Here is a 288358-nt window from a genome sequence, read left to right as displayed (position 1 = left end):
CCAATTACCAAAGGTTTGCTGAGAGAATTGGTAAGAATGGCAACTAAAGAGATGAGATTAAAACCCTTTACTAAAAACATCAGTCTTGGGTTTAACGGATAACAACAAGTTACTGTAATGTGACTGTTAGCATTGACATTGAGAAATTTCCATCGCAATATAAACAGTGTTGTTTGTTACAATGAGAGGTTGAGTTAAACCCTTAATGAAGTTCTGAAATGTGTCAAGTAACTGAACACATAGTGGAACTTCGCCTATGTGAACATAAAAGTGGTACCGCTTCTCATTAGAGCTTGGATTTTTCTCTCAGGATTGTTCATGAAACCAAGAAAGAAGCACATGGCCATAACAGTGCTGAAAAAAATTTGAAACTCTTGCAGAGATAGTACATTTTTATGTGTATGGATATCTCTAGTCTGTATTGAGAGTAATTGGTTTAAGGTCTTATCACCAATAACTTTGACAAGACTCTAAGATATTTGTACTAATAGAATGTTTAAGTTAATAAACACATTTTGTATGCATAACTATGTCATAGCAATTTAGATCGAGACATACCTATGTAATTGATCAATTAAAGTGGTGGATTGTTAGATTTTAATCTCATTAGAGATTAAATCCAATGGGGTTTGATTGATCAATTACATGAAAAACACACATGCACACATGTCTTGAAAAATAGTTTTTTCTCTTACTAAAACAAGTTTTCAACTTGTCCCACATTGGAAAATTACTAAACTTACTTTGAGTTTTTAAATAGGAGTTTATTTACACTCTTTAAAAATATAAGAGGAGAGTATAGAGGTTTGCTACCGCATAACGTGTGTGCACATGTGTGTGCACGTGTGTGCGACACAATAAGGCACTTTAGAGCAGCTTTGACTTTCAGTGCAAGGTTGACCGTTGATGTTTCAACAATCACAATTTGACCAGGTGTGACCAAATCATGACCATTGAAACATGCTAGAAAGAAGACCAGTTAAGTGCCTTTCACCTCATGATTGTATCCTCTATTTGGCTAGCGGTTAGACTCTTATACATTTACTAGTCTCTTTCTCTTTTGTGTCTTGCATTTGGCAATACTTCTCTTCACTCTTTCGTTGTAGATGGGATCCCCCACAAGATGTGGTCAACTTATTTAGCTCCAACTTGTGGCAATAGAAAAAAGGGCAAAATGCTTATGGATGATAACAAGAATAGTTGTGGTATGGACCATTTGGAAAGAAAGAAATCAGAGGATTTTCAATGAGAAGAGCAAACCTAAGGAGGAAGTAATTGAAACCATAAAAGTCAAATCTAAACACTAGGTAAAATTTATTGATACTTTTAAAGATATTTCAACAAATGAAATAATAAAGAAATGGATGGAAGTGGCACAAATGGAAACACATAAGGAAGATAAGATGGATCAAAAACCTCTAGAGCCAAATAAATTGAAGATGAACCTAATTGGTGGCTCCTTTGGTAACCCTGGGAGGGGTAGGAATTGGGGGGTCTTTAGATATCATCATGGAGAAGTTGTGGCTTCGTTCTTAGGACTAATTGAATATGGAGACTCGGTTCATGCAAAGATAATGGCACTCTTAGAATGCTTGAAATTAGTAGTACAATTAGAAGCTAGAGAGTTGGAAATGGAAGGGACTCACTATTGGTCACCTCTTGGGCTAATCATGTAAACTCTGCACCCTAGAAGTATAGATTTACATTCAAGGAAATTGGCCTTCTTGGTAAGAGTGTTAAATCTGCATTTGGGTGAGTTAAAAGGACAACAAATGGATTGGGACAAACTGTATATTGCTATACTCTAAACTACCGAGTAGCTAAAGTACTTGTAATCTATTGTTTAAATTAATAAACAAAATCTCATTTGTTGATAAAAAAAGCAATAGCTCCATACTCTTCAAAGGAAGGATGTTAGGATACAACAAAAACAACATATATTTGTGCCCCCCTTTTTCTTTATATGTCAATTCATTAGTACTCTCCCATGGCCCTGGTTTACCCTATAATAGAAGATCCTTGGCAACACCTACTCTTGCCAGAGTCTACCATATTATGTCTATGTGCTATTCTAGAGACCCCCCCTAAATGAGGAATTCAATGTAGAAATCCAACCCTTTCTTTCCTCACCAAATACCCTGTACTCCAAGGCACTTTATCCATTAATAGTAGCCACTTTATGACCACTTGGTAGTTTCCTTCATCCTGTAAATTTGTTTTGGCCTTTTGTTGAAGCCAATTTTAGTCATTGTAGTTGAGCTAACGATTATACTTTTATTGAGATACCTACATCAATGGGTCTATAGAAAGTTAGAAACTTATATTTCCTATCATCTCTGACCTCAAATGCCAAAGGGTCAGAAATTGCCTAAACAACACCCATTGAAGTTCAGTTTTCTTTTTCTTGGTCTAGTGCTTCCCATTGAACATGAATTTGTTGTCTTGAATGATTTGTTTTGGTTATGAACTTTTAGGTTGTTGATGATTGTAATGCTTGTCTGTATAGCTACAAAGAAGATAGAGAGAGAGAACCTCAAATCACTCAAAGAGGAGCTTAGAATCATTGTAAGGTTTATAGGGATCACTCACCAGAGGCATAATATGCAAAACCAAAAAGAATCACTTAAATATCGTTAGCCACGTTATTCTAGGGCAATTGACACACACACACACACACACACAAAGTTCAACTCGTTAGGCTCAGTTTGGAAGGAGTACAAATACATATATGTATAGTGCAAATACATACAAAATACAAAGTTTGAAGGACTACGAATACAAATATGTAGAGTGCAAAACATTATATTTTATATGTATTTGTACCGTAAATATTTGTATTTGTACTCTTTCCAAAGTAAGCCTTAGGTTCAATTTGGAAGGGGTACAAATACAAATATGTAGAGTATAAAACCTTGTATTTTATATTATTTTCTATGTATTTGTACTATACATATTTGTATTTGTACTCTTTCCAAACTGAGCCTTAATTACAAATCTACTATCCATACTCCAACAAGAATATTAGTACTCCTAGACTACTTAACCAAATTAAAGGCTATGAAATTTTAAACACAACCAAACTATGGTTAAACAAATCAAACTATTATGCTCAACCAGACAACCGGAAAAAAAAAAGATAAAAATACCCCTACTACTTAATGATATAAAATACATGAGAAATTCAAAAAATTTCATATCTGACCATTTCTCTCCTACATTAAATATTATGGTATTTTAGTCCTTTTCAAAGTGGTGCCTTACTTCCTCTATGTGCACCTCATGCTTTTGGAATTCCTTGTACTTTATTTGTTCTTCTTGCTTTAAATAAAACATGTTGTTTTTTTTCTGTTTTTTTCATCTATTTTGCTATTCTGTTGTTTGAAATTAGGGAGGATGATGAGTTGAGCTTTCCTTTCCACTACAGGTGTAAGCATTGGTCCTGGAATTCTAGGGCTACAGTTGAGCTTTCCTTTCACTCGTCTAGGATGGTTTTAAATGACTACGTAACGTCTAACTGTCCAAGCAAGCTTTAAATATCTACACTGACAAATAAGGATTGCAACTTGGAATCCAACCCAAAAAGAGTTGGATTGATGGTCAGGTTAGGGATGGGGTTGAATTTTGTCAATTTAACTTTACTTTAGGTTGGATTCTTAAGCTTAACCCTAATGAAAAGTTATCATTAGTAGTTTTCTTTCCATATGACTATGATTTGTTATTACTAATTTTATGATTTTAGATTTCTATAGAAGATTTATTATAATTTATAATACTCTAATTATTTAAAGCATTTCTTTATCCACTTTACATTAGGTCTCTTAAAGGATTAAGATAATTTGAGACATTTTATAAGATTAGTAAGTTTGCATGTGTTTTGCACGTGGTAATTCTAGATGATGACAATGATAGTAATAATGTATCTTAAATTTTCTATAAACTTTATGTATTATTTATTTATTTTTTATTATTAATCAGATGTGGATTGAATTCAAATCTGATTACATAAATACCTCATCCAAATATGTGATAATCATATCGAATTGTCAAGTTTCTAGTATCATTGATAGGCCTACTTGATTGGATAGATTTTTTTTTTTGTAATATTTAATCTTTTTGGTGTATCTTTTTTTGTTCATTTATCAAAAAAATGTAAGATTTAAATAAAGGGAATTGAATGGGGTGAAAAGTAGTAGTTTAATTTATAATTTAAACCTCATAATTAAATAGGGACTAAATTCAAAAATGAGTATTTTATTAAAAAAAGTTCCACAATCTTATTCATATTTTTAGTAGTAGTGTAAATATAGAATTATAGATGTGTTCAATTTTTTCTATAATTTTTTTTGTTATTTTGTGTTTAAAAATGAATCTAATATGTAACACTTTTTTGTTTAATATGATAAAACATATGAATTAAAGGTTAATATGTTTGTATTTTATTATTTATTGAACTATTGATCTTTGCCAAATAGTAAAATAATTCCATTTTTTGGTCAGTTCTAAATTATGTATTTCATTTTCATTACCAATATAAATAATTCTTATTTATTATGCTTTTTTTAATTTGATTAATTAAAATATCATACACGTGTCTAATTTTTTACATTTTTTGTAAGTTTCTATATTTAATTCTATTTTAAATATATTATTACTTAACTATGACTTCATAGGTTGATCAATTTGATTCAAATGGTTGAATTGTTTAGCCACCAATTGGATTAAAAATGGATTTGTTTTTAAGTTAGTTTTAAAATATATAGGTTTATATTGTTAAAAATATTGACACAAATCTAATTTAATAAGAGAAAATGGGAGTTAATAATTTAAGTATAAGACTTAATGAGAGGGGATTAAATGAGGTGGGAAGTAATAATTGAAGTTACATTTTCAACCTTACCATTAGAGATAGACTAAATACACAATTATGGGCATTTTAGTAGCCATTAAAGCTGTAATAAAATGATTTTTATACACTTTCTCAAACAAAGAAGTAGAGGGTAATTTTAGTTCGAAAAAAGTTTCACATTGTATTCACACTTTGATATATATATATATAGATAGATAGATAGATAGATAGATAGATAGATAGGAAAAAAGTAAGATACTCGGGTTGAGCCCAACCCTGCCCAACTTGAAGTCAAGTTTGGATTAGATTGGGTGAGTGAGCAAAAGATTCAGAACCTTGGATTGGGATAGGGTTGACCTTAACCCGATGGACTCATTACGATGAGTATTAAAAGTTCAAACTATTAATATTCCCCAACTCTCAATATTTTGAATTCAATGACCTTTGATATACAATAGGCATGATATAATGTGATATGTATCAATGCTTTAAACTTTGTATCTTAGAACAAAGCCAGATAGGAAAAAAATGTCTACAATCTCTAGATTTCATATCTTAGGCTTGGTTTGTTTGTAGTGCAATTTTATTTACACTCAGAAGCATGGAAATGATAATCAGTTGAATGCAACTTTTGATTTATTTTTGTATCAAATTTTACTTTTTTTTAATTTGTTTGTAATGTAGATGAAGTAATGTAAAATTGAACAAAATTTGCACTCTCATACGTTTGCACTAAGGGCTCTATTGTATTTGCACCGAATATATTTGTATTTGAACTCTTCCCGAACGGTATTAGCTTACCTGAATGATCAAGGATATCCACACCATACCCAACTTGTTAGCCTAAACAAAAAGAACCATCCACCTATATCTTAGCAAAATATGTGTGATTTGTCTGATCCCTAGCTTTCGTAGAATGACAAAAGAGAGCCTCACTAGAGAGTGTTAGAGCCACATGCTCTGCACAATGGTAGTTGATATTTCTTGAACCAACCTATTAGTAGACCATAGAACACTAGTCATAATAGAGGGATAAGCACCATGCAATATATCATTAAGTGAATCCAAACTTAAGATAACATATCAAATCCTTATGATAGTCCTGATCCACAGAATTCAAACTTAAGATAACATTAATCCAATCAAACAAAGAGGCATTTGGATTTAGATATGTATGGATCCTAACTTAGACACAAACCAAAGAGACTTTGTAAACTCACAACCAAACAGGAGATGGTTGGCTATCTGCTCTTCAAGATGACAAACATGGCATAAGGCCTGAATAGGAATACCCCATTTGGCCAAGTTACAATTCACTACAATACCATTATGCAAAGATCTCCATCTGAATGCTATAAGAACTACATCAAGCATCCAAGTTTCTTTCCAAACAAACCTTTGATTGGATGATGAAGACCTACAGTTATGAAAAAGGCAAGAACAAGACAATATAGAAAAAAGGAAATTCACTCACACTAATTCATTGTAATTGAAACCAAATATATACAGTGGTCAGTTACAATATCAATTTTAATTTCAAAAAGCATACATGGTAAATTTGGTTGGTGATAAAATAAGTAATTAATAGGAGAATTAGTGAGTGATTGAGTCAGTTATTGTTGAGCTATACATGTGCTAACATGCCCCCGCAAACTGAGCTCACTCTTAGTTATGTTCAATTTGGAAAGAAGATCAACAAAACAAGCCTTAGGAAGGGCTTTGGTGAGGATATCTGCAACCTGATCTTTGGTTGAAATATAGCGCACTTATAAATTGCAAGAGGCCACTTTGTCACGAACAAAATGAAACTTTATCTCCATGTGTTTGGTGCGAGAGTGAAAAATCGAGTTGGTAGTCAAGTATGTTGCACCAACATTATCACACCACAGTGTTGGAGGAGTGGTGAGAGAGAGACCTAATTCACCAATTAAAGATTGTAACCATGTGAGTTTAGATGTTGCAGAGGCAAGAGAGTGATACTCAGCTTCTGTAGAAGACCTTGCTACTGAGTGTTTCTTGCGAGAGGCCCATGAAATAAGGTTGGGCCCAAGGTAGATTGCATAACCACTTGTGGATTTACGATCATCCGGATTGCCAACCCAAAGTGGAGAGTGGCTTTAAGATAACGAAGAAGGCATTTGATGGCAGCCCAGTGTTCAATCGTCGGTTTGTGCATGTACTGAGATACACGATTGACCACAAAGACTATGTTGGGTCGAGTAATAGTTAAATACTGTAACATACCAACAATGCTCCTATATTCTGTTGGATCAGGAAGAGCTAAACCAGATGTGCAAGTTAAAGTAGTAGAAGGAGACATGGGTGTTTGGATAGCCTTAGATTCAGCCACCTTAGTTTGTTGGAAAAGATCCCTAGTGTATTTTTGTTGATTGAGAAATAGACTCGTAGAGTTGTAGATGGCTTCAACACCTAAAATATAATTGAGTTGACCAAGGTCCTGTAAAGCAAAAAGGTAGAACCAAGGGACTATAAGAGAGAGTTGATTGCTAAAGTTTCATTGCCCGTGATAAGATCATCAACGTACACCAAAAAATAAATGAGAGTGCCTCCATTACGGTAAATAAAGAGTGAAGAATCAATTTTAGATCCAACAAATCCATGTGCTTGGAGAAAACTATTGAGACACTGAAACCAAGCTTGTGGGGCTTGTTTTAGTCCATAGAGTGAGAGTTGCAGTAAGTAGACATGGGTAGGGTATCGAGGATCCAAAAAGCCGGGGGGGGGGGAGGTTGGGACATATACACCTTCTCATCGAGATAGCCATGTAAAAAGGCATTGGATACATCTAGTTGTTGCACCATCCAGTTTTGTGAGAGAGCAATGGCAAGAATGAGTCAATTTGTTGTGGGCTTCACAACCGGACTAAATGTTTCTTTGTAATCAACCCCCTATCATTGATGAAAGCCCTTGGCCACAAGTCGGGCTTTATAATGCTCCACAGCACCATCTGGGTTTTGCTTAATTTTGAAAACCCATTTACAACCAACCAAATTCTTATGAGGATTGAGAGGAACCAATACCCAAGTGATGAGAGCATTAAACTCATCGATCATAGCTTGACACCCTTGTGGATCTTTAATTGCATGTGAGTAGCTTGTGGGTTCTATTTGATCACTTGTATTGCAAAGTCCTAAAAAAAAATTTTGGTCGTTAGGTCCCATCTTGATTTCTAGTGACCATAGGATGACAACGAGTGGGTGCTGGAGTTACTAAAGCATTTGATGATGTGTTGTCAATAGAAACTGGAGAGGATGATGTAGTAGCATTAGATGGAGAGATAGTTATAGATGAGTGGTTGCCTATTGTGGGTCTTTGAGTGTTGACAGATGGTGGCTGATTACTAGTAGATGGTGGAGGTTCAGCATGTGGCATAGATGAAGACACTGAATTGTGTTGTAATGGAGAAGAAATAATAAGTGGCAACAAAGTCCTTTCTTTGGATGAGTGATCAGTTGTACTTGTTTCTACAAAGGGAAAAGTATCATCAAAGATTGCATGCTAAGCAATAAAAACTTTCTTTGTTGCCCGGTGATAACACAAATAACCTTTGTGAGTGGGGAAATATCCTACAAAAATGCATTGTTTGGACCTGGGCTCAAGTTTGTTCTTGGTATATGGTCGTAGCCAAGGATAAACTACAAACTCAAAAACTTTTAGAAAGGTGTAATCAAGAGTTTGATGAAAGAATTACTTATACGGTGATAAATTACCAATGGATTTCATGGGCAACCGATTAATAAGATATGTAGCAGTTGTAAATGCATACGACCAAAAGGTAGATGGAAGACCAACATTATGAAGTAGAGCCAAGCCAGATTCGACAATATGGTGGTGCTTGCGCTCTGCTAACCCATTTTGTTCATGGGTATGAGGGCAAGAGACCCGATGTACTATACCTTGAGAGTCAAGGAACTTGGAAAATGATCGATACTCTCCACCCCAATTTGATTGAAGAGATTTGATCTTACAGTCAAAGTAATTTTCAACTACATGTTTGAATCTTATAAACACATGAAACACAGCAGGTTTATGTGAGATGGGAAATATCCAAGTATATTTAGAAGAATCATCCATAAACAATACATAGTAACAGAAACCATCCATTGAGGCAACATGGGCTAGCCCCCAAACATCTGAAAAGATCAACTGTAGTGGTGTAGTACTCTTAGTAGAACTAGATTGAAGAGAAAGATGATGACTTTTGTTGGTTTGACATGAAACACAGAGATCTGTCCAGTTTATTTATGCAAGGTGATCCATACTGGTTGAGAATACACTTCACAATGTTCATGGAGGGATGTCTGAACCGATGATGCCATTGAGTGTAGATGGTATATTCACCAATCATTGCTGACAAATGAGATTTATTGGTGGAGAGAACACAATCTACTATGAGCTGGTAGATCATTTGATCACTTTGTTGCCAAGTAATATATGTAGGATTGACACTCACTGTGTCTTCAGAATCAGTTCTAGAATAGAGTTCCTAACATATTGAGGAGAGCAGGGGTTCGTACCATCAATGTATCCCAATAGCTAGTGAAGTCTGAAAATTAGCATGAACTGAGCCTTCCATAGATTAAAGTTGTTCCCACTGAACTTTATGGGAAGAAGGTCCGCAATGTTGACCATGTTTGATGGACTAAGTACACTCGTTGATCCATATGCTACAGTGGTTATTGTAGAGAAGGTGCTTCCTTGTGCCATGAGAGCCTGGATACGAATGCTTCGATACCAAGTTATGAAAAAGGTAAAAACAAGACAATGTAGAAAATGGATTTTCACTCACACTAATTGATTCTAATTGAAACCGAATGTATGCAGTGGTCAGTTACAATATCAATTTGAATTTCAAAAAGGATACATGGTAAATTTGGTTAGTGATAAAATAAGTAAGTAATTAATAGGAGACTTAGTGAGTGATTGAGTCGGTTATTGTCGAGCTATACATGTTCTAACACCCACTAACTAACAATGGGATGATCATTAAGCTCTCTAACTATGTGATCATAATTAAGCTGATTGAACTGAGAATACCCCAGACTTTTCAATAGCCCAAACAACCTCATCATCATGACTAGAAGTCAACATGTAGAAGATGACATCTTTTTCATCAAAGGAAAACCATTGACTAATACTCTCCAAATTCCAAGTCTAATTGTGATGATTTATGATATTAGAAACCTCAAGGATTGGGCACTCCATAGGCTTTGGTCTATCAAGTTTAAAGCATTGTTTAAATGGAAGCCACAAGCACCTTCTCACACCATGACCTTACTACCATTTCTAGTGCACTAATAAAGGCCTTTTTGAACTATTTTCCTTCCAAATAGGATTTTTTTCCACCCCTAAGAGTCGTTCCCCTTTTTCCTTGCCTCCAAGAAACTATGGCACCTTAATCACCCTCACCCATACAGAATCAAGTTTGAAATCAATCTCTAATTTTGCTTTGGTAATAAAGCAAAGTATGTATGCAAAATTTGTAAACATATATTTACGTATACTAGTATTTGTGTACGTGCTTTGCATGTGACAAATTTTACAATGATGATAGTATATAATATGTTTCTAAAATTTTTATAATTTTTTATATTTTTATGTGTATAAAATTATTCTTATTTGTCACACTTAATATGGTTTATTAATATAGAGATATACCTAGATGTTTTCTATATAATGTATACTTTTTTGTATACTTTTGTGTTTTATCTTTTTAAAATAAAATTTTATTATTTAATTATAACTTCACAAGTTAATACATTTGATCTGAAATGTTGAATTGATCTACCATCAAATAAGAAAACAATTTCACCTATTAGTTAATTTTAAATTTTGAATTTTATTTATATCAATAAAAAGTTAAAAACAATTATTGCTTATTGTGTCTAACTTTTAATATGATTAATATAAAATATTAGATATGTGTCCAAATGTTTTCTATTGAGTTTCTATTTTTTTCAAGGATTAGCCCACTTGACTTAGATGGCTGAATTTCTTACTCACCACCATGATGGAAAAATATTTCCATTTCGGGATAAATTTAAAAAAAACATGTATTTATATCGTTAAAAGCATTGCTTGTAAATCTAATTGACAAAAATTATATATTTTTTTTATTTTATGAAAATAATATCTTAAATATAGGATTCAATAAAGGAATGGGAGTTAATAATACAACTTAATGAGATGGAATTTAATGAGAAGAAATTTAGTTCAAATTACATTTTGTGCCCTCACAATTATAGAGGAATTAAATTAAAAAATAAGGGTATTCTAATACAAAAGCTCCACACCATTATTCACACTTTTAATAATAGTATAAAAGCATTAAATGAAGATGTAAAATAACAATTTTGATTTATATTGTTTTGCAATTTGAACTTTAGAGAGGGGTATCTGTGGCCTAATAAAAATTTCAAAAGTCAAAGACACCTATTCACACTTATCCAAATATATATATATATATATATATATATATATATATATATATATATACACACTATAAAAAAGTAATTAATAAATAATAGATATTTTAAATGAATATTATATGATTATTATTTATGATCTAGGAATAAAATGATTGTAGCTAAAGATGATTAACTTTGTAATTATAGCCACAGAATTTTAGTTATCCGTGGCTATAGTGATAAATAGCTCTTTAGCCACGGATAGAATAACTTTTAACCACAGCTAAAGCTCAACTTCTGCTTTTGTAACTTTAACCACGGATACATTATAACCGTGGCTATAAATACCTTTTAGTCACGGACAGAATAACTTTTAACCATGGACAAATTGTCCGTAGCTAAAGCTCAACTTCTGCTTTGTAACTTATAGCCACGGATACATTATAACCATGGCTATAAATTTCTTTTAGCCACAGACAGAATAACTTTTAACCATGAACAAATTGTCTGTAGCTAAAGCTTAACTTTTGCTTTATGACTTATAGCCACAGATATTTTATAATCGTGGCTATAAATATCTTTTAGCCACGGACCGAATAACGTTTAACCATGGATAACTTGTCCGTAGCTAAAGCTCAACATTTTGCCACGGACATGAATTTATATCCCAGGATTTAGCTACGGTTGTTTTGACCGTAGTTATAGCCCCATTTTCCTATAGTGCTGATACGACCCAATTAAATTAAATGGGTTACTGAACCCGACTTAATCTGTCGCACAAATAGCACACCTATGCTTAGTCAAAATTATATGCATAGGTGTTGCCATAATGTCAACGGGTTGCATTCGGCACGGACTAGTCTCAACCCAAACCCGAATATAAACCTAATTAAGGTTGATCCAACCCTAACCTGGTAGTATTGGGTCAAGAAAGATTAGCTGAGCTTGATAGCCATATCTTTCCACTATCATAGTCGAATCTTTTATTTAGGGATTGACACTTGATGGTTCCGGGAGGGTTTTATAAATTCTAGAATCTATCTGTCTCTCAAGACTTCTCAACCTATAATATTGCATTCTCAGAATCCAAACCCTCTCTATACATAAAATGCAAATCTCCTTGCAATTGAGGGTGGAGTGAATCAGATTGGTGGGTTGGGTTCAAAATCCATATTTAAATAAGAAAATAACTTAAATAAATATCAAAAAATCTAATTATTTGATTAAAACATGTAAAAAACACATAAAGTACCAATTATTTTTCACATAAAATTCAAATATACATAACTTCATATGCCTTCCAAGTACACTACATGTATTTATATATCCAGCCCCAAAATCTGTTTTTTTATGAAAAGCTCAATTAAGAGGGTAGACCGGGTACCCATTGGATAGGGTGAATCATTTTGTTCCATTCACAAGTGAGACTTTGATTGATTCTTGGCCGTATATACCTTATGACAGGTGTATTAATTGCTTTTAGAGGAAACAAAGAGATAAGGTCCAGGAGAGAGAGATATTAATTTTTGTTAGAGGAAACAAAGAGATAAGGTCTAGGAGAGAGAGAGAGATGAATTTCTCAGAAGAGAAAGAGATAGTAATCGTTGGAGGTGGAATCTGCGGCCTTGCCACTGCTCTCGCCTTACACAGGTAATTTATTCCATTTACCTTTTCTGAAAAATCGCCTATTGAAACAACACTGATCTGTTCGCTTGATTCTTGAGAACTAAGAAACTAGTCCGTTCAGTGATTAAGCTTTTCTGCCTACCCTGTGATGATGGATTCAACTTCCAACCAGCCTTCTCCAGTCATTGTAGTGAAACTGCCTAGCTTGTCTCACTAACAACCAATCCATGCACTTTGGTGAACTCATCTTGCCACCTGTGAAGCTTAAGCATGGTTACTCAAAACTCTATCCAACCAGCTGATCTGTACATTATTTGTAAATCTTCTCTTTAACATTGAAGCTTTTCTCCACTGCCCAAGTAAAATCAGAAGGCCGGTTCTGATCATCTACAGATGCTAACTTTTTTTGGTTCCAGATGATCAAGTGAGGAATCATGCATGTGATGGTGACAAGTGGCAAGTTATGGCCCCCAAAGATGCATATATCCGTTCTCTCTCCCTAAAACTCTAGATGTAGTATTAGTCTGACTATGAACTACTTAATTGCACAACTTGGATTAGCATACATATCACATGGATGAAATCAACTAGAGGGCAGAGGGTGCAAGTCAGACTAGGTTAGGGTAGATCGAAATCAACCTTAGCCCAACATAAGGTGTTGGAAGCCCCATCCTGAACCCGGTCCAATTAAGTATGCAATTAGCATACTTAACCCAACCCAATTTAAATTAAGTATGCAATTAGCATACTTAATTGCACAACCAGAGGGCAGAGGGTGCAAGTCAGACTAGGTTAGGGTAGATCGAAATCAACCTTAGCCCAACATAAGGTGTTGGAAGCCCCATCCTGAACCCGGTCCAACCTGACATTTAACCCAATGTAATCATCCTTAACCCAACCCAATTTAAATTACTCAACCCTAATCTAACACCCAATCTGAAGATAACATCAGTTCAGATTGCTGAATGCCTCAGGTTCTACCCAAATCCAACCTGAGTTAAGTGGGATTCATATATTTTCAACCTTGGCCGTAACCCAAATACGGGGCTTTTCACTGTTTTTATGAGTTAAGAACAGAGATGCAACTTGGGCGGACTTAGGTTGGGCTTAGGTCCAAATTTGAATAGGTATGGCCCAAAAACCTGAACCCAAAATAGTGTAAAATGCTTACTCAGGCCAACCCGAGTTATACCCCTAGTTAGGAATCAGCACAAGGGATATCCCCTTGTTAATAGAAAAGGACTAACTGGTGGGATGTAGTCCTCTTTATTGTATGACCCTCCTAATTCATAAAGACTTGTATTCTCTTGATTCAACATACAGATACAACTTGGATGGGTTGCATTGGTTGAAAGTCTTATGACCCAATTTCAATTCCAAACGGAGCATAATCCAACACTGCACGGGTAGAGGTTGGACTTGGTCAAGCTTGGGTGAACTTATTTAGTTGGGCCTAGGGGAGTTGGCTGGGCTGGAATTTTTTTTTCTATGATACATATTTGTTTATGGGTGTAATTTTAGATTAATCATATACATATTATAATGCTTCAAGCTATAGATGATAGCATAAATATAACATGCATGCATGCATACATTTATACATACATATATTATAAAAGTACAAATGTTTAGATAGATATGCATCTTATGAGCCCATATTTTCTATTTGTCATGTTGTATAACGAAGAATTATGTAACAAATCATGAGTGAACATGCCAATATTCCATACATATGGATGTAGGTCACACCGGCAAGTTCACTTGTGATCGGTTTCATAGCTCGTTCCACATAACATGTTGAGCAACACATCCCAAAGTTGTCACGGAGCTAATTGTCAAGGCCTCGTGCAGCTCTCAAATGTGTTGAATAAGCCTATGAAAACAATCAACAAGCAACAAAAAGGCAACAACTACGGGCACACCATGTAAAAAGTCGTGTTGTATTGCATTAATGAGTTAAGTATAGGCATATAGTTGATGTATAAGGGGATTCTTGTGCTTAATCTTTACATCTCAATTCCCTTTTGACTACCTACGTCCCCCTTAGGAGGATGTTAAGCTTTTAGGGTTCTGACAGAAAGATATATCAAAATGGTGAAAAATCATACTTGTAATTACAATACTGCAATTGGAATTCCTAAAGACATGCATATTCCACCCAAGACATACACAATAACACTTAGATGATAAGCTAAGGACACGGTGAAGAAATCAAACGTGATAATCTCCCCTACTCGATTCGATCTACGTCTTTGGAGATTGGCTTCGGCTCATTCCTTGGATCAATTAGTGAGGGTGGAGGATTCTTTAGTTGCTTCATGAAATTTGGCTCCTCCAAGGCCTAGGCATATACCTGGGTGGTCTGTTCCCCAGGTTAAAGAATCCTATGGCTAAGGCTTAGTTTAATTCCTTTCTTAGCTACTTCAAGGTACAACATTGTAGGGAGACTTGAGGCTAGGTTTGGATCAAAAGAATGTTTGGATTATTTTAGGGTATTGGTTCCCATGAATTTTTCTCCAAGGATGACTCCTCGACTATAGTGGTTGGTTTGAGGCAATGCATGAAAGTGGTCCCTACTTGGATGTGACAGTAGGTGTGGCTACTATGGGAGATAGCCTTGGGTCTTCTCTTGTGTCAATGAATTGCAAGCAAGTGTGGCATTGGTGGTGTTGATGGTGTCTACTTATTGACATCATCTTGATCATTTCTGGCTACAATTGCGGTGACAGTAGTTGTTGTGTTTTTGGTAGTTCTTTGATGTTGGACTAGTTGTTGGAGCTGAATGGCTAAGACTTGCTTCTTTTGTGTATCAACTATTGCTATCATGTGACCATGCAAGGTGACTATTCATCCAGGATCAACAAGGTGTCTAGGTGTGGAGTTGGTGTCACCTCCACTTGTGTCATGAAGTACATGCCTAGGATAATATTAAAAATGTTTTCCAGGTTAAAGGTGTTAGAGAAATTGAGAAGGAAAAGAAGAGACTGAGAGAGGAAAGAAGGGAGAAGAGAAGAGAGGAAGAAAAATTCTAGGATCCAAAATCACTAACTAGCAGCACCAATCATTGGTATTTATATTAGGGTTCCCAACTAATAATAAAAAGAAATAAAATTATAAGAATGCCCCTACAACACTAAGGAATAAAAACATAACAATAATAAGAATAAACAAAGAAAACTAACCAAACTAACTAATTTCAACACTCCACCTTAAGTTGGGAAATAGAGGTCAATCATGCCCAAATTTTCACATAAATCATTATGCCATAGATGATGTAATCCCTTGGTAAAGATGTTTGCAAGTGATCTGTTGAACTGACATATGGAGTGCACACTTTCCCATTTATAATTTTTTCCTTGATAAAATGCTTATCGACCTCAATATTAGGGTTGTACATAGGTCGGTTCGGTTCGGTTGCATATAATTTTCTCAACCGAACCGAACTGCTTGGGTTAAAGTTTCAACCAACTAAAACCGACCGAATGAGTATAAAAACCAACATGTTACCTAAACAGTTAGGCTTGTCAGTTTGGTCAGTTTAAATCCAACCGACTTCAAAAACTTGAGGCTGTACCGACCTGTTATTTGATCAACAGACTTCAAAATTTTGAATAGCTTTAAATTTTAGAGTTCAGACTGTACCATTTTATTTCTTAGACAGTTAGACTTTTAAGAGTTTCCTGGTCTTTCCTGTCAGGTTATTAATGCTTAGTCCTTAAAAGGAGTGAAAAATAGCTTTTGAATGAATACTGACTTCTTTTCTTAAAACTAGGAGGGAAATTTTGGAAAATACAACTTGTATATAAATTCTAACCTTTTTTTTTCAAAACAAGAAAGGAGGACAAATTGGAAAATTGAGAATTTTGAACATTGGAAATTGGAAAATTATATTTTGCCTTTTTTAACTTATAGTTGGTTCAGTTTGGGTTGTTTTTTATTTACAAACACATAAACCAAAACTGAACCGACCAATTGGGTTATGCATGTTTATAAACCGAAACTGAACTGATATACTTTTAAAACCAGCCATATCGGTTCGAGTCGGACTGGTTTGGTCGGTTTAGCCCTACTCAATATGTTTAGTTCTATCATGAATAATTGGGTTGGCTGCAATGTTCATAGCAGCCTTGTTATCACAATACAAGGACATTGAGCTATCAACAGGAAACCCTAGCTCATTCAACAAGTTCTTTATCCACATAACTTCAACCACTCTGTGGGACATTGCTCTATACCCAGCTTCAACACTAGACCTCACCACAATATTCTATTTCTTGCTTCTCCATGTGACTAGTTTCCCTCCTACAAAGGTACAATACCCACTAGTGGACTTTCTATCATCAACTGATTCAGCCTAATCAGCATTTGTATACACCTAATCCTTCAAGTGTCCATTCTTTTGGAATAGTAAATCAGCCCCCAAAAAACTTCTTTAGATACCTGAGGATTCTATTGGTTGCCTCTAAGTGTATGGTCTTAGGGGTATGCATGAATTGGCTAAGAACACCCACAACATAAGCAATGTCTGGTCGGGGCATAGGCAAATATAATAGCCTATCCACAAGTCTCAGGAATCCTTTTACATCCTTGATAGTCTCACTTTGGTAATCACCTAGTCTATGGTTTGAATCAATGAGAGAGTCAGTTGGCCTAACTCCAAGTTTTCTTGTATCTTGTAACAAATCTAGGATGTATTTTCTTTGAGAAATGAAGATCCCCTTTTGTGAACAGGCTACTTCAATTCCAATAAAATACCTCAAGGTAGAGGTGAGCATTCGGTTTGTTCGGTTAAAAACCAAACGAACAAACTAAACTTTTAAAAACCGAACAAACTAAACTGAAATTTTTTTCGGTTATGACCGAAATACATTGACTGTGTTGAGTCAAATAAACAAATGTTTACAAATATAATAACATAATTAGGTAAACCTGAGATATACACAGCATAAGTCAAACAAACAAATGTTTACAAATATATTAACATAATCTATAGTAGAAATTTGCATTAAAAAAACATGTAAAAGGCTAAAAGCCATCAATTACAGAAAAATAGGTTTGATTTACTCCCCACCTTCTGATCTCTTTTTTTCTTATGGGCCTGTGGCAACATGTTTTGTAGGAATTAGACAGGTCTACTGGAAATTCTTCTTTCTTGTAAAAGTAGAAGGCAGAAGATGAAGAGGTGGGCTTTAGCCTTCATGCAATTTTTCTAAAGGGTTTAAAGCCTGTTGCAGAACTGCAGAAGTGACATATCCACTTTATATAGTAAGAGAGGATAGATGGATAGGTGGCTCCAGACATGGGAAAAAGAATCAAGGGGGACTAAACTGGTTAATGACGAATAAAAGGGGAAAAATAAAAAAAGAACAAAAAACAAACATTATACCTGAGTTGCAAAGTCGCCATCATCAGAGTATCACTTGCCAACGTTGTCGTTGTTGCTGATGAGTGGTGCGGTGGTGCCAATCTACCAGACCAAAGAAAAGATGAAGAGAAGACGAAGAGTAATCGAGTACTTGAGTAGGACGAAGAGAAGACTATAGAAGAAGAATCAACAAAGAGAGTAAAAGAAGACTCGACTCGAGGGTTTTGGGTTTCTAATGAGGGGCAACATAATTACTTATTTACCCCTAATAGTTCGGTTAGTTCAGTTAATCGAACCTCTAAATAGCATACCCGAAACCAAAAACCAATCCTAATAAAACCGAATTTAAAAATCAAACCAAACCGTTTACCCGAACTAACCGAACCAATTAAGCTGAAATCGAAATTTTGATTCGATTATTCGGTTTCAACCAAACTATGCTTACCCCTACCTCAAGGGACCTAGATCCTTCACTACAAATTGAGTGGTTAAGAACTCCTTTAATCTCTGAATTTACATCTTCCTATCGCCTATGATCACTATGTCATCGGCATACATTATCAAGGCTTCAATTTTTCCTTATCCACTTTTTATGATCAATTAGACACTATTTGTAACCAATATGATGCATAACTAGGTGAAACTTGTTGAATCAAGCTCTTGGTGATTGCTTTAGTCTATACAAGGACTTCTTTAACCTGCACACTTTCTGCTCTTGGTCTTAGGCATACAAACTAGGAAGTTGCACCATGTACACCTCTTCTTCAAGATCACCATTCAGGAAAGCATTTTTAATATCTAACTAGTAGAAATCCCAATCAAGGTTAGCAGCAAGAGAGAAAAGAATTCTGATAGAATTCATCTTAGCAATTGAAGCAAATTTCGAGGTCATTGGCAAATGAAGAATCAATAGTAATAGGGTCAAGAATATCAATAGGAATAATAGTACCTAGTGTGATAGGATCTGTCCCTGGTGAATATGATGATGTTGATGGTATAGTTTCAAGTTGCTCCATAACTTTTGAACCCAGTTGGCCCTTGTGGCAACGAAAAAAAATATGAAATGGCGGAAAGTCAGTTAGGGGAGGTAGCACTTGGACGTGTTTCTCCTCCACCATATTTTCCCCCAGAGGAGAAATAGGAAAGAAAATATCATTCTCAAAGAAAGACACATCCATAGAAACATAGTATTTCTTGGAAAACAGGGTCAAAACAATAGTAACCCTTTTGAGCCCAAGAATACACAATGAATAGCACGAGAATCAGGTTTACCATGGGTAGGAGACAAGTTTTGAACAAAACAATGGCAACCAAATACACAAATAGGAATAGAAAAAAGGGGAGCTTTAGAGAATAGGAGCTGATGAGGGGCCTTGTATCTTAACAAACGAGATGGCATATGGTTGATGAGATAGGTAGCTTTTGTCCTTAAAGGTGTCATCATTCAATACATCGTCAATCTTGTGGAACTGGGAGAATCCATGCTTAACCTCTTCCGCGATGTCCTTGTTGTGCTTCATTGTGTTTCTAGTATCGAGGGTTGATTAGGAGGGTTCAAATGTTTTAAGGAGCTATTGCTCTAATGCCAACTATCATGGGGATAATTGTCAATGCTCTATGTGGCACTCGAATGTATCAAATAATCCTATGAAAACAAGCAACAAAAGGCAACAATAATGGTACATGAATTAGTAAAAAGGCACATTGTATTGCATTGATGAGTTAAGTAAAGGGATACAGTTGACGTGTCAAGTAGGGGTGGGTTTGAGCCAAGCCGAATAACTAGCTATTCGAGCTCAGCCCGTTAAGAAGTATGAGGCTTGAGCTTAGTTTGAGCTAGAGACTTGAGCTCAAGTTCAACTTAAGTCAAAAGCTCGTAAGTTCGAGCTCGATTGTGAGCCAAATGTTTTATAAAAATAAAAAATTATGTAAAAATTATTTTTTATTTGATATTTAAAAAATTAAGGATTATAATAATTAGTTATTATTATTTATAAAAATAAATTATTATATATATAGCATTTTTATTATATATATATATATGTATGTATGTATGTATGTATGTATGTATGTATGTATGTATGTATGTATGTATGTATGTATGTATGTATGTATGTATGTATGTATGTATGTATGTATTATGTATGTATGTATGTATGTATGTATGTATGTATGTATGTATGTATGTATGTATGTATGTATGTATGTATGTATGTATGTATGTATGTATGTATGTATGTATGTATGTGTGTGTATGCATGTATACATTTATATACTTATATGTAGAAGCTCGATTAGGTTCACGAGCCTCACAAAACCAAACTTTATTAGGCTCAAACTTGGCTCAATTGGCAAACAAGCCTGTATATTGAGGTTGAACTTGACTCCAAACTCGGTTTAAACCGAACCAAGCTCAAATAGCTTGTGAAAAGCTCATGGCCAACCCTAGTGTTAGGGATCCCCACGCTTAACCTTTACATCTCAGTTCCCTTCTGAGTGTCTACCTCCCCCTCAAGAAGATGTTATGCTTTTGGAGTTTACATCAAAATGATGAAAAGTCATACTAATAATTACAAGAATGTCATTGACATTCTCTCACATACAAAATACATGCATATCCCATCCAAGACACACAATGAAAAATCAACTGTGACACAAGTGGTGGTGTCTTATATACTGTCATGTGGGGTCAGGTTGGACAAAACCAGGCTTGGGCTACCTAAGGCCTCAATTAAAGCCCAACCCGTGTAAAAGCTTGGTTTTGGCCGGGTTTGGCTTGTGTTTTCCCTGCCAAGTTTCAGCCATAGTTCTACATGATGAACGTCCTCTTTACTCTCTTTTTATATTCTCCTTTTTAATGAGGAAGCAATATTAAGGATGCACTCATGGTCCACCGGCATAGCATGTGGCATTCACAACATGAAGAACTCGTCTTCCCATGGGTTATCAAACTGCCTGTTCACACTTAGTGCCCATTTGAGAGGGCTTTCATGCAATAGATTTCAGGCTTTGCAATATGGGCCCTCATACATGAAAAGTCTAGAAGTTATGTTTGATGAAAAACCCATTAGCCTAAATATACTTTCATTGAGCCAAAAAAGTGACTTTCTGCTCAAGCCATTTTAATAGTTTTTTTCAAAGTGGTTCAGTGAAATTAAAGCAGTATAGTCAAAGCTAAATCCCTACTAAATAGGCCCTCCATCATAAAATTAAGCTTGTTTGAGAAACCTTTTCTTTTCTTTAACTTTATTTTTAATTTTCTCTATTAACTCATTTGTCTTTTTCTTTTGTTTTTTCAGAAAAGGAGTTGATAGTGTAGTTCTAGAACGAGCAGACTCTTTACGTGCTACAGGAGTTGCAATTGGCATATACACAAATGGTTGGCGTGCACTGGACCAGCTAGGAGTGGGATCAAGGTTGAGACAAAAAGCTATCCCCATCCAAATGTAAGCTTTATCATGTCTTTTTTTTTTTTTTTAAATTCATGTGTGGTTAGCATACTGAAGAGCTTTTAACTTGATGGCCTTAGACCAGTTCATTGAGGTGTTTGATTGTTGGGCTGGGCCTGTAAGAACTTGTGTTCAGTTTGAAAATTCTGGACCAGCTCTACCCATTAATTAATCAGGCTAAAAATGAAACCCTGTACAAGAAATAGCTATTGAAGGTTAAATTTTCAACTGCTTATCAGATTAAGGCTGCAAATGGATCGAATTAATAAGGAGATCCAAATTTGATTTGTTTTTACAAATCAGATTTTATTCATCGCATTTATATCAAATTCGGCTTGTAATTGGATATTGAATAGCACAAGTAAATTAAACTAAGAATGATCAAAACATTATATGTTATCCATAAAATGAACTAAAAATTACTTTGATATTGAATTTCATAAAAAAATTGGATTTAAAATTACTTGTATGAAATTTGAATCTATTTCAGTTTAGTAAAAATACAACATTAAAATAATATTTACTTATAGAAACAAATATAAAACTCCATATATACGAGTATGAATATTTAAATAAAATCAAATAGGATAGGGGTGGATCCATATTGGATTCAAATAATAAATGGATCAAACTGGAAGGAGTACAAATACAAATATGTAGAGTGCAAAACCTTGTATTTTGTATTATTTGTATATATTTTTATGATACATATTTGAATTTATACTCTTTCCAAATTGAGCCCTAATGAAAATTAAATTCAAATTTGGACAATCAAATACCGTTTATAGCCTTATATCATTTATATTTGGTCTGAAATATGGGAACATGTGCAAATCCAAACCAAAGCGAAGAAAATTGGTTAACAGGTTTTGGGAGGAGGTGCCTGTTAGATAGTGTATGCCCTTAGCTCCAATCAAATTGTTGTACAAATACATTTATTGTAAATAAATAAAAGTACATTATTATTTCATGTTGATATTGGTATGTTTCTGTGAATTTACCCCTTAAACTAGACACTTATGAGACTCATGTTAATTTAGAATGTTCTCAGTCGTTGGATAGACTTGGGGAGTTTATCCTGCCAAAGCTAACACTGATGTGCTGCCAAAGAAGTTGGGGCAACTTGTCTCAGCTATTAGGGTTAGATCAAAAGCACATGCAATGTGTGTTTGGATTAAATATTGAATCCGGACCATTTTCCAGTTATACCCTAGACCTTAGAGATAGTTGCACATAACCCCTAGTAGGGCCCAACCCATGCAATGTGTGCTCAAGGTTCACTGCATTTAGTAGGGAATTAAGTCAGGCCTTTTTCACAAAGGTAGGGCCCAACCCATGCAATGTGTGCTCAAGGTTCACTGCATTTAGTAGGGAATTAAGTCAGGCCTTTTTCACAAAGGTAGGGCCCAACCCATGTGGACTTATGTGAGGTCATTGTGGGGTCCCATGCCATACAAATCATGTCTAAGTTGGTCATGCAACATCTTGGGTCGTGAGCCTTTGAAAGAAATTGGCCCAATGCCCATAATTAATAAGATTAAGTTGTCATATGCTCTAAGTCGAATCTGGGTTTGAAAATGGGTATGGAGCACCCATACTATTAAGACGATAAAGCTTATCTCTTAATAGATTCCAAATCCAAATTAGATTTGGATAATTTCCTAATTTGATTAGGAGAAGTGCTCCATAAAGAGATTAAAGAAGAAGAGGACGAAATAGACTAGAATAACACTTCTCTTGTTTTCTCTTCTTTCCTTTTGTCTTCCAAGAAACCTTATCACGACCTAGGCTTTCAAGGACTGATAGAGATCAGTTTTCTTCTGATTTTGCAAGAAAATTTCAGAGGAACTTCAGACTCACCTTCCTTAGTTTGATCCAAGCAATTGGGTTATAGTTTTGTTGAAAAGTGTGTTGTTGAATCAACTCCACCTACACACTACGTCATCTTTAGTAGAGGCTGATTTTAGGACTAATTTGAGCGTGAACTTCCACCTTGAGATCTGCATTTGTAGTATCCGTATCAGGTATAAATCTCCCTCTTTGATTGGTTTCAAATCTGGTCCGATTCAGTGCAAAACCGATCATGAAAAATGTAGTTTTTCAAAACATAGGGAATTTGATACCTAAAGGATTAGGAAACTTTTGAAATTCTGTCTAGACATCTAGAATGGTTCGGGCATCCATATGATGGATCCTAACCCTTCCAACAGTGCCAACCCTACAGTGAGTTGAGATTAAAATGGATTCACGAATTGCAAACCCTAGGCTTGGTTGAGGATGGTTGGAGTCAACCAGGGTACATCAAGTTATATGAATCCCTAGTTTAAGTACTTTCCTGCTTCGAAATGTATTCAAGACTAGGATTGCAACTTGAGTAGGCTCAAGTTAGGATTTTGACAAAATTTGAATGGGCCAGGTCAAGAAGGCAGATCCAATGCAATGTAAATTCTTTAAATCAGGAACCCGACTTACACCCCCATTCAATTCTATTTATTAACAATGTTGCAAGACTCAAACTGGACTTAAAAACTAGAATGGTTATTGGTCCATGGTTTTACTGGTCAACTAGATAGTTAGCCAGTTCAAATCAGAAAAATGATATGTAGAGGCAATAAATAAATGCCTTTAAATATTTTATATAATTATAAGGTGGGAGAGGGACTCAAGATTTTTTTTAGGTAAAAAGAAAATTTATGAAGGAAGAAAAGAAGAAAAATACCACAGAGGTGCAAGAAATCACCCCAGGAAATGTAAAAAAAAAAAAAGAAGTCCCAAATCCCAACATCCTTGGGAGGGACTTAAGGATCTTTTAAGCTGTAAACCGATTTTTTACAATATAACATGTTTTTTTTTTGTTTTTTTTTAGGCTCAGTTTGGAAGGAATATAAATACAAATATATACAGTGCAAAACCTTGAATTTTGTATTATGTTAACCATTATCAAAAGAACTATTAAAAAAACAGGGGAGGACTTAACCCACCTTGCCCCAAACCAAAAAAAAATATATCTCTCCATCACAAACTCGGCCCAAACCCACCAAAAAGGAAAATACAACCACTAATCCAAATACAATACAAGAACATTGATATAATCCTCTCGAAACAGAGTATTGAAAGCATGAGGAAGGTGAGTGTAACCATCCAATAAGACCAAGTTGTTTTCATCAATACCTACATATTAGCAAGATGGTCAGAACAATGGTTCTCCTCATTTACAGTATGGATGAAAACAGTATTCATACCAGTAGGCATTGTTTTAATTGTCTTCATTGTATAGAAAATCTACCAAGGAGGAGAAAGGTTTTTAATTCATTATTATTTCAATTAGGTTTGAATTGTCACTTTCCAGTTCCCACCTCAACTGAGAATATATCATTATTGCAGCAAAGCTGAAGACCATGCAAAAAGAGAAAGGAATTATGCTTGAAATGAGGTAGCATAGCCATAAAAGTTTGAAAAATCAAACAAGAACCGCCCATCAGCCTTTCTAATTATAACCCCGCTACCACTTGCTCCTGGGTCAGTGTGGTTAGCCCCGTCTACATTTAATTAAAATTCAAATAAAGTAGGGAATTTCCTAAAAACCAACCTAATTTTTCTTCTTCGTTTTTTAGCTTTGTTAATCAGAACAAGGGACTAGTACCCACCAACTTCAAACAAGATTCTTTTTGTTCATTTTTGCTATGTTTGGTTTGAAGGAAAAAGTAGGGAAAGAAAATGAAAGGTAGGGAAACCTTCACGAATCTTGTATACATTTCTCTACCTTTCCTTTCCTTTCCCTATTTTCTCCTTCAAACCAAACATAACCTTAAGGAGGATGCTCCCTAAAGCATTCTTTAGGATGCTCATTAAATTCTTTTTACTAAAGTATTCTTTTTGGGATGCTCATTAAACTCTCAGCCTCATTCTACACCTCGCCCTAAGGCTCCATTTGTTTGCAATGGGAATTTGAACCTGATATGAGATACAAATTTCGCATTAGGTTCAGTTTTTCATCCCTTTATTTGTAACTATGGCTCTGTTTGGTTGCAATGCAAAAAAAATGAAAAAAAGAAAAAAAAAATTGATGCAAAACCATGGCAGTGCAAATGATTTGAGTGTAAAATTTTGTCTTATTTTTGTTTCAATTTTTAGCTTATTTTGTTTGATTGCAGTACAAATGAAGTAAATTAAGATATGAAGCAGAACAAAGTAAAATCCAAAACAAAATTAAACAAGATTTTGCATTTTTTACATTTGCACTCCCATGCATTTGTACTAGTGAAAATACATTTGCACTGCAACCAAACACAGCCTAATAGGTTGCATTCCTACTTGATGCAAAATTTGCACTTTTGTCTTATTTGTATCAGTTGGCAATGTAAATTTTGTATCTAAAAAACTGATGTAAAATTTGCATCACTTTCCTTCTTTCCCATATAAAATGGGAACTACATCAATTTGTATCCTATTTCGATCCTCTCCAAAAAACCCTTCCACAAGCCTCCATTCTCTTACATATAAAGTGGGGACTGCATCATACTTCCTATTTTACTTACACAAATAAAGTCAAATCTTAAACAAAAATAAACCAGGATTTACAGTCAACCCATTTGCACTCCTATGCATTTACATCTCATTTGCACTGCAAACAAACTTATGAAATCATTGCACCTTGCGTATTTTTCTTGAAGGCCACATGTGTTTTGATGAGCACTCAAGTTATGATGTACCTAGGCTCAATATGGGATGAGTGCAAATACAAGGTTCAGAAATACAGTATACAAGGTTTTGCAGTGAACATATTTAATTGTATTTACACTCTTCCCAAACTGAACCTAAAATGCTGTATTTCTATTTTTTCAGTTTAAAAATATAAATATGTTTGTTAGATATTAAGAAATTATTATTATCCAGGGTGCGGGAGATTTTGGTGGACAACAATCGGCAACGGGAAACGCCAATAGGGTGAGTTTTCGAATGGATGATGTTTATTTGTTCTTATGGTTCAGTTTGGAAGGAGTACAAATACAAATATATATGTAGAGCGCAAATCCATGTATTTTGTATTATTTTGTACATATTTGCATTGTACATATTTGTATTTGTACTCCTTCCAAACTAAGCCTATATTATTTAAAAAGGAGTATTAAGCCTTTTCCCATTAATATAAAAAGAAATATATTCATTTCATTGTATCTTACCATATTTAAAACACACAAATACATATTTATTCAAATATTCATTACATCTTTATGGGATGGGATTTGAAAAAAAAAAGAATATTCTCAAATATTCTTTCTTTCCCATGTTTGGCTTGTAGATGTCATGAGATGGGATGAGAAAAAAAGTGGAATTATAATTCTCAATTCTTGAGATGTGGAATCCCACCATTTTAGTAGGAAATTAATGAGAATAAAGGGAGAAACTTGTTTAATAGAAAAGACATCTTCCTTTTAGTAATTTTAAGATTTAATATTAGACCCATGAAGCATGAACCATGATCCATTAATGAATTATAAATTATCCAATAGAATATTAATAAAATAATTTTAATTAAAAGTAATTAATAAATAATTAGTAATAAATTAGTATATAATAAATAATAATAATTAAGTAAGAATTCTTTACAAATTAACAAAAAGTAGTTAATAATTAAGTCAGTATATATGTATGTGATTAGTGAATAAATTAAATAATTACTTTATTATTAATTTAGTTAAATAATAAACTATAATACTGTTAATTAACTAAAAATAATTAATAATATAAAATAAAGTTATTAATTAATTCATAATAAATATTATTATAAATAAAATATTAACTAAAATTAAAATATTAATTCTTCATTAATACTTAATTAACTTATTAATTATAAAATTAATTAATAATTAAATTAAAAATATTACTAATTACTTAATTAATTAATTATTTATTGTTATTGTCACTGATTTTACCACTATTTCCCTTTTTGCAACCAAACAATGGAACATAAAAAAATTTCCATCCATTTCCCTTTCTCATCCCATCCCATGCAGAATGGGATCTGTTCCTCACAAATGGGCGCCTCGCAGGCACATCCACCATGCATTGGGAACATCTCCCATGAATAATAAGTATGGGAGATGTTTCCAATGCACGATAGGATGTGTGTGTGTGTGTGTGAGGGTCGGTGTGAAGCGCCTTGTGTGAGGAGCAGATCCGGCCTCATCGCATGCTATCCCTTTTCATCCCACCAAAATCTTCCCTCGGACCAATCACAACCTTAATCAAACATTATAACTTGCAACTATACAATAAAAAAAGAAAAACAATAGTTATATAGAGAATAATCTGCATGATATTAAAATTTCAGTGATCTTTGAATGAACTCTCTGCAATGAAAATTTTTCTTTACTATTGCAGGAAGGAAGAGCTTAGATGCGTGAAAAGGAGTGACCTTGTGGAAATCCTAGCTGAAAACTTGCCACCTGAAACCATACGATTTGGATGCCAGATCGTTGCTGTCAAATTGGACCCTCTATCTTCCGATCCGGTTCTACAACTTTACGATGGAACCTTCATCAAGGCCAAGGTAATTTATGTTTTTCTTATGCATTTTCTATGTTTTTTTTTATAATTTTTGTATTTTATTATAGTTTATGTTATATTTTTCTATTATTTGTGTATGTCTTATTAATTAATGATAAAAGACTAATGGGTTGGGCGGGTTGAACTGGATTAAGGGCGGGTTTGAGTTGCACCCAACCTATTTAAATTTATATAAAAGGACCATTAACGGGTTGACAGGTCAGGCAGGTTGGGTTAAAATCCAACCCAAACCTGCCCATTGCCACCAGATTGTATTTGGCATCTATAATTACCTATTATAATAAGTTAGAACCTCATTTTTGATAATGCAACTTATATAAGAATATAAATGATAGTAAATAGCAAACTGTTTACATGTAAATAAAACAAGTGTTTTTAATCAAAACTATCTTATATAATTGTATATGAAATTTACTCTTCAGACTATTATAATTAAACATTATAAGAAAGCGATGAAATTTTATATATTATTAACTACACAATCGATTTAGAATAGCAAGAACCAGTCGCGAACCATCATTAATTGGGATACACGCCATACAACCAGAATTGGCATAATCAGTTTGGTTGGGTACACCCAACAAATTCACAACCTGATCTAATCTGGACCATGTTGATATCTTAAAATATTAGTGGACCAGATCCTTATTGTTGGCTTGATCTGGATATTGAACCAAGTAAACCAAATTATGATAATAACTATATGGATAATTCATATCAGATGTACATGAAATTGTTGTTTCTTTACCCTATGTTTGGTTTGAAGGAAAAAAAGTAGGGAAAGGAAAGGAAATGAAACCTTTACAAATCTTATATAGGTTTTCCTGCATTTCCCTTCCTTTCCCTACTTTTTCCTTCAAACCAAACTTATATAACCTTGGCAACATTTGTGGTCAGACCAGATTGAAAAGCGAAAACCTCTCTAATCACATTGTTTCGTGTAATTCACGGATGAATTACAGGTTGTGATCGGAAGTGATGGAGCAAATTCTGTGGTTGCCGAATTTCTGGGTCTAAAAGCTACGAAACTCTTCTCTTATTGCGCAATAAGAGGTTTCACCAATCATCCCACAGGTCATGGACTTAACAATGAATTCATTCGGACAAATAGAGAGGGCATCCTTCAAGGAAGAATTCCAGTTGATGACAAACTTGTTTGTTGGTTTATTGGCCGACAATGGACTCCTGAAGGTGACACAAGCTACACTCCTACTTCTCATTTATTCTTTGAATCTTGAGTAGCGAATGGTCTGCATCTACATAATTGAAGGTGTATTCTTATTGGAGACCCTAACTTTGCAAGAAAGGTCTTCAGATCTCCTACCCATAAGAACTCTATCCACAAAACACTATAAACAGTGGCACATTAAGAACATCTCTCATATTTACATGTTACCATTTACGGGGAGATGTTCCTGATGTATTAGATCCGGTTGGGTTGGCAAAAAAACCCTTAATTTACACCAAAAATTTTGATTTCCTCCCCAACCTGGTTTGAAACCCACATAACTGAATCAATTATTTTATATTTTATTACACTATCTATTCAATCCTACTATTTGGGCTTTTATTTGTTTATCATTCATTATTTGTATAGTTTATTCAACCGGGAGAATGGTTAAACAAGATTCATGCAACCAACTTCAGGCTTTAAACTGTGATGATTTATAAATTTTATTCCCTTCTCTATGTTAGAGAATAAAATCTATTCAAGGACCTCACTTGACAGCCTAAGCTTTTAGGTTGAATGGTTCTCTGAGATGGTATATCATAGCCACTTTGACCAAGGTCTAGTATTTGATTCTCGTCACCCCCATTATAATTAATTAATTAAGTTTCAGCACAAGGTAGGGGTGGGCCTATGCTGTGCATGCTTCAAACCCAATGGACTTTCATGTAAGGGGGGCATGTTAGAGAATAAAACATATTCAAGGACCTCACTTAACAGCTTAAGCTTTGAAGTTGAATGGTTATTTGAGACTCTAAAATGACATTTTTATGCTAAGATGATGAGGATTGAAGGGCAGAGGCATCAGTTGCACAGCCAAAGATATACACACTATTCAAACGACCATTTAGCAATATTTTTCTTTTGTTTTCTTCCTCTTGTTGAAGGCTGAAGGGAGTTCTTGTATATGATACCATCAGTTGCACAACCAATATAATTACTCTAAACTTTAGTCCAAAATTTGTTGGTAATTATTCTTGAGGCATTGATTAATTATTATAAATTAATTCTCACCATTTCTTATCTCCTTGGATGTACATAAACAACAGATTCAAGGATTTCCAAAGACCCTAAGCTCGTTAAAGAGTCTGCAGTGCAGTCAATCAAAGCTTTTCCATCAGAGATGGTAGAATTGGTAAAGAATAGTGATATCGACTCAGTGAGTCTTGTTCGCCTGAGGTACCGCACTCCATGGGACGTCTTGCTAGGTAGCTTTAGAAAAGGAAGAGTTACAGTGGCTGGAGATGCCATGCACGTAATGGGTCCATTCTTGGGGCAGGGTGGTTCGGCTGGCCTGGAGGATGCAATTGTACTTGCTAGATGCCTGGTAAAAGAAATTTCTTCTGTTGTGGGTGTAGAAGGATGCCAACAACGAAGAAAGCTTATGCCAGAGACCAGTGTACTAGAGGCAGCGCTCGATCGGTATATTAGAGAGAGAAAGATGAGAATTGTGAGGTTGTCTACACAGACTTATCTTACAGGGTTGCTGCTTCGGACATCAGTACCGCTAATCAGGTTTTCACTTCTCATTCTCCTATTTGTTCTCTTCGGCAACTCACTTGGGCATACTCGTTATGATTGTGGTCGCCTTTGATATCACCCTTCATGGAGTTAGTGCGCCAACATTGCTTAATAAGAAGCACAAGAAATGGATCTGTAATGGCTGTAGTTAGTGTGCATGTCCCATGAAGTTTTATATCCCTTCAATCACAATGAATTATATGAAGGATCACCTGCAAAGCAAATCAAGCAGCGGACTGGTTAGCGCACGAGTCTCCCTCATCGGCTTTTGGTTTTTATCAATATATAGATAAATACACTAGTGACCTATGACCCGAAGGAAAAAATGGGTCGGCCTCCGGATTGGTTTTTAAAACATTGTTTATCAAACTTATTATTGTTTAATATTTCAAATATATGGTGTTAAAAATGTTCCCAAATTTTTTAAATTTCTATATTTTTTGCGTTCTATATATTTTGGAATTTTATTATTTAATTGTGACAACATGGATTGACTCATTTGGCCCAAATGATTTAATTTCATACCACCACCAGATGAAAATACTATTTTTTCTAGGAAGATTTTAAAAGTATAAGTTTTTTATGTTATTGAAATTATTAATTTATTATGAATGGATTTAATTATAGAATTTAATGATGAGAAGAAACAAAAAAAACCTTAAATATATGATTCAGTGAAGGTGAATGCAAATTAATACTTTAAATGTTGGATTTAATGTGAGAGAATTGAATGCATTGAATATCTTACAATTACCTCTTTTCAACTATTTAATATCAATAATTAATTACCCTATTTGCCCTCATTTTTTATCAATAAATTTAAACATAGAGGGGTAAATTTTGTCCTCAAAAAATTCTAGAAATATTCTTGGAGGCTTTTTGTAGTTTTTAAAGTAGTATAGATGTATGTATGTATGTATGTATGTATGTATGTATGTCAATTTTTGAGAATGGACATTAGCCATAAAGTATATATGTCCCATAACCACTACCCAACCTCAAGATTCCCTACAAAGAGTGCCTCACAGCATCCCCACCCCACCCATGTTTTGCGAACATCTCTCCATGATCATTACACGAGATGTTCCCAACGCATGGTGAGATGTGCACATGGAGCATCAATTTGGTCTGCTCAATCTCTCACTTGCATTTATTGTTGACATGGAGCAAAATGATTAGTTCCATGGCCCATAAAACTCTTATTAAGTTCAGCCAATCCAACCTCTCAATTTCCAACGTCACCAATAAGTCCAATAGTTAGAGTTACAAGGTGTTATTAACAGGGGTGATGGAGCCATGGCCCCCCTATGCCTTCAAAATTCCCACAAAACCCATTTAAATTTCACTTATATTTTGACCCCTTTACCCATATTTCTTAGCTTTTAGTACCCCCTATCCATGTTTTCTAGGTTTTGGCCCCCCTCTAGCTCCACCCCTCGTTATTAAAAGTTTTAAGTAGTATCTACTGTATGGATACTTTGAACATTTTTCTTGTACCCCAAAATGTATAACCATTATTGATCAGTGCTCATTATAGCATTATCTTGTATATAAATGCTTAAACCTAAACAAATTCAGTATGACTACTTGAAAAGGAGGATACAATGGGATACAATGGGAGGATACAATGCTTAAACCTCCCTCCCATTTGGGAGTATTCAAATCAAAATTTTTTCTTTTTTTTGATAGATAACAGAAAACTTTTATTAATAGAAAGATTGAAAAGGAGGATACAATGGGAGGGAGGCGTAAAATCTCTTAACCCTCCCTAAAAGTGTACTTCATATTACAATAAAAGTGTACTTCATATTACAAAGCTGGACAGAAAAGAAAAGCTCTTCCCACTCCTTGCTTAGCCAAAGAATCTGCCAGGAATTAGCACACCTTTTAGTCCATTGAAACTGAACTTCCATATTTTTAGTCAAATATTTAATTTTCTTTTTCTCATTTAAGTATTTCCACAAACTGAAGTTTTCCTTTTGCAGCCACCTAATAACTAGTATTTTGATATTCAGCTACCGTGCTATTTTAATTCCTTCCAACACTTCCAATATTTCAGCCCTCAGAGAATCCCCCCAACCAATAGGCCCCGAATACATTGCAATAATCTGACCTTCTTCACCCCTGATGGCTCCACCTAAACCTGAAGGACCCGGGTTTCCTTCGCTGCTTCCTTCAAAGTTCAACTTAGTGTAGCCCAAGGGAATATTCAAATCAAAGTTAGGATTTTGAGTTAACCATAATCAAATGATTGAAAGCCCCTAAGCTCAATTACCAATTAGGATCATCGGATGGGGTATGGCTATATATGACAATATACCTACCTATAAATTAACAAATTGTTCATTAAAATTGTATATCAATTTCTCAACTCTAAACCTCAAATCTACTATAAATTCAATACATGAAAAATCACTACAAATTTATAAATTGACATATAAAATTTTCTTTTTCTACAAATTCTTGGGAAAAATTGATATATCTATTTATAAGAGATTAAGAGGAAATGATTGAAACATCCAAATTCCTAAGAGAAAAATCATATGTAGGTATAAAATTTGCAATTTTTTCGTAATAAAATAATTATTTGTATTTATGTTTATTTTTGAATATTACAAAAAAAAAACAAATTTTAATTTATCTATGGACATGGTAGGTCATCTATAGATCCGCATTGTAGCTAGCTATATTCTATTACATAATGTAAAATCATATCAATTTTCCATTTTTATGTTAATTTTTTTCAAAATTTCACAAAATTTATACTAGGGGTAACAGATAAAGTTTCTGAATGACTTATTACTTGAGTAGTAAAGCATCCATTAAGAGGCCACAACTAATGCTCATGACTTCACTACTTGAATGATTCAATGATCATACACGTCAGATTGCTTATGGTATCCCATTTAAGTTTTGGGTCTAACTATATACTAGTAAAAGTGTTAGACAGTGTATACCCTTAGCTCCAATTAGCATGATGTACATTATGACATTTATTGTAAATGAATAAAGTACATATTTGATTCATGTTATTGTGGTATATTTCTGTGTAATAACCTTAAATTAGACACATATGAGACTCATGTTAGTTTAGAATCTTCATAGCCATTGGATAGATATGGGGAGATTTATCCTGCCAAGGCTGATACTGATGTACCACCAAGTTGGTTGAGGTGGTTTGTCTCAACTAACAGGGTGAGACCTGAGATACATGCAGTGTGGGTTTTCTTGAAACCTTAAATCGGACCAAATTCCAGTATTGCCTTGGACCTTGAAGATAGATGGGCAAAACTGGAATGTTACACCTAACCCCTAGATATGTTGTGACAATCTGGGTATGTTGTGACAATCTGAGAATTCACCTGAATGGATAATCATAGTAACAGGATCAGCCCCTTTGTCAGACAAAGTGAATAATTGGGGATGCACTCTCTCTAATGGAAACCTAAACTATCGGTAGTTGATTTCAAAAGTTAAAATTTGTTTTTGCAAAATATATATAGAGAGATATACATATATATTATGATTTCAAAATGTTTGCAAAAGGTTTTAATTCCCAGGATCCATGTGAGTAGAGAGTGAAACACTGTACCTTGCAGTCGATGGAGAGGTCCTCTCTTGTCGGGTAGTCTTTGATCATTATGGACTGAGAGGTTAAGTGTAAGACCATTGAGGGTTATACCTGATGGGATAATCTTGCATCTGCACACAGTCCTTGGGCCTTCATAAGATGGCTAGACCCAATGACCATTTAGTGTAAATGTTGGGCCCATTAAGAGCCCATGCTGATGGACTCAAGGGTTCACTGTATTCAGCAGTGAATTTGGCTAGGCTTTGTAACAAAAGCTAGGTTGAACCCATGTGGCTGATGTGTAGATCGATGATAGGGTCCCATGCCATACAAAGATAGCCAAGCTAGCCAGCATTATAAGGAAGTGAGCCTGAAAGCTTAATGGGCCTAAAACCCATTTTGAATTGGGCTAATTGGATTAATTAAATAGGGGTGAATCTGGGTATGGATCAGAAGATAAGGATAAGAGTTATACTCTTATCCACTTAAAGAGTCTAGGTCCAAATAGAGATTTGGATCAAGGAACTCCTAATTTGATTAGGAATAGTTTATCTTTATCTGTAGATGAGATAAGGGATTATCCTTATCATTTAAAGAGTTCAGATCCAAATAAAGATTTGGATCAAGAGACTCCTAATCAGATTAGGAGGTCATCTCTTTAAGACTATAAATAGAGAGTAGGGCGGACCTGAAAAAGACACACATACAACACAGAAGACAACTCAGTTTGACTGATTTTTGCCTTCAGTTTTTTTTCTCCCTGCTTTTGCCGTCGTACCCTGTTCGATCTCCAATTCTTGGAACTGATCAAGATTTGATCTTGATATTGTTTCTTGCTAGAAGAAATAATTCTAAAGTTGTGCTCACTACCCCATTCGATTCTTGCTGAAAAATCAAAGGTTCTTGGTGAAGAACCACCTGCTGATCTTGCATCATCCTAAGCTGCGTCATCTTTAGTGGAGGGAAGATATGGTACAATCTTTGGGTGTGAACACCTACGCTGGGAGGAGCTTTTTGCGTGGACTCCATATCAGGTATATCCCTTCCTAATCTTGGTTTTAGGTTTGGTCCACTTTGGTTACAAGAACGAACCTTGAAAATGCAGTTTTCTAAATTGGGAATGCGATTCCTAAATGGGAGTAAAGAATTTTTTAAAAATTTCACCCAACCTTCCTGCGAGGTTCGGCCATCCATATGATGGAAGTCCCATCCCTTCAAAAAGTGTACGCATGTTGTACGTGGCAATATCAAATGATGATGATGATAATAGTTAGCAACCAAATGACCTTATTGGTTGAACCATTAACCCATTCAACCAGGAAAATGTTACTAACAATAATTCTTATTTTTCAAACATATTTTTGTTTAGTATGAAGAATATATAATATTAATGCATGTTCAAATTTTTCTATAAAATTTATAAAAAAATTTATATTTATATTTTTTACTATTTAATTTATGAGATCATAAAAATTACTTATTTACCAAGAGGAAATGCATATCCAATATATTGTTTGAATATTGGCTTTTAATATTGCGATCAAATCAATTATATAATATATATATATAACATATATGTTATTTATTATTTATTTATAAATATGTTATTTATATTACATTTTTGTAAACTTCTAATAAGATGAAAATAGTTGAAAAATACTTATATTTTTTGTTTTTCCTTATTTCAACTATTATATTTTCTTATCCTTTTAATAATTTATTATTTTTAAATTAAATCGGATCGTATAAGATTTGGATATCCAACATCTAGTTCAAATTCAGATTCAAATCAATATTTATGAGATCCGATCAGATCTTCAGATCGAATCGAATTCAAATATACCCTGATTCAAATCTGATCCGAATTGTTTGCATCCCTACCAAATCAATTGCCTACAATGACTTAGCTAATTAAATTATTGAACCATTTGACATGGTTAGTGGGGTCATGTGTTAGACATTAATGCTCTTTATTTTTTATCATAATTTTTATCCAATCTTTATCATCAATGAAAATAATTCTCATTAATCACACTTTTTTATATGATGAATATATAATATTATAGAATGTACCCAAAATTATCAAAAAATTTTTACATATTTTATAATTTTATGTATTTTATTATTTAATAATAACATCATGTGTTGATCCATTTGACATGGATAGTTGAACCACTAACCCACCACTTGGATGGAAAAACCATTTTTCTTTTTTGGTTGATTTTAAATCATGTATTACTTTCATTATCAATAAATGTAAATTCTTATTTTTGCACATGGCATTTATGTATGTATGTATGTATGTATGTATGTATGTGATGTAGGCACATTCGGCTAGCCTGTACAAGAATGACGCATGTCGAATGGAGGACGCCCGCATAGGCTTACCATGAGGGCGCTCAGGGTTACATGACGCGGACCAGGCGGACCCAGTCACAAGGCGCCATGCAACTCTGGCGGAACATCTCGTCAGGCCCTCATACGGCTCGCATCTGGACCATCCGAGCCTAATTACCCCCTGGCAACTCCAGCAATAAATGCAAGGCACCCCCCACAAGGTAAGGGATTCGAAAAGAAAAATAACCTTTGTAATCTCTAGTGCTCTCTCCTCTAAGGACTTAGCGCTCCTTGAGACCTCGTTTGGACCCTTTGATTCCAGACTCATCACTCCTTGCGCACATACTAACTTGATTGTCGAAGTCCTCGCCTCGGGTAATCACACGAGGCCTCTGACACCTTCTCTCTTGCAGATTCACCATGGTGCGAATGACCTCTCGTTCTCCCTCAGACACCCTTCTCAGTACTAGCCCTCGGCTTCTACAGCATCCGAAGGAACAATTTGACTCAGCCTCCATTCCTTGGCCTTGGCTCATCTCCTTCGGGCCCTTAAAGCCTTTGGCCCTCTTTCGAATCTTGGAAGTGAAATTACTTTGTTGCCCTCGACCAAACCAAGCATCAACAATTGGCGTCGTCTGTGGAAAAAGTTGCTAAGACAATCCCCTAAAACTCGACACACTCAAAATCTCCTAAGCTTTGATCACCATGGTACATAAAGCCAGAAAAACTCAAAACCTGGTTACCAATGAACAGTTCCAGGTGGTCCTCAACCTTTTGGAATACCTCACATAGCGTGTGGAGCGTTAGACCACCAAGGCTGGCACAAACAAGATGAGTTGCCAGCCCTCGGCTAATAGAGCCCTCAAAGTCTGGCAACAGCTGACCCACCAACCCACCACCGAGAAACATAAGGCCACCTAGCCGAAAGGAGGAAGAACCTGTGTGGTTTGAAGATAGCCACCATCCCTCCGAGCAGCATCACCGCCGTCGAAGAGAAAATCCCCGGGACGAAAGCGGGCACTCAAGGGCCGAGAGCCAATGCAGCGCCTCTCCCCCACACGTCTCAAATCTCCGCGACGTCCTAAATGATTACCACGCCCGAAGGGAGGCACGCGGTCCGACCTCCGAGTACTCCAAAGTCTGAGCTAACTGCCACGCATGCGCTCCAGCCGACCCTTGGATCGCCAAGTTGCAAGCCGAGCTCGGAGCCATTAGGGACGAGCTCTGCCAAGTACAAGAGAGTCGAGTTGACGCCTCGGCCGAGCAAGACAATTTGACGGGAAGGATAGACGCCTTCACCCAGGAGATCATCTCCGAGCCTCTCCCTCAACACTTCAAGGCCCCCGCGCTGGAGATGTACAATGGGAACTCAAACCCCGACGACCACCTAGAAAGTTTAAGAGCGCTCATGATACTTCATAGGTATTCTGATGCCTTGATGTGCCGAACATTCCAAGCCACCTTCAAGGGGACCGCCCGTCGATGGTTCTCCAGCCTCCCACCTCGGTCATTCGGCTTGTGGGAGCAATTCGCCAACATTCTCCTTTCTCGCTTCATCAACAGCAGACGATGCCAGAAGAGCATGGTCTCGCTGATGTCCATCAAGCAGAAGCAGGGCGAGAGTCTACAGCCTTATATCGATCACTTCAAGAAGGAGGAGCTCAAAGTCCGAGATCTTGACCCCTTGGTCTCCATGGACACCGCTATCAGCGGGCTCCTCCCCAGCTCGGCCTTAAAGTGCTCAGTAGCCAAGACCCCACTGAAGTCGAAGTTGGAGTTCCTCAAAAAGGCCAGAAGTACATCACGACCAAGGAGGCTTCGGCCATGGACAATCAGGAAAGAGAGACCGAGCGTCACAATGGGGCCCTTGAGAAGAAGAGGAAGAGCGGAGACCACCGCAATAACAACAACAACAGCAAGGACAACAAAAAGCTACTGGCTTCAGCCCTGGCTTACAACCAATACACGTCATTGAACTTCACCCGAACTTAGATCCTGATGCAGATCAGGGAGGAGAAGTTCATGAAGTGGCCCGAGAAGATGAAGAGGAACCCTAGGGGGGACCCAAAGAAGTACTACAAGTACCACCACGGCACCGGCCACGACACCAATGACTGTTATGATCTCAAGAACAAGATAGAGTCCCTCATCCACCATGGCCACCTCAAGCAGTGCGACGGGGGCGAGGCGGGCACCTTGTCCTCTCAGTAGCAGTAGCACTAGTAGATAATCGGCGTCATCAACATCATCACCAAGGAAACGGCCTCTAGTGGAGACTCGGCCTCAACCCACAAGGTCTACGCTAGGCAGCTAAACATCCAAGGGCCTGCCCCCAAGAAGTCGAAGCAGTAAGAGACACTCTCCTTTACGGACGAGGACTTGAAGGGGGTTACAGTCCCCCATGACAATGCTTTGGTGGTCTTAGCCATCATTGCAAACTTTGTAGTCAAGAGGATCCTCGTCAACAATGGTTCATCAGCCGACATCCTCTTCTACAAAGCTTTTGAGAAGATGAAGATAGCGCCCAAGCACCTTCAGCCAGCTGACGTCCCACTAGTCGGCTCCTCCGGTAATGTTGTGTTAGACAGTTGTATGCCCTTAGCTCCAATCAGATTGATGTACATTATGACATTTATTGTAAATGAATAAAGTACATATTTGATTCATGTTCTTGTGGTGTGTTTCTGTGTAATACCCTTAAATTGGACACTTATGAGACTTGTGTTAGTTTAGAATGTTCACAACTGTTGGATAAGTCTGGGGAGATTTATCCTGCCAAGGCTGACACTGGTGTGCTGCCAAATGTTGGAGTGGCCTGTTTCAGCCACCAGGGTGAGGCCCAAGGCACATGCAGTGTAGGTTTACTTGAAACCCTGAACCAGACCAGATTTACAGTATTGCCCTGGACCTTGGAAATTGATGGACAAAACTGGAAAGTTACACTTGACCCCTAGACTCGATTATGATACTGCACTAGGTGTCGGATTGGGCTGTCTTTGATATGCCAATCAGTAAGATCCTTAGAGGGGGTCAAAACCTGGGTATGTTGGGATAGTCTGAGAATTCATCTGAGTGGGTGATCATAGTGACAGGATCAACCCATTTGTCGGACAAAGGTAATGATCAGGGATGCACTCTCTCTGATGGAAACCAAGACTGCTGGCAGCCGACTTCAATCGTTGAAATTTGTTTTGCAAAATATATATATATATACGGATATATATATATATATTATGGTTTCAAATTGTTTGCAAAAGGTTTTAATTCCCGGGATCCATGTGAGCAGAGAGTGCAGTACTGTTCCTTGCAGCCGAGGGAGATGTCCTCTCTTGTCGGGCAATGTTTGATCATTATGGGCTGAGAGGTTAAGTGTAAGACCATTGAGGGTAATACCTGATGGGCTAATCTTGCATCTGCCCACAGCCCCTGGGTGTTACAAGGTGACTTGGCCCAGGGACCACTTAGTGTAAGTGTTGGGCCCATAGAGTCCATGTGATGGGCTCAAGGGGTTCACTGGGCTTTCTAGTGAATTCGGCTAAGCCTTGTAACAAAGGCTGGGCCAAACCCTTGTGGCTGATGTGTAGATCAATGCTTGGGTCCCACGCCATACAAGGAAGCCCAACTAGGCAACAGTTTGGAAGGCTAAGTGAGCGCATATACATATTGGGCCTAAAGCCCATTTCGAACTAGGCTGATTTGATCAATTAAACTAAGGGGCAGATCCAAGATTAGATTAGTAGATAGGATAGGGTCTTAACCCTATCCACTCAGAGAGTCTAAATCTAAATGAGATTTAGATCTGTAAACCTCCTAATAAGATTAGGAGAGGGCTGATCTAATCTGCAAATAAGATAAGGGTCTATCCTTATCTCTTAAAGGGAATTCATATCCAAATATGATTTGGATCAGTAACTCATAATGGGATTAGGAGCTGATCCCTTTAAGGTTATAAAAGAAGGAAGGGGTGGCAGCTTATTAAAAGATCACATTCTCATTTTTAGAGCAAGAGATACAGAAGAGAGAACATAGCACCATTGCGCTCTTTTCTCCTTGCCGCCTCCTTCCTGCCGCCGCCATAACTGCCAGTTCAATCTCCTCTTTCAAGCAGGAACGATCAAGATTGGATCTTGATATCAGCATTTGGAGAAAGGCTGATCTAAAGTTGTGCTCGTAGCCTCCAGCGAATTCTTGTGAAGAGTTTGGTTCGTTGGACGAACACTATAGATTCTGCTCCATCTTACATTGTGCCATCTTCAGTGGGAGCAGTTTTTGGTTCCTTCCTTGGGCGTGAACACCTCCATTGGGAGATATTGTTTCTCCACATCAGGTATATCCCTCACCTGCTTCTAGTTTCAGATCTGGTTCGGTTTATGGTTCAAGATTGATCATTGAAAATGCAGATTTTCTAAAACAGGGAATGTGATTCCCAGATGAGGGGAGAGAAAATTTTTGAAATTTCGCCCAACCTACCTGTAGGGTTCGGCCATCCATATGATGGATCTCTCATCCCTTCATGTTGTCAGACCAGAGGGCAAAATCACCCTACCCGTCATGGTAGGGACCAAACCTCGGCAAGTGACGATAATGATAGAGTTCCTGGTCGAGAAGATTTGCTCACCCTACTATGAAATCATGGGTAGACCAACCCTTCATGTACTTCGGGCAGCCATGTCCTTGTACCACATCGCCCTCAAATTCCCTACTGAGCAACCGTAATCATTCATGGGACCAGCATGCCACCCGCCAATGCTATGTGGCAACACTTAAGGGCAAGAATAAGGAAGTGTTGCCACTAGAGGGCCTTGACCTTTGGGAGGAACCAACGAGTCGAGGACCTCATTTTGGTTCCCCTAGGCGAGGATGAGCTCAAGAAAACAGTTCGCGTCAGTTCCAACCTTCCCCCGAAGAGCCTATCCGAACTGGTAAGTTTCCTCAAAACTAATGTCGATGTCTTTGCTTGGTCCGCCACTGACATGCCCGGAGTTGACCATTAGTTCATCATTCATAGGCTAAGCGTGGACCCGAGCTCTAGGCCACTTCGACAGAAGAAGAGGAACTTTGCATCGGAACGTTGGAAGGCCATAGGAGAGGAAATTGGCAAGCTACTCAACGTCGGCTTCATCCGAGATGTACACTACCCTAACTGGTTGTCAAATGTGGTTTTGGTAAAGAAAGTTAATGGGAAATGGCGGATTTGTATTAACTTCATAGACCTTAACCGAGCCTGCCCTAAGGATAGTTTTCCTTTGCCGAAGATAGACCACCTCGTCGACGCCACAGCAGGGTACGAACTACTTAGTTTCATGGATGCTTTCTCCGGATACAATCAAATAAAGATGCACCCAAACGATGAGGAGAAGACCTCGTTCATCACCGAGCATGGCACTTACTGCAACAAAGTGATGCCCTTCAGCCTTAAGAATGTAGGGGCCACCTACCAACACCTTGTCAACAAGGTGTTCAAAAATCAGATGGGAAGGAACATCGAAGGCTACGTGAATGATATGGTAGTGAAGAGCCTGAAAGCCAAGGCGCACACCTCGGACATAGCCAAGACCTTCGACACCTTGCGAAGGTTCAACATGAAGCTCAACCCTAGCAAGTGTGCCTTCGGTGTCAGCTCGGGTAAGTTTTTGGGCTTCATCATTACTCAAAAAGGCATTGAGGCCAACCCTGAGAAGATACAGGCCATACTAGACATGGCACCCCCTCGGTCGGTGAAGGAGACTCAGAGGCTCACTGGCTGAATAACAACCTTTAACCGCTTCATGTCGAAGTCGGCCGACCGCTGTCTACCCTTCTTCCGTGCCATCAAAAAGTTAAAAAATTTTCAGCGGATGGAGGAATGTCAGTGTGCCTTTGACGAGCTCAAGACCTACCTCACCTCGCCTCCCCTCCTCATTCAATCAGCTGTAGGAGAAACTTTATATCTATATCTCTCGGCTAGGGACATGACAGTCAGTTCAGTTTTGATAAAGGAAGATGGCACGCAAAAGACGATTTATTACATCAGCAAAGTCCTCTGCGACGCTAAAACCAGGTATCCCGAGATAAAAAAAAAAACTTGCCTTCGCCTTCATGGTCTCAGATAGAAAGCTCAGGTCATATTTTCAAGCTCACACCATAGCGGTCCTGATAAACCAACCCTTTAGGGTTATCCTCGCCAAGCCTGAGACCTCGGGATGCTAGACCAAGTGGGTCATTGAGCTCTCTAAGTTTGACATTCAGTACAATCCAAGACCTGCCATCAAAGCACAAGCCCTAGCAGACTTCATAGCAGAATACACCTTCAGCTGAGCCCCCGAAGATGCTGTAGGGAACTGCCCGACCGAGGAAGCTCACCCTAGATAGGAATTAGAGATAATTTGGAGATAAAAACTCTAGTAAATTAGAGATAAGTTAGGAGATAAATAGGAATTGGAGATTATTTAGGAAAAAGTGGGAGAGGTAGTTTAAGATAAATTTTAGGAGAAGAGATTGTTGGGGAAGGAATGCATCTCATTGGTTCTTTAAAAAATGATATGGAATAAAAAAATAAAAAAAAAGAGAAAATTTCTTGACTGCTTTATTTTAATATATATGTATATATATAGATGAGCCACTTTGAAGTTTGAAGAAGTTACTAAAATAACTAGGTTAGGTGAAAAGGCGAAAAGCTACGAGGGGTGGTCCCACCATTCCTATCTTGCAATTTGCTGATGACTACATCATTTTCTCAAAGACCTGAATTAATGCATGTCTAAAAATAAAAGAAATTTTGGATAAGTTTGCTTTGGCTTTTGGGCAGGCTCCAAATTTTGTTAAATCAACCATACATTTTCCTAAGAATATTCCTCATAGGTGCCAAAAATATTTGTCTAGAATTCTAAAAATTCCTCTTGAGAGTAAAAGTATAAAATATCTTGGGGCCCCTATCTTAAATGGTAGAGTGTCAAAGGATCTTTTTAAACCTCTTTTGAATCGAGAAGAACACTCTTTTTGCCGGGGAAACTCACCCTTGTGAGTTCAGTTTCGAGCATGATTCCCTAGTTTGTAATGAAATCCTTTAGAATCCCAAATAATGTTATTGATTATATTGACAAGGTGTAAAGGGATTTTATCTTGTCAAAATCTAATGGAAGGAAGCCTATCCATCTTTTAAATTGGAATGGAGTTTGTACCCCTAAGGCTTGGGGTGGTTTTGGGGTTAAAAAATCTCAAATGGATGAATAAGGCCTATTTAGCCAAGCTCGGTTGGAAAATTTTAACTGAGAAGGATAACTTATGGGTTAAAGTGATGGTTAGTAAATATCTTAAGAACAAGAATTTGTGGGATTCCAACCCAAGGAAGGGTATTTCTTGGGCTTGGAGAGGCATTCTCTCTACCCATGACCTTATTAAAAGAGGGATGGGTTAGAATATGGGTAACAGTGAAAACATAAATTTGTGGAATGATACTTGGGTTAGTAACTCGCTCGCCTTCTTGATGAGGCCGTCCATGAGAATGTTGTTAATTGGGATCTTTGTGTTTCAAATGTGATTGATAAGGAAAGGAATATTTGGAAAGAATATTTGATCTCAACCTTGATCCCTGTCTCTGCTTGGCATCGTATAAAACCGATTTTAATCCCTTTAAGTAATGAAGATGATAAACTTGTGTGGAGACCTTCTTCAATTGGGAAGTTCTCAGTTACATCTGCATACAATGAAGAAAGTTATGTTATTAGGGGTAGTGGATCTATTAATAGGATTTTGAATAAAGTTTGGAGGCTTAACCTACCCCAAAAACTTAAAGTCTTCCTCTTTCTTGTGCTCAACAATAAACTGCCCTCTAAATGTAAGCTTATTTCTAGGGGAGTCAATATTGACATTACTTGTAACCACTGTGGTGAGAACGAAGATTTAGACCATATTTTCTTCACTATAGCTATGTGAAACAAGTTTGGCAGATTGTTTCTTCTAATATCCCTACTCCAAACAATGGGGATACGACCATTGTAAACTGGTGGTTAAGGCTTGAGAGCTTTTTTTTTATGATTTGGAGAAATTTGGAAAAATAGAAACAATTTTGTTTTTAATAATAAGCCTAATCCCCCCTTGATCCTCTTAAATAAGGCTCTTCACCTTTTCTATGAAGTTGGGGCTAGTTGGTCTAAGGAGGGGATGACGAGTGGGATTACAAGTTCGAAGTCCATTGTGTAGAAAGCTAGCTCCAAGAATGGGAGTGGTTAAAATTAACTTTGATGCATCATGTAATCAGTAGGGTATGTGTTTGGTGGCTTGTATTGCTCGAGATCATAGAGGGTTGGTGCTTGACTTCAAAGCATACTTCATAGGGAGTGCCTCCATTTATGTAGTTGAAGCTTGGGCCGCTTGGGAAGCACTAAACATCACCATCAACTTCAAGGATTTGTCCATTGTGATAGAGGGAGACTTGAAGCTTGTCATCGACTGCCTAAAAAAGTCTATTGATCCACCATTGAGATTAAGGAATATCATTGAAGATTGATGGAACCTGTGCTTGTTTTTGCCTGTTGGGGTCTCGTTTGTCCATTCATATCGGGAGGAAAACTAAGCTATTGATTGGCTTGTGCGAAATGTTTTGATTGGTGAGAATTTTTCTCTAAATTGTATTCCATGGGATCTAAGATTTATTTGTTCATGTGACTTGCGGGGTCGTGCTACCTTGGTCTTGTATAGCACATCTCAGCTTACAAAAAAAAAAAAAGCATAATCTGGGTTTCTAGATTTTTTTGCCAACTTTCTGAATTTTTTACCAAACATAACTCTTAGACTTTCACGTGTGAGGCCTACCTTGCAACAGAAAGCCACTGTGTGAAAGCCTTCCCAATGAGCACCAAGCATTGATCAACCCTATTTAGAATTGGATCTTAAAAGACACCATATTTAGAATTGGGAGTCGAGGGACTAGCATTTAAATTTCAATTGTAATTGTGACCAAGGTTCAAAGTATCGGAAACACCAAGTGTATCAAAAAGACAATTTTAAGAAACATATTGAGATATGCCTTGGATACGCATGTGTATCGGAGAAAAACTAAGATACACATAGATACGCTTGGAAACACTATAAATACTTTAATAAATCATAAAAATATATCAATAACACTAAATATAAGACCTCAATGAGGTGTATATACATTAAATTAGTATATTTTAATGGTTTTATGAAGACATATATTGTAGGTAATTATAATTTCATTAAAAACCCTATGCTTAACTATAATTTGTCAATTATATATCTTAAGTTTTAATGTTTTATGGGATGGGAAAACCCAACTCTCCTATCCAACCATAAAACATGCATTGGCTCAACTTCTAAGTGAAAACATAATCAATAATTATTTATTTTCAAAAATTATAAAAACTAAATAAGCATTATATAGTATATTCAAAAAATAGTTATTAAAAAGAAATTTCAATTGCTTCGTGGATATGATAGATCATCCATAGAATTATAATATATTCAGTCATTGTGATCAAATGATAAAATATAATTAATTAATTATTTATTTTTTAATTCTAAAAATAAAAAATAAAAAGTAATTATTAAATAAGAAATTTCAATTAGCCTGTGTATATGATAGATCATCCATAGGATTATAATATATTCAATTGTTGTGATCAAATGATAAAATATAATTAATTATTTTTATTTTTTAATTCTAAAAATATAAAAAATCAAAAAAATACTAAAGAATAAATTTCAATTTCTCTATGGATATGATAGATAAATACATAGATTCAAAACATATTTAGTCTTTATAGGCAGAGAAAAATTATATTTTCAAATTTTTTATTAATTTATATTTTTCCCAAATATCTTAATGAAATTTCCATAAATTTATTAATAACACAAAAAAAATTATGATTTTGAATGTAAGAAATATAGATCAACATAAATTTAATCATTCAAGAAAAAAAAAATCACAAGATATTATAAAAAATTGAAAAACTTAACCTATTTTTGCCATGTTTTTTCAAAATTTGAAAAATTTTCAAAAAAAATTAACGATTCACATTTGTTTCTTGCAAATTTTAGCAAATCTAGCACTCTAGGAATGAAGTTTGGAGTTTTAGAGTCATTTGGCGGGGGGTAGGGGGTGGGGGTGAAAGGTGGCTTATTTCAGGGAAAAGAAGCTCGTTTTTCCTCTTTATTTTTTTTTCCAGTTTTTTGCCGTATCTTTTTCGTTGATATGCTACCGATACGCCCCGATACAGGTCCGATATTCATGAAAAAAGGACGACATGCCCGATTTCCATGCGTATCCCGTATCTGTTTTCCAAAGATATGATACGATATGCCCTGTATCGAGTGTATCGTATCGAAATTTTAAACCTTGATTGTGACATGTGACTACGTGAGATAGCATGCCAAAGAAAGGGAAAATTCCACTTTAGTACCTTGAACTTTGAGGGTAGTGTCAAGTTTGATGAGGGCGGATTTGGCCCTCCAATGACATTGTGACACATGGCACCTCAGAACAACTAGATGACACCCGGAACCACTCAGGCAACAACTTGCCAAGTTGATGGTGTCCAACCTGGCGGCCTGGTCCAGGCGCTGACCTGGCACATGCGTTGACCTAGCGACCTGCGAGACGTGTCCGCCGACAAATTCGGCATGCATACCCCACGATCCTTGAAGGTTGGCCCTCGTTCCGGAAAATGGTCAACGTGCATGGCAGTTACCTCCGAGGTTCTCGGATAGTTATATATGACCTCCCGGAGATCTCGGGGGCAGTATGTGAGCAAGGCCTATATAAAGGCATGTAGCTCCACTTCAGCTTTGAGTCATCGGCCACTTGGAAGCAGACCAAAAGACGAGGTACTTAGCCAAAAAATCGATACTTAACCAAAAATTGATTCTTCAAAGTTAGTACCCGAACTTTTAAATGTGTCACTGTAGTACCTAAACTTTCAAAAAGTGTTAAGTTGGTCCCTATCATTAACTAACTTCAGTTATTTGTTGAAAATGTCAAAACTATCCTTTACAAGAAGACACTGTTCATTAGTCTAAAATCTCAAACACCTTTAATTGGTTTAGTCTCAGGATAGAGGACAATGAACAGTATATTCTTGTGAAGGATACTTCTGACATTTTCAACATATAACTGACGGCTAGTTAAGGGCAGGGACCAACTTGGCTGTTTTTGAAAGTAAGTATAGATAGTGCAGTGTCATGTTTGAAAGTTCGGATACTAAGTTGACACCACCCCCAACTTCACGGTAATAAAGTGGAATTTTCCAAAAAAAAAATTCCCATCCCTAACTTGACACTGCCCACAGAAGTCTACATCGTCTATTGCAACACAAGAAAAACCCAGTTATAGGGTTCTTCTCTCTTCTCTGAGAGAGGAGATGAAGTTCACAGCAGCCTTTGCAGCAGAGATTGTACTTTGAGGTTCGTTCCGCAGCTCTCTAGGTTGGATTTGCACACGTACTTTCAGTTTCTTCCTTGTGTTTTAATTCTATGTAGAAAATTTGGCGGTTTATTCTTCATCTTCATTTTCTTCTTCTTCTTCTTCTTCTTCTTCTCCTATGTGCTTCATTTCACATGTGGGTCGAATTTGGGTTAGGGTTGAGGTTATCCGATCAATAGGGTTATGGTTTAGGGCTCGAGTGTTGTTGTTTTGGCTTTCATTCTGCAAGTTTGCAAGTCCGCAAGTCTGGAACTTTCTCCACCTCCGCCTCTTCGCTGTTTGCTCCGAATACAGGGAAGCTTCGAGCATTGTGGGGGTATTTGCTCCGTCGTGCATCGAAGATTCAGGTTTCTCTCTACTCTCTTTTTCTTCCAGAGCGGGACTCGATGGCTACTACTGTCTCTGTTCTCTGCAAACAGAGCAGTCATTTCACCTCGAATTTCTAGTTTTGTTTATCGTATTTTGTTTGGGGATTCTTTTTTTTTTTTTTATTTTAATGTTTTTCTTTTCTTTAAAAGAAGAACTTTCCTTTATTATTACAACTGCTTTCCTTTTCTTTTGCTAGACGTAAGGGGGAAAATAAATCTGAAATAAGAAAAGACAAATGAACCAACAATGGTTTCGAATTATCAGCAGAAAATCATTGATTTGTCCCTACCCTTGCTTTTGAATCTGCTAAAGCATTGGTAGATCATCTAACAGTAGTTATCCCTACATTTTATTTTCTTGACCATAATATAAAAATTAAATGCATTCCTTTGTCTATATTTTTCAAGGATGACCTCGATTAATCAATGGAAAGGGCTTTTTGCCAGCAGAACCATTTGATCCTGCCTTCAAGGAAGGAGACATTCAGGTACATCTTTGATGTCTCTAAAGTTCAGTTAGTGTGATGATGAATGTTTATTCTTTAGCTTGTCAGATCTTTTTGGAGATCTTGGTCTACAAAGGAAAAATGTTTATTGTTGAGCATAGGCCAGACAGTGCAACTCTTTGTTTAAGATCTCTATCATTTCCACTCTTAAATATACAAACAATGAATTTTGTAAGAGAAAAGGTAGGATAAACAAGAAGAGGAGTAGAGGACAAAATGCCTCCAAACCAGAGGGATAGAAACTATTGGAACCCCCAAGCTCTTTCCTCATAAAGGCCTCTGTTTCATAGAGTTTGTCACTGAACTAGGTAAACATATGCTTTGGAATTACTCTAATTTAAGTTTTTTGCCATTTCTTTTGTGACTTTGGAACACTGGATTTAGGTATAAATCTCTTAAGAAGTAGAGGCTGATTTAAAGTATTTTGAAGTGGTATTGTGCAACTGATGGTGGTACTCTACTACAAGTATCTCTAGAGTCCTACTTGTTTGTGGGTCAGTTAAAGGTGTTATTGTTGATCATGCGGCCCTGTGAACGTTTTGAAATACTTGGCTGTTTCTGGACAGGGTTGAAAGGTTGGTGAGTTCCTACTATGAGTGTTTAGATGGGATAGGCTCCAGAGAAATGATATTGTTTTAGATGCTTCTTTTAACTGATATTGTTTTAGTTGTTCTTATCTCCAACATTTGTGTTTGGTGCTTTGTTTACTAATACCCTGCTTGACAGTAGTGGATTTAGATACTTTTCCTGCTCAATCTCCTGTTGAATGGAATTATATGTTTAATTGTAAAAAATCTCAGTTTGCATGGTATCACATTGATTTGAGTGGAAAAACTTTAAAGAATGGTATCTCTGTATCAGAGATGTAGTCATTCGAAGGAATGCAAGGAGTAGCTCCAATAGATGATACAATGAAAGAAAGTAGACTAAGTTTGGTCATGTGCATAGAAGACCATCAGCAGAACCTTTTAGAAGAAGTGATCTGCTGCAAATTGATAAGGCTAGAAGAAGAATTCATTTGAGTGGAAAAACTTTAAAGGATAGTATCACTATATCTGTATCAGAGATGAAGTCATTCGAAGGAATGTAAAGTGTAGCTCCAATAGATGATACAATGACAGAAAGTTGACTAAGTTTGGTCATGTGCATAGAAGACCATCAGCAGAACCTGTAAGAAGAAGTGATCTGCTGCAAATTGATATTTGGACCTGGGTTTCCTAGAATGAGAATCTATTGTCTGAAATTTTCTGCTTTTATTTGGATGATATAATTTTTTTAATTTTCTATCACAATTTCTGTGTTTTTTTTTTCTGTAAATTCTGCTTTAATTTATCTGAAATATATATTTTTAATTTTCTATCAATTTATATTTTTGTGCAATTTCTGATTTTATTTGATTAAAATATATATATTTTTAAATATTCTATAAGTTTATATGCTGATAAAAATCTATGAATTTATTTGTTTTCCTGCAATTTCTGCAATTTTTGAAAATTTCTCTTAAATTGGTCAATTTCAGTTACATGGGTTGACCGTACTTGGTTCTGTCATGTGGCAGCAAGAAGGGACAGAGTTCTGTTTTCTCTTAAATTGGATCTTTGGAATATGTAGGAACAACCCAGTTCTGCCACATGGTAGCCAGAAGGAGGGACAGAATTTTGCTCTCTTAAATTGGAATTTTTAAGTATATGGGTCGACATAACCCAATTGTCCCATTCGAAATAGAGAAAAAGAAAAAAATGTTGAGTTTGAGCAAGCAGGTCAAAGTGGGTGTGTTTGGCTGAATTGCAACCCATTAATTTGTATATGGAATGGGCTGTCAATGGATGAGTTGGTATTCAACCTGCCTATAACCCAGCCTAATCCATCATCCATTTTCCACCCCTAAAAATATGTTGGCTAAACCCATGCTTCGATTTTCCTTTTTATTTATTTTTGATAAATAAATGAACTTTTTATTAATTTGGAAATATTAGCACATACAAGCAGCCCTTGGAGAGCCACAGGCTGCGATCTCTCCACTAAAGAAGAAAACAAAAGTAATAAGTTACAGTTGTGCCCAATACAAAACTTCCCTAGCTGCCCCTTGCTTGGCTAGACAGTCTGCCATGGCATTTTCTGAACTCCCCACCCATTGTATTCTTAGGTCCATGTTTCTTGTCAGCACCTTAAACTTTTTAATTTCATTCCTGAAGCACCAAACTACTGACTTTGGGTTCTGCAACCTGCTTATTACAACCTTTGAGTCACCTTCAACTATTAGCTGGTTCACCCCTAATTGAGCTGCAAACTGTACACCTTGCAGGGCAGCAAACATTTCTGCTCTAGTAGAGTCTCCCACTCCTAGAGGAACTGAGAAGATAAGTATCACATTCCCGACTTCATTCCTCAATACCCCACCTAACCCGGAAGGACCTGGGTTTCCTAGATTGCTTCCATCAAAATTCAACTTCAAGAAGCTTGCTGGAGGTGATGACCAGCTTGTTCTCACTTTAGTCTTGGAAGAGGAACAACTTGCCACTGCTTCCCAATTCCTCCAAATGTCATTAAAGGAGAATTGGTGAAACAAGTCCAAAGATTTCAGCCAATGAATCACCCTAACCAAGGCACAGTCCTTTATCTCTCGAAGGTTCCTTTCCTTCTCCAAAAGAGTTCTAGCATTCCTTTCTTCCCTGATTGTCCATATTAATGCAGCTCTTGCACACCTCCACATGATATTACTTCTTTTCTGTTGCCAAACAAAAGTAGAGGGATAAAAAAGCAGTCTTAAATCTGCTGGCAAGTTCCAACTGCTCCCAAACAAAAAGAGAAGCCAATTCCATAACCCTGCAGTAAAGGAACAAGAAATTAACAAATGATAACAGTCCTCACTCTGAGATCTGCACAGGATGCACCAGTTGGGGGAAATACAGAGAAAAGGTCTTCTCTTTTGTAAATTATCAAGGTATTTACTTTCCCATAGTACACTTCCCAACAGAATGCCAAAATCTTAGGGGGAACGGATGCACCAAACTTCCTTAACAGGGAAGGCCTGTTGAGGGTTAGAACAGCAAAGGGATTTGAAAAAAGAAGCACAAGAGAAAGATCCTTTCGATCGAGGTATCCAAATTCTTTTTGTTTGAATAGCAAAGGTGTTCAAACAAACTTTTTTCAAAACATGGTTTCAAATGTCGCTAATGTTGCCCGACATATGTTGATGTCGAGGCTCACCGACATGAAAATGGATGGTAATATAAAAATTACATTATTTCGGTTGACATTTCCTATATTTTGGAAATGTCGACCAAATTGGTCCAAATAACAAAAAAAAAAAAGACAGTTTTTCCTATTATGTCGGTAGGATGTCGATAATGTCGACAAGATGTCGACTAATGTACATTAATAATATAATATATTAGTATATTATATTATTATAATACAGTTTATTAATATAAATTATTCCATTAATAATTTCTATTTAATATTTATTAGTTAGTATTTTTTAAAATATTTATTAAAATCAGAAAATGTTTATTAAATTTTATAATAAATCATATTCTACATTTAATATAAAAATCAGAATAAATTTATTAAATTTTATACTAAATCATAATTTATTATAGGTTTAGTATTAAAAATCATAATAAATTCATTAAGTTTTATAAGAAATCAGAATTTATCATAATCTTAATACTACAAAAAGGAGAATCAGTTTATTAAATTTATGATAAAACATAATGTATCATAACTGTAATATTTAAAAAATCAAAATAAATGTATTCCTATTTACTAGTGTGAAATAAATATATTAGAATTTATAATAAATCAATATTAAATATAAGAAAATAAAATTCAGATAACCTTGTAAAAACATCAAAAAGCATAATAAATCAGTAAATCGTCGTTTACTAATTTGTTATTGATCTTAGTTTCTTAGCTTTATGTAATGGTTGGGAATAAGATAATAGTCTAGAAATATGTATTAATGCTTCTTTTATCATTTTACAAAATATCATTGCATATTTCCACATATTTCATAATATTTCCACAATGTCTCTATTTTTTACAATATTTCCCCTCGACATTTCCGACATATGTCCTATATTTTGGTAAGCGACATTTTAAACCTTGTTTCAAAAAGGTAGAGTAAATTGACTAAGCACTCAATCTCCTCATCCCTTAAGCCTTTACAGAACCCAAAATCCCAAGGGATTTCCAATGAGGAGCAAAATTTGGAAACAACCTCTTTTTTGTATCGAGAAACTGAGAATAGGGAGGGGAAGAGATTTTTGAGGGGAACATCTCCAACCCAAATGCCCTCCCAAAAGAGGATGGAGTTGCCATCACACACATCACTCCTGATATGACTGAGGAACTGCGGAAGAATATTGTGCACTACCTTCCAAGGGGTTGCCGAAGTTGCCTGCCTTGATACACCAGCATCCCATCTATTCCCTGAGCATCCATGTATGCTTCCAATCACCTTATGCCACAACCTGACTCTCTCTAATGGCCACCTCCACAGTCACTTCACTAGTAAGGTTGTATTTTTCTGAATTAAGTTTCCTAGTCCCAAGCCCCCTTCCTCTTTACTCCAACACACCACCTCCCACTTAATTAAATGGTCTTTCCTATTTTCCCTTGGTTCCCAGAGAAAGTCTCTCATTAATTTTTCCAACTTCTTAGCTTCCCTAGTTGGGATCCTAAAGACAGAGAGATGGTAAGTTGGAAGGTTTGCAAATGTAGCTCTTATTAAGGTGATTCTTCTCCCCCTCCCCTCCAAGAGAGATGTAGTTCTTTTTCCATGAAGCCAATCTCTTATCAAACTTCTCTACAATTGGGCACTAGAACCTTCTCTCTTGAGGATTTGCTCCTAAAGGAAGCCCCAAATAGGTCAAAGGCCAAGTAGAAATAGAAGACTCTAAGCGCTCAGCAATAGTCTCCACTTCTCTTGACTCCAAATTAACCCCTGCAATGCAGCTCTTTTCAAAATTGATTTTCAAGTTGGAAATACTTTCAAAGTTTCTAATCAACACCTTTAAACTTCTCACCCTCTCAATCTTAGTCCCCTCACAAAAGATTAATATGTCATCCGCGAACTGGAGATGGGTAACTGGGGTCTCATATCTACCAACTCTCCACCCTCTAACTACACCTTCTCTATCAACCTTAGAGATTGAACGATTAAGCATATCAACAACTAAGGTGAAAGAAAAGGTGAGAGAGGGTCCCCCTACTTGATACCCCTGCTACCTGAGAAGAAATCCTTCACCACTCCATTCATTAGGATTGAATATCGACAGGAACTAACACAACCTAGGGTCCAATTACACCACTTTTCACCAAAACCACAGTTTTTAAGACTTCACTAAGGAACTTCCAGTCCACCATGTCGTAAGCCTTTTCAACATCCAACTTGCACACAAAGTCTTTCCTATCAGATTTCCACAAATCCTCCACACTTTCATTGGCAATCAATATTTGGTCAATTATTTGTCTTCCTTGTACAAAGGCCCCTTGGGTTTGGCTGACTAAGGAGGGGGTAACTTCTTTAAGCCTCAGAGATAGAACCTTAGCTAGGATTTTGTAAATGCTCGTCACCAAGCTAATTGGTTTGAAATCCTTTGGATGAATACCATCGGGTTTCTTAGGGACTAGGGCCAGAAACGTGGCATTGACACCCTTGCTCACTGTGTGATTATCTGCAAATTCCTTAAAAACCTCAACCAAATCATCCTTTAGTACTTTCCAACAGTCTTGGTAAAATGCCATAGTAAATCCATCTGGTCCAGGTGCCTTAGATCTATCCATTAGGAACACTGCGTTCTTGATTTCAGCTTCTTCAAAACTTCTTTCCAACCACCTCACTTTCTCTTCTCCCAAACATGGCCAATCCAACCCTTCCATAGACAATCTTTCATTCAAAGGCCTTTTATAAATGGACTTAAAGTGGGTCACGAAGGTTTTGGCTATTTCGTCCTGATTTGTAATCACCTCCCCTTCTACCTCTAATTTGGCCACAAAGTTTTTCCGCATTCTTCCACTTGCCAGATCATGGGAGAATCTAGTGTTTCCATCACCTTCCTTAATCCACTGGTGTCTTGATTTTTGTCTCCAACAAATTTCCTCTGTAAGTAAAACAACCTTTAAGTCCTTCTTCAATTGACTTCTTATCTCCCTATCATGTGCATTCATTATCCTTTGAGCTTCATTCTCATCCAATTCCTCAACCCGAGATATTAGACTCAATTTCTGTTCCTCAGTTTTACCAAAATGGTCCCTATTCCACTCCTTTAGCTTGGATCTTAACCTTTGTAGCTTCTTATTAAATCTTATCCCCTTCCGCTTTACCCCCCTTAACTCTTCATTCCACCATTCCTTTACTTTTCCCCCAAAATCTGGATGCGCTAACCACATGTTTTCAAATCTAGATGGTCTAGGCCCATTAACAGACGATTCCACACCTATCTTAATGGGGCAATGGTCAGAAGTGACCCTAGGCAGGGTTTTGCACACCAAGGTTCCCCAATGACCTTCCCAGGCTTTGTTGAAAAGGAATCTATCCAATTTTGAGCATAAGGGGTTTTCTTGAAAGTTAGACCAAGTGAACCTAGCTTGCAACAGAGGGATTTCCTTTAGTTTGCACTCTTCTACAAAACCATTGAACTTCCTCATGCTTGTTGTAATTGACTGAGAAGGGTTACTTGTTTCCTTAGAGAATCTTATGACATTAAAATCCCTTCCCAGGCACTAAGGACCATTCCATAAACCTTGTATAGCAGACAACTCCTCTCACAATTCATTTCTTTCTCTATAAATATTGGGGCCATAAACATTAGTTAACACTCAAATGAATCCATCCTTCACATTCTTAAATCTGATCGAGACCGAGAACCTACCTATCAGTTGTTCCACCGGTTCTACTACCTCATCCTTCCACACTCCCTGATGCTTCCCATGACGGAGCTGAAGACCAGCTTACTCCCCATGATCTTCAAAAACTTCTAACCCACCTTCCCTCCATTTCCTACAATTTTGTCTCTTGCTACATCACAATTTCAGGTTTCTCACTCTTCAGTAAGTCCTTTATAGCTCTCATCTTTCTTGCACTCCCCAACCCTCTCACATTCCAACTTATAATTTTCATAGATACACTTAAATCAACAACCCTACTTGACCCCATTTCTTACCTGATGTTCTTCCTCCTCTCTCCCCTCGCGCTAAACTCTAGATCACCCTCAATGTCAGAGATTAATCTTTCCACTTTAGACTCTTTTTTTCTTCCACCTACTTCTGAAATATTTCCTCTTCACCCTCTTCTTTACCTAATCCACCAGTTTGGTTTCTACCTTTATGTTTTGTAAGTAGACCAGTCCCCTCACTATCTCCTTTTTCCAACTCCTCTTCCTGTTTACTACTTAAGTCCTCCCCCTGAGAACTATTTTCCCCACATCATTCCCTTTTCCTAAGCTCCTCAAATTGTTCACAAATCAATCTCCAGAACCTTTCCACCTCCTCTTCCTGCTCCTTGCCTACTGCTGCTCCCTTCTTTTCTTTAAACTTTTCAGATCCCCCCACTTTCCTTTCCCCCATACCACCACTACCCCTTACAAAATGGGATGCTGGAGTATCTGCAACAGGCTTAGCACACATGTCAGTACCAAAAACCAAAGGAAAAATAATACCTGGAGAGGCAGGGGCTGACTGAGGAGTACAAAAGCTTTTTAGATGGGAATTAGAAGAAGAGGACGTAGCTGCTATTCCCCTTGTTGGAGTTTGCTGAGAAGTGTGTATGGACAAGTAGTCTCCCTTGACTAGTGTATTTGCTGAAAACGTCTGTCCCTGTATTGTCCTTTCTGGGCTATCCTTGTAGATTTCCTTTATAGTGTCCTGCTCCCCTTTGCTAACTTCTTGACAAAATTGAGGGGTTGGAACCAAGGTTCAAAGTATCAGATACGCTTAGCGTATCAGGAAGGCAATTTTAAGATATGCTTTGGGTATGCATGCATATCAGAGAAAAATTAAGATACACATAGATACGCAAAGATACACAAAAACATTATAAAAACTTCAATATAACATAAAAATACACCAATAACACTAAATATAAGGCTTTAATAAGATATACACATTAAATTAATATATTTTAATAAAATTGATAAGGAACCGCATCATACTCAACTACTCAATATATGTGAACATCTAAACAATATTTCTTAAAATTATAATCACATCAATATTTAATAACTCAATTGAACACATACAACATAATTCAACACAAAATATTGTCTAAAATTAAAGAAAAAATATTTAGTAATAGAAGTGTAAAACGTACCTTCATAAATGATGATGTCCGTTAATAACCTATATAACATACAATTCAAAAAAATTAATAAATAAATATTAAAATCATAATAAAAGTTAATTACTTGATAAATTATTTACTTATATACCTGAAATCATGTGATGACAACCAATAATTCAGTACCATAGGGAGTTTCTTGTAGGCTCATAATTGCTTATATCTACATTTTGTTGATTTCTAACCAAAGCGCAATATTCGCCTCAACTCATTCTATTAGAGTATGATGTATATATCTGTCTGAAATGCTCAAATTGCTCCATAGTACAACATTGTTGATAACAAGGTTGAGTCTGATAATTTGATCCGTATCCTTCAGCAAGACTACCAAAAAGCCAAGAACTCGTTGTAGTTCTAGGGGTTGTAGCTGTACGACTCGTGTCATATGACTCATATCCATACTGAGAAGAGTTGTATCCATAATTAGAAGTTGAATTCAAACTCATCCTACTAAATCCAGGCATCATCTCATTATTTTCCATGGATCTTTCATAATGTTGGTTCTATTCATCTGATCTTCCATAATCATAAGAACCATAACTGGAACTATCCATTAATTGCATGTCTCTGCGACTTGGACGGTATTGTTCTTGACTAGGTGGCATTGAATCATCTATAGGTGGTATATATTTAACAAAACTACTAGTAGCATCACCTTCATTGTGACCATCATATTCACCACCATCACCATCACCATCACCACCACCATCACCACCACCATCACCATTATCATCAGTAGACTCATTATCATTACCAGTCCCACTATTGTGTAAAGACTACTGGAACAGATCAATAGAAAGCAGTTAATCAGTTTTACAAGAGGAGGCCATGTCAGCACAACTAATTGTCCACTTGCAACAGTTGTAATAGAAAGAAATCAAAGATTGTAAACAGTATAAGTGGTGAAGCACAAAGAGAAATAAGGGGAATTCTTTCGGCATTAATCTCTCTCTCTCTCTCTCTCTCTCCTTCCAACGAATTCAGGAGGTTGGCTTCCTCGAAGAGCCCTAATTGGTATCAGAGCCAGTATGACCAACACAAGAAACATGCCAGTAGACACCCGAGTGGATCAGATGGAGGTAGAGATCCATCGAATGTCTTCAGATCTCAAAGAAATGAAGGAAGGTTTCACTGCTCTCCTCAATCGGCTAGAGCAGGGGGCAATGAACAACGACAGAGGAAGCCAAGAAGAGCGCAACAATGAAGACAACCGTAGAACAGGGCCGATGGCAACGAGAGCAGCCAATATCAATTTCCCCATCTTCTCAGGTGGCGACCCAACTCCCTGGATTCTCAGAGCCGAACGGTATTTTGATTACCATGAGACACCTGGGCAAGACAGGGTAGCTCTGGCTTCTGCGCATCTTGAAGGGGAAGCTATCCTCTGGTTTCAATGGTACCGACGGGGGCACCCTCGTCAAACTTCGGCAGATTTTGCTGATGCCATGACTATCCGTTTTGGATCGTCTGGGTTCGAAGATCATGATGAGAGTTTGGCAAAGCTATGGTAGGTGGGATCAGTTAAAGATTACCAGATGGAGTTCAAAAAACTGGTTGTGAGAGTCCAAGGGTGGACAGAGAAGGCGTTGGTGGGAAGCTTCGTCGGTGGCCTAAAAGAAGAACTGCGACTGGAAGTAAAGGCGATGCTGCCCACTTCGGTCATAAATGCAACAACGCTAGCAAGATTGTATGAGGGTAAGTTCGCTCGAGCAAGAAGGTGCAACAGCCATGGGGTCCAGGAACTAGGACGACAACACCAGACAAGGAGGAAGGAATACTGGGCCCAGGCCCATTGGTTCCTTTCAAACGGTTGACCTGGGCAACGCAGAGACAAAGGACTCTGTTACAACTGCGAAGAGAAATTCGGGCCGGGCCATCGGTGTAAGAAACAACAAGCTTTTCTCCTTCAAACAGATGCCGAAGAGGAAGACGACCTCATCGGTTGCGGGGAATCTAACCAAGGGTGGGAAATACAACCCAATGGCACACCTGAAATATCTCTACAAGCCCTTACGGGACTTGTGTCCCCTCAAACAATGAGAGTTGCAGGGCTAATCCAGGGATGCCAAGCGTCAATCCTCATAGACAGTGGCAGTTCCCTTAACTTCATAACTCAAGTCTTGGTGGATAAAATGGGACTCCCAGTTCAACCAACAACGACTTTTGCGGTTCATGTGGCTAACGGTAATAGCCTATCCTGCAATAGCATTTGCATGGGCTTACCACTAAAGGTTCAGGGTCACCAGTTTGCGGTGGACCTATATCCTCTTCATCTCAGTGGAGCGGACGTGGTGCTAGGCATTCAATGGTTAAGACAACTAGGGCCCATGATCTGTGACTGGGCCTGTCTCACCATGGACTTCACATCAGGGAACTCTACAGTCCATCTACAAGGGCAAACATGCAAGGGTCCAAGGCCCATCAGTCTTGCAACATTAACAAAGCAAATAGGAGATCCAGATCAGCCCATATTCATGCACATGGACTCAAATTGGACCAGCCCATCTTTAGCTAACAACAGCCCAAATGGGCCTAGAGACTTCCAAAGCCGCCTACAACAACTTCTTCAGCAATATGGCAATGTGCCTACAACAACTTCTTCAGCAATATGGCAATGTGTTCGAAGAACCCCAAGAACTTCCACCACGTCGGGAGCATGACCACCGCATCCCCTTCATGCCGGGAGCTGCCCCAACCAATGTAAGACCCTACCGATACCCTTTCAAAAATTTGAAATCGAGAAGCAAGTTCAAGATATGCTTAAGCAAGGGATAATACAACCCAGTCACAACTCATTCTCTTCACTGGTATTATTAGTAAAAATAAAGGATGGGACGTGGCGATTTTGTATTGATTACAAAGCCCTTAAACAATATCACCATTAAAGACCGATTTCCAATACTAGTCATTGATGAGATGCTTGATGAACTCAGTCAAGCCACCATATTTTCAAAATTAGATTTACGAGCTGGGTATCATCAAATAAGGGTACATAGGGAGGATGTTCACAAAACGGCTTTCAGGACACATGATGGCCACTATGAGTTCTTGGTCATGCCATTTGGGCTGACCAATGCTCCAGCCACATTTCAAGCATTAATGAACGACATATTCCGGCCATAATTACGTAAGTTCATCATTGTTTTCTTTGATGACATATTGGTCTATAGCCCCAATTGGGAGGAACATCTGAATCATCTACAGGTCGCCCTTGCAACACTTGAGGCCCACCAGTTGTTTGCTAAAGAGTTCAAGTGCTCCTTTGGACAAAACCAAGTTCACTACTTGGGACATGTTGTAGAGAATGGAACTGTAGCGGCCGACCCAGATAAAATCTCTTGTATAATGGGCTGGCCGCAACCCAAAAGTGTGAAAGAGTTGAGGGCCTTCTTGGGCCTGACTGGGTACTACCGCCGCTTCATAAAAAAACTACGGCCTAATAGCTACCACGTTAACCCAATTGCTGAAACAAGACGCTTTTCACTGGTCAGCCCAGGCCCAACAAGCTTTTGAGCAGTTGAGATAGGCAGTTGCAAGCCCTCCAACATTAGCATTGCCTGATTTCACAAAAGACTTCATCATTGAGTGTGATGCCTCCAGTCAAGGGGTTGGGGCTGTTCTCATGCAAGAGGGGCGACTTCTAGCCTTTTTCAGCAAGGCCTTAACATCACAAAAGTGGGCCAAATCAGTTTATGAACGAGAATTAATAGCAGTGGTCTTAGCAGTCCAACGTTGGCGATCCTACTTGCTCGGTAGACGGTTCATAATTCAGACCGACCATCAAAGTTTGAAGTTCTTATTGGACCAATCCGTCCTATCCCCGGAACAACAATGATGGATATCCAAGCTATTGGGTACGATTACATAATTGAGTACAAAGCAGGGGCTGCTAACCGGGTGGCTGGCACCCTCTCACGGCCCCCACACTCCTTTCAGTTACTAGTATCTTCCCCAACTTCTCTCCTGGATCTACTTCGAAAAGAAGTCCAATCACATAGGGAGTTACAACAGTTGAAGGCCTAAGTATTGGCAAATCCCTCACTGCACCCTAGGTACACCATTAAGAATGATCTACTCTTCTTCAAAGGACGCCTGGAAATTCTGGCAGATTCTGCTCATCTCAGGAAGCTCCTGGATTTATTCCATGCCTCACCCACAGGTGGCCACTCCGGCATCCTACGAACACAAAAATGCATCGCCACACAATTCCATTGGAAAGGCATGCGTACATCTATCCAGAACTTCATAGCCAGGTCTGTAGTATGCCAACAAAACAAGTCGGCCACTACAACACCAGCAGGCCTCTTGCAACCACTCCCAATACCAACCCAAGTCTGGGATGATATATCAATGGATTTCATCACAGGATTGCCCGTTTCTGCCGGCAAAACAGTTATCCTTGTGGTAGTGGATAGATTGACGAAATACAGTCATTTCCTACCTTTATCACACCCATTTACAGCAGTCACAATTGTGGAATTGTTCCTTCGGGAAATTGTGCGCCTACACAGGCTCCCTAGCTCAATTGTATCAGACAGGGACCCTATTTTTATGAGCTGTTTCTGGGCTGAGCTTTTTCGCCTGCACGGGGTTAAACTCTTCAAGTCAACTAGCTACCACCCCCAATCCGATGGGCAGATAGAGGCGGTTAACAAGAGTCTCGAAACATATTTGAGATGCTTCGCGGGAGATCGACCAAGACAATGGGTGAAGTGGATCCACTGGGCTGAATGGTGGTACAACACCACTTTCCATAGTGCCACTGGGATGATACCCTTTAGAGCTCTATATGGTTGGGACCCTCCCCCTCTACTTATGAAAAAGGGACCACCACAGTAGCGGCCATAGAAGAACATCTGACACAACGAGATGAGGTGTTAAAGAAACTGAGACATCATCTCTTACAGGCACAACAATGGATGAAGCCCACCTTTGATAAACATCACAAGAATGTCCAATATGAAGTTGGTGATTGGGTGTTTCTCAAATTACAACCTTTCAGACAGATTTCAGTTGCAAGCCGACAGTGGAACAAACTCAGCCCGTGCTATTTTGGACCATTTAAAATCCTTGTGAGAATAGGGTCAGTGGCCTACAAGCTGGACCTTCCGACAACATCAAAATTGCACCCTGTATTCCATATCTCCTTACTGAAGAAAGGGCCGAAGTCAAGAGTCATTACAAGTGTGACCCTTCCCACATTTTTAGAGGAAGGACAAGTGCAGACTGAGCCAGCCTGCATCATTGATTTCAGATGGGTGTGCCGGGGTGGAAGAGTCATACCAGAAGCGTTAGTTGTTTGGTCTAAACTCCTAGAAGAGGATGCAACCTGGGAATCTTACTTAGATCTGTAATCAAATTTTCCCACTTTAGACCTTGAGGGCAAGGCCCCTCTAAAGGAGGGGGGGATTGTAAAGACTACTGGAACAAACCATCATAAAGCAGTTAATTAGTTTTACAAGAGGAGGCCATGTCAGCACAACTAATTGCCCACTTGCAACAGCTATAATAGAAAGAAATCAAAGATTGTAAATAGTATAAGTAGTGAAGCACAAATAGAAATAAGGGGAATTCTTTCAGCATTAATCTCTCTCTCTCTCTCTCTCCTTCCAACGAATTCAGGAGGTTGGCTCCCTCGAAGAGCCCTGAGTTAGGCAGGTTCCTAACATATTGCCTGTCTGTTCTCTGATCCAATCATCAACATTTATCCCCATTTGATTTGCAATATAAGGATTGAGTCTTAGAGGATTACCTAGTTCATCTAAGACCCTTGCTTCTGTGTCTTTATCTTCTAACCAAGATATCACTAGATCTTCTTCATCATATATATCATGAAGATCAATTGGGTTGAAGTAACCTTTTGGATGCGTTTTATCTTTAATGAGGTGTCTAACTCTTAATCTCATGTTGTAGTGGACATATACCAACTTCTCCAAAGTGTCATAAAATAGACGATTCCTCTGTTTTGTATGAATAAGGCCGAAGGTACTCTAATTTCATGTTGTAGTGGACATATACCAACTTCTCCAAAGTGTCATAAAATAGATGATTCCTCTGCTTTGTATGAATAAGGCCAAAGGTACTCCAATTTCGTTCACAATCACTGGAAGAAGCCGTTTGTGATAATAGCCTTATTGCTATTTTACGGAGATGTGGGGCATCTTGGCCATAAATCAACCACCATTCAGCTAAAAAAACAAAAAATATATATACATTTTAATATAAATATAAAATGTATAATATTAAAAATAAAATTAATTAGTTAACAACTTGATAATGAACATTAAAGAATATAGAAATCAAGAATATATTAAAATTTTAATTTACCCGGATCAGTTCTTGTTGATGCTTTAACGGCCACAGGATCTGCAAAGCCACTTAATGCTTCACGGAATGTTTTTGCCTAAATCGAAAATAACTGATATTAGTATTATATTATCAAAATATATTTATTATATAATTTATCAACTTACACAATTACACTTTACCTCTTGTAAGGCAATGATAGTTTTGGTTTCATATGGCTCCAACCTTGTAATGATTTTTTCAAAGATGACAATAAATCCTCATTCACAGCAAGATCATGATCATATTGAAAAGTTGGGTTTAAATAATATGCTGAAATTTAAGAAAAAAATAATATTGTTAGTTGACATCTTAAAAACTCATTTAGCATTTAGCATAAAAATATAAAATATTAGAAATTAATGATATAATTTAATAGAGTAAAAAATACCTGTTTTATGCAAATGGTGAATGAGCTGTGCATTCCATCTCTTGTTTATAATGTCCAGGATGTGTTTATTTGAATTTAGAAATTTATCTTCAATCATCTTCTTCACTCTATGCATTGCCTCATATACAATTCCCATTGTTGCTCTTTTTTTCACCATCAACAATTCGAAGCATTTTTACAAGGGCTCAGCCATCAAAACATATTGTTGAACTAATTTCCAAAAATTGTTGTCATTGATAATTTTCTCAACTACTTCTCCCCTTTTTGTTCTTGCTTGTGGTAGTGATTTCCATTCATTTGAGTCAATCATGCGTCTCAATGCCGTCTTTTTAGAATTTAAACTTTCAAGAGCAATATAATGAGTAGCAAAGCGATTTGACCTTGGACGTATTAAATCTCTATTATTTGTGAAGCTCCTCATCAAGTTGAGAACAATTGAGTGATTATAAATGAAATTAGTAATTGTTTTTCTCCTTTCAATCACTCTGGACACTATAGAAAGTTTAACAATGTCTTCTAACATTATTTCAAGGCAATGAGCTGCATACGGTGTCCAATACAAGTGTTTTCTTTTTTGTTTTAACATTCTGCCAGCTGCTTTATAAGCACTTCCATTATCAGTCACAACTTGTACAACATTTTTTGCACTAACTTCATCAACCACTACATTCATCAAATTAAACAAATGCTATACATTATGTCGATCAATAGATGCATTAATAGATTTATGAAACATTGTTTGCTCATTACAATACACCATAAAATTGATGATTGACAATCTAATTGGTTCTGTCCAACCATCACACATAACAATGAGCCCATATATTTCATCTTTTTGGAAGAATGTTTTGAAATGGCTTTTCAACTCTCAAACTTCCTCATTTAAGAACCTCCCCATAATTTCATAAGGTGTAGGTCCTTGTACACTTTTTCCTGCTTTTGCAATTTCATCTATCATGATTTTATAATATGGAGAGGTTGTTGCATTTGCAGGGATATGATCGTATAGAAAAAACTTTGAAACAACTCTTCTAGAATCATTTCCAGATCCATGGTCATAACACTCAATTTTTTTTTTGCTTAGCATTTCTGTCTCTATACAAAAATCTGTCCATCTCTTCTATATTAGGAGTCACTTTTTGAGGATTTTTTGGACTTAGAGGGCTTAAATATGTTAAATGCTTCTTTCCAACTCTTTTCTCGAAAGATACTACTCTTGCTTTTAGATAATTGTGGTTGTGAAGAACCCCCCTCTTAGTGTTGTGATTCTCTAAATTGGGGCCTAGTGCTATGAAGTTTTTGTAATTGTTCTTGTTCCCATTGAGAAGCTCGTGATGCATGTCTAGCCATATTGAATGCCCTTTGCTCTGTATCATAATCATCATCAATGTTAACATATTCAGACCTTTCTTCACCATTATCATCATCTTCTTCTTCCTCATCTCCATCATCCCTTCTGGCCTTAATGGTCTTCCTATCATTTTTTTCTCTCTTTGTTTTTTCAACATCTTCCTGTTCTTTGAGATGTTTTCTCATTGCCTTGGAAAATTCCATTGGGCACTTTGGACAATCAAAAACATTTGGATACTCTCTAGCCAAGTGATGTTTAAGACGGGTTACACCACCGCCTTTCATAATCTGTCCACAAAAAATTACATTTGGTATGGAGTCTATTATTATTTACTTTAGTACCATATCTCCATCAAATATTTGGTTTTTCTTCCCTTTTAGGTGCCATATAAAATACTTGGTAGAGAGCACTTCATAATTCACGTAAACCATAAAAATAAATTAGAAAACACTTCATAATCATATTTATATTTATTCAATATAAATGTCATATTTATTCATGATCCACATTTCCAAATTATTATTCAAATTTAAATAAAAAAACCAAATGGTTAAATTAGTCATATATTAAGAATATATTTAGTGTTTATGAAAAAATTATAATAAATGATAAATAATTAATATTCATTTTTAATTTTAAAACTGATAGGTTAGCCATATATTAAGAATATATTCAGTCCTTAGGGCTATATCATAACAAAATATAATTAATTATTGTTTATTTTTAATTCTAAAAATTACAAAAGAAAATTCAAAAAAATCATATTTGAATGATAAATGCCAAATGACCAATGGATATGATAGATCAACCATCTATTAAGAATATTTTCAGTCCTTAAGGCTATATGTATATCATAACAAAACATAATTAAATATTATTTATTTTTAATTCTAAAATTTATAAACAAATTCAAAAACATCATATTTGAATGATAAATGTCAAATAATCTATGGATATGATAGATCAGCCATATATTAAGAATATATTCAGTGTTTATGGAAAATCATGCTAAAAAATAATTAATTAATATTTATTGTTAATTTTGAAAATTACAAAAAAATTCAGAAAAATCATATTTGAATGATAAATGTCAAATAATCTATGGATATGATAGATCAGCCATATATTAAGAATATATTCAGTGTTTATGGACAAATCATATTAAAAAATAATTAATTAATATTTATTTTTAATTCTGAAAATTACAAAAGAAAATTCAGAAAAATCATATTTGAATGATAAATGTCAAATAATCTATGGATATGATAGATCAGCCATATATTAAGAATATATTCAGTGTTTATGGACAAATCATACTATAAATAATTAATTAATATTTATTTTTAATTCTGAAAATTATAAAAAAATTCAAAAAAAAATCATATATTTTAAGAATAACTGCCAAAATGCTAAATGATCTATGGATATGATAGATCAGCCATAGATCTACAATATATTCAGTGTTTATGGACAAATCATAATAAAAAATAATTAATTAATATTTATTTTTTATTTCCAAAAATTTAAAAAAATAAAAAAAGAACAAATTACATAGAAAATTTCAAATCTTACATGGATATGGTAGATCACCCATAGGTTTCTAACATATTAAGTGCTTACATTCAAATAAAAAAACATTTTTTTTTAAAATTTTTTTCTTTATTTTTATTTTTCCATATTTCTTCATAAAAATCCATAGATCTACACATAATAAAAAAATGTGATTTTTGACATGGGAAATGTAGATCAGGTAGGTTTAGAGCATTTCCAAGCATTCAAACAAGAAAGAAACAACAAATCAGAGAGATTAGATGAAAAAAATTGAAAAAACTCACTTGTTTTCACAATATTTTCCAAAACTTCAAAAATCTTCCCAAGTCTTCAAGTTTGATGCGTTTTTGTTTTTTTTTTTTGCAGATCTAATAGTGTAGACAAGTATGAGAGAGGTTTGGAGTGGTTTGGGAGGGAGAGAAGGCTTTTTTTCGAGAGAAAGAAGCCTTCTTTCGTGATTTCGAAAAATTATAGTTCTGTCTGTATCGTTTTAGCACCGTATTGGACGATACGCCCCCTATCGGATGCGTATCGATCGGTACGACACTGAAACGCATGATATGGCCTCGTATCGTGTTGATACAGTACCAATACGAGAGAAAAGATACAACATTTACGAATTCCTGCCGTATCTCGTATCTTATTCTAAAAGATATGATACGATACACCCCATATTGGGCGTATCGTATCGATACTTTGAACCTTGGTTGGAACAACCCCCTCAATGAACGGAGAAATGGAGTGTGCAACGTCAGACCCAGGCAATCGACCCACACTATCTCTATCTCTAGCCCCTTTATCTTCTTCCATAAATAAGGTTTCTGTATTAAAGCTTTCCTCTTCCATGAATTTCACATTTTGATGTAGATCAGCATTACCCACACTGACAGTGTCATCAGAACCTGATACGTCACTTCCTGCGTCCTCAGACCAGTCACCATCTGCTGAGGATTCAAGATCGTTGCGCCTAATAGACCTTAGATTGCGTCTATCAAGCGACAATGTTTTTAGTTTCTGCATTTGAATCCACCATTGAGAGCCAGTTGAAGCTTAACTTGAGCCTGTAGCCTTCGGTTGAGAGGAAGAAGTTGAGGAGGAAGATGATAGATGTTTCTTACCATCTATCAAAGCCACCCCCTGTTAGACATGTGAGTATTAAGTGACTCACGTGCCTCATCCTTTGAGCCCACCTTACCTTCAGTCACGTGAGCTTTTAAGCACTCACCTGTCTTAGGATGGGCTATCTTAAGCGCAACTTGCCTCGGTCCATTGTTACCCGTGGGCCTTTCTAAGATCAGATGCCTATTATGACTAGAGATGTCCAACACATGATCCCTTAAATTGTCAAGCCCAGACCTGAACAAGGATGGATCAACTCCCTCCTTTCTTGGTTCAGGTTGGGTCAGACCTACCATCCCCCCTTCTTTGGATAAATTTTGAATTAAAAAACTGCCACCTTTGACCATCTATGCATAAGACCTGCTACACGCCACCTTGTTACCTTGCATGCCACTCTTTTGATCTTCCATCTGCATCAAACCTTCCAACCCCATCAGCTCCTGTTTACCCGTTTTGGTGAAACTTCTTTTCCCATTTGAACTCACTAATCCCCTTCATCCATGCAATACATCTTCTTCCACTTTTTCATCCTCTTTCCGCGCTTCCTTCCATAGGCCTGTTTCTATGGAGGAAGCCAGCCAAATCGAGTAGAAGCAGCCCTCCACTCTTAAGTTATTTTCCTCGACAGATCTTCTGGCTTTACTCCACTTAATAATATAGCAGCTGAGCGGAGATCCCCTTAGAAGACGCCAGTGAGTCGCCCTCCACACAGTTGGGCTATAGATTCAGCCACTTCTCGCCTCCACAGGTGGAAGGGCAAGCCCAAGATACGTACAATGGTACAATCACATAATCTTCAAAAGAGAACTCTAAGAGTTGGAATCTCTGAGGCAATAGGGAATTCCACCTCTTTTCCTGTTTATCTTCATTGATTTATCTCTGAGGCAATAGGGAATTTTGCCTCTTTTTTCCTCTTACTGTTTTTACCTGCAAAAATTAAAAGAGCCTTCTTGGCTTCTTCTTCTTCTTCTTCTTTACCTAAAAAAATGAAAAAAATATTTTAATAAACATTAAAAAAATCAGCAGTTAGTTGGTTACTACTTGCTGATTAGTACCTTCAAATCCATGCTGTATCCTTAAGTGCAACATTCCCAATCCACACATATTCTCTGAGCAAGCGTCATACTTGACTAAGTTGAGGACCAAAGATAGCTTTCCAAGGAGAAGTCAAAGTTGCCAAATGAGATACCCATCATCCCAGCCATTGTTTGAACTACCATGAATACTCTCTATTACCTTGCACCACAATCTCTTTCTCATTAGGCCACCTCCATAACCAATTACGTGAGCGAGAAAGGTTATTCTTGCCAACAATATCTATTTTTAGCCCCCATTGTTGCTTTCTTTGAACACTATTTTCCTACTTAATAAGTGATCCTTCTTTCCTTCTTCCAGCTCCCACAAGAAATCCCGTATGATCTTTTCTAATTTCATCACTTTCTTATGCAACACCTTAAACACAAAGAGATTATTCTATCCCCCAAAGAAATATAGTTTCTCTTCCACACTCCCAAACTTTTAGCGCACCTTTCTAAGATTAGTTTCCAAAACCTACTCTCCTTGGGATTATCTCCAAAGGGCATGCCCAAATATTTCAAAGGCCAAGAGGAAGTGGAATACCTTAAAGAGATTGCATTTGAATTTAAGGCTTTCTTCCAAATTCATCCCTTCCACACAACTATTCTCCAAATTTATCCTGAAATTTGAAACCTTTTCAAATAACTTCACCAACGATGTGATATTCTCCACTTGTTTGAGATCACCACCTTCATAGAAAATAATTAGGTCATCTGCAAACTAAAGCTGTGTAACTACCATGCGAACTCTCCACCTCTTTCTACCCCTTGAGCACACCAAGTTATCAACAAAAAAAATATCAATCTATTGGAAGTGGTAGCTATCAAGGTGAATAGGAAGGGAGAGAGAGGATCTCCTTGTATTAGACCACTATAGGTTGGGAAAGAGTCCCAAACTAGTCCATTAACTAAGATTGACTAATTCTTTCATGTCTATATCTGCCCAAGGGAAGGAGCAGAGAGTTGAGCAAGGTGGCGATGGTTTTGTTGCTGCAACCACTAGATGGAGATCTGAACTGAAGGTTGAAGCCAAAAGATTCGTACTCAAGAAAGGTAAGAGTAAAGAACACATTGTATTGAAGATTAGAGGGGAGGGGTCTTCAGTTCTTAAAATCCCAAATAAAGGAGTGGAATAGGTTGGAGTTTGGGAGAGTTGAGGAAAGGAAACAGGTGTGTAGAGCAGATAGAAGAGCTGGATATGAAGGAAGGAAGGGGTCTTTTTGGTGAAGAAGTCAGAGAAAGGAGATGGAGTGTAAGGAAGCAATTGGAGGATCTTTTGATTAAGGAGGAAATAAGTTGGAGGTAGAAATCTAGGTGCAAGTGGTTGAAGGAGGGGGATAGAAACACCGGGTTCTTTCACTCTGTGGCAAACGGTAGAAGAAGGAAGAATTTCATTTCAAAGTTGGAAGTTGAAGGAACAATTATTTCCCACCCGATAGAAATAGTAGAAACCTTTGTTGGCCATTTCAAATCTATTTTCATAAGGCCATTTTAAAGTTTAGATTGGCCGACTCTAAGTCCAGAAAATAGAGAGTGGTTAGAAAGGAGATTTGATTTGGAGGAGATAAAGGAAGCAATCTTTTCAATGGATAGAACAAAAGCTCTAGGTCCGAACGGGTTCACAATGGCTTTTTATCAAGATTGTTGGGGTATTGTGGAGGAAGATATTGGGTCAGTGTTTGAGGAGTTCCACAGAAGGGGAATAATCAACCCGAGCTTGAATTCCACTTTCATTGCTCTGGTTCCTAAGAAGAAAGAGGTTTCACAGCTAAGGGACTTCAGACCTATTAGTTTGTACAAAATAATCGCAAAAGTGTTGTCTCTAAGGTTAAAGAAGGTTCATCCTTCTATAATTGCACCTAATCAAGGTGCTTTTGTGATGGGAAGACAAATTACTGATCAAATCTTGATTGCAAATGAGAGTTTTAGGAAATCCAAGAAGAAAGGAATGGTTTATAAACTGGACTTGGAGGAGGCTTTTGACTTGGTTGATTGGTCCTTCTTGTTGGAGGTGTTGAAAAGTTTTGGCTTTGGAGACAGTTGGTGTAATTGGATTTGGGGTTGTATTAGAAGTTGCCACTACTCAATCTTGGTGAATGGAACTGTGGTGGATTTCTTCCCTGCCTCGAGAGGAATAAGACCAGGTGATCCACTATCCCCTTTCCTATTCACTTTGATTGCTGATGTACTTGGGAGATTGATTCAGAGAGCAGATTCAAGGAATTTAATAAAAGGATGGAGAGTAGGAAGGGAGGAGATACCACTTACTCATCTACAGTTTGCAGATGACACTATCCTTTTCTGTGAAGGTGGGGACATTGAGTGGATTCGGAACCTAAAGTTGGCAATACAACTCTTTGAGCGAGTATCCAAGCTCAAGGTGAATTTGGATAAAAGTAGTTTGGCGGGTGTGAATCTGGAGGAGAGGGAGCTTAGAGAGTATGCAGATGTCTTAGGGTGTGCAACCTCGGATTGGCCGATGGCTTACTTAGGTCTCCCCCTGGGGGATAACCCTAAGAAGGTAAGCTTTTGGAACCCGGTGGTGGAGAGATTTGGGAAAAGGCTTGCCTCTTGGAGGAAAAATTATCTTTCCTTAGGGGGAGAAGCGGGACCATAGGGTGAGTTGGGAGGTGGTAACTAGATGTAAAAAGCTAGGAGGTCTTGGGATTGTGTATCTTAGGAAGAGGAACATGGCATTGTTGGGGAAATGGCTATGGAGGTTTCTGTTGGAAAGAGACAAGTTGTGGACAAAGATTGTGGCTAGTATACATGGGTTGGGAGACAATGGTTGGGAGCCTGGAATCTTGGCAAGGACTACAACCGCTTCTCCTTGGTCAGCCATACACAAACTACTTCTAGTATTCTCCCCTTGTATCAGGTATGGTCTTAACTCCGGTAATAAAATAAAATTTTGGGAACAACTTTGGGTCGGGTACTCACCTCTAATGGACCAATTCCCCTCTTTGTATGCTCTTTCTGATTTGAAAAATGAACCCATTTCTTCTTTCTTAACCCCCTCAGACTCTTCTTCAGGGTTTGGGTGGAACCTAGGGCTGAGAAGGGCAATTAGGGACACAAACTTGGACCACATTTTGTCTTTGTTAGCCATCCTTGAAAATGTCTTCTTGGATCCCATTAAGGGGGGCACCAGATTTTGGGTTCCCTCCTCTTCAGGTGTTTTCTCTTGTGCCTCATTTTTTGAGACTTTAACTCAGCCTTTTGATCCCATTGGGTTGTCTTTCCCGGTTAAAGAAATTTGGAGTAGGCCCATTCCTCCTCGGGTTGGTAGTTTTTGTTAGGAAACTTTCCTGGAAAGAATTAACACAAATGACCTACTTCAGAAGAAGAGACCCAACTATTGTTTACTTCCTAATAGATGTACTCTCTGTAAAGCTGATGGGGAAACTGGTTACCACCTTATTGTCACTTGTTCGGTTGCTAAATTAGTTTGGGAGTGGGTCTTTTCCCTTTTTGGGTGTGTTTGGATTCCCCCTGGGAGTGTCCAAAGCTTGTTCTCTCCATCTTTTTTCAGATGGCCGAAGAAGAGAGGGAAGACTATGTGGAGAAGCATTAGGGCTGCAGTGTGTTTGTCTCTATGGGAAGAAAGAAACTCACGAATATTTTCAGATAAAGAAAGAACCATTGGAATTGTTCTCAGATTATTCTGTGTCTGATGTGGTGAGAACTTGGAAGGAGATAGCCTCCTCTGCCCTCTGCAAGAGGACCTGTAGTCCTTCGTGGTTCCCTCCTTTCCTTCTTTTAGGTTCATAAAATTGAATTTTGATGGTAGCTGTATAAGGAACCCAGGGCCTTCTGGGATTGGGGGAGTATTCAGGAATGAGGCGGGGGCTATTATTGCTATGTTCTTAGGCCCAATTGGGGAATGAGACTCTCTTAGGGTTGAGATCCTCGCAGCCTTAGAAGGTATCCAAAGAGCAAGGGAGTTGAACATCAGATGTTTGGTTCTTGAAGGTGACTCGGAGGTGGTGATTAGGTGGCTAAAGGGGGGAGGCAGCAGATTATGGAGTTATAACAATGAGAAGAATAGATTTAACTGGCTGAGTAGGGATATTGTGGTTCATTACAACTGGGTGAAAAGGACTGCTAATTCTTTTGTTGATGGGTTAGCAAAGCAAGGGGTGGATAGGGTTTCGACTTTTTGGGCTAATTTTTGAATTTTCCTTGTATTCTTTGGTGGGGAGTTAAGTCTTTTTACCTCCTCTTTGTACCTAAGCTTCACATATTTCATATCTTTAATAAAGTTTCTTGTTATTGATCAAAAAAAAAAAAGATTAGAGGGGAGGGGAAGGCTACTATCATATTGTCAGGAGAAGTCGTTCAATGGCTGAAAGGGTTTTTGTATGGGGCATCATTTGTTATCAAGGAAGAGGGGTGGAAGTGTGGATTGGAGGTCTCAAAAAGAAGTTTTTTAGTAGGTCTGAGAAGGAAACATAAGGGTTGGTTTATGGTAGTGATAGAGCTCTTTGGGTACAACAAAAAACAAATGGTGTGCATTCTAGAAGTCAAACAAGGTTGAAGTTGGAAATATAATAGAAAAAATCAAATTAAAAATGGGGATTAGAGGAGTTTCCATTCTTCCCTTTGATGATTGGAGAGGAGTGTTGGATATTTACGATAAGGACATTGAGTTCTATTCTGTTGAAACGGAGCTTGGTTTGGTCCTAATCTAAAATTGGTCACCTTCTTGCAATAGTTTAGACATGGACATTGGAGCTTTTGAACTCAGACTCTTCGACCTTCCTTTCAACTTGTAGAAGTTTTCTTGTCTGGAGAAGATAGCTGAAACTTTGGATGCTGTATTTCTTGAAACTAATGTGGGAAACCCTAGAATGGTGAAGATGAAGGTTGCATGCCTAAAACTAGAGCATGTTCCCAGATGATTGTTGTGTCTTTCAATGGAGCTTGGTATAGAGTGTGGATTGCACGGAATGCGAAGCATCATTATGGAGTTACAAGCCTGGGGTTAAAGAAGATGATGAGGTTGCTTATTGGAGCCTTACATGGAACGGAAGCTTTGGCTTATCTTGTGAAAAGAAGGTGGAAGGAGAACAGGTGGGGGAGAAGAAAAGTCTCAAGAGAGATAATGGGGAACAATCCTATGCCAATGTATTGAAAAATGGAGCCTTGTCAAACTCAACAAGGAGATTTAATCAAAGGAAAGAGGGTGTCCATAAGGGATGAGATCATAACAAGGGGTGGGAGGAGTATGAGTAGAAGGAGGATGAAAATGAAGACACAGATTCAAGGCTAATTCAATGGAAGACAATGATGGTCTGGAGTGGATGGATATACTATTTATTGATGAAGAAAGCAGCTCTAAGGAAACCTTCTCCTTGAAAACAATGGTTGAAGGTAGGGGTAATCTAGTGGAGTACAACAGGATTGAGGAGATGGGAAATCCAATCTCAACAAAGAAGGAACTTGAACCAAATTCACATGTAAAATAGGGTGTCCATAAGGGATTAGATGAGAATCGTCAAAGACTTGGCGGGGGAAGCCCAAAAAGGGATAGTCGACAAGGTTCTTGCAGTAAACAAAGAGGTGTTTACTTGATGGAATTTTTTTTTAGCCCATAGCCCAGACAAGGAAGTTGGTGAGCACCAATCCGATGTCCAGGGAAAGATTAACATGTCGTTGGGTGTATCTGTCTTCCATTCCACAGGGGCTAGGTACTTCTGTCAATACAGTTTTAAGTACTAACCAATGCTCTTTTGCCTATTCTTGTTGCTCAAGATCCCAAGGAGAGCCCTAAGCTGCATGAAGAAAAGAGGGATGAAATAAAGTTAAGTGGAAAGACTAAAGAAAGATGCAGAGGAGATAAGGAGTTTAGTGGAAGAAAGGGAAGGGTGAGGGGTAATAAGTAGGGGAAATTTGGAAAAAGGTTAATTGTTTGAGAAGAGAAATGAAGATTGTAAGGTGCAATGTTAGAGGGTTAGAGAGGGCAAGGAAAAGCACCACTATTAAAGAGTTGCTAAGAAAGGAGAAGCCAAATAATATTATTTTAATTCAAGAATCTAAGGTGATGGAATTTTATAGAAAATGAGTTGGGGGTTTTTGTAAAGCCAGGGGTTGGAATTGGGTTGTGTCCTTTGTCTGGGGCTTCAAGTGGTATTGTGACTGTTGAGGATTTTGTGCAGTTTTGTTTAGATTTGTTAGTTGTTTTTGTTTATTATTTGTTTAGATAGGAAGTGGGGACCACACCACTCTTGTTGGGACCCTTTGGAGTGATGTTTTTAAGTTTTTTATGCGGTTTTATGTGTCAGCTGCCCTATAAGGGCATATTAGTCATTGTACTATCTTTTTAATTAAAGTATAAATACTAATGGAGAGGGTGGCCAGATTCGATTTGTTCTCTATTTCTTTCTCAACTTATCCTCTTTCTCTTCTTCCACAAGAAACTCTTCTTTTCTTTGTAGATTTTTGATTCAATAGTTTTCTACTTGGTACTAGAGCAAGACTAGGGTTTTATTGGAGTTCGTCCATACAGTCCTAGATTAGCCGATTACATGAGGAGATAAAGGGCTGATCGATCTACTTTAGACTGCCTAGTTCTTAGATTTTTTGGTGGGTATCAGTCATCAAGAGGGTTATCTGTGTTTTGGCATCAAAATCAGGAAGAACTAGAGTGCGGGAAAGAGTCCTATTTAAGTTGGACCTATTGCAGGAAACTAGGAAGCTAAAGTGTTAAACCGGCTAATACTTTTATTGACTTGAACCTCAAGATTAATGCTTTGGATGGTAAATTGGTTATGAATGCTTGGAGAAATTAGAGGATGGTAGGCCAGCTACTATATTTATGTATGACATGCCCAGACATTTCCTATGCTGTTAGTGTTGTGAGTCAGTATATGCATGCTCCTCAAGTTCAGCACTAGGAAGCCATGGATAGCATACTTGCATACCTAAAGAAGCATCTTGATAGAGGAATTCTGTTCTCAGATATTTATAAAAAAAATCTATTCTTAGATCATGGGAATTTGAAACTAGAGTCCTATACATATGCGGATTGGGCAAGTTATCTAGATGATAGGAGATCCACGTTAAGGCTATGCATGATAGGAGGAAATTTGGTTTCATGGAAGAGTAAAAAGCAGTTAGTGGTGGCTAGGTCATGTGCGAAGGCTGAATATAGATCTATAGTCCATGGTGTTTCAGAATCACTTTGTGTTAGATCCTTGTTGATTGAGATATTGGGATAGATGCAGAGGAGCCCATGGTATTATATTGAAACAACCAAGCTACAATCAATATTGCCCACAATCCAGTTCAACAGGATAGGACAAAGCACATTTAGGTTGATAGACACTTCATAAGAGAAATGATGACAACCGGAGAAGTCTGCTTGCCTTGTGTCTCTAAATTACAGTATCTTCACCAATGTTTTAAAACGCGGAGGCGTGACACGAGGCATTCCACTATCTAGAGGTGTGAGGCGTAGTTCAGAATGCAAGAGGCGTAAGCCTCCCAAACATGAGGAGGCGTACGCCTCCTTAAGAGGAGGGGGGTTTGGAGGAGGAAGGGGGGATCTCATTTTTTCTATATTTTTAATAAAAATCTTTTATATTAAAAAGAATAAAGGTGCATAACATTAGTTGAAAGCGGGGGGTGTTTTGTCGACATTGGGAAGAATTGGAAGACATTAGAGGATTGTGGGATAGACCATGGTGTATAGGAGGGGATTTTAATGTTATAAGATTCTTGGAAGAAACTAACAATCTGAGAAGGAGAACGAGTATGAGGAGTTTTAATCAAGTCACTGATGCTTTTGGGCTGAAGGAACAACCTTTCTCTTATAACAATTTTACTTGGTCCAATTTATAGGTCAACCTAATTTGCTCCAACTTAGACATATTTTTATTCACAGATGACTGGGAGGATCATTGGAGGAGTCTAGTCTCTAGAGCCTTGCCAAGTGTGACTTCAGATCATTGGTCAATTTCTATTTTTGAGGAAAACACAGGTGATAGAGGTTGGTGGGAGGAGAGCAATCCAACAACAAAATGGGAAGGAATGAGGTTCCATTGGAAGTTAAAATAGCTTAAAGGCAAGATCAAGGAATGAGATATACAATAAATTTGGAAGGATTGGTGATCAAATGCAAACTCTGATTACTAAAATTGAGGAGCTAGATGGAAAGGAAGTGTCTAGTACTTTGTATGAAAGTGACAGGTGTCAACTCAGTTCAAACCAGAGAAGATGAGCCAGAAAATGAAAGGGTGTGTTTTGATGATCCACACGTCCAAAAGGATTTTCTTGTATAGAAGAGTAGTGTACACAAATATATAAGGACAGATGTGTCCTCTTACAATAAAGAATAAAATAACACAATTATGGAAAGGACAGCTGTGACTTTATAAGAAAGAATAAAACAAAGAGAGAATAATGTACATAAGATACAACATAAAAGGGTGCTGTGCTCGCAAGCGAGCATCAGTTTGTCAACTAGAAATTGGTGACAAGCACGGGCCATAGCCTTTGTGAATAGGTCAGCGAGCTGTAAGGAAAAAGACATGTGCGACAAAGATGTGTCCAACAGAAAATTGATCTCTGATGAAGTGGCAGTCAACCTTTATATGTTTGGCTTGCTCATGGAAGACTGGGTTGGATGCAATCTTGATTGCACTTACATTGTTAGCATAAATCGGAATTGGAGATGCCAAGGAGATACCAAGGTCAGTGAGGAGTGTTCTTAGCCATATAATCTCACTACAGATAGAGGACATAGCCCTATATTAGAAGATGCCATGTGAAAGTGTTCCACGAATGTATCGGATAATACGAAGAACTGCAGTCATGTGCAGTTGTCAAGGAGAAGAGACAAATTAATTGACCACTTGGACAACATAAGAAATATCTGGATGTGTCATGGTAAGGTAGATAAGGCTACCAACAAGCTGTCGATAAAGAGTAGCGTCTGCTAGGGGGTCCCCACCATCCTTCGAAAGTTTCAGATTCATCTCAAGAGGTGTGTCAACCTGTTTGTCATCACTCAGGTTTGTAGATTTCACAGAATCCACTGCATACTTGTGTTGATTAACAAAATACCCATGGGAAGAATGAGTTGACTTCTATTCCCAAGAAAAAAGTAAGATGACCAAAGTCTTTCATCTTGCCCACCATCCTTCGAAAGTTTCAGATTCATCTCAAGAGGTGTATCAACCTGTTTGTCATCACTCAGGTTTGTAGATTTCAGAGAATCCACTGCATACTTGTGTTGATTAACAAAGTACCCATGGGAAGAATAAGTGACTTCTAGCCCCAAGAAAAAAGTAAGATGACCAAAGTCTTTCATCTTGAAGGACTGACTGAGAAGCTGCTTCAAAGAAGAAATGCCTCGACTGTCATCACCAGTAATGAGAATGTATCCACAATTCCACATATAGAAGTAATAGTGTAATTCCTTGGGGGCCTCTCGATATGAACAGTGAATAATTTGAGAAACTCTGAGTGAATCTTGCATCTGTGATCACTAAATGAAATTTCTCAAACTATGCCCTGGGGGCTTGTTTAAGATCATACAAGGACTTTTTTAAGTTGACACACCAAGGGAGAACCAAACCCCCCCCCCCCCCCCAAAAAAAAAAAAAAAAAAAAAAAGAAAAAAACTCACAGAAAAACCAGCCACCCAGACAAGCAAAACAGAACTCAAACCAAAGGCTTCCCATCCAATGACCCGAGTGGAACAACATCAAATTTCTACTTTTTCCATACAACTGAACCTTTGGCCTACATGGTGCGTTAGATATCTCTGTGAACACCCTTATTAAAAGCATGGAACTGAACATCAGTAGGTTGATCATGGAAGGGGACTCAAAGTTAGTAGTAAGCTGTCTACAAAATGAGGAGATTGGTCGTGGAATTTTGCTAATGAAAAAATGAAAGTTTAAGTGTATTACACAAAATATGGAATTTAAGCTGCAGTGGGTAAAAAGAAGTTTAAATGCTTTTGCTGATGTTTTGGCTAAGCAAGGGGTGGGAAGGGATCAACTTTTTTGGGTTGTGTTGTAACTTGTAAAATCTGTGTCATCTCGGAGTGAGTTAAGAGAGCTTATTTCTCTCCATGGTGCTTCTTTGTACTTGTTTCCATAATTAATGAAATTCTTCTGTTATTGATAAAAAACACCTTTTTTTAAACCCACAAGTTGAGCAGAAGAGCATCTTGGTGAATAGGTGACTCCCCTTGCAATCTGCATCACACGAGCAAGTATGAAGAAGAATCCCAACTAAATTCCTTCTAAATGGAGAGATTTCATATAAATTGCAGTGAGAAATTTCTTTCAAAGCTTTTGGGAAGCAAAATTAGAATAGATAAATGTCATCTCTAGTAAAGCAATATTATTTGGGGTATTTTGAGATGGGGTTTGGGTACTTCAACCAGTGGTGTGGCCCATCTCAAAAATCAAGCAAACAAAGAATGAATTATATATGATGGAATCTTTATTTTGATGCATGGAGTTCTTTATAATTTTATTCTTCCTATTGAAAGGAATGGAAATAGTTGGAACTCTATGCCTTTAACTGTTTGTTTTTACTGTCCTAATTGTTGAGCCAAAAAAAGCCTCCATTTTAGTATAAAAATAAATGTCAACAGAATATATGCCCTATTCATTTGTATTATAAAATTTTCGTGTGTGATCTCTACAGGTTGGAATTTTGATTTTCTGTTATCGAAAGTGCTAAAAGCTCTGGGATTTCCAAAGTTGAAACATCCAAAGCTTATCCTCAAGAATAGTAAGTTATTATCAAACTTGAATGTGTGAATTTCTTTGGTCTTTGTTTGAATAAGAGAAGTTATTTTGGATTGTTAACATAATGTTCAGGAATATATATTGTCAAAGATTTTGGGCCTTTGGTTTGTGGGTTATGATTATTTATTTTATGTTCTAATAGATATTTGTTTATGCTTCCTATTTCCCCCATGTCTTCATTATTTGTGGAAATACCATATTAATTTTTATTTTTTGAGGCTTACTTCAAAACACCTTGAGGCTAGGCCCGCCTCTCCAAGTCCCAACTGACTTGCCTCTACCTTTAGTCTGCATTCGGCATTCCTAATTTTAAGGACTCATCTCCTTTTGGCTATTTCTTGGATTTGTTCTCATTTTTGTCTCCTTGATTGTCAGTGGGCTTTCTATTCGCCCTTATTAAATCCATGTATTTGGTTCTGAACAGAAAATTTATGTTTCTTCTGTTTATATTGTTTCCATCTGTATTTTTCTTTTTCATTCATATAAATTGATCCTTTTGCTTGAGAGGTTCCTATAAAACATGGTTGCTACTTTTAATTTGTTTATATCCCAGAATCAATAGAGAAATCTGAAACTCCTTGTTTAAGATTCACTTCTGCTCCAGCCAGATGTCAGCGAATGTTGAGTTTATGATTAGTTTAAATGGTATTGAAAAATCCATGATTAGTTATAAGCTATCAGTTTACTTTCTATGCCAAAAGCATAAAAGGTAATAATCATTATAAAATAAACATATGTCGCCAATTATGTTTATTAGAAACACCCCCATAATGTATGAAGGGGGAGTTTTTGTTCTGAAAAGCAAAATAACTCGTTATGCTAATAAAATCCTCATTATGTTAACTGAACTTAGTTATCTCTCCCGTGTAAGAACTTGGACGGGTGAATATAACAAAATGGTGAAGAGAGAGCGAGAACGGGACCGGGATAAAGACAGAGACAAAGACAGAAGAAGAGATAGAGAAGACCGTGACCGTTCCAAGGACTCTGACTGGGACCGGGAACGGGATAGAGACAAAGACAAAGACAAAGACAAAGACAAAAGAAGAGACAAAGAAGATCGCGATCGGGACCGGGAACGGGATAGAGACAGAGACAAAGACAAAAGAAGAGACAGAGAAAATCGTGATCATGACCATGACCGTACCAAGGACCGGGAACGGGATAGAGACAGAGAGAAAGACAAAAGAAGAGACAGAGAAGATCGTGACCGTGACCGTGAGCGATCACGACATACCCGTTCTCGGACTCGATCTCCTGTTCATCGATTGAAGTCCAGATCTCGTTCGCCCTCTCGTTCTCGCTCTCGCTCTGTTGGACGATCTCGTCGCCACCAACACTCCCCATCGCCAGACTCACGTCGCAAACACCAACACCGTAGAGATGAAGATGACAAGGACCAGCAACGAGCTGCTGCAGTATCTGAGTTCGTTGATGGCATCGCAAGGGAGCAGCAACTTAAGCAACATGATTCATCAGATTCTCCTCTAGCTACTGCCGGTGATGCAGAAATTGATTCTGATGAGATAGAGCTGATGATGAAATTAGGGATTCCAGTAGGGTTTGATTCTACGAAAGGAAAGCCAGTCCCTGGTGCTGATGTAAGTGGAGTCAGGGCTGTGACAAAACGACAGCCAAGACAATATATGAATAGGAGAGGAGGTTTCAATCGGCCACTGCCACCAGAGCGTAATCGGTAGATTGCGTTTTTAGAGGGAGGGTGGAGCATCTATTGAATCCAATCAGGTGGAAGTTGGGTTGGCCCTCTACTAAGAGGATTACAAACACTAGACCAATTGATGGTCTGGATATCAGACTTTTAAGACAGAATTCCCCCAAGATAACAGACTTGTCGTTTTGTTAAACTGAAATGATTTGTATAATGGATACTGAGAGGTTGTAGTTAACATCTGATTTGTGAAGTTGATTTACGAAGTGTAGCTATGAATTGTATTTTTTCCCGCCACCATGTATCCAACTGAATGGCCCATCTTTCAAAATTTTCAGTCCATCTATGTTGTCAAAGAACCTCATATTCTCCTCCAGTCTACCCCTCCCAAGACCCTACCTTGGCCATGGTTGGGACCTGACATTGCATTGGGTACCCAATATCCTTGTTAGCATAATTTCTCTTCTCGTAAATAAGGGTCCGCTTGGTTTACAGTTGGAATCGGAATTTGAATCAAAATCTATCTGAATCCGAATTGGTTTATTCCTATAATTTGTTTGGTTTAGACATGTATCTGTATGGGAATTGAAATCAAGTTGGAATGGGATTTCATTCTCAAGGGAGGGAGGGTTGGGAACAAGGTTTTAAAAATTGACTCGGAGATGAAACCATTTTGGCCATCAGTTTTTGGGCCGATGGATGACCCACTCCAATTGAAAAATTAAAAAGAAACAGAATGGGTCAGCAGGTCATTGACCAAATCAACGATTTTTGGCCAAGGATCAGGTTGAGGGTGAAATAAAATAATTGCTTGGATGATTCTTGGGCTGAACAGCCTGATCGTTTGGGTTAACAGCAGTTTGAAAACACTGGTCGGGAATGACCGTTTTGTCAAATGGAAAAATGTTAATCCTCTAAGAATGGAAATAGGATTCCGATTCTGCCCAACCACACAATTGATAACATTCCAATTCTCATTCCAGACCCTTATTTACTGTGAACCAAAAGGGCTTTTGACTTTATCTAACCAAAAACAATTGTTTTTATTTTATTTTTTGTATATTCCATTATTATATTTAAAAATCCTTGACAAGGGATGCATTATCAAGGTAACTTGGAATTTTAATCTAGGATTAGGAGGAATGTTTGGACCATCTGCCACTTTAAATTTGAATTTTAAGCTGCATGCATAATCAACTTACTCAAAAGCTCAAAAGTTCGCGGTTTAAACATGAGATTTCAAGCCAGGAGAATGGCTAGATTATCAGAATTAACTTACTATTATCCTCATTATGTCTGCATCTATTATATATGTTCTGCATCGAGGCACCATATTACAGCATACGATCCGATCGAGGGTTAACTATGGTTGTGCCCTTCAGATCTCTTTCAATTTCTTGTAAGTTGAGACATAAGATAAGGTTCAAAATATTGTAAGGGAAAATTCCCAATTAGTATTTTGTACATTGTGCCTAGTACTACTTTGGTTCTTGAATTTTAAAATGCGACAATTCAATACTCTAAATTTCAAAATGTGATAATCCAATACCTGCCATTAATCAATAGTTAATTTGCCGTTAAGTGACATTTGAAAAACACACAAATGTCATGCGAGTGTCATTTAATTTTCTTTATCAACTATCTAAACGTTGACAAAAAAATAACAGTCCCAAATCCTTACTTCTTCCATTCAAGAAAATTGGGTTTACGTTTGAGTGGGCGTTCTGATGACCTCAATCTTTTTGAATAGAAGAGGCAAGGATTTGAGACTATTAATTTTTTTTTTCAATGTTTGGATTGTTGATAAAGAAAACTAGATGATACTCGAAGGCTTTTGCGTCTTTTAAAATGTCACTTAATGGCTGATTAACAGCTAGTTAACGACAAGTACCGCAGTTTGTTCTTTCACATGCCACATGTTAATGATTTTGGACTAAACTGGCTGTTTTTGGAAATTCAGGTACTGCATTGACATTTTAAAATGGAAAATCCCCAATTAGTACCCTGTACTTTGGGCGTAGTGCCACTTTGTTCCCTGAACTTTAAAATGCGACAATGTAGTACCCGAACTTTTAAAACGTGACAACCCAGTACCTGCCATTAACTAACTGTTAGTCAACCATTAAGTGGCATTTGAAAAAGACACAAATGCCCTTTGGGTGTCATCTAATTTTCTTTATCAACCATTCAAACATTGACAAAAAATTAACAGCCCCAAAAACTTGACTCTTCTATTCAAATGTGACCTCAACTTTCTTGAATGGAAGAGGCAAGTATTTGGTACTATTAATTTTTTGTCATCATTTAGATGGTTGATAAAGAAAATTAAATGACACTTGAAGGGCATTTTTGTCTTTTTCAAATATCACTTAACCGTAGGTTAAGACTTGATTAACGGTAGGTACTAGATTGTCACGTTTTGAAAGTTCGAGTATTGAATTATCGCATTTTAAAGTTTGAGGGACCAAAGTGACACTAGGCCCAAAGTACAGGGTACTAATTGAGAATTTTCCCATTTTAAAATTGGGGTAATAAAATAAAATTAGGGGTATTAATTTGAAATTTAACCCTTTCTAAATTAACCAACATTAAACTCTAAATTAACCAACATTAAACTACTGGAAACTGAATTTTTGAAAAAACCAAACTGAAACTGAATGCATCGGTTTGATTTCTGAATTTCTTGCCTTTTAATGGTTAAAATAATTGAATAAATAAAACATTCAAGTGAATTCTAATAAACCCAACTTTGAACTTCAGCCATGGAAGAGGTCACGATCTCTTTAATTTATTCACTAAAATACAAAGCTGATGCGGGCTAGCCAGGCCCAGCCCATTACGGGTTGGGAGGCCCAACCCACTAACGCCTAATAGCATTAGCCACAGTAGGGGGAAGCCCTGCTGCCTTCGTACGGAGCCAACCACGAAGCAATTAGGCGTACTCGCAAGGACCTGTCACCTACCTCGTACGACCCTCATTTGGTGTGTTCATCTCCACCTACCTCTAACTCGCTCAAGTATAAATATAAGGTAACTCTCCTTTGACAAGGGATCTAGTTCCCAGAATTCTGGTACAACTCTCATTTACTTCCAACACCTACCCCACTTCCAGTGCACCCGAGAACCACCATTGAGGCCTCGTCTGCACCTCCTCCTACTTTACACCTCGTACTAACTTGAGTGTTGGAGTTTCTGCCTTGGGTCTCCACTTGAGGCCTCTAACACCTCTTGTTTTGTAGTATCTTGGATCTCCAGGAACTTCGTTACCGAGACAACAACCAACAGTCCTCGACTTTTACTATACTTAGAAGGGAGCATCTCACCTCGGCTTATAGTCCTCGACCTTGGCTTACCCTCTTCAGAGCCCTCAAAGCCTTCGGCCTGCCTTCAGAACTTGGGAGTGAATTTACCCCGTTGCCCTCGGTTAATCCGAGCAACAACAATTGGCGCTGTCTGTGGGAAGCGTTGCTAAGACGACCCCTTAAAGAACAAAAAATATATAATCTCTAAGCCCTCCTAAGTTCAAAAGTCATGGTGCAAAGAACTAGAACTTAGCCACCTATGATCAATTTTAGGCTATCCTTGATCGTTTGGACTACCTCACTCAGCACATGGAAGAAGTCTGCCCCCAAGCTGGAGGTCCCTCTCGAGGCGACCGCCCTGCTGGAGTGTTAAAGGATCAGGGTTGACGCGAGCACGTCGAGCCCCTAGCCCTCGGCTAGGGCAACAACTTGTTGGCCGAGCCATCGGAGTCGGGTAATAGCCGACCCCCCAGTTCACCTCGAAGGAATGCCCGACCTCCCAGTTGAAGGAAAGAAGTGCCCATTCGATCCGAGGACAGTCACCAGCCTTCGGAGCAGCACCACTGCCGCTGAAGGGAGGTTCCCAAGGATGATGGTGTGCACCTCGGCCGCCCCGGAGTTCACTCCCGAGGTGAGAGCCGACACCGCGCCACTCCCCTGCCTGTCTCGGATCTCTGGGACATTCTGAATGGTCGTCGTGCACGACCCAACCTCGGAGTACTTGGGAGTCTGAGCTGACACCCACTGAGCCTGTGAAGACAGAAGTAGGGCCCATGCCCCCGCCGACTCGGGGCTTTTTGAATTGCGAGCCGAGCTTGGGGTCGTCAAAGACGAGCTCCGCCAAGTTAAGGAGAGCCAGGCCGACGCCCCAACTAGTCATGGCAACTCCGCCGGCCACATGGACGCATTCACCCCGGAAATCATTTTGAAGCCTCTCCCCCCACACTTCAAGGCTCTTTTACTTTGGAGATGTACGACAACTCCTCGAACCCTGATGACCACTTGGAGAGTTTCCGAGCACTCATGATACCTTACGGGTATTCTAATGCCATGATATGCCGAACTTTCCAAGCCACCTTCAAGGGGGCAGCGCGCCACTGGTTCTCTAGCCTCCCCTTGAGGTCAATCAGTTCGTGGGAGCAGTTCACCAATATGTTCATCACCCGCTTCATCAACAGTAGGCAGTGCCAGAAGAGCGTCATCTCGCTCATGTCCATTAAACAGAAGCTAGGCGAGAGCTTGCAGTCTTACATCGACCGCTTTTAAAAAGAAGAGCTCGAGGTCAGTGACCTCGACCCCATGGTCTCAATGCATGCCACCATCAATGGATTCCGAGCTGGCTCCGCCCTCAAGTGTTCGGTCGCCAAGACCCCACTGAAGACGAAGCTAGAATTCCTCAAAAAGGCCCAAAAGTACATTGCGGCCTAGGAGGCTTCGGCCGGGGACCACTAGGAGAAGGAGACCGAACACAATGGTGGGCCCTCCGGAAAGAAAAGAATGAACGAAGATCGCTGCGGTGATGGCGGAAAAGATAACAGGAAGCCATCGGCCTCGACCACGGCTTATAGCCAGTATACACCACTCAACTCATCCCGGACCCAGATCCTGATGCAAATAGGCGAGGAGAAGTTTGTGATGTGGCCAGAAAAGATGAAGAGGAACCCCAAGAGGGGGAACCCCAAAAAGTACTTTAATTTTCACCGCGGTGTTGGCCACGACACCGAGGACTGCTATGAGTTGAAGAGCGAAATAGAGTCCCTCATCTGCCATGGACACTTGAAGCAATTCGTCAGAGGTGAAGTCGGCGCTTTGTCCTCCCAGCAGCAACAAAAACAACAGCAATAACAGCAGCAGCACCAGCAGGTCGCTGGAGTCATCAACGTCAACGTTGGGGGCTTGGCCTCAGGTGGAGCCTTGGCTTCGTCCCTCAAGGCCTACGCCAGGCAGTTGAACATCCAAGGGCCAGCCTCCAAGAGGCCAAAGCAGCACGAGGACCTTTCCTTTACGGACGAGGACCTTAATGTGATTTCAGTCCCCTATGATGACGCGCTGGTGATTTCGGCTGTAGTAGCTAAGTTCCTGGTCAAGAGGATTCTCGTCGACAGTGGCTCCTCAACAGACATCCTCTTCTATGAAGCTTTTGAAAAGATGAAGATAGCGCCAGAGCATCTTCATCCTGTCGACGTCCCACTGGTTGGCTTCTCCGGCAATGTTGTTAGGCCGGAAGGAAAGATCACCCTACCAATCACGATAGGAACCGAGCCTCGGCAGGTGACGAGGATGACAGGGTTCCTTGTCATGGGGATTAGCTCCCCCTACAACACGCTGCGAGCCGCCATGTCCTTCTACCACCTCGCCCTCAAATTCCCAACCGAGCATGGTGTCGGAGTCGTTCGGGGGGATCAACATGTCACCCGTCAGTGCTATGTGGCGGCGCTGAAGGGCAAGAACAAAGAAGCATTGCCACTTGAGGGCATTGACCTCAGGGAGGAGCTGGCGAGCCGAGGACCTCGCCTTGGTTCCCCTTGACGAGGACGAGCCTGAGAAGAGAGTCTGTGTTGGGTCCAACCTTCCCCTAGAGAGCCTATCCGAACTGGTAAGTTTTCTCAAAACTAATGCTAATGCCTTCGCTTGGTCCGCCGCTGACATGCCCGAAATTGACCATTCGATCATTACTTATAGGTTGAGTGTGGACTTGAGCTCTAGGCCAATTTGGTAGAAGAAGAGGAACTTTGCACCGGAGTGATGGAAGGCCATAGGAGAGGAAGTTGACAAGCTACTAGACACTGGATTCATCCGAGAGGTATACTATCCTAATTGGTTGCTAAATGTGGTTTTGGTTAAGAAAGCTAATGGGAAATGGTCGAATCTGAATTGACTTTACAGACCTTAACCGAGCCTGCCCTAAAGATGGTTTTCCTTTGCCAAGAATAGACCACCTTGTCGATGCCACTGCAAGATATGAACTACTTAGCTTTATGGATGCCTTTTTCGGATATAATCAGATAAAGATGCACCCCGAAGACGAAGAGAAGACCTCATTCATTACCGAATACGGTACATACTGCTACAAGGTGATGCCCTTTGGGCTTAAAAATGCAGGAGCTACCTACTGGTGTCTTGTTAATAAAGTGTTGAAGGATCAGATGGGGAGGAATGTTGAAGCCTATGTAGATGATATGATGGTGAAGAGCCTAAAAGCCGAGGCCCACACCTCGGACCTAGCCGAGACCTTTGACACTTTGCGGAAGTTTAATATGAAGTTAAACCCCAACAAGTGTGTCTTAGGCATCACTTCGGGCAAGTTTCTAGGCTTCATTGTCACTCAACGAGGTATTGAGGCCAACCTTGAGAAGATATAGGCCATATTGGACATGGCACCTCCTCGGTTGGTGAAGGAAGCCCAGAAGTTCATTGGCCGAGTGGCGGTGCTCAACCGCTTCATGTTAAAGTTAGCTGACCGATGTCTTCCCTTCTTTCGAGCCATCAAGAAACTGAAAAACTTCTAGTGGACAGATGAATGTCAGCGAGCTTTCGACGAACTCAAGGAGTACCTCGCCTCACCTCCCCTCCTGGCCCGCCCGGTGCCAACCCTATACCTGTACCTGTCAGCCGGGGATGAAGTAGTTAGCTTTGTCCTGATCAAAGAAGATGGAGCACAGAAACCGATATACTACGTTAGCAAGGTACTATGCGATGCCGAAACCAGATACCCCGAAATTGAGAAGCTGGCCTTCGTTCTCGTGGTTTCAGCCAGAAAGCTTAGGTTGTACTTCCAAGCTCACACCATCACGGTGTTGACAAATCAGCCCTTCAGAGTAGTCCTCGCCAAGCCCGAGACCTCGGGGCTTTTGATCAAATGGGCCATCGAGCTTTTCGAATTTGACATACGGTACTAGCCGAGGCCCACCATCAAAGCACAAGCCCTCACATATTTTTTTTTGCAGAGTACACCTTCAACCGAGAGAAGGGCGCCCAGTTGGAGATGCTCCCCCTGCTTGGAAGCTTTTTGTAGATGGGTTGTCCAATGACAAAGGAAGCGGTGCTGGCCTTATGCTTCTCACCCTGGACAACTCAACCATCGAATATGCGTTGAGGTTTGACTTCCCAGCATCCAACAACGAAACTGAGTACGAGGCCCTCCTCACCGGGTTGCAACTGGCAAAGGACCTCAGTTCCTCACGTATTGAAGCCTTCAACGACTCTCAGTTGGTGGTCAACCAAGTGAATGACGAGTACGAAGCCAAAGAGCACAACATGTCCAAGTATCTCACCGAAGTCCAAGAGCTAGCCCGCCATTTCCAACGCTTTACCCTGCAGCAAGTCCTACGAGCCGAAAACGCGAGGGCCGATGCCCTATCCAAGCTGGCAAGCACCTCGGGCACAGTCCTCGGCCGCACCATTCACGTGGAAAAGTTACCTCGACCGACCATTGAAGAAGCTCAAGTATTACCAATAGAGGCCGAGGCATCATGGATGGACCCCATAATCAACTTCCTCCATACGGAACAACTGCTCAACAATAGGAACGAGGCTAAACGACTCCAAGGTCAGGTAGCCCACTATACCTTACTCGAAGGAAAATTATATAGAAGATCCTTCACCTTGCCTTACCTCCGATGCCTCTGCCCAAGGAGGCGGAGTACGTGCTCAGAGAAATTCACGAAGGCATCTGTGGAAACCAACTCGGCGGCTGGGCCCTTGCCCAAAAGACGTTGAGGTAGGGATATTTTTGGTCAACAATTCATAGAGGCACAACCGAACTTGTGCAAAGATGTGATCAATGCCAACACGTCATCTGTCACTTCGGCCTCACTCCCATTTTAGTCATTGACAACGGGAAGCAGTTCGATGATGCCAAATTTCAAGAATGGTGTACCTCACTCGGCATCAAACAGCAGTACACCTCAGTGGGCTACCCCCAGATAAATGGCTAAGCCGAGGTCACCAACAAAACTAGACCTGTTCATGGGTTGGGTGGCCCGACAGGCCGGGCCGGCCGGCCCGGCCCCCGGACGGGCTTGAACAGGTATATAGGCCCGCAGGCTTAACCTTGGGCCAAAAAGCCCAGCCCGCAATAAATTCGAGCCGGGCTCGGGATTTGCCAAAATAGCCCAGCCCGAGCCCGGCCCGACCTATAAATAAACCTAAAAACCCTAATTGAATACCCCTCTTTTTTTCACCTCTTTCCCTTCTTTTTCCAACCGAATTCTTCTTCTCCACATCCTCTTTCCCTTCTTTATATATATTTTTAATATAAATAAATTTTGAATTTATATATTTTTTTAATGTAAATAAATTTTGATTTATATTGATTATTGAATAGGGAAAATTTCTAATTTTTTCATCAGGTCGGGCTTCGGGCTTTTTATTAGGGCCGGGCTCGGGCCTAACATATTTCTGTTAATGAAGAGTAAAAGCCCGGCCCGACCCATGAACAGGTCTAAACAGAACCATCCTAGACGGACTGAAAATGAGGCTAGACCGAGCTAAAGGATTATGGACCGACGAACTGAACATCGTACTTTGGGCATACCGAACCACACCTCGAAAGCCCACAGGAGAAACTCCCTTCGGCCTGACCTATGGTACCGAAGCGGTAATCCCAGTAGAGATCGGCCAGCCAATGCTCCAAGTTGAAGCCTACAATGAAGCAAAGAACAACGAAGCCCTCGGAGCCAACCTGGATCTATTGGAAGAAGCCTGGGAGTAGGCACAGATCAGGGTAGCTGCCTACCAGCAACGCTGACCTACTACTACAACTTGAAAGTAAAGGAAAGACACTTCCGAGAAGGGGACCTCGTCCTCAGAAAGGTCATGGTCCCCGAAACCAGAGTAGGAAAGCTGGGCCCCAACTGGGAAGGCCTCTACAGAGTCAAGCGAGTCCTCGGCCCCGAAACATTTCACTTGGAACACGCGGATGGAAGACCCATCCCCTGGACATGGAACTCGGAGAACCTTCGAATGTACTTTCAATGAATGTAGTTGCCTATGGCTAAGTGATGAATGAATGAAGCAAAAAGTTTCTCTTTGTCTCAGATGTTGAATAAATGTATGTCTTAAGTCCTAAAAAACCCGCGGCTTCGCGACTTGCCGACGTGCGAAACCCTCCTCCGAGGGATGAGCCCTTGGTACGGACCGATGCGGAAGACTATGACGACCCTGGGATGAGCGCCTCACCAAAAGCATACACGCCAGGGCGAGCGTGGCCTTTTACGCCTCATCACCTCCTCGGCGGACAGTAGCCCCCTCGGCATGCCAGGGCGAAAGAGGCCCTTACACGCCTTGTCACCTTCGAGTATGGTGACACCCTTGGCTACCTATACTTAGCGCAATAAAAATTGCGACCCTGATAGCTCGGTGGTCTGCTTTGACTCAAGCCCCCGACTTCGTCGGTGGGACGCCTCGACTTCCCCTGAGGAAACACTTGGTGAGAAACAAGCTAGGTGAACTGCACCCCGATAGTGTTTCTCCACCTTGGCTCCTCGTCTTCCCAAGTACCTCAGCGATATACCTCGGGTAACGACCTCGACTACGGTGCTAGGTCACCTCGGCCTTGCCTAAGTTGACACTTAAGGAATTCTGGAACTGGGTGAGCCTCACTTCAGACGTGTGGCCCCGCCTCGGCTCCCAATGGCCTAATCACTTAAAGCGAGCGTGCAAACAAACTACGTGTACTATGAGTGAACCATGCATGTTTTGTGTGTTGTGGTCTCGTTGCTTGGAGGGGCAAGGACCTCTCAAAGAAGAAGAAAAAAGAAGAAAGAAGAGAAAGAAGGAGAAAGACACAACATACAAAAGGCACAACACATGCAAAAAATGGATTCATTCATCATTACTTTTCTGTGTTGCCTTTACAAAAAGTTTTTGAAGGCCTCGTAGGCCAAGTATATGTACATTCACAAATAAAAAAGAAGAAAAGAAGAACAACAAAAGCAACAATTAAACAAAAAGAAAAGGGGGTGCAGATCCACGCCTAAGCCTTGCCACCAGCAGGGGGAGGAACAAAGTCATCAACAGACTGGGCTTCATTGGGAGCATTGGGGATCACTTACAACTCCTCGACGTCAAAATCTGGCACCACCAGTAGGAGTGCATTCTTCGTGTCTTCAATTCCGTCGAGGTAGGAGGACGGCGCATACTCTACGAGCGTGTCCTAGTAATCGGAGGACTTCTTATATGCCTTCACTGCTTCGGCTGCTGCTTCCCTAGACTACTCCGCTGACGCCGTGGCCTCGGCAGCCTTCTTCTCTGCCTTGACAATCCTTCCTTCAGCCTCGGCTGCCCATCTCTTTGCCTCGGAGACAATTCTCTCCAACCGGACTCTTTCCATCTGTTCCTTGGAAAGACCTTGCTGTGCCTCCTTCAACTATATTTCTAGGTGCTCCCAAATAAACTGCTCGTCCAAGAACGCCTTCCTAAACTTTTGATACTTCTCCTCGGCAGCGACAACTATCTTCTGAAACTTTTCTTGTTCCTTATGGAGCTTCTCCTCGGTGGACTTCTTCTCCTTCTCTGCCTTATTGATATGGGACATCGCTAGCCTCGTCCGGTCCCCCAAATCGACAAAGTGCAGGTAGGCCTATAACAGAACCAGTTAGTGAATGAAAGAGTAGGAAGAGAAGGAAATACAAAACAAAAATGTGTGTCTTACCTCGGCCAGGTGGCATAGGCCCTCGTTGTAGATGGCCTTGGGGTCGCTTTGTAGCAAACGGTAGCGGTCCCTCGGCAAGATCGCTCCGCTTACCAGGACCTGGCTGACCCTCTCATCCTAGATGGAGTCCCCTTCTTGGAGCTGCCACTGTGGATGGAAGATCTTCTCGGCCCCCTCGGCTCTCTTGGGGAGTCCCTGTACTGATGGCGGAGCTGAAGAAGGCCCGGATGGGCGCTCCTTGGGCCTGGACTTCCTCGCCAACTCTTCTGCCCGGTGCTCCGTGTTGGCCACCTTCCGCGGAAGCTCCTCCCTTGGCATATCTATGGCGAGCCTCTTCCGACCCGCCTCGGCCCCCTCCATGGGCCTCTTCAGCACCTCTACCCCGTCAGTTGGCTTCTTGGCCCCCTCCGAGGGCCTCTTCACCCCATCGGTAACCTCTTGGGGTGCCACCATTGGTTGTTTCCCCTTAGCGGGGACCTGCTGATTTCCCCCCTTCGGCGGGACAAGGGGCAACCTCTTCGCTGGGCTGCTTCGGCGTCTGCCCTCCGGCCTTCTTCCTGGCTTGCTTTGCCTGGGCCTTCTTGAGAAGTCGTTGCTTGGCATCCTTGAGAACTTTGCGAACAGCGAAAGAAAACGGTCAGTACACCGAGACAAAGACGTGGAAGACGTGCTAAGTAACTACAAAACCTCTCCTACCGAGGGGGGCAAGGCTAATCCCAGCAAAGACTAGGGGGACCTCATCATCCACCAACGGCTTTGCCTGGAATGTTCCCATCACAAGCAAATGAGCTACGACTGCAGCCTCTTCATCTTGGAGCGGAGGGGGACATCTCTCGACGACTATCCAGGCCTCCCCCCAGTCAGACCTGAACCTCCAGCTCTCGGGGCAGGAGACGTAGAAGAACTTATCCTTCCACCCATGGACGGACGAGGGGTTGTGCACCGGCTTCCCCCTCCGAGGGTGGAAGTAATACATGTTGGCCTCGAAAGCGTGCTTCCTTGGAATGAACATGGCACGGAACATCCTCAACGTCAACTCCACACCCCGAAGCCGAGCCCATACTAACATTGCTATGATGGTCCTAAGGGCATTGGGGACGAGTTGACTGATAGTGATACCGTACCACTCCAATAACTCAGAGATTAAGGAAGGGAGGGGAAACCTAAGGCCAGACTCTAAAAAATGTTGGTAGACACAAATTTCCCCCTCCTTGGGGGTCCATGGCCGATCACCTACATCGAGGACCCTAAGATCATAGGACCAGGGTATGTTGAATCTCCTCGCTAGGGATTTGACCTAGCCCACATCCAAGGAGCTGTCAAACTCCGAGCGTGGGACACCAGCGTCAGCCACTCTTCAGGAAGCACTCCCTCCCACCGGTCCGATGGAAACTTCCATGACATCTTCCTCCTCGGAGAGAGGAGACCCTTCGGGCTCCCTCGACGACGCCGTCGTGGCGCTTTCACGGGGAGAGTTATTACCCGGTGGCAGCCCTTGGCACCCCCTGAGGCTACCCTTTCTCTTAGTACGACCACCTCCCGCCGAAGGGGAGCTATGGCTAAAGAACCTAGGGAGGAGAGAGGAGAAGGGGTTTCAAGAGAGCTCCCTCCCGAGGTGTTTGGGAGTTCATGGAATTTAGGACTAGAGTCTGAGAATGACAGTGAATTACCTAAATAGAAGGAGGTGAAGACGAAGTGTCCCCAAGGATGGAGAACCTGGGAAAGTCTTGAAGGATCGAGAGCTTGGGAGTTGAGTTCACTTGATAACAAGGGTGCCTAAGTTCAAATGGTGGGGAAAGTCACCACTAGGGCCCCTATTTAAAGGAAAATGGACGGCCTAGATTTCATTGGATCTGACGGTTGAGGCACCTCCGCTTCCACCATCCAACCATGATGCGCCACCCAACACTCATCCTCGGAAGATGAAACGACGCCCAAGCAACGACTTAGATCACTACAGATCCGACGGTCACGAGGACCTTCCGCTTCTGCGGACCAGCTATACTGCGCCTCTCAGCGCTTGCCCTCGGAAGATGAAACGACGCTAGGCGAACCGCGAGGCTCACCCGTTGTAGCCCACTGGGCAAACCGCAAAGCCTGCCCACTGCGACCCACCAAGCAAACTGCTTAAGCCGACAAACGTGCAACCATTCCCCTCATAGTAGACCCCTGATGTGATCTGACCGTACGTAATACGGGCGGTTTCCGCCAAACCGAGGCATCCACACCACACACATCTCCGAACTGATGAGGAAGGAAGACGCACACGAAGTGAAAGTGATGCCACTACAGGATACTCTTTGACTGACGAATCCGAAGGCATAGCGACCGCTACTCTCGATGACAAAAGCCGAGGCCTTACCCCGACTATCATCTTCATTACTAGTCGAAGCCAAGACCTCGCCTCAGCTTCGGGAGTAGGGGGCAAGTGATGCGGGCTAGCCAACCCAACCCATTACGGGCTGGGAGGCCCAGCCCACTAATGCTTGACAGCGTCAGCCATAGTAGGAGGGAAGCCCTACTGCCTTTGTACAGAGCCAACTGCGGAGCAATTAGGCGTACACTCAAGGACCTGTCGCCTGACCTCGTACAACCCTCATCTGGTGCGTTCATCTCCACCTACTTCCAGCTTGCTCAAGTATAAATATGAGGTAACTCTCCATTGACAAGGGATCCAGCTCCCAGAATTCTGGTACAACTCTCTCATTTACTTTCAGCACCTACCCCATTTCCTTAGCATTTACTCTTGGGGACACAGTGCACCCGAGGACTATCATTGAGGCCTCGTTTGCACCTCCTCCTACCTTACACCTCTTACTAACTTGAGCGTCGGAGCTTCTGCCTCGGGTCTCTACCCGAGGCCTCTAACACCTCTTGTTTTGCAATATCTCGAATCTCTAGGAACTTCGTTACTGAGACGACGACCAACAGTCCTCAACTTTTACCATACTCAAAAGGGAGCATCTCACCTCGGCCTACACGGCCTCGACTTACCCTCTTCAGAGCCCTCAAAGCCTTCAGCCTGCTTTCAAAACTTGGGAATGAATTTACCCCGTTTCCCTCGACTAATTCGAACAGCAACAAAAGCAAATGGATAATTGACTCACTTCATTAAACGCCTAAGTCAACATTGGTGAGGTAGAGGTATCTTTAGATTGGATGGAAGCTTTTCAAAGTCAAATCCAAGATGAATCTGGTTGCAGGTGAATGGTGATTGCATGGGAAGGTCCTGTATATTCGACGAGTATAGAAGTCTCTTGGGTATGTTTCCATCAACGTTACTGAAGTAGTCTTGTCTGCTCCTAAAGCTCATCATGCATGTTGCTTTGTTTATACAATTGTATCCTTGAATTGGGTGATTGTAAATTCGTTTTCGATTGCTTAATTAAAAAGGGAAAATTAATTTCTGATCAGTACTCTTTTTTTTGTTCGAGTGACAATTTTGGTCTCCGAATTTTAAAATGCGACAATCTAGTGTCTAAACTTTCAAAATGTGATAATCCAGTATCCGAACTTTTAAAATATGACAATCCAGTACCTATCATTAATCAGTCGTTAAGTGACATTTGAAAAGTCAAAAATGTTCTTCGAATGCCATCTAATTCTCTTTATCAACCATCCAAACATTAACAAAAAACTGAGCAGTCCCAAATCCTAGCCTCTTCTATTCAAAAAAAATTGGCGATTGTTTAGAAGAATCTAGAATTTGAGACTGTTCATTTTATTGTTGATGTTTGGATGGTTGATAAAGAGAATTAGATGACACTCTTAGGGCATTTTTGACTTTTCAAATGCCACTTAACAGATGATTAACGGGCATTTTTAAGTACTGGATTGTCGCATTTTAAAGTTCGGAACCAAGTTGTCACTCAAGCCAAAATACAAGGTACTGATCAAAAACTTTTCCAATTGAAAAGGTCTAAACTAACCCTCTCTGAACACGAGAGACATTTGTTTTGAAGAATTTGAAGTGTCCAATTCTAGTTCTACATTTGTTTTGGAGAGATTTATCGTGGAGGGCTATTCCGTTAGAACAAAAAAAAGCCGAAAAACCCAAGATGAATCTGAATCTGCCGCCAATAACTCTCTTAACATAACCCCAGTATGTGCCTCCCAACATCACCCCAGAAGAAGGCCCAGAATCGCCATTGGAGTGCTCCTGGAGGCCAAGTTAGTTAGATGGTCGTCTGCCATTGGAATGCTCTAGAAGACCAAAATGGCATTTAACAACTAAGTTGGATGCATGATTGTCACTGTCAGAAAATAATCTGGGAGAGAGAGATGAATTTCTAACAAGAGAAAGAGATGGTAATCGTTGGAGGTGGAATCTGCGGCCTTACCACTGCTCTCGCCTTACACAGGTAATTGATTCCATTTTCCTTTTTCTGAAAAATCGCGTATTGATGAAAATATAATGATCTGTTCGCTTGATTCTTGAGAACTAAGAAACTAGTCCGTTCAATGAAGTGATTAAGCTTTTCTGCCTGCCCTGTGGTGATGGATTCAACATCCAATCAGCCTTCTCCAGTCATTAATTGTAGTGAAACTGCCTTGTCCCACGAACAACCAATCCATGCACTTAGGGTTTTGGTTGGTCAACTCGTAACTTGTAGGGTTTTGGTTGGTCAACTCGTAACTTGCCACCTGTGAAGCTTAAGCATGGTTACTCAAATCTCTACCTAAGCATGTGCTTTCCAACCAACTGATCATCTGAGCATTATTTGTATAATTTTCTTCACTGCCCAAGTAAAATCAAAGGTTCTTAATAATCATCTACACACACGGTGAGCTTTTTAGTTTCAGATAATCACTTTTTTATTTTTTTGGAATCACTCATAAGCGTTCATTCAATCAAGAAATTGATAAAAAAAAAAGGTTAGGTCAATCAGAAAATCCAGGAACAATTTCTCAAGAGAATAAAATAAGACAGTGGATGAAAGAGGATCAAAAGATCTTCTGCAAACGGGAAACAGTGAGGACAAATCACTAACAGAAGAAAATAAACACATCTCCAAACCATATCGAACCACCACAGACTGCGGACAAAGCTGACAGAGGAGGAAACCAAAAGACTGACATCACCAGAAACTCACTATAGGCGGCATCAATCGGAGAACCGCGAACTGATAAAGGAGGAAACCAAAAACTGTCTTCACCTGCGAACAACAAGCTTAGACGAGGACCTCGAACAACATCAAACCACAAACAGAGAAACAAAACCTTGAGAAAACTCGAGAAAAGCCTCAAGAAAACTTGAGAATGAGGCTTTCTCAAAACAGAAAAAAATAGAGGCTTTCTCAAAACAGAGAGAGAGAGGAGGAAGAAAAACCAAAAAAATGAGGAAGATGGAGGAGAGCCCAAATGGGTGGCTCCCTTCAGGAAATCCCTTTGGGAGCGCTTTAGCGAAGAAACCCTCTCCAGATAATCCACTAGCTACTAATCATGTGTCGATGACAAATTGCACCCATAAATTAATTTTTCTTAATGGGTTAGTGACGATGAAAAATTGCAACCAAGCTTGTTTGTTCTTTTTTTTTTTTTTAATTTTTAAACTTTCTTTCTGTTTCTTTATTAACCCATCCCTACATTAAAATACAACACAATTAAAATTAACTTTAACGCATCTTGCACGGATAATTTCAAATGTGTAGTGACGGCCATTTTTAGAAATTGTGGTGGAAAAGTTCTGGATATAAAGACGTATTTTTAGGTAAAGATTTTCCGATAATTATAGAAGGGGACTCTAAGCTTGTCATATCATGTCTGCGTAGAGAAATTCAACCACCTGTGGAACATGCGAAACATCTTGCGTTTCAGTTGAAGATTATGTTATAAACTAGGGACTTCAGGGTAATTAAAGAATATAGACAGCTTTCAGTTCAGACCACAAGAACCTTAATTACCCAGACCTATCCACACATTAGTACAGCCATACGTTAAGAACATTTCAATTATTTACATGTCACCATTTATTGGGGGATGTTCTCATTGTAAACTGTAGTGTCATCCATAGGTGTGGGTAGATCTGGATTGCAAACAAACTGGAAGCCTTCAAAGCCTTATCGCCCAAAAACTTAAATACCATAGTGCCAATAATGTAATCAGGTGTTAAATGGTAAGGAAGGTTTGGGCAATTGCCAAAAACTTCAATACCACAGTCCCAACAATGTGCCTAGTAGACGATCTATGTAGAAGCCAGTTTGGGAAATTACCCTCCACTGAGATTTTAAAATGTTTTATATATATATATATATGAAGGAATTTAGTTTGTTAATTTTACAATTTTCCTCACTCAAATAAAATAGTAGGGAGTTAAATAAAATCTCATTCTTTTTTATTTCAATTTCCATTTTGATTCTTGTTTGAATGAAACAGACTATGGGTATAGACCATTTTAATTCAGATTCCAAAAGATTTTGATTTTGACTCAGATTCCAATTCCAATTGCAAACCAAATGCAAGTAGTCCAGGGGTTGTATTGGGTCAGACCATGGTTCAGAGGGTAGCCTAAAAAATGTACCGGTTTAAACTGACCCCTCTGAACCGGTTTCGAAAAATAAAATAAAACCTAAAAAATGTACCAATATAGGCCCTACCGGCATATTGACCTGTGCCGATACTTTGAACCTTGGATAGAGCATCATGTATGCAAACTACCGACATGTTTTAATAGATAATTCTTTTCTTAAAAAAAAACTAACCTGAGAGAGTCCGGACACCAGGTCTGCTAACAACACATTGTTGGCCATGTTCACTCAGCTGCACATATGAAACATCAGTTGTGGTCATGGATAATTTCAACGTGCAACTGGATGAGTGTGGCCAGTAATGTATTGTGGTGAGCAGAACCAAACTCAACCCAAGGCTGATCCATTTCTAAGTTTAAGAGAAATAAGTAGAAATAAATGCGTTTGTTAAATCTTAATAGATTATTATACTGTCCAAGGTGTGAGATATTTCATTGGACAACAATTGGCAACATGAAACTCCACCAAGGTGAGTTCTCAAAATTTGGGATGATGCTTATTTTCTCTTATGGCTTAGATAAATACAAATATGTACAATACAAATACATACAAAATGACACAAAATGTAAGGTTTTGTACTTTACATATTTGTACTCCTTCCAACTGAGCCAATATTATTATTTAAGAGGATGCTAAGCCTTTCCCATTAATACACAACTTTAATTTATTGAACATTTACATATAGTCATAGGCATATATATCTACTCAGTTAGGAGCCCGACCCTAATACAAAAAATGCATGGTACCTGATTAAGATACTAATAACCAATCAACTAGTATCATACAATTGGTAATCAATTAGCTTGTATTCATCATATTCAGGGGTCCTTCAAAGTTGTGAAATTCTTATTGTATCAAAGTTTAATTTGTTAAAATAAGTCCAAACTTATGATAAACAATTAGGCGATATGACTTATAACTCTCTCTCTATATATATATGTTTGTATGTATGCATGTATATATATATGTATATATGTAAAGAAAGATAGATAGACAACTTCCTCCCTTTCTCTCACCCAAAACAGTCAGGAGGCCATCTTTTTCAAATTCAAATACAGTGCTAGCCTCTTAATAAATAAATATTAATAACGAAATATATGTAGCTAAATGGTTTAATTTCTAATTTAAGTTAGAACGTTGGCTCCTATCTTTTTAATACTAACTCAAATAAAAAAACCCATGATAAAGGCTTTTTAGACGTCAAATTAGTGTGTCAATTTCCCAGATAAAATGGATTTTTTAATTACAAACCAAAATTAATTTAGTGCGATAAAGCAAATAAAAAGCCCAGCTTAATTGCATCGAGATTTATTTCATGTGTCAATCAAAATATTTGTTCACTAGGATGCAACTTGAGTTCAGTTGGGTTAGGAATTTGCTGAATTTTTAATGAACCTATTCCTAATCTAAGCCAGATGTAACTAAAATTCTTTAAACCTGACAACCTGATATGTAATCTTATAATTAACTTTATATTTTTTAAAGTAATATTATTATTTATATAGAAAATAATCTAAGTGATATTAAGGTTGTCCTTGGTAGTATTATTGCTTTTTCTACGGCTCAGTTTGGAAGAAGTACAAATACAAATATGTAATGTATAAATACATACAAAATGATACAAAATACAAGGTTTTACATTCTACATATTTGTATTTGTATTCCTTCCAAACTAAGCATACATGAAACCTTTTGGATTGATGAATACAAATTGGTGAAAGATATCTATTGTCAATCACATATAATAGTCACTTCAGTTAAAATGACTAGACTTCACCCCCATAGAGTGGAGTCTCAAAAAACAGTTGTATGTCAATTTTATAACAATCAACCCTAAGGCTATGTTTGGTTTAAAGGAAAAGGTAAGGAAAGGAAGGAAAACATAGGGAAACCTATACAAAGTTTGTAAAGATTTTTATACATTTCCCTTTCTTTCCCTACTTTTTCCTTCAAACCAAACACAGCGTAAAGGTTTCAGGTAGATATTATAAACAACGGTACCAAACACAATCTAAATCTTCCAAGATCATTGGATGAACTCTCTGACTTGACTAATGAAAACTGTTCTTATTCTTATGGGAAAGAACTTAGATGTGTGAAAAGGAGTGACCTTGTGGAAGCCCTAGCTGAAAACCTGCTGCTTGAAACCATACATTTTGGATGTCAGGTACGGAACCATCACAATTCTTGCCAATTGTGTATGAAATTATTGGAGTTCACATCTGCACCCCACAGAGTGCCCCCCACATGTATATCTCAGCATGCATTGGGAGCATTTCTCGTATTTGTCATTGGGAAATGTTCTCAATACACAATTTGGATGTACTGTGGGGTGCAGATGTGAACTCAAATTATTATTTCTTTAGGGCAATAATGTGTTTAGACCAGATCCAACGAATTAAAACAAATAGCTTTCTAACATCATTGTCTTATCATATATATATATATATTCGTGTAATTCATGAATTAACTACAGATTGTGATCGGATGTGATGGAGCAAACTCTGTGGTTGCTGAATTTCTAGGTCTAAAAGCTACGAAACTCTTCTCTTTGTGTGGAATAAGAGGTTTCACCAATTATCCCAATGGTCATGGACTTAGCCATAGAGAGGGTATCTATCATTCATGGAAGAATTCCAGTTGATGATTAACTGGTCTATTGGCTTGTTGCCCGGCAATGGAAACTACAATTTCCATTCTTAAATCTTGAGTAGCTTATCAGGGCAATATATTAGAGCACTTCAATCAAATATTTGACTACTGAATACCAATATACCATGCACATGGAGCTATTTATTACGTACTTCCAAGTTCCAAATGGCTTATCCGTTATATAGGATCCAAAACTAGTTCAATTGTAGCCTTTTACATGAATAAGAGAGTTCAAGTTTGCTCCAAACAAGCATTTCAAAAAAAAATAAAAAATAAAAAATAAAAAAGAAACACTACAACCGCACATCAGCAACCACCTGTGATGGTGGTTTCAGCCCTGGGCTAAAATTGTGAAATCATGACCTTTTATGTAACATTGTGGCCCCACCTTGAATTATATGAGGTGACATCAAGGTGGGGCAAGAACAATACATTGAAGCAAGGTACCAACCAATGGGTTGGTAAAATCTCTTGTTAGTCGTAGCAGAGACTTGGGGTTAAATAAGAATTTATTTACTCCTTAAAAATATAAGAAGAGAGTATGGAGGCTTGCTATTGTGCAGTCATTGCGACACAATGAAGCAAACTTTGCTCATGAAAAACAACTCTGACTTTTGGTGCGAGGCTGGCCGTTGATGTTTCAATGGTATTGGGTGTGATCAAGATGTACTATTCAAAGTTAACAGTCATTAACTGTTAACTACTTTTTAACAGTCACAATGTTTGAAATCATGACTCTTTGATGAGCCTTTTTTTGAACCACAAAACTTTCTTCTGCTCCATGATTCTTCAGAAATTATTTAAGGAGCGTGAATCAATCAAATGAACACACAAGTTTTTTGAAAATCACTTATTTCTCTCAATTCGATTTGCTACCGTCTTATAGAAGATTTCTTTGGAGACTCTTCAACTTTGTTGGTTACAGATTCTCGCCCAAGGCTCTGTTGTATCCTGGGAGCAGATTTACCTATAACCCAACAACAAACTAAGTAAAACCGAGTGGGGGAAAATACTTTCTAAAGATGGTGTCTTTATGTGACCCCAATTCCCAACATATACTAGCATTATGATTGAACTGTGAAAAGTTGAGTTGAATGAAAATGTCATTTGGCTTTAAAATATCCTACTCTTTGGGCTTTTATTTATTTATTATTTATATTTTTCATTACCTCTTATAAAATGACATTTTTATGCTAGATGATGGGGAATACTAGAGGCATCAGTTGGAAAGCCAAATATACAGATGACCCACCAATACAAGACCATTCACCATTTTTGCTCTTTTGTTTTGTCTTGTAGGGGTAGGGGGTGGGGTGGGGTTTGCATTGGGCCATTTGCAACCAATATAATTGCTCTAAATTGCAGTACAAAACTGTAGGTCATCTTGAGGCACTGATTTCTATACATTTTCACTATCCATCTCTTTGGACATGAACAGATTCAAGGATTCCAAAAGATCCTGAGCTCATTAAGGACTCACAATGCAATCAATCACGGCTTTTCCATCAGAAATGGTAGAAATGATAAAGAATAGTGACCTTGACTCGTCGAGTCTTCTCCGTCTTAAGTACGGCACACCATGGGACATCTTGGTAGGTAGTTTTAGGAAAGGAAGAGTTACAGTGGCTGGAGATGCCATGCACGTAATGGGCCCATTCTTGGAGGATGCAATCGTGCTTGCTAGATGTCTGGTGAAAGAAATGTCTGCTGTGGGTCTAGAAGATAGCCAACAACGAAGAAAGGTTATGCCAGAGGGAGTAGAGGCAGCACTTGATCTATATTTAAGAGAGAAGGATGGGAATTGTGAGGTTATCTACACAGACATCTTACAGGGCTGTTGCATCATACTTCATCACCACTAATTAGGTTTTCAATTCTCATTCTCCTATCTATTCTCTTTGGAAACTCACTTGGGCATACTCAGTATGACTGGCCGCCTCTGATGCCACAAGAAGTGATACATGCCAACATTGTGAAGGCTCTACTGCTAATCCCTGACACACTTTCATCAGTCTCAAAAGTCGATTCAGTTACTCCATGATATGTAAACAGTTCTAGGGGTGCAAGTTGGGTTGGCCTGAATTAACAGTTTACACTGTTTTAGGCTCGGGCTTCGGGTTGAGCCTATTGAAATTTTGACAAAATCACTACCCTAATCCAAAAAAGTTGCACCCCTAAGGCCCTAAACAGTTTGCTTGTTTTGGATACAAGTTACTGATCATGAATGAGAAGCACAAGAAATGGGTTTGTCAAAGGGCAGCCATGGGCCCATGGCTGTTTGTTGGTGTGCATGTCCCTTAAAGTTTCTTTCCAGGTTCAAAGTATCACACTGAATTGGTTTTTATCATACATTCTGTATCAATTTTCAAGGTCACTGATATATGCAATGCTTAAAAGGTTTAATTAGCAATTATAATCTTACTATAACATTCTGCATACTGCTTGAGATAGAAAAAAAAAAGGTTAAAAACACACAATCCATCAGATTACACGGTCAATGCTCAATCTCAATACTCAATACTCAAAAAATCGAGTATCGAGCATATCGATACTTTGAATCTTTTTCACTGTACCCCAGCATAGGAAGCATCATTTCAATATGTAATCTACATGCTAAGGTGAATATCAACACTTTATATTAATTATTAATGGTGAGATTTATATTTGATTTTGTAAACGGTAGCCTACACTTTCACATAAGCCATTAAAATACATGGTATGTATTTATATCTTATTTGTAGTCATTAAAACTTTAGATTTATTGTAATTCATATATTTTTAGGATTTTTTAAGTTTCCTCAGTATATTCATGCAGATCTTAATTTTTCTACACTTCATGCAAAGCATTCGAATCCAAAGCATTTCCTATATTATGAAACTTTCATTGCACAGCTGGTCAATAATTTTGGTCCCTCTTAATTATTAGCCAATAAATAAAGGTTCAAAATATCGATACGCTGGCAGGTGGGCAAATCGATACACATTTTGGTTGTTTTTTTTTTTTTTTTTTTGCAACCAGTTCAAGGGAGCCGGTTTAGGTCTCCTCTACCCCCTGAACCAGTCAGACCTCCCCCACTGTAGAGGCGTATCGGAGGGGTCCCGGAATGATACGTATTGTCTGATACGGGCCGATATGTATCGATACTTTGAACTTTGCAATAAATGCTCAACATACCAAAAAGGCCAGTAAATAATGTTCTCAGAAAGGAGATTTGAGATTCGGTGGATAACCGAAGGAACATACATATTTACAACCTTAGCTCGAGCTAAAGCACCAGAAGGAAAATATTTCAATTTCCAACATATCATATAGACCAAACCATTAACTACCATTTCTCAAGTAATTTTATGTCTTTCCTGAAGATAAATTTCCTTCTCACTATCTACAAGGCATGCCCTTTGCATTTTTCATTTATATGCCTTGCCATTCTTGCTTGGTTCTTGGAGGTTACTCATCTTATGATCTGTTGCAACTTTCTCATGTCTCTAAAGGGATGACAAGAGATACCATCTTTAAGTTCTAGGCAGCAAGCTGATACTGCTCATATTTGCATATTGATAACCATCTGCAAAAAACTTCGTTGTGATGCTCTGTTCCACGTATGGTGTTATTCTTGTAGGTTTTAAGAGCAGAAAATTCTATTAACCTCCCATTGAAAGGTCAAACAAAGAACAATAACCAACAAAGACAAATAAAAGAACATCTCATAATTGGATTTTGAAGTCTGTCGAATCCTGGATACGTGCCTATGGTCAAGTCCAAGAAGCATCTTCAAGGAGTGCAATGATCCTTTAGGACCTGCCTAGCAAGATCTAAAGCACCACTTCTTTTGTAGATTAGATGCAAATTGTAGGCAGCTTCCCTACGAAGGTTACAGTAACCTGGCTTCTGATTATCTGAAAGACATGAATCCTCATTAGGAAGCTTAGGAATAGGGAAGTCCTTCTCATGCATTGTAAGCACCTTCTCATAATATGAAGACGCAAGTGTAACAAGGCCAACATGCTGATATGCACGAGCAACATTATACAGAGATTCCTGCATGGTATCCCACAGTTAGTTAATACCACAGGTTTATCATTTGGATTAATCACATTCTACCTAGTTTCTTCATGATAACCAATAGGAGCATATTTGGAGTATACTATCAAATAGAGAAACCATTCAAATGTTGATAGATCATCACCAAGGAGCATAGTAATGATCTTTTACCAAGTTCATGAAACTCATCATCTAAGCCTTATCCCAATTATACAAGGTTGGCATGAATCCCGCTGTTTCACCATTCTATTTTGTTTAGTGCCATATCCATTATTAAATTATTAGCACTTAAATCACTTCTTACCAAACCAATGTTCTTTTGGTTATCTCTTCAGGCCTCTTCAACTTGCAATGGATTACCTCTTCATAAGAGGTGCTGTAGATGGTTTTCTATACACATGACCAAACCATCTTAGTCTACTCTCATTTTATCACCTATCGGTAGCTACTCATGGGTTCCTTCGGATAATTTTGTTTTTGACCCTATCCTTTCTAATTTTCCCAAAAATCCATCTCAGCATGTGCATTTCTGCCACACTTATTCTTTTGGACATGTAGTTTTCTCCATACAGCATTGCTGGTTAGTTTTTTAGAATTTGCCTTTTAACCTTGGTGGTATTTAACTTTCATATAAATCTTCGGATGCACCCCTCCATTTTTCCCATCCTGGTCTGATTCTTTGAGCAACATCCTCCTCAATCACTCCATTGATAGGAATTTTTTTTTTTCTGATAACAAAATTTACTTTTATTATTGTTATTGTTATCCAAAACTCCCCTTCATTTTCTCCAATTCTCTTAAACAAACCGACTTTTCAAAACCTCCAGACACCCCCCTTGTCAGAGATATGCCATTACTAGATAAACAGTTTTTGCAAAATTACTATGCTACCACTCCAGTTACATTTGCCATTTCAAAGAAAATACCCAAAAATACTCTCTTCATTTGCTTGACCGAACACAAATCCTTTCTCTCCTGAAAAGTAAGAAGCACACACATCATCACCTTTGAAAGACTGCCACTAGAATTCCCTTTGGCCGGAATGATGGCCATTCACGGCTTCCTCTAAAAGGTGAGAGGAAGAAATGTTTCTTCTGTACGCTATTTTACATTATAATCCAATATTTTCTCAGCCCCAACTTACCATGTTTCTCTTTGTCTGTGTTTTGCAGCTCTAAAAATGTAGTAGTGACTGTCAATGTCCATGATCTGTTAAACTCAGACCACTTTTTTTTTGATGAATTTAAGCTCAGACCACTTTTAGGTTTTATCTACATGTAAAGTAGGATCTTAAAAATATTTCCTTTTTTTCTCGGTTTCATTTTGACAATTGATTTGCCTTTTCCTTTGGCAAAGATTGTTTACTTGTTCAATAAGCTTGTTCTGATTATCTCAAGTGTAACTTTTTATTTTTGCTGTTTTCTTTGTTTTTATTTTTTTTAGTTTAAACTTTGAAAAAGCATTGAGAATGCACCGAACGTTGCATACATGTTTATCATACCACCATGTAAATTTGGAAGGCCATAGTTCTATTGGGGCCCACATAGAATAATCAATTGATGTACCTCACTCAAGGCCAGAAGATCACACAGATCATCTGGATTTTGGAAGAGAAGAATTTTTCAGATTTGAACTTGAGCTCTGGCATGCAAATGAGAAGCTTAGATTGATTGGCAAAGGAAATGAGTACAAAGGCTCATCAAGGTTCACAAAAATGAGAGGTATGAAGAGCTGCATGGTAGAATTAACACAATGCGAGAAAGAGCTGATTGTTGCAAATGGAAAGCTTCATTTTTCAATGGAAAAAGAATTGCAAGATTGAAGCTTCAAGTTGGGAGGAATGATTTATCAGAATTAACTCACAATTTACCGGTTGAACTTCAATTAGCAGATACAAATGTTGAAATGCAGGAGACTGGGCACAAATCAGAGAAAAGCCAGCATTGGAGCCGTGAAAGCAGATTAGTGAATTGAAAGCAAACATTTTGGTCACAGATAGAAAGATTGAGGTGTTGATGGATAAACTAAAAATCACAAAGCAAAATCTTCAAGGTAAGGAAGAATTAATAGTTAGTTTGGCATTTGAACTTGAGAAAAGGGGATCCTTGGAAACTAATGGCAGTACTGAAGATGTTGGATCCCCTTCGAAGATTAACAATGTTCAGGCATAAGAGCTGTGAGATAGATTTGGTATCTAATGTTTTAGACCGAGATTGTAACATTGAAGCATCAGGCTACAAAAGGAAAACTCTGTTGGTCAGAAGAAGATACTGCATCTGGAGTGGTCAGGGTTAGTTTGGTCACTAAAAAAATTAATGGTCTAAGTCCACTGCTTTTCTCTGACAGGGGGGGGGGGTCTTTGGAGGTATCAAAAAGTCAGAGTATGTTTAAGAAGAGTTGGAGAAAAGTGAAGAGAATTTTTCGAGAATAACCCTTATTATTATTGTTATTGTTATTAAATCTACAAAGCATATATTCTGTTTTGGTCCTACTTATTTTAAAAGCTCTTATTTGTAAGGAATTTGTCCATAAACTTAATTTTGCATTTAATACTTCAATAATTTCACATTCATAAAAAAAAATCCTTCATTAATTTCATCAATTAATTCAATGCCATCAGCAAATAACAAGCACCATGGGGCTTCCACTTGAATATGTGTAGTCAATTCATCTATCATTAGTTCAAATAAATAACTAGTTGCTGAGCCATGGTGAAGACCCATTGAACTTCATGAAACTCAATATGTAAAGAAAATTAAAAGATACTTAGACTTGAATGAATATAGAATGATTACTTATCAGGTACTATAGGAAACTTTAACAGGAAAATCTAACTTGACAATTTGGGTAACAGAAAGAAAATAATAAATGGAACCATTATAAATCCATAAGCCAATCACTCTTCTCTAGGATGAATAGATTGCAGATCATTTGAAAGCTCAAACGTTAAAAACATACAAGTGTACCCAGGTATATACTTCATAAAGAAAAGTTTTCTACCAATTAGAATGAAGGAAACAAGCATAAAAATTATCAACATCAATCTTGACATGTAAAACTTCTGTATAAACTGCTAGATGGTAGCTAAGTATCAAATCTCTACCTGTCATTAAACTAAGATGGAACCAATGGAAGCATGCATTTTATGTATTGTCTTCAAGAATTCAAATAGAAATCAAACCTGGCTGTTTTCACAAAGTCGCAGATTGTTATGAAGAAATGCAAAACCTTGTACCAGACATTGATGCTTGTTCTGAAGTCGTAACCCAAGGGCTAAGTTGATTAAAGCAGTTCCTGAAATAAAGAAAAAGAAAAGAATAAGATCCATTATTCAAAATAACATGGAATAGAAGCACCAATCCATTCAAAAAAGAAGAATGGACACATCATCTCATACCCACACAGAGGTTGATCAAGGGACTATCTGGCTGCAGTTTGTAAGCTTCTAGGTATTCTCTTGCAGCTGCTTGATGCTGGCTAACCATGGTAAGCTGATGTCCAGAGATGAGCATGGGAGGCACACAATCTTTGTGCTTTGATCGCATTCTACGTAAAAATTTTGCATGCCTTGAAAACCTATTCTCCATCCTGCAAAAACAGTAAGATACTTAGAAGTTAAAATCATTATTTTGCACAATCATAATAGCTCATTGAAATTATTTAATAATTTAAGAAGCATTTTGAGAAAAGTTACAAGATAAAGATGGCAACATGCCACTGCCAAGTATTTCATCATCATCTAAGCCTTGTCCCAATTATATGGTCAGCAACATGAATCCTGTATTACCATTCTGTTCAGTTAAGTGCCAAATCCATTGTTAAATTATGAACCCCCCTTAAATAATTTCTTACTAATTCAACCTACATCCTTTTTGTTTTGCCCCTAACTCCTCTAGCCTCTTCAACCTCTAAAAATTGAAGTTGAAAATTGTCTTCAATTCAACCTACATCTCTCTCTACGCCATCCTGTGAATATGTAGTCCCAGTACCAAGTCCAGAAGAGTACATAGACCTATTGAACCAGACTCTAGGATCACGGTAACAATCTACACCACTTCCAGTTCCAGCCCTATCGTTCACTCCAGTGTCTGACCCACTTGCTCCACCATCCACTTTGCTAGCTCCATTACGTCATTCCTCTCATTTTTTTTTTACACAAGGAGGTTTATTCCACAACAGAGGAACCCACACTACTCCCTATCAGCTCATTAGAGATTCCAGGTCGATTTACATAAACCCAGGTATGCCTCTTGCTCCCTCTGATGGTTCAGTTACTATTGATACTATTACCCCTATCCCTAACACCATTGTAGATGACCTAGACCTTCCTATTGCACTCTAAAAGGGGAAGAGAAAGTGTACAACCCATTGCATCTCACATCACATTTCCTACAATAGGCTATCTCCCTCCTACCGGGCCTTCCTTTCCTCCCTTGACTTTGTTTATACCCAAGAGTGTTAGTGAGGCTCTCTCCAAACTTGAGTGGAAGACAACAATGATGGAGGAAATGAAAGCATTGTTTAAAAATTTGGTGGATTTACCTAGTGGCAAAGGGGCAGTTGGATGTAGATGGGCTTACACAATGAAGTACAGGGTTGGTGGAAGTATAGAAAGGTACAAGGCAAGGCTGGTTGCAAAAGGGTACACTTAGAATTTCGGGATAGACTACTTGGAGACCTTTGCACCGATCGCCAAGATGAGTTCAGTTCGGATCCTCTTATCCCTGGCAGATACCTGCAAGAGTCTTTTATATGCTTTTAGTAGTAGCCGACTTACTAAGGGTATACTTGTCATTGTAGCCTTTTTTTGGATGAGTTTATAAGTTAATGAAAGGGATGGCTAGAATAGTTTTTTGGGTTTCTTTCATTCTTTTCTATTTCTCTCCTTTTCTCTTCTCTATAGAATTCTATTTTCCTTTACTTTTCTTTCACATGTTACAAATCAGATTGGAGTTTTGCAATTTTTACTAAGAACGGACTTGTGACCTCTAAGGTTCCTAGGAATAGAGGTGGCTAGGTCTAGAGAAAGAATTTATATTTGTCAAAGGAAGTATGCCTTGGACCTCTTGAAGGAGAGAGGGAAATTAGGTAGTAGGCCAATTGAGACCCCTATAGAACAAAACCATGGATTATAGGAAAAGGATGAGGACCTTTACCTAGACAAGGAAAGATATCGACGATTTTTGGGTAAACTTCTCTACCTATCTTTGACTAGACTTGATATTGCTTATGTTGTCCATATTGTTAGCCAATTTATGCATGCTCCGTAAGTTATACACATGAAGGTAGTAGAAAGAATACTAAGGTACTTGAAGACATGTCCAAGAAAAGGGTTGTTATTTAAGAAGCATGATAAACGAAATGTAGAAGTTTATACTGATGCTGATTGGGTTGGATCTCCTGGAGACTGGAGGTTTACAACTGGATATTGCACATTTATGGGTGGAAATCATGTAACCCGAAACAAACTGTGGTGGCTCGATCAAGTGTTGAAGCTGAATACCAGGCAATGGCACATGGAGTTGCCGAACTTCTTTGGATCAGGATACTCCTAAAGGAATTGGGAATTGGGGGGAGGGTAAAGTTGTAATCTTGTCTTATTGTTGCCTTAATATAAATATCAGTTTGAACTTTGAAGGGCTGGTTAGAAGCTGCCACCCTATTCTCAATCTCTCTTCTTCTTCTTCATGAATCAGAATACAAACAAATCATCATCCTCCATGTCTTATCCCAACTATATAGGGATTTTACAGTTCTTTTAACATAATATGTGATATTATTTAAGCAGGAGGAACATCATGCCTGTTGCAGTCTACTTTTTTTGCTAGTAATCAGTAACAAATACCATGAAGATGATAAATTACAAAAGTAGATAAAATTATCACATTATAAAGGGAATATCATTTATGCTATGTTCATAACATCAGTTTCAAATACCTTGAAATTACTTTGTAATAGCAGTTCCAGGCACCCAAACTGTAAGGATGCTCTTGTACAATGTATCGTGCACAATCATATCCATGTGTTGGATTCCTGGTGTTGTATGCTACTTCTGCAGAATAGCAGAAATAATACTTATTTAACATATCTGGAGACATCCCATCATGTGTCTCTAATAAACAGAGTACAAATAGAGAATGTTTTCAAATTCCTTTTAGAAGACAATTTTCCAAATGAAACTCAATTCAACTCAGCCTTAATCCCAAGTCCCAACTATTTGGGGTTGACCAGATTTCCTAGATAAAACAAAAATATATTTCAAATTGACACTCAATAAAAAGTAATTTCCATATCCATAAAAATGTAAAAGGCCATTACCCAATGTTGGTCCTGGCTATCTGGGGTCAGAGGAGGGGTAGACTGGAATACAGACCTAACTGACACTGTTTTGCACAAGTGGCCACTCTCAGAATTCAATCCTCAATCTCATGATTATCATCCCAAGCTTCTACCACTATAACAAGTAATAACACCATTCCATATCCTAATAGGTAAATAGAACAAAACTATTTATGTCTAAGTTCAAAACTTACGAGCCCCAAGTGAACGAAGCTCCTCCTTCTTCTCAATGGATAGCATGTTGTATGCTAATTTCAAGGTGTGGTTGATGATCTCTAGTGCCTCCCAATATCTTCGCAAGGTTGCTAATGCCTTACAAAGCTATCAAAAACATACAATGAAGCACAGAAATTAGTCGGACTAATGGAAAAGCTGAAACACTAAGGTAAGACACAAAGTCAGTTGAATAATTACAAGTTCAAACTAGTCAAAGATTATACAAAATAAAAAAATGCCAAATGTTAAAAGATTATACAAAAAATCCAAAACGAGAATAAAAAAACAACAATAATACTGACATCTACAATAAGCCGATAATGCTCCTCATCCCTCAAGAGTTTCGGCAACGGTGGCTCTCTTAATGCTTGCTGCTAAAGAAATCAAGGAAATCACAAAAACATGCATTGCATCAATAAATAACTTTTTAAAAAGTGAAACAGAAATGGTTTTGTGAATTATTGGATTACTGGGAATTCATCATCTGAATCATCACTCTGCCAATCCAGCCCAGCAGCCAGAATTGCAGCTTTCTTTTCCTCTTTCCGAGCTGCCTTTTTTTGGAGTGATTTCTTAGCTCTAGCAGCTTTTAACCTATAGAAACCATCACATATTTCAAAAGAGTAAATAATACATTAAAAAATATCACTGGAGAGCCTTAAAGCATAATATGACTGTAGCTAAACATAATAACAAGTATTCAAAATACATGGAAGGGAATAACAATAAACAGTGAGAAAACTATGAGAAATTTCAGTTATGTAAACATATTGTGCATTTCCATTTACCCAAGGATCAGAACAGAGGTATTTGACTGACAGGAGGTATAAAAATGCAATAAACACAAAATGCACAACAAGCTCTAAGGCATGAGAAAAGGGGTTTATGCCCTAATTTAGCTGTAAATAGTTGATAGATATCAAAGTTATGAACTAAGTGGAATTTCCAACTGGAAGGTTCTATCATTGTACCAGGGCCTTGGGACCAAGAATCTGCAGAATTTCATATCACAATTTGTCTATAATATGGATGAATGAGGAAAGATTCCTTATGGCAACCAGATGGAGGACTCGCAATGTAGAGGCCAAGAACTTTACTTTTGAGGAAATCACAATGACAGGAGTCCCAACTCTGAAGATTAGGGAACTGAAGAAAGCATCTGTGCAGTTAGTGGGAGACACAGTTCCTTGGTTTAAAGGATTTCTAGAGGGAATAATCCATACGAAGAGGAATCTAGAATGGAATAATACTACAATGAAAGGGAAAAGGTACTATGTTGCACAGAGAATTAATGAAAGAGAGTCTTTCACTGGAATTTATTAATACTTCAGTGAAGGGAAGAAGCAATTGGTTTACTTCCTTAAAGGAAGGAGAGCTACAGGGTGTTCTGTTTCAACAGTCTTCCAGGGTTACATACAAAAGGAGATGGACATGCAAGAACAAGAAGTAAGCCAAGAATGAAGAAGCTTCAGAGAGAATGATAAAGAAGAGAAGGGGGTTGACACAGACATGTCCATGACACAGTAAGACTGAAAATAGTGCTAAATGGTGTGAAGGTTAGGTGGAAACAGAGAATTCTCACCAGAGCAAAGAAAGAGGTAAATGAATGGGACAAGGTTGCAAAATTATTAGGAAGTCCACCCAAAAAGGAACTTTGGTGATAACACCCTTTGATCAAAACAATTATCAAAAGAAAAAAAAAACACCCTTTGATCAGAAGAAGCCCATATTGGACATCACAGCAAGGGCTGTGGAGTCAACAGCAGGTCTACTGTTAATAACCAGGTGGTGTCCAGCATGTAAATGGAAGTTATTTCATTCCAGTGAGAGTGTTGAAGTGAAACTTTTTGGTCTTTCATTTCACCTATGGTCAGTGGAAATCTTGGGGAAGATTTCTATGATGTGTGGACGTGAAACTTGAACACATATGCAGACAGTATGCTGTTCAATGTCTAGTTAGCCTTGTCTGCACTAAATATAACAAGATAACAATTGGAAGTTGCACCCTCATTTGGTCCCAGAGAGGTTCAAGAAGGCAGGTGGTAGAAGGGAAGTGCTATGGGTTTTACTACTATAGAACGAGTAGCTACTAGTCCTCTCTGCCTATTTTTCCACATCTAGTGATGAAGTCTTTTGCTGCTGCTAAAGCTGAGATTGATAAGTATAGCAGATCAAGGTTCAAAATTTAGATATGCATTGGGCCGTATCAGCCGATACGTATCATATCAGGGGCTTCCCGGTATGCTCCTACAGGGGGTGTTTCGGAGTAAACAGGCCTTAAACCGACCCTTCTGAACCAGGTTTAAAAAAACTAAAAAAATAGGGGAGCGAGCCCTGATACAGTCTGATATGCCCCTACTGACGTATTGGGCTGTATCGATATTTTGAACCTTGTAGCAGATATATTTCAGAGATTGAGAATGGTATTGCAAGCTTTCGTCCTGCTTTGGCATCCATAGCCACATCATCTACTACATCAACTACTCAGACTTCTGCTTATAGATTTAGGTGCATTTCTTGGATTATAGATTCAGATGCATGAGATCACATACTAGTATTGCCTCCCTATTTTACACTTATTCTTTGCCATCAGATAGGGGTAAAGTTTCCACTCATTCTCTCAACACTATTGATTCCAAGTCTCAACTGAACAGGAGCTTGGAAGTTCCTCTTCTTCTCTACTAGCAGTCACCTCTCTTCTTTTCACTTGGAACACTGTTTCTCTAGTAGGTTATAACGGATTACAGCTGTCAAGCTTGCAATATGTGCTTTGGAGGTCCAGGTCCACCTCTTCCAAACCTCCCCTTAACTCTATCACCTACACCACCTCCATGACCATGGGTATACCCCCATTTCTGCCTCTTCCTCAAAGTCCACAACCAGCAACTCAACTTCCACATCCTCCTCCTCCTACAGCTAATGTAGATCTATCAGAGGTAGTAACCGTCTCCATAGATACTATAGCAAGACTACACAAATGAAAAAAAAAACTCTGGATGAACTCCCCACGATTTTAGTGTGAACAGGTTCATCTAATCTCTATGCAAAAGGAAATCATTCAACATTACGATGTTACCTCTGCTGCTGCTGTACTCTTAACATCATGTGTCAATGATTGGTATATATTAAGCTCATTACGAAGGTTTCTCAAACTAATATCGTACTCCTCAATGCTCCAATTACCCTGCAGTAATGTAAAATACTCCTGGAAGAGTTGAACCCTCTTAATGTTATCTTCACCAGATTACAGCCTTTGAACATGATCACATATCTGCATTCCTGTGTCCAGAAACATGAGATAACACTTATTCTAGGATCCATACCAATCCACAGCCATTATCTTGCTCCCATTCACAATACCTAGTCGAGCCAACTATAGGCTTCTCATTTTTCAAGTTCCAGAATTTATCTTTGGCCATTATAAGTACTCTATGAACTTTTAACAGATCACAGCTGTCAAATTCACAATATGTGCACTTTTGAGGTCCAAGTCCACCTCTTCCACCACTTCCCTTGACTCTTCACCTACAACTCCATGACCAATGGGTAAACCCAATCTGTTTCTGCCTCTTCCTCTAAGGCTATGTTTGGGAGTGCTTAAAAATAAGAGCTTATTTGGGCCAGGACCACACCATTAAGCACTTATTGGTGTTTGGGAAATAAGCCCAAAATAAGTGCTTATTTTAAAAATAAGCACACACTTATTTTTTATGCCCAAATTTCCAGGCTTTTTTAAGTGCTTATACAATGAGCACTTAATTCAATTTTTTTTTCTGTCAGAATTGTCCCAGTGACTTCTCAGACCAGAACGGTGACATGCTGCTTGAGAATCACCAGAATGGTGGCATCCAGCGACCAGAATGGTGGCATCCAGCTTGACGCTCCTTTGCATGTTTTCGTCTTTGATAGCCTCGAGATGGCCAGGACGAAATCCGAATTTCACCCCACCCCACTCCACAAAATATAAAAAAAAGGAAAATAGCTGGATTGAATATACAATCCCAAAACTGGCTGAGAGGCTTTTAGATCAAATGAACCTGACAATAAAACCTCACTTCACCAAATGATCCTAGCCAGATCAGTATTCTTTGAATTCTCTTGTAAACGAACTTTCCATTGAGGCTTCCGTGCTGGCAGAATTAGTGGTCTATGTGAGACTGGTTCAGTTGTGATTTCAACGGGTGCGATTTCAACAAAATCAGTGGTCTTTGGCTTCAGCTTCCAGTGGATTTCCGTTGTCTCTTATTCTGTCACTTTGTCTAACCAAAATAGTTAGAGGCGATCAGATTCGGAAACATCGTTGCTGAATAGACCAGCTGCTCTTCACTTCACAGGTAAAATTCCAGACTGCGAGAAGCAGCCCTTGAGGTTTTCTTCTCTCCTTCATTATTTATATGGTTAATCCCTTTTTGTTTAGGCAATCTTTATTTGTCCCTGCTTCTGGTCTATTTTGGGTTTAATAGATTTTGCATTTCTTTAAGATTTTTTTTAGTAAGCCAAGTATGCGATGTGAAATTTCAGCCATGGGGATTCTCTGCAGCTCTAATTTTCCATTTCATTCGGAATTTTCGCGGGAAAAGATTGGAAGAGCAGGAGACTTCAGGCATGCAGAAACCTTCTCTTTCATTTCTTGCTCCAGTTCTCCACGGCTCCAGCACTCTTATACTGACTCCTGCCAACTACCAATATCCCCAGTTGAAGAAAGGAGAGGGACATAAAAACGAAGACATAAAAGCACTTGAAAAAGTGCTTGCTTAAGTACTTATTGGAGAAAAAGACCACCAAATGCCCAATATTAAATAAGTGCCTGCTTTTTAAAATAAGCACTTGAAAAAGATGGGTCCCAAATGCAAATAAGTGCTTATTCAAATAAGCACTTATTTTTAACATAAGCACTCCCAAACATGAACTAAGTCCATAATGTAACTGCCTCCAATAGATCCCATAGTAACCCTCCACAAATGAGCAAAAACCTTGGGACGAGAGGGGAGATAAACTCCCCAGGATTTGAGCATAAACAGATTCATGTTCTGAACTCTATGCAAAAAGAAATCATTTCACATCAAGATGTTACCTCTGCTGCTGCTGTACTCAAACATCAACTAGAGTTTAACCCTGTGAATCTTATCTTGACCAGATTGCAGCTTTTGAACATGATCACATATCTCCATTGTTGTTTCCAGAAACATGAGATTTAACACTTATTTTAGGCTCCATACCATTCCACATCCATGTCATATTTTGGGCATTCACTATACCTGATTGAGCCAACTACAGGCTTCTTATTTTTCAAGTAATCACGAGAGGCCATTATGTTCAGTCTTTTATCATTACTATCACATCAAAATGCTGCCTGACTTCTTCACTTGACACACTATACAACCAGCACTCTTAAATGAAAAGGAAACAAATGATGAGAAATAAACTAGATCACAACAGAATAACTGCTGTCAACCTTTCTTCTGAAATGTACTATGGACACAATTTCAGCAACATAAATCTGAATCTTGTCCTAACTTCCACATACAGAAGTCAACTTAGTTTTATGCCAGTCTTGCATTACTAATATTACAAGGAGGGTTGGCTGATACTAATGTTCCATCATTTGGTCTGTTATTGTTTTGCCCAAACAATGACATAAAATGAAAAGAAAATAAAAGCCATCATTAAAAAGATTGCCACTGTACATCTCTAGGGAGGTGGAAGGAACAAGTATATCATTGCTTTTTGTGCCAACACATGCATATAGAATCATTAGTACTTATCATCCCAGAACATTTTTGAAGAAAACAGAGGTTTAACTGTAGATTAATGCAATATAATTAGGTGAAAAAAATACTCACAAATCAGACGTAGATGCAATTGGTTTAAATCCACAAAATACATTATCAGGTTGATGATCATTCAATACTTTGGCTCGTTCAAATAGAATACTTCTTGAGAGCCTTTTCCTTATTCTAACCTATTTTACAAGTAACAATAGTTAGAGGAAAACAGCAACCAGAAACTTTGGAAATAAATATTTTGAGAATAAATATAGGAGGACCACACAAAGGTTCTGAAATTCATTCCACCAATTCTGTAAAATTAGAAGCCTAAATTTTAAGTGAAGACAGTAATATAATACATGACGTGATGCCATAATAAATATCAGAGCAGGTCTGCTAGTTGGATTGTTTAGTGGACAGCTGAATGACCATGGAAGCCTCCACTTGGAAAATTAGTTTGTGGCCTAAGATGGCCCCACATAACTCTTATTATCCACTATAAATAGGTAAAAATTGAGCCCAAACCCATTTTCCACATTGTTTGAATAAAGCCTTCTTTTTTTTGAGAAGTTAAATTTTACTACAGTGGAACCTTCAACAGCTAATTTATAAAAAACACAAATAAATGATGGTGTTTAGGGATGGTATGGATTAGTGGATTGAATATATGGCCTATCCAGCTGAAATAAAGGAGTTAGGTGAACTTCTCGATACATTGTAGAAACTAAAGTTACCAGGTCTAAACATGGCATTGTTATATTACAACTTACAAGGAAAATATGTACTTGCTACTTGAAGTGAATAGGCAAATGGGAGTTAAACCAGCAAATGGACCAATTTATGAGAATGTTATGTACCAGAAACACACACGATTCTCAGACTCACAGCAGAATTCACACAACTCGAACATCAACAAAAGAAACTGGTATTCGTTCAGAAGAAAAGAAGAACATTAACAGTTTGTCGGTTCTTCGAGAGACCGCCAGCTCTCCCAATCACTCACAGTATTCTTCACTCAACAAAAAGCATGCCTTCCCCCATCCCCCAAAGCCCCCTCTTATACTCTTCTCACAGCATAACTGATTCCCTCTATAAATGCCCAGCCGGCCAAGTTATAAATGTCCACACTCTTCTTATTCCTAACTGACATAGCTATAAATGCCTCAAGACTCTCCTTATTCCCTCCAGCTATAATTGCCCCCATGTTCAATTATTTCCCCCCTTGGCCGAAAGCTGACCTTTCCTCTTCCTGGCATACGTAAAGTTAATTGGGGGCCTATCATTACCCGCCGCCCAAAGTCTAACCTTGTCCTCAAGGTTAAAATGAGGAAATTGGTCCCGAAGTAAGTCAAAAGGCTTCCACGAGTCTTCAAAATCAGGCAGGTCCTGCCAATGGATAAGCACTTCCGAACCAGTAACTCCAGGCATAGTGGATGGAATCACGGGATAAGAGATATGATTGCCAATCGCCTTCTTGAGTTGCGAGACATGAAAAACTGGGTGAATCCTTGCATCAGGAGGAAGTTGAGGTTTATAAGCGACAACGCCAATTCTTTCCACCATAGCAAATGGTCCATAAAAACGAGGAGCAAGCTTTTCATTGACTCGGTGAGCTAGAGACTGCTGGCGATAAGGTCGCACTCGCACATACACCAAATCCCCAACATCAAAATTCACATCATGTCGGTTCGCATCAGTCGAGTCTTTCACATTTTGTTGTGCACGGTGTAGATGAGCATGCAGCTCCCTAAGTATAGCGTCTCGCTGAAGGAGAACAGTTTCAACATCAGCATTAGCCGTAGAGCCAAGCTCATAGCGGATTAATGGAGGATCACGCCCATAAACCACCTTGAAAGGTGTCATGCCAGCGGCAGTGTGAAAAGAGGTATTATAGCTGTATTCTGCCCATGATAACCAAGAAGACTAGCGGGAGGGGGAATCAGCCACAAAGCATCGCAAATAAGTCTCTAAACAGCGATTAACCACCTCCGACTATCCATCCATCTAAGGATGGTAAGCTGAACTACGACGCAATTCTGAACCTTGCAAGGTAAAAAGCTCGCGCCAAAAGAAACTCATAAAGACTTTATCACGATCAGACACAATTGATCGGGGGATGCCATGTAAACGGACTATGTTGTGTAAGAAGGCTTGAGCAACTGTGAGAGCTGAGAAAGGATGATTGAGAGGAATAAAATGGGCATACTTGGAGAGACGATCGACCACCACCATAATTGTATCAAATCCCTTTGACTTAGAAAGAGCCTCAATAAAGTCCATAGCAATATCCTCCTAGATCTGTTTAGGAACGGGTAAAGGTTGTAAAAGGCCAGCAGGAGACATGGCTTCATGTTTACTACATTGACACACATCACAGGCCTGCACAAACTCCTAGACAGAATGCTTTATCCCCCGCCAGTAAAATTCAGCTGCTATTCGCCAATATGTCCGGCGGATACCTGCGTGACCTCCCACAACGCCATAATGAAACTCTTTAAGTAAGAGGGGGATAAATGGGGAAGAAGCCGGCAGAACTAATTTACCATGATAACGAAGGTGATCTCCGCTTCATAGACATGTTACCCCAATTCATCACTGAGTCCCCGAGGGATGCTAACCAAGGAAAACCAAGAATGACATCTGTAGAGCCCAACTTTAAAGGAAAGAAATCAGCAATGACATCCAATTCGGGTAAGTTGAGGCAAACCTGATGGCAGACTCCAAAAGTTCTCACCTCATCGCCATTCCCCATCTGAACTCCAAACTTGTGTGTAGGAGTGCGGGGTAATTTCAATTCTTCCACTAAAGCTTCGGAGATAAAATTGTGGGATGCACCCGAGTCTACCAATATGACCACCTCACGTGACAAAATGCGTCCACGTACCTTAAGAGATTTAGCCGCACACAAGCCTACAAGAGATGAAACACAAAGCACGGCTGAATCTGGAGCTGGAGAAATTTCAGTGTCCCCGAAAGTGTTGTCCAAATTAGATGCATCAGAAGTAATTTCCTCCACATCATCTTGAACCCATAAAACCTGAAGTGATTTCTGAGCACAACGATGTCCCGGACTGTATTTCTCGTCGCAACGGAAGCATAGACCCTTCGCACGTTTCTGCTGCATCTCTTTATCGGTCATTTTTTTGAAAGCAGGTGGTGGGGCCTTACTAATAGGGACCGATGAAGGAGGAACCGCGGCACGTGCAGGTCGGGTGACATCAGAAGTAGTCACTTGTGAAACCCGTGAATTAAAGTGAGTTCCAGAGGGGGATGTTGTGGGCCCACGAGGAAATAGACCTGATTGATAAGCCCATAAGGCCTGATTCTTCTCAATTTTCTGGGCCACAACCATTTCCTGATCAACCCAACGGGTTCCATCTGTCAGAGTTTGGCTTGGATATCTGGGTACAACCCATTAACAAAGGCTGCTTCAAGGACTGATTCCGGCAGGTCACGTAAAGGGGCGGAGAGCACCTCGAATTGGCAACGATATTCCTTAATAGTAGTGGATTCATGTAACGATAAAAACTGCTCCTGTAAATTTCCCTCCTTAGTTGATCGAAAACGTTCAAGGAGGAGCTCCTTGAATTCTGCCCAACTACGAAAAGGTCGCCAACCATCTTCCTAGTAATACCACGCCAATGCATCACCCTCTAAACAGACCACGGCCGCACACAAACGCTCTGCCGAAAGCAAGCCATTAATCTCAAAATAGCGCTCCGCGCGAAAAAGCCAGCCGTCTGGATTTTCCCCATAAAAAATAGGTAACTCCAACTTCCGAGGAAGTGAATCAGAAGCATGTTCCAACACTGACATCGAAGAAGACGTCGGAAAAGCTGCACTCTTCCCTTTGTCAGCCGCACGACTCGATGCGACTAAAGGAGGAGCAATGTCAATCGTAGACAAAGGAGCTAAATAGGTCTGTTGCTGAAGCAACAGATCAAAACGTCTTACCAGATCTTGAACGCCTCCTTCCAGAGACGAGATCTTTGAAAGTCCAGCTGCTACCTTTTCTGGATCGAGTCGCTAAATCTCATTGCGTAAGCCATCCATCTCCACACGAAATTCAGAATGCAGAGAAGTCAAGCGTTCTTCGAAACCCTCCACCTGCGATGCTACTTCCTTAGTTGTCCCCATGGCCGAGGAAAGACGGGCTCTGATACCACTGTTATGTCCCAGAAACTTTACACACGATTCTCAAACTCACAGCAGAATTCACACAACTCGAACATCAACAAAAGAAACTGGTATTCATTCAAAAGAAAAGAAGAACATTAACAGTTGGTCGGTTCTTCGAGAGACCGCCGGCTCTCCCAATCACTCACAGTATTCTTCACTCAACAAAAAGCATGCCTTCCCCCATCCCCCAAAGCCCCCTCTTATACTCTTCGCACAGCATAACTAATTCCCTCTATAAATGCCCAACCAGCCAAGTTATAAATGCCCACTCTTCTTATTCCTAACTGACATAGCTATAAATGCCTCAAGACTCTCCTTATTTCTTCCAGCTATAATTGCCCCCATGTTCAATTATTTCCCCCCTTGGCCGAAAGCTGACCTTTCCTCTTCTTGGCATATGTAAAGTTAATTGGGGGCCTATCAGAGAACCACAAGTTGACTACTACTGATGGAGAACCTCTAAAGGATAGAAGGATGTATGAAATGTTGGGTGGGATAGGCTTGTTCCAAATATCTTTTACCGGGAAATTCTCCCCCAAAGTATTAGACAGCATAAGGGCATTGCAAGAGGCACAAGTAAAAACACCATTGGGAGTACAAGACTAAACTGTAGTGTCCTCCACTGACTAGTCCAAAAAATCTAAACGAAGTTTATACAAAAGTTGAATGAGGGCTTCACTCTCACTATCCCTCAATCCCCTTCTATAACCAAATTCCCAATTTACCCCAGAAGGAGGAAAGGTAACAAATCTGAAGACAGGTTGTAGTTTATAGTTATACAAGGATTAAATTCTAGGAAAAGCAAACTTAAGGGGAGTTTCGGCCAACCAAAGATCTTCACAAAACAGTACTTGGGTCCCCATCCCACATCAAATCTAGTGAAGCTAATAAAAGTTGGATATACCTCATGTACTAATTTCCAAGCAAAAAATGAGGTCGGAAAAGGGGCCATCTTTGCATCCCATCCATTGTTCAATATCCCATGAATGCTTGCAGTTACCTTGTGCCAAAGCATGTCCCATTCCAGTAGTAACTACCATAACCATTTTCCTAAAAGTGCTGTATTTCTGCAAATTAGGTTCCCTATTCCAAGCCCTCCCTGCTTCTTAGGTTTACTAAATTGCTCCCATTTCACTAAATGATCCCTCTTCTCGTCCTCTAGCTCCCACAGGAAATCCCTCATGATCTTCTGTAATTGACCAGCTACTAGTTGGAATCTGAAAGGTGGAAAGGAAGTGTATAGGTGGGTTAACCAAAGTTGCCCTAATCAAAGTTATTCCCCCACCGACTGAAATATAATTCCTTTCCACAGTGCTACTCCTTTGCGAACCTCTCAACTAGCGGTTTCCAAAATCTTGCCCTGGTACTCCCCAACAAAACGGGGTGACTGAACACAAAAGTAGGCATATTCTGAGTTTTGTGAGGGGACCAACAGTGCTATGTATCTCATAAACCTTCTTCCTTCATCTGTTCTTGGTAACACCACTCATCATCAATCATTGTTTCATCATCCTTCTGACTTCTCTATGCTTCATGTCTTTGATTATATATGCTTTGTGAATCTTCCACCCAATCAACACACAAAAACATTGTATATGCTTTGTATTTGTATTTCATCATCCTTCTGTCATAGTTAAATTGACGGCTCCATCTATATTTGTATTGCATAGTTTCACGCTGTCGGTACATCGTCTATTCCTCTTGGAGATCTACATCCTCTTCTAAGCTACATCAAGACGCGACTAGGCTTTTTTTTGACAAGTAATAGAAAATTTTATTAAGAATCAATCAAAGGATACACAGTGAATGCTTCCCAACAGAAAGGTGCAAGATGCAACCTCCAAAAGTAAAAAAATTACATTGACTACAAAATAGTTTATTACTATGAAGCCCTTTTCTAGCTAGGGCATCTTCCATTGCATTTGTCAATCTCCTTTCCCATTGAAGCTTGACTGATATGTTTGTGGTTAGCTATTCAAACCTTCTCATTTCTCAAAGACCCCCTATAGGACCAAGTCATTGTCTCTTGTTTTTTCAGCCACCCAATATCATCTTCGAATGACCGAAGTTAACAAGTGTTCAATGTTCAATTCTTTAGCAATCTTTGCTCCTGGTAGCATTGCTTAGACTTCCACGTTAACTGAGTCCCCTCTCCAATAGGGCCAGAGAATAAGGCAACAATTTGACTCCCAGAATTTCTGAAAATTCCCCCAATGCTAAATGGCCCTCCATTGCCTAGACTACTACCACCAATGTTTAGCTTGATGACACTTTCTTCAGGATGCCTCCACTGCACCGCGTTAAAAGTTCTAGCATTTCTTTCCTCCCAAATGATTCAAACCAAAGCATCCCTTGTGCACCTCCACAAGACTCTACATCTTTTCTTCGGTCACCTGAAGGTAATAGGGTCAAAAAGACTGCTTATCTATATTGGCACTATCCACCTGCAACCAAAAAGACCAAAAAGCTTCTGCAAAGACCTACAACAAAAGGGAACGAGTTTAGTAAATGGTAGCAGTTTTTTTCATTGACTTTACAGAGGATACACCAGTTAGGGCGAGATACTAAGTCAATGTCTTTTTTTGCAAGTTGCCCAATGTGTTTAGTTTTCCAAGAGACACTTCCCAACAAAGAGCTCCCACCTTAGGAGGAATGGCTTTTGACCAGATATCCTTACTAGGTAAAGGTTTAGTATCAATGACCGAGCACAAATAGAGAAGAAGGAAGCACAAGAAAACAATCCCAACAGGTTCGGGGTCCAAATGCAAGTATCTGGCTTAGACAGGTCCAAGTAAACAGGATCAAGAGTTTTAAGGAGCAAATTACAGCTGAAACCAAAGTCTAAGAAAAAGAAACAAAACTCTAAATAGGTTCACTTTTAAAAAGAGGGATTACAAGGAAGGAAAACAGTCCTTGATGGTAGAGTCACCAATCCAAACATCCTCCCAAAACAGAACCCTATCTCCAGTACATTCATCATACCTGGTCAAGCTTAAGAATTGGGGAAAAACACTATGTATAGCCTTCTACAGAGAGTTCAATGTAGCCTATTGAGATATATAGGCATCTCAATTCTTGTTGAGATTAGTGTTTTAAGAGTGCAAGGGGGAATTTGCACCCGAGGCATGTGCCTTTTGGAGAGGCACAAAAATAGAAAAAAATGTGAGAAAATTCAAAAAATACAAACTTAAAATTTCAAAAAAATGTTTTTAAAAACCTATTATCTAAAATTAAAACACATAAATATAACATGTAAATCACATTAAAATGAAAATTTAAGAATAAAATCAAACATATAAAACATTTTCACGCATGTAAAACCCACAATCTCTTTGTTTCCTCAATTGCATTACTTCAAATAGCTAATGTGATGTAAAACATCTAGCATTCTTGATTCTACAAGCCGCCTTTGAACCAAGCCCCTCGAGGCAAGCCCAAACAAATCAATTATTTTTGTGTAAGGATTAAGAATTTAAGACCCTAACATGGATTCGTTTGGGCTTGCCTCAAGGGGCTTGGTTGGGGGTCTGGAGGTAGAGCCCCCGGCCCAGCACTAGGCACACACCTAAGCACCTAGGACCTAGGCAAGGCATATACCTTAAAATGTGCCTCACCTAAGCACCTAGGTGTGCCTGAGGCACACCTTTTAAATCTGGACAAGATATACCACCATCTCCAAAACCATTTACCTAGGGTCATTCACTGGTCATATTACTTCACTTCTCAGGTACATATCATATTTAAATTAAAAATTTGTAGTGACTAAAATGATTATTCCATTATTAATATTATTATTTTTCTAAAATTAAAAATCATTTTTTGATATAAATGTAGATTAGTAGGTTTGACAAATTCAATTTAATATTATATTCTTGAATATTTTGTAAATATTTTTTTATTTTTGTAAATAGTAAATATGTTGTTATTTAAATTAATAATTTAAAATATATATATATAATTTTTAAGATACATACCATGTGCAAATTTGTAAATTTTAAGTACTAAAATAATTATTTTATTATTAATATTTTATTTGTAAAAATTTCTTGAGGTTCAAATAATCTTTTGATATAAATATGGATTTGATAGATTATTTATTCCATTATTTTATAAAATACTAGTTTTGAATATTATTCTTTTTAACTTTTTGTTGGAGTTGTTTGCTGCCTGAAGAAGTGTCTATATGGTCTCAAACAAGCTCCTAAGGCCAGGTTTAAACGATTATAATTGATGCTGATACCATCAAAGTTCTTCAGATTTCTCTCCTTTTACCTTGTACCATCCACAAGGTGTGACACTACTATAATATGTGGACGATATTATCAATACAAGAGATGATGAAGATGGTATTGTTAATCTGAAACGACATCTGAACCAAACCTTTAGGATGAAAGACCTTAGGTATTTGACATACTTTTGGGGGTTAGAGTGCAACAGAATTCATGTGGCTATTTTGTCAACCAGCACAAATATGTGGCATACCTGGCTAAGTTGGCAAATCTTACACTCTAAGCTTGTTGATACTCTCTTTGAGATTAATCTAAAACTCAGCAAGGATGATGACTCCTTCTTGAGGACATTACTCTTTATCATCAAAAAGTGAAAAGCTTGATTTGCCTTACTATGACTCACCCTGATATCTCCTATGCAGTTCCAGTGGTTGATCAGTTTGTTTCTGCTTCCCATCAACCACATCTTCTAGCTATCTATCATATCATCAAATATGTCTATTGCACCCTATCTCATGGGTTGTCCTCTTTCTCCTCATCGTCTGCCCATCTCTACTTATGCTGATGTCGATTGGGTTAGATTCCCAGATACTAGGAGATCCACTACAGGTCGTTGTGTTTTCCTTGGTGTTTCTGTTATCTATTGGAAATGCAAGAAGCAACCCACTGTCTCTAAATCTTCAATAGAAGCTGAATATAGGGCAATGTCTTGTGTGTAATGAAATTGTTTGGCATGAAACAACTACTTCACCATATTCACATTGATCACTCCTCTCCTATTCCCCCTATTTGTTGACAATCTAAGTGCCATCAAGAATGCTTCCAAACCAATTTTTCATAAGCACATGAAGCATATTGAAGTTGATTGTCACTTAATTAGGGACCTTCTCCATGTGGGTCACATTACACTTCCTCATCTTTCCTTAGGACTGCAACTAGCAGACTTATTCACTAAAGTTATGAATAGGTAATGCAGCAGCTGAAGAATCAAATTTGGAATTTTCTTAAATTTTCTGTATTTTTGTATATTTGGACAGTATGGGTATTTTTGTCATTTTAACTAGTCCTGTGTGTGGCTTAGGCTATAATATCTTGATCATCTAGTTTATTAGGGGTTATCTTTCAATTTTCAGTTTATTTGCATTAGTAGATAGAAAGCTATTGTGGTTCTTGATGCACAAGACAAGGAGTGGCATTTTTTAACTATGGTGAACAGTATTCCGGGCCACAAGTCACTCTATATAAATAGATGTATTCACTTCCTTTGGAAGCTAATGAATGAATGAATGAATGAATGAAGATTTCTTTAGAGCAAGTTTGTTGTATGGAGTGATTCCTACAAACCCTAGAGTGATTCTAGGACCCTTAGGAGTGATTTCTTGGGATTTCTCTCTCATTTCTCTTTCTTCACCCCTTCTCCTCCCTCTCTCACAGACACTCTCTTGCTCTCTCATTTCTGTCTGGTGATAGTTTGTTCTAGCCCTACTGCATCACTAGGGCCTGACACACTTTTCTCATGGGCAAATAGATGCCCACATCAGTTTGAGGGGGAGAGTAGAAGAGGTGAGGGATAATCTTGTATTTTTACTTTTATTCTTATTATCTCTATGAGAGCAATTTTGTATTTTGTATCTTGTACACTAGATCATTGTAACTTATCTATACTTTCTTTTTTACGAGAGGACGTAATGGTCCTTTCACTCATTTAATATAAATATTCTCTTTTCTGGGTGTTATTCTCATTCAAACACGCCCATACAACTCTTCTCTTCTTCCTTTCTTGATTCTTTCTTCTTCAATCTGACTTTGAAATAAACCTATAGAAAAAATGTAAAAGATTATTTGTGTTAATAACATTTTCTAGGAAAAACGATATTCATTGTGTACATTAGCTTTTCACTTATGTTAAATAATCAAGAAGAAAAAGAAAAATGTCAACTGGAAGTGTCCTTCAAGAAACCATCAATTGTTAGTGTCCAACACAACTCGATACAAACACTTCCTCCATTAATTGCTATATTTTTGTTTGATTTGTTTTGTTGTTTTTACTTTTATTTTCAGTTTATTCTGCTTTGCTTATTAGGTAACCAGGGCTATTGTTGTCATTTTATATGTAAATTTATGATTGATTTAAATACATGAGCAGGGTGCACACCTCAGAGGCTCCTCCTACTTCTGCTTGGCTGTTCTCATAAATGTTTTCTCTTATCTTCTCCCATCTTCTCTTCTTTTATTCCATCTTTCCTTGTTCTTAATCAATTAAAACTAGCTTTAATCAAATAAATCTTGTTTGAAGAAAATAAATTCCTATTTCTAGTTTAGTTTACCATTAACATCATCTTTACCCCATTACCAATTTATAACCTTTACATAGTATTGCATGAACATGGACATGGAAGTTGAACAACAATGCATGTCCAAGAGTCTGATTCGGAAAGATGATAAAGCAGGAATTCATGAAGAGGTCAATAGAAAAGCATATAATATTACAATACACATTTTCTGAATTCTAACATTATATACCTACAAAAAATGTTGCTTTTGCTGCTAAGTGACATTTGATACAAAAAATGGATTCATCTTGTAGATTAGCTGTTCAATTATGTCAAATAAGCTATGAGATAAAAACGAAATGTAATGTAGAAGTGCCCTCAAGAATCTGTGGAGTGTCATACTCGGTTACATGTCCAATACAACATGCCGTCCATTTAGGAGAGTCCATCCAACACCACCTTTACATCCATGCATGTTCCTTATTCTTTTAAGATCTAGATTCCCCTAACCTAATCATGAACAAGCTATTGTTTCAGTAATTGGATATTCTATATATCCTATTTTGTAGGAATTGGAATCGCAACATCAGTGCCTTGAATTAACCTATTTGATGCTGCTAGAGATGATGTACAGGTCCGGTTGTTTTGCATATTCTCAAGGGCTACCAGTCTTTTATAAACATATCAATTTACTCTATCTAATCAATCACTATCAACTGAACAATATCCACAAGTACTTTCAGAAGACTAAATAGGGTACCTTCTGTTCACTGATTCAAGTGATTACCTTCTGGTTCATAGTTTCAATAAATAATGTTTCACGAACAACGGATGAGATTGCATCAATGAATTCTTCAAGCATTCCTTTAGCATGGTAAATCCGGCAGAGCTTAACTTTTACTTTACCATTAAGCCACCATGGTTTTGGTTGCACTGAATTCATGTCAAGGCTTGAATCTGGAGAAATAAATTGAAAAAATGATATACTAAAAAGGATTCAAAAACATGAGAAAAGGATGCAAATACATGTCAGAGGGAAAAAGAAATATGTGTTGTATAAGGATGCAAATACATGAGAAAAGGATTATCAAACTTCAATATGAAATTACCTAATTCTTTTGGAGGAGAAAGCAATGTGATGGCCTCATCTTCCTTTCCCTCTTCAAGAAGAAGTGAAGCTAAAGTTAAGCGGGCATCAATGTTGTCCTCCGCCCTAGGTAAAGCTAAACAGAAATATAAGTTATGAAAATGAAGAGATCACCTGCTGCTAGAATAAAGCAGGAATTTGAAAGCATATATTAATCAATGTGCACATCTAACCATTCAATAATGGACAGTTGTATCTTTCAAGTAAACTTGGCAAAATAGTCATGGAATTTTTAACAAAAATAGTACATGGAAATTGCAGCTTAAATTTCACAAAGATGCCCCCAACATCTCAAACATTGTCAGACAAATGTCCATTGGGAATTTATGCTCAACAATCAAACTGGATATAAATATCTAGTTTCCACCCTAGAAAAAAATACATGTTTAACTTACTGTCTTTGTAAATAGACCTGGTTTCAGAGAAGAAAGATGGAAAATAGGTGAAAAAGAAAACAAAGTGCAAACCCATGGACTCTGTACAGACGGTGGACAGGCAACGATAGTGGTTCATCTCCGAAAGTCCAAGGATCTTGTAGTGGAGTATGTGGAGATTCTGTGACCTAATGTATCTTATTAGTATAGTCCCTGTTGCACATTACATTACTTGTATTCTTTATTCTTTTTTCTCTTTCAGCCCGGTATGGGCATTTTTGTAATTGAACATATTCTTTAATATGAAAGAGGCTCTTGGGGGTGGGGGTCTCCTATTCTTGACACCCCTGAATTCCTTTGATCTCTTTCATGTTTGAACCAGTAGATTAACATGGCATCAAAGCAGGTTGCTCTCTGATCTATTTTCTGATCTCTTGATCCTCACTGAAAGCAGTAGCCCTATTGTCCTATTAGGATTTAAGGCCCTCTCTATTCTACAAAAGAGATTAAGGTTGTTTGATCAACCCTAATATCTGTCCATTCTGTTTTGTGCAACTAGCAGGAGAGATTTTATTATCTCTCTCTTGGGAGATTTTAGATAGAGGCCAAACTTCAGATCTAGTGTGGCCTAGGCCTGATCTATTCACCATACATACAGCATCTGATTTGGTGAATTTTTTGAAGGAGTTTTGGTTTTGTTTTTGGGGAGGAAATAGTGTACAGTTTCCTTCTTTGGACTGCAACATCTTTGAGGGGTTATCTCAAGGACTTTCAGATCTATTTTTTGAAGGTTTTCTGGAAAATACATTTAACAGATGCAATGAAGGAAGAAATTGATGTGTTACACAAAAATGGCACTTGGGAGTTGGTGGATCTTCCTAAAGGGAAGAAACCAGTGGGTTGCAAGTGGGGGTTCACAGTGAAACACAAGGCTGATGGAACTGTTGAAAGGTACAAGCCCGGAATGGTGGCAAAAGGTTTTACACAGGTATATGGAGTGGACTATGCAGAGACTTTTGCTCTAGTAGCCAAGATGAACTCTATCATGATTCTTCTTTCACTGGCAGCAAATCTTGACTGGGAACTTCATCAATTGGACATCAAAAATGCTTTCTTGAATGGTGACTTAGAAGAGGAAGTGTACATGACCCAACCTCTAGGTTTTTGTGCCAAAGGCAGTGAACAGAAAGTGTGCAAATTAAAAAAATCTTTATATGGGTTGAAACAATCACCTCGGGCCTGGTTTAGTAAGTTCCACTTAGAATTTCAACAGATGGGGTTCAAACAATGCCAGTCGGACCACACTCTATTTGTGAAGAAAGGTGAAGGGAAAATTGCAGCTCTAATTGTGTATGTGGATGACATAGTGATCATAGGAGATTGGGAGGCTGAAATACAGAGACTAAAAAAATTCTTAGCCACTCAATTTGAGGTGAAAGATCTAGGCCCCTTATGTTATTTCCTTGGAATTGAAGTGGCCCGCTCTCACAAGGGCATCTTTATTCCCCAACGAAAATATGTACTAGATCTACTAGAAGATACAGGCAAGCTAGGGGTGAAACCAATTGACTCACCAATTGAACCTAACCATCAACTGGGAGACAGTCAAGGAGAGTTCTTGAAAGATGTGAAGAAGTTTCAGAGACTTGTAGGCAAACTCTTGTATTTGTCTATGACCAGGCCTGATATTGCTTATGCAGTGGGTGACCTTAGTCAGTTCATGCAGTGGATGTCCTAGTCAGTTCATGCACAATCCGGTGGGTATTGTGCCTTTGTAGGAGGAAACCTGGTCACATGGAGAAGTAAGAAGCAAAGTGTGGTGGCTAGATCTAGTGTTGAAGTAGAATACAGAGCTATGTCTCATGGGGTTGCCGAAATCATGTGGATAAGAAACCTGTTAGGTGAACTGGGTTTTGCAGTTAGCAACCCTATGTCACTCTATTGCGACAATAAAGCTACTATCAACATTGCAGCTAATCCAGTCCTCCATGATAGAACAAAACACATTGAAGTGGACAATTATTTTATTAGAGAAAAACTTGTGAATGGAGAAGTGTGCACTCCATATGTCAGCTCAAAAGAACAATTTGCAAACATCTTCACCAAAGGTCTTCATCATGTGCGGCGTAATGATTTGTGTGACAAATTGGACATGACTGACATCTATGCTCCAACTTGAGGGGGAGTGTTGAAATAATTTATTTTATTTTGTTAGGGTCTGTTTGGTAGGTTAAAGCCTTTTTTATTTTTTCTGTTATTGTACTTCACTTACAGCAGGGGCACAAGGGTCTTTTCCCTTCTTATTTTTGTCGCCCTATATATTATAATAGAAGCTGGCGCCGCCAGCTCTGTTCCATTGCCTCTAATCTTTCTTCTTCCCTTCTTTCTTCTTCTCTTCTCTTCTCTTCTCTTCTTCCTTATTTTTCAAATCAGATTTATTGCCAAGACATGGTATTACAGAACTCTATGTCTTTTTTTTTTCTAGTCCGACCTGCATTTTTTCTCTTCTTTTCTCCTACATTTTGTTTTTTTTCTCCTATGTCCAAAAACAAAACTTAGGACTGACCGCACTTTTTAGAACTCTGTTCTAGGACTACCCTTTGGAGGAGAGACCAAGGAAAGTTCCCTAGCTTCAGTGGTGGCCTATTAGGGTGAGAGGAACACCAGTAGCCAATCAGAAACTAGAGAGGTCTGATAAATCTCAGACCTAGAAGCTGGACAGATTAGAGGAACCCTTGTACCAGCCCTCAGTGGAGGAGAAGCACAGCTGCAGCTTGGTTGTTTGTGTTGACAGTATTCCCAGCAGCCCAATGCTGTAATAGGGGTTGACAGTGGACAGTGGTGACAATTGCAGAACAGTCCAGGAGAGGTTCAGGTTCAGGTTCAGGTTCAGATTTGAATCCTTCACATTTCACTTTTTTAAGAGTATTAGCAGCTGTTTGTTGGTAGAAATTCAAAGATGTCTTAAGTTTCAGGAGAAGTGTCTTCTAAGGATACTAGATGGAAAGGGTTTGATGAATCCCAACCTACATAGCCTACAAATTACCAAGGTGCTGTTTGATGAATACAACTTTTGGGAATGGTCAATTTCAACAAGGTTATTTATTTTTTTTCAGGGGTTTAATGGGTTATATTGATGGAAAATCAAAGCAATCCAAGGAAGAAGATGTGGATATTGCTACGTGATACAGAGAAAATGCTACAATTATGTCCTGGTTACTTGCCTATATGATTATAATAGAAGCTAGGACTATCCAGCATTTCCCACTGCATCTACAGATTGACTCAGGATATTGCGACGTTGAATCAAGGGAAGATGATTATTTTGCTACTCTAGAAGGGCTATCAATTGGGACAGCAGTGGTGACAAAGAAAAGTATGATACGTAGGTTGAGGAGGGAAGAGCCTTCAAGTTCTTGGGAGGTTTAGACCCTATATATGAGAACATTCAATCACAAATACTGGGACGAGATGAGCTACCAGATTTGCAACAGGTTTGCTACCTTGTCAGAAATGAAGAGATTAGGAGAAGGGAGATGCAGTTTGAGAGTCAATCTCAGCCCCTTGAGCATTCAGCCCTGGTTTCTTTAGTACCTAAAGGTGGAAAGAATGGTGAAAGAAGCATTTGAAGTGCTTTCACTGTGGGGGAGAGAAACACACTAAGGATACTTGTTGGATACTTTATCCTCATCTAAAACCAGCTGTGTATTGAGAAAGGCTAAGCCTCAGAAGGGACAACTATCAGGAGGCAATGCTACTACTTCTAATACTGCTGAGGGAATTCAGAAGCCCAGACCTACAACTACTACTTTTCCAATGGGACAGACCACTACTACTAGCACTACAGAGAACTTCCTAGGTTTTACTGCTGATGAGGTAGAAATCCTTAGTTGAGCAATGGCTCGGTTGAGGAACATCCCTCTTGTTTCCTCGTCCTTTGCCAAGTCAGGTACAACTGCTCATAGTGTCTCTAGTTATCTTTAATCTCACTCCCAGATCATCGATTCAGGCACTACTGATCACATGACACATCAGTCCTCATTGTTCACCACTTAGCAGCTTTTATCCAGGCAAGACAGGGCGAGAGTAGTTGATGGTTCCTTCACTACCATTTCTGGAAAGGGGGAGGTGAACCTCGGCAAGGATCTCTCCCTCAAATCTATTCTCCATATTACCAGTTTTGCTTCTAACTTGTTATCTGTTTCTAAGCTTACAAAAAACTTGGATTGTAGTATAACTTTCTTCCCTATCTATTGTGTTCTGCAAGACATATTGACAAGGAGAACAATTGGGAGAAGTCACGAAGAGGGGGGCCTTTACTACTTCAATGAAGATATTAGTTCTGCCAAGCACCAGTCTAGTCTTGGTGTGAATGATAACAAGGAGTCAATAGCTAGGGTGCCTTTTTCGCATGCTAGGTTAGGCCATTTGTCTTTTTAGTTAACAAAAGAGTTGTTTCCAGAGTTAATTGTTTCTAGCCAGAATCTTTTTTGTGAGGTTTGCAAAATGTCAAGACAATGCAGAACAATTTATCCAGTTCCAAAAAAGAAGTTTTTGCACCTTTTGATTTGGTTAATTCTGATGTTTGGGACCCTTCACCCCTAGTTTCCATGGATGGTTATTGCTTTATTGATAATTTTTCAAGATGTACATGGATTTACTCGTTGAAAAACCAAGACGAATTGGAATTGGCATGGATTACAATGGTTTTTTATAAAATGGTGGAAACAAAACTTGGAAAGAATATTAAGCAATTTCAGTCTGACAATGCAGCAATATACTCTGAGAAAGCCTTGAACATATTTCTTGAAGATGAGGGTGCTCTGCATCATTCCTCGTGTGCACACACACCTCAACAAAATCAGATCGTGGAGAGGAAGAACAAACAATGATTTGAGACAGCTCAAACCCTTTAGTTTCAGCATAAGTTACCAAAAAGCTATTGGTCTCAAGCAGTTCTTACAGCTTTCTATCTGATAAATAGGATACCATCCAGGGTGTTGGGTACAAAAACTCCTTTCTCCATACTATGTCCAAGTGATGAAGAGTTTTATTTACCCTCTTTGGTTGTGTTTGCTTCATTCATGTGAGGGATCTAAAAAGAACCAAGTCGGATCCAAAAGCTCTTTGTGGTGTCTTTCTTGGGTACTCTCCTACTCAAAAAGGCTAAAAGTGTTATGATCCTATGTCCAAAAGAAAATTTGTTACGAAAGATGTGGTTTTTCTTTGAGTCTCAATCTGTTTTTGTATTTCCCAAGAATCCTCTTCAGGGAGAGACTTGTTAGGTGGAAGAGAATTCTTCTCCTCCATTTGTTCCCTTGCATCCTCCTGACTTTCCACCCTCTCCTCCTAATCCACCTAGCTCTGGCACTTGTCCAGATACTTTGGGTGAGTCTCCTATGTCTTCCAGTGATGACCCTAGTGCTAGTGATAACCTTAAGAGGCAAAAAGAGCTGATAATCTTTCAAAGAAAGCAGAAAAGGACTCAAATTGATGACTGCAACCAATTGGACTCTGAGCAACCTGATCCAGGTAACCCTAATCCTGTTTACCCTCCTACTTCTGATTTGGATTTGCCTATTGCTCTTCACAAACTTGTCCATTCTTGTACAACCCATCATCCTACTGCTAAATATGTCTCTTATTCAGCTCTATCACCCGGTTATTATTCCTTTACTAGCAAGGACCCGTGCGATGCACGGGAAAAATCTAAAAGATTTAATAATTTTATTTTTCATTTAATGTTGATTTATAAAAAATAATAATTGTTAATTGAATATGACTAAATATTTTTAATAAATTTAGTTTTATTAATAACTTGTAGTAATTTTAATAATTTGTATTCCTTTTATTATTTTTAAATGAAATTTTGATTACTTTTAAAATAAACAAAAATAATTATAAAAGCTAACACTTTTATTAATTCCACTAATAATTAGGAATGACAACGGGGTGGATTCAGGGCAGGGCACCCCATCCCCGCCCCGTCCCCAGTGTCACGCGGGTTCAAGGCAAGGTAACCACTACTCAATGTCGAGCAAGTTAAGGGCAAGGCACCCCACTCCTCATCAAGGATGGGAAATCCTCGAATTTCCTTGTCCCGTCCCCAATATTGCGCGGGTTCCAATAGAGGTGTAAATTGGGTCGTGCTGGGTCGGCACAACATGACCCGCATGTGGCCCGCATAAAGTATGAGTCATGTCGTGCTGGCCCATGAGGCGTCCCGGGTCATGCCTCCCTCCGGTAGGATAATTTGGGGGGTCGGCTCGGCACGGCCCACAGCTCAAGCCCACACGGGCCCATGCCATGCTGTGGGTCGAGCCTTGGGCCAGGCCATGCCGCACAACAAGCCAATCTCAAGGCAAGGCACCCACTCCCCGTCCAAGGTTTGGATCGGATAGGGAACCGTTCTGGGGTCGAACAGTCTGTTTGTCAAACGGATGACCTGCTCTGACAAAAAAAATAAAAAAATTAGAAAAACAAAAAAAGGCCAAAAGCTATTGTCCGGGTTGACAATTCAATTGCCCAGGTCAACGGTTTGCTAACCAAATAAACGGCTTTTGGACAAAAAGAGGTTTTGAGGAGAAACGGTGTCCGGTTCCTAATTTTTTGGTCTAACCATCTGGTTTGATCCAGTTTTGAAAACACTGTCCCTGTCCACCCAATATTCAATTTGATGATAGAAATGATCAAAAGGATAATTGAGTATCAACAACATGGTAAATTTCTAAAAGTACACTAAATTGTCTTCAATATTCAAAAAATGTAATTTTATGAAAATTTTGGAAAATTTATTGTACTTGTGTAATTTTGAAATTTATTCAAATTTATTTAAAATTTTATTAAATAATTTATTTTCTTTTTAAATGGTTTGCTTACAGAATTATACTAATTTATCTTATAATTTCTAATTTAAACTAACCAATAATTTCCTTTTTCCAATATTATATTAATTTATCTTAATAATTTGTGTAATTATTTGTTCAAATTATAGTTTTTCATTTCCCATAGTCATTTATCTTTAATAATTTTCAATAATTTGCAATAAAAATTACATAATTTTTCAATGATTTTCCAAAATCTATCAAATGTAAATAATTTTCCTAAAATTTCCAAAATATTCTAATAATTTTCAATAATTATTTAATGCATTTTAAATAAACTTTCACATACTTTATATCCTTTAATTTCAAAAATGTTATTTTATGAAAATGTAGTTTTATGAAAATTTTTGAAAAATTTATTACATTTGTGTAACTATGGGGATTTATTGAATTTTTTTTTAAATTGTTATTAAATATATATTTTTATTTTGTAGTTTACTAACAAAAATACACTAATTTATCTTTTATTTTTCAATATAAATTAATTAATAATTTCATTAACATTATAACATTTTGTTCCCCCATTTGTATTTGGTTATTAATTATAATAATACAATAACTAAAATTTTATACTTTTCGATAATTGTTAAATATAATTCTCAATTTTATAGAAATTAGTTAAAGAGTTTTCAATTTCTATAAAATGTTGTTTAATGAGTTAATTAATAACAATATTTATTAATTTTTGGTAATTTACTAACCATATTTATGAACTTTTGGTAATAACACTATTTAATACTCATTGAATATGGGTGGGACTAAATATTAACCGTATTTAACTATTAATTAATTAATATGAATATTTTAAATGAGGGAGAGTGGATATAGATTGGGGGGATGCATTTTAGAAATTGATTAGGGAGTTGGGCAACATGATACTTTCCTATTGGTTTAAATGAGATATCTTAGGAGAGAGATTATAGGAATATTTTTTGGTAGTTGGGCGGCATGGCTTAATGGGAGTGGTGGGAAGGGGAAGGGAGAGAAAGTCAGAGAATGCAGGGTGAGGATAATGGAGCAAGGAGAGGCATGGTGATGGGGACCCATGCTCTGTTAAGCGAAAGTTAAACAACATAAATACATAAGAGTATATAATTGTTTTATATTTGAACATTTTAATAAACAATCCGATCAAACTCAACCCGAGTTAATCGGTTTTCTAGTATTTTAGATCGGCTTTGGTTTAAAAAATATATATATTAATATTTTATATTTTAAATTTAATTTTTTAATACAGGAAAGTAGGAAATTCCCATATTTGTTAGTCTAAAATAGACCCATATTTAATTTTTTTAATTTTTAATAATATCATTGTAATTTATGGAATTTAAAGTTAATTTTTTAAGTTTAAATCTTTTGAACAAACAAACTAAACCGAAAATAGACCCAAATCGATACAACCCAAGTTGGTGGGTTTTCGCTAATGGTCAATCAGTTTCGAGTGACAAACTGCGGACTTGACCAGATCGATTTGGTTGGCAAAACAGCCTACAACTGAACTTAACCAATCATTGAACACTCCTAATTTCAACTAAATTTATAGTCTAATCTCTAATAAGTAGCAATAGTTTAATCTCCAATAATTATTGAAAATTTATAGCAAACATACAAAATCATTGAAAATAAGTTTATAATGAAAATATAATAGATATATAATAAAAATAAAATAATTACAAAAATATAATAAATACTGAAAATATACTAAAAATTTCAATAAATAGTGTAATCTTAAATAATAGTTTAATCTCTAATAAGCATTAATCTATAAATTATAAAAAATATATAATTACTAAAAATAAATTTATAAAAAAATACAATAAATACGATAAATTAAATTACGAAAGTTAAATAGTAGTTTTTTAATCTCCAAAAATTATTGATAAGTTGCTATTAAATAACAAAGTAAAAATACATTTAAAAATAATTATTGAAAGCAAATTTATTAAAAACAATAAATAACTACTGAAAATAAAATAAATGTTAGTTATAGTAAATAAAAATATATAATGAATATACACTATTAGTGTAAAATTATTACTAGTAAATATAATTTTGTTGAAAGTTATTTTCTATAATTATTAATTGATATAAGTTAAATTAGTTATTTACAATATTATTTACTTAGTTAAATAATATTGTTATTTAAGTTCTTAAAATATTAATTATTTATTGAATTTAACAATCCATAAAATTATAATTATACTATTATTACATAATTTGTTATTAATTTTGTAAAATATTAAATTATTATTAATATGAAGATTGTGAATTCTATTATAATTATTTTTCTACTTTTAAGAATTTTTTTAATTTATTACATAATTTCGTTATTTTAACTATTTAAAATTTCTTCATGTTAAATATTGTCATTTAAATGTTTAAATAACATGTAAAATATTTAAAACTTTTCATAATTTGAATTTTAACTATTTTAATGTTATTACATAATATTAAATATTTTGTTATATTATTTAGCTATTTTTAATGTTTTTTTTAATTTTCAGTTATTGAAATATTTAAATAATGTTTTATTTTTTTAATGTTAAATTCTTATTATTTGAATAACATTTAAATTGAATAATTCATAAAATTATTATTTATATTGTTACTACATAATTTCATGATGAATTTTGTAAAAATGTTGAATTATTAATAATATGAATATTATTAAATCTATTAATTTTTTGTGTTTTGAATAAATATTTTAAATTTAGTATAGAATTTCCTTATAACATTTAAATGGTTCTGATTTTTTTTAATTGAAACTTTGTTTAGATAGATATATATAAAAAGTGGGGGAGAGGATAAATAGGAATTAGAGATAGTTTAGGAGAGAATCTCTCTACTAAATTAGAGATAATTTAAGAGATAAATAGGAGTTAGAGATAATTTAGGAGATAAATTGGAATTAGAGACAATTTGGGAGGAAGTGGGGGAAAGTGGTGCCACTTGGCTAAACATTAGAAAATTTTTATGGTTGCTAGAAATAGTTAGTTATATGTGATTTCCTTATTGGTTTAATGGATAATTATGTGGAATTAAAAAAATAAAAAATTCAAAAAAACAGAAAATTAGGAAGGGGGTTTCCTTCAAGGAGAGCTATGCTGACATGGCAGGTATATATATTTCTGCTCTTTCCTTGTGCATGTTCCTACCAGATATTCCAAAGTTGTAACTAATCCAAAGTGGAGAGAAGCAAAGAATGAAGAGATGAAAGCCTTGCTGAAGGCTCAGACTTGGGAGATAGTGGATCTACCTAAGAGAAAGAGTAATATCGGGTGCAAATGGGTGTTTACAATGAAAGATAAGGCAAGATTGGTGGCCAAAGGGTTTATAGAAAAGGAGGGGATTGATTACAAGAAATATTTTGCTCCATAGCTAAACTGAATACTATTTGTGTGTTCTTGTCCTTAGCAGCAAATTATTCTTAGGGGTTTCATCAATGACATGTAAAGAATGCATTCTTAAATAGAGATTTATAGGAAAAAGTATTCATGAGTCTTCCACCTGGTTACGACTTCCAAGGAAAAGTATGCAAGATGGAGAAGGCTTTGTATGGATTGAAACAATCTTCTCATGATTGGTTTAAAAGAATGTGCAAGGCCATGAAAGGTATGGGGTACTCCCAAAGAAGTGCTGATCATACACTATTCATCAGGAGACGGTGATAATCTCACAGTTCTTATTGTATATGTGGATGATATGGTGGTGACTAGGAATGATGAAGCAGAAATAAGGAGGTTGAAGAAGTTTCTAGCATCAGAGCTTGAAATCAAGGATTTGGGACCACTAAAATGATTTCTTTGGATTGAAGTGGCTAGATCAAGTGAAAGTATGCTATGAACTTGTTAGAGGAGACTGGAATGATGGGGAGCAGAGTAGTTGAAACTCCCATAGAACAAAACCATGGCATATAGGAAGTTGTAGGTAAGACCTACCCTGACAAGGAAAGATATCAGCCATTGGTGGGAAAGTTAATATACCTATCCCTTGCTCGACCAAACATTGTTTATGTGTCTATCTTGTTAGTCAGTTTATGCATGCTTCTAAGATCTCTCATATGAAATCAACTGAACAGATCCTTAGATACTTGAGACTTGTCTCGGAAAGGGTTTATTATTCAGCAAGCATGATAAATTTGAAATTGGAGGCTTTATTGATGTTGATTGGGCAGGTTCCATGGGGGACAGGAAGTCGACTTAAAGGTACCATACATTTGTTGGGGGTAACCTTTTCACATGGAGGATAAAGAAGTAGAGCATAGTTGTGAGATCAAGTACACAGACTGAGTATAGAGCTATGGCTCATGGTGTCTCTCAGACTATATTGTGATAACAAGGCTGCCGTCAACATTGCCACAACCTAGTGCAAGTGTGCAACATGACAAGACTAGACATATAGAGGTTGACAAACACTTCTTGCGAGAGAGAATTGTGTTAGGAGAACTGTGCATTCGCTTTACACCTTCAAAGCTACAACTAGCTGATGTTCTCACCAAAGGACTTGCATCTACAGCACCTGTAAGGAGTGATCTGTTGCAAGTTGAAGGGGCTAGAAGGTCTAGGGGTAGAGGTAGACCCAGAAAGGGCATGGGTTGAAGTACTAAATAATGATGTAAGCGCTCAAAATTTAACAATAGATATGGCACTAAACAGAACAAAATGGCAAAACTGAACTCATGTGGCCATCCCCATATACATGGGATAGTGCTTAGATGACAACGATAATGATGATCTATGTTGACCATATATCTTTCCTACTTTGGATGGTTGTCATTATTTTGTCTTATCTGTGGATGACTATTCTCACTATACATGGCAATACTTGAGGCCTCCATGGATAAAATTCCACAAATTGTTCAATAATTTCTTTGTATGGTGGATACTCAATTTGAAAAGAACATCAAAGTATTTAGATAAAAAATGCAAAGACTGCTTTCAGAAAAACATGTCACCATTTTCACTCAACAATATGCTTTGCATCAGAACTCATGTACTTGTACACCTAAACAAAATATACTAGTAGAAAGGAAGAAATGTCATGTTCTTGAAGTTATTCATGAATTGAAGTTTAGCAACAACATACCTCTTTATTTTTGAGGGGCCATTACATGGCGTAATGGTAAAATCCAATGTTCAGAGAACCGGACCGGGCATTACATGGTGTAATGGTAAAATCCAATGTTCACGGGTTAGAGGTTCAACTGGGGTTGAACCGGAGGTCAAACCGTGATGACATGGCATATACATTTATATACTAGGTATCATATAAATACTATAATATAATATATTTTAGAACTTTTAGTATACTTAAATATGGTGGATGAATAGCAAGTTCCTTAATTTTTAAAGCAAATGACTAGGGTTCAAGTCTCTTTATTTAGATTTTCTTTAAAATGTGTGCATAATAAAGTAATATGTAGAATAAAAATCATTAATTAACACAATTAAAGAGGTGGACTAATGGTAATTAAGCAATATATGAAAATAAGAGGTCATGGGTTCAAGTCTTGTTAAACACATTTTAAAATTTCAATTATTTAAGGACTCGAGAGGTTTTTTGAAACCAGGACCACTTCACTGACTTTCTGATTAAACCATCCAATCAACTAGTTTTCACTATGTTTTTAGTAAATACAGTTATTGGGGTATAACCAAACCAGCCAATGTCCCTGGTCATGGTTCAACTGGTCCGACCGGCTGGTCCGGTCCGTTTACATAAACACTAGTAAAATCTCAGGCTGACAAGTGTGAGAACACAAGTTCAAATCTGTGAGTGGCCAATTTATGCAGAAAAGAATGCCTAAGGTTAGGACCGTATCCAGTCTACCCTTCCCAAGACCCTAGATAACTGAGACCAATATTGGGTAATGGCTTTTAAAAATGTCTTCTTGAGTACCATTCCAATCTACTAATGAATTGAAGGTTCCTAGTCAATCTCCTTTGCACCTTCCTTTAAAGGTCTTTACACCTTCCTTTACTAGGGGCACAAGTGTTCACACATGTATTGACATGTGTCAGATAATTAATATTTATCTATATGTTAAAACATAAAATTCTTATATCTTATATAAAATAATCATCCCTAGGCACAACTTGGGTTCGAATGAGTAAGCATTTTACATTGTTTCAGGTTCAGGCTTCGGCCCAGGCCCAGGCCCATTGAAATTTTGACAAAACCCCAACCGGAGCCTGCCCAAGTTGCATCCCTACAGCTTACTAAATGGCATTGCACAGTCAGAACTGGGAAAACTATGATGACCAATAGGATGCAATCTTAGTAGGAACGTTGCAGCAAAATTATCCAGCAGAAGTTAAAGGAACAAACATAATGATATTGCATGACATTTAAGACAAAATCAAACACACAACCATGTAGTATTTTTACGAATTAGAATCCCAACATATGACCACTTGGATTGAATCATAGAAACTACTTTACAGTAGTAATTTCCAGACGCAGTCAGGAGCATATGCAATAATATCAGAGGACATTGAAAGCATAAAGTCAAAAACACAACAATGTAATATCCTCACAAAATTGCAATCCCAAACATAAGCATTCCAATTTGAAAGCAATTGAACATATTTGTGACTGCACAAGAAAGTAGAAGATAAGACCTAACCATATTGAAAAAGATTTGTTAATCCAAATGCTTAAATTTTGGGGAAGCCCTTACCCTTATAGAAGAAATTTATAGCATTCACTCTATCTTTGAGAGATAAATAACATTGAGCAATTTTTAAATATAAGTTTCCCTGCATAAGTTTGCAATGCAGAAAGGCATTCAGAAAACTAGAAGAACGAACAAACCCAGCAAAAACTATATCAAAGTTCAAATGCCTAAGTGATAAGAGGATCACAAAGGACAAAATAAATGCTACTGTCAATGCAACAATGAATAGGAACTTCATGCAAAAAATGTGCAAAAATATGTGATAATTCTATTTTCTTTTTTTGTGTGTTTTATGATTAGGAGTTTGTTTTATATTTCTATGTATAAGGTACTCTTCAGTAGATTTCATTTTCTTTTTTTTTTTGTCTCATAATTGGGAGGTTTGATGGGTCTTTTGTTGCTGTCATATGGAATACAAAACCAGGAGCATACCAGTCTTTTTGTTTCTATTTTCTTTTTTTGAAAAGTAAAGATAAATTTCATGAAAAAGGAGAAAGAAAGTAAAAAGAAGGAAGATGATAAGGCATCACCTGAGAGAAGAAAACCCTCAAAACGCCAACATTCACCTAAACCGTAGCCACATTTCTGGCCCCTAACACAAAAACATGAACACCACTCCCAATCACCTAAACCCCCCTGACAAAAGAGACCCACAAATCCCCTTACTCGGCCCAACTTTAAAGCTTACTCCTCCACATCCTCCAGCTCGTCATTACAGCAGCTTTTTTTTTTTGGAAAAAGCTAATGTAAATTTATTCAAACCAACACATACAAGCTGTGTTCACACCCAAAAAGGCAGCCTAACAGCCACAATCTCCACCACGAGTTAGAACGAGATAAAACAGACAAATTCAGACTTCTGAACTCCTCAGTAACTGACACCCAAGAGATTAACTTGCCCACTGCTTTCTGAATTAATCTTCAGGACTCTTAGCTCTATTACAGAAAATCCTACTGTTCCTCTCAGCCCAAATGGACCACAAGACAGCAGCATTAGTAGTCCTCCACACCATTTTCCCTTTCTTGCTTAGGCCTTTGCCATTCCAGAAGCAGAGGAGCTCCTTAACTGATCTTGGCATAGCCCAACTGATATTCATGGATTTGAGAAAGTTGTTCCCACACCTGAGAGGAAAATGGACAGTGAATACACAAATGGTCTGTTGATTCAGGAAGGCACCCACAAAGACCACAAGATAAATCAAAGATTTGAATGCCCCACCTCACAAGATTAGATCTGGAAAGACATTTGTCAAGGGCCATCGTCCAAATCAGAAAGTTGGATTTTGATGGACTTATAGGGTTCCATAGCTGTGTAGCTGGGAAATCAGTGAGACCCAATCTGCAAAGCTTAGAGGCCAGGGATTTGACAGAAAATTCCCCATCCGGATTCCACTTCCAGCACCATTTATCTTCCGAGAGCAGGTCTATCTTCTGCTTCTGAAGAAGAGTCAACATCTCCATAATCTCTTCAAACTCCCAATCAAAAAGGTTCCTTCTAAAGAGTGGGGTCCAAGTAACAGAATCTCCAGCCGAACAAAAGCACTCAGCCACAGATGCTTCTTGCTTAGAAGCACACTGGAAAAGAAGGGGAAAAGACTCAGCTAGGGAGCCATCCAAGCACCAAGAGTCCTTCCAAAATTTAGTTCTATCCCCTTTATCAATCATGACTGAAATCCCTTCCAATATGACAGAGAAATTCTTCATGATACCTTTCCATAGAGAATTGCCCCAATTTGGAGGAGGATCCCTAGATCTCCAGTTACCCCACTCCACCCCATATTTACCAGCTATGAGGGATCTCCACCAAGCATTACTTTCAGCCGAGAACCTCCAGATCCACTTACAAAGGAGGGCAGAATTAACTCTTCAACTTCCTTATACATAAACCACCTTCAGCCTTAGGAAGACATACTTGATCCCAATTGACTAGGTGAACTCTTTGCTCCTCTTCCCAACCTCTCCAAAGAAAACTTCTTTGAAGCTGCTCCAGTCTTCTTGCTACTTTATTTGGGATAGGGAAAGAGAGAGGAAATAAGTAGGTAAATTGGAGAGGGTACTTTTTATTAGAGTAACCCTACCCCCAAAAGATAGATATCTTGCCTTCCATGATACTAATTTCCTCTCCATTCTTTCAATAACCGGATCCCAAATCAAGGAAGCTAAACAATTTGCCCCCAGGGGCAAACCCAAATATTTCACTAGGAGGGATTCAATCTGACAAGCCAGCACCTCCGCACAGTCAACTATGTTGGTTACTTGACCCACTGGAATGATTTGATTTTTGTTGCAATTGACTTTGAGCCCAGAGACCACCTCAAACCAGATTAAAATCCCAAGGACAAAATCTAGCTGGGAAGGAGAAGCATCCACAAAACACAAAGTATCATCTGCAAATTGGAGAATATTGACCTTTTCCCCCTCAGGAGCAATTGCAAAACCTTCCCACTCACCAGAATCAGCTGCCTTTTTACAGAATAGAGTAAGTATTTTCATAACACAAATAAAGAGAAAGGGGCACAGGGGGTCATCCTGTCTTAGACCCCTAGAACTAGTAAAAAACCCTACTGACTGACCATTAATCAAAACTTAAAACTTGGGAGAGGTTATACACACTTTAATCTAGTTTCTCCATTTCTGCCCAAATTTCATTTGACGCAACACAAAATCAACACACCTCCAGTTAACATGGTCATAAGCCTTCTCAATATCAAGTTTGCAAATCAAACCTGGGACACCCTCTCTTCTTCTTGAGTGAATCAGCTCATTAGCAATAAGAATAGAGTCAAGCATCTGCCTCCCCGGGACAAAAGCACTTTGATTGTTTGAGATAACACTTCCTAACACACCTTTCATTCTCTCAGCAAGAACTTTAGCTAGGATCTTATAAAAACTGTGTAGAAGGCTGATTGGTCTGAAATCTTTAATTTTCACTACCCCTTCAATTTTTGGAATGAGGGTAATAAAAGTAGTGTTTAAACTTCTTTGAAGCGAAGCATTATCATAAAATGCCTGAAAGACATAAAATGCCTGAAAGACATTCAGAATGTCTTGCTTCACAAAGTCCCAGCATTTAATATAAAAGAGGTTGGTAAGACCATCCGGCCCTGGCGATTTATCATCCGCCAACATGGTAATAGCAGCTTCAATTTCCTCCTCCATAAAAGGTCTCTCAATAAAAGAAATCTGGTCTTCACTCAACTGCTTGAAGGGAAGGTTTCTAGGAAAGGGTCTGAAGGTCCAAAACTCTTCATAAAGATTTTTATAAAAGTTAGTTGCCACTACCTTCTTCATTTCGGCATCAGATTTCCCCACTCTTTCCTCCCACTCCAACTTACTGATTGAAGAAGCTCTTGCTCTAGCATTTGCCATTCTATGAAAGAAATAAGTGTTTTTATCCCCCTCTTTTAACTAAACCACTTAGCCCTCAGACTCCACTTGATTTCTTCTGTCACAGCCAACTTATCATAATTAACCTATGCCTGGGATCTCTTTAATCTGCTTTACTCTGATAAAGGACCAATCTCTTCTGCTGAATCAATTTCCTTAATGATACTCAATAAAGCTCTCTTTTCAGTTTCTGAATTCAAATTTTTCTCCATTTTCCAGATTTTTAGTCTCTCTTTAATGGCACTAAGTTTTTTTTCCAAGATGAAAGAGCTAGTACCAACCACCTACAAGTCTTTCCACACAGTCTTCAACAAGGGAATAAGATTAGCATCTTCAAACCAGGCATTCTCAAATTTAAAGGGGTCTCTGATTTTTCCTCTAAAGCCACAGACCAACTGGATTGGAGTATGGTCTGAAACTGGCCTAGGGAGGGCAATTTGCTTAAAATCAGGGAAAAGCTCTTCCCAATTATAGGAAACCAAGAACCAGTCCAATCTCACTAGGGTGGGGTTGTCTTGATTATTGGTCCAAGTAAAACGACTACCTTGAAGAGGGAAGTTCATCAACTCAAATCTGTTAATAAAATCAGCGAACTGAAGCATCGCTCTTGACAAAGTAACATTAAAGTCACCTCCAATAACCCATGGGTAAGACAAATTTCCCCTTGCCTCAACCAATTCTTCCCAAAAATTCTCCCGGAGATTTCTGTCTGTAGGGCCATAAATATTTGTGATTTGACAGATATTACCATCAGTAAACTTCAGAACTAAGGAAACTGAAAAGTTTCCAATGTGAGAAGAGATTAAACTGCAGACAGAAGGATCCCAAAGGCTCAACAAACCCCCCGCACTCCCCATTGCCAATTTTGCCTTCCATCTGACCTCTCCCTCCCCCCAGATGCTTCTAACAGTTGCAGCATCCACACTTTCCAGTTTAGTTTCTTGAAGCAGGATAACCTTCGAACTCGACTTCTTCAGAGATGCACACACCACTAATCTTCTTCTTCCCAAACCCAAACCTCTTACGTTCCAAGATAAGATTTTTAACTCCATTAAAAACAGAAAGAACAGAGCAAAACAACTTCAAGCTTAAATTTTTCTCCTCCGCCCCCCCCCTCGACATCCCCTCACTGCTACCTGCCTTATCATTTAAACCCCACGTCAGCCTCATCATCTCTCTACTCCTCTTAGAGTTTGTTCCACCTTTCTTTGCCACTAATTTCCCTCTCTCCAGAAGAATTCTTTGTTCAACTTCCTCCAAAAATTTAATTGTTTCATCCTCCATTGTGATTCCCAAGTAATTACCCAATCCCAAGAGTTTCGAGGAAACCCAAGAAGAAGAAGCAGAAATATTAGACTGCTTACCTCCCAAATGACGAATTAGATGTCTTTCCTTTGTTATTACTCAGCTGAGCCATGCTTCCAATTGCCTCTCTCAATTCAATTCCTCTTCCCCCCCCCCCCTCCTGTGATCTAAGCTGATGAGGTTCCTCCCCCCTATCTTCAAACTGAAAATTTGAGTCCACCATGGCAACGGGGTCAGCATCAACCAAATTTTCTTCCACCCTCGCCAACACTAGGTGATGGACATCCATCCTGGTATCCTCCATGAAAGGTGAAGCTGATGGACACTGAGGGCTAGGGGGTTGAGGATGAACAATCTGAACGCTGGCACTACCCTTCGAAACCATCAGCGGAGAAACCTGGTTCTGAACATGCTCTTCACGATTGTTCCCTACTTTCTTTGGAGGCTGGCTGGACCACCAAGGTTCCCTATGGCTCGGGCTACAGGGTTCATTCCTACAGAGGAGAAACTTGGGTTTACTACTTGCTTTGGGCCCAAGCCCACTACCGAACATCTATGAAGGACCCCTAGCCGGGGTTGGTTGGATCGGTGTGGTCTTCTTAGCCCTTATTAAATTCTCCTAACTCAAGCACTGTTTGAGGACAGGAGACTATCGGTTCTCCCTACAACTTTTTGGCGAGCTTTCCTCCATGGGTGCCATGCGCATCTCCACTAAACACCATTTAATTAAGTTTTTTATTTCTTCAATTCCCAAGCTACGCCCATTCAACCCAAAATTTGAATTTTGAACTCCTTTGATATTATCCCTAGCCGGCACATCTTGACCCTCCAAACCATCCAAGATCGAATGGCTCGGGTTGGAACTGATTCTATCTCCATCCTCACCTTCATCAGCCACCGGAAAAATTCAGCGGTTATCGGAAGTCAGGTTTAACGTCACTGAGACGCATTTGAGGTTGAAGATTTTCGCCAACATCCTCCAGAACTAAGGTTTTAGAGAACTCAGATGCCACTCTCCCCTCTTTTTGGGGCTTCCCGTTTCCCCGATCTCCCCACTTCTATCTACTCACAGCCGGCAGAATCTTCAGCCAGATTTGGACAAAAAACAAAGCTTCCCCCACGGCAATATCCACCTTATTCGGGATGGACTCACCCCTGCGCACCTTCATTTTGACCCACTCACAGGTTGCAACCTCTAGAGGGGAATCGTCAGTCTCAATGAAACCCCCACACACATCTCCAATGGCTTTAATCACACTTGGACACTAGAGAAGTAGGGGAAGGTCAAAAACCCTAATCCAAATTGAATCCATACGATCAACTTCAGAGTGAGGCTCCGGATAGACGCACCCCTCGCTTGCACCCCACCAATCCAGCAAGAGAGAGTTCCTTCCCATTTGCCACGGCCCATTACGCAAGATCCACTCCGCTTCAGCTCTCGAGGGACAAATGAACAAGAAAAGATCATCTGCCATTTTCTTCACCCTTGTTCCCCGCACCTCCCTCCACATTCTACTTGCCCATATCTCCACCTCTCTAACCCCCACCCCCCACCAAAATCTCCCTACCAAACAGTTATGTAGAAAGTCCCTTCTTGCTTCAACCGCCTGAGTCTCTATTACTGCTACCAGTTTATCTTCCAACATTTTGACTTCCGTAACGCCAAAACCAGGCCATGCTCCCGCAGCCACTGCTTTGCTATAGGAAAAAATGGTTCTTGTCCTCGCATCCTTCTCTTCTCTTCATTACCAATTATTTGCTTCCCATCTCCTCTTCCCTCCAAAAGATTTCCTGGAAGGGATTTTACGAAACATCAGGTCCAGAAATCTTCCTTCAACACTCTTCGAGAAAAAATCACAACTCTCCGTCTATCTCTTCATCTCCGAGCAACTCTGAGCATCTCCAACTATCTTCGAGCATCTCCGAGAGATGCTTGACATTTTCTTATTGAAGATATGTTAATTCCTGACTTGGAAATGAATAACATCTATCAACCAATACAAATCAATGTACAGGTTATGTCTATCAATGCCTTCACTTTTCTCCCATTCCATGAAAGCTCTTCTAGCAAACCTCTTGCCACCGAAAAAGAAAAGACCTAACAGTCTTTTTGTTTGTATTATGTTATCATGGTTAACAATGTCGACAATACTTGGCAAAATAGCCCCATTTTTCTAGGTGGCAATACAAAATTTTCCAAGAACCCTTTTTTCCCAAATATCTCTGATATTTTTTGAATATGTCAATAATATCTCAAATTTCGTTGATAGATTATATTTTTTTAAAAATTTTAGAATATTATTAAAAACTTTGTTATATTTCATTAAAATTGTCATAACCTTTTAAAAATATTTTCCTAAAACAACCATGGGAAATTTCTGATTGGGTAATTGGCCTACTATTTTGATATAATTCACTAAGTCACTATAATTCAAAAAAAAAAGTAAAATGCATATACCAATTAAAGAGTATTCCCAAATTAATCAAAATATCATCACCATCAATCACCCATGCCTTATCCCAACTATATGGGGTTGGCTACAAGAATCTTGTTTTGCCAATCTGTTTTATTTAAAGTCATATCAAATGTTAAATTATTAGTGCTAAAACCATTTCTTACAACATCTACCCATGTCCTTTTAGATCTATCCCAAGCTCTTCCAGCCCCTTCCACTTGTAACAAACATAGTCTTCTAGGCGCCAAGGCGAGGCAAGGTGACAGGGGGCGCCTAGGCAATGGATTCTTTTTAAGTAAAAACAACATATGCTAGGGTATTTCCCTAGGTTCCATAACCATCTTTCCTTAATAACTATCCATAATTTTCATAAGCAAATTATAAAATTCATGTTTAAGTCTAGAAAATCGACATATTTATGAGAAGAAAAAGAAGGAAGAAAAGAAAATTCAAAAAATATAGGGGCTGAACCCCTATTTTTGTTATAGGAAAAGAAGAAAAGAAAATGTGGAAGAAGAAATGTGGTATTGATTAGACAAAATTTTAAGTTCTTCTCTTACTTATTGGTTCATATTTTTAAGTCTTTGAGGGTTCAATACAGCAGTTAGCAATGTTTGTGTTGATTAATTGATTAAACCCTAATGAATAAGAAAATAACAAAAAGAAAGTAGTTTATAAACACAAAAAATGAATATTTTTGTTTAATGATGTCTATTTTATAATTATAATCTCAAAAAAATAACAATATAAAAGTATTTTATAAGACAATATACAACTACTTGGCAACTGGGCAAGGCGAGCCTCCAAGGGTGCCTTGTCGCCTAGGCGTCGTCTTGACAACTATGGTAACAAATAACTTCTACTACAGCTATTGGTAGTCCTCTATGCATGTGACCATACCATCTTAGTCTACTCTCTCTCATTTTATCCCCAATTGGAGCTGTTGGTGGCCTACTATCTCTCATTTTCCACTCATCCATCTTAGTATCTGAATTTCTGCCACACTTTGCACCATGCAACATAGTTGGCCTTACAACTGTTCTATAGAATTTTCCTTTTAATCTAAGTGGTATTCTCCTCTCACACAAAAGTCCAAATGCACCCCTCCATTTTTCCCAATATACTCTTCATTCAGTGACATCCTCCTCAATCTCTCACTTGTTATGAATTACTGGACCAAGTTACTAAAAATGGTTACATTGATTTATCTCTTGGTCTCCAACCCTAAGTGTATCCTGATTTATACTCCAATTATTACTAAATTTACATGTCATATACTTTGTTTTAGTACTTATTTTAAAACCTCTTATTTCTAAGGCATTTTTTAATAAGCTTAATTTGGAATTTAATCCTTCATTATTTTCATCAATTAAAACAATGTCATCTGCAAACAAGATGCACCATGCAGATAGATAAGGGCTAAGTGCTAAACCTTGGTGAAGACACGACATCATAACTGTAAAATATTAAGTCTCTCCCACCGGTGTTCTAACATTGATTGTTACCCCCACCTACAATCGTTAATTAGGTCTATGTACCTATTTTGAACCCCTTTCTTTTCCAAGACCCACCATATTATATATCTAGGAATTTTATCCTAAGTAGGGGTGATCATGGGTCGGGCCAATCTGGCCCATGATGACTTAATTAGGTCTATGTACCTATTTTGAACCCCTTTCTTTCCAAGACCCAACATATTATCTATCTAGGAATTCTATCCTAACTAGGGGTGATCATGGGCCGGGCCAGTCTGGTCTTGCGTCGGGTTTAGCACCAATAATGTCTTTAACCTAAATCCAAGTCCAACCCAATCAGTACCCTGGGCCTAGATTGCAAGCCCAAGCCCGAACCTACAAGCCGGGTTACCGGACTTGCCGAGCTTAATGAATAGTGACTTTGGGCCTATGACATCGAATAATAAAAATTTAAATTATTTAAAGCTTTATATTTAATAACATGTAATACATGCAAAAAAATACTGTACAAGACAGTTAAATTGGGCATGGCTAGCCTTTAGGCCCATGGCACAAAAAATAAGGTATAGGCCTCATTTAATTGCCAAGCCTGATTTGGCTTGGCTTACCTATTATTTTATAGATGAAGGCAAGGCCTTCATTCCCATTCTTAAGCAATGTGGGACTTGGAACAACACTAAATAGTTAGTGCAACCAACCTATTGAGTGTTTCCCCCAGTCCCACATTGCTAAAGAATGGAAATGAAGGCAAGTCCTTCATCTATAAAAGGCTTTACTTAGGAGGACAATTCTCGTGGTAGAATTGACTCAAGTGTTGACATGCGTCTATTCATAAATAATTATATAAAAAATAAACATTTAATAGAAAATAAGATATGCTTGTGTATATATAAAATATAAAATAAACATATATTATAATAGAAAAATATGTATATTATATATTATATATGTTGAGTTGTGGGCCGATTTTATTTGTTTTTATTTACATAACTTAGTAAGGTAGTTGTTGGACCTTAGGCCCATTAGTTTATGTTTAAGTTAAGTGTGACTTTTCAGCTTCTTACAAGTAGCCGACTTACTAAGGGCATACTTGTATTTGTACACTATTTATGAGTAAATAATCTAATGAAAGGGGGTGGCCAGATTAGTTTTTTGGCTTCTCCTCCATTCCCTTCTATCTCTCTTCTCTTTCTTTCTAGCAGAAACCTTTTCCTCTCTTCTTTCTCTTCTTTCTTTTACAAATTTTATACCAAAACAGGTTATCAAAACATTTCTACAATATATTTAGAAATACATATAATATTATATTGCAGGCCAGGTTGGGCCCAGGCCGAGAAATTTGCAGGTCAGGCTGGGCCAAGTTTCCAGGCCAGGCATGATCACCCCTAATCATAAGCCTAGATCAATGAACACCTTATGAAGATCTTTCTTCTTTCTAAACTTTTCTACAATTATTTCAAAGGAAATATATGTTCCATGCATGATCTCCCTAGCATAAAGCCAAATTGGTTCTCTAATACACTCATTTCAAGTTGTAATCTTTGTTAAATTATTCTCTCTCCCAAAGTTTCATAGAGTGGCTCATGAGTTGAATCCCCCTATAGTTATTAAAACTCCGTATATCACCTTTGTCTTAAATATAGGCACCAAACTAGTGTTTCTCCAATCATTAGGCACATTTTTGTATTTTACTATCTTATTAAATAGCTTAATTAACCATAACAAGACTACCTCTTCCATACCTTTCCACACATCTACCGGAATCCCATCAAGTCTTAACACCTTTCCCTTCTTTATCTTATTTAGTACCACTTTTACTTCACTAACTCAAACTTCACAAAGGTACACATTACCTTTAACAGTACCAGTATTGCTAGCTTCTCCTCCATTAGCACCCTTTCCACACATTCTCCATAGTTTCAATAAGAGTTCAATGGCATCAAAAGTTGATTTTGCAACAAAACAGGATGAAATGCTGGAAGCTTTCAAGATCTAATTTTGTTGGCATTGGTTTTTATATATATACTTGAGGACTACTTGTTCTCTTCTTCCAATATAGTATTTCTCCTATATATGAATCAATTTCTTTCATACTACCAAAAAGAAAAATGCTACTAAAAACAATATAAGGAAAAAATTTGACAATTTTGCATTTTGTTAAGATCCAAGTAACTGGCCTATGAATATTAGCATGGGAGGTTCTGCATCCCACATCAAAGATGATGAGAGTGAAAAAGTATTCTGGCTAATTCCAATCAGGTGTGCAAAGGGTTATCCAATAGACCATGCCTTTGCATAAGAATGTTTTTGGAAACAATAATCATCAGCATTGTTGATATTGGATCACTGTCAAGTTTATAAAGAAGAAGACATCAAAAAGCAATATAAGAAAAGTTGCCCATGAGCTAGTTTTGAAGTCTTTCTATTAAAGGTATATAATCTACAATCTGTTCCATGAGCTAGTCATGTGACAAGTCATGCACTCATTAAGGTGAATTTAGTAGACTATAGATCAGTTTGAGCGGTCTAGAAGTAAACTGAAGGAGGATCATTATTTGTTGTTAAAAAGGTTTTGAGGGAAGAAACTAGATAATTTGTTGAAGCCACTATGGCAGCAATTTGGAAAAATCTAATAAAATCTGTATTAAGTTCTTCCCATTTCTCTGGTTCAACTCCAGGGATTATAGACTGAAATTTTGCCTGAAATCAGGTTTATTTAGCTTCCATACTTTGCTTTATTCTTCTTCATCCAAGTTTGTGTAATATATCTATCACATATTCATGAAAATGCGAACTCCAATTTCTCCGGCCATGTAATTAGGGAAAGTAATTCAAATAAATCAAATGAAAGATTATCAGAGTTTTAATTCATTAGTATCAAACCTATCTTGCCAAAAACTAAGCAATGCTGCAGCAAAGAGGAAAACCATATAAATATTTCTTTGTCAAAGCAGTATCATATTATGGTAACCGCGCATAAAAAATGAGTAAGGACACTTCTTACATTTTCATTCCCAGTTTTCTTCTCTAGCATAAAATAATATTTCAATGCAGATTCATGATGCCCAAGATTCATATAAGTGTCTGCAACTTGAATTATTAAGTCGTTTTGATCATCTGCATGCTCCATCTCCAAAACCCTGAAAAGAATCTAAAATGCATTTTGCGAACTTCAGTAATAATTCAGAATATCTTTTTTTTCCTTATTATAAAAAAATCTAAACTTAATCATACAAAGAAGTTCCTAGCGTGGAATGCATTACTATTACTATTGCAGAACAATAGTAAAACAAAAATAAAACGATGAAATGATAATAATAATAATAAGGAAATAAAAAATAAAAATACAAATATTAATATTATAATAATACTTTTGAGTTTCCCATAAATATTCTACTGTGATATTATTTTATTATTATGTTGCTAATACTTTTGTTATTATTTTACTGCCTTGTTATAATTTTCTTACTATTTTATTATTTTACTATAATTTGATTACTATTTTATCTATAAAATATTAACAAAAAATAGTAGGAGTATGTTACTAATAATAAAGTATGAATGAAATGTGCAAAAGGTTCTTTGGGGATAAAAACTAAGAATGTTGTCAGGTCTGATATCTAAACTGAAGTGATAAGAGGTCTTAAAAGAACATTCTGAAGTCTAACTTCAGTCATGCAAGACAGACCAAAAGAATAATACATTAGTGACATCAATAAGTCAGGTTTGGTATTGGTCTGCATCAACCCAAACCCAATGTAGGACGGGTTCACTTGACCTAAGGCTGACTCCAAACACCATCAAGATTGACCTGAACTCAACCCTGCAAAGTTAGATCAAGGCAGATTTACCACTTAACCCAACCCATTAACATCCCTAGGTCTAGTAATAGCCATAGTAACATGATAGAAACCCTGGGAATGCTGCATTGTCAACCATTAGCTCTCCTCGCCCAAAACCAATGTCTAACTGCACCTCATACAAATTTAGAACATCCTGACTCAGAATATGTTGCTTAGCAAACTGAAACTCAAGGTTGAATCTTGCCAAGAACTCAAACACCTTGTTCTTCACAAGTGTTGTGTTTTGTTTTAAGTCTTATGTGCACCACCTGACCTCCTCTAAGTGATAAATTTCCTCCCAAAGAGACTAAAGAGACAACTAGATAAGTGCAAAGACACTGGCATTTACCCACCAAAAAAAAAAGAAAAATAAAAAACTCCTACTTGGACTCTAGCTGCTAATTATATTCAGATTTCAAAAAAAAAAAGTAGAAATTTCCTTTTTCAAACTTGGATACTATAACTCAACAATTCTCTCACTATAAGAAATTAGAAATTAATAAAAATTATTAGACATGATAGACTATAAATAGTAATCGTGAAAGTTACTATAAATAGCAACCAAAGGAATTATTATAAATGGCAGTGAAGTTCCACCAGTCAACCTGTTCACCTCATTTTGAAGATAATTGCAGAACCCAAAAATCAGTCACCTTAAATCCTTTAGTTGGATACTTCCACATGTAGGACTGAACTGAAAATCTATAGTATTGGAGTACTATAAGTGTAATTTAATGCCACCAAATTTCAACCAAATCAAACAAGGTTTGAACATTCAATCAGTGACTTATTTTTTTGGTCAGTAGTGCACTCTGCAGGTTGCGTCTGGCATCTTGTCTTCCATTTCTTCCTTTGTGCAAGTTGCAACCTGCCACAGAACTGCTGATATCAACAGGTCATAAGGAACCACTAAATCAGCAGAGAATGATCTCAAGAATATCCAACTATAGCTCTAACATCTAATACCAACTTGAAGTGGTTTAGTTGAAGATTCAAAAAGAAAACACAAATACAACAGAGAACAGAAAGAATAGGAGAAAAGAAGATATGAGTGAATGTGACAGACAGGTCATTCAACCACTCTCACTAATATTTATATCATACTCAAATAAAAGGGAAAGGATATTGCAGTCCCTGTTTATCTAAATACTGGGGAAAATAACCCTGAATAGAAAATGTGGGACTACCAACAGATATAAGCATTTGTCCATATATTCAGAGAAACATGTACACATAATTGATGTCAGAAACACATCTGCACAGAGATCGATATCATATTTCATAAATGCCACCTACACATAACCATAGTTAATATATGCAGAGAAATATGCCAACAAAATTTCTTCAAGGACCATAATCGCACAAAGATGCTATCAGCTCTTTTAAAAGCTCAACACGCAATTCAGAGTTATAACCTATAGTTCAAATTAATCTTAAGAGCAAGTTAAAATACACACAGAATGAAACAAACCTCAGCATTTTCCATGTTACCAAGATGAACATTGCAAATTCCTGCCCTCACAATTAGATGTAGTGGAAACTCCTTTTCAGAGGAGTAAGTGGATTGTATATTTTCAATCTGCTGAAGAGCTTTAGCATATGAATTAGTTTCCATGTGTATGGAAGCTAGTACATTAACCACAGCCCAATCGGTATCAGTTGGATGATCTTTGATATAGTCCTCAAGAATGCTAACAGCACGTTCAACCTGACCACACTTTTGGTACATCTGAAAGCAAATTGACAAGAAAAAGAAATGGAAAATCAGGTTCCTGACTATATGAACAACTAAAGGTATGCAGCATATCAGATGTAAAAGCAACTCATTAAGAGACATTTGGAAGTATGTTCAAAAGGGTTAGACATTATGAAAGCAGAGTTATAATATAAGTTCTCCAGACTCCAGAAGTCTTAAAAGAATAATGATCACAGGCATGAATCTTTTGCACTCAGAGACAATTCTTTTTGGAACCCCCTTCCTTGCACTCTCTTTTAGGAGTTTGGAAAGAAGGACCACCTTGCCAACGATATCCCAGACTTTATGCAATTATGCCCCAACCAGCAACCATAAAAACAATGTTGGGGCCTCAGGACTTTCCCCCCTTCAGGATTATCTTGGATTTCAGTTTTAGAAGAGGCCTTAGAGAAATGGAAAGTGAGATTTCTTTTTTCTTTTTGATATGTAAAAGTGAGGATGTTATTTAACTGATTGAAATCCTTAATAAGGTGTTCATCCTTAGAGAGGGTCATGATAATAAGGTATGATCAGTGGATCCCTTGGGACAATACTCCTGTAAATCCGTTTCAAGGCTCTAAACGAAGAACCTTTATCCCCATCACAGTTCCCTTATCACAAGGTTCTGGTTGGACCTACACCACCAAAAATTAAACCATTTCTGTGGGAAATGACTCTTAGGGTTGTTAACACATGTGACCAGTGAATTAAAAGGCGCATCTGAGGCATGCCTATGCACACAGGCGAGGCACATTTTAGGGTATGCGCCTCGCCTAGGTCCTAGGTGCAGCCCTTTCAAAAGGTGCATGCCTGGTGCGCCTCAGCCCAGGCATGCGACTTTTGAAAATTTAACATTTTTTTTTTTTTGCTTTTTTGGAACCTAGCAGCTGGGCCAAGGCCTCTGCCCCTGGACCCCCTTGCCACCCCTCTTGAGGCAAGCCCAAACAAGTCCATGTTAAGCTAATGTTGTTCATCCATTCATCCTAATAAAATATCTTCTTAAAAAGCAATTAAAATTATAAAATCATTATTTTTAAAGTGGTAACTAAGAATTTAAAACCCTAACATGGACTTGTTTGGGCTTGCCTCGAGGGGTGTGGCACAAAGGCGGCTCGTAGAATCAGTAATATAATATGTTTTACATCACATTAGATACTTGAAGTAATGCAATTGAGGAAAAAAAGAGTTGTGGGTTTTACATGCTTGAAAATGTTTTATATGTTTGATTGTATTTTTAAATTTTCATTCAAATAGGGCTTAGCAAAAGGGATAAAGTCTTTTGGCAATCAGTGCCTCATGCAGTAATGTGGGGTGTTTGGGATGAAAGAAACACCCGTATCTTTGACAATAAAAGCAGAACCTTGGAGGAGTTGATCTCAGATATTACCTATCTTTGCATCCTTTGGTCGGTGAATTCAGATCTATTTAAAGGACTTTCAGTCAATGATATTATCAGAAATATTCACCCCTTTCTGTTTCTGCCTCATCCTCAGCAAACTCCCTTGAGGCATCCTGTTTCCATCAGTGAAGGTGTGATAACCCTTAATTTTGACGGATGTGCCTTAGGCAATCTGAGCTTTGCAGGTATTGGTGGTACAGTAAGGAATGAAAGGGGCAATATCTGCTGGACTTTTAGTGGCCCAATCGGTTGGGCCGACTCCACAAAGGCTGAAGTGATGGCTGCTCTCACCGGAATCAGGATAATTAAGAATTTGGGAATTCAGTATTTGATCATTGCAGGTGATTCAGCAAATAAAATAAAATGGTTAAGAGACAAAAAAGGGGGCCCTTGGAGACTTTATCACTATCTGACTGAAGCTTGGGATTCTTTGGATGGATTGAATGTTAACTTAGTTTGGATTCCTAGGGAATACAATCATACTGCAGATGGCCTAGCTAAACTTGGTGTGTATTTGGAGCATCTGTATAGCGACAAGCTTCCTCCATTGTAACTTGCAGGGGTCCCCCCCCCCCTGTTTTGTATATCTCCTCTTGTTCCCCCCCCCCCTTTATTCTAAATAAATCTTGGTTAAATTTTCTCAAAAAAAAAATTTCATTCAAATACGCTTTACATCTTATGTTTATGTATTTTAATTTTACATAATAGGTTTTCTAATACATTTATTTTAAAATTAAAGTTCATATTTTTTATTAATATTATGTTTAGTAAAGTTGCGCGCCTCACCTCGCACCTCAGCCGCCAATGGGTCTTTGCGCCTTTTTTGCGCCTTGCTCTTTTAAAATACTGCATGTGACAATCTACAAAGAAAAAGTAAATCATGATGCACACCCTTTCTTGTCTGGGAACTATGCCTTGCAAATGAGAAAGTGCTGATCATCAATCCCTTTCTTGTTCCTACACATCTAAGGTATGGAATCATCTCATTCTTCTTTTTGGATTAACTTCGCCTAACCCTTCAAATATAATTATAACGGAGCTTTTTACACAAAGGGAAAAAATTCTTTGGAAGCGTTTCAGCTGACCTATGGAGAGTTTGTGGTGAATGAATCGAAGAATGTTTTACAACATAAAACAAAGAGGTAGTCACTGAAAATGTCATGGTAAGGACAACCCATTGGGTGCTGAGTTGTAAAGACTTCAACATAGTTGTCTAGGTGGACGCTAGGCGACAAGGCGCCCTTGGAGGCTCTCCTCGCCCAATCGCCTAACAGTTTTTTATAGTGTCTTATAAAATACTTTTATATTGTTATTTTTTTGAGATTATAATTATAAAATAGACATTATTAAACAAAAATATTCATTTTCTGTGTTTATAAACTAATTTCTTTTTCTTATTTTCTTATTTGTTAGGGTTTAATCAACACAAACATTGCTAACTGCTGTATTGTGTTGGAAAGGGATGACGAGGATTATTCCTTGTGGAATCCGAGTCAGAATCTTTCCTATTTTTTAGTTATTTATTTTCTTATTTAGGCTGTGATTATTTTCCTTTTTTTGGCTGTGTTTTCGTTTCCTTTTTTTCTTTAGGCTAAATTAGTGGGTTAGTTTCCTAGAATAGCTCCTAGATTGATTCTTAGAAGTTGTATATATTTGTACAGATCTTCTCAATGAAATTAGAATAGAAATCTTCAAACATTTGTTTCTATTTTCATGGCATCAGAGCCTGCGATGATGTCTGGAACGAACCATTCTTCATCAACAGTGGACTCGAAAGCAGTAGATTCAACCATGAATGCATCGAGATCCCTTGGAACCTCCTTCACCACCTCTGACATAAGCCATTCTCTGCAGATTACCCAACACAAATTAAATGGGTCCAATTTTTGTGAATGGTTTCAATCCGTTTTGTTAGTGATTCGAGGAAAAGGAAAAGTGGGTTACCTTACTGGTGAAATCCCTCCTCCAGCAAGCAGTGATGCGAGTTACAAGACATGGGAAGCTGAAAATTCCATTGTCATGGCGTGGTTAATCAATTCCATGGAGCCGCAAATAGGACGCACGTATCTGTTTTACAAGAATGCTCACGAAATATGGAAGGCTATTCAGGAGATGTACTCAGATCTTGGAAACACGTCTCAATGTTTTGAAATTCGTTCTCTCCTGCGGAACATAAGGCAGGGATCAATGTCAGTAACAGAGTACTACAACAGGCTGATTGATCTATGGCAAGAAATGGATTTGTTTTATACAATTCCATGGAAGTGTACTGATGATGGAGTACTATACAATCAAGTCCTTGAGAAAGATCGAGTATTTGATTTTCTTCAAGGTCTCAATAAAAACCTAGATGAAGTACGAGGTCGTATTCTTGGAATCAAACCCTTGCCTTCACTTCGTGAGGTGTTCTCTGAGGTTTGACGAGAAGAAAGCAGGAGGAAAGTCATGCTGAATCCTCACACGGAAACCTAGAGGAACAATCTCAAGGATCTACACTTGCATCTACTTGGTCTCAACCTCAGAAGAAAAAAGAAATCCACTTGTTGTGTGAACACTGCAAAAAGGTGTATCACACAAAGGAGACTTGCTGGGACATTCATGGAAAACCTCCAGATTGGAAACCACGGAATCAGAGGAAAGGCAACCCTCAGCTCATGTAGCCGAATCTGCTGAGACAAAGAAGCCTAACACAACAGCTTTCACACCGGAACAAATGGAGATTTTAAGGTCTCTTCTTCACCAGCAACAGATTTCTGAGGCATCAGGTTCTACACCTACAACAACAATTGCACAACGAGGTAATATCTCATCATCTCTATTATCACGAAAAGATGATATTAATGACTGGATTGTTGACACCGTTGCATCAGATCATATGACAGGACATCATACAGCCTTTTTGAATTATAAAAAATCTGATTATGAGATAAAGTCTCAGTGGCAAATGGGAATACAATAATTGTGGTTGGAGTTGGACATGTTTTTTTCCAAGAACTTTATTTGAAATTTGTTCTTCATGTTCCGAGTTTAAGATATAATCTCCTTTCTGTTAGTAAGTTAACTAAGGATCAAAATTGTAAAGTAACATTTCTTTGTGATCGATGTATATTTCAGGATCCGTCTTCGGGGAAGATGATTGGCAATGCTGAAGAACGACATGGTCTCTACTATCTCTTTCTGCATCTAGTTCGTTGAATTCAGATGTAATTTAATGGCACAAACGCTTAGGGCATCCTAGTTTTCAATATTTGAAACATTTGTATCCAAACTTATTTCTCAATAAAGATCCTTCTTCTTTCATTGTGAGTCATGTATTCCTACGAAACAGTCCAGAAAAAATTATCCTATTCACAATTACAAACCTTCCAAACCGTTCCATCTTGTTCACAGTGATATTTGGGGAGCATCACGGGTTGTGGATTTAACAGGCAAGAGATGGTTCATCACCTTCATAGATGACCATACTCGTGCTTGCTGGGTCTATCTCTAGAAGAACAAATCTAATGACGGGTATGCGTTTCAACAATTCCAGAAAATGATAGAGAATGTGTTCCAATGCAACATTCACGTACCTCGCACAAATAATGGAGGAGAGTACTTTGCACAGATTCTTGGAGATTACCTCATTTAGAATGGCATATTTCATCAAAGCTCATGTACATCTACCCTACAACAAAATGGGGTTGCAGAACGAAAAAAAAATCGTCATTTGTTGGAGGTAACTCGATCACTCATGTTTGCTAGTGCTGTTCCACATCATTTTGGGGGAGAATCTATATTAACTACTGCCTATTTAATCAATAGACTTCCATCAAAACCCCTCAAATTTCGTACACTAGTCAGTTGTCTCCAAAAAGAATTCTCTCATATTCGTTTACTCAACTCTCTCCCACCAAAAATATTCGGGTGTTCTGTGTTTGTTTATAATACCAGTCCTACTCGGGGAAAACTTGATCCAAAAGCCATCAAATGTATCTTCATAGGATATTCTCCCACTAAAAAAGGATATAAATGTTACAATCCTGTCACAAAAAAATTCTATGTATCCTATGGTGTTACATTTCTGGAAGATCAATCCTTCTATGCCCATGATTCTCTTCAGGGGGAGAACTTAATTGTAGATAATCATTGGGATCCTTCGATATCTCTTCCTGTGTCTTTGCCCCTGTCTCCATCAGTGTCCACTTTACCATCCTCTGAGTCTCCACCATTACCCCTACTAGATACAACCACAGGTCTTGGTCAAGGGGGAGAATCAGTCCAACAACAAAGTGAACTAATTGTTTACTCAAGAAGGCCCCGTGTTACTCAACAAAACCAATCATCAGAACCTATGGCGGATTCACCACAAGATTCACAAAGAGGTGTTGTTACAATTGATGATCTGGATGTTCCCATTGCTATAAGAAAGGGGGTAAGATCTTGTACTCAACATCCAATTTCAAATCATTTGTCATATTGTCGTTTATCTAACACTCATAGGGCATTTGTATCTCAACTTGATAATGTAACAGTTCCTGCAAATATATATGATGCCTTGAGAGATTCAAAATGGAAGGCTGCTGTTTTGGAAGAGATGAAGGCACTAAATGACAATAATACATGGGAAGTTGTAAACATGCTTGAAGGGAAGAAGTTAGTGGGCTGTAAGTGGATTTTTATGGTGAAAGTAGGCTTGGAAGGGAAAATAGAGAGATACAAGGCGCATTTGGTTGCTCAAGGGTATACGCAAACATACGGGCTTGACTACGAAGAAACTTTTGCACCAATTGCAAAATTGAACTCTATACGGGTTCTCTTGTCTATGGCTGCCAACTTGGATTGGGAATTGCACCAAATGGATATTTCAAATGCTTTCCTGAATGGAACTCTTGATGAAAAAGTCTACATGAAGTTGCCTCCTAACTTTGAAGACAAAGAAAAACCAGGATCAGTGTGTAAATTGAAGAAGTCTCTGTATGGGTTAAAACAATCTCCTAGGGCATAATTCACTCGATTCGGCACAGTTATGAAAATATTTGGATACACACAAGGACAGGCAGATCACACCCTATTCGTAAAACAGTCAAGAGATGGAAAAAAATTAATCTTGATTGTGTACGTTGATGATATGGTAATCATGGGTGATGACAATGATGAGATTACAAATCTCAAGGGCCTACTACAATCTGAGTTCAAAGTTAAGGATCTTGGAAAACTTCAGTATTTCCTTGGGATGGAAATTGCTAGAAGCAAAACTGGTATTTCCATTTCTCAAAGAAAATACATCCTAGATCTATAGAAAGAGATAGATGTGGTTTTGGCCTTGTAGAAGAATCAGTGAGATAGTAGAGACCAAGTCGTTCTTCAGCATTGCCAATCATCTTCCCCAAAGACAGATCCTGAAAAATACAGCGATCACAAAGAAATGTTACTTTACAATTTTGATCCTTAGTTAACTTAAACAGATTTCAAATAAAGTCCTCCGAAAAAAACATCTCCAACTCCAGCCACAATTAATGTATTCCCATTTGCCACTGAGACTTTTATCTCACCATCACATTTTTTTTATAATTCAAAAAGGTTGTATGATGTCCTGTCATATGATCTGATGCACCGGTGTCAACAATCCAGTCATTGAGATCATCTTTTCGTGATAATAGAGATGATGAGATATTACCTCGTTGTGCAATTGTTGTTGTAGGTGTAGAACCTGATGCCTCAGAAATCTGTTGCTGGTGAAGAAGAGACCTTAAAATCTCCATTTGTTCTGGTGTGAAAGTTGTTGTTTAGGCTTCTTTGTCTCAGCAGATTCGACTACATGAGCCGAAGGGTTGCCTTTCCTCTGATTCCGTCGTTTCCAATCTGGAGGTTTTCCATGAATGTCCTAGCAAGTCTCCTTTGTGTGATACGACTTTTTGCAGTGTTCACACCACTGGTGGTTTTCTTTTTTCTTCTGAGGTTGAGACCGATTAGATGCAAGTGCAGATCCTTGAGATTGTTCCTCTAGGATTCCATGTGAGGATGGGCTCAGCATGACTTTCCTCCTGCTTTCTTCTCGTCGAACCTCAGAGAACACCTCACGAAGTGAAGGTAGGGGTTTGATTCCAAGAATACGACCTCATACTTCATCCAGGTCTTTATTGAGTCCTTGAAGAAAATCAAATACTCGATCTTTCTCAAGGACTTGATTGTACAGTACTCCATCATCAATACACTTCCATGGAATTGTATAAAACAAATCCATTTCTTGCCATAGATCAATCAGCCTGTTGTAGTACTCTGTTACTGACATTGATCCTTGCCTTATGTTCCGCAGGAGAGAACGAATTTCAAAACACTGAGATGTGTTTCCAAGATCTGAGTACATCTCCTGAACAGCCTTCCATATTTCGTGAGCATTCTTGTAAAACAGATACGTGTGTCCTATTTGCGGCTAAATGGAATTGATTAACCATGCCATGACAATGGAATTTTCAGCTTCCCATGTCTTGTAACTCGCATCACTGCTTGCTAGAGGAGGGATTTCACCAGTAAGGTAACCCACTTTTCCTTTTCCTCGAATCACAAACAAAACGGATTGAAACCATTCACGAAAATTGGACCCATTTAATTTGTGTTGGGTAATCTGCAGAGAATGGCTTATGTCAGAGGTGGTGAAGGAGGTTCCAAGGGATCTTGATGCATTCATGGTTGAATCTACTGCTGTCGAGTCCACTGTTGATGAAGAATGGCTCGTTCCAGACATCGTCACAGGCTCTAATATTTTTATATTGTTATTTTTTTGAGATTATAATTATAAAATAGACATTATTAAACAAAAATATTCATTTTTTGTGTTTATAAACTAATTTCTTTTTATTATTTTCTTACTTGTTAGGGTTTAATCAACACAAACATTGCTAATTGCTGTATTGAACCCTCAAAGACTTCAGAATTTGAACCAATAAGCAAGGGTTTAAAGTTTTGTCTAATCAACACATTTCTTCTTTTCATATAACAAAAATAGGGGTTCAGTCCCATATTTTTTGAATTTTCTTTTCTTTCTTCTTTTTCTTCTCATAAATATGTTGGTTTTCTAGACAAAAAACATGAAGTTTATAATTTTCTTATGAAAACTATGGATAGTTATTAAGGAAAGATGGTTATGGAACATAGGGAATTATCTAGGATATGTATTTTTCACTTAAAAAAATCCATCTCACCTAGGCGCCCACCTAGGTGACTAGGCGACAAGGCGCCCCCCTGTCACCTAGCCTCGCCTTGGAGCCTTGAAAACAATGGACTTCAAAAGGTCTATTCTTTGATGATGTGGTTAGGTTGTGGTAGCAAGTTATGTAAAATACACAATATATTACTGTAAACGAGATCGAGTACCTTGAAAGGAAATCTTGCTAGTTATGCTTAATGGGTTTTCTGCATCTAATAACCTGTTAACGACAAGTACCTTGAAAGGAAATCTTGCTAGTTATGCTTAATGGGTTTTCTGCATCTAATAACCTGTTCTGTCCAGGTGTTTGATGAGATGTTGACTTTTAATCTTGCAGGAAATTGCATTACATATAATTTTTTGAACGATGCTTATTGCCAACAAGGGGATTTAGAAGAAGCATTGAGCTTTCTGAGTGAAAAGGAATCAATGCACTATGAAAACAATGGAGTAAGATAGGCTCTTCGTTCATGCTAACAGATGGAGGAAGAAGTTCAGAGTCAAAGCTAAATCTTTCGCCCTAGAGGAGATCAGAACCAGAAGGGGCTCAATCCTGAAGATTAATAATTTTCGAAGGCGACAATCCTGTTAAAAGGTAAAGCAATCTCGTGGTTCAAAGGTTTCCTAGAGGGAGTCTTACACTTGCGAAGACAGGCAACCTGGAAGGTTTCGACCAAAGAAGATAGCACTATTTACTGGACAGAATTATTGGGAAATAGAAAAGATGTTGACTTTTAATCTTGCAGGAGGAAAAAATGAAAAGGGTTGGAAGTTGGTGGCAGAAGCTTTGCAAAAGAATTTGGTTTTAACAGGGCACCTGAAACTTCTCGGTGACAACTCAAAGGCAAAAGAAGAATATTTGGAGAAGAAGTAGAAAATGAAGAAAGCAGAGGAAAGATCTCCAGAGCCCGTAGCTGCAGAAGGAAAAATATCGGCAGCGGAAAAAGGATGTCTGGGTGCAGACTGAATCGAATCAATTTGGTCATCCTCTGTGGAACCAAATCTTTGGAGGAGAAAGGATTGTGGGAAAGGAAATATGTATGTAATCACAACAGAAAAATCAAATCCTGATTGGAATAGAATTTTAGAAAAAAAAAAAAGTCCTGGAGGTACTAACAATAAACTCATCAGTGGTGATAACGCCTTTTGATGACTGGATGTAGAGAGAGAGAGAGAGAGAGGAACTGGAAACCTCACCATTTAAGACTGGTGAAGGAATGGTGATGATTCAACGCTGGTGGACCTAGCAAACAAACTGTCGCCACGCGAAGGAGCTTTCGCTGTCAGGCTGTGCTGGTTGCCATTTCACCTGTGGAAGGAAACTACATTCCACAGTGTTGCTTTGATTATGGAAAGGATTTTGGAGCCATATTACATGAGAAACCTGAGAGCAGTCAAGCTTAGAGTGGTCAGAGTTAAGCCAAGAATTAGTTCCAAGGACTCTACAGGTGCACACAGATGGGATGTGGTACAAAGTTTGGATCGGTGTTTTAAAAGGCGTGGGAGGTGTACGCCTGGAGGCACGCCTCCAGGTGAGGCACTCCCAAAACGCCCTGAGGCGTATGCCAGAGGTGCTGACACCTCTGAGGCGTACGCCTCAGGTGCAAGAGGCATACACCTCATGTGCCTCAAGCACATCTTATATAAAAAGACAAAAAAAAAAAGAAAAAAGGAAAAAAAAGGAAAGGAAAGGAAAAGAAAGGGAAGGGAAAGAAAAAGAAAGAGAAGAAAAAAAGAGAAAAGGAAAGAAAAGAAAAGGAAAGGGAAGGGAAGAAAAGATAAGGGCAAAGAAAGTGCTTTGCCCCTTGCAGAGGGATTAGAGGAAAGAGGTAAAGGGACAGTTGATCTAGAGCAGAGGCATTGTGAGGAAGTGGAAGCCTTGATGGCAGTAGGACAGGCTGCAAGTGATGGCAAAGTATTCTCTTGTGCCTCAAAGAAAGATTGGGAGAAGAAATTCATGCTGACTGTTAATGTACCACCCAGAGACTGGAGAGTAGTAACTGAGGAGGTCTTAAGGAGCTGAATCTGAAAAGCGCCATTATTGTTACACCTTTTGAAGACTGTAAGGCTCTGTTGGAAGTGGATAGGAAGGTGGTTGGATTAGATGCAGTGTTCTTGAAGTTGAACTCAGGAACAGTTACTGTTTCCAGGTGGTCTCCTGAGTTGAATTCCAAGAACTTTAGTGTGGAAGACAGAGTTCTGGTGTGGCTGCTAGGTCTACCCTTTCACTTATGGAAGTCAGAAGTTTTTTCCTCTATTTCCTCTCTCTGTAGAGCCTGCTTAGATGGGTGTTTTGTGAGAGATCTGCGTTCGGCAGCTGTTTATCTGAGCAATGTCTATCCTGAAGATATTCCCAGAATGGTGAAGTTATGGCCGCATGGAGTTTTTTACCCTGTCTGGTTGGTGACGGCCATTGAAGCTTTTTTGTGGTGTGAAGGAAGGTAGAAGATGAGATGGTTGAAGAAGATAGGTTACACGCAACTCAGGGAATGGTTAATTCAAATTGATTTAGGAAAGTTTACAAAAATGGGAAGTAAAGGACAAGAATTAGCAAAAGAAAAGAGAAAAGAACTCGAGATAGAAAAGGAACAACCAGCTGATGGAGAAGCTAGTGGCAGGTCCTATGTACAGGTGCTGACAGGTGGTATCCCTGGGCAGACAGCTGGTAGACAGGTTTCATTAGAAAGGCAAGCAAAATATCTTACAAGGGGAGGGGGACTGACTACAAGCTCCTTTGATCTGCCTGGTGAGAAAGAAAAAAGCAACGGCTAGCAGCAACCGGGTCGTGGGTCATGTAGGCACCAGCAAAGAAGGTGCTCTTTTAAACGCCCAGGTTAATTGTGGTAGGGCAAGTAATATTGACTTGGGCCTGTTGTTTGGCATGGCCCACCAGACCCAAATGTTCTTGGGTCGAATTCAAACAAATTTTCAAAAGAAGCTGATGAAAGCATGAAAATGCATATCTAAAGTATGTTCAACAATTGACATTTGTAAAATAAAGAGCTTAAAAGTAATATTTTTCCATAATAATTTTATAAATGTCAATTTTATTATTTGTGCAATTTTTATGCTGAAAGAATTAATAATTGAATGGAGGAAAGCCCAAACATAGGTCCAAGAAACCCAAACCCAAGTTCCATGGCCCAAGTATGAGTGCTGATTCGTTTCCTGCTTTACTCTGAACAGGGTCCGGTATTTTGGGCATATCTTTCTTTACAGATGTCGAAATTCGGTGATTCTTGAGGCTATGGACAGCTAAGAGATAGAGCTACAATTCATCTGTTGATAGCTTTCTCTAAATCAATCTCTATCTAGGCGAAAATTGGGGGATAAGACGCAGATCCGAGCTGAGGAGATTGAGGAGCCTGGCAACACAATAAAAAGGAAAAATCTGACCAAAAAGGGGATGACTTCCAGAGGTTATTTTGGCATTATTTTCTCAGTCTTTCACAGAAGAGAAGAGGGGAGAATGGCATCCAAGCGCGGCTAAAGCTTCAACAAGGCTAGGCAGGATCTTGATTGATGAGTTTTACTTGTTATTTTACTTTGATTCCTTGAGAGATTTCAATGTTTAATTTTGTTCTTGAGAGATTTCTTTTATTATTTTGATAAACCCTGAAGTTTTATTCTTCAATTTCCATATAAGATTAGTCATGCTCTTTTTATGTGCAATTTGTTAGAAAATAATTGATTGGGTAGATTTATTTTATGAGTTGATCCTTGACTGCAATACTGTCAATCTGATATGTTGTCGCTCTTGGGTAGTTTGTAAGAATAGATCATTCTGTTCATCAAAAATTAATTCTCTCAGAACAAATACTTTTGTTCTTGTCGTTGGTTTCAAAGTTATATTTTCCGATTGTTTGTTTGGGATGTGAAACTTGCAATTGAGTAATAAATAGGAATCAAAGTCGAGACAAGTTAAGCAAATCGATCAAGTGAATCTCAAAGCCTTGTTCATCACAATACTACTTTTCATCCTTTAATCATCGTTACTTTTATTCAAATATTTTTGCTCTTCTTTTTATTTTTAGAAAATCAATTTTCTAAGTTATTCACTCTTAGCAATAACTCCTTTTGTTGGTTTAATCAGCTTCTCTATGGGTTCGACACCTAAAGCTACACTTCAACGACCGCTAAGCCAAGGGTAATAATTTTGGGCGTGACAGAAGCAACCAATGGGTCGGGCCCATTCTTAAGCCCAAAGGGCAGTGCAGGTGACGTTAAAACTTAAAAGAAGTCACGTGCGAGACCTTAAGGGGTCGATGATAGACAATTCGCTGTCCCCAGCTCGACCATTGCCTCAGCCCAGGGACCAAGGGTAGGAAAGTTCCCTTTGTTGGGTGCCTAAGGTAGTGAACAAGGGTCTATCCCTAGATCGACACAACCCAAGAAGCCAGAAGAAAAGCTCTACTAGGCCTTTGGAAGATGAGGAAGATGAATTTTCAATCAGTGAGGAGGAGTACAACTCGGATGACATTGAAGCCTCAAGCTTGGGTAGTGTTTGTTCGGGAAGATCAGTAGACTTCCAAGAGAACAAAAGCTTCGACACTAAGAACTCTTTTTGGAAGAAGAGGAGGAGTTCAGCCCTAAAAATCTGTTCCAACTATCTTTGAAGCCCCTATGGAGCTTGTAAGGGAAGAACAACACCCAGTTGGTAGTGGCCTTGAATGCTGCCCCTTGGGATCACCTTCTCTCCCAGATGCGCAACAAGAACAGGGAATACAATCGATGGTTTGCGGTCCTTCTCCTATGCAAGGCAAAGGAACTTCAGTTATGGGTACTTCATTCAAATCGAAGGTTTCGGTTATGCCCCCCCCCCCCCCCCCGCAAGATTCCCATCCAACTCCCTGCCCAATGGAAATTGGTCAAGCTGGGTTGGTTGCTGAGCTAGGTGTTCAAAAGCCAAACAACCCTGTATTGTCCTTATCTCCAGGTACGCATGTCAATAATTTTAAGGCTACTGATGAGTTTGTTGTGACTGTAACAGAGACAATCCAGCCCCAACCTTTAGCTGAAAGCGAACAAGAGTGTGAGGGATGGGAAGTCAAAGTAAAAGAAGGGGACAAGGAGGAAGCCTCGAAGCACTACGGAGAAAAAATTTGGGAATTAGTGTGTGGTTTCTTTGAGGACTTGCTCAAGAATGAAAAAACAGGGGAAGCATTAGAAAAGATATTGGACAAACCGGAAAATGGTCAGATGAAAAGGGACTTAATTGGGGAACTCAGAGATCAGAGAGGGGAACCCTTGGTGGAATTACTTGGGGAGTTGGATCTCCAGGTTAAAGAGTTGAAGGACGTTAAAGTTTACTCCAAAATGAAGGGGGAGAAGGATGCACAAAGGAAGAGAAAGTCGACAACGGTAGAAAGACTGAAATCTGATGTAGCAGAGAATCTAGAATTTAGTGCGAGGGGGGAAAGAAGGAAAGCCCAAAAGTAAGGGAAAAGGGTAAGGGGTGGTTTGGTATAAGTTGAGATGAAGATAGTGAGCTGGAATGTTAGGGGGTTGGGCAGTGCTAGGAAGAGGCAAGTAATAAAGTATCTACTTAGAAAAGAGAACCTTGATATAGTGATGCTTCAAGAAACAAAAGTTGCGGATATGGATAGAATATGGGTGAGAAGTGTGTAGGGCTCTAGAGATATAGGATGGTCCTTTATTCCGTCATTGGGTGCTTCAGGGAGTGTAGTAACAACGTGGAGGACGGAGATGTTGGTGCCATTGGAAGAGCTAACAGGTCGGTTCTCACTTTCCCTAAAATTCAAGAATGTGGATGATGGGTTTATTTGGGTGTTGACAAATATCTACGGACCCAATAGATATAGAGAAAGAGGAGAAATGTGGGAAGAGATTTTTGATATTAGGATTCTGTGCAGTGGACCTTGGTGTTTAGGGGGAGACTTTAATGTCATCAGATTCACTAGTGAGATGAACAATCCCAATAAGAGAGTCTCTACTAGTATGAGGAAGTTTAATGATTTGATAGAGGAGTGTGAACTAAAGGAATTTCCTACCTCGCAAAGTTTGTTCATCTGGTCCAATTTACAAATCCTCCCTAGTTGCTCAAAGCTGGACAGATTTATTTTCACACTAGATTGGGAAGAGCATTGGAATGGTTTGGTTTCAAAAGCTTTACCGTGAGTTACATCCGACCATTGCCCGATTAGTATTGGAACCAAAGACTTTTTGAGTGGACCAAAACCTTCTACGTTTGAGAACATGTGGCTTACTCTTACACACCCTAACTTTGTTCATAAGATTGAGGAATGGTGGGGAGCCGAAGCGCAAGGCGTATGGTGGAAAGGCATAAAGTTCCAATAGGAAGTTACAAAGGCTTAAATGTGAAATCAAAGAGTGGAATAGAGATCATTTTGGAAGAATAGAGGAGAGAAAACTAGTGGTAACTTTTCAAATTGAACATTTGGATGCCAAGGAAAGTCAAGGTTCATTAAATGAGGAGGATAAGTCTCTCAGATGGTCATTGAAAAACAGAATTGGAAGAAATTTTGTTGAGGGAATAAATCAATTGGAGGCAGAAACCAAGACACTTCTGGATCAAAGAGGGGGATGGGAATAATAAATTTTTCCAAGCACTTTCTAACAGAAGAAGAAGAAAAAATTTTGTGGAGAAATTAGAAGTAAATGGCGAAACCCTAGTCGACCATGAAGAGATTGCTAATTGTTTTGTGGCTCAATACAAATCAATTTATAAAAGACAAGAGGGAGTGGGTGCTACTCTGGAAGGACTGGATTGGCCAAGACTGAGTCCAGATTTGGCAAGAGTGTTAGAAAGGGATTTTCAGTTAGAGGAGATAAGAGGAGCTGTATTTTCACTGGATAGATCTAAAGCTCCGGGACCGGATGGTTTCACTATGGCTTTTTATTAGGATTATTGGGAGATAATTAAAACGGACCTTTGGGCAATCTTTGAGGAGTTTGCTAGGGAACATTTTATTACTCCAGGAAAAAATTCAACTTTCCTAGCCTTGATCCCAAAGAAGGGAGGTGCCAATCAACCGAGAGATTTCAGACCAATTAGCCTGGTAACAAGCATATATAAAATCTTGGCCAAAGTGTTGTCTTTAAGATAAAAGCTAGTCCTTCCTAATTTGATAAGCCATTCCCAAGGGGTGTTCATCAAAGTAGACAGATCACTGATCAAATTTTGATAGCTAATGAATGTGTGGAGGATTTTAAAAAGAAAAAAGAAAGGTTTTGTGTGTAAATTGGACTTGGAGAAAGCTTATGATATGGTGATTGGTCCTTCCTCTTGGACACTTTGAAAAATTTTGGATTTGGATAGAGATGGTGTGGATGGACAAAAGGATGTCTAAAGATTTGTCATTATTCAGTCCTAGTTAATGGAATGGTCAAAGACTTTTTCCCAGCAACTAGAGGTTTGAGGCAAGGGGATCCCCTTTCTCCTTTCCTATCTACCTTGGTAGCTGAGGTGATTAGTAGTATTTTAGTAAGAGCTGATAGCATGGGACTTTTAATGGATGGAGGGTTGGGAGAGAGAGCACGATTGTCACAAATTTGCAATTTTCTAATGATACAATTATTTTATGTGAGAGTGTTGCTCCTCAGAAGGCAAGTAGTTTGAAGCAGGTGATCAAATTGTTTGACATTATCTCTAAGTTAAAGATCAATTTTGAAAAGAGTTATGTAGTGGGATTGAACTTGGGAGAGGAAGAGATGGATAGGGTTGCAATAGCCATTAGGTTTCCCTACTGCTAGGTGGCCCTTGAAATATCTAGGTTTGCCATTAGGAGCCAACCCACGGGAAGGAAGTTTTTGGAACCCAATTCTTGAAAGATGTGCCAAGAAACAGTCAACTTGCAAGAGAAATTATGTGTCTCTAAGGGGTCGTATTACTTTGATTAAGTCTACCTTAGTGAACCTTCTAGTGTTCCTCTCAGTATTCAAGATGCCAAAAAGGGAAGTAGTGAAATTAGAGAAGATCACGAGGGACTTCTTGTGGGAGATTGGTGAAGGAAGGAAAGATCACCTGGTGAGATGGTATTTAGTCTGTAGAAGTAAGAAGCAAGGGGGTTTGGGGTTAGAAAAATTTGGGAAGAAGAATGAAGCTTTGTTAGGTAAATGGTTATGGAGATGGCCATTAGAGAGAGGGAGGTTGTGGCATAGGGTCGTGGGAAGTATTCATGGTTATGCAGGAAATTGAGGCTACACTAAACTCTCTGTGGAAGGCTATTCATTGTATCCTTCCCCAATTCGTCAGCCTTATCAGGTATGACCTTTGTACTGGTGATAGTATTCATGGTTTTTTTATTTCTTTCGTTTTCAATTTCATTTTTAAATATATATATATATATATAATTTAAAAAAATGGGTCCCTGAAAACACCTGTAAACAGGTATCAGGACTCCAAAGATACAATACAATACACCCGATACGGGGTGTATCGTATCGAAATTTTGATCCTTGATTGAACCCTCAAAAATTTCAAAACCTGAACGAATAAGCAAGGGAAGAACTTAAAATTTTGTCTAATCAACAGATTTTCTTCTTCCACCTTTTCTTTCCTTCTTTCCTATAACAAAAGTAGGGGTTCAGCCCCTATATTTTTTGAATTTTCTTTCCTTTGTTCTTTTTCTTCTCATAAAATGTTGATTATCTAGACTTAAACACGAAATTTATACTTCTCTTATAAAAATTATGAATAGTTATTAAGTAAAGATGGTTATGGAACCTAGGGTACTACCCTAGGATATATGGTTTTACTTAAAAAAAATATCCACCGCCTAGGCATCGCCTAGGCAACTAGGTAACCCCTTGTCGCCTAGCCTTGAAAACTATGATCTTAAGTTGGAATGTGAGAGGACTAGGGAGCGCGAAGAAAAGAAGATTAATAAGGGAAACCCTAAGGAAGGAGAGTCCATATGTTTTACTACAAGAGACAAAAATTCAAGAGATTGATAGGAGGTGGATCGAGAGTATTTGGAGTGTTAGGGGTCTGCATTGGACCTTTGCCTCATCATGGGGAGCTTCAAGAGAAATCCTGACTATTTGGAAGAATGAGGAGAAAGTTTGTGGAGGAGTTAATAGGACAATTCTATGGTTCAATCAAAACCAAAAGAGAAAACAATGGTAAGGAATGGGCCTTGACGAATGTTTGTGGTTCAAATTCCTATAGAGACAGGTTTCAATTTTGGGAAAAGCTGGTGCAGTTAGGGAATTGTGGCAAGGACCTTGGTGATTTGGGTGAAGACTTTAATGTGATACATTTCACAACAGAAACAAATAATCCAAACCAGAGAATCACCACAAGCATGAAGAAGTTTAATGAGTTTGTAGATACATTTGAGCTGAAAGAAATTCCGTCATTACAAGCTGATTTCAGTTGGACGAATTTTCAAGAATCCTCTGTCTATTCCGAACTGGACAGGTTCCTTTTCTCAGTGGATTGGGAGGAAATGTGGAAGAATCTAGCTTCTAGAGATTTTCCTAAAGTCACTTCATATCACTGTCCGATTGGCCTAGCACAAGAAGCCAATTTAGGAAATCCCTCACCATTTAGATTTGAAAATATGTGGTTGGAGGACTCTATCTTTGTGGAGAAGATTAGAGCCTGGTGGCAATAGGTGAGTTGTAGGGGGTTGAAGAGAGGTGTCAATTTCTCAAGAAGGTTAAAGAGATTAAAAGAGAATAAAAGTTTGGAATAAAGACCAATTTGGCAAGGTGGAGGTGTCAAAGGAGAGAGCTTACTCAAGAATCGTAGAGTTGGGCAAGAAAGAAGAGTTAAGAGAAATTAGTAGAGAGGAAAGAGTTGAAATTAGTAGAGAGGAAAGAGTTAAGAGAAATTAGTAGAGAGAGAAGAGTTGAAATTAGTAGAGAGGAAAGAGTTAAGAGAAATTAGTAGAGAGGAAAGAATTGAAAGATGGAGACTCAAGTGTGAGTTGGAGATGTGCCAAGGAAGGAAGATATCTCATGGAGACAAAAATCAAGGTGAACTTGGGAGGGGGATGGAAGGACAAACGTCTTTCACTCACTGGCAAGCAGAAAAAGAAGGATGAATCTAATTACAAGGTTTGAGGTGAACAACCAAGAGGTAACCAGGGAGGAGGAAATCATTAAGGCATTAAGGCTTTAGTGGATCACTTTAAAGACATTTTTGTGAATTCAGTAGTGAGAAGTGCAACTCTTCCAAACCTTGATTGGGAAAAAGTACCAGAAGCTGTTGCAACAGATTTAGAAAGAGTGTTTATCCTTGAGGAGATTAGAGAGGCAATTTTCTTTAGGGAAAGATCCAAAGCTCCAGGGCGTAGTGAGTCTCTTCAGTCATTTTGCTCTCTTTTCGATTGCAGGTGGATAACTCCCCAGGACGTAGTGAGTCTCTTCAGTCCAAACTTCCTAAGGCAGCCAACAAAAGGAGGGAGAACAATGTGGAGAACAGTCAGAGCAGCAGTGGTGTGGATCATTTGGGAGGAGAAGAATGCAAGAATATTTAATGAACATAGGTCAAAAGAGAATTTGGTGGAAATAATAAAATTAAAAGTGGGTCATTGGATAACAACCCTTGACATCTTCTAAAGTCTTCTAGTGACTGACATAAAATAAGGAAGCCTGCAGCAAGGGATAAAATAAAATTAAACTTTGATGGGAGTTCTATGAGAAATCCAGGTATGGAAAGTATTGGCAGTGTGTTGAGAGATGACTCAAGTAAAGTCTTGGCCATGTACTCGGGACCTATAGAAGAAGGGGACTCACAAAAGGCTGAACTGATGGCACTGTTATAATGCTCAAGGTTTGCCAAGCAATCAAATTTTAGAAACCTGGAAACTGAAGGAGGCTCAAAAGTGATTTTCTCTTGGAGCACTTCTAGATGTAATATACCCTGGATCTACAACATGCCCTGAGGGAGATAGAAAGTCTGCAAGAGAACTTGAATGCTTCTTTTTCCTAGGCACGCAGGACAACTAATGGGATGGCCGACACTTTAGACAAGCAAGGAGTATTTAGGCAGCGGCTTTTTTTGGGCTGTATTGTAATTTGATTTTTGGGCTATGATTGTTTGCTGTCTTCTTGGGTGAATGGTCACCCAAAACGATATAATTTTTTCTCATCTATTAATATAATTAATCTTTGCAGATCAAAAAAATGCACCATAAAATTCTTTTATCTAGTTTAATGCAACAATAGACAGAGATGAGAGAACCAATTGAAGTTTTAATAATGCTTTATGTGGTAGATACTATAAAACTTGTCCAGAGAATCAGGACCAATGCAAACATCATTCCTATCCTATGAATCATAAATGTGATTGTTAAGATTAGTTTGCCAAATGCGTACAACAGGAATATAGAGAAATGGTTCTTTTCTTGATATTTCTCAGAATAAGAAACACACAGAAATTATGCCAAAAACAACCTTAGTTATCTGATTGCTCTACCATTTTCAGCAAGAATTAGAGCATATAATCTAAAAACCCTAACTCAGGCCACAAAGTTTAAATTAAACAAATCATGTTTGTGTTTCCTCTTCTTAATATCCTAACTTTTTACCTCTTCATATTTAATGCCTGGGGTTTAAGATATTGTGGTCAAGGGAAATTCCTAAATTGTTATTGATTTACTCATGACAGCAGAGAAGGACTTGGGAGGGTTACTATCTAAAATACAGGCTTGTATCTCTCATCTACCAGGTAAATTGAGTTCCTTTTCTCCCCTCCTTATTTAGACAACCTCCTTACTTCCCATCATTTACTGGAACTAAAAGAAGAAAGAAAAAGATAATAAACAAGATCTTAGATGCTTATTGAAAATAAGGAACAATAGTAGGATATATTGCACCAGTCTTACCACTAATATAAGGCCAGATTAAAATAAGACTAGTAATACACATAAGTAGAAAGTAAAACCTTTGCAGCCATATTGCGTGCCTCAACATTCTCAGGACACACTCCTAATATTTGTTCATATGATTCAGCAGCCTTCTGATAATCCCCAAGCTGAATATGAAGTGTGGCACGATCAAACTTGAGGCTGATGTCTTCTGGATCTGCTGTAATTGCTTTAGAAAGACAATACCTAGCCTGACCAGTATTTCCTTGTTCTCTGCGTTGAATAAATTAACAAGAAAGGTCACAACAATTTACTTCCCAAATGTTATATACCAAAATACTATATCATGCAAGGGCTCTCTTTGCTTTTTGTGTATGATGTGCATGCACACAAGGTGGGGGGGGGTAGAGAGATTAATACATACACTATGATGCATCAATACTATAATGTGATTTGTAACTAATCATCTAGGCTAGTAGGAAACAGTGGTCACTGATGTAAGGAAGCTATGGTAGCTAGTAATGAAAACAGGCTATCAAATCTGAAATTTAAATCAATAAAGAAACCTGCAAATAGATGCTGAACAGCAGAAAAGAAATAGAACAATAAAAGAACGAGAGGAGAGAAAGGTTGAGAAGAAAAATCCTCATCAGATGAGTGCACAGACCTTTCATTTATTATTTATATGAATTGTGGAAAATTACAAGAATACCCCTGTTGGCCATTAACAAAAGAATAAATAGAACTGAAACAAAAGAAATAACACAATTATGAAGGTATAACAGCACATAAAAATAAACTCTTCGACACCCCATGGGTAAAGTATTTGACAATGCTCAGATTACTTACATACAAACCAGGATTTAGAAAATCCTTTGGTGAATATGCCTGACAATTGCTCTTCAGTTGCAACAAAAGACATATTTGTCCAAAAATCAACCCTTGTATATAGTGTCTGTCAGCCTCAATATGCTTCATCGTATCATGCTGAATAGGGTCATATGCAATGTTGATAGCTGCTTGATTATCACAGATTCACAATATGGCATCATGGACCTATCATAATTCATAACCAATTCCCAATTCACCAAGCAAGAACCTAAACTACAAGGTTTATGAAAAAGAACCTAATCCACAACATCTCTGAAACTCTATAAGCCATTGCTCTGTATTTTGCATTTGAACTAGAATGAGCAACCATAGATTATTTCTTGTTTCTCCAAGAAATTAATTTCCTCCAATAAATGTTCAATATCTAGAAGTAGATTTCTTGTCATCAATGAACCAGTGTTTAATATCTGGAAACAATTAATACTTGCAACTCTCTCCAAAGGAAAAGGACTAGTTGGCATTTATCCCCACATTGGTCTCTTGTGTAAGGCTAATGGAGAAACTTGCTTTCATTTATTAATTTCCTGCCCTTTTGCAACCTTTGTTTGGGAATGGTTTTTCTCATTGTTTGGGTTCAGGTGGTCTCCCCTAGCTAATGTGCAAAGCTTATTTGCTTCTACTTTCTTGAGATGGCCAAATAAAGGGGACAGTATTATGGAGATGTGTAAGGGCGGCTGTGAGCTGGACTTTATGGGAAGAAATGCAAAATTATTCTTAGACAAGGAAAGAAGTAGAGAAGTTGTCATTGAAATCATTATGATGAGAGTGATTCATTGAGTAAAACCTATGAAGTTATTTGCTGATTTCTCAACAGATGATATCATGAACAAATGGAAGGAAGTGGTAAGTTCTGATTGCCACAATTCTAATATAAACCCTGCTTGGTCCCCTCCAATGTTTGACTACATTAAGTTGAAATCTGATGAGAGTAGTGACGGAATCCAGGACCATCTGGTATTGGAGGGGTGTTTAGGGACAGTGAAGGCAAGATCGTTGGTCTATATTGAGGCCCGATTGGAATAGGTAGCTTCCTAAGGGCCGAGGTGCAGGGATGGGACATCCATCATATGGATGGCCGAACCATGCAGGGTGGCTGGGCGAAATTTCAAAAATTCCTTTCTCCCATCCGGGAATCATATTCCCTAATTTTGAAAAGCTGCATTTTTCAATATCTTTCTTGAAACAAAGCAGACCAGATCTGAAACCAAAAGAGGGAAAGGGATATACCTGATACGGAATAACAGTAACTCCCAACGTAGGTGTTCACGCCCAAAGAGGTTACCAAATCCGCCTCCACCGAAGATAACACAGCGAATGTTGAGGCAGAATCAGCAAGAAGGGTTCTTCAGCAAGAATCGTGTAGGGTAGTGTGAGCACGACTTCAGATTGTTCCTTCACCAAGAAACAATATCAAGAACAGTTCCTGATCACTCCAAGAGGTGGATATAAACTAGGCAGGGCAGCAAGAGCAAAGGAAGAAAAAGTTTGCAGAAAAGAACTGATCTTTCTGTAGAATTCGCCCCCTATTTATAACCTTCTTTGGATCAACTTCCTAATCCAATTAAAAAGGAGTTTCTTGATCCAAATCTAATATTTGGATCTGGACTCTCAAGTGGATAAGACTTATCTTATCCAATTGCTGATCCTAATCAGATTATAAACCCAAATTCGCCCATTTAATTAAAACACTTAAGCCCAGTTCGAAATGGGCCTTAGGCCTATTAACTCGCATTGCTCACTTTACCCTTTAATTGCTGGCTAGTTTGGCTCTTTTTGTAAGGTGTGGGACCCTAGCATTGATCAATACATCAGCCACATGGGTTCAACTCAGCCTTTGCTATAAGGCCTGGCCGAATTCACTACAGAACACAGTGAACCCCTAAGTCCATCAGTATGGGCTCTTAATGGGCCCAACATTTACACTAAATGGTCCTTGGGTCCAAACACCTTATGAAGGCCCAAGGACTGTGGGTAGATGCAAGATTAGCCCATCAGGTATAACCCTCAATGGCTTACACTTAACCTCTTAACCCATAATGATCAAACACTGCCCGACAAGAGGGGACCTCTCCCTCAGCTGCAAGATACAGTGTTGCACTCTCTACTCACATGTTCCCAGGAATTACAACATTTTGCAAACATTTTGTGAAACCATAATATATAAGTATATCTCTATATAAATATATTTTGCAAAACAAATTTCAACAAGTTTGAAATCAACTGTCGGCAGTTTAGGTTTCCATCAGAGTGAGTGCATTCGCCGACCATTCACTTTGTCTGACAAAGGGGTTGATCCTGTCATTATGATCACCCACTCTGGTGAATTTTTGGACTGCCCCAACATACCCAAGTTTTGACCCGGTTAAGGATCTCACTGATTGGCATATCAAAAATAACCCAATCTAACACCTAGTGCAGTACCATAATCAAGTCTAGGTCAGGTGTAACATTCCAATTTTGTCCATCTATCTCCAAGGTCGAAGACAATACTGGAATTTGGTCCGGTTTAGGGTTTCAAGAAAACCTACAATGCATGTGCTTTGGGTCTTACCCTGGCAGCTAAGACAAAACACCCCAACCTTCTTGGTAGCACATCAGTGTCAACCTTGGTAAAATAAATCTCCCAAGATCTATCCAACGGCTGTGAAGATTCTAAACTAACACGAGTCTCATAAATGTCCAGTTTAAGGGTATTACACAGATAAGTACATCAATCTTATTGGAGCAAATATAAAAGTCAATAAGATTCTAAACACACCAATATAAAAGTCAATAAGTACATCAATCTTATTGGAGCAAAGGGCATAACTGTCTAACATGAGGTTATGGTGGTTATGGAAGGATTGCAAAAGGCAAAATATATGAATGTGAGAAAGATGATTGTAAAAGGTGACTCAAAGTTGGTATTGGACTGGTTGATAGAAGGAAGATAAAGGATTTTGGATTTTCATAATGAAAAAAGAGATTCAAGATATGAAAGTGTAGTTTAGCTGGGTTAAAAGGGCAGCAAATGGTTTTGTTGATGTATTAGCAAAACAAGGGGTGGGGAGGAACCAGTTGTTTTGGGCTCAACTGTAACAGTTTTTTTGTCTGTAGAGAGTTAAGATAGTTTCCCTCTTTCTTTTTTTTTTTTTTTAGAACCAGAGAAAAAAAATTATTAAAAGAAAAAAGATTCATACAATCAGGGAGTATCAAGATAACACCCAGCCACATCCTCTGCTTAACTAACCAACACTACAAGAGACAAATTAAGAAAAACAATGAACTAGTTTACCTCTCCCTATCTTGTAACTTTTAATATTTCTAATGAAATTCTTCTATTGATAAAAAAAAAAAAAACAGTCTAGTCAACATCAATGTATGACTCAATCCTCATATGTCCATGATTAGCAACTACAACCACTTTACCATGTTGACCTTTTAAGTAGCATAAAATCCTCTTTGCAGCCACTAAGTGAGCATTCCATGGAGCAATGCATAAACTAGCAAATGGAACTAGCTAGTTTGTAACTTTTCTCTTGTTTTGCCTGTCTAACTGTAATGTCTAGGAGAGGCTGCACCTCGCGCCTCTCAAGGGATGCTTGTAACAGTTTATCTTCTTTGATTAATGAAATTATCTTTCAATTATCAAAAAAAAAAAAAACTGTTAAGTTTTTTGCAAAATGTTGTTGTATTTGGTGAAAGCTCTTCACCAAAATTTGTACTCCTTTTTATTTTAATGATACGAAAAAATGGTTAAACTAATAAAAACAGACTTGCAGTATCTTGTATGAACAAATGCTGCATAAGGCAATGGTATCAACAATGTTTAAAAACTCACATGGACCAGCTAACAAGCAGTTTCCAGAGAGATGGATCCTTGGGTGACAAATGTGCAGCAATCATGTAGAAGTTCAACGCTTTCTTCTTATCCCCAATTGCATTATAAACAAGCCCAAGTGTATGGTATGGATCAGGCAAATTTGGCGCAAGCAGGATAACCTCCTTCAGCACACATATAGCCTACAGTTCAGAAGAGATGACAATATTTAGCAAGCACACATCTTTCTTTTACTTGTTAGCTGTGTTGACCTGCAACAAAAACACAACTTCTGTTGCAACTGCTGGAATAAAAAAGTATATAGTATATAGGGCCACCAGTAGGTCAGTTCCAGCATCCCAACCAGGCTAAATTCCGTTGGATTAGAAACACTCCACCCAAAAACTAAATGGAATTTAGGCTGGGTAGGGATTAGACCACCCTATACCCTTAAGTGAAATAGTTGGTTAGTTAAGTTAATATTTTTTATGGAACTAGTCACACTTGCACTTCCAAATTCAATATGGCCAGAAGATGCCCCAATTTTTTTTTGGAAAAAGGTAAGGAAATTTATTCAACATAGAAAAATTACAAACAAAACCCAGGCCATAAAGGTTGCCTGGGCCTAAATCAGATTACAATCTCATCCAAGACTGTGAACAAGACCAATGTCATTGGGCCAGAAGATGCCCCAATGACAAACCCAACCAAATTTTAATTAATTTCGGATTTATTTTGTTATATTTTATCATTGATAATGAAACTTGTCAACTGGTTTCTAAAATTTATAAGTGTTTCTCATTATTTTGATGCAGGCGGACTCCTTAGGTCAATTTGAGCAATTATTTCAAGCTCCTTCTTTCCACCAGAAAAGTAAAGGTAAAAAATCATGTGGAGATGCACTAAACTGCAACCTTTTGGATAATTAGGGAAAAGAAGAATGCAAGAATATTCAAAAGATGATTACAAACAAGGGAAGCAAATAATAGAAAATATTCAAGGGTTGCACATTGGATAAAATCACAACCAAACTTCTCCCCATTCTCTTTAGGTGATATGTTCAGAAGGTGGCAAATGATTGCATCTTTCTCTTCAGCAAGATCTATGTCACTTAGATTTCCCCCAATCCATGATGTCATTAAGCTGAATCTTAATGAATGCAACTTAGGAAATCAAAGATTGTCAAGAATTGGGGAAGTTTATAAAAATTTTGCTTTTTATTATAGTGGGCATATTTCCTGGACCTATAGTACAAGGATAACTTGCAGAGCTGGATAACTTGCAGCTTTACAGGGAATGTAATTAGCTATATCCTAAAATATCAGAGAATTGGTGGTAGAAGGGGATTCAAAGGAGGTGATGAGTTCGCTCAAAAGTAGCATCAGAAGTTCTTGGAAATCTATATCTATATATTAAAATGGAATGTGCCAAGCTGGCACATACCTGATTTCTGGTTATTTTTGAGAAGTATTTATCTTTTTTCTGGTTGTTTTTAATAAGCATTTATCTTTCTTCAGGTTTTTTTGAATTTTCTCATTTTAAAATTGAACAAAATAACTCAAGAGGTCAATAAGCTTTAAGACTTTTATCTCCTCTAATCAATTCACCACTAACTCCATATCCTCTTTCTCATTAACTCCTTTAATTATCTCTTCTCATTAATTATGCCATCAACTCTCCCCTTCAATAACTAATGCCATTATTTCTCTCTCCTATTCATTACTCCATTAAATTGCCTAAAATTCATTAACTTTATCTATATCTATATCCATTTCAATTTAACTATAATTTTATACACATTAGATATATTTATATTAAAATATAATTATATTAAAATGGAGATATTCAATGATATATTATTAGGCTACATAATATACTTCAATTTAAAAGATAATTAATTTTTAGTTAATCAGTTAAGTAATTTATATTTCATAATAAATATTATCTAGTTCGCTCAACAAATAAAACCAATGTTTTAAAATTTGACTTGGAGGCTGAATAATTTTTGCCTCTAGGTCATGGGTCAACGGTTCAATTGTCCGGGTTGGACAAATCAAACCATAACACATCATCCATCTACATATGTATAATATAATATAATATAATTCCATTTTGTGTGTGTGTATTATTTTAGGTTCAATTTGTACTTTTTATTTTAGCTTTCAATTTTTTTATAAATGAAAGAGCCGGAAATTGAAATTTGAGACCATAAAATGAGTATTTTATTGTATAGTGGGGTTGCAAAGATTGTGAAATGTTAACCAAAATAAAACAAGATCACCCCAATAAGAAAACTAATTACTAAGCACAAAGTTAAGTCCTCTAAAAGTTTTCAATACATTGTACATTGTAACTCATGACCCAAGGACTAGATGGAAAGGGTCAATGGTTCGACCAACTAGGTCGAATGGATTTTGACCAAATCAAAGGTTTTTGACAGAATAATAGGTTTTAGGAAACCCAGAATTAGAAATAGGACCAAGTGATGGCTCAAATAATTTAACTATCTGAGTCAACAATGAGTTGAAAACATTGAATAAAACATCATAAAAAGTCCATTCTTATTCCATTTGAAATAATAAAAATTAATTAACCATTGTAAAAATTAATTTATTAAATTACTTAAATAAGATAAAATAATTATTAATTATTATTATTGATAAAAAATATTTTTATTAGTATAATAAAACGAATAATTAATAAAAAGTAATAAGATAAATTAGAAACTAATGTCCATTTAAAATTAACATAAAACTAATACAAAATTATCTAATAATTATTAGTTTTATAATTAATTTTTACTAACAAACTTAAATTCCATTGAAAAATAAAAATTTAAATAAGGATTAATAAAAATAAAAATTCATTAACCTTAAGTATTGTTTAATTAATTTAAAATCAACTTAAATTCTATTTAAAAATGGCAAAAATTATAAAAACCTCCTTGGGTTTTCTAACAATCCTATGAACCTCTCCTATATATGTTTTCACCTTAATAAAAACCTCCCATATTGTTTTGAAAAAAGGTGTGGATGCTTTCCTTCCATTAACACTCGAAATAGAAAATGTTGATGTAATGCATTAATCTTCTGTAAATACCAAATTTACCCTTAACCAACTTTATTTAGAAATAACTACAAACCAAAAAATATTTTACCTAAAAATAATACAAAAATAACTACAAACCATAAAATTTAAAAATTAATATTAAATTTAGCATTAAGATAGAAAAAATCATACAGATTTATCTAGAGCATAGGAAATTTGCCACTCTCACTAAAGTATAACTTGAACTGTGATCGCAAATAAACTACACATAACCCAAAAAAGTGCTTGAATTGGACTTAGATGAGCACCTTTTAATTGGAAATGTCATAAAGCTCCTTCCTCAGTTCTTCTTAATAAAACTCGTGCATTGCATGGGTCTTGACTAGTATAGATTAGTTATGATAAAAATAAAAGTTTTGGCAAGTAAGTTAAAAGAGAAGCATTTAGTTGGACTCCAAGATTGGCTAACAGTTTGGCTGATGGTTCAGTAAGTCAAGAGGCTAATGGAAGTCAACTGCTTTGGGGGATATTTGCAAGGGGAATGATATGTAATACATAGACTGATATAATGGTATACGTAACATCACTAGTGTAATATTAAGAGGTGCTTGGGACATTGTGATTATATATGCATTATCCTTTTATCTCATAATCAGTAAAAGTTCTTATGGTTACCAATCAAAAAAAAAAAAATCCCTGCATGAGAATTTAGATGATCAAAGAATGTTATATCTTATATAATATACAAGCTTAAGGTGTTAATATAAATAACCAAATTTTCAACCATCAAAAGTAAGTTCATCCCGCACGGAATTAAAAATCCTGTTACAGTAAAACAAAATAATGATGATGAGCCAAGAACCTCACCTCTTCGTAACGGCCAAATGCATAATGAAGAGTGGCATCACCAAGTTTCCTAGTGACCTCAGGACTTAGCTTATTTCTCGATCCTTTCCGTCTACCCCTTTTTTTATGCTTCATAAAGAAAAAACAAAAGCAATTGTAAAATAAGTCAAACAGAAAATATGACATGTATAAAGTGTTTAGAATATTATATAGGCTGCTGAATTGAAGATAAGCTTAAAGTTAAAACCATGTCCAAATTCCCCCCTTTAGCATGGTTTGTTGTTGACTGAACCATATCTGTGTCCAAAAGGGTGTTGAAATAATCATATTGCATGTAAAACAATGCTTCTTTAAAGCCTTCAGTGTGTACAAATGGATTTGGTGGTTTGAGGTGAGGAGGTTGTGTTGTAGTGAAGAATTATCCATCCCAAAAAATAGCTATTGTTTAAGTAATTAGACACCCTCAAATTAAGTTGCAACATATTGTTCGTATTTGTATAGGTATTTTAAAGTCAGTGGATGACTTGATAAGCTTTTCAGTTCAGCGAGGATGGAGAGGGCTTGAGGTGAAGAAGTTTCCAGAGCAGCCAGTAGGTGGAGACCTGAACTGATTATTGAAGCAAAGAAATTGCTGTTCGAACATGGATGGACCAAATGTAAGAATGTCTTGAAAATTAGAGAAGACAGAAGGGTGACAATCTTCTTACCAGAGGAAGTAACACTATGGTTAAAGGTGTTTATCGATGGAGCAGTTAACTCTTTCAGGACAGTGGGATGGAAAAATTCCATAGTGTTATTGGGGAAAAGATTTGAATCTGAACTGAGAAGGAATGGGAAGGGGGTGGTATTACTGTTATAGAGTACTTTGGAAACAACAGGAGACAAATGATATGTGTACTGGCGGGGAAGAAGGAATAGGGGGATTTCTTCAGTGGACAAACTGCAACTTTTTCTCCTGTCTGCTGAAAGGAATTCAAGTGAAGAGAAAATTCTCAATGCTGAAGCAAGCAGTGAGCAGAATCATGTTAGTCAGGCAGTCAAGGATAATTCCAATATACAAGAGGGTAGTGAGGAATAGAGTCTCTCCCATCCTGGACTTGCGGTAGTGAGTTTAACAGGCCATGGAGAATGATGCTTCAAGTAGGAAGAAGTAAATGAGAGAGGACAATAATTCTAACAGCTGAAAAGGCGGTTAAGTATTGGACGAAGACACTGGATGCAGTGGCACAGAAGTCAGAAATCGAAGTTGAAGAGAGCTCCTGCCGTTTGCAGACAGGAAAGAAGTTCTTGATATTGACGATAAGGAATTGAGATTTACCGCAGTTGAAGCATAAGGAAGCTTGATCCAGATTCAAAAGTGGGCTCCGGTATGCAATGAGATTGAACCCAAAGATGGGAGCCTCTTAATAAAGCTATTTAGGACTCCCATTTCATCTCTGGAGTGAAATGGTTCTCGGGAACATAGTGAAATCTGAGGTGAAACCAGAGAATCACCCCCATTCGTTTGAAGTTTTCTCAGAGACCACCCGGTATTGTGTTTGGTTGATCTCAGAAGCTGAAGCACCTCTATCAGGAGCATGAACCAAGGTTGACGACGATGCCGACCTGGTGGGCTGGAGTAATGTGGCATGCTAGGTTTGGAGAAGAATAGGATGCAGGGGAAGTTTAAGTAGAAAATTGAACAGTCAAGGGAGGAAAACCAAACAACAAGCTACCCATTTAAAGCTACCTATTGAATTAAAAGAAAAACAAGCAGGCAGATCTTCCTTTGCTGATGTGGCCAGGAGAGGAAGTGGCCCTATTACAAAATTTTCAATTGAGCTATTGTTTCCGAACCAGCTGCAAGACCAGGTGGTTTAAATGTTGGACCAGGCAAAGAGCAACTCGACCCACATGACAACTTAAGTGATCACGTGGGTCGGGGTAAGAGGGTGGATGGAGACTAGATGTTAGTTCTCGTCTATTTTCTTCCAAAAAAAGAAGCATCAATGATGGGGGATTGCAATGGCAAAGACCTGATCTTGAAGGGTCTCTCGACTAGATTAAGAGACTAATAGCATCATCCATTCCTCTACAGATCATCCAAATTCAAGGTACATGAGGGACCAGCTGGAGGAGAGGGAGGAAGAGGGCGATGATTGGGTTGCATGTAGTATAGAGGAAGATGAGAATGAGGATTTAGATGATTCAACAAACCTAGAAAGTGTTGGAGCTGAAGCTTTCTATGACGAGGAAGATAGAGTGGCTTTAAATCTAGAGCTGCTATTTCAAGGAGTCTTGGAAGGAGGACAACAAGAGGCTTCATTGGTTCAAACTGACAAGATAGGAGAAGTAAACTTAACAGAGCACTGCTAGGTTGTTGGGGAGGAAACTCTTCACCCAAACACAAATGTACCATAACCAAATCAACCTTCTTTGCAGGGTGTCCATAAGGCTAATATAAGGCAGGTCAGAAATACACAATACACCTAAAAGAGATAAACAGAAGGGTGAGGGAAGGGATCCTTGTGTTGCCCAAATGTGGGATTTGCTTCTCACCAAGCCAAGGTGATAGGTAACCCCCAACCACCTAAGCAGGGAATGATAGTCGATTGCCTCAGTCCTAGTAATCTCCCCCCCCCCCCCAGGCGGCAATCCCCAAGCTGTCTGTAGTTTCAGATTCCCTTCCCATTCCAGAGACAGAGGCCCATGATAGAGGAGCCGTAGCAGCAGAACGTACTAGGAAAATGAAGGGGAAGAAGGAAGGGGAGGAGTCAAAGCAGGAAGTGGAGAAGAATATAAAAATTTGGGGAATTATTGAGAGCAGATTGGATGAATTTGAGAAAAATGAATTACAAAAGGAGGATACAGATGGGACAAATGGAAAAAAAAAAAATATATTGAGAGTGAGGGAAGGAATGAGGGGATAAGAGGAGAGAGAACAGCAAGGTAGAGAAGGGGGAGTCTAATAGAGAGGATTCTGTAGCAGATTTTGTGGGAAAACTTGGATGTAAATTAAAGGACACAAATGATCTGAAAGTTTTCCTACAAAAAAAGGAAGAGAGTATAGCAAAGAAGAGGAAACTGAGTAAGGTTGAAAGGCTAAGGAGAGATGTTGAAGGAGACAAAACATTTGGTGTAAAGGGGACAGGAGGAAAGGGGTTAAGTAGGGATCAGCCATAGGAACGGGCTAAGAGATAAGGTTAAAATGAGAATCATTAGTTCGAATGTGAGGGGATTAGGGAGTGCAAGAAAAAGAGCAATAATTAAAGAGGTGATTAAAAGATTCAATCCAGATGTGGTGCTAATCCAGAAGTCCAAACGGGTTGACTTTGATAGTAGGTGGGCTAGAAGCATTTGGAGAGCCAGGAGGATTAATTAGGCGGTTGCACCTTCTTGGGGTTCCTCGGGTATAGTGACATTGTGGAAAAGAGATGTGCTAGTAGGTATGGAAGAATTAATAGGTAAATTCTCAGCATCTCTGACATTCAAGCATGTGAAGGATGGGTGTTAAAAAATGTTTATGGTCTCAATGATTATAGGGAAAAGAAATAATGTGGGGAAAATGGGAGATATTAGGGTTTTGTGGGAAGGACCGTGGTGTGTAGGAGGTGATTTCAATGTAGTCATATTCTTAGAAGAAACGAACAACCCTAGACAAAGAGTGACAACAAGCATGAGAAAATTTAACCAGTTTATGGATGCCTTTGAACTTAAAGAGATCCCGTTTTTGCATAATAACTTCACTTGACCCAATCTCCAAATGAATCCAATTTCTTCTAAGTTAGATAGGTTTCTCTTTTCGATAGACTGGGAAGGGCATTAGGGGAGCTTAACCTCTAGAGCACTTTTTAGACAAACATAAGCTCATTGGCAATTTGTAAGGAAGAGCTGAGTAATGCGGGGCCTACTCCAGATTTGAAAACATGAGGTTGCACCATCCGGGATTCACTAAGAAAGTCAATGAGTGGTAGATGCATTGTAATCCTTCAATGAATTGGGAAGGAATGGAATTCCACAAGAAGCTCCAATTCTTGAAAGATAGAATTAAGGAATGGAACCTTTTAAATTTTGGAAGGTTAAAAGAAAGAAAGCAAAATGTGATTGAGCAAATTGAGGAATTGGACTTGAAGGAAGGGAATATCTTGAAGAATGAGACAAGGAGCAAAGGTGGAGATTGAGAAGATAGCTGGAGAATTATTTGCATAAGAAGGAAATCAGTTGGAGACAAAAATCTAGGTGCAAATGGTTAAAGGAGGGTGATAGGAATACTAAATTTTTTCATGTCGTGGCAAATGGTAGAAGAAAAATATTTATTTCAAGGTTTAAAGTTGAGTGGTCAACCTTGTGATAGGCCCCCAATTAACTTTATGTATGCCAAGAAGGGGAAATGTCAGCTTTCCGCTAAGGGGGGAAATAATTGAACATGGGGGCAATTATAGCTGGAGGGAATAAGGAGAGTCTTGAAGCATTTATAGCTATGTTAGTTAGGAATAAGAAGAGTATGGGCATTTATAACTTGGCCAGCTGGGCATTTATTAAGGGAATCAGTTATGCTGTGAGAAGAGTATAAGAAGGGGCTTTGGGGGATGGGGGAGAGAGGCTTTTGTTGAGTGAAGAAAACTATGAGTGATTGGGAGAGCCGGCAGTCTCTCGAAGAACCAATCAACTGTTAATGTTCTTCTTTTCTTCTGAATGAATACCAGTTTCTTTGTTGATGTTCGAGTTGTGTGAGTTCTGTTGTGAGTCTGAGAATTGTGTGTAAAGTTTCTAAGACATAACAGTGGTATCAGAGCCCGTCTTTCCTCGGCCATGGTGACAGCTAAGGAAGTGGCATCGCAGGTGGAGGGTTTCGAAGAACGCTTGACTTCTCTGCATTCTTAACTTCGTGTGGAGATGGATGGCTTACGCAATGAGATTCAGCGTCTCGATCCAAAAAAGGTAGCAGCTGGACTTTCGAAGATCTTGTCTCTGGAAGGAGGCATTCAAGAGCTGGTAAGACGTTTTGATCTGTTGCTTCAGCAACAGACCTTTTCAGCTCCTTTGTCTACAACTGACATTGCTCCTCCTTTAGTCGCATCGAGTCGTGCGGCTGACAAAGGGAAGAGTGCAGCTTTTCCGACGTCTTCTTCAATGTCAGTGTCGGAAGATACTTTTGATTCACTTCCTCGGAAGTTGGAGTTACCTATTTTTTATGGAGAAAATCCAGACGGCTGGCTTTTTCGCGCGGAGCGTTATTTTGAGATTAATGGCTTGCTTCCGGCGGAGCGTCTGCGTGCGGCCGTGGTCTGTTTAGAGGGTGATGCATTGGCGTGGTATTACTGGGAAGATGGTCGGCGACCTATTCGTAGTTGGGCAGAATTCAAGGAGCTCCTCCTTGAACGTTTTCGATCGACTTAGGAGGGAAATTTGCAGGAGCAGCTTCTATCGTTACATCAATCCACTACTGTTAAGGAATATCGTCGCCAATTCGAGGTGCTCTCCGCTCCCTTACGTGACCTACCGGAATCAGCCCTTGAAGCAGCCTTTGTTAATGGGTTGCGCCCAGATATCCAAGCCGAACTCCAACAGATGGAACTCATTGGGTTGATTAGGAAAATGGTTGCGGCCCAAAAAATTGAGGAGAAGAATCAGGCCTTATGGGCTTATCAATCAGGTTTATTTCCTCGTGGGCCCACAACGTCCCCCTCTGGAACTCACTTTAATTCACGAGTTTCGCAAGTGACTACTTCTACCGTCACCTGTCCTGCACGTGCCGCGATTCCTCCTTCTTCATCAGTCCCTATTATTAAGGTCCCACCCCCTGCTTTCAAAAAGATGATCGATAAAGAGATGCAGCAGAAACGTGCGAAGGGTCTATGCTTCCGTTGCGACGAGAAATACAGTCTGGGACATCATTGTGCTCAGAAATCACTTCAGGTTTTATGGGTTCAAGATGAGGTGGAGGAAATTACTTCTGATGCGTCTAATTTGGACAACACTTCCAGGGACACTGAAATTGCTCCGGCTCCAGATTCAACCGTGCTTTGTGTTTCGTCTCTTGTTGGATTGTGTGTGACTAATTCCCTTAAGGTGCGTGGATGCATTTTGTCATGTGAGGTGGTCATATTGGTAGACTCGGGTGCATCCCACAACTTTATCTTCGAAGCTTTAGTGGAAGAATTGAAATTACCCCGCACTCCTACACACGAGTTTGGAGTTCAGATGGGGAATGGCAATGAAGTGAGAACTTCGGGAGTCTGCCGTCAGGTTTGCCTCAACTTACCCGAATTGGATGTCATTGCTGATTTCTTTCCTTTAAAGTTGGGCTCTATGGATGTCATTCTTGGTTTTGGTAAAATAAGAGTAAACAGAGGAAGAAGAAGAATTTATATTATTATTCATCAATCTCGTATGTATATATACAAGTTACAAATTCTATGTTAGGAAAGAATATATTAGGAAGGAAGACTAATCAAATTCCTACAAATCAGTCCTACAATCAAGGTAAATCATATCTCCCTAGTATTTACTTCCTATTTTAGTTATACAGTCTGTAACATCATATCTCCCTAGTATTTACTTCCTATTTTAATTATGCAGTCTGTAACATCTTCCTATTTTAATTATACAGTTTGTAACACTCCCCCTCAAGCTGGAGCATAGATATTAATCATGCCCAGCTTGTTACAAAGATAATCAACCCTAACCCCATTAAGAGCCTTCGTGAAGATATCTCCCAGTTGTTCTGTTTTCACATAACCTGTGGAAATCAAACCTTGCTGAATCTTTTCACAAACGAAAAGGCAATCAATCTCGATATGCTTAGTCCGTTCATGAAAAACAGGATTAGATGCAATGTGAAGAGCAGCTTGGTTATCACACCATAACTTGGCTGGTACTGAAGTTTTAAGACCTACTTCAGTCAGAAGCTGATATATCCACATTATTTCACACACAGACTTGGCCATAGCTCTATATTCTGATTCTGCACTCGAACGTGAGACAACATTTTGCTTTTTGCTTTTCCATGAAACTAGATTCCCTCCAACAAATACACAATAGCCTGAAATAGACCTTCGATCTTCCTTGGATCCTGCCCAGTCAGCATCTGAAAAACATTCAATTCTAGTATGACCATGATTGCCATACAAAATTCCTCGCCTAGGTGCTCCTTTTAAGTAACACAAAATTTGTTCTACAGCTGCCCAGTGATTAACTGTTGGAGAGGACATGTATTGACTCACCACACTAACTGAATACGCAATATCTGGACAAGTTACAGTAAGATAATTCAACTTTCCAACCAATCTTCTATATCTCTCAGTATCTTCAAATAATTCACCATCTTTTGTGAGCTGCAAGTTAGGAATCATTGGAGTGCTACATGGCTTAGCTCCCAACTTTCCCGTCTCAGACAACAAGTCAAGTACATATTTCCTTTGAGATAAGAATATTCCCTTCTTGCTTCTTGTTACCTCAACACCCAAGAAGTATTTCAACATTCCCAAATCTTTGGTATGAAACTAAGTGTGAAGAAAGGACTTAAGGGATGAAATCCCTGTAGTATCACTCCCTGTAATGACAATATCATCCACATACACAACTAACAAAATGATGCCAGCAGTAGAGTGCTTGAAGAAAACAGAATGATCAGACTTACCTTTCTTCATACCAAAATTCTCAACTGCCTGACTAAACTTTCCAAACCAGGCGCGAGGACTCTGCTTCAACCCGTACAGAGACTTATGAAGATAGCAAACTTTCCCATACTCCCCCTGAGCAACAAAGCCAGGCGGTTGCTCCATATAAACTTCTTCTTGAAGATCCCCATGAAGAAAAGCATTCTTGATGTCTAACTGATGAAGGGGCCAATTATAAGTAGTTGTCATAGAAATAAACAACCTGACAGAAGTAAGTTTAGCAACAGGAGAAAAGGTATCAGAATAATCCACTCCATAAGTCTGAGCATATCCTTTAGCAACAAGACGAGCTTTCAATCGGGCAATGGACCCATCAGGATTGACTTTAACTGTAAACACCCATTTACACCCAATAGCCTTTTTATTTGCAGGTAAATTTACCAAGGTCCAAGTACCATTGTCCTCTAAAGCATTCATCTCCTCAATCATAGCATTACGCCATCCAGGGTGAGAAAGGGCTTCTTTAACAGTCTTAGGAACAGAGATAGAATCAAGAGATGCAATAAAAGAACAAGAAGAGGACGACAAATGATTATAAGACACAAATGAAGAAACTGGATAAGTACACCTACGCTTACCTTTACGAAAAGCAATAGGAAGATCATCATTAGAGACTGGTTCTGATGACGAAGGAACAGGATCAGTTGAGACTGGATCTGTCGACGAAGGAGCTGGTGCAGGACATGGATCCGGAGGGGTTGGTCGCCAAGAATAAACCTGTACTGTAGGTGGCTTAGGCCTGGCAGGAGCAGATTCAATAGGATGTGAACCAGATGATGTGACAGTATAGATTAACAAATCATCATCCTCCCCCTGACTTGAATGAGGAGTAGATGGAAAGAAAGGTGTATCTTTTAGGAAATTAACATCACCTGACACAAGATATCTGTGAAGAGTAGGACAATAACATCTATACCCTTTTTGAACATGAGAATACCCAAGAAAGACACTTCAAAGATTTTGGATCTAGTTTGGTAACCTGAGGACGAACATCCCGAACAAAGCATGTACACCCAAATACCCTAGGCTCAATAGGAAACAGTGTTTTATTTGGAAACAGAGCATGATAAGGAGTCTCACCCTGAAGGACAGATGAAGACATACGATTAATCAAAAAACATGCTGTGGAAACTGCATCAGCCCAAAAAGGTTTAGGAACCTTCATTTGAAATAACAAAGCTCTTGCAGTTTCAAGAAGGTGTATTTTTTTCGTTCAGCAACCCCATTTTGAGATGGTGTATCTACACAAGAAGTTTGATGAAGAATGCCATGCTGAAGCATGTAAGTTTGAAAGGATTCTAACAAGTACTCCTTAGCATTATCACTTCTCAATATTTGTACAGAAACATTAAATTGAGTTTTAACTTCAGCACAGAAAGCAGAAAAATGAGAAAACACCTCAGAACGATTTTTCATTAAATATAACCATGTCATACGAGAGTAATCATCAACAAAAGTAACAAAATACTTAAACCCAGTTTTGGACTCAAGTGGACACGGACCCCAAACATCTGAATGGACTAATTCAAAAGGAGCACTAGCTCATTTATTGACTCTAGGACTCGAACTAAGACGATGGTGTTTAGCAAACTGACAAGACTCACAATTTAATGACGACAAATTCTGAAATTGAAGACAAATTCACTTTAACACATGGAGAGAGGGGTGGTCCAACCGACAATGTGCTTCAAAAGGGGTTACAACTCCAGAACAGGCTATGGATCTTGGAACTTGTGTATCAAGGATGTAGAGACCTCCAGACTCATGTCCCTTACCAATAATCTTCTTCGTCGTAAGATCCTGAAATAAACAATAATCAGGAAAAAATGAGACACAACAATTAAGGGTACGAGTGAGTTTGCTAACAGAAATTAAATTAAATGATAACTGAGGTAAACTAAGAACATATGACAAAGGAAGTGATGGTGTTGGACTAATTGTGCCAGACCCAATAACACAAGATGTTGACCCATCTGCTAAAGTAACAGGAGAGGTAGATTTATGTGACTGAAAGGTAGAAAACAGACTTGCATTACCTGTCATATGATCTGTAGCTCCAGAATCAATGACCCATTTTGAAGAGGAAACAAGACATGCATTGGGTTTACCTGACTCGACGATGGCAGTAACAGGAGTAGATTGAGGTTTCAATGATTCTTGGTGCTGAGCAAATTTGGCATATTCATCTGCAGATATCATAACAGACTTCTCAGAAGTATCCGTGGTGGATGATATATGGGCTGACTGAGTTTTCTTATTCTGCAACTTCCTGCAATCCCGCTTCATATGTCCTGGCTTATGACAGTAATGACACACTATCTCTCCTAACTCCTGTCCACGAGTATTAGTATTCCTGTCATAGTTACTTGACCTACCACTACCACTCCTGTATTGTTGTCTCCCTGATTCAGATGTATTATTGCGACTGACAAGGGCACTACTAGGCTAAACAGGTGGAGAACATTCTGTACGAAGGACCCTACTGAAAGCATCTTGTAGAGAAGAGATCTCTAAACTGGAAAGAATCTGAGATTTAGCAGTCTCAAATTCATAAGGTAGGCCAGCTAAAAAACTCATAACAGCCATCTTTTCTCGCTGAGCTTGTTGAAGAGTCACATCAATACTAAACGGAAGCAACATATTAAGTTCTTCATATGTTTTCTTGAAATCCATGAAATAGCTTGTAAGAGATCTATCGCCTTTGTCCGCCCTGTAAAAGGCTTTGCACACATCATAAATGTGGGAAATATTCCCCTTTCCGGAGTACAAGAACTCTAGATAGTTCATTAATTCCTTAACAAATCCACAATGAGTGACTAAACCAACCACCTCACTTTCAATGGAGTTGCGTATCTGCAAGAACAAACGGGCATCCTCCCTCAACCAAGACTTTCTCGAGTCATCATTAGGAGGGTCATCAGTCAAATGGTTATCCATAGCAATACTCAGCAAATATAGTTGAACAGTTTTACTCCAATCCAGATAATTAGAGCCATTAAGCTTATGCTTAGTTATTTTTGGCATCACTGGAATAACATCCGACATAACTACAGATTTCTTGTCTGCCATAATCTCAAAATTCAAATAAACAGAATATTTTGAACACCAAAAATCAACAGAGCACACCTGTTGAAAACACCGGAATGGATATGCACGTAACAAAGCACAAATATGTGCTATACAGGATGAGGCGAGCCAAAAGACAACGACCGAAAAAATTTTCCGGCGACAGATGCGCCTCCACGTGCCGACGCGTGTGACTATGGCAGAATCTTCAGGCGGTGTGTGAGACACACGCACAGGGCTGCTGACTGCCGGACTTTGCAGAGACTAGATGCTCTGACTGCTCCAAATAGATGTCCCGAAACACTCAGAAATTTTCCTCTACCTACTGTTTACTTAAAAAAAACAAAAGGGCAGGCAGAGACTAGATGCTCTGATACCATGTAAAATAAGAGTAAACAGAGGAAGAAGAAGAATTTATATTATTATTCATCAATCTCGTATGTATATATACAAGTTACAAATTCTATGTTAGGAAAGAATATATTAGGAAAGAAGACTAATCAAATTCCTACAAATCAGTCCTACAATCAAGGTAAATCATATCTCCCTAGTATTTACTTCCTATTTTAATTATACAGTTTGTAACATCTTCCTATTTTAATTATACAGTCTGTAACAGTTTTCCTTGGTTAGCATCCCTCGGGGACTCAGTGATGAATTGGGCAACATGTCTATGAAGCTCAATTTGGGAGGTGTCCGTGTGAAATTGCAGGGCGGCCCTTCTCTCTGTTCTTCTCAGGTATCTTTGCATGCTATGATGCGTAACTTACAACATGATGGGCAAAGGGGTTTTTAGAACTAAAACAATTGCAGGTGGTGGATTCTTCGTTGAACTCTGTCTTGCCTACATCCCTGCCAATTTCCGCTTTACTAGATGAGTTCAAAGATGTTTTTGATATGCCTACGGGCTTACCCCCTACTCGGGCTACGGAGCATACTATTGTCTTGCAGGAGGGCACCCAAGCCTATCCCACCCAACATTTCATACATCCTTCTATCCTTTAGAGGTTCTCCATCAGTAGTAGTCAACTTGTGGTTCTCTGATAGGCCCCCAATTAACTTTACGTATGCCAGGAAGAAGAAATGTCAACTTTCGGCCAAGGGGGGAAATAATTGAACATGGGGGCAATTATAGCTGGAGGGAATAAGGAGAGTCTTGAGGCATTTATAGGTATGTCAGTTAGGAATAAGAAGAGTATGGGCATTTATAACTTGGCCAGCTGGGCATTTATTGAGGGAGTCAGTTATGCTGTGAGGAGTATAAGAAGGGGCTTTGGGGGATGGGGGAGAGAGGCTTTTGTTGAGTGAAGAATACTGTGAGTGATTGGGAGAGCCGGCGGTCTCTCGAAGAACCGACCAACTGTTAATGTTCTTCTTTTCTTCTAAATGAATACCAATTTCTTTGTTGATGTTCGAGTTGTGTGAGTTCTGCTGTGAGTCTGAGAATTGTGTGTAAAGTTTCTGGGACATAACACCTTGTCCCAACAAAATGAGATTGCAGGGGCTTTTGTGGATAATTTCAAATCTATCTTTAGAAGGCCTTTAAATGATAGGTTGTGATTAGAAGGGTTGGAGTGGCCTAGGTTAGGAGCAGAGGATAGGGAGTGGTCAAAAAGAATATTTGAATTGGAGGAAATAAAGGAAACAGTGTTTTCTATGGATAGATCAAAAGCTCCAAGCCTGGATGCTTTCACAATGGCATTCTATCAAGATTGATGGAATGTATTGGAAAAATACTTGCTATTAGTTTTTTATAAGTTTCACAGAAGGGGAGTAATTAACTCGAGATTGAATTCCACTTTCATTGCCTTGGTACCAAAGAAGAGAGATCCTATCCAACCAATAGATTTTTAGGCTAATTAGCTTAGTGAATAGCTTGTACAAGATCATTGCAAAGGTGTTGTCTCTTAGGGTTCTCCCTACTATTACTGCACCTAATCAAGAAGTTTTTGTGAAAATAAGATAAGACAGATAGCTCAGCAAATTTTAATTGCAAATGAGAGTAGAGGATTTAAAAAAGTCGAGGAAAAAGAGAGTGGTATGTAAACTAGATCTAAAAAGCGTATGATATGGTAGGTTGGTCCTTTCTGTTGGAGGTGATGGTAAGTTTTGAATTTGGAGATAGATGGTGCAAATGGGTGTTGGGGTGTGTTAGGAGTTTTCAGTGTTTTAAAAGCGCAATGCACAAAAAAGCATAAGTGCCAATTTGTGCCTAAGGCACAAGGCGCAGGGTGAGGCATGCGCCTTTTTGAAGCAAGGCGCAAAATTACAAAACAAATGCTAAAAAATGTACTTGCTGACAAGGGATGGAGGTGAACTTCAAATGGGTGAGAAGGGATGCCAATGTACTTGCTAACACTCTTTCTAAACAAGGGGTGGGAAGGGATAGTTTGTTTTGGGCTGTTTTGTAATAGCTTCTTTCTATGGGGAGGGCTAAGAGAGTTTATCTCTCCCCTTGTTCTTGTACCCATTTTTCCCCTTCCTAATTAATGAAATTGGTTCTGTTATTGATCAAAAAAAAGAAAAATAGCTGATCACTAGCAAGGCAAGGGTGAACAGAGAAGTGCATTTGTAATTTGGGGGAGGGGGGGACAACAGTCTAGTTTTCTCTGACCAGCGATGGGGTTAGGTAGCAACTTGCTAACCCAAGTACATAACTTACAGACTCTTACTCATTGTACATAATATTTGCTACCAATCAACAGGAAAATAACATAATAAATCATTTCAGTAGGAGAAACCATCTTCAACTCAAATGAAATATGTTTAGATACTAAAAATGAGTTCACAAATGGTAGTTTGATTCTTGGAAACTAATTTTAGGGCTTTCCTACTCTTGTGCTGACTAGGAAAGACCATACCTTACGTGACTTTCTCCGCATACCAAAAGTCATCACCTCCATTATTTCATCAATACTTGCACCAAGATTGTCTTCATGCCTAGATTTCTTTGAAGTCCCATCTCTAGCAAAGCAACTTAATATAGTAAGACATACAATACAAATGCATAAAACATGTTTTCTTCTATAACACAATCTCCACCTTATGCAACAACTTCTTTTTATTAATAATAATTCTTCTTTAAGGATCAAATGAGAAAGTAAGCTATAAACTCTTCTTCCAAAGAGGAAAGCAAAAGGGGCAAATTAATACAATGATAAAAAAAAAGGCAAAATGCAATACATGCTACCCAGATACTTGGTATGGTACACAATAAGACTTAATATAACATTGGATACTGCATGAACACTTCTAGAGAATACATTGTATCATTAATAGTACCAAAATATGTGAAACAGTATATTTAACAAATGGTACCATAAAAAATTTTTTACCTGTTAGAAGTTCAATTAGATTTGGCAACATTAAAAATAATACTTAGCTTAAAAAGTTAGACATAAAAGTATTTAGCTTAAGAAGATCAACATAAATTCATCTTATAAACATATTAAATAGGATATAATTTGATGCTTAATAAAATTTATACATTGGTCAAAAAACACATATTAAATAGGATATAAACACACCTATTTATGCCCTAGATATGAAGAAATGGAGAGTTGCATCCCCTTCTTGTGTGCCCATGTCCATGTCCACACCAGTATCTGAGCATTTAGTAAGTGTTGTGAGGATTATTTAATTGTTATTTTATAGTTGTTGTTAGTGGGTTGTCCTCTTAAGATGTTGTCAGTTAGTTATTTTCTCTCTCTTATTAGTTTGTTTCTAAGGAGTGCCGCTAGGGGCATACTTGTAATTTCCATTCTTTTATATTAAGTTAATATAAATAATGAACTAGCGGCAGCCAGGAGTAGGTTTTCTTTTTCTCTCAATCGTATCTTCCTCTTCTTCTCTTTCTCTCTCTCGTCTCTCTCTCTCCATGAATGATTACATGGTATCATAGCAAGGTTCTGGCTATAATAGAATTCCGGTCTCTCCTATTAGAACCTGCTTCGTCCTCTTTTCCTTCTTTGATTTCTTGGACGTGGAAGACTGAGAAACCCTAGCAGACTACTTGCGGCTCTTCCTTTGGGTTCTTCCTTGGTCGTAATATCAAGGAAACCCTAGTCGAAGAGGGCGATGCAGAAAGAGACTCCCCTTCTTTTCTGTTCGATGTTGTGAAGTCAGTTTCTGGTTGGCACCTTCGTACAGGTGCTGGATAGGGTATGTGTTCTTGTTTTTTTGTTTTTGGCCAATGGTGTGAAGGCCTTATTCCTTGGTTCTATACATTCGTTTAGATGCTAGATTGTTAGACTGTATGGGCTGTAGTCGGACTGATAGTATACTATTCTAACGTCTGCCTTGGCTGGTGTTGGACTGATTACCGGGCTGGTTTAATGACTGAACCATCACAGAGTTGATTTCAGCAGTTTTTTGTTGTCTTTTCCACATCCCAGAAGTAAATTTCTTGAGGGTTGGTATTCTGTTTGTGGCTGTTGTGTAGTTGTGTGGGATTTGGGAGGTGAAAACATGATGTTTCCCATGCCCATTACCCCTTAAAATGGTCTAAACTACCTGGAGTGGGCTAAAAGTGTAAAACTTTATGTAACGGCAAGGGGAAAAGCTGGTTACATAAATAGAAGGGTGAAAGAATCCAAGAGTGAGACAGCTGAACATGATAGGTGGGACCAAGAAAAAGTATGGTGATGTCTTGGCTCCTTGCAGCCATGGAACCTGATGTGAAGAAGAACTTTATGTGGGCAGACACCGCTAATGAGATCTGGGAACAGGCCAAAACTACCTATCCTGAGCAAAGGCATTATGCCAAGGTTTACCAGTTGCAAGTTGAATCCTCAACCTGTAAACAGGGAAATCGTAGTTTGTCTTCCTATTATTCAGCCCTTACTTCCATATGGAAAGAATTGGATCATTATCAGGCTATAGAGTGGAAACATGATGACGATGCTAAGGCCTACAGGAAGCTGGTTTCTCAGCAGCGTGTGTTTGCCTTCTTGTTGGGACTGAACCCTGCCTATGAACCTTTGAGAGTTCAGATCCTAGGAAGCAAAGAGTTGTCATCGATTCACGAGGTATACTCCCTTGTTCAATCGGAAGAAAGTAGGCGGAGTGTGATGGTTACAGCTGAGGGGGAGCAACAAGTTGCTTTGGCTGCGATGAGTAATAACAACATGGGGAAGAAAAGTGACACCAAGAAGGCTGATGATAAAGACAAGTTGTTTTGTACCCACTGTCGGCACTCACGGCATACACGTGACACATGTTGGGACATTCATGGGAAACCCAAGTGGGCAGTGAAGAACCAAGAACAGGGTAAAGGGCAAGGTCAGAAGAAGATGAACATAGCACATAATGCAGCACATGTGGCAACCCAAGATACTCAGGTTGCCGGTACTACCCGAGACCACCTTAATAATTCTGACCCCAAGGAAGATATAATGAATTCCTTCAGAGACCACTTGGAGTCTTATGGTAGGGCTCTGCGGCAGATGGATAGCTCAATCACTGGTACTCCTTATACTTCATTTGCATCTACATCAGGTAATACGGCTTCTGCATTCCATGTCACTCCCATTGGTTCCCCTTGGATCATTGACTCAGGGGCCTCTAACCACATGACCGGTAAGCCGAACTTGTTTTAGACTTATAGCCTTTTGTCAGGAAGGGATAAAGTGAGGCTTGCAAATGGCTCATTCTCCTCCATTGCAGGCCAAAGATCAATATCTCTTTCCCATGGCTTTAACCTGAATTGTGTATTGCATGTCCCTCAACTTCCTATAAATTTGCCTTCAATTAGTAGTATCACAAGCTCTTTAAACCGCAGTGTAACCTTTTTTCCTGGCTCATGTGTTTTTGAGGACCTAACTTTTGGGAGGACGATTGGTAGAGGGAGCCTAGTGGATGGTCTCTACATTCTCGACAACAAAGCTGGTCTCTCGGTGTCATCCTCAGATTCACATAGTCAGTCAAATAAGAGTCAATTTTTTTTGTGGCATAGTTGGCTAGGTCATGTTTCTTTTGAAATAGTAAAGTCTTTGTTTCCGGTTTTATTTAAGTCATGTTCAGTGTCAGAGTTCCAGTGTCAAACGTGTCAGTTGAGCAAACAATGTAGAACAACTTTTCACTCAAATAATAAAAGATCAAGTGTTCCTTTTCATGTTGTGTATTCTGATGTATGGGGGCCTACTACTGTAATCTCTGAGGGTGGATATAAGTACTTTATCACATTGATCGATGACTACTCTCGCTATACATGGGTATTCCCTATGCATAGTAGAGACGAAGTTCCAAAGATTGTGAAAGACTTCCAGAGGAGGGTATTTACGCAGTTCCATGTTGAAATACATATCTTCCAATCTGACAATGCAAAAGAATACTTCCATGGTGAGCTCAATGAGTTCTTTGCCTCCCACGGATCTATTCATAGGAGCTCATGCGCCAGAACACCACAACAAAATGGTGTTGCAGAAAGAAAAACAGACACTTCCTTGAGGTAGCTCGCAAGATGATGTTACACATGAATGTTCCAAAAAGGTTTTGGATGGATGCTATACTTGCAGCTGCTTATGTCATCAATCGCATGCCCTCCAAAGTGCTGACTACATGGCCCCTCATCAGTTGTTGCTCCCTCAGTCCCCTTTATTTTCCATTCCCATGAGAGTTTTTGGTTGTCGTGCCTTTGTCCATGATTTGTCTCCGTCTCGAGGTAAGTTAGACCCTCGATCCATTCCTTGTATCTTTCTGGGGTATCCCTCCTCTCAAAAAGGGTATCGGTGCTTTGATCCCGTTAGCCATAAGTTTTTTGTGTCTATGGATGTGTCCTTATTTAAGTCTGAGCCATTCTTCCCTGCTTCTCCTCAGGGGGAGAGTAGTAGTGTGGAAGAGGAGAAGCAGGTTCAGGTCCGCCAAGTCTCTCTTCCTTCTATTCCGGACCTTGCTCTCTTTTGTGTCTTCCAACGTACACGTTGTAGAGATCAGCAATGTGATAGAGATGTGGAGCAGCCAAACATTGAGCAACCGACACCGTTAAACTCCCAAGAGGTAAGTCCAATCCCTGTTGCACCTATTGATACCCCAACTCCTACTGTGAATGACCTTGACATTCCTATTGCTCAAAGAAAGGGAGTCAGGTTATGCACTACCAAACACTCCATTACCCAATGTCTCCTATGATCACATTTCCCCCTCATACCGAGCCTTTCTATCTACAGTTGATTGCATCCCTGTTCCCAGAAATGTTGCAGAAGCCTTAAAATGCCCCGAATGGACAGATGCCATGGAGGAGATTAATGCTCTTCATAAAAATCAAACTTGGGAATTGGTGGGTATTCCAAAGGGGAAAGACCCCGTGGGGTGTATGTGGGTGTTTACAGTTAAACACAAGGCAGACGGAACAGTTGAAAGGTACAAAGCAAGATTAGTAGCCAAAGGGTACACTCAAGTGTACGGGGTTGACTATGATGAGACTTTTGCTCCAGTAGCTAAGATGAACTCAATTAGGGTTCTCCTGTCATTAGCTGCTAATTTTGACTGGGAATTGCATCAACTGGACATAAAGAATGCTTTTTTGAATGGTGACTTAGAGGAGGAAGTATACATGGTTCAACCCCCTGGATTTTGTGCCAAGGGAAGTGAAAATAAGGTGTGCAAGCTGAGAATGTCTCTTTATGGTTTAAAACAATCTCCCAGAGCTTGGTTCAATAAGTTTCACATGGCAATTCAGCAGATGGGCTTCAAACAATGTCAATCTGATCATACACTCTTTGTGAAGAGATGTCAGGAACAGGTTGCTGTATTGATAGTGTATGTGGATGATATCATCATTACAGGAAGTTGGAGTTCAGAAATACAAAAATTGAAACAATTCCTTACATCTAAATTTGAAGTGAAAGATTTAGGTCCCCTGAAGTATTTCCTTGGAATTGAAGTCGCCCGCTCAAAAAAGGGTATCTTCATTTTTCAAAGGAAATACACCCTTGATCTATTATAGGACACAGGCAAATTAGGTGCAAGGCCAGCAGATACTCCCATGGATGTTGACCACAAGTTGGGTGACTGTGATGGTGAACCTCTAAAAGATGTGAAACAGTTCCAAAGGTTAGTGGGAAAGCTGATTTATTTGTCCATGACCCATCCAGACATTGCCCATTCAGTTGAGGTTCTAAGCCAATTCATGCACTCTCCTAAGAAACCACACATGGCGGCAGCAGAAAGAGTTCTTAGATACTTGAAAAAGTATCCTGGAATAGGTCTACTATTCAATAAACATAATCACCTAAAGGTGGAAGTCTTTACAGATGCTGATTGGGCAGGTGTTGTGGATGACAGAAAGTCCACGAGTGGGAATTGCACATTTGTGGGAGGAAACCTAATGACTTGGAAAAGCAAGAAACAAAGTGTGGTAGCAAGGTCAAGTGCTGAAGCTGAATATAGAGCTATGGCACATGGGGTGGTTGAAGTCCTTTGGCAAAAGAATCTTCTAGGGGAGCTTGGAATTGTTGTTCATAATCCTATGTCTCTTTACTATGACAACAAGGCAGCCATAAACATCACCAGCAACCCCGTCCTACATGAGAAGACCAAGCACATTGAGGTGGACAAACACTTCATAAGGGAAAAATTGGAAAAAAGGGAAATCTGCATCCCTTATGTCAACTCCAAGGAACAACTTGCTGATGTCCTCACAAAAGGGCTTCCATACTCGCAGCACAATGAGTTATGTGACAAGCTGGGCATGAGAGACATATTCAGCCCAACTTGAGGGGAGTGTTGTGAGGATTATTTAATTGTTATTTTATAGTTGTTGTTAGTGGGTTGTCCTCTTAAGATGCTGTCAGTTAGTTATTTTCTTTCTTTCTTATCAGTTTGTTTCTAGGGAGTGCCACCGGGGGCATACTTGTAATTTCCATTCTTTTTATATTAAGTTAATATAAATAATGAACTGGCAGCTGCCAGGAGTAGGTTTTCTTTTTCTCTCAATCGTATCTTCCTCTTCTTCTCTTTCTCTCTCTCGTCTCTCTCTCCATGAATGATTACAGTAAGCAATACAGCATGGCAACATTCATACCCAGTCAACCTAAGAACAACCAAGGAAGACTAACATAGGGTAGTTTTGTATACTAGTCTAAACATACAAAGCAGTGTTAACGATTAAAGAAAGGAAAAAAATGCATGTTCTAGTCTGAAAGTGACCACTTCATAAAAAGCCAGAGGCTAGGTTCACATCCAAGCAATTGATCCCAACACCACAGTTAAGGAGGCATGAGATGGAAAACTCTATATGATAGTTCTTCTCTACTAACATAGGATGATTTTTTGCTTTATTTCATTTTCACTTGTATGAACAGTATCAATGCTTCTTCTAGTCTTAAGAAGCTTGGGGCTCCTTTCTTTTCATCCCTGGAACTCCACATGTTACCTTTCCTTCTTCAGAAATATAATTCCTCGTTAACAATCAAAAGAAGAAAAGAACAGAAGAGATTTTGGGCTTGACATTCTTCCGGTACAACAAGCATTGCTAGATAAACCACTCTGGGAAATAATCACAAAAAAAAGTTCTATTTATCAAAAAATAAACACAAAAAAAAGTTCTTTCTAAGCCTACTTAGGAGTCAAACTTTTGAACTTTGAAGGGCAGCCACTTTTATTAGACCAGAACAGTAGGTCTTCGACCAAATAAGTTGAAGAGTTGAAAACACTAATACTACTATAAGGCAAGGTTTTAAATCTTACTGAAGAGTGGAAGAGGTAAACTAGAATTTTTTTTTAAGATAAATAAAGAAAGAAATTTTATTGCTAAAACAAAAAACAGTACAACATAACTAGGTGACAAGATGTCACCCCCATCCTCCTCATCACTTCTTCCAAATAAATTTTGTGAATAACCCCTTCTCCCCCACTTCTAATTTTTGAATCCACACACTCACTTGCTATCAACACCCCATCCAGAATTTGTCTTCCTTGAACAAAAGCCAATTGAGTTGAGCTCACCCCATCCAGAATTAAACTGATTGGCCTAAAGACACTCACTCTCACAGCCCCGTCCACCTTTGGAATGAGGGAAATGAATGTTGCATTAGCCAATCTTTCCAAAATTTTATCCTCCCAAAATTCTTTAAATAAAGCCAGCAAATCTTTTTTGATTATATCCCAACACACTTTGTAAAAGCCAATGTTAAAACCATCCGGGCCCAAAGCTTTGCCGCCTTTCATCTTTTTAACAGCCTCCCAAATCTCTTCCTCCTCAAACCATCTCTCCAACCACTCCCTAACCCCTTCCTCCACTTGCCCAAACTCCATCTCCCCAAGATGACATTTTCAGATAGGCAAAGCTTTGTACAAACTCTCGTAGAAACTCCTAATCTCTTCTGCAATATCCTTTTGATTGTCAATAATTCTTTCCCCCCCCCCCAACCAACTTGGAGATTGTATTCCTTTTTCTTCTTCCTCTCACCATGGCTTGGAAGAAATCCGTATTTCTATCTCCTTCTTTAAGCCACTGAACTCTCGCCTTTTGCCTCCATGAAATTTCCTCAAAATGGATTAACCTTTCCAGCTCCTCTTTTAGCCTCTCTCTTTTCATCCTACCCGCTTGAAACAGATTGTCCTCCTCCTCCAACCTGTCCAACCTAACCATTCTGTTCAAAACCTCTTTCTTTCTCCTCTCAACATTCCCAAAAATTTGAACACTCCAGCTCTTTAAATCTTCCTTTAACAGCTTTAGTTTCTTCATGAATTTGTATCCAGCTGAACCCTCCACCTTATATGAATTCCATCCTCTCCACAAACTCCAAGAAATTTGGATGCCCCATCCACATACTTTCAAATCTAAAAGGCTTGGGCCCCTTCAATCTCACAAAGTCCATTAATAAGATTGGCTTGTGGTCTGAGATTGAGAAAGCAAGAGTCTCCTGAATCAAACCTTCAACATTATCTCCCACTCCTGGTTGAACAGAAATCTGTCAAACTTCCCAACAAAAAGCTCTTATTTTAGGGGTAATAGGTTTGCACCAGAACTCTTTAATGGGAAAAGAAGAAGAGGGCAGAGAGTTACAAAGAAACTTGAAGAAGGAAGCACATGAAAACAAATCCTTAGGGTGAAGGGCCCAAATACACTTATTTGACTTATCAAGATCAAGACATACATTTTGAAGAATTTGAAGCAAGTCCAGACAAGCCCTCAATTCGTCATCCCTTAACCCTCTACGAAAGCCAAGTCCCAATTATGATCCACTGGGAGAACAAAGGGAACAATGAATTTTGAAATACATTGATTTTTGTACAAAGAAATTGAGTATAAGGATGGGAAGAGATCCTTCAGAGGGTAAGAGCCAACCCAAATATCCTCCCAAATTTTGACAGAAACCCCTAAACAAGCATCATACCTGACAAACTAAAGGAGAGTGAGTAGAATACCACGAATAGCCTTCCACGGAGATGATAAGGTAGCCTTATGGAAATATCTGCATCCCATTTATTCCCCAACCTACCATGTATACTGGTTATTACTTTATGCCAAAGTCTATCCCGTTCCAATGGCCATTTCCATAACCACTTTCCTAGCAATGCCAAGTTCTTTTTATCCACATTCCCAACTCCCAAACCTCCTTCTAAGTTTCTTCTCACAGTCTCCCAATTAACCAAGTGGTCCTTTTTGCCCTCTCCCAACTCCCACAAGAAGTCCCTCATCAGTTTCTCAATCTTTTTATCTCCTTTCTAAGGATCCTAAAGACTGACAAGTAGTAGATTGGTAGAGTAGCTAGTATAGACTTAATCAAAGTAATCCTACCCCAAAGTGAGATATAATTTCTTTCCTAAGTTGCTAGTCCCTTAGTGCACTTCTCAAAGATTGGACTCCAAAATCTACTCTCTCTCAAGTTTGCACCTAGGGGAAGTCCTAAGTAAGTCAGAGGCCAACTAGATATGGAACATTCCAGGACATTTATGACAACAGTAAGGTTTCCCTCTTCCATGTTAAGTCCCACAATACAACTCTTCTCAAGATTAGTTTTAAGATTGGAGACAAGTTCAAATTTCTTCCAATTCTCTCTTTGATTTGCACCTCATAGCTCTTTCCTCAACACCAATAGACCCCTGTGCTTCCTTGTTGTCTAATTCCTCTTTGCTAGAGACAGCGTTGAGCTTTTTCTCCTCTAATCTTCCAAAATGATCCTTGTTCCACTCCTTGATTTTTCCCTCTCAACCTCTTTAATTTCTTGTGAAACCTTACACCTTTCCAAATCACACATCTCAAGTCCCCCTTCCACCAAGTTTCTACTTTCCTTACAAAGTTTGGGTGGATAAGCCACATGTTTTAAAATCTAAAAGGGGCGGGCCCATTTAGAAAGGATTCAGGACCTAGTTTGATAGGGAAGTGATCTGTGATTCTAGGCAAAGTTCTGGATACTAGGTTCTCCTCATAGTTTTCCCACTCTTCATTAAACAGAAACTTATCCAGTTTGGAGCAGTGGGGAACTTCTTGAAAATTGGACCAAGTGAATCTAGCATTCTAGCTTGCAAGAGAGGGATTTCCTTCAGCTCACATAAATCTAGTTTGGGTGTTGTTCTCTCCAGTCTTCTCTTCTCTTCTCTCCGTTCTTCTTCCTTGTTACAGTTTTTCTTCTTCTATTCTTCTACTTTCTTGCATTATTTTTTATTTTATCAGTGCTAAACCAAACAAGTTTATCCAGTCATTGTACACAGTGCCAGTAAATGCTATGATAATATAATATTATAAATACTTATTAAAAGAATGACAATAACAGTTTTTTGGTAAATGACAATAAAAGTTATTATACATAATTTTTTTTATTGGCTAAATAATGCTAATATATTTGGAAATATCCATCCTATTTAAAGTCCTCTAAGTATAATCTAGAGTCCATAAGTAATGCTAATATATTTGGAAATATCTATCCTATTCGGAAATTTCTATGATGCTGCAAGAGTATAATACCAGAAGAACTTTGACCAATCAGAACCCTCCCGTGAATTTTGATGAAAGCCACTTGATTGGTTACCACTTCTGCAATTCTGGTTAATTAGCTGTAAGCTTTCTAGGTATCATGCCTTTTAGGTATTATAGTCAGACTCTAACTATTGAAAGACATTATCTTTCAACAGTATTGCCATCAATGTAACAGACCCAGAGCATCACTCACCATGCACTTAGGTTGATAAAGTGAAGCAGACCCTATGTGGTAATTATCTTTCTATTTGGAGACACCCAGTTCAACTACCCCACAATACTAGACTCAAAGAGTTGATAAGAAATTTCTAACAATAAACTAACCACAAATAGAGAGATAAAGAGCCTATACACAGAAGATTCAATTTCAAAAGTTTTACAAAATACAAACACTAATATCCCATCAATAGTAAAATAACTTAAAATGGAGAAAACAAACAACCAAGAAAAGCCTATTTGGACGAAGCGTAAAGAAAGAATGAAGGATATTTGAAGCAGAAAGGAAAACAGTTACTACCTTTGACGGTCGGCAAGTGCTTTGCGCTTTCTCTCGGCGAGCGCCTCGTATTCGAGACGCTCGAATTGTTGATAAGGCTGGACTCCGAAGGCATCATCCTCCACAAAATCCAATGGATTCATCTCTCCTTCGAACCGAAGTGTGTATTCTCCCTCTTCCAAGTTGTCTTCTTCTTCTTCCCCCTCCTCTTCTTCCTCTTCTTCTCCTTCTTCGTCATCGATATCTCCGTCCTCTCCTTCGTCGGCATCGTTATCTTCTTTGCCTCCTTCGCATTCCATGTCCTTCAAGCCACCTTCCACACCCACAACAGAGGCACCTTCGACGTCCAGAACAGAGGCAGAAGCCAACGAAGAAACCTCTCTCGAACCGCTTGGCTCCATCTGTAAGTTGAGACCTAATTCGAAGAAAATCAAAGAAAGAGCTCCCAGGTTCCTGACGAGGAACTCCAGACTTTGCTCTAAGCAAACAAAATCAAACAAACAGGAAGGAAAATAATTTACGAAAAAGGGGGAAATTATTTTAAGAGTAAATTCCTTTTGAAGCAAAATACCAAAAACAAAAAAATTCCAACCCCAAACGGCTCAGGCCATAAGAATTTATAATTTCTGTCAAATATAATTCACAATAATTTATGTTTAACCAAAATGACGTGGAAACGGAACCGTTTTCTGGTCCAGTGGTTCAACCGTCTTGGTTGAATAATTTGACCCGTGACATTATAAATAAATTAAAAATAAAAATATATTTATAAATAATAAAAGGGTAAAACACAAAAAACCTCCCCTGACATTTTTAACAATCATAAAACCTCCTCTTTAGTTTCACTTTAATAAAAATCTCCCCTAAACTTTCAAAAAAATCAAAAAAGAAGCTCCTTAAACCGAACCATCAATTTTTCTAAATACCCATTATACCTTTTTATTAATTAATTTACATACATTTTTACTGGAATAGCCCAATACGCATAAGCTTTCTCTTGTTTTCAAAGTAAACCGCAAAGTTGCAAACAATGATTTCCACGCAAGATCTATTTAGGGCTGCTTACGGGTTGGGTTGGGTCGGTTTACTAAGGTTTTTCCAACCGACCCGACCTGGTTGGGTTACTTGAGATGGAAACCAAAACCGACCCAGTGTTAAGCAAAACCGTTCTGGTCGGTTTGAGTCGGGTTGGGTCGGTTTGGGTCGGTTTTGGTTCTAAGTTCATCCATGCCCCCATGGCCACCTAGTTTTCTGAAAATATATTTAAAATTGAAATATGTATTTTAGAAATATATATATATATATATAAACAAAAATATACATACAAATATATTGGAATATATATTTTCTGGAAATATATATCTGACATATTTCATAATATATATTTTTTAGATATAGATATTGGAATATATATTTTCAGATATTTCAATTTTTAATTAAGTAGGAACTAAGTTGGTTTGGTTCAAGTCGGTTTCGGTTTTCACACAAGAAAATCGAAAACTGACCCGAATCATCGGTTTATGAATTTATACAACCCGAAACCGACCGATGCTAATGAAAACCCAGTCGACTCAGATTGGATCGATCTGGATTAGTCGATTTGATCGGATTGGACCTTCTTGTGAACAGCCTAGATCTATTGCAAGTTGAATCAATAAATCATACTAAATATCTAAAAACTGGGTTCTTTGTTTTCTTTTCATTTTTTCCGTGAAATAATCAAATAAAACAATCGTATTCTAGCTGATTCAGTGGTAATATATTGATCTTCCATGCCCATGCCCTACCGTTATTTTTTTTCCTGGGCATTGAATGGAATTGTCCTTCAATGATTTGGGATTTGGGTAGAATGATTTAATAAATACTATAAATACTGACCGCCATCATTCAAGAAAGCCTATGGAAGGCCAGACTAAGCCATATCGTTCCGGGACCCACATAGCTCAAGCATCCAACAAACTCGCCATCACACAACACCAAACGAAGAGCTTGAATACTACAACTACTCACATCAACAGGTGAGAAATAACGCCTCTTAGATTTGGGGTTTGTTTCCCATCTACTTCACTCTCCATAGTAACTAACCTATCCACGATCATCTTTTTCCTTCTTTCGTTTTCTTTCTTTGTTTCTTGTCTCTCTGTATTCTACTAAATAGAGAGAAGTTTGGTGACCAAGTCCAAGATTCCCAAGGCATGCTTGTGCTCTCTCCCTCGATGAACCTGAAAGCTAAGGTTTTTTTCTGTTCCAAAACAACAAATCCCATTTGAGGACAACAACCACAACATCCCCTTTGCCATTTTGTTGATGATTGGCCCAAGAACCACTCTGATTGCTCTGGCATTCCCTGGCTTGAGGTGGTGGAAGAAATCCAATCAGATCGGACACAACTCTTTATTTCAATTCTTGTGGCTTTTTTAGAGTTCTCGTCATTCTCATCTTCATCCACCCATGAGAAAGGGGTATCAGATCTTTTGAGCAACTGTATCTTTTGAGCACCACCAGTCACCAGAGAAAGGGCTGAGTCTTCCGTTAATCATCTGATACACTGTTCCATTTTACTTCAGAAGAGAAAGCTTATGTGCACTGGGTCGTTTCAGTGAAAATGTATATAAACTAAATTACAAAAGGGTAAAATGGGTATTCAGAAAAAATATATATATGCTTCAGTCTATCGCTTTCTGTCAGGATCAGTGACAAAAGGGAGGTTTTTGTTGAGTTCTTTGAAAGTTCAGGGGCGATTTTTGTTAAAGTGAAACTAAAGGCTAGGTTTTTATGATTGTCAGAAAATCTAGGGGAGGTTTTTGTATTCTACCCTTCTAAATATCATAAAAATTAAATAAATACAAGAAAAATGCAAAAAAAAAAACAGAAGATGAGATTCTGTAATGATTCTTGGCTTCAATGGGGTTTCGCCAAACAATACTTGTTGGTCGGTGTAAGTGGTGGTTGCCTGTGCAAAAAAGGTCCAATATTACAAAAGAAAGGAAAATCAGAACCAAAATGTCTAATCGTAGAGATCTGAGGTAAAATAAAAAAAAAAAAAAACAAAAAAATGAAGTTTTTTACCCAATAATCGTCGCTACAATACTTTCACTAGGGGTGAGCAAATGGGTAGGTTCTACCTAGAACCGAATGAAATCGACCTCAATGTGACCTTGAATCGACCCTATCCGACCTGTTACATGGTAGGGTTGGTTCCAAATTTTGGGAACCGACCCCCACCTAGGTCTGTTCCAGGGTCTTGGGGTTTATCCTACTCGAACCAACCCGAAAATCAGCCTTGATTGGCTTTGATGGAACCAACCATGAAATCGAATTTGTCTTGAAATAAACCCCAAAACTTTTTAAGTATGTGAATATTTGAGCCCAAGCACTCATGGTTACAAAAGCCATGGTCTCACTTGACCATCAAGTTACTTAAGTGATTTGATAATCTATTTTCATTTTAATATTTATATATAATAAATAATGTAAAAGGTAATAATTACAAAATTTAAATTATAATGACAAATTTTGAACCATATATTAATATATTAAATTACTCAATTTAATCGATAAAAATAATATAAATTTTAAACTATATATTATCGTTATTGAAAATCAAGTTTTTAAAGGACATTTTTTTCTTGAAGGGAGAGAGTAAAGAAAGAACATGTTCCATGGGTAGACCTTGGAACCGTCAAAGCTAGAACCGACCTTCATAGGGTAGGTTCTAGTTCCAAAAACTTGAAACCAACCCTTACAGGATAGGTTCCAGGTTCTACATGAAACCGAACCGAATTGGCACATGCTCACCCCTACCTTTTACAATGGTTGTTGGCTACCACTGCAAATCTTTGTCGCCAGTGGCTGGTTGTTTGGAAACGCATGTATCAGTGTACCACCATTCTCTTTTTAGGTTGAAAGAGATGTTGTATTGTGGATTTTTACCCCGAACCAGTCACTCCATCATGGTCACCAGCTGCTGCTACAAATCTTGATTGTTGGTAGTTGGTTGTTGGAACTTTGGAAACAACGGTGCTTGGTATATCGCCATTCTCCTCTTCAATGATGATATGGAGGAGTAAGGAAATGCTAGGCTTTGGCAAAACAAAACCCTGATATTAGAGGCATTGAATGAAAGAAATGAAATTGGGACTTATTCGTCATTTTTTAAAAAAGGTGAAAGAACAGTTGATAAAATGCACACCAAGATTCAACAGCAATTCCATGGCGAAAATAAATGAAACAAAACAAAAAACCGACAAATAAAAACCCATGAAAATCTTATTTCTTCAATAGGAATTATAGCTACCCTCGAATTTTTAGAGTGCAAAGAATTTAGGGTAAATTATAGATAGCCATGTACTTTGGGGGTAGTAATATATAATTTTCCTAAACTTTCAATTGCAATACTTGAATACCATTAACTTTCAAAAATACATACTTGGATCCATCCATTAGTATTCTGTTAGTTAAACATCACATAATATCAAAAATACCCTCAATGTATTTTTGAGATCATTCTATCATCACCTGAGAATGTCGACAGTCAAAATTTTGAATTTGTTATTTGTTGTCCATGTGAGAATGTCATCGTAGGGAGACGTTCAGTTATATGAGACTGCTCTTAGAAATACACAAAAGGGTATTTTGGGCATTATGTAATATTTAACTAACAAAATACGAATGGATGAACCCATATATCTATTTTTGAAAGTTCAGGATAATCAAGTGTTGCAATTGAAAGTTCAGATTATCTGTCACTATCCCAAAATTACAGGGGATAACTATATGTAATTTACCAAAAAATTTAAATAACCCAAAATTTTATAGGGTGGGTTTGGAGAAATTGTATATTACAAACCCTCTTGCAAATATTAGGGGTGTTCACGGGTCGGTTTCTTGGGATTTTCCCAACCGACCCGACCTGGTCGGGTTAGCTAAGGTGGGAACCGAAACCGACCCACTGACAGGCCAAACCGACCAGGTCGGTTTGAGTCGGGTTGGTCGGTTTGGGTCGGTTTGGTCGGTTTTGCTCCTGTATGTATAAAGCCAAATAAAATCTGATTTATTTGATAATTTGAATATTTGATATTCAAGAGTCCAAAATAAATCTAAATTTAATTCAGGTAGAGAATAAAAAATTAGAAACCTTCTAAATTCTAAATTTCTAATCTAGGTAAAAAACTAAAAAAGGACACCTAATTGAATTCTAATTGTAATTGCCTAATAGGCCTTCTAAAGTTCTAATTCTAGTAGAAGTCTAAAAGTAGAAGATTAGTAGGAATTAGGAAACTACTCAAACTAGGAAGTAGGAACTACCAAACTAGTAGATCTCTAGGTCGGTTCGGGTCGGGTTGGATTTGATTTTCACGCAAGAAAACCGAAACTGACCCGAGATGTCGGTTTCGTTTTGTGCCCAACCCGAAACCGACCGGTACGGATGCAAACCCGGACGACTCGGGTTGGGTCGGTCCAGGTTGGTCGGTTTGACCTGGTTAGACATTCTTATGAACAGCCCTAGCAAATATCAATCACCTTGCACAAATCTTTTTATTAAATCAGCATATAGAGGAGGAAGATACAGAGAGAGAACTTTCAATGACTACATAGTAAGAAAGATGGACCTGATAGTAATAACTTCAAATGAATCAATCAATGAGGAAGAGATAAGATTTTTTTTTTTCCCGTAGCCTGAACACATCAAATTCTTCTATTTTTTTTCAAGGAACAGATAAGAAGTTATGTATTCCTAGTTGAAAAATAAGTAATATGAAGAAATTTTGGTCTTGAAACAGCCATGTTGGCCTTGTAATTACCTAGAACGGTTCTCTTCTTCTCTATGTACTTTCTAGATATCTCTCTTTTCATATTTCTTCAATTGCAAATTTCTAAAATATCTTGAAAAAAACAATCAGCTCCTTCTCAATGTCTTATTTAATATATTTTTTTTAGTTATTTTGAATAGATATTGAGTAGGCTCATAGACCTTTCTATACACGTGTTGTCCTCTACTCTACCATTGATTGTAACCAATGAACCTTATCTTTATTCTTTTATCTATGAAATGGTAACCCACTATGTAGAACCATCAACAAGCAAACAAAGAATTTTTATGACTCTTCCTTATATTGAGCTATGATGATGGCGACAACTAACCTGTTCTACGGCCAGGATCTTTGCACACATTGGGTTCTTCTTATCTTGTCGGCCTGTTGTGTCTTCCTTGACTAGTGTTGTCTTTTTTGTTCTTGTTAAAGCATCATAACTTCTTTTAGTTGTTCCCGTCGAAGCATTGAGCTATAAAAATGACTGTTCATTTAGGGTTCGTTTGGCGTGTTTTTTTTGGAATCTTTTAATAGCTTTGATATGCAAAAGACGCATTGAGCTTTTGTATGAAGATCTGAGCATTCCGAAGCATGTTTGGCAGATGCACGTCTTTCCATGCATCTTTCCGTGTCTTTCCACGCGAGAATAAAACATGAAAGACGTGGAAAACTTCATTTGAAGCTTTCCGAAATCAGCCCAAAATGGACTTCCCGCATCTTTTCGGTGCTTTGTCTTTTGGCGGCTAGATCTTTCGCGAGCCAAATGGGAATAGACCAAAAATCGGGCTTCCCGGCTTGTAAACAGCCGAAAGACCACGCAAGAAAGATGCGCCAAATGGGCCCTTAGTCTTTTAGTTGTCCCTAATAAAGTGCTAGAAGCAATCACCCATTTAGCTTCCATGAATGTTATGAAAATAAGGCTCAATTTGGAGGGAGTACAAATACAAATACGTACAATACAAAATGTAAGCTTAGTGTTTGGTGGAGAGCAAGGTTCAAAGTATTGGAAATGCCAAGTGTATCGGAAAGGCAATTTTAAGATACGCATCGGGATACACTTTGGATACGCATGCATATCGAAGAAAAACTAAGATACACTTGGAAACACTATAAATACTTTAATAAATCATAAAAATATATCAACAACACTAAATATAAGACCTCAATGTATATACATTAAATTAATATATTTTAATGGTTTTATGAAAAAATATATTATAGCTAATTATAATGACATTAAAAATCCTATGCTTAACTATAATTTATAAATTTTAATTCTTAAGTTTTAATGTTTTATGGGATGAGAAAAACCCAACTCTCCTATCCAACCATAAAGCATGCATTGGCACAACTTCTTTGTGAAAATATAATTAATAATTATTTATTGTTTAAATAATAATTATTTATTATTCATTTCCAAAAAGTATAAAAAATAAATAAACATTATATAATATATTAAAAAAATAGTTATTAAAGAACAAGTTTCAATTGTGGATATGATAGATCATCCATAGAATTATAATATGATCATTGTGATCAAATGATAAAATATAATTAAATATTTATTTTTTAATTCTAAAAAATAAAAAAAATTATTGAAGAAGAAATTGTAAATGGTCTATGGATATGATAGATCATCCATAGAATTATAATATATTCAATTGTTATGATCAAATGATAAAATATAATTAATTATTATTTATTTTTTTAATTCTAAAAATATAAAAAAATATATTAAAGAAGTAATTTCAATTGCTCTATGGATATGATAGATAAATTTCCATAAATCTATTGATAGAACAAAAAAAATGTGATTTTGAATGTAAGAAATATAAATCAACATAAATTTAAACATTCAAGAAAAAGAAAAAAGAAATCACAAGATATTATAAAAGATTGAAAAAATTTACCTATTTCTGTCATATTTTTTCAAACTTTGAAAAATCTTTAAAAAAAATTAACGATTCACACTTATTTCTTGCAAAATTTTGCAAATCTAACACTCTAGGAATGAAGTTTGGAGTTTTAGAGTCATTTGGGGGTGAAAGAAGGCTTATTCGGGGAAAAGAAGCTAAGCTTGCTTTTTCCCTTTAATTTTTTTTTAAGTTTTTTGCCGTATCTTTTTCGTTAATACGCTATCGATACGCCCCCGATACGGGTTCGATACACATGAAAAAAGATGAAATGTTCGATTTTCATGTGTATCCTGTATCGGTTTTTAAAAGTTTTTGGCCGTATCCTGAATCGGTGTCATGCCTGTAGCCTTGGTGAGTAAATTCATTAGTGAGTAAGAGGTTGCTAGATCAAGCAAAGGAAGGTAAGTTGGTGATGAAAGCAAAGGACATGGTAAAGGCATAAAGAGATATATGCACCTTGTTTGGGAAAGTGTCTCGCCTACTTATAGAGGAAGCACTGTGCTCGCTGAGGAATCCTAATCCTATTGGGAGATACCTGCCAAGCTCAATCCGAGCTTCTCGGATGTCGCCCTTATCAAGAGCTTGGTGTGCTGGAGGCATTCAACTGAGACCAGTTGGTTGGGTCGGTGGTTGGACCGGTTTGAGTAATCGACAAGTTTCCTAAAATGTTCCATCTAGGGATACATGGTGACTCGGAATTGGGCCACACAAAATGGTTCTCATCAGGTTGCATTAAGGTCATCAATCATGGTGTAACCTACATTTTTTGAACATTTAAATTTTAATCACAAGAAGAGATGGGGATGTCATTGCCCTGGCTCCACCACCATTACTAGGGATGCTAATGGACTCCAAAAATCAGAAATTTAATCTAATTATCTCAAATTCACATGATCTAATTATATAATTGGATTGCGTTCGGATTTTAAAATTTGCATATGGTTAATAATTGGATCAAATGTGAATTTAACTCCTTCATGGTTAAAATCTGAATCCGATTATACTGTAATCGACCAGGTGAAGTTGAAATACATTCTTGTCTTCTTTCGGGCACAAGAAGAATGGTAGCAATCTTCTCACCTGTTCACCACCGCCCTATGCTACAATCATCAAACCCAAAATAGTGTATCTTTCCATGACAATATGTATGAGAATTGGAGTACCCTCACACACTACAACCTTCCTCCGAGCCCTAAGCTTCTAACTTACATAGGCATGCGTTTGCATTTTTTATTTCCCATCTTTGGTTGGCCAAGAGGAGGGCCAGTCTAAGAGCGTTTGTGTCTTTTATTTTCCTTCGGTTCATCAGGTAAGGTTTAAAAGGTAGGTTCTAGGTTTAGGGTTTTTCAAATAGTCTATATTTTGGCACAGAAAACATCTGGGTTTATATTCGAACATAGATTCATATTCGACACCTTGCTATGGTAGAGAAGGGCTTTGGATGAGCATGTGATTCTAGTTGGGCTGAGGAACAAAGGGTATTATTGGGTTTTAAAAAAGTTTTATGTGTCACATGGTGTCATGTGTGTACAGATTTTGGTGGAACATTAACAAACACTAACAGTAGGGGTAGAGCTAGTCAATTGTCAGAAACTAGGGGTGTCCATGAAAAAGCGAAAAATCGAACCAGATCGAGAAAATTGAACCGAAAAATGCAGTTAACCAAACTGATCAGTTTGGTATTTTTGAAAAACCAAAGGATCAGTTCGGTTTTTGGTTAACCTACAAAAAAACTGATAGTAAACCGAACCATCCGGTATATATATTTATATGTATATTCTATATATTTTTAATATATGTCACATATTTTTTATATACTATATATGAATATATATTCATTACATATATAAATATATACATATATTATATTTATAATAATCTATTTATAAATATATTATATATATAATAATCTACTTATAAATATATTATATATATTTATAATATATTATATATTATATATTATTTATAATATAATATTATACATCTATTTATATAATATATATTATAAATATAAAAAACCGAAAAAACTAAAGAACCGAACTAGTCAAAAACCAAAACTGAGGGACCGGTTAACTGGTGGTATCGGTTCAGTTTCGGTTTGGAGAAATAGAAAAATCAGTGGTACTGGTTCGGTTTACAAAAATTGCCCATGGTTCAGTTAATCGAACTATGGACACCTCTATCAGAAACAATTGGGTGGTTTAAGACAATAGTTAAACAGTAAGGGTACAATTTGTCAATTAGCTAATTGGTAGGGGTAGTTTAAGAAATTTTCCCTATAAAAAATACAAAACATTTTGTAATAATATAGGAATTTTGTAAAAAAACATTTAGGCACTTATCTAATATTTTATATTATTCATATTAAAGAAAAGTAAGTGTGTTAAATAATAGTTTTATTGATGTAGAAAATAAAATATAAATTTTAAAACAAACCCAAAAATTAAATTGTTTTCCTGGTGATGGGTTAATAGTTCAACCTTTTGGGTCATATGTATCAACCCTTGATCTCCTAATTAAATAATAAAAATAAAAAACATAAAATATAAAGAAATTAAAAAATATATATAGAAACTCTATAAAAACATTTGGGTACATCTCTAGTATTTTATATTAATCATATTAAAATTAAACATGATAAACAAGAATTGTTTTTAAATTTTTATTGATGATGGGAATAAAATATAAAATTTGAAACTAACTCAAAAGTGAAATTGTTTTACTATCTGGCGGTAGAGCAACAATTCAACCTTTCAAGTCAAATGTGCCAACCTATGAAGTCATTGTTAAATAATAAAAAATAAAATGATAAAAACACAAAAAATATATAAATTCTGTAGAAAAGATTTGGGCATATCTCAAATATTTTATATTGATTAATCATATTAAAGAAAATTTGTTTTTATTGATAATAGAAATAAAATACAAATTAAAAGACAATCCAAAACTGGAGTTATTTTCCTTTTTGGTGGCAAGTCAACAATTCAACCTTTTAGGTTAAATGTATCAACCCTTGATGTCATAACTAAATAATAATAAAAATAAAAAAGATGAAAATAGATAAAATATAAAAAATACAAAAAAATCATAAGAAAAATTTGGGTACATCTCTAATATCACATATTTATCATATTAAATAAAAAAAATGTGACAAATAAGATTAATTTTTATAGACATAAAAGTATAAAAAATTAGAGAAAATTTGGAAACACACTATTTACTATCATCGTCATCAAAAAATGCATTGTACAAAGCACATACAAACTTATTCATAATATATTGTAATGCATTAACAAACCTTCTTGTAGCATCAGCAAGGCAAAATACGGGATTGGTATTGGAACCTATAAAGGGGGATCCATAATAGAACACACTTTCATTTTGATAATATTTGTCTCATTTGCTGATACAACTCCTAAGTGAAGTGTTCTTCAAGTTAAAAATTGAACTTATTCTATGTGATATGTCAGGTCAACTTCTGTGTTATCAAAACCTACTTGCTATCTATTACTCTAGTATGCCAACATGTGATGTGTAGAAAATCCTGTTGGAAGGAGACTAGAAAAATTTATGTGAACACCCTTCTTTAATCCGGGAATAACACGCAAAAATCAAGAGTTTACAAATTTGGGGTGATCATAGGTCATGCCAGGCCTGATTCCAGACATATGACTTTTACAATTCTATTTTAATAAAATATTATATATTGGGCCCGGGCTTGACTCAAAAATTTGTAGGCCTGATATGGGACCGGGCCCAAGGCTTTATTATGACAATTTAAGCACTAGACTTGTTAATCATGTCAACAAAGCATGTGGGCATGCTCAGGGAGGAAGATCACCCAGAAAACCAGATAATTTGTGAGTCTAATGCCATGTTTGGGAGTGCTCAAAAATAAGTGTTTATTCGAAATAAGTGTTTATTTGGGCTGGGACCACACCATTAAGCACTTATCATGGTGTTTGGGAAATAAGCCTGAAATAACTGCTTATTTTTAAAATAAGGGCTTAATTTTTAAGTCCAAATTTCCAGCTTTTTTTCAAGTGCTCGTATAATAAGGACTTATTCAAATATTTTCCCCCAGAATTGTCCCCGGTAAATTTTTAGAATACAAATTATACCCTTTCAATATTGTTACTTTTAGCAACAATATTATTACTTTTAGGAAAAAAAGGTACTTTTACGAAAGTACTTTTATAAAAGTACTTTTGAGAAAGCAATTTTATGAAAGTACATTTACATGAAAGTAATTTTACAAAAGCACTTTTATAAAAGTACTTCTACGAAAGTACTTTTATAAGAGCATTTTATGAAAATACTTTTATAAAAGTACTTTTATGAAAGCACTTTATAAAAGTACTTTTACGAAAACACTTTCATAAAAGCACTTTTATGAAAGTATTTTTACAAAAGTACTTTTATAAAAACACTTTTATGAAAGCATTTTATGAAAATGCTATTATCAAAGTACTTAGAAAGCACTTTTATGAAAACACTTCTATCAAAGTACTATTATTCATTCACTTTGGATTGGATATTTTGAAAATTTGAAAGAAAATGAATGACAAAAGAGTCACAAGTGCTTATTGGAGAAAAAGACCACCAAATGTCCAATATAAAATAAGTGCTTATTTTTTAAAATAAACACTTGAAAAATCTCGTTGCCAAATGCAAATAAGTGATTATCGGAATAAGCACTTGTTTTCAAACCCTTATTCAATAAGCACTTATTTTTTTACATAAGCACTCCCAAACATGGCCTAAGTGATATGAAGCTTATCGAATAAACTGATGCTTTTGGGCACGAGGAGGCATCTAAATCCAAATTTAAGGTATGAATGGTTGGTGTGCAATAGAGAAGATCTACTTGTATCTTGATAATTGGTCCTCATTCTCTCTCTCTCTCTCTTTCTCTCTCTCTCTCTCTCTCCGGCTCTCCCCCTCCCTTCTTTATTCCTGGCCCAACATGAGAAAACGTGGATCTATTGGTAAATTAAAAGTAAAGAAAATTATTATATAATAAGAATAAAAAAAGAATGTTGAAAAGACTAAAGCAATGGGAGTGTTTAAGTTAAAAATAAGTGCTTAAAACAAGTGCTTATTAAATTGCAAGGGAGATAATCCCTTGAATAGCAAGGGAGATAATCCCAAGAGAATAGATATTCAAGCCTATTAAATTGCAACATAAGGTTTAAAGTATCGATACATCCCTGTGTATTAGCAGAAACGCATTAATATTCAAAACCACGTGCCTTTAATGGGTTTTTCTAAGTTTTTTTTTTCAAAATTTGGTTTTTAGGCTTATTTTTAACTATATTTTTATTAAAAAGAATATAATTCCCAAAACACCTATAAACAGATGTATTGATTAGACCCAATGATACGTATCAAAATTTTGAACCTTGTTGCAAAGTTTACCAGTAACTAAAAAAATCGATGGAAATGGATCTATGAGTTAAAAAGTTACCAAAATTTGTGGCATTTCACTTTTTCTAATGGCCACTGACGAGGGATAGAATAATAGATTGCCAACAATCTAGATACCTCTTATCCTATCGAGGGATAAACATGGACCCTACTTTGTCTAGGAGAGGGAGAGAAGATTTAGGCCATTTGTTTATAAGGTGTTGCATATATAGCTTCACATGCATGGTCTCTTAACTCTTTTGGTAGAAACCTGCCTAAAACCAAGTGGTGGATATGTACTGAGATGACTACAAAAATGTTACCGAAAAGGGAAGAAAACTGGACCCTAGAAAAAATTGCATATCTTGTGGAAATTTAGAATTTGAAGAATTATGTGATTTTCAAAGAAATTGGCACACCACGCATATGGTGAAATACATTTCGATCAGGGCAAAACTCGTTCAAACAGCCTTTACAGTCTTGCATTGAGGATATATATGTATTTTTTATGCTTTATTTCATTTCATGGGAGATATTCCTAAAAAAGATGATTGAAATTGTGTGAGCACGGGCTTGCCCACAACATTTATACCAGGAGGCAGTTGATGAGGTATATAAGTGAGTTGGGGTCACAAAAGAGAAATAGAATCAAGTTAAGTCACATTAATTGTATGGGAGCTTCCCCACTTCCCTAGAAAAAGTTTAATGCATCAGTAAAACTAAAGGGTGGCTTGACTGCTGCTTTGATGCATAGTGAGAAACAGGGGCAGAACAGCAGAGAACTAGAATAGGGCAAGATAGCTGGGTTCTTCAGCAACCACAATTATTTGGAGCATGGAAGGTAATGGAAGCCATTCTATTTTAAAGAGAAGCTGGAAGTACATTTTATGTGGCCATTTGAGAGGGATTTCATGTACATGAGCTGAGAAACTCGAAAAGTCATTAACCATGGTTTTCAAAACCAGACCGGATCGGACGGTCGGACTAGAAAAACTGGGAACCAGTCAGGTGACCGGTTTCGTTTTTCCCCGAAACTGGGATTTCTCAAAAAACTGTTGATTTTGGTCAGTAAACCGCTGACCCGGGTGATTAATCGTTCGAACTGTTTTGACCGTTTTTTATTTTTTTGTTAGAACAGCCCAACCGTTTGGTTCGAATGGTCAGACCGTTCGACCCGGTAACTGGACCCCTGACCAGTTCGGTCTCCGAGTCGGTTTTAAAAACCATGTCATTAATCAATATTTGATCAAAAACCAAAAAGCTGAAACTAGACTTACATGAATCAGAAAATGGACTTTCAGGTAAAGCTATCTTATGTAGCTTCTCTGAAATGGCTCAATCAATGCAGCTCAATTCAGAAGCCCTCAATGTGAATTCATCAATTGCTCCAAATGGGGATAATGGGATGGTAGAGACTCCATGGAATTCCATGTAAGTTTTGGTAAGGATACATGCATGCATCAGGACACTATATTAATTGTAAGTTTATGAATTAAGGGTGTTATAAAATATATAGAAAATCAATATACGTAGCTTCAGACTTCTCAGCAAGCCTGGGTGTCTCTAAGGGTGTCAATGGACTGGTTTTGGATTGGATCCGTCCAGTCCAAAATCAATTTGGATAGATTGGACGAACCAACAAAACATTGGATTGGACCAATCCAGTCCAAAAAAGTTTATTAGATTGGATTGGACCTGGTCCGTCCGTAATAAATTTATATTGGATTGGGTTGGATTAAGCCAATATCTAATCCATTGATATAAGATAAGAATATAGGTGTCAATAGACCAGGTTTGGGTTGAAACCAATCTAAATCAAAACAAATTTGAACAGATTGGATGGTCCAGACATTGAATTGGACCGATCCAAAATGGTCCAAAATATTCATTGGACTGAATTGGACCTGGTCCATTTATAATGGACTCACATTGGACTGGATATCGGATTGGACCAAATCCAGTCCAATTGACACCCCTAGGTGTCTCCACAACAGTTCCTATATACATGCATCATGGAGTAGTGAGTGGACGCCACCTGATCCACCAAAGTTTATATTTGAAATATTGTTCGATCGGATCAAGCTTGCAGTCTATGCTAACTCTTTCCTTTCTTAGTAACCAAAGAATATAGCTAACCAAGTTGGTGATTAAGGGGGTCTTTGGAAATGTGGTTCTTCAAGTTGTGATGTATTCAAATATACTAGGCCCCACCGCCCCACTGTGGTGTGATCATTGTTTTAAAAGACTTAAGCCTTTTGGTTTGAGGCATACGCTTTGAGGCGAGGCACACAGATTTTGCCTCAAAAACTGTGTGGCTTAAGCCTTTGCCAGAATGGGTCGTAAGCCTCAAGCCTTTAAGGCATGAGGTGTAAAAAGGTGTGGCACTCAAGTGTCAATGATTACTTAATAATTTAATGCAAAATATATATATTTTTATAATTTAAAACATATAACAAAACACACTTCAATAATTATATGCCAAACAAAAAAGTAAAAAAGAAAAACGAATAAGACAAATCAAATTCTATTACTATTTCTTAATGTTTTAAGAGAGTTCAATGCAAGAAAGACTAATCATGTTTTTAGTTCCTTTTGGATAATTCTAGTGAGATTTTTCTTATTATTCTAAATGTAATGTCCCAAATTTGTTATTTTTCTCATTTTTTCTACTAGTGGATATTTTTTTAATAATAATAATAGATCAAATCAACTAAGTTGTTTCCTTTCTTTTAAAGTGGTTTTTCTACATGAAATGTAAAATGTTTATAATTGTTAGTTGATTAGTAATTATTTTATTTAATGCTTAAATGCCGAAACTTATTATTTATAGATATGTGTACTTTCTCTCATTTTAATTTGACATATTATATGTTATTTTCATCAATTTACAAATTTTAATTAATTTTTTGGGAAAATTCCCAATAGGTACTTTGTAATTTAGGCCAAGTGCCAATTTAGTACCCGAAATTTAAAATGCGACAATCTAGTATCCAAACTTTCATTTTGGGACAACCTAATACTTACCGTTAACAGACTGTCAGTTATGTATATTACGTGACCTCATATGCAATTTAAGACATTTGAAAATGTCAGAATTACCCTTGAAAATAAAATACACTGTTCATCATCTTCTTTCTCAAAAAAAATGAAATAGAGCCCAAGCCAAGCTCTCAACAGTCCAGGGTTCGCCGCTGGCCGCCACCATGGCCAATGGGAGGGTTGGTGTTCTCAGTTCGCCACTGTAGCTGCCACCATGGTCAACACTTGACGCTCCTAATCAAGAGAGAGAAAGAGAATGAAACAATGTCTTGAATCCTGAGAATTTGGAGATGAGGCAGAAGAGAATGCAAACGAGGAAGAAGATGGAGGTCTACTGCATTGGCCTTGAGAATCTGGATCTGAAATCGTCTTAAGCTTCGTCCAAGCATGTTGTGTGTGGATCTAAGGTGGAAGAGAATGCAGACCATGAAATCGTCTTGAATCCTGAGAATCTGGATCTGGCATGCAACCTCTGAGACGTCCACCCAAGCAAGCCGTGCGTGGTCTTGGCTTTGCTGCACTAGCCAACCTCTATTCACACTCCACCACCTTTCTTCCAACTTCTCTACAGCAACCGGAGTCACCGCCGGCATGCGACCTCTGAAATGTCCGCCAAACATGCCGTGCGTGGTGTTGACTTTGTTGCATCAACCAACCTCTATTCCCACTCCACTGCCTTCCTTCCAACTTCTCTACAGCAATCAGAGTCACCATCGACATGCAACCTCTGAAATGTCGGTGGATGCTCCCCAAACGAGGAGAACATACTCATCGGAATGCCAATAACCATCACATACGCACCTGAACCTGGGATGTAAGTTACATGACTTAGACCAATGATCGGTGCAGGTTTCTCACGACATACAACTAGAATGGAACTATAATCTGGGCCGACCCACCTCACTACCACATTCACATATCCTTCCCCTCTTGATCCGTCTCTATCCCACACATGGTAGTTGATCTCTACATTTAATTTCTTTTTTATACTTTTTTAAATTTCAAAAATTTATGAAAATCTAATGGAGCAAGTACGCCTTTTAATTTTATTGCACAAGTGAACTGGGGCATCCAAGCGAAAACATGCAGTAGGTATGTTATGGGCCCGTGCATAGGATCGCGTCATGGGTCGTTCCACGGCAGGAACCGCTAATCTTCCCTTGCCTTTGGCCTTGTGCACATACCCTATTTTGACTATCTAGTGGGTGATTTTTCTAAGAGACCACCCAAACTCTCCTCACTCTTTTCTTGACTAGAAAACTCAATGCTTTACTTCAATTCGTAGCTCCTTGAATAGGAGATTACAGAAGGAATTTCCTTGTTGGATTCCGCCAGGCTAGGGTAATCCAACTTAAACTAAAACTCCTAATTACCTACTCCTAATGATAACACAACTCTTACTTAAGAAGATAAAATAAGACAAGGATAAGGGATAAGATAAGATAAGGGATAAGGTAAGCTGGCGGCGAGTTGGCTTGACGTGTCCAGATAAGGGTGGGCCCACCCCTATGAACTGTCATGTGGGCCCCGCTCTGTTGCTGCTGCTGGGTGCGTGTGGGCGGCTCATGGTGCCGTTGCCGTGCAGTGCCGAGCGTGTGCGCGGTGCGTGCTGCACGCTGCCGGGCGGTGCATGCTGCGTGCGGCCAGGCTATGCGTGCAGCGTGGTGTCGGGCGGTACGTGCTACGCGCTGCCGGGCGGTGCATGCTGCGTGCTACCAGGTGGTGCATGCCACGCGCTGTCGGGCGGTCCGTGCTGCTATGCGGCGCCGCTGGGTGGTGCCTGCTGCTGTGCGGCCTATTGTGCATGCCGTTGCCCATGCCCGCGCCGTAGTGGGCTGCCGGGTTGGTGTGTCCATAACATCACACCCCTCCCGGACCACGAGCTTGTCCTCAAGCTCGAATTCCATATACGTGGCTTGGGACTCCGCCAATGGATCCAACGGCTACACACTATCTCTCAATCCACCAACAGTATGAACAACAGGGACTGCCCCATAGCTCAGTGCATAAAGCTGGATTATTTGACGCAGACCCCAGCCCCCTTCTTTAGTTTCTAGCTCCTTGGCGTAACCATAGCTTACAGTGACTACACGATCTGCTGAACTCAAGCCAGCCACAAGGACATTGAAGTATTCCCCACCTCCTGGGTCATATAGTTTGAAGTAGTTTTGTGGAAGATCCACACAACAAAAATCGCGTATTGGACCACGGCCCCGGTGTCCTATGTTGTGGATCACAGGAACACATCGGGTATGCTTACAGAAGAGAACCTTAAGAGCTGCCTTACCGAAGAGAACCATGCGTTTTAAAATATCCTCTCGGCCTCCCCCATATATATTTTCCTCAATATTGCGAAACATAGGGCTGTCCGTGAACACAAAATGCATGCCATCAATATAAGCTTGGAAGAAAGTTACCTCCATATCCTACCCATCCGCCTTACGTCTCCTGCGCACTCCTGTTTCTTGGATTTCTGCATAGTTACCATACTGTGGTGCTGCAACCATAATTCTATGTCCACGCCGAGCCAAGGCCTTCGGTAAAGCCCCAGCAGCATCGCCAAGTCCACTTGTCTTCGACAAAGGAACGCATTTTGTAGGTACCAATATACTGTCCGTGACATTGTCCCCGGCCAAAGGAGGAGACTTTACCGTTTCATCCTCCATGCGCTAATCCTTGGGAAAAACTGCGGCTATAGGGGCAACGATCTGTTGTTCGCTGGATGCCTCTGCCCAGTTTAGACGACGACTGTTTGTGTTGGCAATTCCCTCATTACTCCCTTCTTTGTTGGAGAGGAATGCTTCCAACAGGCATCGCATCTCCCAGACATCTTCCCTGACTTCACGAACCTCCATGCTGGTTTCTGCTAGCCTATGTTCTAGTTCATTGACCTTGAATGATAGCTGCTCCATATCGCCCGTGACGTTTGGCTCTGATACCAAAATGTTATGAGCCCGTGCGTAGAATCGCGTCACGGATCGTTCCACGGCAAGAACCCCTGATCTTCCCTTGCCTTTGGCCTTGCGCTTGCCTTTGGCCTTACGCACAGACCCTATTTTGACTATCTAGTGGGTGATTTTTCCAAGAGACCACCCGAACTCTCCTCACTCTTTTCTTAACTGGAAAACTCAATGCTTTACTTCAATTCGTAGCTCCTTAAATAGGAGATTACAGAAGGAAATTCCTTGTTGGATTCCGCCAGGCTAGGGTAATCCAACTTAAACTAAAACTCCTAATTACCTACTCCTAATGATAACACAACTCTTACTTAAGAAGATAAAATAAGACAAGGATAAGGGATAAGATAAGATAAGGGATAAGGATAAGATAGGGATAAGGTAAGCTGGCGGCAAGTTGGCTTGACGTGTCCAGATAAGGGTGGGCCCACCCCGATGAGCTGTCGTGTGGGCCCCGCTCTGTTGCTGCTGCTGGGTGCGTGCATGGCTCATGGTGCCGCTGCTGTACGGTGTCGAGCGTGTGCGCGGTGCGTGCTGCGTGCGGCTAGGCGGTGCGTGCAGCGCGGTGTCAAGTAGAACGTGCTGCGCGCTGCCGGGCGGTGCGTGCTGCACGCTGTCGGGCGGTCTGTGCTGCTGTGTGGCGCCGCCGGGCGGTGCCTGCTGCTATGCGGCCTGCTGTGCGTGCCGTTGCCCATGCCCGCACCGTAGTGCGCTGCCGGGTTGGTGTGTCCATAACAAGGTACTAGATTGTCGCATTTTAGAAGTTCGGGTACCAGATTGTCACGTTTTGAAGTTTGGGTACTAAATTGGCACTCGGCCTAAAGTACAGGGTAACTATCAAGAATTTTCCATAATTTTTTTCTTAAACATTGAGGCTTATGCCTCACCTTTTGGGCCATTATGCTTCAACTACACCTTTAGACTTTTAAAACCTTGGATGCTACCCAAAAACTATACGGGTTTGAATCATACCATATTATATATAGTATTTTTCTAGGGTCATTGTTTTATAACACCCTGTATAGTTCTATAGATTTGCTTAAATCTACCCTATAGTTTTTATTTTATTAAAACACCCATCTACAATCTATTACTTAATTGACCTTTCACTAAGAAGTGTTTGTTTCTCCATCTAAAAACAATCACATTATCACTTAAATTGAGTGGAAAATGTTGGGGGGCATGGACCTAGATTGTTTATTCCAAAAGTACTCCTAACACTTTTTTGTATAAAAAAGAAAATTGACCAAATAAAGCCAAATAGAGTGGTTACTCATGTCTTACTAAGGGTAAAAATGATATTTTCATTTTCATTTTATTTTAATTAAATTTATTCAATTGGACAATAGGGTAAAACTGTCATTTCCACTATCATCTAGTGGAAGGCTGATTGCAAACTATACGAGGTGTTTTAGTAAAACACAAATTAAAGTATAGGATAGGTTTAGGCGGTGTTTGGCATCGATGCCATTTTCTGAGAAAACAACGCCATGTAGGTGCCACATCAAAAAAAGTGGTGCTTCAGAAAACAACCTCTTATTTGGTACCGTTTTTCCATAAAAAAATGTTGTTTCAGACCATGCCTTGGGAATAAGAAAAGTGGAGTATGAAGAAACACCAAATTCTATGTTTTCTCAAAAAACAACCCATTGCTCCAACAATGCAATGATGTAGCATCACCTTGGACCTTGGATAATATGACCAATGCTGAAAATAGTTCTACAGCATTGGTACCAAACAAAACTAGTGCTGTTTTCCCAGAAAACAGCCTATATGGCAGCATCGCTTCCAAACAAAAAATAAGAGAAAACGGTGCTTACAACCCAGACATGCCCAACACCATATTTATAAGAAAATGGTGTTGTGTTCCCAATACTGATGCCAAACACCTACTTAGTAAATCCATGAAATTATAAGGGGTGTTTTAGTAAATGACCCATTTTTTTATAACTTGGTGTGTATTTGTTGTTGTTATTGAAACATGCCACACTGTGGAATGCCCTCTAATACTTCAAACCTAATCAACTCAATTTTTCAATAGAATACTGCATTTGTAAGAGGGTGAACTCCATACCCCCTCTAGTTTGGGTTTTTTTCCACTTGTTTATCGCATAAACTACTCTATTAGCATAGCATGCCCATATGTTTGGGGTGTTAGGTAATATGGTTCTTCGAGTTGCGATGTATTCAAATATACAAGGCCCCACTGTGGTGTGATTGAAACCAAGGTTCAAAATTTTGTTATGTATTGGCCCATATCGACCGATACGTATCGTATCGAAGCCTTCCCGATATGCCCCTACAGGGGGGGTTTCAAGTTGACAAGTGGTTCAGAGGATAGATCAGCCTTAAACCAGCCCCTCTGAACCAATTTCGAAAAAGAAAAATAAAAAACACTTAAAAACAATACCGATACAGGCTGATATGACCTACTGGCGTATTGCCCCATATGAAAATTTTGAACCTTGCTTGGAACTATATAGTTTGTACCACACCACATATACTCTATATGGTGCTTTTCTATAACTTGGTATAAATGTGCTATGGAAAGTTTGAAACATGTCACACCTATCGAATACCCCTAATACCTCAAACCTAATTGATCCAATTTTGCAATGAAATATTGCATTTGACCCTAACACAGGTTGATCAATTATGGTTTAAATCTAACCAACTTGATTTTGGAGGAGGGTAAGCTACAAATTCCCCCTTCTAGTTTGGAGATCTTTCACCCATTTACCGTATAAACTAGGGGCGAGCATTCAGTTTGTTCGATTCAAAATCAAATCAAATAAATCAAAATTTAAATAACCAACTTTATTAAAATGAAAATCAAACTGAAATCAAATTTTGGCAAAATAGAAATAGTTTAACCAAAATTATTATTCGGTTATTTTGGTTAAAAAAATTCTCATTTAGACTTAAATATTATTCAATATAATAATATTATTATATATATATATATTACACGTGACACATTTATATTATTATATATATTCCACATTTAAAAGTTTGTTTTTTAACGGTTAACTAAACTTTTAAATGAGATAACTGAAACCAAACTGATGACCAAAAAATGAATAAAAAAACTGAAAACGAAATTTCAGTTTCAGTTTTGGGTGGCCTGTAAACATGCCTTGGAAATTGTGTTGTTGCCAAACACTAGCAAAACTGAGCCAGAGTGCATATATATGGAGTACCCTTTGCAATAAATAGAATTAATAACATGTATCGTTAGAGGTGAGCATTATTTGGTTAAAACCGAAAAACCTAACAAAAAAATTTAGTTTCGGCTTTTTTAGTTTTTGGTTATTTCAATTTGTTTTTTTTTTTTTTGGTTTTATAAAATTTCGTATTTGGTTTTGGTTTTCAGGTTTGGGAGTTCAGTTAACCAAAAAGAACTGAATTAATTAACTGAACTTTATTATTTATATAAAATATATATTAACATATAACTCATATATTTTATGTATAATATATATTATATATTGAAATAAATAATTTATTAAAATATATTATATAAATAATTTCAGTTTTAACTGAAATAACCAAAAACTGAATTAAAAATTTAAGTTCCAATTATTTCGGTTTTAGTTTGATTTTCCACTTAAAATTTTAATTTTAAAAAATTTTGATTCAATTCGGTTTTTAATGGAATAAACCGTTTGCTCACCCTGTTAATTCAACTGCTTCTTGTGGAGTGAGAATACTCCACTTGAAAATGAAGTAACTCATGTGTTTCCATAATGTTATATATGACAAATCCTTATTTCACGTGAAAGAGATACTTGCAAGCAAAGCTTGAGAAGCCCCACAGTTAAAGTGGCAGGATTCCATCTACTGACATACACCATAGTTATCCTTTTAAGGGGCCGGCTTTTATGCTATTCATTCCAATTATGTGAGTTTTCTTTCTCAGGTCGAGTTATATGTAAATATGGGTGGCTTTTCTTTAGTAGTTAGGGTAGTGACCTAGTAATTCTAGCTCTTACTTATTTTAATAGTATCTCGAAAGGGCAGGACCCTCCAGGAATCCAGGGGCCCAATATGAAATTAAAACCATAGAAATCGTATACAATTCCTTATTAATTATATTTAACCACTTGCTAGCAGTAATCCAATCCTATGAGTTGTTATGGATTGTGATGAGATTTATTGAGATCTAGAGAGTGGGTGAAGGGGGGAGGTATTGTGTTAGTTCCGACAAACTATTCATTGGTTACAAACTGCTCATGAAAATTTAAGGAGGCATTTAGCAATTCTTTTTAAGATCTTCCAAAAGCTTAAGACGTTAAAAGATTGATGTGCTTTCACAAGTAAATCTTCAAAGACTAAAGATCGTTTGGCTGCAATTTTTTAAAGATTTTTTCAAAAGCTAGAAAGACCGTTGAGAAAAATACTTGCTGGTCCCTCTTACATACATGTTAAATGTTATGTCCAGGACCCAATAATACATTCAAACATGCAAATATTACTTGTGGGCCCTACAATTTCAACTAAAGATTACCTCATTTCCTCTCCATCTCATGAAGATATCATTTTAAAGCTTAAGATGAACCAAATCACTGTCCAAATTTATCTAATCCAAGCCTAGTTGCATCAATTTGATCCCACAAATCGGTCCAAAATGCTCAAAAACCCCACCTTGACAAATTTCAACCAAAGATTCCCTCATTTCCCTTTTATCGCACCAAAATTCTGTTTCAAAGTTCTGGATTGGCCGACCACTCCCCTTTTCAGATCTGCCTGATCCAGGCCGAGTTGGGCCAATTTGACCACATCGATCGATTTAGAATGCCCGAAAACCCCATCCTACCAAATTTCAATGAAAATACCCCTGATTACCCATTATAATATAATACTAGTTTATTGATTTATTAAATTATTACTAAATTAGTATAATACTAGTTTATAAAATTACACCAAAAATATGACATTTTATGTGTAGATCGGGCTTCGGACTTTATATAAGAGCTGGGCTCGGGCTCAAGATCTAGGCTCGATGGTCGGTTCAAGCTCATGCTTGGCCCTTGACTTTATCTATTGATAAAGATGCAAAGCCCGACCTAAATCCGCCCCGACCCGGCCTTTGAACAAGTTTAAACTCCACTGTTGGATTAAAAACTCAATTTGACCCAATTTTACTAAAATTACAAAATACCCCTAAACTTTCCTAAAATTACCAATGCCCTTATCCTACATATAAATATAACCTAAGTTTTTTCCATTCAACTAATCTACTATGCATCTTCCCATCCCTCTCGACACACAGTGGCGGAATGGTGTGCTCCCGATCTCTCCTCTCCATTTTTTCTCTTTTATTTTTTTTTTCTCTCCCTCTCTTTTCTCGATCTCCACCTTCCTTTCCCTCTTTCATGGAGTATAGGACTAATGACCCGAAATGCCCTGTTCGTCTTCTTTACAGCAGCGACGGGCAGAGTTTTGACAACGTAGCAATAGTGACTCCATCCAAGCTCTCTCATCCTTTGATTATGACTCTCTCTCTTCCTTTCTTTCCCCTTCTTTTTATTTTCTTTTATTCTTCTTTTTTTACCGATTTCCACCATCTCTATTTTTTCCCGACTGTCGCTCCAAATCACAGCAGCAGCGATTTATCCACTCCATTCCATTATTTCATTCTCTCTCCTATTATCTCTGTTATTTCTCTCTCTCTCTCTTTTTATCAGCTTTATCTTCTCTCCTTCTACGCCACCCACAGCTCTCACCGTTGTAACTCGACGCTGTGTCGAGTTTGAATCCAACCACCTGAACACAATAAATAACGATAAGATGAAAAATGAGAAGAACACGATTAAAAACCTGAACACAGTGAATAACGAGCCTCGATTAGTATTTGTGAGAAGAGGAAGAAGAACAAGAACAAGAAGAAAACGAGAAGAACATACCTTGGGGCAAAGAGTTTCTCTCGAATTTTTGTCAAAAGCATCGGAAAGCCGAGAAGCACGCATAGACCATAATCTTGGCTCGAGGCTTCTCAGATCCAGACCACTTGGGTCTTTTAGAGTCTTTTTTGGGATTTGCCTTTCGGTCTAACAGGCTTTCGTTAGCCAAAAAGAAAAAGACCATTTTGGTCTACCGGACTTCTAAAAGCCTAAAAGATCTTTGAAAAAGAATTGCCAAACAGGGCCTAAATCACTTGACAAAACAAACAATTAGAAATATTACAATAACAAAGCGAGCTAAGGAAGCCAATTAAGAGGAGAAGATGGTAAAAACATTGGTTTACTTTCTCTCCCCCCACTAACAAATAGTTCATTAATTATACTTACATTAAAACAAATATAAAGATATAAATGTTTTGATATCATCAATTCACAGACAGGGTCTGGATTAGTTAGTGTTGAGCTCTTCTCTAATCCATGATCCGTTGTTTCAGTTCAATCCGACAAAAATCATCGCTATTTCCCGTAGCCCCAGAAGTCCATCTCTCCACGGAGAGAGAGCTGGTTTATTTGATGTACTGACGACGGATTTGCATCCCCAAACCTCACACCTTTGGAAGAATCCTCCTGACCCAGATGAGAAGTTACAAGCCTGTCAAGCATGGCCCAGTCATTGAGTCCCTGTTGAGCTGGTTCACATGTTCCAACCTCTAACCCTCCTTCGCATGCCTGAGCTTGGTAATGTACTTGTCCGGCGAGACTCTCGCTTCCGCCGCTGTCACACTCCCTAGGGTTTGAGAGGAGGTTCTTGGCCGCCATGACCGGAGACTCAGACGGGAGAGGGGAGAAGTCGTAACCGACGGCCCTGTGGCTTCCGGGGAGAAGGGTTTGGGATTGCATGGTGGAGTAAGGAGGGACGGGAATGTGCGAGTAATGGAGGCCGAGCTCGGGCTTGTTGTAGAGGTCGAAGCTCTGACCATGCTCATGTTGTCGTCGTAGGTACTGCTGGGTGTCTCTCAGAGTAAGGGCCCGAGGTTGGTTGTTGCCCAATGTGTTGTTCAGTTGGTGCTCTGATCCCATGCTTGAGCCTCCTTCGTTTCCAACCTTGAACAAATTCTTCTTCTTGAACACACGGCAGACCACCCACCCGTCTTCCTGTAACACAGTCATCCATATATCTTAATTTCTTAATATATATATATATATATATATTAGGTATTTGAAAATTGAAATTATATATAATAGAACACATACACACAGAGTCTCACTTGATTATCTTAACCATTTATGAATTGGACTAGCTAGAAATTCCAACTCGACCACACCCAAAAAGACAAATTGGTTAATGGATAAAGTTTTGTAGAAGCTATTCGAGATTGGTTTGTGAAAAGCTCAATTTAATCTAAATTGAGCTTTGAGTCAAACTTGAATCTAATATACAGACTCACTTTAATCTAAATTGAGCTAATTGAACCAGGTTAAACCTAATAAAACTCGGCTTGTGAGGTTTGTGAGCCTAATGCTTATATATACATATACATATACATATACATACATACATATATACATATACACACACACACATATATGTATATATATATATATATATATATATATATATATATATTGTTTTTACTTTTTATGTGTATGATAATAAATAATTTTTATAATTCTTAAATATTTGTATGTAAAATACAAAATAATTTTTTATATGCATAATTTTTATTTTTTATAGGATGTTTGACTCACATTCGAGCTCGAGTTGAATTGAACTGAACTCAAACATATGATTTTGAGCTAAACCAAATTTGAGCTTGAATAGCTTATTATTTTTTCTTTTAGGTAAAATAATTAAGTAAAAATTTATTTATATATCATTATGAAGCTCACAACCAAGGTTTAAAATATCGATACGCCCAATACGCCGATAGGGGCGTATCGGACAATTTCGATAGTATTTCCATCCCTTTTTTTTATTTTTTTTTTCAAAATCGATTCAGGGAATCAATTTAAGGCTCTTCCACCCTTGAACCGGTCAGAACCCCATACACTCCTGTAAGGACATATCGGAAAGCCACTGGCATACGAATAAATACGTATCATACTTTGAACCTTACTCACAACCTCCTTTTAATAACTTAAATGCCATCCATAACATTTGGGTTTGGGTTGAGAAGAGAGCCAACCTGAGCAGGACCCAATTACTAATTGAATTGGGAAAAGTGAAAAAACGGGGTATATATATAACAGATGATCGAGCAGGAACATGGCTGAATGCCATGCATGGACAAATGCAATGAGCTGATATGAAGCTTTGACTAAAATACCATTTTGTAGCTTCAGCGTTACTAAACCTCCTAAAGGGTTGTTTTTAATATGTGGTGTGGGTTGACACAGTTGATTCACAGGTTAGTGTTTCACGTGTCACACGTGCAAGTCATGGCCCACCAGTCAAATGGTCAACAATTTGGGTCTCGTGTTACGTAACAGTCCAGGTGGCAATAATCCGATGGTTGTGATTGTCCAATCGGATTGACTTTTGGTGTATCTGATTCCTTAGATTAGATGGGATGTCCCTTTGGAATGATTGCTCTTCCAGTGGTTGCTCTTCTACGCTACGTATGCACCGTCCCGTGTGTTCTAGCTTTAGGTCCTCATTGTCTATTAACAGGATTTCCTCAGAGACAACCTGGCCTAATCTGAAACACAGGAGGAGAGAGAGAGAGAGGAGATCGTGGGGTTTTCTTACAGTGGAATTGCCTTGAACGTCATCGCTGTCTTCCAGGCGGTATTCATGCATGATCCAGTCGGATTTCTGGCCATGGGGAGCTCTTCCTCGGTAGAAGACGAGGGTCTTCCTCATGCCAATCTTCTTGTAGCTGTTCCTGATGCATTTGTCTCTGCCCGTTGCCTTCCAAAACCCAGCATTCGTCGCTCTGTTCGTCCTCGATCCTGTTGGATACTTCCTATCCTTGTGACTGAAGAAGTACCACTCATTCTGTGGAGTTGACCCTATTCTACACCTCTCTGTATATATGTACGTATATGGAAATGCAAGAAACAAAACCATTTAAACAAATAAGTATTCGATTGCAATCTGGAGTACTACAAAACATTCTTCATCAATATACAAATTAATGCTGTTAAGTACTTAATTTGAGTTACTCTTTCTGCTATCAGATATTTGCTTAGTTACGTTGTTCATTCTAATTAAAGTTGTAAATACCCTTCAGAAAAAGCACTTGTTGGGTAGTGCTATTTTGTTCTTGTTCTTGCTATCTTCTTCTTATATATATCCTCCGGTTCTGAAGATTGTAAACACCCCCACCTTAAACTTTTCTGATTAATTCAGAGAAACAAACCAGCCTGCTATCATCAAGTGTTGATAATGTATTTTTATGGGTAAGAGTGTAAAAGTTTCTACCATGATTAATACTAGTATCTTCATGAAGAGAATCCAATATTGTTCTTCTACCTAAGTTTTCCTGGCTAATATAAACTAGAGGAATAATTTCTTATATATATTAATTATCTTAAGCCACGTTTTAAGCCTTTTATTTTTTTTTCCTTTCTTCTTCTTTTTTCAGAAGAAAAGTAGAGCAAAATTTTTTAAAATAAAAGTATACAATCCATTAGTTTTTTTTTTCCTTTCTTCCTTTTTGTCTTTATTTAATCCAATATCAATATATAAAATTTAAATGAATTTTTTGATGGGCTAGAAAAGTATTTCTTAACATATATATGCATCTTTGAGAATAGAATTCAGTATATTTACATTAATATGCTTTCTATACATATATTTTAATTTTTGTGTTGCACAATATTCTATCATCAAAATATAAATTAAAAGAAAACAAAACTAACTACTTTTAATACAATTAAGTATGAATTGTTGGCTCGTATATTTAATTTTATCCATTTTCATAATTAATTATATTCATATTATAGTGAAGTGCATATATCCCATGAAATTAAATGCAATTTAAAAGTAGGGTTGCATTCTTAGATGGGATCAGGGAATCTTTTCCATCAGTAAATTGTTCGATATATAATTAAAAAAAAAGAAATTTGAATATTGATTTTTCTTTGAAGAATTAAGCTTGTGAAAGGAAGAATTAAGAAAATGTAGTAAACCAGTCTAGTCTACAATTTGACTTATGTCTTGGAAAATATAATCCAACTTACTGATTTGTCTGTTCTTTTATTGGAATTTACTCAAATTTCTATCTCTTCTACACTTGAAGGTTTTAGGCAAAAAGATATACACCACAACACCAAGATATTAAGGAACTGAAACACTTGGATGCATGAATTACACCTCATCTGGGTCCCTACATACATCTCTAGAAAATTAGAACTACCCTGTAATTTGGCCAATATTTTGGAAGAAAACACAAATTATCATGAAATAATTTACTCAAGGTCAAGTACCGTCTCTCTTTAGAATTACGAGGTTCAAGTAACAATTAAAGCATAACAATTCCAATTAATAAAAATACATGAAAAGCTTAAACTTTCACAGAAAAAAGAAAACCCAGAATGAATATTAGACTTATTGCTTGAACTACTTTGAGATCGATGAATGAAATGAATGCATCTAATGTAGGTCCCTAACATCTCTAGCTAGCTAGTAAACTAAAAGCTACACTGTAAATTGTGTTCTTGTATTTCCTTAACGTTGTGACAGAACCAGAAGCTTATCACAACTCTAACTAACAGTCATGGTGATGATAGAACTGGACACAGAGACTTCACCAAGCAATTCACTTTACCTTGCAAGTCCCACGGCTCCATCTTGTTCAAATCCACTTCCCTAATCACTTCCAAATCGAACTTCTGAAAAGAAATCTTCTTCTTCAGATAATAGTGAAGTAGCTCTTCATCTGTCGGATGGAACCGGAACCCCGGCGGCACCCCACCGTTCGACGACGACATCTTTTCCGGTGAGGTTTCTCCCCTAAGCAAAAGCAGGCAGCTACAAGTACAAAGCCGTAATCTTTCCTTTCTTCTTTGTGAACTAGCTCAACCTTTAAGGCTCTAACAACCATTTCTACGTGGGGGGTGTAACAAACTTTATATATCTCATGGGTGTCAACAAAGTATGTGATGTCAAAAAGTTGACGCCGGTGACGACGCCGGCGGGTCAGGCTTAAACTCTTAAAGATATCGTAGAAAGCAAGTCAAAGGAATGAGACTAAGAAGAGAATTTTGTAATTTTTTACTTAATTTCTCAAATATTTTAAGCAATAAACGATCCCGAGAAAATAAAAATTAATATAATTATAGGGTATTAGATTGTTCCCAAAGCAAGACTTAGGAAACAGCTGCGAACCCTTATGGGGATTTTCGCTTCTGTTTGGACGGTTGAAATTATTTCAATAAATTAGCATTATTTATTTATCTTAAAATAAATTTTGTAATAACAGTAACAGTTGGAGACGCAGCCGCCATAGGTTGAGCTTGGGGCATGTGGGGACGACTTTGTGAGGGTCTCAGATTAATTTACTTGATTGAGTTACACGCTTTCCAGATTAATTTCTTTCACTATTTTCATTTACCTTTTGTTGGGTCGGTTGTATTATGCTTGGTTGATGCATGGAGAGGAGAAGATCAAACGGTTGTGTTGGATTGATCTGTGGCACTTGGTGGGACATAAGGGAATGGTGGGCCCCACATTTTCCACGTGTAAGTCAATGCACCCCAGGTTGCATGAACGTAGACAGTAAGGGTTTTTTGACCAAGCTGCAGGTTAACTCTTTTTTTATTTTCTTTTTGGAATAATAATTGATTAACCTTAGTCAAGTGGCTCCCAACGCACCCTAGGGATATATTGAAATTTGAACAGCTGGGGGGTTTTAAATCAGGGTTCTCTCAGTCTGTTTACCTTTCTATTAATTGCCACGTGTCAAAAGGACCATTGAATTGAATTGAAGGGGTCCAATGCTCGGAGCTGGATCCTAAAAAACTCAAAAACCATCTTCTACACCACTCTCTCCCAAAGTTTTCTCTCTATCACAGCTGGTTGTGAACAACATATTATCTGCCATTGACGAGTATTGAGAATTTCAAAGTTTGTTGGGTAAAAAAAAATGAGGGAATAACATAAACTTCTGTTTCTCACTCCTGAAATTTCAAACATGTTCTTACACTACCCAATCTAATCTCATTTTTGTTGCAATATAGCTTATTGGGTATGGAAGAAAACTGTTGCTATTTGAATTTCGTATCTACTTTGGTTTTCTTTAATTTCCTTTAAAAGTTTTTTTTTTTAAGGAAAAGGTTAAAATGAATTGGTTAACAAGAAAGCTAAATTGGTAAATAGATTTTCATTTATTTTGTGTTAAATGAAATCACTTTTGAACTTTTCTGATTTCTCATGCATTCTCTATCCCAAGTGTTCTATGTAATATAGATGAGCACTGTTCAGATACCATCATGAAAGTCAGTTTTTCTAGGTTAACCAAGGAAAGCCATCACAAGCCACAGAGAAAGAGAGAAGGTAATGGTGCAGTTGGCAGCCATGGTAGAGAAAAATGAAAAATAGAGGGAAGAAAGGTTTTGTTTGAGTCAAGGTTTTTAAAATCAGACCGGATAGAGAACCATTCTAGTGTCTGGGTCGACGATTTGATGGTTCGACCACCCAGGTCAATGATTTATTGATCAAATTAACATTTTTTTTTGCCAAAAAACAGTTTGGGGGGTAAAATAGAAGAGTCAATCAAGTGATCAGTTCTCGATTTTTCCAATCCAACCGTTCAGTCCAATCTGGTTTTGAAAACATTGAGTTGAGTGCAGGAAAGGGGGAGAGGGAGAGACTGGAAAAGTTTTTGATGTGTATTCTCCCTCGATAGCCTTGTATGTTTTTTTTTCTTTTCTTTTAATTCATTTACTAATTAGACACTTCTATTGTTTAATATATTTACTAAAACCTACAGTATAATGTAGGTATTACTAATATATAGGGTTGAGTGCAGGAAAACGGTTGTAGTTTGCAACCGTTTTACTTGATTGACTCTCTTATTTGTATTTGGGAAAACCTATGATATGGGAAAGACATGATACCCAAGAGATTTGATCAATCAAATCATCCCATGAATTTGATGAATACCACCTAATTGGTCATCTCTTTTATGATATCGAATGATTGACTATAAATTTTTCTAATATCATACTTTTCGATCGAACCCTTTTGTATTTTTTGTTTAAAAATGATTAATTTAAAAATATCCCTAATAGTTTTCAACTTCTCATATCAATTTTCTAATAGTTCTCTATGGTAAGAATGTCAATGGACTGGTTTTAGACTGCATCCCGTTCAGTCTAAAATCAATTTAGATGGATTGGATGGACCAACAAGATACATTAGATTGGATTAATTCAGTCCAAAATATTTATTAAATTGGATTGGACCTAATCCATCCGTAATAAATTTATATTGGATTAGGTTGGATTAAACCAATATCCGGTCCATTGATATAAGATAAGAATATAGGTACCAATGTATCGGTTTGGATTGAAATCAATCTAAATTAAAACAAATTTGAATAGATTAGACGATCCAAACATTAAATTGGACCAATCCAAAATGGTTTAAAATATTTATTGGATTGAACCTGACCTATTTATAATGAACTCACATTGGACTGGATCGGATTGGACAAAATGCAGTCCAATTGACACCTCTACTCTATGGGCAAAAACCAACATTTTTTTTTTGTTTACTTTTGATTAATATGGCCAAACATACAAGCGAGAGATAGAGAGATTTAAGTATAGAGAAGGGAAGAAAATAGAATATAGGAAGTGTGTAGGAGAGAGGTTGAAGTGTGTGATATAACAAGTGTTTATCCCTGAAGGGGAGGATATCAAAGAAATAGAATATAGGAAGGACAGACGATCCCACTCTCCAATGCTTTCACCAAAGAGATTGCGTAGACCAAGAATCAACATGACCACTTATGTTATTTTGGGTGAAAAAGCGAAAGCAGTGTTGTTAATAGATATTAAAGAGGGATGAATATATTGGGGCACAAATATATATATATATATATATATATATATATATATATATATATATATATATATATATATATATCTTTACGTACTTTTGTGCTATTAATTAGTGATAGTTCTGCCCCCCAAAACACCAACTCTTTTCATATTTTGTATATATTTCGATCCTAAAAAGTATTTTATTAAAGCCACCTTGAAAAAATTTATTAGACTAGCACATAATCCATGGCTAGAAGGTCCAATCCGATCCCATTAGCTGGACTTGGATTTAAAAAAAAAATCCTTATTTGTTATACCGTTTGTTCAAATCCGGATCCTCCCGGATATGATTCAATGAAGATCTGATATGGTTATGTTAGTACATTTATCTCTAAAATAAATAATTATCAAGGTAGAAAGATACTTTATCAGTTAATAAGGAGGATTAGTTATAATTAATTCTTGCAACATTTGGTTTTATAAAATTTAATTTTTTCAATAAATTGCACATGGTTTTAAAAAACGATTCAGAAATGGAATCATTCTGGCCATCGGTTTCTAGGTCGATGGTTCGATCATCCGGTTCGAACGGATAGTTCATTCTAACAACAAAAATTAAAAAAATAAAAATAATTAAAAATCAAAAATGATCAAAAACCGTTAAACGGATCGACCGCCTGGATCAATGGGTCATTGACCGATTTAACAATTTTTGGCCTGGGACTGGGTTTGGGGTAAAATGAAATCGGTTGCATGAACGGTTCCCAAGCCAAACAGTCCTACCGTCCAGATTAACGACGGTTTAAAATCCATGAAATTGCATATATCAATTTTTGGTACAAATGTATTAGACCAACATAATACTTAAAAAAAAAACATACATAGGTTAACCTACCATAGATGTTCATATCAACTTTATGTAGTGCATTAATCTAAGGGAATTAAAATTATCTAGAATCTCCGCATTACCCCTATAAAAGATGTTCATAAAATGGAAAAATGACAAATGCAAAACTATTAATGCCATCATGAGAAGTGTCAAGGTTTTTAAAATCAGACCAGACAAGGAACCGTTTTGGTTTCGGTTTCGGGTCAAACATTCCAATCATTCGGTTTGAATAGATGGCCTGTTTTGATAAAAAATTAAAAAAATAAAAATGATTAAAAGCCATTATCCAGGTCGATGGTTCAACAATTTGACCGCCTAGGTCAGTGGTTCACTAACAAAATCAACGGTTTTTAACTAAAAAGTAGTTTTAGGGTGAAACGTAACTGATTCCCAATTTTTTTGGTCCGACCATCCGGTCTCATCTGGTTTTGAAAACAGTGAGAAATGTATCATTCTTACAAGCAGATTTTAATTACCCAAAACTACCTCAGCTGTAATGGCTGTTCTGCAAATGAATGAGACACCAACAACTTCTATGTATGAGATACATGTTAGGTTTTGATGTATTACATGGGTGATCCTAATAGTTCCGAATTTGACCATGAAATGGTATAATAATAAATGAAGTTAAGTGCTTCTTAGTGGTTGATTCGAGTTGAGCCAAGCCGAATATTTGGCTATTCGAGTTTAATTCAATAGAATAGTATCAGGCTCGAGCTCAACTATAAGCCAAGTTTTTTTTTTTTGAAAAATAAAAATTATATGCATAATTTTTTTTTTTGAAAAATAAAAATTATATGCATAATTTTTTTTAGACAAAAAATTAAGAATTATAAAAATTATTTAATATTATATATACAAAAAATAATTATAAAACTATTTACTATTATACATGAAAAATAAAAATATTATTATATATAATAAAATTATTTATTTAATATTAGGCTCGTGAGCCTCATGAACCAACTTTCATTGGGCTCAAGCTCGACTCAATTAGCAAACGAGCATATATATCAGGCTCAAATTTGGCTCGAAGCTCGGTTTAAACTGAGCCAAGCTCAAATAGCTTGTGAAAGGCTCAACTTGTGAATATCATTCTAATAATTGATACCATTTTTTACTATTTCTTATTTTCTTTTTTGTTTGCTAATAATTAATAAAATACCTAGTGTATCCATAGATATTTCGACCTATACCTTTTAATTACAAAAAAGAATCTTATATTCTTTCATGAATCATGATAATAATTCTATTGCTATATGAATGTGAAAAAGCAGATTTAAATTTAAATCTTTATAACTACATAAATAACCCAATTCAATGTTTAGATACTGGCATATCAACGTGCTTACTTATTTTAAGGCTTATAGAATATGAGTATGACTTATTTGGATAATTTGATCAACAAAAAATGGATCAATTATACCAGTTTTACTTACCTAGACAGATTGGATTATTTTTGTCATATAGAAAATTAAATGAGATGATATCAAATGGATCAATTAAGGCTGTGTTTGGTTTGAAGGAAAAGGTAGGGAAACTTTTACAAATCTTGTATGGATTTCCCTACCTTTCCTTTCTTTTCCTCATATTTTCCTTCAAACCAAACATAACCTAAAATCATTTTGTAATTTGGAAATTATTTCCAAGTGAGGTGTGCACTACTTCAATTATGAGGCTAAATAATTGATTTTTTTTTTTTTTGAAAAGGATAAGGTATGGTTTATTAAAGGAAAAGAAAAAGGTATACAAGTTGTATACGGAGGGGCCCTGCATTTAGCAAAGGGGGCTCACCCAGCCAAAACAAACCACAAAACTACTAGAGCACCCAACCCCAAAGCAAACACACACAAAAAAAAAAAAAAGAAAAAAACGAAAAAGAAAAACCAACAAACCACAAGAAGAACACTACAATAGGATCCAAACAGAGCCTAGATAAGGGGCCATGCACCAGCTGAATATGACCCGAGGCCTCTGTCACGGGGGAGACAGAAACCCCGAGCAACATTAAGTGAGTTTGGCTTCAGTCAGAGCAAGTCTATGCTCACACCGTTCCAATAACCTCTTGTAACCTTGCATTGGGAATATCTACTCATGAAGTAAAGCACATAAATAGAGAGATATTCCCAATGCAAGACTGTAAAAATTGTTCGAACAAACTTTGCTCTGACTGAAGCCAGATTCGGGAGAGACTATTCCTCTACACCTTATGCTCGGCTCCTTCCTAGCCTCGTTCCTGGCTCTGGAATCTTTACTACCTTTACGTCATATAACTGTTCAACGAGTTTTGATTTTCTGCTGCCTGTGAGGCAATCAAGGGCACCAGAAGACCGTTCTGTATAACAACTCTTAGAGTCAAGCTCGTCTTCAGAAACCAAACTACGATCCACATTTGAAGGTTGCGATGAGGTTAATTCCAGCTCTTCGGCTTAGAGTCACTCCCGAACCTGCTCTTCTTGACCCATTGCAACTCTCGATTCATAAAAGAGATGTGTGCATGGCTTCAATTCACGGCCAGCAGAGAGTGGGTAGAAAAAGTGAGTAGGAAATTCCTAGTCTTGCAACGGATGCCTCCACCAGTAACATCCCCAAGTTTATTGCCTTCTCAACACGATTGTCGACTCTTTAAGGCTGCGTTTGGAAACAATGTAAATAAGTGTTGATGCAAATATGTAGAGTGTAAAATGGTTCATATAAATTGCAAAATTGGATTAGTTTTGCATTGACAAATTTAGCTTCTTACCAAATAGACCTTTAGTTGTAATGGATACAAACATGAATTTTAATAAAGCATATGCTTTTTTTTATCAAAAGCCCACTTGAATGCAAACTTACTTCTTTTTTATTGATGTACTTTTACATCTTATTATCAATGTAAACATTGGTCTCTCATTTGTCATTACATAAATGTAATGTTGCCGGACACAAACAAAAGTGAACTAGAGTGCATATTTACCCAGAACCAGGATTACACTCCATTTGCATCATTTTCAAATGTAGCCTTAAGGACTGCTGATCTACCCAATGGGTCTACCCACGGAGGAACTGTTTCCTCATCTGAGTGATGACCGACACTACTATCAAGACCAAGCAATGAGTAGGGGTGTAAATGGATTGAATTTGAATCGGATCAGGTTATCAGAATTCAAATCCGATTAGAAAATCTGATATCCGAATTCGATCCGATATCTGACGGTATTGTAAATTAATATCCGAATTCGAATCCGATTAAATATTAGAATATTTGATTTGATTTGAATTTGATTAATTAATTATTTAGATAATTAAAAAATATATAAAATAAATATTTTATTGATATAAAGTATATAAATATATAAATAATTTATATAACTTAATTATTCTATATAAATTATATAAAATATTTTATATATTATATATAAGAATTAAATAATTGGTTGAATTTGGATATTTATTGAATCGAATCAAGTCATATCCGAATTCAAATCCAATTAACTATTCGGTATGAATAAAATATCTAAATTCAACCAATTAAATATTCAAATTATCCGAATTTGATTTGATTATATTAAATATTGAATTCGAAATCGAATTCCATTTAAACCCCTAACAGTGAGGGAGGACTGGGGGAATGTACACCCGAAGCATCCCAAGCCAAATAATTGATTATGACAAGAGGGAGCAGGTATAGGATTCATAAATCCCATTTTAGCTAGTATATCACAAGTTGTCTTCATAATTATGAAAGATTGGATTTTGGATTGCTTAGGGAGATGGTCAGGGCGGGGTTTCTTCTCTCTCTCTCTTTTTTTTTTTTTCTCTTTTTCTATTCTTTAGTTTGGGAGAGAGGATGTATTCAGAAACCTTAGAGTCAGGCTTGCCTCTTCACATATTTGATGACCAGATTGGTTCTTGACAAGAAAACTTCTTCTATGAAATTACCTAATAAAGTTATTCTATTCTTATAAAAATAATTAAACATATATAAATTTTAAATATACACACATTAAATAAAATCAAGAGTGATAAATAAGAATAATTTTTATCGATAATGAAAATAGAATAACAAACAACTAGAGAGAGAATTATATTTGACCTAGAATTCTGATTAAGCGATAGGTTGATTATTAGTTCAATTGGGCAATTAAACGACAGGATAAAACACTTATTAAAAGATATTTATAAAAAACCATTGAAATCAAATTTCCTTCTGAGTGGTGGGTCAAACAAGTCAACATATGATATTATACATTAACTAATAAAAAAGAGAGAAGATATAGGAAAATAAACTTTAGAAAAATTAGACATGTCTCTAATACTATCAATTCATCATAGGATTTTTGGCTCTGAGAAACTTTTAATTTTCTAAAAAATCCAATTTCGACCCTAAAGAATTTAAAGGGCCATTTTCAACCCCAGACGTTGAAGAAAAGTCCACCTATAGGCAAAAACAAATGGCGTTTGAAATGACGTTGACAAATCCATTATATACTGAAAAAAAAAATAATAACAAATGCTGATGTGGCATTATTCAACTCAAAAAATGAAAAATTCATAAATATTACCAAACATTAATAAATTCAATCTCACACTTTATTAAGAATAAAATAAAATTTATTTAATATATAAATTAATAAATATTAAAAATAATATATAAGTGGATCCCACTCTTTTCTTCTTCTGCTGGTCATTGACAAAACCACGATGTAACTCACGGGCCAACATCTCCTAACTTTCTATGTGACCCATATCTACTACTCTTGATTACCATAGTTACCGAAGCATCCCTTCCTTCTTTACCAAAATCCTAACTCAAAGCTCCAAAAAATTGACAATATTCGTCGTATTTGCAGAAGATGATATAGGACTCAACAGGGAGCCTAATGAGAAAGGGAATGCGAATAGGTCGGCCTCGAGGAGGATTTAAAAAGGATGCACAACGGCACAACCAATAATCAATCTCATACGGAAGGACCTACTCAACCTAAATCATAAAACATCTAGGTTATCGGATTAACAGGAGTGCTCATGCAATGGTTAGGGATGGAGGCGGTAACTCGGTGACTCAAGAATAGGCCTGTAAACGGTATTCGAAAATTTAAATTTAAATTCGAGATTCGGCATAATCGAATCGAATTTGGATTAATTCAAATTAGGTATTCGGTCGAATTCAAATACCATTTTATTACTGATTAAATTATTGGATTGAATTTGGATATACATTGATCCGAACTGATTATATATATATAACTAAAAAAAGGTTAAAAAAAAATCATCAAGAAAATGAGAAATGATTTCGATATCAAGTTTTCACTTTCGAACCTTACCTCTCTCCAGTCTCCACTCTCCATCTTTCAAGTTTCAAACCCTAACCCTAAGTTCTTAACCCTCCGTCCCTCCCTTTATCGTCACTGGATGCCGCTTGAGCAACCACCGTCACCTGTTATCGCCCCTCATCCTCCGCTGCTCCATCTAGTCGTCTCTCATCTCTCATTTATTCTCTTCTCACAATGACTCAATATCGCCGCCGCCCAAGCAACCACCATCACTGACGACAGCGTCAGTGATAGCGATTGAGCACTGGTCATCGGCCACTACCGTCTCCTTCACCGCTGCTCAACGCCTCAAGGCCCTCAACCATCCAACATCACCAGCCATTGTGCTGCAACAGTCCAACATCATCGGCCAACATTGCTCACTAGCATCACATTCGCACCACCAGGAACCCATGGCTGCCACCATCACACACTCACACTTGGCCCACTGTCAGAACCCATGACTGCCGCCATCAATCCCCTACCTCTTTCTCAAGGTAAATTGATTTTCATAGATTGTAGGTTGTGAGATTGAATATTTATTGGTTTATTGGTTTATGAGCTAGATTTTTTAGCTCATTTTCCTATGCTAAATTTCTAATGAGATAGAATATATTACAAATTTTTTATAGTGATTTAGATAATGATTTATTGGTTTCTGGTTATGAGCTATATTTTTCAGATTAAATGAGATAGAATACATTACACAGATTTAAGAATTGTTTTCTGGTTGCATCAAGTAATCGGTCGAATTCAAATCGAATTGAATATTCGATTTAATAATCAAATTCGAATTTGAATTGAAATATTTGATATCTATTGGATATCGGATCAAATTCAAATATTGTTCTTTATAATCGGCTTTGAATTCGAATCTAGCCTGATTCGATTCGATTTGATCCGTTTATAGGCCTACTCAAGACCTAGATCCATAGAACATCTTGGCCATCATAGGTGGGTTCCATCTATTACTTTTCTCTTAAAAGAAAATTTTCAAGTGGAACCCACTTATATTTTATTTTTAATAGTTGAGATTGAATTTATTAAATTTTGGTAATATTTATAAATTTTTCATTCTTTTTGAGTTGAATAGTGCCATATCAGCACTTGTTATTATTTCATTAATTATTTAATGAATTTGTCAATGCCATTTCAAACATTGTTTGTTTCTACCTATGGTTGGTCTTTTCAAACATTGTTTGGGTTGAAAATGGCCCTTTAAATTCTTTAGGGTTGAAATTGGCTTTTTCACAAATTTCAGAGCTTGTAAGAGCCAAAAATCCATCCATCATATTTATATGTGATAAATAATAATTATTTCTATTGATGAGGGATATTGCTAGAGAGAGAGAGAGAATTTATGTCTAACTTGCAAGAAATTGATCAATTCAAATGGTCCGTAGGGTTTTTTTGCAATGGTTAGTAGTTCAAGTGACTAAATAATTGAGTTGTTGATATATATATATATATATATATATATATATATATATATATATATATATATATATATATATATATATATCAATCAATCCAACCTACGGTTTTGCTTTTTTTGGTAATAACCACCATATGGATTGAAAACATAGTAGAAGAAGATTTCATGCTAAGTCTTCTAATTAAAATGCAAGAAATCTACACTACTATACCATGCTTTGATTATTTCTCTTTTTATTACATGGGGTCTAATATTGACAATGAATTTATTATTATTATTATTATTATTATTATTTAAAATTGCCACATGTAATATATATAAACAAATCGCATTCTAAGTAATAACATAGAAAATTCCACAAGAAATTTTTAGTTAGTAAATATTAGAGAATATTAATTATGAACTATCCAACCAAGTTAGTTCCACTGAATTTTATAAAAAGTTAGATATAAGGGTACGTAATATTTGCATAACTTATATAACTTATATTTATTAGTAAAGTTGTTTTGCATGTAATAATCTTAACCAAAAGGGTTTTAAATAATTTCATTTCAATGGATTAATTCATCAGTATACTTTAAAAGTTTTCTTTATTTTATTTTATTTTATTGAGAAGAAGAATTGTTCAGAACCCCAAGCAGAATAGTTTTGGTTGAAACAATAGGAGCTTAGGTTGTGTTTGGTTGCAGTGCAAATTTATTTGTACTAGTACAAATGTATGGGAGTGTAAATGTAAAAAATGCAAATTCTTGTTTAATTTTGTTTTGCATTTTACTTTATCCTATTTCATCTCTTAATTTACTTTATTTGTACTGAAATCAAATAAAATAAGCTAAAATCTGAAACAAAAATAGGTCAGAATATACACTCAAATCGTTGGCACTGCCATGATTTGCATTATTACAAATTTATTTGCATTGCAATCAAACACAGCCATAGGGATGAAAATAATATCTAGAAGGAAATGAAGAACGAATGGAAGCTATCCAAACGCATATCCTGGACAAGGTAGAAGTTCAACAAGAAGGAAAGCATCTAGACCTTTATAAATCCCATAATAGATGAGGCAGTAAAGTTTCACTCATAACATTCACTATAAATTTATAATATTGCTGTATTATTGTCTTTTTGCAAATTTTCTATGGGCCCATTTGGTGTTTTTTTTTGGGAATATCTTTTGGTAATTCTAACAATCAAAAGACGCATTGAGATTTTGTATGAAGATATGAGCAGTCTAAAGCTTGTTTGGTAGTATCACATTTTTCTGTGCATCTTTTCGTGTCTTTTTGACGTTCCGACTTTTGGAAGTATCACATTTTTCTGAAATCAGTCCAAAATGGGCTTTTTGTGCCTTTTTGACGTTCCGACTTTTGGCGGTTCAATCTTCTGCAAACTAAATGAGAATAGACCATAAATCGGTATGCCCAACTTGTAAACAGCTGAAAGACTGCATGGAAAGACACACCAATGGGCCTTATTTTTTCTATATATTTTCTACAATTTGTATCACTTAAGTTCAAGCAAGGCCGATAGGATTAGTCAAAATCTCATTCGTAGTCTATCAACAATTAATGTTTATTTCTAACTTTGCAATAGTTATTTTTTCTTCAAAATCTGCTACGATGCAAGTACAATTTTTTATATCAGATTTGTTATTGGAATTGGTATGGAAGAACCACACATCCCTTAATCGCCCAATTCAATTTTTTATTTGGTAGTGATTGGCTAAACATTCTTGATAATAGAGATACAAGAAATCCTAACCCTATAATTGGTTCTTGGGGGCCAAACCAGACAATACTTAACTTTAGCACCCTACGGGACCCGTTTTTAGGGGATGTGTCCAACTGCATTATTCTCTAGATTTGATAAAATGTAACGAGGTAAAGAAATTTTAGGTTATGTTTGAGAGTGTTTATATTAAAAATAAGTGCTTAAAAACAAGTGTTTATTTCAATAAGCAATTATTTGCATTTGGTACCTAACTTTTTCAAGTGTTTATTTTAAAAAATAAGCACTTATTTTATATTGGGTGTTTGGTGGTCTTTTTCTCCAATAAGCACTTGTGACTCTTTTGTCCTTCATTTTCTTTCAAATTTTCAAAATATCCAATCCAAAGTGAATGAATAAAAGTACTTTGATAGAAGTGCTTTCATAAAATTGCTTTTATAAAAGTACAAAAGTACTTTCATAAAAGTGTTTTGTAGAAGTATTTTTATAAAAGTACTCTTGTAAAAGTGCTTTTATAAAAAGTACTTTCGTAAAAGTACTTTTGTGAAATTACTTTCGCAAAAGTGCTTTTGTAAAAGTACTTTCACAAAAGTACTTTTGTAAGAGTGCTCGCATGTAAGAGTACTTTTATAAGTGTTTTTCAAAAAAGAACTTTCATAAAAGTGCTTCTGTAGAGTACTTTCGCGAAAGTGTTTTTGTAAAAGTGCTTTCATGTCAAATAAGGTACTTTTACAGATGTGCTTTTCGTAAAAAGTATTTTCACAAAAGTCCTTTCGTAAAAGTATTTTCATAAAAGTGCTTTCGTAAAAATAACAATATTGTTGCTAAAAGTAACAATATTGAATGTGTATAATTGGTATTCAAAAAATTTATCGAGGACAATTTAGGACAAAAATTTTGAATAAGTGCTTATTTGTATGAGCACTAAGAAAAAGCTAAAAATTTGGGCTTAAAAAATAAGCCCTTATTTCAAGCTTACTTCCCAATAGACCTACTCATGGGCCGGGTAGCCCGACGGGCCGACCGGCTGGCCCCTGGACGGGCTTGAACATGCGTTTTAACCCGCGAGCTTGACCTCAGGCCTAAAAGCCCGAGCCCGACTATTTTATGGGTTGGGATCGTGATTTGTCAAAAAAGGCCAGCGCAAGCCCGGCCTGACCCAACTTTTGTATAATTCAAACCCTAAATTCCTAAACCGCCTAAACGAAACCCTAAATTCTTCTCACTTTTCTTTTCATTCTCATTTCTCACTCTCAGACTCTCTGAATCGGCTCTCATTTCTCACTCTCAGACTCTTAGAATCGACGAACCTAAGTGCACCATTTTCACTCTGGGAACTCAAGCACTAGTGGCCGACGCCACCAGAACTAGGTTGTCTCTCTCTCTCTCTCTCTACCCCCTCCAAACGGCACCATTTTCATCTTCTATCTTCCTAGTTCACAGTTTTCTTCTCATTCTCAGTTTCTCACTCTCAAACTCTTAGAATAGGCAAACCCAGGCACATCGTTTTCACTCTACGAACTCTGGCACCAGCGGCTGGTTCCACCAGAACTATGTCGTCTCTCTCTCTTTCTCTCTCTCTCTCTCTGGCTGGCACTGTTTTCATCTTCTATCTTCTCACTTTCTTACTTTCCATTCTCACTCTCATACTCCTAGGAGTTGGCAAACTCAGCTCAGGCACCATTCTCTCAATCTCAGAGGTGAGCCGCGAACTCAGGCATTGGTGCTTAAACTCCCAGGTCGGGCTTCAGGCTTTTTATGAGGGCTGGATTTGGGCCCAAGTCGTAGGCCCGTTGGTCAGGCTAGTTTCAGGCTCAGGCCTACAAAAATTCTGTTAATGAAGAGCAAAAGCCCGACCCAACCCATGAACAGGTCTACTTCCTAAACACCAATAAGTGCTCAAGGGTGTGATCCCAACCCAAATAAGCCATTATTTAGCTACAATTATCAATGCATAATTGGCCGATATCGACCAATATATCTATTTTCTCAAAGTATGATATAATTAAGATGAATGCCTATTTTTGGGTGGCATTCTCCAATATTGATTTGTGTCAATAATTTTCAAAGGGTTGTTCAATAAGGATTGCTATCCATCGATATGCATCAATATAAGAAAATTGCACTCTAATTCAACCCCCCCTGCCTGAATTCCGGGCTGCATTTGGAAATGATGCAAACAAGTGTGAATGCAAATATGTAGAGTGTAAATTGGTTCATATAAATTGTAAAGTTGGGTTAGTATTTACCTTCTTACCAAACAGATTTTTAGTTGTAATGGATGCAAATACAAATTACAATATAGCATATGCTTTTTTAATAAAAAAATCCACTTGAATGCAAATTTACTTCTTTTTTTATTTATGTATTTTTACATCTTATTATCAATGTAAATATGCATTGGTATGTCGTTTGTTAATGCATAAATGTAATGTTGCCTAATATAGGCAAAAGTGAACCAAAGTGCAAATTTACCTTGAACCCGGATTTACACTCCATTTGCATCATTTCCAAATGCAGCTTAAAGTGTTTTTCCTTTTTGTACTTTTTCCTTTTAATTTTTCAAGTTTTAGTAGATTTACTTAGGTTTTCAAATGCATATATATTTTTGATACACATTGTTAATAGAGGTACAAATTTATTAATTTGTTTGCACTACAACAAAACGTAGCACAAGACTTAGTTTAGAAAGACTATAAATACAAATATATATGCAAAGCCTTGTATTTTGTATTTTCAAACATATATTTGTACTATATATATTTATATTTGTATTTTGGAAAAATACAAATATGTACAATATAAATGCATACAAAATAAAAGGTTTTGCACTCTACATATTTGTATTGTCCTCCCTTCCAAACTGAGATTAAATCTCAATATTTTGCATTTTTTTGATTCAAAATATAATATATATCATATGATATGTACTGATATGGTGTAACTTTTTGAACCTTGTAACACATTGACAAAGTTTTTGTGAATTTGTTAGTTGTTTTTACCAATGTTCAGAGAACTTGATTGGGCATAGAATAGGAGAAGTGATGATGGGTGATTAGGCCCGACCTAGTATAGAGGGGACGACATGTGGACACGACCTGACCAAGAGATGACAACTCAGCCTAACACGACCAGTTCATAGTAGACCAAGCTCAGATATTCAACCACCTGGGGATAAGGTGACCTCGCGACACCTCGGACAAGATCACCTTGGTGCCAGATCACAACAGATCACTTCGATCCCAAAGCACTTTGGCATTCAATTCAGTTCGGAACCTAAAAGCATCAGCTCGGGGATACTAACTCCAGACTACTACGTGGTAACCCCGAAAATCCCTCCAACGGATTTCGAACTGCCCGGGATCACTCCGCGTAACAGCTAGCATTATCTCCTCCCCGCCCGATTCAGGCGGAATTGATAAGCGTTATCAGTTGACAATGTCATCCCTTAATTAACGAAGACACGGATCTCATCATGACGAATATCCCAGAACTGATCCGCGAAACCCGCGAGGAGTTAGCTATATAAAGGCTCCAACCCTGAGGGCATGAGGTACGCATGATTTCTCTACTCTCTAGCTCTCTACATTCTTAAGCTATTTCAGCTCGCAACAAGTTTACTAACTTAAGCATCGGAGCAACCTCGTCGGGCTAGTCACCCTGGGTTATCTGATCGTCCTCTTGCAGATCAACCTAGTCCGTCATCAGACTAGAAGCCAGGTCACCTCCAATAAGGAGCAGCTAGATCGCGCTACATCATTTGACACCATCTGTGGGAAACGCTACAGAAAGCCTTTTCCACCATTAGTAACAAACTCGAATCCAAGGCATCTTCCAGCAACGCTGGACAAAACAATGAAGTGAACGTCTCCGGGGGCAGCCTCAATTCTCGTTTGTCCGCATCGGCCAGTTCACCGTACCACTTACTGCGGTTGGGGTCCCAACGCTGACCATACCTCAAGCGACTACATAGGTAAATGCGCCACTCCCTCATGTAGTTGGCGTGACCTTCATTGAACCATTTGTGGTTCCCCCTGGAGTCGGGCAAGCCCAGTTCGATGACCTGGTACACTGCGTGCGGGCCATTCAGGTCCAGCAATTCCAGCACTATCAACAAGTCTTCCATCAGTTCCACTAGCAACAATACCAGCAACAATTCCCTCCGTTGTAGCAAAATCAGCAGTCGGTCCCACCCTGACACCTAGCAGTACAGCCGCATCAGCCTCGTCTGCAGAACACTCGCTCCTCCCGCCGAGGCAAGACTCCCCAAGTTCCGCCTCCTTTTGGGAGCCAGGTCTTGCCCCCCGGCAGGAGGGACGGGCAGGTCACTCCACCTGCTTCATAGGGCAACAGTGGAAGCAGATCAGGAGATACTCAGCCCACCAGGGCTATCTTACCTCGGCCCTCGCATCAAGAAGGTTAGTTCGTGGGAAACCGGTTTGGGGTTCTAGCCGCGAACTCAAGGCGAGGCCCTTCCGTCCATGGCAGTCGATATCAGCATCCAAAGCCACTCCGTGCCAAAACAGTTCCCGACCACACAGAGGTCAGTAGCACCAAGGCGGAGCCGATCAAGAAGCACCAACGAAAGCATTGCAAGGCACGCAAAACCACAGCTCAGAATAGTCAGCTCGCTAGGCCCAGCCAGCCAAAGCAAGTAAAGGGTAAAGAGGAGGCGAGCTCAGCAGCTACAAAGACCGCTCCCCTCCTCTCCAGGTCATCCCCTCTGTCCTTCGAGCTCCTGGCGACCCCGATGCCAAAGGACTTTAAAATGCCACCTCTTGACAAGTATGATGGATCCTTTCATCCAAATGACCACGTGGACTCCTTCCAGTCCCAGATGCACCTAGCTGGGGTTGACGAGTCCTGCATGTGCATAACCTTCTCCACCATGTTTAAAGGAGTAGCTCACACATGGTATCAGAACCTCACGCCAGGAACAATCAAAAGTTGGGCACAGTTCGTAAAGATGTTCACCCCGCCCTTCACTACCAGCAAGAAGTGCCCGAGGTCCCAAGAAAGCCTCCTCAACGTAGTCCAAAGTGAAGGGGAGTCTATCAGAAGCTATATTAAACGCTTCAATGACACCTGTTTACAGATCCCCAATCTAGATCCAGCTGTGAGGCTCACGACAGTGAAGAAAGGTATTACCCACAGGGAATTCAAGTGGCACATAGTGGCCAATAAGCCTAAATACATCACTGAATTCCTCAAGCTCGCTGACCAGTTCATCGGGACCGAGGAAGAAATGAACCAGAAGACTGAAAATCCAGTAGAAAAGAGAAAAAGAGAAGGTGACAACACAAGTAATGGCGGCAACAAACGAAGAAAAAGCAAGTCCCCGACCAGGGGAGGAAACAAGTCCGGAAGCCGATCTCCCTTGCGATCTCATAAGTCAGGTCGGCATTCTCGAACTCTGTCGATTGAAAGGACAGGCTACACACCCCTCAATGTAAAGCGAGGAGAAATTCTTGTGGCAATCAAAAACTCCTCCTACGTGAAGTGGCCACCGCGGTTGAGGGGGGACCCCACCACCAGAAACAGGAATGTATATTGTCATTTTCACAAAGACCACGATCATAGTACCGAAAATTGTAGAAATCTTCGCGACGAGATCGAAGAGCTTATCCGTCGCAGATATTTAAAAAACTTTATACAAAAAGAAAACAGGAACCCATCAACAGACTGACAGGGGGAGAAGAGAAGAAATGCTCTCGAGTCCAGCAACAGACAAAGTGAGCAGAAGACAAGGCAATTGCCAGAAGAAAGGCCGATCCGTGGAGTAATCAACAAGATTACTGGCGGGTCCATTATCACGGGCTGCACCTCGGCAACAGGTCGAGCTTCAGTTCACGAACTAGAGAATGAGGAGCAAAACCCACCGAAGTGACCCAGGCTCGAAGATCCCATCTACTTCACAAAAGATGATGCGTGCGGGCTCCAATATCCCCACGATGATGCCCAGGTAATAAAACTGAGGATAAATGACTTTGAAGTCAAAAGTGTCCTAGTGGATTTGGGCAGTTCGGCTAATATTCTATTCAAGGATGCCTACGACAAACTCCAGCTCCAAGAAAGCGATCTCAAGCCGACATATACCCCCTTGTTAGGCTTCAGCAGCGAAGAGGTCAGACCGCTAGGGTGAGTCTCAGTACCTGTAAAGGTCGACACGTGGCCCAACATTGTAAGGTTCGACCACACTTTCCTAATGGTCATGACTCCATCCCCGTACAACGCCATGGTAGGTCGGTCCATTACGCACGCCCTACATGCAGTAGTATCCACCTACTACTTGGCAATGAAGTTCCTTACGGACTATAGAGTAGGGGTTGTGCGAGGCGACCAGCTCGAGTCTCGCAAATGCTACGTTGCCGCCCTCAAGGGGAAAGCCAAGCTAGCAGCTGATATCGAGCTCGAGTGACCTGCGAAGAATGCCGAGGAGCAAACTACACCAACAAAAGAGATGGTTCACATCCTGGTCTCAACAAAAGATCCAGCTAAGACTCTCCAGATTGGCGCTTCGATCGAGGAACCGCTCCGCTCTCAACTGGTAAGTTTTTTATTTAAAAACTTAGATGTATTTGCATGATCCGTGGCAGAAATGCCCAGTATAGACCCCAAAATCCTAACTCATAAGCTAAACACTGATCCCTCAGTCAGGCCCATTAGACAGAAAAAATGCAACCTCGCCCCGAAGCACTAGAGGATAGTTGACGAGGAGGTCGGGAAACTCTTAGCGGCCGATTTCATCTAGGAGGTCTATTACCCGAGCTGGGTAGCTAACCCAGTTCTGGTAAGAAAGGCAAATGGTAAATGACGCATGTGCATTGATTATACCGACCTGAATCGAGCTTGCCTAAAGAATTGTTTACCACTGCCCAAGATCGACCGCTTAGAGGACGCAACCTCAGGGCATGAGTTGTTGAGCTTTCTCAACACATGCTCGGGATACAATTAGATTAGAATGGACCCTACCAATGAAGAAAAAACAACCTTCATAACCGAGCTAGGACTATATTTTTATAAGGTTATGCCTTTCGGACTAAAGAATGTCGGGGTGACCTTTCAAAGGCTTGTAAATAGAATTTTTGAGCCCTTGATCAACAATAAAATTGAATGCTATGTAGATGACATGGTCGTTAAGACCCAACTTTCAAAATTTTTATTAAATGATTTGCAAAGTGTCTTTGAAATTTTGCGTAAATTTAACATGCAATTAAACTCCAATAAGTGTGTCTTCGGTGTCACCTCAGGTAAGTTCCTAGGCTACATAGTCAACCAACGTGGCATCGAAGCCAACCCTGAAAAAATAAAGGCCATCTTAGATATGAGACCACCTCACACAATAAAGGAGGTTCAGAGACTGAACGACAGGATAGCCGCTCTGAGTCGCTTCATGTCTAAGTCAGCAAACCACTGCCTGCATTTCTTTAAGGCCATAAAGAAAAGCAAGTACTTCGAATGGACCGTAGAATGTCAGCTCGTAGACCAGTTCCTGGGCCGGGCCAGGCCGGGCTCGGGCCGGGCTTTAACTCTTCATTGATGGAAATTTGTTAGGCCCGAGCCCAAGCCCAGCCCGACCAACGGGCCTACAACTTGGGCCCGAGCCCGAAGCCCGAGCTGAGTTCGCCGTCAGTGATTGTGTTCGCTGGAGCTGAGTGAGCCCGGCCCTGATAATTTTGTAATACAATAAAATGGTAAAGAGGACTCACCGCTGGTGATTGTGTTCGCCGAAGCTAAGTTCACGGTGACTGTGAGCTACAACCTGCGATTTTAGCAGTGATCAGTTCACATCTGAGAGAGAGAGAGAGAGAACTCACAGCCGCCGCCGGTGCCTATATTCGCTGTCTCGCTGTCGTCGGTGTCTGAGATTTGAAAGAGAAGTACGATTTGAGAAGAGGAATGAGAGAGAGAAAGAAAGAGAGAGAGAAAAGGAGAGGACTCACCGCCGGAGTTGTTGCGCCGGTGAATGTTCGCCGCCTCGCCAGTTGTGTGGCTGCCTGAGAGTGTGAGGACTGAGGACTGAGAACTGTGGAGGATGTGGAGAAGAGAGATTCAGCTGGAAAAAGAGGTGAAAGAGCCATAGAGGTGAAAGAAAGAGGGGTATTCGACTAAGGTTTTTAACTTTAATTATAGGTCAGACCGGGCTAGTTTGGCAAATCCCGAGCCCGACTCGAATTTATTGCGGGTCGGGCTTTTTAGCTCAAGGTTAAGCCCGCGGGCCCATTTGCAGGTTCAACCGTTTGGGGGCCAAGCCGGGCCGGGCCGGCCCGTCGGGCCACCCGGCCCATGAACAGGCCTATCAGCTCGCCTTTGACGAGCTAAAGAGATACCTAGTTAGTATCCCGGTTCTGACCCAACCCGAGGAGGGAGATGTTTTAAAGTTATACCTCTCCGCGAGTGACGAGGTAGTCAGCTCGGTGCCAATAAAAGAGATAGATCGGGCCCAATGACCCATCTACTATGTCAGCAAGGTTTTGCAGGATGCCAAAACGAGGTACCCAGAGATTGAGAAGCTAGCGTACGCGCTAGTCACAGCAGCTCGGAAGCTTTGACCCTACTTCCAAGCCCACAATGTCGTCGTCCTCACCAACAAGCCACTGAGGCAAATCCTACTCAAGCCCAAGGTGTTTGGCAGACTGATGAAATGGGCCATCGAACTCAGTGAATATGACATCCGGTATGAACCTCGGACGGCGATTAAGGCCCAAGCCTTAGCCGATTTCATGGCAGAATGCACGTTCAGCACCGAAACCCCCGAATTGGCCGAGCTCTGGCACATGGAGGAAGCATCAACCAGCACGGCACCAATCCCGGTTCGAGCAAGTCTGACCAGGGATGAGGAGCCCTGGATCCTCCGTGCTGACTTATCGTCCAACCAGCAAGGAAGCGGAGCGGGCATAATTCTGTACGGTCCAACTGGGGTAAAACTGGAATACGCACTCCGGTTCGGATTCGCCGCGTCCAACAATGAAGCAAAGTACGAGACATTAATAGCCAGGCTCACCTTAGCGAAAGAAGTGAAGGATAAGCATCTCATCATCTGCAGCAACTCCCAGCTCGTGGTCAACCAGATCAATGGCGAGTATGAAGCCCGCGACCCTACCATGGCTACTTATTTGGCCAAGGTCAGAGAAGTTCTACGTGGCTTCCTATCTTATTTTATTAGGAAAATCCCGAGATCCGAGAACGTTGAGGCCAACGCCTTGTCCCAGTTAGCCAGCACAAGCAGTAACACAATGAGGACAATGTACAAGAGGACTTGCCCTCATCCTATCATTCTCGGGGGGGGCAGGAGAGGTCGCTCCTGTAGTACAAGCAGAGCCGAGCTGGATTGACCCACTCACGAACTATCAGCTTCATGGGACCCTCCCTGCAAATCGCAATGCGGCCCGAAGGGTAGAGCGCCAGTCAGCAAAGTACGTCATTATAGATGGACAACTGTACCGGAGATCTTTCACGCTCCCCTACTTGCGCTGCTTGCGACCCTCAGAGGCCGAGTTCATTCTCCGCGACACTCATAAGGGCTTGTGTGGCGAACACCAAGGGGGAAGGGCTTTCGCTCAAAAGGCACTGGACAGGGGTACTACTGGCCCACAGTGAAGGCAGACGCATTTGAGCTCGTCAAGAAGTGCCATTAGTGTCAGAGGCATGTCAACATCCACCACCGACCTGCTACCGACCTCAAATATCTCACCAGCACGTGCCCCTTCGCACAAAGGGAAATCGATATTCTGGGCCCATTCCCGCTAGCGACAGGACAAAGGAGATTTCTGGTGGTAGTAGTGGATTATTTCACGAAGTGGGTGGAAGCGGAACCCCTAATGACGACCACAGCCCGCAACATACAAAATTTCTTTTGGAGGAATATCGTATGTCGCTTCGGGCTACCTCGGGTACTCATCTCCGACAATGGAAAGCAATTCGAAAACATCAAGTTCCAAAATTGGTGTGCCGAGATGGGGATACAAGAGAACTTCTCCTCAGTGGCACACCCCCAGGAAAACGGGCAAGCGGAAGTCACCAACAGAGCCATACTCCGTCGACTGAAGGCTCGCTTAGCTCGAGCCAAAGGACTGTGGGTAGACGAACTGCCCAGTGTGCTATGGGCCTACCGGACTACCGTCAAGTCCGCCACGGGTGAGACCCCCTTCAACCTCACCTACGGCACGGAAGTGGTGATCCCAGCAGAGATCGAGGTGCCAACACCACGCTTGGAGGCTTACAACGAGGAAACAAACGATGATGAGCTCCGTACCAACCTCGCCCGGGTGGAAGAAGTACGGGACCTGGCATACATCTGGACTGCAACCTACCAGCAAAGGGTGGCTCGGTACTATAACGCCCGGGTCAAGAAATGACACTTCCGTGTTGGCGACCTGGTTCTAAGGAAAGTTATGGTACTTAAGCCTGTTGTTGGTAAGCTCAGACCGAACTAGGAAGGTCCGTACCGAGTAAGACGGGTACTCGGGGAAGGTACGTACGAGCTCGAGACCTTGGAAGGTCAACAAGTACCTCGAGCGTAGAACATCAACAACCTGAGACGATACTACCTGTGATCGCCGAACTGGAGAGAGGACTGCGAGTCATTCCCAGAAGCCCAAGGGCCATGGTGCCGATTTGACATAAGATCTCGGCAATACAACAAGTCCCAGTCGCCTCCTCGGCATGGGCAGACAAGTCCCAGTCACCTCCATGGTATGGGCAGACAAGTCCTAGTCGCCTCTTCGACATAAGCAAATCATCCCCCACGCCTAAGGCAAACACAGTTCGGGTATAAACCCTACGATGTCTAGCCCAGTTCGGCATATAATAACAGGTTGAACCCACTAGCTCTAATGGACAACCAACATCTAAGTGAGTAGCACGTGCGCAGACAGGTCGGGTATATACCCTACAATGTCCGCTCACCTCGGCGTACATTATATGAAGTTACCCCTATTAGTAGTCCACCTCGCTAGCTCGACTGTTCGGGGTAACCACTTGAGAAGATTCTAGTTTCGGTTACCCTTACTTGTTGTCCAGCTCAGTAGCTCGGTAGTTCGGGGTAACCTATATCTACCCCTATTTGGTTAGTACGCCAGTTAGGGAGTGATGGTGCGCAATCTGGTCACTCCTAGCTGGCAGGGGCTATGCTCCTAGCTAGCGACGGACAAGGTACCTGGGAGGAAGAAGGTGAAGGATTCCCGGGGAGCTCGCCCAACGGGAACACTCCGATGCTTAAGTTAGTACTCGGTGGAGAATTGAGCAAGTTGCAATGAAAATAAGGGCTAAGAGTGAAAATGCGCAATTACCTTTTTCCTTGGGGGTTGGAGCCCTTATATATTAATACCCTGTCAAATTAGGTGTAACCACCTTTGATTCTCTACTGCAACCATTATTTGCCAGGGCTGAGTTGATTGGTGCAGGCACCCATCGCAGGATACGGCCCTATCAATCAAGAGACATTTTTCAGAGTTGAAAGGCACGACGCCACCTGACGAGAGACATGGGCGCAGTACCCTGGATTGGCAGGTATTGTGCCGTCAAACAAGGGACGTGGGAGTAGACTGACAAGCACGGTCTTGTCAGATAAGAAGCTTCCCGAAACCTTCGGATTGCTCAATAGCGAGCTACTTTGTAGTGAGCTTCCTGGTAGCGAGCTGCCTCGTAGCGAGTTGCCAGGTAGCAAGTTGTTAGGTTGGGTTTTGGCGAGCTCATTACGCTGAGTTGTAGTGAGGTTGTCGTGTTGTGTTGTCACTTACGTTGAGTCATGTCCACGTGCCGCCTAGTCAGGAGGTCGAGTCAAATTACCCTCCATCAGGGAGTTTGCACTTGGCACACTTTTGAACAAAAAGACAAGTCAAAAGTGTATTCCATTAATATAAGAGTTCGGTACAAAAAAAAAAGAGAAAGAGTTCACTATAGACCGAGCTCGGAGGCCCGGGGTATACAATATGAAAGATAAGGGAGTCTATTTGTCTGAATGCTCTTCGTCCTTGCCCGAGGCTTCAGCAGGGGTCCACACTCTCGTCAGCTCCAGCCTCTTCCATACCACCGAGCAGCTTGCTATCACTTTCTACCTTGGAGTCCGGATCTTCAGCAGCCTCGACAGCTATCTCATCTGTGACCCTCGAAGTGGTGATTACGCTCAGGTCGAGCTGCAGGAATTTGCGCCAGGTCAATCATCTACTAAGCTTGAAGCCCTTGCGATAGCCTTCTGTCCCCGCATCGATCAGCTCTCCATGGAACTCCTCCAAGGTTTTATATTCCTCAACGGCCTTGGTTTTGGCCTCCTCCACTGCCTGAAAGAGTATCTCAGTTCGCTCCTTCACGAGGGCCTCGAGGTTCTCTACCTCCCGCTTTAACTCCGCGTTCTACCCCGCGAGCTCCTCCTTCTCAGACATCAATAGTGTAATCAACTCTTTCTGAGCCCGCACATCAACAGTGTAATCAACTCTTTCACGAGGGCCTCAGCAGCAAGTGCCCGCTTCAGGTGCAGTTCGGACTGGTACGTCAAAGCGTGTACAATGGAGTTCACCTGCCAAGAGAAGAACAATAGTTAGTACAAGAAAAGTTCTCTACAGAATTGAAAGTGTAAGGACAAAACTTACCACCATACAATGAGTAGCCACTCGAGCTCTAAGTTGAGCGACCGACAACTCGACCCAGTTGGTGACCTCCTCGGCGTAAACCGCGCTCTTGCTCTTGAGAAGGCTATACTTCGGAGTCAGGATGCTCCGAGCTGCCTCCTCACTGCCCGAAGAAGTGGCAGCCACAGGGGCGGGCTCCAAAGATGCCTCCTCGGGCGGGTGCGCGCGCCCGCGGTGGGGGGGGAGACCTTTCATGGTTCCTCCTCGACCAGATCGATCATTGGAGGTTGTGCAGTAGATGGCTGCTCGGGCTCAGAGACGGTAACCTGCGGAGACTCGATGCGAGCTCTTTTGGAAGCTCGCTTCTTCTTCCTCTTCATTCTTCCAAGGAGTTCGTTCGCAGGAAGTTTCATGGTTGATGTAACAAAAGCAAAACATCATAATTAGTACCAAAATAAAACAAAGGCAACACAAAAGTGACGACCTACCAGGACTCAAACCGGCCTGCACGAGCTTGTCTTCGGTCACATAGTCCGCGAACTTGAGACAAAGCTCCACCCAGCTCCGCCTAGGACCACAGTGTTACAGACCAAAAAGTAGCCCATTTTCCATGCTGGGACCTTGTTTAGGAGTTCATGTAAGAGCTTGTAGCTCAAATGTGGGGACAAGTAGTAAGTTCGTTTGTGCTCGGGTAGAACACATGATGAGTTCTTCTTTATTGAAAGGATAGAAGAAAAAATATCAAGATCAAGGGGTAGGTTATAGTCGTAGAAGAGCGAAATGGTTCCTACTATGTTGCGGTGGAGTTCAGGTGCAACTAATCTATGGTAATGTTAAAATGTTTAATGACTTTGACGATCGGGGGGTGAAGTGGAAGACAAAGACCAGTTGTGAGCTGCTCCTCCAAGATCACGATCTCGTCGTGACCGAGCTACTAAGGCCTGGAGCCTGTCCGCTGTCATCGTCGATAGGCCAAAGTTATTTGGCTGTCGACCTCGGTGCGAGGAGGACACCAGACCATCGGAGGCCTCTCGCACCTCCCGAGGTAATTCCACCTTAGGAGGGCCGCGAACCACTTCTTGACCCGAAGTAGCTTCTTCGGTAAGGCGATCTATGACTTGAGCCGAGGTACCCACCTCGGCCCCAGTGGATCCATTGTTGCCATCTAGGAGACTATCAAAGCAAAAACTAGACATGGAAATGACAACTGAATTAGAAAGGAGAGCTAAGGAAGACTCACCAAGGAAAGACCGAACTAAAAGAAGACACCGAACTGGAAGAACCGAGCTAAGGAACTTAACGCGACCTCAGATCGAAGGCTATCGAATTTGTGGCGAAGTAAATGAGTCTCGGGCCCCCTATTTATAGCCGCTATGTCCGAAAATCAATGGTCGAGATTGAAGCAATCCAACGGCTCCTAGAAAAACTGGTTGCGTGAACCCCAAGGTTGAAATTGGTTTAGCGCGTTTTTTTACGTCAGCAGAGTTTATAGATCGCATGACGTCCGCGCGTAAACTAGACGTAGCCTGGGTTATTCCTGGTTGAGTCAGGCAGTCGAACAGGTTCGACCAGCGATTCACCCGACAATCCACCTGGACCTCGGGCCAAATCCACTTGGACTCGTCATGAACTCCCCGCACCGAGTCAAGACCCCTGGCTCGGGGAGTGGGGGGCAATTGATGAAGGGTGATTTGGCCCGACCTAGTAAAGAGGGGACACATGGACACGACCTAACCAAGAGATGACAACTCAACCTAACACGACCAGTTCGTAGTAGACCGAGCTCGGATAGTCAACCACCTGGGGATAAGGTGACCTTGTGACACCTCGGATGAGATCACCTTAATGCTAGTTCACAACAGATCACTTCGATACCAAAGCACTTCGGCATTCAATTTAGTTCGGAACCAAAAAGCATCAGCTCAGGGATACCAACTCCAGACTACTACGTGGTGACCCCGAAAATCCCTCCAATGGATTCCGAACCACCCGGGATCACTCTGCGTAACAGCTAGCATTATCTCCTCCCCGCCTGATTCGGGCGGAATTGATAAGCGTTATCAATTGACAACGTTATCCCTTAATTAATGAAGAGACGGATCTCATCGTGACGAATATCCCGGAACTGATCTGCGAAACCCGCGAGGACTCAGCTATATAAAGGCTCCAACCCCGGGGGCATGAAGTACGTGTGATTTCTCTGCTCTCTAGCTCTCTACATTCTTAAGCTATTTCAGCTCGCAACAAGTTTACTAACTTAAGCATTTGAGCGACCTTGACAGGATAGTCACCCCGGGTTCTCTGATCGTCCTCTTGCAGATCAACCTAGTCCATTGTCCTACTGGAAGCCAGGTCACCTCCAGCAGGGAGCAGCTAGGTCATTTCAGGGGTTAGAGGTTACACGAATATACTCTAAGTTATATATATATAGATGCAGTATCGATGACAAATTCCTTAAAATTTTAAAGCAAATTATTAGGGTTTAAATCTCTTAATTTACATTTTCTTTAAAATACATGCTTAATAAAGTAATATGGACAATCATTAATTAACACAAATTAAGGGTGAACTAATGATAATTAATTAATATATGAAAATAAGAAATCATAGGTCATGAGTCCTGAGTCATGGTTCAACCTGTCCCACCGACAAGTCTGGTCTGATTTTCTAAACACTGGTTTTTACTGGTTAGGTGGCCAGTTTTCAGCCACTAGGCTTCACATGATTTGTCTTAAATAGCTGCTGCTTGAGTTGAACCGGCTGACTCAGGACAAGAGATCAGTTCTGTGGCTTAACGTATTTCTATATGCTCCCACACTAGGGCATCAACATTTGAATATAGCATTTTTCTCCCAAGTCTCAATATTTGGCCTTTTTGTGAGTTCAAAATCTGATACGTATCACATGATACAAATTGATATATGGCAACATTTTGAACCTTGTAGCTCAATCGATAAGGTATCATCCCCAACTGTACATGTAGCCTTAAGAAGCAAAAAATAAATAAAAATAAATAAAAATAAATAAAGCACAACAAGAAAACTATTGCTGATTATCTTTGATCATTGCAGGACTGAAAATTCCTGCTCCCCATTAAAGGTTGCTTCCCCTTTAAATTTTTATTTTATTGATTTCCTTTTCTTGACCCTTAACTTCTATGCTTTTCTTATTTTAGTCATTAATTAGTTTTTAATTATTTTTAAAACTCTTTTAAATAGTCTTCTTCCATATGATCTTTTATAAACATTGATTTTGTAGATGATAACCACATATGTCAATGTGTAAATAGAGATTACATTGTTATCCTGTGTAGGGAAATGCACGAATGAGACCCATTTTATTATTTTGTTTACGTAAATGTGTAAGTGAGACACACAAGTAATATTTGCATGTTTGGATGTGTTATTAGGTCCCACAAATAAACATTTAACATGTATGTAAGAGGAATTAAAAAGTATGTTTGCCAAATGGTCTTTTGGTCTTTCTAGCTTTTGAAAGATCTTTAAAAAAATTGCAACCAAACGGTCTTTGGTCTTTGAAGATCTACCCGTGAATAGAGGTGTAAACCGGGCCGTACCGCCTGTGGCCCAGCCCGACATGACGGCACGTGGGTCGTGCCAGGCCTAACACAATGGTCCATGCCATGCTGGGCCTAGGGTTTTAGGTCGATAGCCCAGGCCGATGCGGCACGACACAACCCGCAACATGGTCCATTACGGCCCATATATACTATTCATATATATATTTTAGATATTAATATATAATTATAATATATTATATAAATTATAATTATATAATAATATATAGTATATAATATATTAAAAAAAATAAACAAATGTTTTCAATTTTATTATACTAATTTATTTAATTATTGTATATATAAGCAATTGCATACATCAAAATTCATATAAAATTAAAATTTTAAGTTTTTTTTTTAAATAAATAGGTAAAAATAGCTTTGGCTCAATCAATGGCTTGGCTTGGGCCAAGGCTTGGCCCACGGGCCAACCCAGCCCGCGGCACGGCATGGGCCTGCACAAGCTTGGGTTGTGGGTCGTGCTGGGCCGACCCCCAAACTTTTCACTAGGGAGGGTGACACAGCCCACTTTACACCTCTACTCGTGAAAGTGCACCAGTCTTTTGTGGTCTTTAGCTGTTTGATTCTGACAGGAATAGGAATATCAATTGAATTCCGCTGAAATGGGATTTCATCCAAAGAGAGAGGGAGGGAATGGCCATTCCCTCAAATGGAAATGGGATTCCAATTTTGTCCAATCAAATAGTTGAAATCGGAATGGCAGATTCCAGACCCCTATTCCCGCAAACCAAAGGAGACCTCACATCTTGGTGCACCAGAATTTTCTGCATCAGACCAATAGCAACCTGCCACGCCAACCTGTCCTTCCCTATTTCAATATTAAAGTCATTTTTATTGTTATTGGTTGATTCTGTACCAACAGAGGATGCGAACTCCTCACTGTGGCATGGTGTACGCAAATATACGATATTTTGATAATATTGTGAGCCTTTGAGTGTATGATGACCAAACAGAGAAGAACAGAAGAATGAATTGAGAGGAGAGAACAGGTGGGATGCAGAGGAAAGTAAAGAAAATTACAAGGGGACATTTGTGAAGCAAACAGAATATTTTACCTTACACTGTGTTTAATTTGAAGAAAAGAATAGGAAAAGAAAGGGATAGTTAAGAAAGCCTTTACAAACCTTATATTGGTTTCTGTACCTTTCTTTTCTTTTCAATACCTTTTCCTTCAAATCATACATAGCCTAAACAGACAACTAAGTGTACATGTCACTAGACCTGGCAATTGGGTTGGGTGAAGACACTTCGGGTTGATTTTTGGGTTGGATTGAATTTAGGGTTGGGTTGCCAAAATGCTAGACCCTAACCTTGAATGTTCAGATTAGGGTTGGCCCATGGGTCAATTTGGATCATCCCAAAAAATAATTAAACTTTAAAAATAAAGAATAAATACATGAAAAATGCCAAAATTTTAAAGGAATTAATCTTAAAATTTTAAATATAAAATAAAATAACTTAAACATTTAACAATTCAAAGAGTATCAATAAAGAGTAAAGACTAAATAGTAAAAATTAAAGAGTGGAAACTTCTAACAATGCATAAATAGTCCCAATTAGACCTAAAGTCGGGTCAAGGGGTTGAGCCATGACCCAATTCAACCCAACCCAGTTTTTTACAGGTTGGGTTGGCTCGGATCATTCTCAAATTCAGGTAATTCAATATGAGACCCATAACCCTATTTTTTCAGGTTGGATTGGGTCGGGTTCACAGGTTGGGTCAGCTTTTTGCCAGGTCTACATGTCACACAAGAAAATAAAGCTAAGGGATGGAGGAGCTTTGCGAGAGCATTGCAGCAGTTCATGGAGAGGAGAAATTGTAAAGCTTTGCCAGAGCATTGCAGCAGTTCATGGAGAGCATTGCAACAGGAGAGAGATCGAACCGGCCCTGAAGACTAGTAAAAGCATGGATCTGAAAGTGATAACAGCAAATCTCTCGGTAGAGCTGCAAATGAGTTGGATCGGATTCAATAAATGGTATATTCAATCCAATTCAATAAGAAATCCAACTGATTCGAATCCCACAAAATTTATTGGATTTTCAAGATTATGATTCAAATTCAAATATCTTATTGGGGAAATCGTCTAAAACTCGCCATGAGTTTTCAACATTTCTCTTAAACTCACCACAATTTTTCAAAATGTCTAAAACTCACCATGTCAGTAAGTTTTTATTTTCCAAAACTCACCTTCTGTTAGTGCACTGTTAATGCTTCTTAACAGAGGTGTCCATGTCAGCATAAATAATAATTTTCATAACCAAATTACCCTTGAATGGTGAGTTAGGGGGAAAATGGTCTTTTTAGTTTCAATTTTCTTGTTTTTTTGCATTTTTAATGTTTTGTTATAATTTTCCTATATTTTTGTTATTTATTTACAACTTTTGTGTTTTTTCTAGAATTCTTATTTTCTGATTTTGTTTTTCAATTTATATAGTTTCTATAATTTGAAAATAATTTTTTATTTTGTTTGCAATTTATATAATTTTTTATATTTTTTGTAATCTTTTTCTTTTTATGTATTTTATATTTGAAAATATTGTTTTGAACTTTTTCCTTTTCTCATGTCTAAATATTAAAATGGTAATATATTAACACCTGTTAATTTATTTTGTATATATTTTATATTTTTCTATAAAGGTTAAAATGGTAATATATTAATGTTTGTTAGTTTGTTTAATGTCAAGTTGGTGACACGGTGAGTTTTAGACATTTTGAAAAGTTGTGGTAAATTTAAGAGAAATGTTGAAAACTCATGATGAATTTTAGACAATTTCTTATTGGATATTTGATTCGATTTGAATTGTAATAAAGAAAATTTAATGATAATATAAATAGTATATATATATATATATAAGGGTAAATTTCTTAAACTACCCTTATGGTTTAGTTAACGGACTAAGTGTACCCATACTGTTTGTAAATTGACTAACTCTATCCTTTCTTTTTTCTGACAAATGACTAATACTTCCCTCGTGGTGTTAGCGTCCATTGACAAAAAGACAAAAAATACCATTTTACCCTTTATTTTCCTTCAAATTTTCAAAATAAAACCTTCAAAACTATTTACAGGGTTAACTCAAAATTTATAACAGTAGTTGGAAAAAGAAAGACGATCTATGGACGAATTCAGAGCGCTCTCTCTTGTGCATCAAATTTTGAGTTAATCAAAAGAATGGTCTAAAGACGATTGTAAAATCAGAGCACTCTCTCAGAACCCTGTAAACCTTATGGTTTAGCTTTGACTTCCCCCGCGTCCGCTTCAGGAGATAAATCCAAATCACCGTCGGTTCGTTTGAGTTTTTAGAAGAGAGAAGACCTCTCATCTGTTCTCTTCGACATCACTGTCATTACAGCAGCAACTGACGTTGGCCGAACCTCACGGTAGCTTAAATCGAACCAAATACGATCCATTCGACTGACAATAAATTCTGAATAGATAGGATTTTTCAAAAAAATATTGATATCACAATAGAGTTTTTTTTTTGTAAACCGACCAAGATAATATGCTTTCATTGAGATTCGAACTCAAGACCTCCCGCTTACTAAACGGGTGCTCTAACCAACTGAGCTATGAAAGCTAATTAAAAATTTAACAAAATAAAGTTTTAATATTTTGTTTTCAGATATTTAAGATGTTTTTTATTTAAAAATTCTAAATAAAGGATTGATGGACGGATTCCACTTCTTTCAAAAGAAAACATTGATAAAACATGTTCTTTAAACAAAAAATTCAATGACAAATTTTTTGTTTCAATTTTTTGAAAACACATATAACCAAGAATTCATTTTTTTTTTTTTGTATTATTTAAGAAGCAATTTCTTTTTAGAACATGGTTTTGATTCATTGATGGAGTTACTACGAGAAAGACAGTTCATATTGGAAAACACCCCCTAAATACAAATTTAGAAACATACAGCCATGTTTAACAAAATATGTATAGTCTCTAATACAATAATCATACAAATTGAACAAGTATTTATACACTAATTAGGTGTTTAGTACGGTGGCCTACAATGTGGGTGTAAATGGTATTCGAAGATCCAACTTCAAATTTGCAATTCAGCGTAATCGGATCGAATTTATATTATTTGATTATTATAAATGGTTGATTATTATCTGATTATATATATTAGGGTAAAATACAAAAACATCCCCTATAGTTTCATTTTAACAAATACCTCTCCCGAACTTTTGAGAAACTCAACAAAAATCTCCCTTTCGTCACTGTTCCAGACGGAAAAACGTTACATTGATGTACGAGTTTTTTTCCAAATACCCATTCTACCCTTTTATAAATTATTATACATACAAAATTACCGAAATAACCCCATTTTAACTCAACAAAAACCTCTTTTAATGATCATTTCAGTAACTTTACATACAAAATTAATCTAACGTTTGGAAAAAACTGGTGCATACAAAATTACTGAAATAACCCCATTTTAGAAAAAATTAGTACATTAATCTAACGTTTTCTATCTGGGCAGTGACAGAATGGAGGTTTTTGTTGACTTTCTCAAAAGTTCAGGAGAGATATTTGTAAAAATGAAACTATAGGGGAGGTTTTTATGATTGTCAGAAACTTCACGGGATGTTTTTGTATTTTACCCTATATATTAATATATAAATATTTTTATTTATACTATATTAATATATTAATGACATAATAATGGTATGTTATAAAACCGAATTGTCATCCTAGATTTCTTTGTCTTTATCCACATTAACTTTTGTGCAGAAATTTAGAGCACAAAAAATACAGACAAATATATATATAAAGAATTTTTTTTCCAGAAAATGTAAGTGGGATATAAACTCTTTTTTTTCTTCTTTTTTTAGTGAAGAACACCCTCATATTCTCTTGTCACGGATACAACCCAAACTTGTATTTGTAGCTTGTCACGAACACAATCCAAAAAGCTTGACAATTTTAGTTGTAGGAGGTCCCTTGGTTGTAATGATTTGATGGAGATCTTCTTGGTTGCAACAAATTGATAAAGATTTATTGTTTGTAAAATTTTGGTAAGAACTTTCTTTGATTGCAGCAACTCAAAGGACCAAATACTTCGATTCACATGGCACATAAGTGCAACAGTTTTGAAGTTTCAATGATTGAGAAGCCAAAGTTCAATTCTTCCTCTATCTATTTATAATGCCTCCTCTTAGATGATTCCGCCGAAGAATTTCAATTGGGCCGGCTATTGTAATTCATATGAGCCCACTAGATTGACAATTCGGTGACCAATCTTTGATCCCATTTAAATGTAATTGAATGCATAGATTGGATTTGTCTTCAAACATGCCACTTGGCAAAAGGGCTGGGCCCATGCATTATTTAATCCATTGACCAACCATCAATTTCTTATTTGGTTGATCGATTAAGCCTTGAAATTTAAATGGGATTCACTGGATCCCGATTTAAGATTTGGTATACTTGTCACCCGATGACAGATTTAAATTTAGGATTTTGTTTTTCTTTTTATGAGGCCATTGCATAAAAAAAAATGAAGTTTAAGCCCATTTCTCATTAGACCCACTAATGTCTCCTTGGGCTAATGGGCCAAATACATTGTGTCATATCTCATTGGAAACCTCTTTCATTATATTTTCTATAATTTTTCAATTGAATTTTCCTATAAAAACTGTAAATGATGTACTCTTAGTAAACAAATAAAGTTGCTTGATACATCTAAATCTTTCAAGAAGTGAAATACAATGCCAAGGGATTGGCCTAAAAATCAATCTCGCAATTCCCTTTAGTGCATGATGGAAGATATCTTCTAAAGGTTTCTCGAGCAAGATACTACAATACAATGTTGACTCATAAGTGATGGAACCAATAGAAATTTCAGTATAAATGGTAAACTTGTAGAATTATTCAGACAACAAGCTAAAAAAAGAGACCATAGACATCTGATGAAAGCTATAGAAGATACTTGTAACAAGTTTAAGACCCAATATGGCATTGCATCCAATGCATGTTCCAATTGGTTACTTCACAACTCAGAGAAGCATGGGATGCGAGAGGCTAAGGATAGGGAGAGGTTTGTTCTCTATGAACCAAATATAAATAAGCGAAAAAAAAAATTAATCAGAAGGTTATCTTTTACCTGGTCTAGAAATTAAGGCTATGTTTGGTTCAATTCCTATTCTCACACATGATGAAATTCTAAAATAGATAATAATGGATAAAAAGGGGTAGAATGAGAAAATATTGCTATAAACCAAACATTTTTATCTTAAAAATGAATTGTTTTCAAACTAGCCAATGCCCTATATTGCTTATTTTAATTCTTAGACAAAACTGTGTTAGCGGTCATAAACCGCCAATCTACGTCTCCAAAATCGTTGCATAGATATTTACCAATGGATAGCCGGAAGTCAATACCCGTTGGCATAAGTTTTCACGACAATCCACCAATAAACATTAATGGTGGTGGTTTTGTAGACCTAAGACGGTGATTAATGACCCTTGGCATAAAGTTTCTTTAAAGAATGAAAATGACCAAGATGGGGCATGATTATTTTTCATGCTACAAGATGCCTCAATTTTGTGCTATGGGTTGATTTTTTATTCTGAAAAGAATGACACCCATGGCAAGAATTTTGTAACCAAACGCTTTAATGTTATTCATTCTTGCCCATTCTTACGCAGAATCAGTAAGAATTTTAAAAAAAAAAATGAGGCCCAAATCAGCAAATCAAACATAGCTTAAATATACTATTCAGAAAGAGGATGTGAAATTAAAAAAAAAAAAACATGAAAAAGAATAGCACAGGTTTAGCTTAAATGATGATGATGGACAAATTATTTGTTTGGCTTTGCTAGAACATACTTAAACTCATAGTTCATGGACCTTTTTTTGGAATTGAGCATGTAGGTGTAAGCTTTTATGTCCATGGGCCATATGCAACATTTTCAAGCCTTTCTAATCTATCAAGACAAATGAATCATTTTGTACATTCCAAGTTCTAAAGATTTTGAATTTTTTTTAGATTTTTTGATATATATTGAAATTATTCTTGAACACATAAAAAAAAAAAAGAAAAGAAGTTGTTAGCTGAAACTTTGGTTTAATTTCTTCAGTTGCTCGACAACCTTGTTCGCTTCATGGGTTGAATAGTTGACCTGTGCGTTGAACCACTGACCCATGACCTGGTGGGAAAAGTAGTCCGGCCTCCAGACAAAGTTTTAAAATATTGCAAACTTTCCTAGATAGCCCTTTTGAATAGAAATTTACCCTTAAAAATTTAGTACCAAACTAAATACTGAGGATGGTATTTAGGGCAACAGACCTCAAATTTCAAGTATTCTTCAAGAACATCAACAAGAAAAGGACCACCGCCTCCATTTCTATTCAAATCATATCCATTTTTGCTACAAAAACCATATGATAAACATGTATACATAGACTTTATATATTCAAGGATTCTAACTTTTGCAAATTTCTGTTATTATTTTTTAAGCCTATCACATGACAAATAACTTCAACTGCCAAACAATTTTCTATTACTCTAATCACTGTTTTCAAAATTGGATCAGACCGGAAAAACTGGGAACCGGTCACCTGATCGGTTCCATTTTCCTTTAAAACTGCTTTTTTCTCCAAAACCGTTGATTTTGGTCAGTAAACCACTAAACCGTCCAGTTAACCGTTCGTACAGCTTTGACCATTTTCCAATTTTTTATTTTTTTTTAAATCCTTTTTATTTTTTTGTCAGAACGGGCCGGCTGTTCGAACCGATAACCGGTTCATTTTTAAAAACCATGACTCTAACTACTTTCTTTTCATATGCTTTCCAAATTGAATTTGCCATGTCTAACAACTTATTATTTTTTCCATCCAATGATACAAAAATATCCTACCCACAAGAAAATCCTTCGCTCTTGTTTGCCACAAAGTGAATTGAAGTTTCTCTTTAAACGTCTTTACTTCATACCAAATGGTAGAACCTCCCCTAAATCTCATAATGTGTTCTCCTAATGTGTATGCTCAAATCAAGTGAAACAGTCCTAAAAAACATCCACAAGTAAAATATAATGAAAAGTAAAATGAAAAAAAAAATACAAATTTTATATAGTTTTAAATAGGGCTACAAAGTCTTCAATTCTACACATACACCCTTTATTGTCCTTGTCCCTTTACCTCCTTTTTTCTCAGATTTACTCAAAAGATAAGAAAGAACAAAAAAAACTTATAAGATTCTAATCCTTGAATCTAAGAAACCTCATGTAAGACCGTGAACAAGGTTGAAATGGTTCGATCTCTAATGGTCTAAGAAAATATAGATAGAACCAGCTAGGGGAAGACTAAACCTCGTCATAGTTCCCTAGAAGCCAATGATCTAAAATCTAGGAGAGAGTTTGAGGAGAGAGAAATGGATTCATCATGAGTGACCATCTATAAGCCATATACATGACTGTCTAAATTAGAAAAAACCTGATTAGATGGACTTAGGATAAATTAAACCATGTTTATGGCAGTTTACAAGTCTATGCTCTAACACCTCTAACGGTTGAGATTAAAAGACATAATCTTATTTAATTCATTTACAAGATATCCCAAAATACCCATGATGGAATCTCATAAGTAATTCAATCCAAGATAAACAAATATTTCACCATTTAAGCATCCCTTATAAAGTATACCAAATGGTTCTAAAGGTGGAATAGAAATTACAAAAAAAAAAAAAAAATCTCTCATAAGTGAGTAAAAAGATTCTTGGTTTTAGCTTTTAAAGAAATTAAAATGGTGACTTTAACACATAACTATTACAATCCACAAGATAGAAAGGGTTTAAAACCTGCAACACTTTTTCACATGAAATGAGTAGCAATGGGATCCAAATAAGAGAGTGTTTTTAATGCAGAAAGAGAGGACATTTCACTTATATATGTCCTTCCAAAAAATAGGCAATGGAACAAACTTAATAGATGAAAATGTTAAAAAAAAAAGTTATTTATTATAACAAAGGTAAAATCAAATTCGTGAGGAATTATGTGATTGTAATAGTAATTTTAAGAATAACTTTTTGCTCAGTCTATTGCCTAAGCCTCCAATTTACTCCAAACACCTAATCAAGCCATTCTGATCTCTTTGAAACACCCAAAAAACCCAAATAGCCCAGATTCTAGATCAAAAACTCTAAAACCCACCATTAAATTTGCCCGATACCAATCCAATGGACATGATCAACCCCCGTCTACACTTTGACCCTTAGACCAGACACCCACCCTCAAACTCAAGGCCTCTCAAAATACCTACCCTCAAACCAAACCCACATACACAAAACCACTCTCTACGGTTAGGGCCACCTCAACCCTCTGATATTTGACCCAAAAATCTCCACCATTGAACTAAAAACCCGGTTTGACCCCATAGACCCGAGTTTATCCAATTTTTCAAAAATTACCAAAATGCCCCAGGATTTTCCTAAATTTACCAAAATGCCCCTAACCCTACAAATAAAATCACACCTAAGTTTTCAATTCGAGATAATCTATTGTTCACCCTCTTCTTCTTCAAATTGAAACCAAGTGGTGGCAATCTCCTCTTCCCCACCTCCGGCCATCTTTCCCCTCTCTCATCCTCTTTCCCTCTCTTCTTCTTCTTCTTCTCTTTCCACCGAATCTACTATTCATCATCTTCCATGTTCAAAAGAAACAGGGGTGATGACGGCGGCAGTCCATTCACATCCGATTCCTCTCTCTCTCTCTCTCTTCTCCCTCTTCCTCATTTTCTTCTCCCCTTTCTTCGTTTTGAATCCAAAAACCTACACTATTCGTCTTCTTCCCCGTCTTGACACAGTGACCCAGTGGCGACAATTCCCTTATTCCCAATCACCTTCTATCACAATGAATGAGTCACTCGATCTAGGAACACATTTAGCTCCCACCTGTTTTCAGGTTGTCGTTCACAGATATCTCTGTTCTGTTAAGCATGTGAGAGCCCGATGCGGCACCCTCCCAACCAGGTAATACATATGTGAACCACAAATTAAAAGTGCATGTAGTAAGGATGTTTTGTGTGGGATAAGATTTACGACCTTGAAACCTAGCAACATCAGTAGAAGGGACTTTCATAGGGAGGTGTAAGCCATCGATTGCCCCAACACAATCCTGCCAGTAGATTTAAGTTTTTTATTATTCATTTTTATGGATATGTCATAAAGAAGACTTTATCAATTAATTACCTTGAAAAATGGCCAAGAATCATATCGGTTTCTAATTCTGGAGGTATTTCAGTACCACTTGGTTGAATCAAGTACCTATCCTCCAAGCTCAACAATGCATTCAATACGTTGTTGAAATGATGGTTCACAGTCTCACCAGACCGACTGAAATGAAAACCCATTGTTCTATTCCTAACATTGTGTACCAGTACGTGTAGGAAGCGTGCCAATTGTTCTTCTACCATGCACCTCATTGTATCATGTAGTCTTCCTATCTCACGAATAATCTTGCATAGCCTTGCAAAGGTTACTTTCCCCATTCTCAATTGATTAGATTGGATTGGATCTGATCCATCTGTAATGGGCTCATACTGGACCAGATCGGATTGGACCAATCAATATCTAGTCCATTGACATCCCTAGGTGGGATTGGCATAAGACAATGACAAATAAGAAGTTACAAACCATGTATTATTGGATTCTAATGATATATATCCTTTGTAGGATATGATATATCTAAAGATAGCAATCTTTAGAAACAGGTTTCTAATGATATGTCTCCTGTAGGTATGTTCAAGGTCAACAACTTCAATCAAGAATTCAAAATTCAAAAAATAGGAATTGAGACAAGAACCTCCTTGCTAAAAGGAGTCATTCGAATTCGGATGATTCGAATAGTATAAACAGTCAAATTCGAATATTCATTTTCTACCGATTAATTAATCAAGTCAAATTCGAATTTAATTCGATTCGATTCGATAAATATTCGAATTTGATTATATTATAAATATAAATATTATATTATATAATATATTTTTATTATCTCCTTTTAACGCTTTCTGATCTGACATATCTCTTACAAGATACAGGTTTTTTATAGTTCGCGTACTGTTCATCTCCGATTTACCAATAGCCTACCGACATATCTCTTACAAAACACTCGATTATCTTCTGAGTGATAAGACCGCTAAGTTTACTTTTACATTTACCAAGAGCGTACTGTTCATCTCATCTCCCCCATCTCATTCTCTCTCTTTATTCTCCCTCTGTTCTCTTTCTCTCTCTACGGTAAAGGGATTTGTTATTGTGACTAGAGACTTAGTTGCTTGCTTTAGATTTTCTAAGTGTTTTGTTTTCTTTTTTTTTTTTTTTCATTTGTTGTTCTTTGTTTTGCTTAGTTTTTTAGGTGTTTTGTTTTCTGTCTTTTTTTGTTTGCCTGAGTTGTTTGTTTATGGTGAATAGAGGCTTGTTGTTACAGTTCAAGACTTTGAGTTTTTTATATTGATTCAAATAACTAATGGAATTCGAATATTCGATTAACCAGTCGGATCAAATTCAGTTGTTAAGTCTTCACATCCGCCGAATATTTAATCGAATTCGAATCATCACTTTTACAATCGAATTCGAAATCGAACTTAGTGTGATTCGAGTCGAATTCGCTCCGTTTACAGGCATAGCTATGAAGGTTTATTACACAAGATTTATTAAAACTGATTTATTTGGGTGGCATCTGATTTATTTATTAAAACTTTGTTCAACCATGCATTCTAAGCAGGTTTATTACAGGAGATGAATTGGAAACAGCTATGAAGGATACGGAAAGGGTGATGAAGCCAGCATTAGGGAAATAATTTCAGAGGTGGATACAGATAACGTAAGTTTTCTCTAAACTGAAACCTGAAAGTGTCATGCTACAGAATTAAAAATGGCATTGACGCCTATTAAACCTACAAGATGGGAGAATCAACTATGAGGAGTGGAATGCAGCAACATGCCAAGCTATTCTAATTCCAGTGACAGCCAACTTTTTTTTTTTTTTTTATTAGTGCCAAATACATTGGCCAAGCTATTCTAACATACTTGTTTGTTATTTGTAATTTTTCTGTATCTTGGGCATTATCATACTGTAATAGCTCAAAGAACAAGGGATTTATGCCTTTGTTACTCTGGTGGATGGTGTTCCTTATAGTGAAGAACTCCGGCCTGTAAGAAAGCAGGTACTCATCCATTTAAATTGTTCACCTAACATGATACTAAACCTTTTGAAGCTTGATATGTTGACACCAACAGAGGTAGTGCAAAAGTTAATACACCACTGTCTATCCCAATTAGTATTTGAAGCACATGGTTGGAGTCTATCTAAAAGCCATGTGCTTATTCTCTGCCATTCGTTCTAGTGATATAAGAAAAGTATTTTACCCAAAGAATTTGAATTCTACATTTTTCATTTTTTATTACAGGCATCCTTATTCTGGGTAAAATTTCAATATTATGAAGTTTTATATGTACACTTTAGTTGATGAAGTACATACTCCGAAACTACAAGTCATTGTTAGATTGGAGCATTTGCAGCCCCAAATAAAATCCATTGGGAACCAGGCCTTCCAAACACAAGGAGTGACAGCAAATAAAGCACTAGGCTTGTAGCCCAGTGATTTATCCCTTAAATTACAAATACAAGACACAGGTTGAAAACTTTAGGATGTAATTGAAAAAAAAAAAAAACTCTCTCATATGTTAACCTAGGCAATTTCCAGAAATTTGGACAGTGGAGTAAAAACCATCCAGTTTTCAGAGAATTGCCTGGTGAATAATAGTTTTAAACAACATTTTAGAAAATTAAGATTTGGGCATTGTAACCCAGAAATGTTACTATGTCACCATTAAAACAGTTTGACCATGTCATCCAATCTGAGTTCGACAACAGCGCGACATACAAGTGTTGCATCGGTAAGTGTGGTCTCTCTCACTCTCTCTGTTCCTTGAATCCAAAATCAATTTTTTCGCTATAAAATTTACCCTTGACATAATGTAATCTAATTAAGTTACAAAGTGAAAATGGCTGCTTGCAAATTCAGCTCGAGGGACCTGTAAAGCTGAGGAAAGTTGTAAAACTACCTCCAAGAAAGGATCCTAATGAATGGCTGGTTGTGATATCTATGACTATTTCTACAAAGACAAAATCACTTTCATGGTGCGCGATCTAGATACTCCTATCTAGAAGATTATCCGAATTCCAGTTGCGCGGTGAGCTAGACCAAGCTGCAAAATAGTAGATCAGAGAATACGGGGTGGCTAATCTGGCGAGGTCGTTCTGATGCTTAATTCAGTTCGATACTGTGGATGTATCGAACTGAATACTTGATGAATGCTAGTGAGTAAATAATCACCCGTACCTTTGCCTTGGGGTTTCATGTCCTTATATAATGGAGTAGTCGTGGGTCTTACAAAAGAGATCCGGTATCTCCGAGGTGTGCAGATAAAGATCTATTCCGTTTTTTAAGGAGAGCAATGTGTTGATAAGGTTTATCATTTACCTCCGATTCAGGCGGAGTTAGGATGAGTCTCGTTGTGATCCGAAGAAATTCGGGGTTGGGGAGGCCTTTGGAGTCAATTACGTGGCGTTTCGGCTCTTTAACTCCAAACTGGTACTTCGGTTCTTTAATTCCGAACTGGATTGAGTGTTGAAGTGTCTTTACGTCAAAGTGGTTTTTCGATTGAGGTGACTGAATATCCGAGTTCCAAATGTTGCGAACTGGGTTCCTTTGGCTGAGTTGTCACCTTTTGAGCAGATCGCGTCCACGTGGCCCCATCTTACTAGGTTGTGCCAAATCACCCTTCATCAATTGCCCCCCCGTCCTCGTGCTAGGGGCCTTGACCCGGTGCGGGGAGTTCATGACGAGTCCAGGTGGATTTGGCACGAATCTAGGCGACTTGGAGGGCGGACCATTGGTCGGGCCTGTTCAGTCATCTGGCTCAACCATAAAATGACCCAGATCGAGTCTCGGTCACGCGCGGACGTCACACTATTTATAAATTCCGCGGACGCCAAAGGGCGCACCCAACCGATTTCGTCCTCAGGTAGTGTGCAACTGGTTTTCATGGGAGCCATCGGATCGCACAGATCTCAACCGTCGATTGCCGGATGTGGTGGACTATAAATAGGGGGCCGAAGGGCCCATTAGCTTCACCATAAATCGTGTAACTGAACTTTCTTGAGGTCGCGTCGGAGTCCTTCAGCTCACCATTCTCTCCCTTGAGTCCGAGGTTGTTATCGCCTTCTTTGGTGAGTTCGTCTTCTTTCACTAGTTGTTCCCTTTTCCTTTTCTTGTCCAATATGTCTAGTGCTAGCATAGATGGGTTACTTAGTGATTCTAGCAAGCCCGGGGGTGCCGAGGTGTGGTCTTCAGCTCCCGTTGGCAAGGCCAGCTCTTCGCTAGAGAATTCCTCTTTAAACCTTTCAGGAGAAATGCCTTTACCTGACGTCGGGCCATCTCGGCTTGAGGGACCCGAACCTCAAGTAGAGAGGCCGACCTTCAGAGAGGGGGTCTCGTCTTCTACTCGAGGTCGAGATCTGGACAAATTCGGCCCTTCCACGATGACCTCGGACAGGTTATTGTCCTTGATAGCTCGTTACCGTCTCCCCGACACTCTTGTTTTCAACATTCCTTTGGGTCAGTACCCTTGGGTTCACGATCATCACGAACTCGCGGTTTTTGAGGAGCAGCTCGTAACTGAGCTACGCTTCCCACTCCACCCCTTCATCGTAGAAATCATTAAGTTTTTTAACGTCACTATTGACCAGTTACACCCGAACTCCATCCGTACCATTGTTGGTACGATCTCACTCTTCCACGAGTATAACCGACCTCATACCTGAGACATCTTTAGCTCAATCTATTCCATTAAGAAGAATTCTTCTTGCCTGCATGGGGACACCCGGCAGAGCTACTATATCTCACCTCGCCCCGGGTTCAAGGTATCGGCCTGGAAGAGGAGGTACTTCTTTGTTCGGAACCTTGAAGGATGGCCATTCCCGACTCACTGGTGAGTGGCCATTAAGGACCCCGGGGTGAGGCTGGATGCAAAGACCAGGGCGGTCATCCATTCTTGGAGGGACCTCGTTCTTGAGATGGAAGATTTATTGGCCGAGGAGAAGCTTGCACGAGTTGGGATGAGTCCTCCTGATAGGCCTCCACCTTAACACACACATTACTTTTCTTTTTTTCCTTTTTGCACTTACTTCAGTTTGCAGCTAACACTTTTTCTTCTCTTTTGCAGAAACTATGACGGGTGTCTAACCTTTCAAAGAGTGTTCAGAAGGGGAAGAAGAGAAAGGCCTCGAAGAGGTCCTATCGAAAGGAGGCCACCTCTTCGGTTCCTAGCGAACCCGAGGTCGCAGCGCCAGAGCCACCCTTTGTTGAGCTCCTAGGGGAGGAGGTTCGCCCCCAACCTCCGGTTGTTGACCTGGACGAGGATCGGGATGAGGGGACCCCACCTCGCGAGCCCAAAGGTACTTCGGTGCCTGAGCCTCAGCCCCCCTCGGTGAAGGAGAGAATAAGGACTCCGAGGCTCAAGTTTCTTAAGAACAAAGATGTCGTGTTTCCTGCGGAGGTCGCGAAGTGGGCTGACACGCCAACAAGTCAGCTCGGAGGGAGAGCAGCTAGCTACTGTATGGTCGTAAGTAACCTACCCCTCCATTTACTTTCTTATTCTTCTGTCAATGCTACTTACACTTGCTTTCAGTTTTTTAGGTGAACTCCGCTATCTACTCGCTAGTCTACCAATCTGAGATCTGCTTGAAACGAGCTCAGGAGGCCAAAGAGAATGCCCAGAAGCTTTACCTCGAGCTGGATTTAGCTCGGGGTGAAGTTCTTAGAGCCAAGAAGGGAGCTCGGAGCCAAGAGGAGCCAATCCTAGTGCTTACAGAGGAAAAGAAGAAGCTCAAGGGGGAGAAGGAAGCTCTCCTCTAGGAGAATGAAAACCTTGAGGCGATGATCAAGGAGCGCACCGAAATCTTCAACACCGCCATTCAGGAGGCGAGGATTCAAGAAAGAGATCGCGCCATCAAGGAGTTCAAGGAGTCCCCCGAGTTTCACGACCTCCAGGGCAAGTATGGCTCTGGCTCTTACCGGTCGGGCTTTAAGCTCTGAAAGTGGTTGATGCGGTAGAAGTTCCCCGAGCTCGATTTCGGATCCATCTCCATGTCCACCGTTACTCCAGAGATGGCGAACGAGGCTGTCGAGGAACCTGACTCCTCCGAGGGAGAAAGCGATGACGAACTTCTCGAGGCGAGACCGTCAGGAGAGGCAGGTCGAGATGACGTGGAGGAGGACCACATGGTGACTGACCTACCTACTAGAGGAGATTCTGGCAAATCTGATGTTTAAACATGCCTCTTTTCTTGGAACCCCCCCCCCCCCATATAGTGTATGTCCCGGGCCTCTGAGCCCGGTTATAGTAACCATGTATTCAGAACCTTTTTGTTAATGAAATGTAACGATTCAAAAAGTCTTATATGTGCAAAAATCTTTCTAAGTAAAAATTTTTTCTAAGTGTTGGTCATCCCGAAGTGCCAGACTAGCGAACTGGACTCCAGGTAGGAACAACCTTGTGTTTGGTGTACACCGAGGTGGATAGACACTGTAGGGTATATACCCGACCTGTCTATGCGCGGGCTACTTACTTGCCCAAGCCGAAGAGGCGATTGGGAATCGTTACGCCTATGCCGAGGAGACGACTAGGACTTATCTGCTTATGTCGAAGAGGCGACTGGGAATTGTCTGCCTATGCCGAAGAGGCGACTAGGACTTATTGTAGTGCCGAGGCCTTTTTGTCAGCTCGGCACCGTAGCCCTTAGGCTTCTGGGAGTGACTCAAAGTCCTCTCTCCAATCAGTCGTCTTTTTTTACCAGTTCGGTGGTCACATAGACTTAGAGAAATTTTGCCTTGGAATCACAGGCTCATAAGTAGTACCTTCTTAGGTTATCAATGTTCCATGCTCAAGATACCTGCTTCCCTTCCAAAGTTTCGAGCTCATATGTGCCTTCCCCGAATACCCGCTTTACATGGTACGGACCTCCCCAATTCGGTCCGATCTTACCTACACCGAGCTCAAGTACCATAACTTTCCGAAGAACCAGGTCGCCAACACGGAACTGTCGTTTTCTGACCTGGGCGTTATAGTACCGAGATACTCTCTATTGATAGGTCGCGGTCCGAATGTAGGCCAGGTCTCACACCTCCTATACCAAGTCTAGGTTGGTATCGAGCTCATCATTATTTGTTTCCTCATCATAAGCCTCCAATCATAATGTGGGTACCCAGATCTCTGTCGAGATCACCGCCTCTGTGCCATACGTGAGGTTGAAGGGGGTTTCGCCCGTCGTAGTCTTGATAGTAATTTGGTAGGCCCAGACGACACTGGGCAGTTCGTCCACCCACAATCCCTTGGCTCGAGCTAAGCGAGCTTTCAATCCGCGAAGTATCACCCTATTAGTTACTTCTGCTTGTCCGTTTGCTTGGGGGTGTGCCACCGAGGTAAGATTTTGTTGAATCCCCATCTCGGCACACCAGTTTTGAAACTTAACATCTTCAAACTGCTTCCCATTGTTGGATATCAGCATCCGGGGTAGTCTAAAGCGGCATACTATGCTTTTCCAGAAGAAATTCTGTATGTTACGAGTTGTGATCGTTACCAAGGGTTCGACTTCCACCCACTTCATAAAATAATCTACTGCTACAACCAAGAACCTCCTCTGCTCTGTTGCTGGCGGGAAAGGACCAAGGATGTCGATTCCCCACTACGCGAAGGGCCACGGGCTTGTGAGGTATTTCAAATCAGCAGGAGGTTGGTGGTGGACGCTGCATTGCAGTGCAGATAAGGGAGCGTGAAGGATCGTCTGTACAGCTGTCCGTCTATGAGGACGTACTTATCTAGCTGACGCTCTACCCTCCAAGCTGCATTGCAGTCTGCAGGTAGGGTCCCGTGGAGCAAATAACCAGCGAGTGGGTCAATCCAGCTCGATTCCGCTTGTGACACGGGAGCGACCTCTTCTGCCCCCCTCCCCCCCCCCCCCCCCCCCGAGAATGTTGGGCCAAGGTAAGTCCTCTATGTACACAGTTCGCATAGTGTTGCTACTCGTGCTCGCTAGACGTGACAAGGCATCGGCCTCAGCATTCTCGGACCTCGGAATTTTCCTAACAAAGCAAGAGATGAAGCTACGCAGGATCTCTCTGACTTTGGCCAAGTAAGCTGCCATAGTTGGGTCACGGGTTTCGTACTCGCCAGTGACTTGGTTGACCACTAGTTGTGAGTTGCTGCATACGATGAGGTGATTTGCTTTCATTTCCCCTGCTAAGGTTAGCCCGATGATCAGCGCTTCATATTCTGCGTCATTGTTCGATGCCTCGAATCCGAATCGAAGAGCATACT

The 288358-nt window shown here is 38.3% G+C and overlaps 6 protein-coding genes and 1 non-coding gene across 22 annotated transcripts; 4 read left to right on the top strand and 3 right to left on the bottom strand.

The window, feature by feature from the left end:
* Nucleotides 1–12756: 12756 nt before the first annotated feature.
* LOC104594023 (monooxygenase 1-like) lies at nt 12757–31505 on the top strand. 2 transcript variants are annotated; one of them, XM_088888809.1, is made up of 6 exons: nt 12759–12924; nt 21565–21711; nt 26611–26661; nt 28099–28267; nt 29247–29475; nt 30562–31505. In XM_088888809.1, the coding sequence occupies exons 1-6, from the start codon at nt 12845–12847 to the stop codon at nt 31104–31106; spliced, it is 1221 nt and encodes a 406-aa protein (XP_088744935.1). In that variant the 5' UTR covers nt 12759–12844; the 3' UTR covers nt 31107–31505. The 2 variants fall into 2 exon arrangements, with proteins under 2 accessions (XP_088744936.1, XP_088744935.1); XM_088888810.1 differs by lacking the exon at nt 26611–26661 and having other exon boundaries at nt 12757–12924.
* Nucleotides 31506–48174: 16669 nt separating this feature from the next.
* Nucleotides 48175–82146, top strand: LOC104593927 (uncharacterized). Of its 7 annotated transcripts, XM_019197163.2 has the most exons (5): nt 48177–48344; nt 48520–48710; nt 49140–49219; nt 80077–80163; nt 81052–82146. In XM_019197163.2, the coding sequence occupies exon 5, from the start codon at nt 81077–81079 to the stop codon at nt 81878–81880; it is 804 nt and encodes a 267-aa protein (XP_019052708.1). In that variant the 5' UTR covers nt 48177–48344; nt 48520–48710; nt 49140–49219; nt 80077–80163; nt 81052–81076; the 3' UTR covers nt 81881–82146. The 7 variants fall into 7 exon arrangements, with proteins under 7 accessions (XP_010252325.1, XP_088744547.1, XP_019052708.1 ...); XM_010254023.3 differs by lacking the exon at nt 48520–48710 and having other exon boundaries at nt 48175–48344; nt 81034–82146; XM_010254022.3 differs by lacking the exon at nt 48520–48710.
* A 4502-nt stretch (nt 82147–86648) lies between these two features.
* Nucleotides 86649–89870, top strand: LOC148791911 (uncharacterized). The gene is made up of 4 exons (XM_088888325.1): nt 86649–86946; nt 87058–87647; nt 88157–88428; nt 89099–89870. The coding sequence occupies exons 1-4, from the start codon at nt 86649–86651 to the stop codon at nt 89868–89870; spliced, it is 1932 nt and encodes a 643-aa protein (XP_088744451.1).
* A 6673-nt stretch (nt 89871–96543) lies between these two features.
* Nucleotides 96544–109201, top strand: LOC148791910 (monooxygenase 1-like). Of its 7 annotated transcripts, XR_016076190.1 has the most exons (5): nt 96547–97166; nt 99734–99801; nt 101417–101499; nt 106362–107098; nt 107199–109201. XR_016076190.1 is itself a non-coding variant. In XM_088887531.1 (4 exons), exons 1-4 carry the CDS (start codon nt 97111–97113, stop codon nt 103516–103518), a joined length of 303 nt encoding a protein of 100 aa, XP_088743657.1. In that variant the 5' UTR covers nt 96546–97110; the 3' UTR covers nt 103519–104958. The 7 variants fall into 7 exon arrangements, 3 of the variants coding, with proteins under 3 accessions (XP_088743657.1, XP_088743658.1, XP_088743655.1); XM_088887531.1 differs by lacking the exons at nt 106362–107098; nt 107199–109201 and adding an exon at nt 103423–104958 and having other exon boundaries at nt 96546–97166; XM_088887532.1 differs by having other exon boundaries at nt 106362–109201.
* Nucleotides 105157–212017, bottom strand: LOC104593928 (tetratricopeptide repeat (TPR)-containing protein). Of its 3 annotated transcripts, none has more exons than XM_010254026.3 (18): nt 211448–212017; nt 200870–200972; nt 187303–187410; nt 183409–183590; nt 178775–178970; nt 158048–158305; nt 155739–155885; nt 144115–144193; nt 130140–130253; nt 129818–129987; nt 118425–118543; nt 113052–113175; nt 112884–112955; nt 112560–112686; nt 111964–112078; nt 109424–109614; nt 109208–109320; nt 105157–106023 (listed from the first exon to the last, which is right to left on the bottom strand). In XM_010254026.3, the coding sequence occupies exons 1-18, from the start codon at nt 211825–211827 to the stop codon at nt 105757–105759; spliced, it is 2865 nt and encodes a 954-aa protein (XP_010252328.1). In that variant the 5' UTR covers nt 211828–212017; the 3' UTR covers nt 105157–105756. The 3 variants fall into 3 exon arrangements, 2 of the variants coding, with proteins under 2 accessions (XP_010252328.1, XP_010252329.1); XM_010254027.3 differs by having other exon boundaries at nt 112884–112952; nt 211448–212007; XR_016076189.1 differs by lacking the exon at nt 111964–112078 and having other exon boundaries at nt 211448–212007.
* Nucleotides 212018–236824: 24807 nt separating this feature from the next.
* NAC070 (NAC domain containing protein 70) lies at nt 236825–241482 on the bottom strand. The gene is made up of 3 exons (XM_010254029.2): nt 241233–241482; nt 239210–239487; nt 236825–237615 (listed from the first exon to the last, which is right to left on the bottom strand). The coding sequence occupies exons 1-3, from the start codon at nt 241393–241395 to the stop codon at nt 236977–236979; spliced, it is 1080 nt and encodes a 359-aa protein (XP_010252331.1). The 5' UTR covers nt 241396–241482; the 3' UTR covers nt 236825–236976.
* A 31992-nt stretch (nt 241483–273474) lies between these two features.
* On the bottom strand, nt 273475–273548 carry TRNAT-AGU (transfer RNA threonine (anticodon AGU)). Its single transcript has one exon. It is a non-coding gene; the product is annotated as a tRNA-Thr (tRNA).
* Between the last annotated feature and the right edge of the window lie 14810 nt (nt 273549–288358).

The sequence above is a fragment of the Nelumbo nucifera genome, chromosome 5 (genome assembly GCF_055504915.1).
Source record: "Nelumbo nucifera cultivar China Antique chromosome 5, China Antique-T2T, whole genome shotgun sequence".
Lineage (NCBI taxonomy): Eukaryota > Viridiplantae > Streptophyta > Magnoliopsida > Proteales > Nelumbonaceae > Nelumbo > Nelumbo nucifera.
This window is presented reverse-complemented; position numbering and strand designations above follow the sequence as displayed.

What these genes read in the sequence shown, in the direction of transcription:
- LOC104594023 (XM_088888809.1), top strand. Translation starts at nt 12,845, where the DNA reads ATGAATTTCTCAGAAGAGAAAGAGATAGTAATCGTTGGAGGTGGAATC. An exon ending in AAAGCTATCCCCATCCAAAT is followed by an intron (nt 21,712 to 26,610) that starts GTAAGCTTTATC and finishes ATTATTATCCAG; the next exon opens with GGTGCGGGAGATTTTGGTGG. An exon ending in CAACGGGAAACGCCAATAGG is followed by an intron (nt 26,662 to 28,098) that starts GTGAGTTTTCGA and finishes TTACTATTGCAG; the next exon opens with GAAGGAAGAGCTTAGATGCG.
- LOC104593927 (XM_088888421.1), top strand. Translation starts at nt 81,077, where the DNA reads ATGGTGAAGAGAGAGCGAGAACGGGACCGGGATAAAGACAGAGACAAA.
- LOC148791911 (XM_088888325.1), top strand. Translation starts at nt 86,649, where the DNA reads ATGAACGAAGATCGCTGCGGTGATGGCGGAAAAGATAACAGGAAGCCA. An exon ending in TTGACCTCAGGGAGGAGCTG is followed by an intron (nt 87,648 to 88,156) that starts GCGAGCCGAGGA and finishes GGATATAATCAG; the next exon opens with ATAAAGATGCACCCCGAAGA. An exon ending in ATGAAGTTAAACCCCAACAA is followed by an intron (nt 88,429 to 89,098) that starts GTGTGTCTTAGG and finishes TTTTTTTTGCAG; the next exon opens with AGTACACCTTCAACCGAGAG.
- LOC148791910 (XM_088887529.1), top strand. Translation starts at nt 97,111, where the DNA reads ATGGTAATCGTTGGAGGTGGAATCTGCGGCCTTACCACTGCTCTCGCC. An exon ending in ACTGCTCTCGCCTTACACAG is followed by an intron (nt 97,167 to 99,733) that starts GTAATTGATTCC and finishes AAATCTTAATAG; the next exon opens with ATTATTATACTGTCCAAGGT. An exon ending in CAACATGAAACTCCACCAAG is followed by an intron (nt 99,802 to 101,416) that starts GTGAGTTCTCAA and finishes CTTATGGGAAAG; the next exon opens with AACTTAGATGTGTGAAAAGG.
- LOC104593928 (XM_010254026.3), bottom strand. Translation starts at nt 211,827, where the DNA reads ATGGAGCCAAGCGGTTCGAGAGAGGTTTCTTCGTTGGCTTCTGCCTCT. An exon ending in TATAAATTTCTTCTATAAGG is followed by an intron (nt 130,254 to 144,114) that starts GTAAGGGCTTCC and finishes ATTTCTGTTTAG; the next exon opens with CTTTACCTAGGGCGGAGGAC. An exon ending in CTTGATCAACCTCTGTGTGG is followed by an intron (nt 109,321 to 109,423) that starts GTATGAGATGAT and finishes TCTTTATTTCAG; the next exon opens with GAACTGCTTTAATCAACTTA.
- NAC070 (XM_010254029.2), bottom strand. Translation starts at nt 241,395, where the DNA reads ATGTCGTCGTCGAACGGTGGGGTGCCGCCGGGGTTCCGGTTCCATCCG. An exon ending in GGAGCCGTGGGACTTGCAAG is followed by an intron (nt 239,488 to 241,232) that starts GTAAAGTGAATT and finishes ACATATATACAG; the next exon opens with AGAGGTGTAGAATAGGGTCA. An exon ending in ACGTTCAAGGCAATTCCACT is followed by an intron (nt 237,616 to 239,209) that starts GTAAGAAAACCC and finishes ACTGTGTTACAG; the next exon opens with GAAGACGGGTGGGTGGTCTG.